Raw genomic sequence first — 265,996 nt, 5'->3', positions numbered from 1 at the left:
AGCCAGGACACCACTTCATCTGCCTCCGCCACTTTGTTGACTTCTCCCTCATCCTCCCCTGTTCCTGTCTTATCTCCTTCTCCTGCACCATCAAAGGCACCATCAGGCGCTTCTTTACAACAACCCACCATCTCTCAGACATTGGAGCGGCGACAGAAATACACTGCTAACCACCCACACGCGCAAGCCTTGAACGCCAACATCGCTAAACTGCTGGCCCAGGAGATGTTGGCGTTCCGGCTTGTTGAAACTCCCGCCTTCCTGGACCTGATGGCAACTGCGGCACCTCGCTATGCCGTCCCTAGCCGTCACTACTTCTCCCGGTGTGCCGTCCCCGCCTTGCACCAGCACGTGTCACTCAACATCAGGCGGGCCCTTAGTTCCGCGCTTTGCACAAAGGTCCACTTGACCACTGACGCGTGGACAAGTGCATGCGGACAGGGACGCTACATTTCACTGACGGCACACTGGGTGAATGTAGTTGAGGCTGGGACTGCTTCCCAAACTGGCCCGGTGTACCTCGTCTCCCCGCCTAACATTCCTGGCAGGGACACGAGAAGAACACCCCCCTCCTCCTCCTCCTCTACCGCCTCCTCCTCCGCCACCGCCTCCTCCTCCGCCACCGCCTCCTCCTCCGCTGTTAGATTGACCCCAGCTACGAGTTGGAAACGTTGCAGCACTGGCGTTGGTAGACGTCAGCAGGCTGTGCTGAAGCTGATCAGCTTGGGGGACAGACAGCACACTGCCTCCGAGGTGAGGGATGCCCTCCTCGATGAGACGGCAATATGGTTTGAGCCGCTGCACCTGGGCCCAGGCATGGTCGTTTGTGATAACGGCCGGAACCTGGTAGCAGCTCTGGAGCTTGCCGGACTCCAACATGTTCCATGCCTGGCCCACGTCTTCAACCTAGTGGTGCAACGTTTCCTAAAGAGCTACCCCAATGTTCCAGAGCTACTGGTGAAAGTGCGGCGCATGTGCGCCCACTTTCGCAAGTCGACAGTAGCCGCTGCTAGCTTAAAATCTCTCCAGCAACGCCTGCATGTGCCACAACACCGGCTTTTGTGCGACGTCCCCACACGCTGGAACTCAACGTTTCAGATGTTGAATAGAGTGGTTGAGCAGCAGAGACCTTTGATGGAATACCAGCTACAAAACCCTAGGGTGCCACAAAGTCAGCTGCCTCAGTTTCACATCCATGAGTGGCCATGGATGAGAGACCTTTGTGACATCCTACGGGTCTTTGAGGAGTCCACAAGGAGGGTGAGCTCTGAGGATGCGATGGTGAGCCTTACAATCCCGCTCTTGTGTGTTCTGAGAGAATCCCTGATTGACATCAGGGATAACTCAGATCACACAGAGGAGTTAGGGATAGCATCCGATCCGTCACAGCTGGAGAGTAGGTCCACACATCTGTCCGCTTCACTGCGTTTAATGGAGGAGGAGGAGGAAGAAGAGTTGTCCGATGATGTGATGGTGATACAGGAGGCTTCCGGGCAACTTCGAATCGTCCCATTGTTGCAGCGCGGATGGGTAGACATGGAGGATGAGGAGGAAATGGAGATTGAACTTTCCGGTGGGGCCAGAGGAGTCATGCCAACTAACACTGTGGCAGACATGGCTGAGTTCATGTTGGGGTGCTTTACAACCGACAAGCGTATTGTCAAAATCATGGAGGACAACCAGTACTGGATCTTTGCTATCCTTGACCCCCGGTATAAAAACAACATCTCGTCTTTTATTCCGGTAGAGGGGAGGGCCAATCGCATCAATGCTTGCCACAGGCAATTGGTGCAGAATATGATGGAGATGTTTCCAGCATGTGACGTTGGCGGCAGGGAGGGCAGTTCCTCCAGTAGGCAACCAAGTTCTCACCGGTCCACACAAACGAGGGGCACACTGTCTAAGGTCTGGGACACCTTGATGGCACCCCCTCGCCAAAGTGCCGCCACGGAGGGTCCTAGTGTCACCAGGCGTGAGAAGTATAGGCGCATGTTGCGGGAATACCTTTCCGACCACAGCCCTGTCCTCTCCGACCCCTCTGCGCCCTACACGTATTGGGTGTCGAAGTTGGACCTGTGGCTTGAACTTGCCCTATATGCCTTGGAGGTGCTGTCCTGTCCTGCCGCCAGTGTCCTATCTGAGAGGGTGTTCAGTGCAGCCGGTGGCATCATCACTGACAAGCGCACCCGTCTGTCAGCTGAGAGTGCCGACCGGCTCACTTTGATAAAAATGAACCACCACTGGGTAGAGCCGTCATTTTTGTGCCCACCTGTGTAAAGCACCCCAACATGAAACTCCATGTCTGTACTCAACCTCTCCAATTCCTCCGCATCCCCATACTCATCCACCATAAGCGTTGCACAATTCTGCTAATACTAGGCTCCCTCCACCCTGATTTCCCCAACTCTGCTTGTTAGAGGCTCCCTCCACCCTGATTTCCACCAACTCTGCTGGTTAGAGGCTCCCTCCACCATGAATTGGTCCAAACTGGGCTGTTTAGCGGCTCCCTCCACCATGAATTGGTCCAAACTGGGGTTTTTAGAGGCTCCCTCCACCATGAATTGGTCCAAACTGGGGTTTTTAGAGGCTCCCTCCACCATTAATTGGTCCAAACTGGGCTGGTTAGAGGCTCCCTCCACCATGAATTTGCCCAAACTGGGCTGTTTAGAGGCTCCCTCCACCATGAATTGGTCCAAACTGGGGTTTTTAGGGGCTCCCTCCACCATGAATTTCCCAAAACTTGGCTGTTTAGAGGCTCCCTCCACCATTAATTGGTCCAAACTGGGCTGGTTAGAGGCTCCCTCCACCATGAATTTGCCCAAACTGGGCTGTTTAGAGGCTCCCTCCACCATGAATTTGCCCAAACTGGGCTGTTTAGAGGCTCCCTCCACCATGAATTGGTCCAAACTGGGTTTTTTAGAGGCTCCCTCCACCATGAATTGGTCCAAACTTGGCTGTTTAGAGGCTCCCTCCACCATTAATTGGTCCAAACTGGGCTGGTTAGAGGCTCCCTCCACCATGAATTGGTCCAAACTGGGTTTTTTAGAGGCTCCCTCCACCATGAATTTGCCCAAACTGGGCTGGTTAGAGGCTCCCTCCACCATGAATTGGTCCAAACTGGGCTGGTTAGAGGCTCCCTCCACCATGAATTTCCCAAAACTTGGCTGTTTAGAGGCTCCCTCCACCATTAATTGGTCCAAACTGGGCTGGTTAGAGGCTCCCTCCACCATGAATTTGCCCAAACTGGGCTGTTTAGAGGCTCCCTCCACCATGAATTGGTCCAAACTGGGGTTTTTAGGGGCTCCCTCCACCATGAATTTCCCAAAACTTGGCTGTTTAGAGGCTCCCTCCACCATTAATTGGTCCAAACTGGGCTGGTTAGAGGCTCCCTCCACCATGAATTTGCCCAAACTGGGCTGTTTAGAGGCTCCCTCCACCATGAATTGGTCCAAACTGGGGTTTTTAGGGGCTCCCTCCACCATGAATTTGCCCAAACTGGGCTGTTTAGAGGCTCCCTCCACCATGAATTTGCCCAAACTGGGCTGGTTAGAGGCTCCCTCCACCATGAATTGGTCCAAACTGGGTTTTTTAGAGGCTCCCTCCACCATGAATTGGTCCAAACTTGGCTGTTTAGAGGCTCCCTCCACCATTAATTGGTCCAAACTGGGCTGGTTAGAGGCTCCCTCCACCATGAATTGGTCCAAACTGGGTTTTTTAGAGGCTCCCTCCACCATGAATTTGCCCAAACTGGGCTGGTTAGAGGCTCCCTCCACCATGAATTGGTCCAAACTGGGCTGGTTAGAGGCTCCCTCCACCATGAATTTCCCAAAACTTGGCTGTTTAGAGGCTCCCTCCACCATTAATTGGTCCAAACTGGGCTGGTTAGAGGCTCCCTCCACCATGAATTTGCCCAAACTGGGCTGTTTAGAGGCTCCCTCCACCATGAATTGGTCCAAACTGGGGTTTTTAGGGGCTCCCTCCACCATGAATTTCCCAAAACTTGGCTGTTTAGAGGCTCCCTCCACCATTAATTGGTCCAAACTGAGCTGGTTAGAGGCTCCCTCCACCATGAATTTGCCCAAACTGGGCTGTTTAGAGGCTCCCTCCACCATGAATTTGCCCAAACTGGGCTGGTTAGAGGCTCCCTCCACCATGAATTGGTCCAAACTGGGTTTTTTAGAGGCTCCCTCCACCATGAATTGGTCCAAACTTGGCTGTTTAGAGGCTCCCTCCACCATTAATTGGTCCAAACTGGGCTGGTTAGAGGCTCCCTCCACCATTAACTGGTCCAAACTGGGTTTTTTAGAGGCTCCCTCCACCATGAATTTGCCCAAACTGGGCTGGTTAGAGGCTCCCTCCACCATGAATTGGTCCAAACTGGGCTGGTTAGAGGCTCCCTCCACCATGAATTTCCCAAAACTTGGCTGTTTAGAGGCTCCCTCCACCAATAATTGGTCCAAACTGGGCTGGTTAGAGGCTCCCTCCACCATGAATTTGCCCAAACTGGGCTGTTTAGAGGCTCCCTCCACCATGAATTGGTCCAAACTGGGGTTTTTAGGGGCTCCCTCCACCATGAATTTCCCAAAACTTGGCTGTTTAGAGGCTCCCTCCACCATTAATTGGTCCAAACTGGGCTGGTTAGAGGCTCCCTCCACCATGAATTTGCCCAAACTGGGCTGTTTAGAGGCTCCCTCCACCATGAATTTGCCCAAACTGGGCTGGTTAGAGGCTCCCTCCACCATGAATTGGTCCAAACTGGGTTTTTTAGAGGCTCCCTCCACCATGAATTGGTCCAAACTTGGCTGTTTAGAGGCTCCCTCCACCATTAATTGGTCCAAACTGGGCTGGTTAGAGGCTCCCTCCACCATGAATTGGTCCAAACTGGGTTTTTTAGAGGCTCCCTCCACCATGAATTTGCCCAAACTGGGCTGGTTAGAGGCTCCCTCCACCATGAATTGGTCCAAACTGGGCTGGTTAGAGGCTCCCTCCACCATGAATTTCCCAAAACTTGGCTGTTTAGAGGCTCCCTCCACCATTAATTGGTCCAAACTGGGCTGGTTAGAGGCTCCCTCCACCATGAATTTGCCCAAACTGGGCTGTTTAGAGGCTCCCTCCACCATGAATTGGTCCAAACTGGGGTTTTTAGGGGCTCCCTCCACCATGAATTTTCCAAAACTTGGCTGTTTAGAGGCTCCCTCCACCATTAATTGGTCCAAACTGGGCTGGTTAGAGGCTCCCTCCACCATGAATTTGCCCAAACTGGGCTGTTTAGAGGCTCCCTCCACCATGAATTGGTCCAAACTGGGGTTTTTAGGGGCTCCCTCCACCATGAATTTGCCCAAACTGGGCTGTTTAGAGGCTCCCTCCACCATGAATTTGCCCAAACTGGGCTGGTTAGAGGCTCCCTCCACCATGAATTGGTCCAAACTGGGTTTTTTAGAGGCTCCCTCCACCATGAATTGGTCCAAACTTGGCTGTTTAGAGGCTCCCTCCACCATTAATTGGTCCAAACTGGGCTGGTTAGAAGCTCCCTCCACCATGAATTGGTCCAAACTGGGTTTTTTAGAGGCTCCCTCCACCATGAATTTGCCCAAACTGGGCTGGTTAGAGGCTCCCTCCACCATGAATTGGTCCAAACTGGGCTGGTTAGAGGCTCCCTCCACCATGAATTTGCCCAAACTGGGCTGTTTAGAGGCTCCCTCCACCATGAATTGGTCCAAACTGGGGTTTTTAGGGGCTCCCTCCACCATGAATTTCCCAAAACTTGGCTGTTTAGAGGCTCCCTCCACCATTAATTGGTCCAAACTGGGCTGGTTAGAGGCTCCCTCCACCATGAATTTGCCCAAACTGGGCTGTTTAGAGGCTCCCTCCACCATGAATTGGTCCAAACTGGGGTTTTTAGGGGCTCCCTCCACCATGAATTTGCCCAAACTGGGCTGTTTAGAGGCTCCCTCCACCATGAATTTGCCCAAACTGGGCTGGTTAGAGGCTCCCTCCACCATGAATTGGTCCAAACTGGGGTTTTTAGAGGCTCCCTCCACCATGAATTGGTCCAAACTTGGCTGTTTAGAGGCTCCCTCCACCATTAATTGGTCCAAACTGGGCTGGTTAGAGGCTCCCTCCACCATGAATTGGTCCAAACTGGGTTTTTTAGAGGCTCCCTCCACCATGAATTTGCCCAAACTGGGCTGGTTAGAGGCTCCCTCCACCATGAATTGGTCCAAACTGGGCTGGTTAGAGGCTCCCTCCACCATGAATTTCCCAAAACTTGGCTGTTTAGAGGCTCCCTCCACCATTAATTGGTCCAAACTGGGCTGGTTAGAGGCTCCCTCCACCATGAATTTGCCCAAACTGGGCTGTTTAGAGGCTCCCTCCACCATGAATTGGTTCAAACTGGGGTTTTAGGGGCTCCCTCCACCATGAATTTCCCAAAACTTGGCTGTTTAGAGGCTCCCTCCACCATTAATTGGTCCAAACTGGGCTGGTTAGAGGCTCCCTCCACCATGAATTTGCCCAAACTGGGCTGTTTAGAGGCTCCCTCCACCATGAATTTGCCCAAACTGGGCTGGTTAGAGGCTCCCTCCACCATGAATTGGTCCAAACTGGGTTTTTTAGAGGCTCCCTCCACCATGAATTGGTCCAAACTTGGCTGTTTAGAGGCTCCCTCCACCATTAATTGGTCCAAACTGGGCTGGTTAGAGGCTCCCTCCACCATGAATTGGTCCAAACTGGGTTTTTTAGAGGCTCCCTCCACCATGAATTTGCCCAAACTGGGCTGGTTAGAGGCTCCCTCCACCATGAATTGGTCCAAACTGGGCTGGTTAGAGGCTCCCTCCACCATGAATTTCCCAAAACTTGGCTGTTTAGAGGCTCCCTCCACCATTAATTGGCCCAAACTGGGCTGGTTAGAGGCTCCCTCCACCATGAATTGGTCCAAACTGGGGTTTTTAGGGGCTCCCTCCACCATGAATTTTCCAAAACTTGGCTGTTTAGAGGCTCCCTCCACCATTAATTGGTCCAAACTGGGCTGGTTAGAGGCTCCCTCCACCATGAATTTGCCCAAACTGGGCTGTTTAGAGGCTCCCTCCACCATGAATTTGCCCAAACTGGGCTGGTTAGAGGCTCCCTCCACCATGAATTGGTCCAAACTGGGTTTTTTAGAGGCTCCCTCCACCATGAATTGGTCCAAACTTGGCTGTTTAGAGGCTCCCTCCACCATTAATTGGTCCAAACTGGGCTGGTTAGAGGCTCCCTCCACCATGAATTGGTCCAAACTGGGTTTTTTAGAGGCTCCCTCCACCATGAATTTGCCCAAACTGGGCTGGTTAGAGGCTCCCTCCACCATGAATTGGTCCAAACTGGGCTGGTTAGAGGCTCCCTCCACCATGAATTTCCCAAAACTTGGCTGTTTAGAGGCTCCCTCCACCATTAATTGGTCCAAACTGGGCTGGTTAGAGGCTCCCTCCACCATGAATTTGCCCAAACTGGGCTGTTTAGAGGCTCCCTCCACCATGAATTGGTCCAAACTGGGGTTTTTAGGGGCTCCCTCCACCATGAATTTCCCAAAACTTGGCTGTTTAGAGGCTCCCTCCACCATTAATTGGTCCAAACTGGGCTGGTTAGAGGCTCCCTCCACCATGAATTTGCCCAAACTGGGCTGTTTAGAGGCTCCCTCCACCATGAATTGGTCCAAACTGGGGTTTTTAGGGGCTCCCTCCACCATGAATTTGCCCAAACTGGGCTGTTTAGAGGCTCCCTCCACCATGAATTTGCCCAAACTGGGCTGGTTAGAGGCTCCCTCCACCATGAATTGGTCCAAACTGGGTTTTTTAGAGGCTCCCTCCACCATGAATTGGTCCAAACTTGGCTGTTTAGAGGCTCCCTCCACCATTAATTGGTCCAAACTGGGCTGGTTAGAAGCTCCCTCCACCATGAATTGGTCCAAACTGGGTTTTTTAGAGGCTCCCTCCACCATGAATTTGCCCAAACTGGGCTGGTTAGAGGCTCCCTCCACCATGAATTGGTCCAAACTGGGCTGGTTAGAGGCTCCCTCCACCATGAATTTGCCCAAACTGGGCTGTTTAGAGGCTCCCTCCACCATGAATTGGTCCAAACTGGGGTTTTTAGGGGCTCCCTCCACCATGAATTTCCCAAAACTTGGCTGTTTAGAGGCTCCCTCCACCATTAATTGGTCCAAACTGGGCTGGTTAGAGGCTCCCTCCACCATGAATTTGCCCAAACTGGGCTGTTTAGAGGCTCCCTCCACCATGAATTGGTCCAAACTGGGGTTTTTAGGGGCTCCCTCCACCATGAATTTGCCCAAACTGGGCTGTTTAGAGGCTCCCTCCACCATGAATTTGCCCAAACTGGGCTGGTTAGAGGCTCCCTCCACCATGAATTGGTCCAAACTGGGTTTTTTAGAGGCTCCCTCCACCATGAATTGGTCCAAACTTGGCTGTTTAGAGGCTCCCTCCACCATTAATTGGTCCAAACTGGGCTGGTTAGAGGCTCCCTCCACCATGAATTGGTCCAAACTGGGTTTTTTAGAGGCTCCCTCCACCATGAATTTGCCCAAACTGGGCTGGTTAGAGGCTCCCTCCACCAATAATTGGTCCAAACTGGGCTGGTTAGAGGCTCCCTCCACCATGAATTTCCCAAAACTTGGCTGTTTAGAGGCTCCCTCCACCATTAATTGGTCCAAACTGGGCTGGTTAGAGGCTCCCTCCACCATGAATTTGCCCAAACTGGGCTGTTTAGAGGCTCCCTCCACCATGAATTGGTCCAAACTGGGGTTTTAGGGGCTCCCTCCACCATGAATTTCCCAAAACTTGGCTGTTTAGAGGCTCCCTCCACCATTAATTGGTCCAAACTGGGCTGGTTAGAGGCTCCCTCCACCATGAATTTGCCCAAACTGGGCTGGTTATAGGCTCCCTCCACCATGAATTGGTCCAAACTGGGTTTTTTAGAGGCTCCCTCCACCATGAATTGGTCCAAACTTGGCTGTTTAGAGGCTCCCTCCACCATTAATTGGTCCAAACTGGGCTGGTTAGAGGCTCCCTCCACCATGAATTGGTCCAAACTGGGTTTTTTAGAGGCTCCCTCCACCATGAATTGGTCCAAACTGGGTTTTTTAGAGGCTCCCTCCACCATGAATTTGCCCAAACTGGGCTGGTTAGAGGCTCCCTCCACCATGAATTGGTCCAAACTGGGCTGGTTAGAGGCTCCCTCCACCATGAATTTCCCAAAACTTGGCTGTTTAGAGGCTCCCTCCACCATTAATTGGTCCAAACTGGGCTGGTTAGAGGCTCCCTCCACCATGAATTTGCCCAAACTGGGCTGTTTAGAGGCTCCCTCCACCATGAATTGGTCCAAACTGGGGTTTTTAGGGGCTCCCTCCACCATGAATTTCCCAAAACTTGGCTGTTTAGAGGCTCCCTCCACCATTAATTGGTCCAAACTGGGCTGGTTAGAGGCTCCCTCCACCATGAATTTGCCCAAACTGGGCTGTTTAGAGGCTCCCTCCACCATGAATTTGCCCAAACTGGGCTGGTTAGAGGCTCCCTCCACCATGAATTGGTCCAAACTGGGTTTTTTAGAGGCTCCCTCCACCATGAATTGGTCCAAACTTGGCTGTTTAGAGGCTCCCTCCACCATTAATTGGTCCAAACTGGGCTGGTTAGAGGCTCCCTCCACCATGAATTGGTCCAAACTGGGTTTTTTAGAGGCTCCCTCCACCATGAATTTGCCCAAACTGGGCTGGTTAGAGGCTCCCTCCACCATGAATTGGTCCAAACTGGGCTGGTTAGAGGCTCCCTCCACCATGAATTTCCCAAAACTTGGCTGTTTAGAGGCTCCCTCCACCATTAATTGGTCCAAACTGGGCTGGTTAGAGGCTCCCTCCACCATGAATTTGCCCAAACTGGGCTGTTTAGAGGCTCCCTCCACCATGAATTGGTCCAAACTGGGGTTTTTAGGGGCTCCCTCCACCATGAATTTCCCAAAACTTGGCTGTTTAGAGGCTCCCTCCACCATTAATTGGTCCAAACTGGGCTGGTTAGAGGCTCCCTCCACCATGAATTTGCCCAAACTGGGCTGCTTAGAGGCTCCCTCCACCATGAATTGGTCCAAACTGGGGTTTTTAGGGGCTCCCTCCACCATGAATTTCCCAAAACTTGGCTGTTTAGAGGCTCCCTCCACCATTAATTGGTCCAAACTGGGCTGGTTAGAGGCTCCCTCCACCATGAATTTGCCCAAACTGGGCTGTTTAGAGGCTCCCTCCACCATGAATTGGTCCAAACTGGGGTTTTTAGGGGCTCCCTCCACCATGAATTTCCCAAAACTTGGCTGTTTAGAGGCTCCCTCCACCATTAATTGGTCCAAACTGGGCTGGTTAGAGGCTCCCTCCACCATGAATTTGCCCAAACTGGGCTGTTTAGAGGCTCCCTCCACCATGAATTGGTCCAAACTGGGTTTTTTAGAGGCTCCCTCCACCATGAATTGGTCCAAACTGGGCTGTTTAGAGGCTACCTCCACCATGAATTTGCCCAAACTGGGCTGTTTAGAGGCTCCCTCCACCATGAATTTGCCCAAACTGGGCTGGTTAGAGGCTCCCTCCACCATGAATTGGTCCAAACTGGGTTTTTTAGAGGCTCCCTCCACCATGAATTTGCCCAAACTGGGCTGGTTAGAGGCTCCCTCCACCATGAATTTGCCCAAACTGGGCTGTTTAGAGGCTCCCTCCATCATGAATTGGTCCAAACTGGGGTTTTTAGAGGCTCCCTCCACCATGAATTGGTCCAAACTTGGCTGTTTAGAGGCTCCCTCCACCATTAATTGGTCCAAACTGGGCTGGTTAGAGGCTCCCTCCACCATGAATTGGTCCAAACTGGGTTTTTTAGAGGCTCCCTCCACCATGAATTTGCCCAAACTGGGCTGGTTAGAGGCTCCCTCCACCATGAATTGGTCCAAACTGGGCTGGTTAGAGGCTCCCTCCACCATGAATTTCCCAAAACTTGGCTGTTTAGAGGCTCCCTCCACCAATAATTGGTCCAAACTGGGCTGGTTAGAGGCTCCCTCCACCATGAATTTGCCCAAACTGGGCTGTTTAGAGGCTCCCTCCACCATGAATTGGTCCAAACTGGGGTTTTTAGGGGCTCCCTCCACCATGAATTTTCCAAAACTTGGCTGTTTAGAGGCTCCCTCCACCAATAATTGGTCTAAACTGGGCTGGTTAGAGGCTCCCTCCACCATGAATTTGCCCAAACTGGGCTGTTTAGAGGCTCCCTCCACCATGAATTGGTCCAAACTGGGTTTTTTAGAGGCTCCCTCCACCATGAATTGGTCCAAACTGGGCTGTTTAGAGGCTCCCTCCACCATGAATTTACCCAAACTGGGCTGTTTAGAGGCTCCCTCCACCATGAATTTGCCCAAACTGGGCTGGTTAGAGGCTCCCTCCAGCATAAATTGGTCCAAACTGGGTTTTTTAGAGGCTCCCTCCACCATGAATTTGCCCAAACTGGGCTGGTTAGAGGCTCCCTCCACCATGAATTGGTCCAAACTGGGGTTTTTAGAGGCTCCCTCCACCATGAATTTGCCCAAACTGGGGTGTTTAGAGGCTCCCTCCACCATGAATTTGCCCAAACTCTGCTGGTTAGAGGCTCAATCCACCCTGATTTTCAAAACAAATGTTGGTGCCAACCTCAACTTACTACAAGGGCCAAATTCACTGCTGGTGACAAGCTCTCCTCACTGCAAGTGCCAAATACACATGTTTCAAGGTGTTTTCCTACTGTCAGAGAGGTGGTATTGAGTGTGTAAAGTGTGTAGTTGTTAGGCTGTGATGTTGGGGTAATAGAGGGTCTTTGGTGTGTTAGATGCCCCCAGACATGCTTCCCCTGCTGTCCCAGTGTCATTCCAGAGGTGTTGGCATCATTTCCTGGGGTGTCATAGTGGATTTGGTGACCCTCCAGACACGGATTTGGGTTTCCCCCTTAACGAGTATCTGTTCCCCATAGACTATAATGGGGTTCGAAACCCGTTCGAACACATGAACATTGAGCGGCTGTTCGAATCGAATTTCGAACCTCGATCATTTTAGTGTTCGCTCATCTCTAGTAAAAATCATTGCCAGGATTGTTTTGTTTTGTTTTTTTTAAATCCAGCAAAAAAGGTTAATAAAAGTATTCAATAAGATGTAGACACCCAAAAATGGTGTCATTACAAAATGCATCTCATACCGCAAGCAACAAGCCCTTATATGGCCACATCACCAGAAAAATAAAGAAAATATAGCATCTAGCAATGTGAAGACAAAAGTCCACAAAAATCGCCAAATTATTAGTATTCAACTAGCTGCATCAGGAAGGGAATATATAAGCTGTGCAAATGGATATTAGCGGACACCCCAGATTTACAGTTTATGAGGGAAAAGACACTGGAAGTGACCCCCGGAGTGACTCCCCCAATCATAGGAGCTACTGGGACATAGTAGGGAATTTGGTGTTTGCAATGTCCAACGCACAGCTTACATATTCCCTCTTCGCCATCCGCTGTGCAGTCACATCTCCAATACTAATACTCACTACACCCCCTAAAAATTATTTGAGGGGTGCAATTTTCAAAATGGGGTCACTCCTTTGGGGAATCCAGTTTTCTGGTACCTTACAGGCTCTACAAACATGACATGGCGTCCAGATACTAAACATCTTAATCTGTACTCCAAAAGCCGCATAGCGCTCCTTCCCTTCTGCGCCCTGCTGTGTGCCCAAACTGCAGTTTATGCCACGTTTGACACTGATGTACCCGGGATACTGTACGTAATGTCATATGTGGGTATAAACTGATATTAGGGCACAACTGGACACAGAAGGGAAGAAGGGTCATTTGGTTTTTGGAGCACAGACAGTTTGTTTTTTGGATGCCATGACACTTTTGCAGAGCTGAAACGCCAGTAAAGTGGAATCCCCTGATATGAGACCTTATTTTGGAAACTACACCCCTGAAGGATTTATCCAGGAGTACAGAGAGCATTTTTAACCCCCAAGTGTTGCTATAACTTATCCATAAATGAGTACGAAGCTGATTGTGAGAGGTGAAAATGACCATTTTTCCAGGAATACGCCATTTCAGTGCGTAATATATTGTGCCCGACTTGTATCGGAGATGAACGCTCTAAAAGCTGTTGTGCCCAGGATACCCGCTTACCAGTTTTTGGAGTGTCTCTGCTGACATAAGTTGGGCACAACATGTTGCGCACTGAATTGGAGAATCTCTGGAAAATGTTCATTTTTAAGTTCTCATTATTAGTTGCAATTTCAACTCTGAAAACTAAACAAATGCAACACTCAAGGGTTAAAAATGCTCACTACATCACTTGATAAATCCCATCAGTGAGGTAGTGTTCAAAATGGTGTGACATGTCTGCGGATTCCACTTTATTGGCAATTCAGGGGCTTTGCAAAAGTGGCATGATGTCCAAAAACCAAACTGTGCTCCAAAAACCAAAATAGCGCTCCTTCCCTTCTGTGCCCAGCTGTGCCCAATCAGCCGTTTCTACCCACTGTTGGCATTAAGTACGTTACGACCAATATTCGAGAGGGGAGAGGGAAAAGGGAAAAAATACAGCCCATAGTCCAGGTTAAATATATAAAAGACATATGTTCAGTTGTATAAACCGGAATACACTCACATTCCTAGTAGAAGCTGCAATGTTGCACGGATATAGCCCCTCGGTCTCGGGCGCTCCAAGCATGAATTAGTTCCAAAGTGAAATCCAGCAGGCTGCAGCTTCTTTAAAATCCACAAAATTTATTTGAAAATTTCCATTAAAAATATACAATGAAATTCGTGTGGCACATACTCCTAGGTACAGAGGAAGTATAGCTGACGCGTTTCGGATATTTAATCCTTATTCGTAGCGTCTGCTACGAATAAGGATTAAATATCCGAAACGCGTCAGCTATACTTCCTCTGTACCTAGGAGTATGTGCCACACGAATTTCATTGTGTATTTTTAATGGAAATTTTCAAATAAATTTTGTGGATTTTAAAGAAGCTGCAGCCTGCTGGATTTCACTTTGGAACTAATTCATTAAGTTTGTTATCCGGGGTACACCAGTGTCATATATGTGGGTATACACCGCTATTTGGGTACACAGCAGGGCGCAGATGTGAAGGAGCAATATGTGCTTTTGGAGTGCAGATTTAGATTCTTCGTTTTTGGACACCATGTCACATTTGTAGAGACCCTAAAATTGCCCCTACAAAATGGGATCACTTCTTGGTGAATTCCAGTTTACTGGCACCTCCAGGGCTCTGCAAAAACAACATGGCGCCCAGAAAGTCCCTCTAAATCTGTACCCCAAAAGCTAAAAAGCACAGTGCTCCTTCCCTTCTGAGCCCTGCTGTGTGCCCAAGCAGCAGTTTACACCCACATATATAATTTTTTGCCCCCCGGGATGGCCCACTCAATAGTTTTAGGAGTGCAGGTCTCTGACAACACAAAGTGGGTGCAACGTATTGGGCACCGAAATGGCATATTTTTTAAAAATTCAATTTTCATTTTGTACATTACTTTTTGGGAAGCGTTTTAGGCTCAAAATTATAATACCCCTTGATTCATTCCTTGACAGGTGTAGTTTCTAAAACGGGGTCACTTTTGAGGGGTTTCCATTGTATTGGTACTTTAGGGGCTCTGCAAATGCGACATGGCACCAGAAAACTATTCCAGCAACATCTGCCCTCCAAAAGCCAAATAGCGCTCTTTCCATTCTGAGCCCCACCATGTGCCCATATAGCAGATTATGGCCACATATGGGGTATTGCCGTGTTCAGAAGAAATTGTGTAACAAACTGTGGGGGGCTTTTAATTCTTTAACTACTTGCAAAATTAAAAATATGGCGCTAAATGGACGATTTATTGGGAAAAAAAGTAATTTTTTATTTTTCTGTCCCAATGTTAATAAAATCTGTGAAACAGCTGTGAGTCCAAAATGCCTGGCTAGACTGTCAGGAACTCCCTTCTAACAGTAAAGAGGTATCTGTAACTGCACTGAAATATCTTGACCCGGGGCCCATAACGGAAAAGCCAACATTGCTGAATTCAGTGCACTATAGGCTTTCTAGCGGTATATAAAACGGCATGTGCCTGAGGACATGAAAGGTCCTCTTTAAGTCACACTTAGACCAAAACCACATTTGGTTACAAAACACTCTCACAAGCTCACACACTTGCTTTATAACTTAGCTTTTAAAGCTGCTCCAACTTGCAGAGAAATCTGCAACTGATTACTCTAGGCCAGGGGTGCTCACACTTTTTCTGCATGTGAGCTACTTTAGAAACTGACCTGACAAAAGATCTACCACCCACTTTTTGTGGGCGTGCCTGTGGGCGGGACAGGGACGTGCCTGTGGGCGGGCATGTCTTTGGGCGTGGTCGGGCATGTGGGCTGGGTGGAGCGTGAGTGCAGGAGACAGCCGCTCTGTGGCCGCCCAGGGATCCCCGATGTCTGCTTCTTCACAGCGCAGACTGAGAGTTATCTCTGGACACTGGCAGGCCGGGCCTGCGGTGGCCCCACCTGCAAGTGTCCGGAGATGACTTTCAACTTGTGCTGTGAACAAGCAGCACCCCGGCTCCCTCTATCCCCTGGAGCTGCTGCTGCCCGGCCTGCAAGTGTCTGGAGTGCTTGTTCACAGCGCAGGCTGAGAGTCAACTCTCAGCCTGCGCTGTGAACAAGCAGACACCGGGGATCTCTGGCTGCAGCCCCCGATCGACCCATAAGTCCTTTGCGATCGACCGGTAGATCGCGATCGACGTATTGGGCACCCCTGCTCTAGGCTATACCATCTCCACAGATACTTGTGTACGTAGGAGGTAAACGTGACGTTACTCAGGTCTTTGTCTTACATTGTTTTTGTTTTTATTTCAGTTGCCGGGGGGTCTTCAGTATGCCACATTAGTCATACCCCCCCCCCCCCCCCCCGTGGGTAAGGTGCTCTGTGAAAAAGCGCCTTGATAGTCACCCAGTCCACACTAGCCGCATCGGATGCTGTAATGTTGGTGACCCCACTACTACGTGCATGTTTCATTGAGGGGGTGACCCTGCCATGCCTGAAAACGAACGATAGGTGAGTATGAGAATGTTCCTCCCAAAATTTCCCTCCCCCTTAGCAGGGCAGGCTTTCTTTCAGGCATGGTAGATCCTGGGGGACTCTACTAGCAGCCCCCTGCTGACTCATCTCCTCATGGCAGTCTAGGGCTGTTTTTAGTGGGTCACAACGAATGACCCCCATTTTTCCACCTCAGCTCCCACACTCAGGTTTATCTCTGGGCTGTTTCTTGTTCTTCGGGCCCCTTTCCAGGCATTCCAATGACCTTTTTTTCAGCCTTTTCCGGTGCTCCTGGACACTGTCCATTCTGGCATCTATTAGAGTCCCCAGCTTCTCTGAGGACTAGGCCTCTACTAGGCCTGCCTCTCTCCTGGGTTTCTAGTCCCCTACTAGCTCTTCTGATTGGCCATGGGAAAGTCTTCTCCCTGTGATCTTTCATCGCTGCTTCTTGGGTCAGCAAGGCCTGCATTTCCTGGGCCAAACCACTCGAGAATGCTCTCCAATGAAGATTCCCTCCAGGCTCCCTCCCTGGTTGTCCTTGAGGGAAGCTTCATTAGAGACCCTTCTTGAGTGGTTTGGCCCAGGAAATTTAGAACTTGCTGATGTAAGAAGCAGGTAGTCTCTCAATTCCTGAATACTGCCAAGTATCTGTACAATGCTTCCCTGAAACAGCTCACCGTTCTACCAAGGCAGCCACCAAAGTAGTGGCACTCTGCTTAACTGTTTGTATCTGTTTGTGGAATGCTGAATCTGCCTCTAAGAAGGCGGGTGTGGATTTTCCCTTCTTTTGGGATGAACAGGGCCAACTTTTTGTAAAGGCCTAGAAAAGCTCATCTCTGAGGCTACAGGAGAAAAAAGCTCTCTCCTCCCCCTGTGGCCTCCTAAAGCTGAGTTCACATGGAGTTTTTTTGGTCAGGAATTTGATCAGGAATCCGCCTTAAAATCAGCCTCCAAAAAAAAGCCTCCCAATAGAGATCAGAATTCAATAGTTACATAGCCAATCTGCTATAAACTGCAATACTGTCTGTGGCACAAGTGATCTAAAGATCACATGTTCAAGCCCCTTTCGTGGGTCTAAAAAAAAAAAAAAAACGTTAAAAAATAGAAAAAAAGTTTTAAAAAATATAAAAACATAAAAGTTTAAATCACCCTTTCCCCAAATCATATATAAATATAAATAAATAGAAGTAAACATAAACCCATGAGGCATCTCCAAGTCAAATCAAAATAGCTGATTTGGTGTTTTTTTCGCCAAATTACCTTCCTAATAAAAATGGAATAAAAAGTGATCCAAACAGTATACATTCCCCAATATGGCAGCAATAAAAACTACGTATTGTCCCACAAAAAGGACACCTTACACAGCTCCATGCGCTAAAATATAAAAAAAGTTACAGGTGTCAGAATTTGGTGATTCAAAGATTTCTTTTTCTTCAAACTTTAGAATCTTTCTAAAGTTATTAAAACATGAAGAAAATATATAAATTTGGCATCATCGTGATTGTACTGACCTGCAGAATAAAGCTATCTGCATTTTTACTGCAGAGTGGAAGCCTTAAAAAAAAACATAAGTGGTGGTACTTTTTTTCTCAATTCCTGGTACATAGTTGGGGTCATTGAGTGTCTTTTTTTACTGTACAAAATGTATGGCTTACAGCTAAGATTGGGCAATTAATCAGATAAATTCAATTAATATGGCAGCTTGGTCCATCACAATGCTGTTTTTTCGCAAAATCATTAAATTTTTTTTTTTTTTTCAGGGAAAAGTGGAGTGCTCAGTAAAGAATCCCCAGCATCAGCACCTCACACTATTGGTCTCGCCCCACAAACACCTTCTCCAAAATATTTACCAGTGATGGCGAACCTTTTAGAGATCTAGTTGCCATATTCTGATATGTGTAACGTTTTTATATTTTCACGAATGGAGATGCACAGAGTGTCTTTTTTTGCAGGGACAGGTGTACTCTTTAGTTATACAATTTTGGGGAATGTCAATTGCTTGGATAAGTTTTTATTAATATTTTTATCAGAGGTGAAAAAAATGTCACTTTTGATTTTTTTACTTTTTCTCACTGTACAGGAAAAATATTTTGATGATAAGTTATTAGATATCTAATGTTTATGTGTTTCACAGTGTTTCTTACTTTTAAATGTATTCTAGGGAAAGGTGGGTGATTTTAAATTTTAACTCTTTTAGACTAAGACCCCATGTGGTGTCCTGCATCAAAAAAGTGCTTTGGGAAAAACTGTGGTGGCAATGCATCACGGTTCTTCTCCACAGCGCTTTAGACAGAAAGTATCTACAATTGATACTTTCTGTATCAATTATACCTAATGGGAGGGGTCACACGGTGGCTCAGTGGTTAGCACTGCAGCCTTGCAGCACTGGAGTCCTGGTGTTCAAATCCCGCCATGGGCAAAAAACCATCTGCAAGGCATTTGTATGTTCTCCCCGTGTTTGCTTGGATTTCCATCCCATATTCCAAAAAAAGACATACTGATAGGGAAAAATGTACATTGTGAGCTATGTGGGGCTCACAATCTACATTTAAAAAAAAAAAAAAAAAATTATACCTAATGGGAAACTTCGGCGCTTCCGCAGGTATAATTGACATGCTGCGATTTTCAAAAACTTCTTCTGTTTTAGAAATCACTGCATGTCCGCATCACTGTTTTTACCACAAAGAGGGCATGGGATTCACAAATTTAATTTTTTTATACTTTATTTCATACACCCCCCTACCCTGTTTCCCCGAAAATAAGACGGTGTCTTATATTAATTTTTGCTCCCAAAGATGTGCCATGTCTTATTTTCAGGGGGTGTCTTATTTTTTTCAAAGAAGAATTCACACATATTACTAAATATAAAAATTAACATTTATTAAATACTGTACAGTAGAAAAATATTTTTATAGATTTGTAGAGCAGGCGATTTTGGACAAAGGGATACCTAACATGTACGGTATGTGTTTCACAGTATTTACATACTTTTATATGTGTTCTAGGGAAATGGGTTGATTTGAATTTTTAATACATACATATATATATATATATATATATATATATATATATATTTATTTATATTTATTTTTTATTTATTTTTTTTATTTTTTTTGCATTTATCAACCCCCTGCAATACATTACAGACAGGCAACCTGCCTTCAAAAGAAATGACGATTTTTTTTGCATTGCATTTGCAAAGGTCTGATCACTAATGCAATGTAATGCATTAGTGATCAGAAGCATTGCATTGCAAAAAAATCGTCATTTCTTTTGCAGGCTGCATAGAGCAGCCTGCAAAAGAAAAGCACTGCAGACAGGCCGGGGAGCCTTTACAAGGCTACCGGCTGTCATGCCAACATGACGTCGGCCCTGGAGCATGCTCCAGGTGCCGGCGATCACCGGCGCCAGAAGGGTTAATGCCCACGGTCGGTGTGGGCACCGACCGGAGGCATTAGCGCTGGATGTCTGCTGACACCAGGCGGCTATGACGGCCGCCCGACTCCCGTTGGCCAGCATAGTTAAAGACCGGAGGCATTAGCGCTGGATGTCTGCTGACACCAGCAGACGCTAGGCGGCTATGGCAGCCGCCCGACTCCCGGGTGGCCGGCATAGTTAAACACCCAGCAGGATCCAGCGCTAATGCCCCCGGTCGGTGCCCACACACGCTCCCATAGAAATGAATGGAAGCGCCCGGCACGCCGATTAACCCCCGCTTGCCGGCTACTTCCATTCATTTCTATTCAGTACGCCTTACTTTCGGGGGAGCGCCTTATATTAGGCAAGGCAGCAAAATGGCTGCCATGCCTTACTTTCGGGGTATGTCCTATTTTCAGGGAAACACGGTAGTAGTCTTGAACCGCAGGGGTCTGATCACTAATGCAATGCATTGCAAAATACTGCTATTTGTTTGACAGATGCCTCGGTGCCAGTGTCTTTAATGCCTGCAATCAGTGTGGGCAGTGGTTGCCAGCATTAGCTACGGGTCTCTGCTTAACAACTGCAAAGCCTGACATCTGCCATCATTTAAAACCCGACATCTGCCATGCTATTGCAGCGGATGTCGGGAAAGTGTTAAAATCAAAAATCACCAACAGACCAAAAAAATCAAGAAAGGCACCTGACACAGATGTGAAAGCAGCCATAGAAAATAATGCTCATTAATGCTTGAAAACATCTATGACACAGCAATGATAGCAATGGGATTAATATCATCTCCTTGAAAACATTTTTTGCTGGTGCAGTTTGCAAAAGTAGGTCACTTGGTACTTTCAACTGCATTGACGCCTTCGGTGCTCTGACAGTATAGCAACTGAAAATGATTCTGAGACACAAAAACAGCAAAGAATTGAGCAGGGGTGTACAAATCTAAGATAGGGAAAATGTACAACACAATGCAACAGATAGATTCAAATATTCCCGAGCACTGATGCAATATAAAACTTAAAGGGGTATTCCCACGTCGCATACTTACCAGTCTTCACTGCTGTAAAATCTTCTTTCTGCCTGGTTTCTTGCGTCATTTGGTGGGCGGGGTTTCACAAGCAACCTGCCGTTTAGCTCCGCCCCAAATTAGCATGTAGCTCCGCCCACTGCATAGCATGATCCTATGGGGCGGCTGAAGAGCCTGTGATGACATCAAAGATCCTCAAAGAACACTATATGCACAATATTGAACTATGAAGTACAGGCAGGAGCAACTCCATTCTGTGTTACATACAGAGACTGCCTGTCTCTGCCATAATGAACACAATTGAATTAGCTAGCCTGATAACTGGGAGAACAGAAGACGAATTCAGAAATGAAAGCAGCTCCCTTCCTCTATCTGAGATCAGAAAGCTAGGTCACATGGTGTACACACAGGAATAGCTAGAAACACAGGCTCACTCCCGTGCACTTAGCCCCTCCTCCCTCCCCCCTGAGAGCAGGCAGATACATGACTTGACTTTTGAGCAGATAAGTCAAGGGCTGTGTCAACAATGAATTGAATAAAGTAAGATAGTGGACAAACAAAGCAGTTTTGCTGAAGCAATGTATTTAGGAAAAGTCTTACATCCATAGTAACCAGCAGTATAGATAAGATCCTTGTGATGGGACAACCCCTTTAACATTTAATATAATTTGTTAAAAAAGTTTCTATAAAAAACATATAAGACACACATGTGATATGCCAATGAACGTTCTACAATGATAGCCTGAAAATAATAGCCTAGGAGGGCAACACAGAATAGTAACGATAGTACATGATTAACACTCAATATGGTATTAATAAAATCTATAAAACAGCTTTGTGGTCAAAATACTCACTTTCCCACTTGATAAATTCCATTAACCCTTTCATCGCCAGGCACGTATGCTATACGTGCTCCCAAGGTGGCACTTCAGTAGCGGAGGATGTAGTTACTACGTCCTCCCTACTAATGCCGATATCTCTGGACTGCATCAACATATCTTGATGCTTTAAAATGCATTTTAAAGAAGAGACTCTCATCTTTAAAATGATACCAGGGACTTGATGATTTTACTTACAGTTTTGGAGCGATTCACTGTTGAAAACACTATTTGGCATTGAGATCCAACTGCAGATCTCAATTCCCGACAGCGTTTCAACAGTGAATCGCTCCAAAACTGTACATCCAATCATTGAGTTCTTGATATCATTTTAAAGATGGGATTCTCCTCTTTAAAATGCAATTGAAAGCATCAAGATATGTTGATGCAGTCCAAAGATATAGAGCTCCAAAGTGTCCCCCCCCCTCCTGTCTAAGCAAGCAATTTGCGATCTCTAACAAGAAAGGGAGAGGGACACGAGCAGTTCAGCAGAGAGAGAGAGACAGAGAAACGATCTGACTCTGTACATAACTTGTATGTGACAGCAGGAGGGGGGTGGCAGGGACTCTATTGTCCCTATTAACCCTTCTCCTGCCAATTAGAGCGTATACTATACATTTGTCTCTGATTGTCACATACAGTTATAATGTAATTCCCCCCTGAGCTTTACTAGTGGGGTATTCTTATGTTATACCTCCTGAACATAACCAGGAAGTTTATTGGCGCTGTGACCCAGACGTTTACCATTGTCCAGGTCGCAGTGCCAAAAAAAAAGTCACACCAAACACTTACACAACATATACATAAAGTCGCAAATAAAGTTTACATTTCACCCAATCCCTGTCCTGTCTATACCTGAGCTTTCTACAGTAAAATACGTCTCTAGTGATATCCGTTACACACTAAAATAATAGTAATAACGATTATCACTAGAGATGAACGTATAGCTTGCTAAAATTTTTATAGGGGGATGGAAAATAACATTTTTATGTAAAGTCCTATTTAATTTGCATGCACAAAATGGGATGGCGCATTTCTGCGATTTTGTCGATTCTTTAACACCCGCCCCTGTAAATATATACATGTGTGGTATGTATGAACTCCTCACATATTGCAGTTTTATGTACAGTACATTATGTTTGCAGAAAGGGATTTCTTGAGCCGCACTTTAGTGGCAAATTTGAATTTTTGCGCCATTTTTGCTAGCAATCTCTGTTTGCCGCAAAGTTGAATGAAGGTGCTTGTATATATAAACTATTAAATTGTGTTTTTATATACGGTATGCTGTGTACTCTGAAAAAAGTTAGATTTTGGTATCACAGTCACAGTTTGCTAGGTGCAGTATAGCTTTTTAACATATTAGTGAACAACAGCAAAATCCTGCTTGTCTTCTGTATTCATGTTTTTGGGAGTCCGAGCTCTTGTTGTAGTTGATGTTTGCGGTACATATAGTATATTTACACATTGTATACACCTTAAGCTATTATTTTAAAAGTATTTTGTATATGAATCTGAGATTGAACATGAGTTTTAGGTGCAAATATGTGTTTTAGCGTATTTTTTCAAAAAATTATTTGTTTTGGTCGCAAAGTTGCATGAAGGTGGATGTGGCTATCGATGACCCATTAAGACATTTGTAATCTTCAGGTTGTCTACTTTCAAAAAATATATAGGGTTTAGGGGTTCACTTACTTTTCATGGTGTGTAATCCCTACATTTTATAGGATGATACTTTTTTAACATTTCCAGCTTCAAAGCAGTTTTTTATTCCTTCCAGTTCTAGCGATTTTCTGAAGACACGTGCATGCGGGTTCAGGCTATAGTGATATGTATGACCTCTGCACATGTTGAACTCTTATTTTTAGGAGGTTTGGTGCATTTAATTTTTTGTTTGGTTTCCGCTTTTAACAACTAATATACATTTATTTGCATTTTTTCATAAAACATTCACTTTAAATCAAAATTGCATGAAGGTGCCTGTTCGTATAAAGTACCAAGTGGCATTCTGACAATGCTGCAGGTGTCTACTTTAAGAAAATATATAGGTATGGGGGGGTTGGATGCTTTTTTAATGTTGCAATTTAGGTTTGATTTGTCCATCTCAAAACTGTGAAAATTGCTCTGGCTACTGGAGGTGCAAAATTTCCAGAGACCCTTGGCAGCGAAAAGGTTAAAAGGGGTTTTTCAGTTCGTTTTTTTTTTTGTTGTTGTTTTTGTTTTTTATTGTTAGACAAAAAAATGTGCTGAAATTAGTTTTACTAATTGAAACCACCTAAAATTTACTACTCTTTTGCAGAATTATGTGAGCAACACAGTTTCTGTTAAAGTCACTTTCTCAGTCACACCCATCATAAACATGATGTCATTACTAATGAAAGCAACATTTGTTTAAAATGTATTGACTGCCAGAACAGCGAGGTGGCTGGTCCTGATCACCAGACAAGCCAGCACCTGCTTCACACATTTAGGGGGGAAAAAAAACACTATGTAGAAAACCAGATTGTTTGTTGCGCTTCACAGACATTCTCAGTCAGTATATACCACAGATACACATACAGAAAAGAGAATGAACAGGAGCAAAGTGTATGAAAGCAAAATTTGACTTAACTTTTATTCTAACATGTATAAAAATATATTTAATAAAATAATTATCAGCATTCGGGGATGGATTATAACAAAAGGTGAGGTGTGCCCTATTCCTCACCGTCAAAAAATAAAAATGTGCTTGCTAAAGGGTAAAATTCAGAATTGACTGTCCAATTGGCAAAATGTGTAATATATTAGATGTAGAACATGTACCATATATACTCGAGTATAAGCTGACCCGAATATAAGCCGAGGCCCCTAATTTTAACACAAAAAACTGGGAAAACTTATTGACTCTAGTATAAGCCGAGGAGGGGGAGATGCAGCAGCTACTGGAAAATTTAAAAAATTAAAATGCTCGGAGTTTTTGGGTGCTGGGGAAGGGGAGGGAGTGTTTTGGTTGTCTGTCTGCCCCTTCCCTGAGCTTGAGGACTGAGTTTATTTCCCCCCATTTGGAATTCACCCTGGCTGAATATAGGGTATCTGCAGTGCTCCTATTAACCCGTTTCCGACGGAACAGGAGCACTGCAGATACCCTATATTCAGTAGACTGGGCACTTTCAAACACAGGGATACCTAATGTGTATGTGTTTCACAGTCATTTTCTACTTTTATATGTATTCTAGGGAAAGGAGTGATTTAGAACTTTTCTTTTCTTTTTTTTTATTATATTTTTTTTAAAGCTTCTTTTTTTTTCACTATTTTATGGGAGATTCTATACATTACTATTGCAGCTGGTCATAGACCCCACTCACAAAAAAATGAAATAAATACATATATATATTTTTTTTTTTTTTTGCTTGACTCGAGTATAAGCCGAGGGGGGCTTTTTAAGCACAAAAACTGTGCTGAAAAATTCGGCTTATACTCAAGTATATACAGTAGTTCCTATTTAAATGCAGAGAACAAACTAAGCTACAATCAGGTGAGGTAAAGTTTTCCTGTAACACAATCCCTTGTATTAAACACCCAGGGATGGGTATATCAATATAAAACAATGGTGATGTGGAACAGCTGTGTTCAGTAGCCACTTTCTCTGGCAATATCCTATTATGTTTGAGGAATCACAGATGTCTGAATATGGCCAAGGTCTGTTAGAATTTTCTAGCAGACAACAGCTGAAAACAATCACTATTCTGATCCCTTCAGTATGAGGGAAATTAGCGTTGGCAAAGGTATGTAAGATTGATTGCCACTGCCAAGAATTGGGGTAACCCTCTATTGGAAATAGGAGGATAGTGGGGCGCAGAACTGGCAGCTGGTGAAGACTAAAATATTGAGCGGTTGTAACGCTGGGTTCACACCTGCGTCTGGGGTCTCCGTACTATGGTTTCTGTCTTCTGCATGGCAGAAGACGGAAACCATAGATCGGGTCCGGCCGTGCGCGGCGGTGAGCGTTTTAGGCTCTCCGCCGCGAAACCGGATTTTTTTATCCGGACACAGAGTACTGCATGTCCGACTCTGTGTCCGGATTATAAAACCCGGTTTCGCGGCGGAGAGCGCAAAACGCTCACTGCCGCGCACGGCCGGACAGCTTTCTCACCCATTCAAATGAATGGGTGAGAAAGTCTCCTGCAGGCTTCCGTCTCCTGCATCTGTTTTATGCAGGAAACGGAAACCTGCAATAAGGACCGACGACGCAGATGTGAACGAGCCCTTAGCTGCACTGTTATTCCAGGTCCCAGTAAGCCAGAACATTATGTAATGTCATGAGTACTTGACAGTCTGATAATCCAATAGGATCAGGCCAGTTGCACTATCACATGAAAGACAATGGGGCACATTTATCAATCCAAGTCCTACATTTTTTTTAAAGGGATTCTACTAGAGATGAGCGAGTACTGTTCGCATCAGCCGATCCGAACAGCACGCTCCATAGAAATGAATGGATGCACCTGGTACTTCCGCTTTGACGGCGGCCGGCCGCTTAACCCCCCGCGTGCCGGCTACGTCCATTCATTTCTATGCGAGCGTGCTGTTCGGATCGGCTGATCCGAACAGTACTCGCTCATCTCTAGATTCTACCATTAAAATACTTTTTTTTTCTAGTTAACACGTTGGAATAGCCTTAAGAAAGGCTAATTGTCTCCTGCCTTTATCAGTCGCCTCTAGCCCGCCATTCGGTAGAAATACCGGTTTTTACTGGTATGCAAATGAGTTCTCCCGCAGCACTGGGGGCGGGCCCAGCGCTCAAACAGCACTGGGGGCGTTCCCAATGCTGCCAGAGAACTCTCTCAAGTGACGCCTCCATCTTCAACAGCAACCGCCTCTTCTGCCGTTTTCTTCCGGCTGGGGTCACACTCCGGTGCCTACTCAGTCAGCTCTGCCATTGGGACGCAGGCAGGAAGGAGGGAGGGATGAGGGGGAATACTAGGTCACAGGCCTCGCAGGGCGCAATAGGCATCCCAAGGGGACCAAATGGAGTCAAAGTCCTCCAATGTATTATTGAGGCTGGCCATCAAAAATTCAAGGCTTCGTACGTCCTTGATGCGGGCCAAGAGTTCAGTACCAGTGAGGGGAATAGGACTCTTCCAATGCTTAGCAATAAGGGTCTTAGCGACAGTGCAGAGGTAAAGAAACAATCTCGAGGTCTTACGGCCGAGGTGTCTGGGTGGGAGGTTCAAAATATAAGTAAGGGGATCTAAGGGGACTCCTTGAAGAAAAAGGGAGTCCGTCAATGCTCTGACTTCTTGCCAAAAGCCCAGGATAAGGGGCAGGTCCAAAAAATGTGATACAGGGTGCCCACAGCAGTACCGCAGTGCCAGCACTCCATGGGAAGAGCAGGATTCAGTGAATGAAGAAGAGTTGGCGTGTGGTACCAATGCATCAAAAGTTTCCCTGAAAGTAACGCACTGGGAGGATTTCTGAGCTCGCGACCAAAGAATCTGCCACTGTCCCGGGGAAATAGTTATACCCAAAGCTTCCTCCCATTTAGACATATAACGGTGTCGGATGGGGGAGCCAAGCACCTGACAAGAGAGGAGTCGGTAAACAAGGGAGATAAAGCCCTTAGTAGAGTTGCCTGCACGGCAAATTCTCTTGAAGGCCGTGGGGAGGATCCATGGAGTGAGCGACCTGAAAATAGTGGACTCATTCGGCCTTGGGGAGACCAATGTTAGATACAAAATAAACAAAGGGCCTGAGCTCCAACGACACTGGATCTATCATATCAGCAATGCAGAATATACCCGCTGTAGACCACACCTTGACCATATCAGAGGACAAGCTGGAGGGTAGAAGGGGGTTGTAGAGGATGGAGACCATAAACGACCGCGGGGATATTAGGGAAAATCGGGTCTTACAGGCCGACCAAACAGAGCAGGTAAAGCGTATGGGGCCCCCTGCTCCCCCCTCTCCTTACTTATTGGGGCCCAATAAGTAAGTAGAGGGGGGAGCAGGGGGGGAGGCCACCCATAGGAAAGCGTTGGGATGCATGGGAGCCGGGGCAGCAGCCCAAAATGGGATACAACACAGGTGGGAAGCCCAATAGTAGTGCAACAGATCTGGGGCAGCCAGACCCCCACCCTCCCTGCTCGCCAACATAACCAAGCGCGGGATACGGCGAAGCCTAGCCTGCAAATTGAAGCGGAAGATAGCCTTCTGCAAGTCACAAAGGTCAGAACGCGGGAGCGCAGCGGGAAGGGTCTCAAAATATTACAAAAGTTTCGGTAGAAGGGTCATCTTGACCGTGGTGATCCTACCTAACAGAGATATGAGGAGAGTTTGCCATTTATAGAGAAGGGATCTAAGGTTGCAAAATAGGCGCAGGTAATTCACCGAGTAGAGGGTTTAGTAGGGGAAGATAGTTTGGACCCCCAGATAGCGGATGGAGGAGGAACGCTACTGGAAGTCAAAATTAGCCTGGAGCAGTGCGAGAGTGGGCGCAGGAATATTGAGCGGGGGGGCCTCAGTCTTAGAGGGGTTCACTATATAACCGGAAAAGTCGCTGAAGGTATGAAGCAAATGCAGGAGATTGGGGAGAATGGTGTGGGGAGAAGAGAGCGTAAGGAGGACATCATCCGCAAAAAGCGATACCTTGAATTCCTTATCCCGGACCAGGATACCCTTAACGTCAGGATCCTGGCGGATCTTGGCTGCTAATGGCTCTATGCACAGGGCGAAAATCAGGGGAGAGAGGGGGCATCCCTGACGCGTACCGTTACGGATGGGGAAGGAGGAAGAGGAAGCGTGGGGAAGCTTGACCGCCGCCGAGGGGGAGGAATAAAGGGCTCTAATGGCAGTGAGGAATGGACCTGAGAACCCAAACGCAACCAAGGTGGCCTGCATAAACGACCAGTCCAAATGGTCAAAAGCCTTTTTGGCGTCTAGACTTAGGAGAAGGGCTGGGGTAGATGAGCAATTGGCAACCTCCACCAGGTCCACAGCCCATCTGGTATTATCACAGCCTTGGCAGCAGGGGAAAAAGCCCATCTGATCTTTGTGGACGAGGAGAGGAAGCCAAGCATTCAGTGGGTTGGCCAAAATTTTAGTGAAAAGCTTCAGGGCAGTGTTCAGAAGAGCGATTAGTTAGCGCAGTTGTGGGGGTCCTTACCCTGTTTAGGTATCAACGTGAGGAGTGAGTGTGACATCGACGGGGGGATCGGAGAGCCCAAAAGGAAGGAGTTAAAGAGGTTCAAGAGATGAGGCGAGAGTTCTCCCTGAAACACCTTGTAGTAATAATATGTGAAGCCATCTGGGCCTGGGGATTTAGCGTTAGGGAGATCCTTAAGGGTGTCTGCCAATTCCTCAGCCGTAACGGGGGAGTTGAGGGACGCTAGAGCAGTGGAAGAGAGACGCAGTAAGCGACAACCAGCGAGATAGTCGGCCACGAGAGACTGGCCGTCTGTCTGGGCAGTCAGTTGGGGAGAAGGTAGATTGTACAGTTTAGAGTAATAAGTGTGAAACGCGCAAGCAACCACATTGGGATTTATTACCCCTCTGAAAGTACCGCTGGCGGGTATATAACAAGAGCCGTTGCACATGGCGTGTCTCCAGAGAGCGGAGATCCGCCCGGGCAAGGACTAAGCGACGAAGTGTCTCCAGAGACGGGCGAGCCGCTAGTGAAGCAGATAAGGAGGAAATACAAGGAAATACGAGCACGAAGAAGATGCTCCTGGGCCTGCCTATCCCATTTAAGGTTGGTGGCCAGAGCTATGCAATGAACTCTCATGACAGCCTTATGGGCTTCCCAAAGAACCGCAGGGGAGTCAACCGAATATAGAGCATAGTGCGGGCAGTGAGGTCGGGGACTTAAGGAGCGCTTCATTGAGACGCCAGTGGCACTGACAAACCGCGCGTGGAGCCGAGGAGAGGGTCACAAGCACTGGAGCGTAGTCCGACCATGAGAGGGGACCAATATCAGAGTCCATGAGCAGGCAGACCAACTGGACATTACCAAAAAAGTAATCGATCCGTGTGTGAGTGTTGTGGGGATGGGATAAGAAAGAGAAGGAGTGAGCCGTGGGGTTATCTACACGCTAGAGGTCATACGAGTGTGAGCGGATCAGTCGACGGAATTCCTGGACCAATTGAACTTGATGGCAGGGTGCGGAGTCTGGGGGACAGAGAGGCGATCGACCTGCTCGGAGAAGATCCTGTTGAAATCCCTGCCAATCAGCCAGGCCGCCGACGAGAGAGACCGTAAATGAGAGAAAACCCGACGTAAGAAGAAAAGTTGAGCAGAATTGAGGGCATAGAGGTTACAGAGGACTATAGGAGCTCCATGAAGGAGACCCTCCAAGATAATATAGTGGCCCTCAGGGTCAAGGTGGGAGGCCGTAATTGAAATCGGACATGTACAAGATAGGAGGATGGTGAACCCCGCCCTACGACGGTCATGAAAAGCAGAGAAGGCAGTGGAAAAGTGGCATTTTGCAAAATTGAAAGTCCCCGTATGGTCAAAGTGAGTCTCCTGCAGAAAAGCAACATCAGCCCAGAGAGAACGAAGCTCTCTAAGTATTAAGCGTCGCTTGGCGTCACACATCTTGATGTCACACATCTAACCATTGGGGTCCAAGGTAATAGGACAGCAGAAAATTGAAGGTGCACTCACCCACCATACCCATAGCAGGCATATGGATCCAGGGAAGGCGACCTTAAACAGCAGTCAGACCACGCGGCGTGGGGCCAGAACCTTTCGGGCAGAGAGCCCTGTGAGCCCTGTCCAGTTTAATCCTAGGCTCCTGCAGAACCAAATTAAATATAGCTTAGAAGCTGACGTGGAGGGCCTCCGCCTGTGCAGCCTCAGGGAGACCCTTGACTCTTATATTATTGCGCCTGCCACGATTGTCCAGATCCTCCAGGTGGCGTTGCATGTCAATGACTACCTGAGATTGAGATAGAACAATGTCCTAAAGCTGGAAGATATAAGAACGGGTCTGGTCATGGTCATCCTCTAGGGTATCAACCCTTTTTGCAATACGCTGAAAGTCCTGTCTCAGGGCAGAAATTTTGGTGCGTATTTCAGTGCGACAGGCATCAGTGACTCTAGAAACCATAGAATTAACATCCTCTTTAGAGGGTAGGCGAGCAAGATAATCAATCCAGGAATTTGACAAGGGTGAATCACAATGAGGCTGAGACAGTGGAGGGGGAGACACCTGGGTATGGGCTACAAAGGGGGACATAGATGGGGTCGCCCCTAGGTCAGTGTCTTTGTCAATGGGAGACATAGATGCCGCAGAAGAGGAACCTGGATTAGAGGTTTGAGGAGGCTGGAGGGAGGGATCTCCCATGGCTGGAGGGCTGTCAGCAAGGGCCTGGAGGGAGATGGAGCACATGGAAGCTGCCTGTGCAGCAGATAGGATGCCTGTGCTGGAGGAGACACTCTGGGGGAGGGAGGGGGAGGGAATGCAGCAGAGCCCACGCTCCCCATGCCCGGTACCTCCAAGGGTGATGTGGGTACAGGCGGAAGGCCTAGCGGTGCCGCAGGATCCATGACGAATGGTGCTGCCATTGGGGGAGAAGAGGCAGGCGCCGGATCCAGGGAGGAGAACGGAGGGTCCACAGCAGCAGGAGCCGACACGACAGGCGGCGCTGCTGGGCAAGATGGCTGGCGCCTCGTGTGAGGCCTAGACGTGGAGAGACCGGAGCAGAGGTACGCAGCAAGCGTGGATTGCCCGGAGTGGCCGACAGGAGCAGAAGGAGCTGGAGAGGCAGTCCGGGCAGTTTTTCCCCCCATGAGTCGGGTAAGTACAGCTGGAGGTCCGTAATGCAGGCAGGTGGAGTAGGAGCTCAGCGAGCACACATCCTACTCCATCGGTGTCTCCTCCTGTAGTTCTATGGAGAACAGGAGAGTACTGCGCATGCGCGCGTAAGCAGCCTTCACAAAATGGCCACCGGCCGGCCTGTGCACTTGGCTCTTGCCTGCATCCCGATGGCAGAGCCGACTGCCCAGGCGCTGGAGTGTGATCCCAGCCAGAAGAAGAAGATGGCTGAAGAGGCGGTTGCTGTTGAAGATGGAGGCATTGCTTGAGAGAGTTCTCTGGCAGCATTGGGGACGCCCGCAGTGCTGCGAGAGAACTCATTTGCAGACTGGTAAAATCCAGTATTTCTAACGAAAGACGGGCTGAAAGCAACTAATAAAGGTAGGAGACGAATAGCCTTTCTTAAGGCTATTCTGACGTGTTAAGTAGAAAAAAAAAGTATTTTAATGGCAGAATCCCTTTGATCTTCGATGCGCTTACCCCCTTGGTGTTCGCCCACTTGCACACATTCCTATGGCAGCAAGGTATTTGATCGAATACTACTCAGTTATCTCTAATGCCTAAATGTGCTTCAAAATTCACACAGCATTTACGACATATTTATGAACAGTGTGCACCAGAAAGAAAAGAAAAATGCGACAGGCTAGACACTTTTGAAAAATTTGCACTCTCTCCCCCTATTAAATATATATGGAAATGCTCATGATTGTGCACCTAGAATTTCCCTGCCATGGGTTTTTAAGTGCACACATGGCAAAATCTGCAACAAAAGCTGCGTTTCTGCAACATGCGGCCTCAGCCTAAAGGTTTTTTTTTTTTTATCTAAATTTATAACCTACCTACCATTTGAATAATTTGGTAGTTGAGCGAGGGGACTGCTCGTCTGTGCAATGTGCATGGACCTGACAGCGTTCAGCTGTTGTCATCAAAGTACTTTTCTATTCTGTTGTACAGGTGGTGGGTCTCGCCCTCCAGGTGTGTCCTAACATCCACTACTGGCTATTTAAAGCGGACTGTGTATATGTCATGCCTAAATTTTACACCTGAAAAAGAGGCACTAAAAGCCTTGAAACGCATTGTGTTTTGGAACCAATAAAGGAGAAATGTTCTATAACCACTGGGTAAGCGCTGATTATTCCATAACTCCACCATTGGAATTATGGAATGGGGTTGGTTTTGGTCCTTTTGTTTTTCTGCATCCCAAGGTGCAGAATGTCTCACAGCAGCCTCATTTCTGCTTATGCTGCAGATCATTCTGAGTGGTTTTTGTTGTGAAATAGATCGGGAAAATCTTCTGCTGGTTTCCTGCAATGGTATATCAGCAGTGAACACCATTCTACAATCTGTACAGAAGACTAGGTATGGACATGTCGGCAGTTTACTAATATGTTCCTTCTACAAGTTTTTTGAGCCAAAGCCAGGAGTGGATTTAGCTGGAGGTAGAAGTATAAGAACTTCCTATATATTTTCCTTTCCTTTTGTAGCCATTCTTGGCTTTGGCTAAACAAAAAACAGCAAAATATGCAGCACAAAAGCTGCGTTTCTGCAACATTGGTACCCCAGCCTAAAATGGACCTTTCATGTCCTCAGAGATGGGTGGTATTACATAGCACTAGAAAGACGACAGTGCACTGCACTGCCAGCTTTCACACTATGTATTGGAGATATCGGTGCCATTAATTTCGGCACAAATATGTCTTCACTGTCAGAAGAGTGGGTCCTATAGCACAGCGTCATTCCTGGGCTGTGAGGAATGCCCTCCTAATTGTATTCTCCCATGGCCTTGTACTGTCAGAGGGGAGATGATGCCAAAATGGAAGGCCTCCTTTCCAACAGTGGAGATATCAGTGACAAAAATAACTGCACCAATATCTCCACCATGGTGAATACTGGCAAAGCTGACCGTGCACTGAATTCAGTCAGCTTTCTAGCAGCATATAATACCGCACATCTGTGAGGACATGAAAGGTTCTCTTTAAATGCACTTCACCTGCATCAATTTTCTGGTTGTCCAGGACCATTGTCCAACCTGCAGAGGTGCAGTGTATGTCATTGGAAGGCGCTAATTGAGTATCACACGGCTCCTAGGAAGAACCTGCTTACTGCAGTGTACTATTACAGTGCAGAGCAGGAAGAGGTTACTTGAGCTGGAATTATGAAGGGGCATCTGCAAATAAAAGGGCTTTGGTTGCATTCTTCATATGGGGAATTGAGGAAACTCTGATAGCTGTGAAGTGTTTGTTGCTGTGTGGGGAACATTGCACAGTAAAATACAGTGATACCTCGGTTCTCGAACGCCTTGACTTTCGACCAAATCGGTATTCGAACAGGAAATTCGAGAAAATTTTGTCTTGGAATCCGAACAAATATTTGGAACTCGAACAGCCGAACGTCCGAGATTAGCCGAGTTGAGCCGAATGGCGTTAATTCGGCCCAGCGCCTTGCCTGCGTCATCATTGTGAGTCAGTGAGAGAGAGAGAGTACTGCACTGTACTGCAAATTACTGTACTGTACACTGAATTTAACCCTTAGACATGGGTCCAAAGAAAGCCAGAAGTGGTAATGCAGACAAAGGTAAGCGGAAAGCTGTGAGAACAACGATTGAACTCAAGAAAGAAATCATTGGCAAATATGAACAGGGCACACGTGTGTCGGATCTGTCTGCAGAGTATGGCATGCCAAAATCAACCATCTCTACCTTCCTTAAGAATAAAGCTGTTATAAAGGCTGCCAGTGTTGCCAAAGGTGTTACACTGTTAACTAAGCAAAGGCCTCAGATAATGGAGGAAATGGAGAAGCTGCTCCTTATTTTCATTAAAGAAAAAGAGTTAGCAGGTGACAGCATCAATGAAGTCGTTATTTGTGAGAAAGCACTCCAAATATTTAGTGACCTGAACACAGAAACACCTGGTACAAGTGGTGAAGGTGCTTTCACGTTTAAAGCCAGCAGAGGTTGGTTTGAGAATTTCAGACATAGAAGTGGCATACATCGCGTCACTAGGCATGGGGAGGCAGCTAGTGCAAACCAGGAGGCTGCTAATAGCTTCATAAAAGAATTTAGTGACTATGTCAAGGCAGAAGGGTTTGTTCCTGAGCAGGTCTTCAACTGCGATGAGACCGGATTATTCTGGAAAAAAATGCCAGCCAACACCTACATAACCAAAGAGGAAAAAGCACTACCAGGGCACAAGCCTATGAAAGATAGGCTTACTCTTTTGTTTTGTGCAAATGCAAGTGGTGATTGCAAGGTAAAACCCTTGCTTGTCTATCATTCTGACAATCCCCGGCCATTCAAAAGACACAATGTCATGAAGAGTAAATTGGCTGTGATGTGGCGGTCTAACACCAAAGCTTGGGTTACCCGACAATTCTTTACAGAGTGGGTGCGTGAAGTTTTTGCACCTCGAGTGAAGGAATACCTGACAGGAAAAAATTTGCCATTAAAATGTCTATTAGTGATGGACAATGCTCCTGCTCACCCCCCAGCTTTAGAAGAAGATCTAGTTGATGACTATAGCTTCATAAAAGTAAAATTCTTACCCCCCAATACAACCCCTATTCTGCAACCCATGGACCAACAGGTCATATCCAGTTTTAAGAAATTGTACACAAAGGCCCTCTTCCAGAAGTGCTTTGAAGTGACAAATGACACACAGTTAACTCTGAGGGAATTTTGGAAAGAACACTTCAACATCCTGAATTGTGTAAACTTGATTGACACTGCTTGGAGTAATGTCACTCATCGCACATTGTATGCTGCATGGCGAAAACTTTGGCCCGAAAGGGACAGTGAGGCTTTAGAACCTGAGTCAGCTCCTGTCGTTGATGAAGATGTTGCTGTGGTTGATGATGTTGTGGCCATAGGAAAGACCATGGGCCTTGACATTCAACAAGATGACATCAACGAACTTGTGGAAGGTCACGCTGCTGAGTTAACCACCGAGGATCTGATGCACCTACAACAACAGCAGCAGAAGGATATGGTTGAAGAAATTTCTTCTGAAGAAGAGGAGAGAGTGGAGGATATTTCTAGTGGCCTTATTCATGAAATGTGTGCTAAATGGGCAGAAATCGCCAATTTTGTTGAACAACATCACCCTGATAAAGTGGTAGCAAATAGAGCAGTTAACATTTTTAATGACAATGTTATGTCCACTTTCCGCAAAATTTTGCAAAGGAGAAAAAAACAGCAAACCATTGACAAATTCTTCCGTAAAGAAATCAGACAAGCAACTGCAGAGCAAGATTCTGATTCTCCTCAGCAAAAGAGACAGAGAACAGAAACACCCAAAGAGCAGTTACCCTCTGTTTTTATTGAAGAGGACTTCCCATCAGAACAATAACCATCCCCCTTCCCGCCTCACTCCACTTTCATTCCCTCCTGCCATAAAGGTTGGTACAGGTACAGTAAATGAAACACAATTTACTGTACTGTACAGTACATTTTATTTTTTTTGTTTTAATAAATACACTTTTATTTCTTATTTCTTGTTGAGACTCATGTTTTTCTACATATTATATACAAATTAGGCCAGTAAATAGGCATTTTCTGGGGCTTGGAACGAATTAATCCAGTTTCCATTATTTCCTATGGGTTTTTTTGTTTCGAGGTATCACTGTAATCTATTTATGGATTATACTATGAGGGCAGAGGGGAATCTAGCAGTAAGTGGCTGACGTGACAGTATTTAGTCTTGGTATAGTGGTCAGTGGTTGATGTGACAGTATTTAGTCCTGGTATCGCGGTCAGTGGGTGATGTGACAGTATTTAGTCCTGGTATAGCGGTCAGTGGGTGATGTGACAGTATTTAGTCCTGGTATAGTGGTGAGTGGCTGACATAACAGTATTTAGTCCTGGTATCGCAGTCAGTGGTTGATGTGACAGTATTTAGTCCTGGTATCGCAGTCAGTGGGTGATGTGACAGTATTTAGTCTTGGTATAGCTGTCAGAGGGTGATGTGACAGTATTTAGTCCTGGTATAGTGGTGAGTGGCTGACATGACTGTATTTAGTCTTGGTATAGCGGTGAGTGGCTGACATGACAGTATTTAGTCCTGGTATCACGGTCAGTGGGTGATGTGACAGTATTTAGTCCTGGTATCGCGGTGAGTGGCTGACATGACTGTATTTAGTCTTGGTATAGCGGCGAGTGGCTGACATGACAGTATTTAGTCCTGGTATCACGGTCAGTGGGTGATGTGACAGTATTTAGTCTTGGTATAGCAGTCAGAGGGTGATATGACAGTATTTAGTCCTGGTATCGCGGTCAGTGGGTGATGTGACAGTATTTAGTCCAGGTATAGTGGTCATTGGCTGACATGACAGTATTTAGTCCTGGTATAGCGGTGAGTGGCTGACATGACAGTATTTAGTCTTGATATAGTGGTCCTGTATGTCTATAAATATTTTTTAGTGTGTTGTGAAGTTCCTACGCCTTGTTGCGTGTGCACTTGATATTTAAAGATAAGGTACAGAAGAAACTAGTTTGACGAGGCAATACAAACAAACAAACAAACACTTAACCCCTTCCCGACATCTACCATACTAGTACAGCGGATGCCGGTTGTTTAACTATGGCGGGAGCCGGGCGGCTGCCATAGCCGTTAGGTGACTACTGTTTTATACCCAGCGCTAATGCCCCCAATCGGTGCACATACCGATCAGGGGCATTAACCCCTCCAGCGCCTCGGTTAAAGCTGACCGAGGCGCCATTTTCCCTGTAATTGTCGGCACCCAGAGTTAAGCTCTAGGGCCAGCGTCAGGTTGCTATGACAGCTGGGAGCCTTGTGAAGGCTCCCCGGCCTGTCAATCTATTGCTTCTATTTGATGCGTGCACCAAATATTTGTTCCCTACAACCTGAAAGTTAAAGGGGTTGCCCACTTTATAGCTAACAGTCTGTAATGTGTAGAACAAAGATAAATAATAAACTTACTCATAGACATTCATTTCTGCTTCTGTCTCTTTATTTATTTATTTTTTTAAAAACTGTTTCGCGGCGGAGAGCATAAAACGCTCACAGCCGCTCATGGCCGGACTTCTTTCAAACCCATTCACATGATTGGGTAAGAAAGAGTCCTGCAGGTTTCTGTATCCTGCCTCTGTTTTGTGCAGGAAATGGAAACCTGCAGTACGGAGTCCGGGCGCAGATGTGAACGAGCCCAGAGACGTGAGGTACCTGGTGTACTGTGGGGTGCATTGTGTAGTGTAAGTGAGAGATTTTGCATGTAGGTAGGTTGCATGGTGTACTGTGGAGGTGAGGACAAATCTGGGTGATAGATCTAGGGTGCATTATGTATTGGGGCTAAGAGACGTAGGTGCATGTTGTACTATGGGGGCAGATCTGGGGTGCATTGTGTAGTGGGGCTGAGAGCTGCAGGTGCATGCTGTACTGTGGGAGGGAACAGATCTGTGGTGCATTGTGTAGTGGGGCTGAGAGATGTAGGTGCATGGTGTACTGTGGGGAGGAGAGATCTCAGGTGCATGGTGTTCTATGGGGTATGAGTTGTAGGGTGCATGTTGTAGTGTGGGGGTGAGAGATATGGGGTGCACAGTGTACTGTGGGATGACAGATCTGGGGTGCATTGTGTAGTGGAGGTGAGAGATGTATTGTGTAGTGGAGGAAGAGATGTGGGGTGCATGGCGCACTATGGGGGAGAGTTGTAGGGTGCATTGTGTAGTGTGGGGGTGGAGAGATGTGGGGTGCACGGTGTACTGTGGGGGGAGAGATGTGGGGTGCATGGTGTATTATGGGGGGAGAGATGTGGGGTGCACGGTGTACTGTGAGGGGAGAGATGTGGGGGCAGAGATGTGGGGTGCACGGTGTACTGTGGGTGGAGAGATGTGGGGTGCATTGTGGGAGGGCATATGGAGAGCTGGGGGGTGATTGTTCCATGCACTGAAGGTATATTCAGGAAGTGGGGGGGGGGTGTTGGTGATGCACAAGAGACTCATGAAGAATGGAAGAATCTTTCATATATGAGTTAGGTTTGCATGAGAGGTGCAAAGAAACTCCTCCATTGGCGGTGCATGGGTGATTGATAATGTGCTTTAGGCTAAGGCGCCAAGTAGTTGGACGCAGCCAAAAAAACCTTGCGGGAAAAACCGCTGTGGAAACGTATAGTGATTTCCCGCAGCGCTTTTCACACAAAGTTTGCAGAGTTTTCCTCTGCGGACTTTCTGCTTCCATTATACCTATAGGGAAACTGCTGGTGTTTCCATAGGTATAATTGACATGCTGCAATTTCCCAAAACGCAACTGTTTTGGAAATCGTAAAATTTCCACTGCGGGTATTTTTCTGCAATACGTGAATGGGATTCACTATCCACTTTGCAGGGACCATGTTGGGTTTCGGCCATAAAAGACACATGGGGAGCGTGTGAAACTTGTTTGGGGTGCTCTGAGCTTTGGAGTGCTTATTAATATTATGGGTATGCTTGTTTGGGGGTGCACAGGAAATATATGGCTATTGGTGAAGTAATTGCTAGCAGTGCAGGGGTAGACTTACAGGGGCTATCTGTGACAAGTTATCCCCTCCCCTATGGGTATCTTGCAAGGGGGTCATAAGGATTTGAACTTTTCTCTGGAATTTGGACTGGTGAGGACCTGGTCCATCTGGAGTAAGGGGGCGTTCACACTACTGTTGGTGACCGTCAGCAGTGTCCATGGCTATTGTCCGTTCAAGATTTTACCAACGGACACTAGCTGAATTGTCAGAAGTCCATTAAAATTTCTATTCGTTTCAATGGTGTTTTATCTTGTGTCAGTTTAGGCCCATGTCCGTTTTTTTCCAGCGGACAAAAAAAATCCTACATGCAGGACTTTTCTGTCCATTAGAAAAAAACGGACAGCAAGTGTGTTTTTCATTTTTTTTTTTTTTTAACATTGAAGTCTATAGGAAACGGACATATAAAGGACAGTAACTGATAGCCATCAGTTACTGTCCGTTTTTTGTCCGTTATGATAGGTGTCCTTTTTTTTTTTTTTTTTTTTTTGGGGGGGGGGTTAAAACAGACACTTTCATATCGGACTCCAATGGTAGTGTGAACCCTACACCTAAGGGATTTAGCCATTTCACTGTGAGCTGGCTAAATATTAGTTCAGTTCAGGACCTAACCACTAGGGGGCAAAAAAGGTCTGACCACTTACCTACACATTTGGTGGTCATGTCCGGTGCTACAGAACTTCTGGCTTCAAGTGACAGATGTGGTTCGCGCAGTCAGTTATCCCTACTTCCAGCTTACCCCTGAGACTCTGTTCCTGTTCCTACCGTCTGGTGATTATAAGCCTGAATCCAACAGATTGGTTACTCACCTGCTTGCTGCTGCCAAGTCATTAATCCCTTTGTACTGGATGAATCCCTCTGCCCCTCCGTTTTCCCTTTGGGTTGAAAAAGTGAATCAGATTTCCCGCTTCGAAGAACTTATGGCCTGGTCCAATAGGTCTCATGAATGATATGTGAAAACGTGGACACCCTGGCTCCTGCATAAACATTAGACCTGGTCTCTCCCATAACTCTTTCCCTCCATCATCCCCTTCTTCTTGTCCCTCTTTTCTACCTTCTTACTTGTTCTCTTACTGTTTCTACTCTGCTTTTCTTTACGCTTCCTATTCATTTCTCTCACTTCATCTTGCTACTTCGGTAGCTTCTTCGTTGCGCTTTTTACCTGATGCATGACATTCCCATCTTTGCTTGATAGTGTCGCTATACAATAATTCTGCACGTTCTTTATGGTACATAGTGATATACTCTCCTGTTTGCTATTTGCCTAGTTTTACTTATCTGTCTTTGCGCACATGCGCAATTTCATATGCTACTGGTTCAATATTTCTCTCTGTTGTGTTCTTTTAAAAATTTTCGAAAACCAATAAACGTTTGAATTGAAAAAAAAAATAAAAAAAGGTCTGACCAGTAATGGGAAATAGATCACACTGAGGCAACTAATACTATAAGTGATAAGGACCAAGTCCTTATGGAGTATAGGATTTAGTCACAACCCTATTGTAATTGATGGTGTGCGGTGGCATTTTATTGATTAGTCCATTTGAATTTGGCGCTCCATTCAAATTGGACAAATCATAGTGGCCTTCAGCGGCTATTAGTTGCGCAGGACCCCCTAGGATTCAGCCCTGTGTTATGACAGTGACAGCCATTGTGAGCGCCGCATTCTGCTAGCTGGAGGTGCTGAGGTGATTGAAGCTGTGTGATAACGTCCTATGTGTGGAAAGAGGCAGCTCTGTGATGTGCTTCAGCTCCAGCACTGGAATGCATTCCAGGAGTTTCACTTTCAGTTTGTTGACGTCACACCCACACAGGCCGGCTGAGCTCACACTGCAAAATCTCATTTTAATGGGGAACAGGTAAGATAAATGTCATTTTTACAGCACATTTGTCCTATAACCATCTCTCTGAGTTGCCTGGGGCACTGTGATTTTTTTAGCTTAAGGGTGGCCAACCCCTTTAAGTTTTGCCTACACAGATTTGTCTACATTAGAACCAAATGGGCTGCGGCAGGAAGAGACTGTATAAGCTATGCAAACATACCGTATTTTTCGGACTATAAGACGCACTTTTTTTCCCCAAAATTTGGGGGGAAAAGAAGGGTGCGTCTTATAGTCCGAATGTGGCCGCCCGGCATCCGCTGTAATAGAGAGATGGATGCCGGCGAGGGATAGATGCTGGCACAGGTGCCAGGGCCTGAGACATCGCTGCCCTGCCCTGCATGAAGCCAGCAGCGGGAGGAGCCGCTGCTGGCTTCATGCAGGGCAGGAGCGCAGCGATGTCTCAGGCCCCGGCACCTGTGCCGGCGTCTATCCCTCGCTGGCATCCACCTCTCTATTAAAGCGGATGCCGGGTCTGTATTGGCGGCCCCTTCCCCCCCACCCAAAGTGTAAACTACCCCCCGGGGCCGGTCCCCACCGGCTCCATACCTGTAAAGTTGCAGGCCGGCTCCTGCGCGGCGATATCGCAGTAGCTGACCTGTTCGGGTGACAGCCGGGAGCCTAATGAAGGCTCCCAGGCCTGTCACTGCTATATTATCATTGCGGCTAGTCTATGACCAGCCGTAATAGTAATATACAGAATGGCCCATAGACGGCAATACAGTTGTATTGCCGTCTGTGCGACTTGCAATCAAATGACTGCAGCCCACCCGGGGGGAATAAAATAGTAAAAAAAAAAAAAGCTTTAAAGGGGCTCTATCAGCAAAGTCATGCTGATAGAGCCCCAGATATGCGTGAATAACCTTTAAAAAAGGCTATTCAGGCACCGTAAATGTTATATTAAACTACCCCCCCATTTTAAAATAAAACCCTAGAAAAGAATATTATCTACTTACGCATCGTGCACGCTGGGCGGTTATTCAGGGTGTGTCTTCTTCGTCATCCAAGCCTCTTCTTCCTCCGATGACCTCCGGTCCCATCCTCCTCCGGCGCTTGCGAACTGACACTGATATAAAAAAATGGCCTGGGCGCATGCGCAGTAGCATGCGGCTTCTACTACGGCTACTGCGCATGCGCCCAGTGTCAGTATCAGTGTCAATTCGCGAGCGCCGGAGGAGGACGGGACCGGAGGACATCGGAGGAAGAAGAGGCGTGGATGAAGAAGAAGACACACCCTGAATGCCTGCCCACCGTGCACGATGCGTAAGTAGATCTCATTCTTTTTCAGGGTTTTATTTTAAAACGGGGGTGGGTGGGGTGGGTGGTAGTTTAATATAACATTTACGGTGCCTGAATAGCCTTTTTAAAGGCTATTCACGCATATGTGGGGCTCTATCAGCATGATTTTTCTGATAGAGCCCCTTTAAAAATATATAATAAAAAAATTAAATAAGTAAAAGTTCTAAATCACCTCCTTTCCCTAGAATATATATAACAATAGAAAATCATATGTCAAACACATACACATTAGGTCTCCCTGTGTCCGAAAATGCCCGGTCTACTTATAGTCTTCCTGTACGGTGAACGTCAATATCACAATTGCTAAACTGCCGGGGTTTTTTTCAATAAAAGGTGATCTAAGCAATAGATATTCCCCAAAATGGTAAAACTAAAAAGTACATCTGGCCCCGCAAAAAAAAAAAACACTCTATGCGTCCCCGTACAGCTGCAGGGTCACCTGTCAATGTGGCCTTGCAGCTGTTGCAAAAGTACAACTCCCATATATTAAATATTTTACCATTTTTTGCTTCAAAATTTTTTTCCCCTATTTTCCTCCTCTAAAACCTAGGTGCGTCTTATAGTCCAGTGCGTCTTATAGTTCGAAAAATATGGTATATTAGGGTACATCCCAAATTTAGAGCTTATGAGGGAAAAGACACCAGAAGTGACCATCATAGGAGTTACTAGGGAAATGGTAAGGAATTTAGTGTTCCCAATGTGCTCCACATAGCTTACGTATTCACTGACTGTTTACCACGTGATGTCTGGGACATTACCATATAGGCCCGAAGCCTGCTAGGAGTAACATCAGATTCCGGAGCAATAGTGTTTATTATGTTCCCTAACCTCCCCTGGGGCTCTGATTATTATACTCGCAGGTGCAAAAAGACCCCCCAAGTATAATAATAGTTCAGGGGTGGGCGACTATGTGGGCAACTGTGGGGCATAATAGAGGATACAGGGGCCACCTCTATTATGCCCCACAGCAGCCCCCTGCAACCTCTATTATGCCCCACAGTGGCCCCCTGCAACCTCTATTATGCTCCACAGCCACTGTGGGGCATAATAGTGGTTGCAGGGGGGCGCTGTGGGACATAACATATATATATGGAGGTCGAGTGCGTGGAGAAGTGAGGAGTCAAAGATGTTTGTGTTGCAAACTTTACAGAGTCAAGCCACAGCTGGAAGAAGTGGTCATGGCAGTCCAAAGGGAAGATGTCTGGAAATGAGGGAGCCTGGAAATGTGGGAAGACGTCTCCTGTAAGTAACAAAATTTTACTGCACTGTATTCACTTTAATGTTACCACTAGCACCCCCCCCCTTCCACCCCCCGAACCCCCCTCCACCCGCCCATGCTGCATGATGCGGATGATCAAAAGAAAAAGCATTGCGCCCCCCCCCCCTTCCCGGTCTTCAGTCTGCGGGGAGGTGGGGGCCTCTTTTGATCATTCGCCTCAGGCAGGGGGGCTAGGTTCACCACTGCATGTATGATACCGGAATACGCAGGATAACGTACTTAATGTCATATGTGGGTATGAGCTGCTGTTTGGGCACACAACCAGGCACAGAAGGGAAAGAGTGCTATTTTGATTTCTGAAGCACAGATTTAGACAGGTTTTTTTTTTGGACTGCATGACACTTTTGCAGGGCTAAAACTCAGTAAAGTGGAATCCTTTGACACATGACACCATTTTGGAAACTACACCCCTGAAAGAATTTATCCAGGGGGAACAGTGTACATTTTTTTTTTTTTTTAAATGTAGATTGTGAGCCCCACATAGAGCTCACAATGTACATTTTTCCCCTATCAGTATGTCTTTTTTTTGGAATATGGGATGGAAATCCATGCAAACACAGGGGAGAACATACAAACTCCTTGCAGATGGTTTTTTGCCCTTGGTGGGATTTGAACACCAGGACTCCAGCGCTGCAAGGCTGCAGTGCTAACCACTGAGCCACCGTGTGGCCCCGGAACAGTGTACATTTTTATCCACAAAGTGATGCATTCATTTATTATCCATAAATGAATATGCAACTGATGCTCAAAGGTGAAAATGGCAATTTTTCCTGGAATTTGTAATTTCAGTGTGGAATGTGTTGTGCCCAGCCTAAGGGGATCCTATCTTCAGCAACGGTGGGGGGGATGATGTGTGGGTTGCCGATAGTCTCGGCCTATAAATATCTCGGTATCATACTTCTCAGGGACCATAAGCGGTTCCTTGATCTGAACATATTTCCTCTCCTTTCCCACTTTAGGACTAAGTTTCAAACCTGGGCTGCATTGCCCCTATCTGTGGCGGGTAGGATTAACCTCATCAAAATGATTGTCCTGCCCAAGTGCTTATATGTTTTAAGCCACTCAGCCGTGCCCGTGCCCCTCCGCTTCTTTAAACAGTTGTATTCCCTGATTACCTCTTTTGTGTGGGGCCACTCTAGACCTAAGTTGAGGCTGTCTGCTCTTCAGAGACCGAAACAGCTGGGGGGTGCATCTCTTCCCGACCTGTTCCTTTACTACCTAGCTGGTCAGCTTCGCTTCGTTAGGCCCTGGCTTTCGCCTGAGCAGCTCCGGGGCTCGGAGGCGCATCTGGCCCATCACCTGTACTTGTGTACCCTGTGGCCGGTGTTAGAAAACCCCTGACTATTTAGGGGCAAACTTTTGCCCCTTCACTCTCTGGCGGCACAGGTCTGGAAGCAGGCCTGGAAAGTGTCTTCCTACTTTGACACCCCTGAAGAAACCCCCCTGTGGGATAATCCTGGTCTGCCTGACCTTTATGGGTTACCTGATGCCCGGTGTTGAACCCGGTATGGTGTACTCTTCCTTTCGGACCTGTATGTACAGGGGGTCTTTGTTACTTTTGATTCCACCTCACGCGAGATTCCCTGTCACCAGTTTTTTTTTGTTTTCTCCAGATTCGTCATACTCTCTCCTTTCTGTTTCCTATCCAGCCGAGTGCCATTTCTGAATATCTGTTGATTGGTGTGCTGCGTTCTCCGGGTCCGCGGGGTCTGATTTCTGCCCTTTACGAATACCTGATTTATGCTAAAGTGTCTTTGGCTGAGACCCCAGCCCTAATGCACTGGCGCACCAATATCCCGGAGCTGATGGATGAAATGTTTCAGGATATTTTGGAATCTCCTCTCTACATTTCTCCTTCGGCTAATAATAAGTTGATTCCATTGTTTATCTTGCATCAATGTTATCTGACTCCGACTCGCCTCCACAAGATGGGCTGTTTGCCTGCCTCGAATTGCCTCAGGTGCCCGCACCCTCATGCACACTTCTGGCATATGATATGGAATTGCCTGATTGTGCAGGCTTATTGGGGGGTGGATCTCCTGGCAGACGTCCTGGGCCGTCCTGTCCCATTTTCTCCTGAATTTTGCTTATTTGTCGTACTGGATGAGGAGATCTGGCACCATCATGTACGATATTTCTCCGAGAAAGTTTATTCTATGCCAGGAAGGTTATTGCCCTGCGGTGGATGGCCCCTCGTTCCCCGTTGGTGTCTCAATGGTGCAAATTGGTTAATTCGATCCTCCCCTTTAACCAAATTATATATAAAGGCAGGGGCTGCCCTCAGAAATTTACTAAGGTTTGGGGGGCGTGGTGTGCTTCCCCCGCCACCCAATATTCTGCTCCCTCCATGCGTTCAGCATTGGGCGCTTACCCTGAGGAGAGACGTCTGCCGGGTGGATCCGTTGCCCCTTGTCTATAGGTGACATTGTGTATTTGCTGACACTGTAGTGCCCTTCCGTTTTTGCACTTTTCTCTGCTTGTGGTGGTGGTGTGGCAGTTCTTTGATTGTTTATCTATGGGGTTTTTTTCTATGTTTTATTCTTTTTGCTGTTCTGTACATGTTTTTCTTGATTACCCTGTTTATTTTGTTCCATCTCCTTCAATAAAACGATTTTTTTTAAAAAAAGGGATCCTATCATAGAAACCCTTTTTTTTCTGAGTAACACGTCAGAATAGCCTTAAGAAAAGCTATTCATCTCCTACCTTTCGTTGTCTTCTCCGTGCCGCCATTTGCCTACAATCCCAGTTCTTGTCGGTATCCTAATGAGTTCTCTCGCAGCACTAGGGGTGGGCCCCAGCGTTCAAACAGCACTGGGGGCGTCCCCAATGCTGTGAGAGAACTCTCTCCAGCGCCGCCTCCATTTTCGTCAGCAGCGTCCATAGGGGTAATAAGAAAGCTATATATTGTTATCTGGTATACATGGCAGTACATAGGCCTAATATATCTACCCTCTGTATACAAAAAAACATAAATTTGTATACAGTACATCAGTTAGTCAACTCACTCATTCCTGTATACTGTCATACTAGTATATACGGCAGTATATAGGCCCAATATATCTACTCTCTGTGGATACAAAAAAAATAAATTTGTATACAATCCATCAGTTTGTCAACTCACACTCACACACAAAAAAAATTTACATTTGTATACAGCTCAAAATGTGCAAGGCTAGCACAAAGGGACGTTGACAGGACGAGGCCAGGGGCGTGGAAATGCAGCTGGGCAGCAAGGTTGCGGTCAAGGTAAAGCGCATCCAATGGCTACTGGTGAGGGGCAGCCAGCATCGCACTTCTCCACAAGGAACAGGTGTTGCAGTGGCTAGTGGATAATGCTTCCAGCCGCTTTTAAACCAGCCAGTCAGCCACTACCTCCAGTCGTGTTTATACCCAAGAGTCTGCCTCTCCTTCCTCCCAACATGCCAAATCTTCCCAGCAGAGTCATCCCACCCTTACCCCCTCCCAGGATCTGTTTTCGGGTCCTTTTACTGTCTCTTCCTCTGTTGAACCACTTCCCGAATCCCAGGAGCTAGCAGATGACTTTGTGTGTCCTGATGCCCAAACACTGGAGCATCCACCATTTCCTGTCAATTTTGTGGTTGTGGACCCACAACCAGAGTTTCTCGGCCTCAGTGATGAGGACGCGACACAGTTGCCATGCAGGCTGTGGTTATGTGTGGTTTGCAGTAAGAGGAGAGTGAGCAATTGGAAGAGGAGGTGGTGGACAACAAGGCCACCGATCCAAGCTGGACAGGGTTGATGTCTAGCGGGGAAAGCAGTGTAGATGTGGAGGCAAGCGCAGCAGCAATAAAGGTGGCTAGAGGCAGAGACATGGACAGGGGTGATGTCTAGCGAGGAAAGTAGTGTAGATGTGGAGGCAAGTGCAGCAGCAAAAAGGTGGCTAGAGGCAGAGGCATGGACAGAGGCACAGGACAGTCATTCATTCCTGTATATTGTCATACAGTATATAGGACCTAACAACTTGGTGGTGCCAACGTTTTTTAAAAACTTACACCAATGTTCACGAGCTACTAGAGCGTCCACTTCCGCAAGTCTACAGTAGCCACTGCTAGTCGGGAAACCCTCCAGCTACGCCTACATCTGCCTGAAGCACTGGCTGTTGTGCGAGGTCACCACACGCTGAAACCCTAGATACCATATGTTGAGCAGGGTGTGTAAGCAGCAGAGACCTTTGATGGAGTTCCATCTCCAAAACCCAAGGGTTCATCAAAGTCAACTCCCTCAGTTTCTCAACCATGAGTGCCCATGGATGGCAGACTTATGTGAAATCCTATCTCATCCTTTCCACTGGACACTTTCCAAACTCAATAGAACCTCTATGAAAGTCAAAATTCTTTGAAACCTTGTTTCCTCAACAGAAACAACAGAAACAAAAATTTAAAGCAAAAGAAACATTAGCATGAACCCCTTTAAATCACATTGCCCATGACAACCACAGATAAGATAAAATAGGATAATCCTTTAATAGTCCCACAGTGGGGAAATTTCAGTATGTTACAGCAGCATAGTAATACAAATACAGGATAATACACAGTAATATATTACGGAAGTAGACACACATAAGCTGAGGAGAGAAGATATACTAGGAATCCATAGCAGCTAAGGAACAGAAGAAGGAAGATTTCATAATCATTAGTTTTCTGTACGGAGTGATCTTCGCTTGGTCTGATATAGATCATACAGCCTGATCGCGGTTGGAAGGAAAGACTTGCAATAGTGCTCCTTCTCACACTTGGGGTGAAGCAGACGGTCACTTACAGTGCTCCTTAGTGCCATCAAGGTTTCATACATGGGGTGGGATTTGTTCTCCTGTCCTTTTGTCACCCACCACCTGTACTGGGTCCAGGGGGCTCCCCAGGACAGAGCTGGCCCTTCTGATCAGCCTGTCAAGTCTATTTCTTTTTTTTTTTTTTTTTTTTTTTATGTAGATTGTGAGCCCCACATAGGGCTCACAATGTACATTTTTTTCCCTATTAGCATGTCTTTTTGAAGTATGGGATGAACATACACACAAACATGGGGAGAACATACAAACTCCTTGCAGATGGTTTTTTGCCCTTGGCAGGATTCGAACCAAGGACTCCAGCGCTGCAAGGCTGCAGTACTAACCACTGAGCCACCGTGTGGCCCCTGTCAAGTCTATTTCTGTCCCTGCTGGATATACTGCTGCCTCTGCAGGCCACACCGAGAAAGATGGCTGAAGCAACCACAGACTTGAAAAAGGCCCTAAGAAGTGGCCCCTGAACTCCGAAGGCCCTCAGCCTCCTGAGCAGGTAGAGCCTGCTGTGATACTTTCTGTGCAGCGCCTCCAGGTGATCAGCCCAGTCTAGTTTATTATTGAGGAGCACACCCAGATACTTATAGGTCCTGACTATCTCAATGCATGTCCCTTGGATCTCCAACGGGGTCAGAGCACTTCTCACTGTGTATGGCACAATGTATCAAAGTTCCTACATCAATTACTTCACAGTAGAGAAGCTGATCAAACCTCTCATAGGAATTTAAAAATTAACTTTTATTACAACCTTTTAAAATCCAGAGCACTTCTCCGTTTACTAAAGTCCGCCACCATCTCCTTGGTCTTCCCAGCATTAATCCTGAGGTGGTTCTGCTGGCACCATTCAACAAAGTCCTGGTTTAAGTCTCTGTATTCCCTATCGTCACCATCAGTGATAAGGCCTACTATAGCAGAGTCATTGGAGTGCTTCTGTAAGTAACAGCTGGAAGAGTTGTGCCTAAAGTCAGCAGTGTACAGTGTGATGAGAAATGGGGCAAGAACAATACCTTGTGGTGCCCCCGTACTACAGATCACAGTGTCAGACACACAGTCCCAGGCTCTCACATACTGAGGGCAGTTTGTGAGGTAGTCTAGTATCCAGTTGGACAGGTGCTGGTCCACACCACCAAGGTTCAGCTTCTCCCTCAATAACCCTGGCTGAATGGTGTTGAACACACTGGAGAAATCAAAGAACATTATTCTCACAGTGTTTCCGGGTTTCTCCAGGTGAGAGAGAGCTCTGTGAAGAAGGTGGATGATGGCGTCATCTACCCCAATGCCCGGTCGATAGGGAAACTGGAGGGGGTCCAGAGCGCAGAACACTAGAGGGCGTAGGTGTGTCAGGACCAGTCTCTCTAGGACCTTCATCAGGTGGGATGTCAGTGCTACAGGTCGGTAGTCTTTGTAGTCCATCGGGTTGGGTTTCTTTGGTACTGGTACCACACAAGATGTTTTCCACAGTTGAGGTACCACTCCAAGCTTTAGACTCATATTGTACATGTGCGTAATGACACCGCACAGCTGGTCTCCACACATTTTAAGAACTCTTGCGCTTATTCCATCAGGTCCTCCGGCCTTGTCTGCTTTAATCCCCTTGATTTCCCTACACACTTGAGACTCCTTGAGGATGAAATAGTCAGATTGCAGTTGACTGCAGGTCGGTGGGGGTTGGGTCTTGGTGTGTGAGGGGAGGGGTGTTGACTGACATGCTGGTGAAGGGAGAGTTTGGAGTCAAATCTATTGAAGAATAGATTAAGCTCATTAATCCACTTCCTGTCACCTTCTATCTGGTGACCAGCCTTTTGTTTATGTCCGGATATTACCTTAAGGCTATCCCACACCTTCAAGACTCTACCTTCCCCCATCTGTAGTTTCATCTTCTGCCTGTAGTTGGCTTTCCCCTTTCTGGCATAGACAATAAGAAATCCAACAGCCCCCACCCTTAACTGTAATTGTGTGTGTGTGTGTGTGTGATGTGGTAAGACCTTACAAAATTCACTTTTGTGGCCCTTAACGTGAGCCCGTCAAAATTAAGTTAGAGTCCCTTAAGGTGAGCTACAATCAAAGATTGTACATGCGAGGACATGCCCCGGGGGCGTGGAAATGCAGCTGGGGAGCAAAGTTGCGGTCAAGCTAGAGGCAGAGGCATGTCCAGAGGCACAGGACAGCTGCTTCACAGAAGCCAGGCCAGAGCCAGCAAGGCCTAAGATTTTCCCTGTACTAGCCACTTGCCCAAAACTCGCCCATGTTGGCCACCTCCCTTGATGTCGTGTAGATTTTGCAGCGTATGCGTGGAGGACAAACTGGACAAACTAAATAGGGGCTCTGAGAAAAGCCTGAGCACCTCAGCCATGCACCGTCATTTGTAAGGCAAGCACTGGGCTCAGTGGGAGAGAGAAAATGCAGGACATCATCGGCTGGCGTTGTCGACACTGCCTCTTCCACTGTTTCCAGTGCTGGTGCTACAGTCCAGACCTGGACAGCCTGAACACCTCCACATCTGCCTCTGACACTTTGGGGAGTTCACCCTCATCTGCCCCTTTTCCTGCTTCTGTTCCTTTTGCCTGCACCATCATGCGCCTCTTCCCAGAAACTCCCCATCTCCCAGGCGTTTCATTGCAGGCAAAAGTACAGCGCAACCCACCCACATGCCCAAGCCTTCAACAGCCTCATCTCAAAATTGCTGGCCCTGGAGATGTTGTTGTTTATGCTAGTGGAGACTCAGGCCTTCCGTGACCTGATGGCAGCTGCAGCACCTCGCTATGCTGTCCCTAGCCATCACTACTTCTCTTGGTGTGCTGTTACGTATTCGATCGAACGGCGTTTGCTCATCTCTAGAGAGGAACAATCGCATAAATGATTGCCACAATCACCTGGTGCAAAATATGATGGAAATGTTTCTATCAACCCTGGCTGGCGGCAAAGAGGAGATTTCCTCCAAGAGGCTAACAACTGCCATCCAGTCCACAACCACCAGGGGAACACTCTCCAAGGTGCGGGACACGTTAATTCCCCCCCGTGGCCAAACTACCATCACTAAGCGGCCTAGTGTCACCAGTACGGAAAATTATAGGCGCATGTTGCGTGAGTACCTGGCCAACCACAGCCCTGTCCTCTCCGATCCCTCTGCGCCTTACACGTATTGGGTGTTGAAGTTGGATCTGTGGCCCTTGGGGTGAGTGGAGGCTTCCCCCAGTGGAGGCCTGTTAACCGGTTAAGGACCGATTGTATACTTACGGCCGGTCTTCAGAGACTCACTAGGTGGGGGGTGGGGCGGGATAGGGCAGGGGTTAGGTGTTGCTAACACCTAACCACCCCCTCATCAACGTCCAGTCGGACTCCGTTCCGACTGGACGTTTTAACACTTTCGATTGTGCTGTGAAACATCACGGCGCGATCGAAAGGGATCTGCCGACGATCGGCACCCCCCGCGGTGAGATCAGGGGGTGCCGATATCAGTAAAAGGTAGCCTGGGGTCTGGCCAGTGACCCCAGGCTCCCGGAGCCCCCACATACCTGGTTGATCCTGCCGGACGATGGAGGAAGTGAGCGATGTGTCTAACTTCCTCTGTAGCTTGCAGGACACGAGCAGGCTCGTGTCTTGCAAGCTACTGTATAGAATCAGTTGGTGCTTTTAACAAAGCATAAACTGATTCAAGTGTCCTAAAAGGACACATGAAAAAGTAAAAAAAAAAAAGTGTATGAAAAAAGTAATAAAGTTATGAAAAATCACCAAATTATTAGAATACAACTGGCTGTGGCAGGAAGGGAATATATAAGCTGTGCGAGCGGATATTAGCGGACACTCCAGATTTACAGCTTACATGGGAAAAGACACCAGAAGTGACCCCCAAAGTGACCCCCAGAGTGACTCCCCCAATCATAGGAGCTCCTGGGACATAGTAGTGAATTTGGCGTTTGCAATGTTCTCCGCACAGCTTACATATTCCCTCTTCACCATCCGATGTGCAGTCACGTCTGAGATACTAATACTCACTTCACCTCCTGATAAATTCTTTGAGGGGTGCAGTTTTCAAAATGAGGTCACTCCTTTGGGGAATCCACTTTTCTGGTACCTTACTGGCTCTACAAACATGACATTGCGTCCAGATACCAAACATCTGAATCTGTACTCCAAAAGCCGTATAGCGCTCCTCCACTTCTGCGCCCTGCTGTGTGCCCAAACTGCAGTTTATGCCACATGTATGACACATGTATGACACCGGTGTACCCGGGATAATGGACGTAATGTCATATGTGGTATAAACTGATATTAGGGCACAGAAGGGAAGAAGGGTTATTCGGTTTTTGGAGCACAGACGGTTTGGTTTTTGGATGCCATGACACTTTTGCAGAGCTGAAATGCTAGTACAGTGGAATCCCCTGATATGAGACGTTATTTTGGAAACTACACCCCTGAAGGATTTATCCAGGGGTACAGAGAGCATTTTTAACCCCCAAGTGTTGCTATAACTTATTATCCATAAATGAATACGAAGCTGATTGTGAGAGGTGAAAATGACAATTTTTCCAGGAATATGTCATTTCAGTGCGTAATATGTTGTGCCCACCTTGTATCAGAGATGAATGTTCTAAAAGCTGTTGAGCCCGGGATACCCACATACCAGTTTTTGGAATGTCTCTGCTGACATAAGTTGGGCACAACATATCGGGCACTGAAATGGCGAATCTCTGGAAAATTTTCATTTTTAACTTCTCATTATCAGTTGTGATTTTATTTCTGGAAACTAAATAAATGCAACACTCAAGGGTTAAAAATGTTCGCTACGCCACTTGATAAATCCCTTCAGTGGGCTCGTGTCCAAAATGTGGTGACATGTCTGTGGATTCCTCTTTATTGGCTATTCAGGGGCTTTACAAAAGTGGTATGATGTCCAAAAATCAAACTGTGCTCCAAAAAACAAAATAACGCTCCTTCCCTTCTGCGCCCTGCTGTGTGCCCAAACTGCAGTTTATGCCACATGTATGACACTGGTGTACCCAGGATAACGTACGTAATGTCATATGTGGGTATAAACTGATATTAGGGCACATGTATGACACTGGTGTACCCAGGATAACGTACGTAATGTCATATGTGGGTATAAGCTGATATTAGGGCACAGCCGGATACAAAAGGGAAGAAGGGTTATTGGGTTTTTGGAGCACAGACGGTTTGGTTTTTGGATGCCATGACACTTTTGCAGAGACCCTAAACTTGCCCCTACAAAATGGGGTTTACAGTTACCTCCATGTCTCTCCAAAAGCAACATGGCCCCCAGAAAGTCCCTCTAAATCTGTACCACAAAAGCTAAAAAGTGCAGTGCTCCTTCCCTTCTGAGCCCTGCTGTGTGCCCAAGCAGCAGTTTACACCCACATATGTAATTTTTTTCCCCTCAGGATGGCCCACTTAATAGTTTTACGAGTTTCAAAATTTCAATTTTCATTTTGCACATTAATTTTTGGGAAGCATTTTAGGCACAAAATGATAATACCACTTGATTCATTCCTTGACAGGTGTAGTTTCTAAAATGGGGTCACTTTTGAGGGGTTTCCATTGTATTGATACTTTAGGGGCTCTGCAAATGCGACATGGGACCTGAAAACTATTCCAGCAACATCTGCCCTCCAAAAGCCAAATAGCGCTCTTTCCATTCTGAGCCCCGCCATGTTCCCATACAGAAGATTATGGCCACATATGGGGTATTGCCGTGTTCAGGAGAAATTGTGTAACAAACTGTGGGGGGGCTTTTAATTCTTAAACTACTTGCAAAATTAAAAATATGTCACTAAATGGATGATTCATTGGAAAAAAAAAGTAATTTTTCATTTTTACGTCCCAATGTTAATAAAATCTGTGAAACAGCTGTGAGGCCAAAATGCTCACTCTACCCCTAGATAAATTCTATAAGGGGTGTAGTTTTCAAAATGGGGTCACTTTTAGGGGGTTTCCACTATATTGATACTTTAGCAGCTCTGCAAATGCGACATGGGACTTGAAAAATATTCCAGCAAAATCTGCCCTTCAAAAGCCAAATAGCCCTCTTTCCATTCTGAGCCCCACCATGTTTCCATACAGCAGATTATGACCACATATGGGGTATTGCCGTGTTCAGGAGAAATTGTTTAACGAACTTTAGGGAACTTTTTCCCCTTTATCCTCTTGTGAAAATGAAAAATTTGGGGCTAAATTGACAGTTTATTGGAAAAAAAGTAATTTTTCATTTTCATGCCCCAATGTTAATAAAATCTGTGAAACAGCTGTAGGGTCAAAACTGCTCACTATGCCCTTTCATATGTTCTATGGGGGGTGTAGTTTCCAAAATGGGGTCACTTTTAGGGGGTTTCCACTGTATTGGTACTCTAGGGGCTCTGCAAATGAGACATGGCACCTAAAAATTATTCCAGCAAAATCTGCCATCCAAAAGCCAAATAGCGCTCTTTCCATTCCAAGCCCCGCCATGTTCCCATACAGCAGATTATGACCACATATCTGGTATTGCCGTGTTCAGGAGAAATTGTTTAACAAACTGTGGGGGGCTTTTACCCCTTGTGAAAATGAAAACTTTGGGGATAAAGTGACATTTTAATAATTTTTCATTTACACATCCCAATGTTAGTAAAATCTGTGAAACAACTGTAGGGTCAAAATGCTCACTATACCCCTTGATAAATTCTGTGGGGGGTATAGATTCTAAAATGGGGTCACTTTTGGCGGTTTCCATTGTTTTGGTACTCTAAGGGCACTGCAAATGAGACATGGAGCGTGAAAACTATTCCATCAAAATCTGCTTTTCAAACACCCTGTGTCGCTTCTTCCCTTCCATGCACTGCCTTGTACCCCCACATGTGGGGGATTTCTGTGCACGGGAGAAATTGCATAACAAAATGTGAGATGCATTTTCTCCTTTAACCCTTTGTGAATGTGTTAATTTTATAAATAAATACAAAAATATTGATTAATGTTTACCACTAACATGAAGTATAATGTGTTACGAAAAACAATCTCAAAATCTTTTTGTAAATCAATTTTTATTGAACATTTTCAACAAGTTTATACAATACAGAGAAGTACTGAAAAGGTAGGATAAATATAAGTGCTGGAAACAAAATCTCAAAATCTTTTGTGTAAGTTAAACCGTCTCAAAATTATTGCCATTTAAAGTGACACATGTCAGTTTTGAAAAAAAAGGCCTGGTCTTTAACATACTTTTGGGCCCGGTCCTTAACCGGTTAATGGGCAGCATAACATTAGTGGTCGCAGGTAGTGCATCCACGACAGGACTGATACGGGCCTGCTGGAGACATTGGGGCCCCCAGCATCTTGATAGCAATTGCCTTGATAGCCTGGTTCCCTGACTCAGTGGCGGATCCAGGGTTTGCGGGGTCCTGGGCAATTGACTTTGGCGGGGCCCTACTTACTGGGGGTCTCGCACTTCTAACCTGTACTTCCCAACTGTTGAAGACTCGAAAGAGGGAACAAAACGTGCGGCGCGCGCAGCGCGCCGCAGTAAATTAGGCCCCGCCCACTTTTATGTTGACTCCACCCATTCTCATTCAATTTTCATGTGATTCCACACAGTATAATCCTCCAACAGTCACCCGTAAATTATATCTCCCCCCCATTTTCATATACACCCTTCATCTACCCCTAGTTTCATGTCCCCCCCTCTATCTCTGTCCCCAGTGTCATGCCGTTCTCCCCCCTTCATCTGCCCCAGTGTCATGCCGTTCTCCCCCCTTCATCTGCCCCAGTGTCATGCCATTCCCCCCTTCATCTGCCCCAGTGTCATGCTGTTCTCCCCCTCCATCTGCCCTAGTGTCATGCCGTTCTCCCCCTCCATCTGCCCCAGTGTCATGCTGTTCTCCCCCCCTTCATCTGCCCCAGTGTCATGCTGTTCTCCCCCCCTCCATCTGCCCCAGTGTCATGCTGTTCTCCCCCCCTCCATCTGCCCCAGTGTCATGCCGTTCTCCCCCCTCCATCTGCCCCAGTGTCATGCCGTTCTCCCCCCTCCATCTGCCCCAGTGTCATGCTGTTCTCTCCCCCTCTATCTGCCCCAGTGTCATGCCATTCTCCCCCCTCCATCTGCCCCAGTCTCATGCTGTTCTTCCCCCCTCCATTTGCCCCAGTGTCATGCTGTTCTTCCCCCCTTCATCTGCCCCAGTGTCATGCTGTTCTCTCCCCCTCTTCATCTGCCCCAGTGTCATATTGTTCTCTCCCCCTCTTCATCTGCCCCAGTGTCATGCTGTTCTCTCCCCCTCTTCATCTGCCCCAGTGTCATGCCGTTCTCCCCCTTCATCTGCCCCAGTGTCATGCTGTTCTCCCCCTCCATCTGCCCCAGTGTCATGCCGTTCTCCCCCTCCATCTGCCCCAGTGCCATGCCGTTCTGCCCCTCCATCTTCCCCAGTGTCATGCCGTTCTCCCCCTCCATCTGCCCCAGTGCCATGCCGTTCTGCCCCTCCATCTGCCCCAGTGCCATGCCGTTCTGCCCCTCCATCTGCCCCAGTGTCATGCTGTTCTCACACACATACACTCACCATTCCTCGTTCCCTCGCCGGAGGCTGGAGCTCAGCGTTAAAGCAGGAGCTGAGCTGTGACAGCTCCGGCTTTAAACGCCTATGCATTCGGCTCATCGGCGTCCTACCGCCGATGAGCCGAATACATAGGCGTTTAAAGCAGGAGCTGTGAGCTCAGCTCCTGCTTTAACGCTGAGCTCAGTAGAAGTCGGGACATGCCGACCGGGACCATTTTGTTAGGTCCCGGCCGCGCCGCGGGGCCCCGCTAAGCACGGGGCCCCGGGCGGTTGCCCGGCTCGCCCGGCCCTGGATCCGCCCCTGCCCTGACTGCTATACATATTGTTAATGGAAATGGCCTCGGCATTATGTTATGTTTGTACATGCCGGGCCCTTTCCAATAGTAGCTGGCCCACAGGAGCAGGGGCGAGCCTGCCCCTTTCGCCGCCCGAGGCGAACTACAGAACGCCGTCCGTGGCGGAGCAGAGGGGGCGTGGCAAAGTACAGGGGGCGGGGCTTAGCGATGTTCGCCGGCAGAGAGCAAGCACGGAGACGACCTGCTCTCTGCCTGAGCGTGAGGGGAGGCTGCTGGAGCAGCGCTGCTCCAGTGGCCTCCCCAAACCACCGCTCGGTGCTAAGCCAGTCCAGGACTGCTTGTCCTGGACTGGCTTAGGTAACCAAAAATGCACGGGAGGTTATTAAATATAGCAAATACTTATACTCACCTCTCCTGCGATGGCTCCCAGCATCTTCTTAGTCTCTTCGAGCCTGTGACACAGGACCCACGTGACCACTAAGGCCCAATCATAGGCCCCACCAATGACGTCTGGGGTGCACAACTTCAGTCAGAGAGAGAAGAGGACCAAAAAGGATGCTGAAGACAGCCGGATGGAGCAATGTTGTCCAGGAGGATGCCCAGGAGTATTAGTATTTGTTATTTTCATCATCTCCAATTATTATACTCTGGAGTCTGAGGCAACTCCTGTGTAAATTAATAGCAATAGAAAGTGCTTTTTTGATTTGATTGGCCAATAGCAGCGAACGTCATGGCTGGGGGGGAAGGAGGGAGCAGGTAGGGGAAAAGCAGAAATGCTTTAGTAATTCCCGAGTCTGAGGACACCCAGGCGGCTGTGCCGTAATATTTGGGTGCTCATAGTTCAGTACTTAGAGGTTCTTGTGACTATAGTGTTGCAGTCACAGTTACAATGTGTTCCCAATCACTTTTGTTATGTTGTGATGTACCATAGTGAATGTGTGATCTCGATTGTGTGATAGGTATTTTGGTCAAGATCGACTTGCAGCCCTCATCCTACAACCAAAGAGATCTTCAGTGTGATCCAATGTGCCTCTATGTGTTTGTGCCTATATGAGTATGTATTTACATATATGTTTAAAACACAGAGGTGCTACATCAGTACTACAGAGGGGGGGGGGGGGCTGAATTAGAAAACAACCCTTGCTGCAGTTTCCAATGCACCTGAGATAATAATGGTGACTGACAGGAATGTTGCCCAGACTGCAGTAAGAAGTGGCAAGACTGGATTTACACGCTCAGGAAAGGTTTACTCCAAAAGAAAGTGTACAAAGGCTCCTTAGCCACTCCCTATGCAAATGATGTCACCTGACATGGGATGTGGCTACTAAACGTCATAGCTGGAGTAGGTGACCTGGAGTTTCAACACTTCTTTTTTCAGGTGGAATCAGACAGTTGACCTGGGAACTGGAGTAATAGGTACTGTACAAATGTTCTTATAAGTTGTGCTGATAGCTGGGACAGTAGAAGTTCTATTTGTGTTCTGAAGTAGGCAATAAAACAGCATATGCTCTGAAGAGCCTGATGCAACTTGATTATTATTATAAGTTCTGCACGGGGCAAGTATTGCGTCTCTGGCCATGAACTAAGGCTGGCTGTGCACATTAGTCACTAGCCACCATCAACATTAACACCTAATCTTCTGGATCTAGTGTGGGTAGCAGAGTCTTTGGTCAAATGTGAATTAAATTCACCTCTTGGGATGATGATAATCCTGAGAAGAGAAGAATCCTGTGCTTTGGTTTTGAATATTGTTGATATTATGCGTTCTGTATAGGAGTCGGTATTTCATGTCTGGACATGGCTTGTTGCAGTCTCAGCTTACATCTGTCTTGTACTGCATAATTGTGTGATCAGCAGTGGCTATTGCTAACAAAAAAAAGATATGTGATCTCCGCCTAAAAAATTACTTTGTAAATGTACCCTAATAGAAGAACTGCAGGCAATCTTTAATTGTAGTTATGAATAGCACATTTTTACTATGACAGTGCACCAGAGGTTTTCAATAGAATAGTTGTTGGCATTCAGGTATACATTGGTATAACTTGTTATTCATCACTACAATCAAAAACTGCATGTGTTTTGTTTTTTTTGTTTTGTTTTTCAAAAGTACAGTCTAAACAAATCTTTGTAACCCTAGGTTCACACTAGCATTCTGGTCTCTGTCGTTCAGGGTCCACATAGTTTTGTTTCTGCTGATTTCAAGCAGAATCTGAGGCAGAGCCTCCACTGGAGACTCCAACGCAAGTGTGCACCTATGCTAATATGTATATGCCACACCTGAAGGTGGAGGACACCAAACAGCCTGAGAATGTTACTGCTGTTTGAGATGTGCTCTTGTCACATAGGTAAGGGCGCGTTCACACCTGCATTCGATCTCCGCTTTGCAGGTTTCTGTCTTTTGCCCCAGAAACTGGACAGGATACAGAAACCGGCAGTCAGTTTTCAAACCCATTCACTTACGTGAGCCTGTCCACGGCAAAACATTTTTTTTTTTTTTTTTTAACCGGACACAAAGGCGGACATGCAGGACTTTGTGTCCGGTTAATAAAAACTGTTTCATCGCAGAGAGGCACAAGACGCTCATGGGCAGACACTGACTGCCGGGTTTCCATCTCCTGTTCGATTTCTCGGGTAGAAGACTGAGACCCACAAAGTGGAGACCGGGTGCAGGTGTGAACCCGCCCTAAGTTTAGTGAGCTGTCCTGTAATCTTATCCATATACAGTACTTTAGACAGATCTGTTCCCCATAAACATCCCTGTATATCTTTTTCAAGTGAACTGAAAGAGGGTGGAAAGCAGTTAAATATCTCCTATAACGAGAAGCAAAAGGTCACAAGTAGTGATGAGCGAACCCGAACCATAGTAGTGGTCCACGCTGAACGATGAAGTTCGGGTTCGTTTCATCCTAGCTGAGCAGCCATCCAGCTTTAAGTATGGGCATGGCTGTGATTGGCCAGGCGGGACATGTGACCCCTCTGTATAAGAGGCAGTGCAGCTTGGTATGGAGAGGAGCCTGATACTGTGAGGGACAGTTACCCTATAAATAATAATTGCACTTTTCATGGCAGTGACAGTTAACTTCGTGTGTGTACCTATACTGTCTCCTAGCGCAGTAACTGCGTGTGCACCCATACCATCTCAAAGCGTAGTAATAATTACTACATTTGTATACATACTAAAGAGCATGAGGTACACAATGATAAAAAAAAGAGGCGAAAACAGAGGTAGACACTGCATTTCTTGCAGGTTTTTCTTTTTACGATATTCACTTTGTGGCCAAAATAATACAAAATACCTGTATTCCTAGAGTTGGTACAATTATGGGGATGCCAAATTGATATACTTTGATTTATTGTGATATAGCCATGGTAGCGAATCAATGGCACATGTGCAGAGGTGGCACTCAGGGCCCTCAGAGCGCAGTGAAAATAACTATGTGCATACCCATACTGTCTCCTAGAACAGAATTTTACTCATATGGTGGATGAGTATCCGTCAATACTAGCGATGGTTCCTCGCCATTCAATTTCTGGGTTGGTAACTTGTGGCCTGAGATTGCCTTCTTTGCCTTGGTGGTGCTGGCCTACCCTGTAGCAAGTGTTCTATCTGAACGTGTGTTGAGTACCGCAGGGGGTGTCATCACCAAGATGATCCGCCTATCCACAGCCAATGTTGACATACTTGCGTTCAAGAAGATGAACCAGGCATGGGCCCCATAGGACTTGGCTGCGGCAGGGCCTGAGTGAGTGGTTAAAGTGTTGGCTACCTCCTCCTCCGCTTCTTCCACTTACACCTCCACCTCCTCCTCTCCCTGGACCTCTACCACCTGATTCAAAATTATTTTATTTTACTTGATTTTAATTTTTTTTTTAAATTTATCTCTTCATTTTATCTTTTGTTCTTATTTGAAGTACTTTCCCTAGCTCATTTTTTGCAGGGCACTTGCTCTATTACCCCCATTTTGTAGTCCACTACCCCTTACTATCCCCATTTCACAGCCATTTTCGGGTCATCAAGGTGGGGTCCTCATTGATTTCGATGGAGTTTTGGGAACAGTTTGACTGAACTTTTCGAACCTGAACTTCGATGGGTTCTCTTAACACTAGTCATATGGTGTTTGCTTGTTTGTTTTTGGTTTTTTTAACATATTTTGTCTTTGCTTCTCTAGATGAGATGTTAATAGTTACGGGACAACTTCTTAATGGTAGCATTTATATTCCACACATAATGTACTGGGAAGCTGGGAATAAAAATCAAAATGGGATAGAAAGTGGGGGAAAAACTGCACTTCTTACAGGTTTTTGTTTTTATGATGTTCACTGTGTGGCCAAAATAATACAAAATATCTGTGTTCCTAGAGTTGGTACAATTATGGGGATACCAAATTGATATACCGTATATACTCGAGTATAAGCCGAATTTTTCAGCCCAGTTTTTGTGCTGAAAAAGCCCCCCTCGGCTTATACTCGAGTCAGCAAAAAAAAAAAAAAAAAATATATTTTTTTTTTTTTTTTTTTTTTTTTGGAGGGTGAGAGGGGTTTATGACCAGCCACAATGTCAATGTATAGAATCTCCCATAAAATAGTGCAAATTTTTTAAAAAAAAATAAATAAAAGTTCTTAATCCCTCCTTTCCTTAGAATACATACAAAAGTAGAAAATGACTGTGACACACATACACATTAGGTATCCCTGTGTCTGTCAGTGCCCTGTCTACTGAATATAGGTTATCTGCAGTGCTCCTGTTCCATCAGGAAGGGGTTAATAGGAGCACTGCAGATACCCTATATTCAGCCAAGCTGAATTCCAAGTGGGGGGAAAAAAAACAGTCCTCAGGCTCAGGGAAGGGGCAGACAGACAGACAACCAAAACACCCCCTCCCTTCCCCAGCATCTACTACACCCAAAAACTACGACCATTTTAATTTTTGAAATTTTCCAGTAGCTGCTGCATTTCCCCCCTAGGCTTATACTCGAGTCAATAAGTTTTCCCAGTTTTTTGTGGTAAAATTAGGGGGGTCGGCTTATATTCGGGTCGGCTTATACTCGAGTATATACGGTAGTTTGATTTATTGTGATCTAGCTGTGGTAGTGAACCAATGGCACATGTGCAGAGGTGACACTCAGAGCCCTCTCTTTGGGCGCCCATCTGTGGAACAGATTATACTGTGTGTGGGCGCTTTGCAGTAGATTGTACTATGTGGGGATCACTATGGAGCAAACTATACTGTGTGAAGGTCACTGTGGGGCAGATTGTACCATGTGGGGGCCCTTCACTATTTATATCACACAGTACCTGTTTTATAGCCAACATGTCATATTAATACAGGCTGTAATAACATTGCACGGTCACTATAAGGCTAAGGCCCCACAGGACGATATGCAGCGTTAAAGCGCTGTGGGAACAACCGCGGCGCGATGGCTTGTGGTTCTTCCCACAGCACTTTGAACAGAAAGTTCACTGATCTTTCCTCCGCGGACTTTCTGTTACCATTATCTCTACGGGAAAAGCGCCAGCGTTTCCGTAGATATAATTGACATACTGCGATTTCCAAAACTGCGACGGTTTTGGAAATGGCAGTGTGTCCACGCTGCAGTTTTTTCCATAAAGGCATTGGATTCGCATTAATCCCATCCACTTTGCAATTACTGTAAAACGTCGCAATTTTTCCCATGGCGTTTCCGACGCGCTTCCAGCACGTGGGGCCCCAGCCTAAAAAAGATCTTGTGCGATGTAACTAGTGAACATCAATTGTTCAAAATTATGCCAAATGCAAACTCTTACCTTTCAGTACAAAGTTGTTTTGTATCATTGAAAGCTCTGTAAAGCAGGCCTGTAACTTCTGCAATTGTGCATCCGCACTGTATTAAGGTTAAATTGCCATGTTGGCACTCGGTCTCTAAACAATTAATAGTCACTGTGATATAGGTTTTTTTTTTTTTTAATTTTGTTTTTAACCTCTTAAAAAAAAATGTTATACTATTTTTGGAAATTTCTAAAAGAAAGAAAACCCCTCAGTTTGGCTCTTTTGCTTACCCCATCAACCCCCTCCCCATATATACAGTCCTATGAAAAAGTTTGGGCACCCCTATTAATCTTAATCATTTTTAGTTCTAAATATTTTGGTGTTTGCAACAGCCATTTCAGTTTGATATATCTAATAACTGATGGACACAGTAATATTTCAGGATTGAAATGAGGTTTATTGTACTAACAGAAAATGCGCAATATGCATTAAACCAAAATTTGACCGGTGCAAAAATATGGGCACCTCAACAGAAAAGTGACATTAATATTTAGTACATCCTCCTTTTGCAAAGATAACAGCCTCTAGTCGCTTCCTGTAGCTTTTAATCAGTTCCTGGATCCTGGATGAAGGTATTTTGGACCATTTCTTTCTACAAAACAATTCAAGTTCAGTTAAGTTTGATGGTCGCCGAACATGGACAGCCCGCTCTCAAATGATCTGAAAACAAAGATTGTTCAACATAGTTGTTCAGGGGAAGGATACAAAACGTTGTCTCAGAGATTTAACCTGTCAGTTTCCACTGTGAGGAACATAGTAAGGAAATGGAAGACCACAGGGACAGTTCTTGTTAAGCCCAGAAGTGGCAGGCCAAGAAAAATATCAGAAAGGCAGAGAAGAAGAATGGTGAGAACAGTCAAGGACAATCCACAGACCACCTCCAAAGAGCTGCAGCATCATCTTGCTGCAGATGGTGTCACTGTGCATCGGTCAACTATACAGCGCACTTTGCACAAATAGAAGCTGTATGGGAGAGTGATGAGAAAGAAGCCGTTTCTGCACGTACGCCACAAATAGAGTTGCCTGAGGTATGAAAAAGCACATTTGGACAAGGCAGCTTCATTTTGGAAACAAAAATTGAGTTGTTTGGTTATAAAAAAAGGCGTTATGCATGGCGTCCAAAAAGAAACAGCATTCCAAGAAAAACACATGCTACCCACTGTAAAATTTGGTGGAGGTTCCATCATGCTTTGGGGCTGTGTGGCCAATGCCGGCATCGGGAATCTTGTTAAAGTTGAGAGTCGCATGGATTCCACTCAGTATCAGCAGATTCTTGAGAATAATGTTCAAGAATCAGTGACGAAGTTGAAGTTACGCCGGGGATGGATATTTCAGCAAGACAATGATCCAAAACACCGCTCCAAATCCTCAGGCATTCATGCAGAGGAACAATTACAATGTTCTGGAATGGCCATCCCAGTCCCCAGACCTGAATATCATTGAACATCTGTGGGATGATTTGAAGCGGGCTGTCCATGCTCGGCGACCATCTAACTTAACTGAACTTGAATTGTTTGTCCAAAATACCTTTATCCAGGATCCAGGAACTGATTAAAAGCTACAGGAAGCGACTAGAGGCTGTTATCTTTGCAAAAGGAGGATCTACTAAATATTAATGTCACTTTTCTCTTGAGGTGCCCATACTTTTGTACCGGTCAAATTTTGGTTTAATGCATATTGCACATTTTCTGTTAGTACAATAAACCTCATTTCAATCCTGAAATATTACTGTGTCCATCAGTTATTAGATATATCAAGCTGAAATGGCTGTTGCAAATACCAAAATATTTAGAACTAAAAATGATTAAGATTAATAGGGGTGCCCAAACTTTTTCATAGGACTGTATTATGCTGTTCACTGTATCGGGAAAAATATCTTTTTGGAAGCAGGAGGAATACACCAGCCGCTTACTCAGCAACAACACTTCTACAGGCTTGTAGTGTGACAGAGCAGACCTACATTTTAATAATAATTTTTTCATTTTCTTTACAAAACATCTGCTGTATTAGTAGGGTTAAAATATTCCAGTTTTATTTAAGGCATATGAAAAAATTAGCCTATGTGCAAAGTATACTGTCTTAATTGTTATATGCACACAAGGAGAGAGAGAACGGATTCAGCACCAATCCACAAAATCATCCATTAGTATAAAATACAACCAAACACATGCCTATGCGTTTGGAGATAAACATCTCTTAGGGTGCATTCACACTGAGTAAACGCTAGCTTATTTTGTAGAGTAAAATTACACTTGTAAATTTTGCTATCCCATTGACTTCAATGACATTTTACAGGCGTATTTTTTACAGGCGTATTTTTTACAGGCGTATTTTTTACAGGCGTATTTTTACACTTGTAAAAAAATATCATTGAAGTCAATGGGATAGCAAAATTTACAAGTGTAATTTTACTCTACAAAATAAGCTAGCGTTTACTCAGTGTGAATGCACCCTATGGGTGCATTCACACTACGGATACGCCAGCTCATTCTGAATGTAAAACACGTTCAGAATCAGCGGCGTATAAAGCAGATCCCATTCATTTCAATGGGAGCCATCATACGAGCGCTCCCTATTGAAATGAATGGGCTTCTTTTTTCTCTACGAGCGCTCCCATTGAAGTGAATGGGAAGCGCTCGTGTGTACGGCTCGCTGTGTGAAGGGGCCCGGCGCTCGGATCATTCCGAGCCGTACACGCGAGCGTTTCCCATTTACTTCAATGGGAGCGCTCGTAGAGAAAAAAGCAGCCCATTCATTTCAAAGGGGAGCGCTCGTATGCCAGCTCCCATAGAAATGAATGGGATCTGCTTTATACGCCGCTGATTCTGAACGTGTTTTACATTCAGAATGAGCTGGCGTATCCGTAGTGTGAATGCACCCTTAGGCATGGCAAAGTAAAACATGTAGGTTTTTACCATTTAAAAAATAAATTTAAAAAATTGTGAATTGCAACATTGAAATTATCATTCACTTTATAGTGGAAAATTGGTGATGTGAAATTTTCTGCCACACAGACCTTATTCACACTAAGGGGGCATTCACACGGAGTATCGCTGGGCGTGTACCACAGCCGTACACGCCGGCGTTACGGCAGACTGCCGAACACTACCCATTCACTTCAATGGGAGCGCTTGTAAAGCGGCGTTTACGAGCGCTCCCATTGAAGTGAATGGGAAGTGTTCGGCAGTCTGCCATAACGCCGGCGTGTATGGCTGTGATACACGCCCGGCGTTACTCCGTGTGAATGCCCCCTAAATATGTGAATACATAATGTGTATGCCACTTGCATCCCTCTCACCACTTTTTATGAAACTGTGCAGCATGGGATAGAAGTGGTCAAAAAAAAAAATCACTACAACTAATGTCAGAAAACTGGCACAAGTAATGCATGGTTCACACATCAGTATGTCATGTGTCCGTTTGAATTCAGTTTGAGACTAAAAACGGACTGATGCACATACTGATTGTATACTGACACCTTTTTATGCTGATAGCAAACGTGGTCCGGATCCGTAGAGGACAGATAAGGGGATAGTAGCAATTGTAAACAGAGTTTGGCTCTAGTTGCCCCCAGTTTCATGTCTGGCTCCAGCTGCCATTTACTTATTGCTCTCTTCCAACTACCTCCACTGTTTAATAGTCCCCTCCACTGCTCTGGTTTTATGCCTCCCTCTAGTTTCCGCCAGTTTAAACTGGGGCACCAGGAAAGAGACTTAATACTGTGGGGACATATAATGTACGGGTGACTGTAGGAGGATTATACTGTGTGGGGGCAGATGAAAAATGAATGAGAATGGGCAGAGTCAGCATAAAAGTGGGAGGAGTTAAATTTGCAGAGGCACTGCACACTTTGTCCCTCTTTCTGTTTTTCAAAAGTTGGGAGGTATGGAAGTATAATTGACATGCAGCAATTTACAAAAAGCAACGTTTTATGGAATTGCAGCATGTCCACTGTGCTGAGGCAAAATTTCAGCTTTCTTGCTATGTGGGGAATCTTTCAGTAATAAAACTGTTATCAGACTGACAGCACTTTGTAGGGCAATGTCTGCATTGCAGCTTAATTTCCATGAAAATTGGCGTTTTATCCTTATGCAAATTAGCTGAAACAACTAGTCATTTCTTTTTTCCACAAGTGGTTTGTTCCCGCTCGCAGAAAAAAAGAGGCGACATGCTCTTTCTTCAGGCGGATTCCAGGGCCAATTCAGCCACGGACGTCCACCTGAAGACTCTCCCTCCCGACTAGGCCCATTCATTTTGTCCTAATCTGGAGTGGAGTGCCGCGACCCGTTTTTGGTCCGGAATCTGAGGAAGCCTCCTCGTCAAATTCCGGACCAAAAAACCCTGTATGAACTCAGCCTAAGGGTGTATCTTCTATTGGGTCTTCGCTTTCTGCTCTATATAACTTGCCCTGGCTGGAGAAGACATGCCCCTGAAGCCTTTCTCAGGTAATATGCAAAAGAATAAAACACTGATTTTCATAAAAAGAGAACACCAGTCTTAATAAATTCCCCTATATGCTTTTAAAAAGTTTTACTTTCAAGGCTTTTTTTCCCTTTAATGTGAATAAGGCCTTAATGGCTCTGCTATCCCTAGACCACCATTATCAATGTCTTTGAAAAATGTGTTCTACCAAATACAGAGTCATAAAAAGGGGTATCCCCATCTTTGCATTCATGGCTATATGTCTGATAGACATGGGTTCCAGGGTTAGGACCTCCATATATCTTGGGAACTGAGCCCCATTTTCAGCTCACAAGTGAAAGGATTGCAAATGTGCAAGTCTCTCCATTCATTTGCATGGGACTTGCAAAAATAGTCTTGGCTATTTGCAGAAATCTAGTACAAGTCAATGGAGAGTCATGTGCATGCCTTTCTAATATGCAGTTGTAAATGAGGCCATTTCTTCAGATAGATGCAGGTTTCAGATTGTCCCTTACTTAGGGTGCATTCACACGGAGTAAAATGGAGTGTAATTTGGAGCGTTTACGGAGCGTTTACGTAAACGCTCCGTATACGCTCCAAATTACACTCCATTTTACTCCGTGTGAATGCACCCTTACAGTGGACCAGAATTATTATTTTCCTGGTTTTGTGTATAAAATAGAAAATGGTGACGTTAACTCTACTCCACTGTCTGGAAAAAGGGACGGGCCATTGACTCCACTACACTTAGAATTTAGGCCAGAAATCTGACCTAAATGATGTGAGAATTCATTTACTGGATGTTGTGTATATTTCACCCTAGGTCCACAGCCCTGCAGAGGGTGTGTCTCATTTATGACAGAATTGGTCAAGCGAGATATATCTTATAGTCGACAAATTTGTGATTCACTCTTATGGGCAATCTTTAACCCTTTGCTGACATCCGCTGTAATAGTACAGTAGATGTTGGGTATTTCAATATGGCAGTGGCTCTGCTTGAATTATACGGTGGAGACCTAGTGGCAATGCTCCCCTACCCCCACACCTCCTCGATGGCACCTGCAGATTGATTTCCACGTCCCCAGGGACAGAAAACAACTGGAAGTCTTTACAAGGTCCCTCCTCCATCATCTCCTTTGTTTCCTGTCCCATCAGGCATGGAAGTTGTCATGCGGGTGCACAGGGTCTTCATATAGCCTGCTCTCTCCCTAGTGACCAAGGATGGCTGTACAGGAAACAGGTACCCTGGGCTGCAGTATTGGCCTTTCCTGCTCCTGTGGCTTAAGTCTGTGGATTGTGGCTGACCCTGGATTTTCTTCCCTTCGGGGAGATCCTTCAGTTTGTATGTAGACTTTGGAGGAGTTCCCTGAGGCTGGGGACACCTTTTCTTCCTTTCCTGGAACATGAGGAGACCCTTCTTGATGATGTGGTTTTTTTTTTTTTGTTGTTGTTGTTTTTTTCCTCTCTCAAGACAAAACTTTCCACCAAGGCCTCCGGTCAGAGAAGTGCCTTGTGCAAAGAGGACCTGTTGTCTTTCAGCTAAAAACAAATTAATCAGAAATGTGCTGATAAAGTGGTAGTGGAGGGATCTTCATGCCTACTTGAGACCCTGAAGTCGGTCATTAGGACAGAATTGAACACAGTGGTGGACAATTGTCTGGCTATTCCTGTTGCCTGTTGCCAGTGCGTCCATTCCCTCTGTATCTGCTCATCAACATCAACCACTGGTCCAGGTTTCAGGCAGGATAAAAAGTGCAAAGTGGTTGACTCCGACTCCTCCCAAGTGAAGGCAGGTCGTCTGGCAGAAGACACTAATTCACTACTCAAAACTTTACGTTTCATCAATGGGTTGGAAGAAACGAGGATACTGCTCTCCACCCCTGATCAAATGTTTTAGGGTTTCGGAGGGGGGGGAGAAGAAACTTGTGGTCTTCCCTGTCCACAAGAACATTCGCTACATGATTGACAAAGATCTAGACAAGAAGGCCCCCCCCCTGCATTGAACTACAAGAGCAAGAGCGGCCTCCCAAAAATGGCCGCCGGTCAGCTCTACTAGTGTCTCTCTGGCAGAGCCAACTGCGCAGGCATCGGAGGTGACGCAGGAGGAAGATGACAGAGAAGGGGAGGATCCAGCCGAAGATAGAGGCGTCGCAGAATCGTGTTCACGGGCAGCAGTGGGGACGCCCCCATCGCATTTTCAGCGCTGGGGCCCGCCGCCATCGCTGTGAGAGAACTAATTTACATGCCGGTAAAAACCGGTATTTCTAAGGAACGGCACGGCGGAGATCACATCTAAAGGTAAGAGACGAATAGCCTTTCTAAAGGCTATTCCGAATTCTTATCCACGAAAAAAGATGTTTTAATGGTAGAATCCCTTTAAAATCTCTGAACCGTTTCATTTCCTCCAAGAGATTCAAGATGGAGACCATTCGTTTCAAGGGGAAGGGACAACATCCAATACCTGGAAATACTTCTAACTCCCAACCATTCATTGCTTTAATTAGCGAATCTTCCCAGTCTCCTGTGGATTCTGGAGACTGAGGTGAATAGAATCGGTTTGACTGAAATATCCTGGTTGGTTAGAATTACAGCTTTTAAGTTGCTCCTTCTCGTCTGTCTTTTATATCTTTTTCACGCACTGCCTATTGCCCTTGCCCCGTCTTTATTTAAGACAGCTAACGGACTACTTCTTTGGGAGGGCAGAAAACCCTGTCTTTTCAGCATGATTCTAACCAGACCTAACTCTTTAGGTGGACTGGGAGCCCCTGATATTCAGGGTTACCATGTTGCCACCCTTGTGTCCTTGCTGGTGGGGAGCTTGTCTATAGAGGGAGAGCTTCATTGGATGCGTATTGAAAAATCTAACTTTGCTGCTAGTGAATTCCGAGATGTTTTTTTTTTTTTCTTTTTCTATCTGGCTTAAGCTTAATGACCATTCTTGTTTGCCTTTCACTAGGTACTCCATATTGTCCTGGAGATATGCTTATTCTCATGCCGTTCGGCTGGACCATTTAGATAGGTCTGTGATTCCCCCGGGTGTTCTCTGTCCTGGTCCCCTCCCTGAGTCTGGGTCGCTAAGGGGTTAAGCACTGTAGCACAACTTTTCCAGGATGGTAAATTGAAGGATTACCTCTCTCTGTCTACAGAATTTGAACTGCCTTAACATGATTTTTAAAAATATCTCCAACTGCGACACTGTTTGCACACACTGCTCTTTCATATTGAAATGTAACCCTCATGTACTCCTCTTTAAGCTTTGTAGTGGTCTTAAACCAATATACTACTCCATTAACCCTCGGTCTTCCTTACAGAAGACCTATCTGATATCTCATTTTTGGGAGAGATCTTGACAGGTCATGGTTCGCTGAAGAATGGCAGAAGGCTTTCGCCTTGTTCTTCTCCTCTCTTGTTTGCAGCTCTCAAGTAGAGATGGCATATAACGATATTCTCAGATGGTATTTTGCCCCAAATCGTATACACCAGATCTTCCCAAACTCTTCCTCTTCATGCTGGAGGCTGTGCTGTGGTGGGATCTCTGCTCCACAGCTTCTGGGCCTGTCCTTGACTCTCAGATGGCAATGCTTAACTTGAAAATGGACTCAATCCCTCCATCACACCACAAGCTATCTTGTAAGATTTTGCTAATGACCACATTAGTCATTGCCAAGACATGGAAGCAGCCCCTTGCACCTCTTCTGCAAGATTTGTTGCCGCTCATTGATACGACTCATTCTTATGAACGAATTATTGCCCTGGGTAACTTGTTATAAATTTGTTTGGAATGCTTGGCTGGAGAGTCCGCACTGCTCTCACCACTGATGGACATTTCTGTAGTGATTTATTGTCTATATGCTCAGTTGGTTTTACCAACATTTTACCGGTTTATGCCTCATTGTGCCCTTGCAGAGCTCCCTACATTTTATTATCCGAATATTATGGTTTTGCCTGCTATTACGTTCCCTATCGCCCTCTTTGTCTTTCATCTTGTGTGTTCCTCCCCCTGAGAAAGTTTGACTTGTGGTTCATCTCAACCTTCTGTTCAAACTTGTTTTCAAAAAATTTTCAATAAAAATCATTGAAACCAAGAAAAAATCAATGATTAACAGAGAGTATGGGGAAGACACCAAGGGAAAGAAGGGAGACTTAAGGAAGGGTTTAGGTTAGAGACCTTGCAAGATGTAATGGGAGTCCCAGGAAGACCATATGGCATCAAAGACCCCCATCGTATAGTTAATGCATGCGGTCAGAAATTGTAAACTATGGATGCCCTTAACACGAGCGATTAGATTGGGACTCATGAGGGGGAGCCCCTTCCTCCAGTGGAAAGCAATGAGTGTTTTCATAGCGGTGCACAAGTATAGCTTAAATGTCCTTTTACCTAGGTGTCTAAGCGATAGATTAAGCAACTAGGTAAGTCCCTAGTGGGACTTTCTATAGAAAAAGAAAGGCATCTGTGAGCGCCTTGGCCTCCATCCAAAAGGGGTGGATCAGAGAACAGACCCCCAAAAATATGATACAGTGTGCTCACTATGGCCTGGCATCACCAGCACGTAGGGGAAAGACTAGGGTTAAGGGAGTGAAGTAAGGCTGGTGTGTGATACCAATGCATGAGTAGTGTGATTTGTGTCTCCTTGAAAGTTATACAAGTTGAGGGCGAGGCCGCATGGGACCAAATAATCTGCCATTGACCAGGTGAGATCCGCCTATCCAGAGCCTCAGTCCACCTAGCCATATATCTATGAATCAAGGGAGCCCGCCCCTCAAGAGAGGAAAGTAGCCTGTAGATAATAGAGATCAGGACTCTCATGAAGGTACCAACTAGAGATGAGCGAACAGTAAAATGTTCGATATTCATTTCGAATAGCCGCTCAATATTCGACTATTCGAACGAGTATCGAACCCCATTATGGTCTATGGGAGAAAATGCTTTGCTACAGGGGATCCCACCATTCGACTCAGGAGAGTCACCAAGTCCACTATCACACCCCAGGAAATGATGCCAACACCCTGGAATGCAACTTGGACAGCAGGGGAAGCATGTCTGGGGCATCAAGTACCTTTATTATGTTGGAATCCCCTGTCAGCTTGCGATATGCTGGAGCTGACTTTTTCCCATAGGAATGCATTGACCAGCGTTGATTGGCCAGTGTACTGCATTCGGCCAATCAACGCTGGTTCTGCCTGAGGAGGCGGAGTCTAAAATCGATCCACAGCAGTTTCCATTCTGGTCCGATTTTAGACTCCGCTTCCTCCGGCAGAACCAGCGTTGATTGGCTGAATGCTGTACAATGGCCAATCAACGCTGGTCAATGTATTCCTATGGCGAGATGAAGCAGAGCTAGCCGTGCTACACCCAACCATCCCTCCAACTACTCCTCCTGTCACACACATCTCTGGTGTAACAGAGCTCAGCACACACTCAGCTCTGCTACATCTCTACACTCTGTTGTAGAGATGTAGCAGAGCTGAGTGTGTGCTGAGCTCTGCTACACACGAGATGTGTGTGACAGGAGGAGTAGATGGAGGGATGGTTGGGAGTAGTGCAGATACACCAGGGATGTAGCAGAGCTGCCCGATGTTAGAAGTCTGAGGCAACAGAGCTGAGTGTGTTAGTCTGCTGCATCAGACTTCTATATCTGCCAGCTCTGCTACAGCGGGCCACGCGCTCAGCTGAACTCCAGAGTAGTTGAGCTGAGTGTGCAGTATCGGATTAGCACCCTCCCCCCCACTGTTGTCCACTTACCTGCAGCTCCCAGCTCCTCTTCTTGGTCCGGTCCTCTGTCCGGTCTTCAGAGCGCCCTGCCCCCCTCTCCCCCGACTAGTATTATAGAGAAGGTGGGGCTTAGAGTGTGGGCAGGTCTCCCTGCTCAGTACCCGCCCACACTCTCCTAAACCCCGCCTTCTCTATAATACTACCCGGGGAGAGGGGGCGGGGCTTAGGAGAGTGTGGGTGGGTACTGGGAGGGGAGACGTGAGTGATGCCCCGCCTACTCCCTGCATCTCTACAATACTAGTCTCCTTAGACTAGGTGGGGCGCAGGGCGCTCTGAGGAGAACAGAGGACCCCGCCTCCCTAGACTAGTATTGTAGAGATGCAGGGAGTAGGCAGGGCTTAGTGAGGCTGGAGAGTGTGGGCAGGGAGACGTCAGAAGACAAGTGGACAGAGGACTGGACCAAGAAGAGCTGGGAGCTGCAGCTATGTAGGTAAGTGGACAATGGTGGGGGGTTAATCACTACACAGCGTGGGGACCAACAATTTTTGGACTACATGCTGTGTAGTGAATAGGATCGTTTTTAAAATCCAATCTCCGAATGATCGGAAATTGGATTTTAGAAACGATCCTGAAATGTCAAGATTGGCTCAAGTGCTGGCGATGTAGCAATGTCCAATGTAGCAGAGCTGGACCTGCTACACACTCAGCGCTGCTGCATCGGATTGCTACATCGGTTCAGCTGAGTGTGTAGCAGGTTCAGCTCTGCTTCATCTTGGCATAGGAATGCATTGACCAGCGTTGATTGGCCGAATACCGTACTTCTGTATGGCATTCGGCCAATCAACGCTGGTCAATGCATTCCTATGGGAAAAAGACAGCTCGCGCATATCGCAAGCTGATAGGGATCCTGACAAGATGGAGCCCCAAAGAGTTGTGTTAGTAACATTTCCCCCCTAAATAAAGGTAATCCCTAGCTTACCCTGCCTGTAGATCTGTCCCTGTCTCACAGTCACATACTTCACAGTCCCAAATTAGTAGAATGGTAAATCCACCATTCGTCTAAATTGGAGGTTATCTGTTTCCGGCCGCCAATTCCTTTTTCCGAATACGAATTTTTACTACGTTTTCAGCCTTGTATTCGATTGTAATCGAATATCCTGAACGTCCTGATATTCGATAGAATCTGTATTCGATCGAACGGAGTTCGCTCATCTCTAGTACCAACACGACAGTCTTTCAAAGGCAGTAGGGACAGAGTACAGTTTATCCCCAAATTGTGTGGTCCCAAAGTGGAATATTTGTTGGTAATGGAACCACTTCAAGGTGGATAAGTGCAACACAGAAGTAAAATAATCAAAGGGCCTGAGTTTCAGAGTCAAGGGAACAACTAAATCAGCAGCATGGCACAGACCCAGTTTACTTCAAGGTCGGACCATAGCATCAGAGAGACCCTCCTCAGAGGAGTGGTTTATACATGAAGGACCTCATAGAGGAAAGTGGGGGAAGGCCAAGGGAAATCATTTTGAGCAAGTTATTCAGATGAGGTCTAGGAGGGGTATGGCAGGTAAGGGAGAGGAGGGGAAAAAATGCATTGGGGTGAAAGCTTTTTAATTTCGTCCCACTTTGTGTAGGCTCAGTCTTACCAGATAACATCACCGAATGGAAGATACGGTGGTGTTTGGCATTACAAATTAAATGTAATATCAATTTCTGGAGAGAGTGTAATTCAAATTGAGGCACAGCTACTAGCAGTTTCTTGAAGAGGTAGAGGAGTTTCAGAAGGAGAGTCATTTAACCACCATAATTTGACCAATTAGAGATATGGGGAGGGGGCGGCACCTGTCCAAGAGGAAGCGGAGCTAATGAAACATACGGAATAGTTGTGGTTATAGAACTGTGCAGGTTCCAGATGATTATACCAGGAATCATGCTCCTCAATGAAAGGATTCGCTACAGACCATATATCGATTGACACAACACACTTTATTGATTTAAGAAAGATGACACGTTTCGGGGTATAGCACACTAAACATAGGTGCACCCCTTCATCAGATCTAAACCATGAACAAAAAAAAGACCATAGTTGTATCTTAAATAATAAAAACTTCAAACTATAGAACACATAAATATAGATAAAATATAAAACCTAATCAAAAAACTGTTTTCCCAGTGCCATGTTATAATCTAGACTTACTAGATATCCATAAAAAAACTTATTGTATATTATATATGTCACAGGAAAATGATAAAACTTAGGGATTTGATCAAATCACAGAAGATGTTCAAAATAACAACTCTATAGGGTCGTTTCCCTAAAGAAAGTAAATGATTTGATCAAATTCCTGAACTGTTTTAGTGAAATGATGAAATAAAACAAGTCACGACTCGTACAGCTCTATGTTTCGCTTGTTACCACTCCCCCTTTACCTCACTACTCCCCTCCGGATTACGTGCCAGCCAGTGCGTTGTGCTTCTAACATGACGCACACGAAAAATGGGTTCAAAGATAGAAAAAAAATCTAACTATGACCGAATTTGCATCTGAAGAACAGTTTAATGAAACTATCAGGATGTGTTTTGAACAAGCAGCATGATAAAGAAAAACCTTTGTGGACTCACAAAAGGATAGAAGAAGCTTCACAGTCATTGAACAATTTAAAATTAGCACCACTACTTAAAGTACAACGGACTCATATACAGTACTATCATGGTAAAAAAAAAAATACGATGTTATGGAAGTAGGTACTAAAAAAATTATCAGCTTAAGTACAGATTTATATGAAATTCGTCACATAGATAGTTTGTAACCTGAATTAACACATAGGCTACTTTTTATCCTGGTAAATGACATGACTTCACGACTGTTATGAATTTATGTTCACATACTATATTAAACTACAATTGGCAGCAGCATTATCTCAGTTAATTGGAGTTTTCTGATAAAGCTAGGTCTGTTATCTTTCTATGTAAACACGTAGCTAACCTTGAGTCCATTGTGTACATGCATTTGCATATTATATAATCTGCTGCAGGAAGCGTGCTGACACACTGGATGGGAAAACACCTTTAATACAAATTGGCAGTTTGCCAATTTTAAACATGCCGGGAAAAAGAAAATCTAATTTGTTGCAAAATACTAAAACAACAAGAGCTATGAAGGTATCCAGAAGTCAAAGACTACTCAAGTGGAGCAGAGGGGGATCTTCAATGACAACACTCATTATATGGCATCCCAGTAAGCTGCTGAGATGTCAGAACAATCAAAGGCACAGCACGAGGAATGAGTTCAGCGGCAGGCCAGCTTGACAGCTGCTGAAACACTGGAGCAGGTGGATCATAAACGCCAACAAACTGCTCATTATATGGCGTCCCAGCCAGCTGCTGAGATGCCAGAATGATCACAGACACAGCATGAGGAACAAGTTCAACAGCAGGACAGCTTGAGAGTTGCCAAAACGCCGGAGCAGACGAACCATCGACAGCAGCAATTTGCTGAATATAGGGGGATTATTGATACCAACAACACTCAGACGAAGTCGCGGGCAGAGGCTAGTAGATAAATAATTTGATATAATAATAGACTATTGTTGTATTACCTACTCTACTTTTATCCCCTTCCCAATATCCGCCGTAATAGTACGGCGCTGCTGGGAAGGACTTCCCGCAAACTACCGTAGCACTACGGCGGCTGCATGGTGCGCACACAGAACCTGTGTGCGCACCATGCCCTGCTAGTGTCAGCTGTATGTTACGGCTGACAATGCCCTGTAAAACTCATGGTCGGAAACTGGTCCAATCGTGGGTGTTAACCCCTGAGATGCCGACGGTCAAACATGACATCCATATATAACATACAATAAGTTTTTTCATGGCATCTCTGGGGTTTCGGTTTCGATCGGTCCCGATCGGCACCCCCCGCGACTGTTTCGGGGGGTGCCGGTGTTGGTAATGGGCAGCCCGGGGTCTGATCAGTGACCCTAGGTCTGCGCCATCACTTCCCCCTCCACGTACCTGGTTGATCCTGCCAAAATGGAAGCTGTCAGCCCCGTGCGTTTACACAGGCTGACAGCTTCCTGTACACTGCAATATACAGTGGGGCAAAAAAGTATTTAGTCAGTCACCAATAGTGCAAGTTCCACCACTTAAAAAGATGAGAGGCGTCTGTAATTTACATCATAGGTAGACCTCAACTATGAGAGACAAAATGAGAAAACAAATCCAGAAAATCACATTGTCTGATTTTGTAAGAATTTATTTGCAAATTATGGTGGAAAATAAGTATTTGGTCAGTAACAAAATTTCATCTCAATACTTTGTTATATATCCTTTGTTGGCAATGACAGAGGTCAAACGTTTTCTGTAAGTCTTCACAAGGTTGGCACACACTGTTGTTGGTATGTTGGCCCATTCCTCCATGCAGATCTCCTCTAGAGCAGTGATGTTTTGGGGCTGTCGCTTGGCAACACAGACTTTCAACTCCCTCCAAAGGTTTTCTATAGGGTTGAGATCTGGAGACTGGCTCGGCCACTCCAGGACCTTGAAATGCTTCTTACAAAGCCACTCCTTCATTGCCCTGGCGGTGTGCTTTGGATCATTGTCATGTTGAAAGACCCAGCCACGTTTCATCTTCAATGCCCTTGCTGATGGAAGGAGGTTTGCACTCAAAATCTCACGATACATGGCCCCATTCATTCTTTCATGTACCCGGATCAATCGTCCTGGCCACTTTGCAGAGAAACAGCCCCAAAGCATGATGTTTCCACCCCCATGCTTTACAGTAGGTATGGTGTTTGATGGATGCAACTCAGTATTCTTTTTCCTCCAAACACGAAAAGTTGTGTTTCTACCAAACAGTTCCAGTTTGGTTTCATCAGACCATAGGACATTCTCCCAATACTCTTCTGGATCATCCAAATGCTCTCTAGCAAACTTCAGACGGGCCCGGACATGTACTGGCTTAAGCAGTGGGACACGTCTGGCACTGCAGGATCTGAGTCCCTGGCGGCGTAGTGTGTTACTGATGGTAGGCTTTGTTACATTGGTCCCAGCTCTCTGCAGTTCATTCACTAGGTCCCCTCGCGTGGTTCTGGGATTTTTGCTCACCGTTCTTGTGATCATTTTGACCCCACGGGGTGAGATTTTGCGTGGAGCCCCAGATCGAAGGAGATTATCAGTGGTCTTGTATGTCTTCCATTTCCTAATTATTGCTCCCACAGTTGATTTCTTCAATCCAAGCTGGTTGCCTATTGCAGATTCCGTCTTCCCAGGTTGGTGCAGGGCTACAATTTTGTTTCTGGTGTCCTTTGACAGCTCTTTGGTCTTCACCATAGTGGAGTTTGGAGTCTGACTGTTTGAGGGTGTGCACAGGTGTCTTTTTATACTGATAACAAGTTTAAACAGGTGCCATTACTACAGGTAATGAGTGGAGGAAAGAGGAGACTCTTAAAGAAGAAGTTACAGGTCTGTGAGAGCCAGAAATCTTGATTGTTTGTTTGTATGTGACCAAATACTTATTTTCCACCATAATTTGCAAATAAATTCTTACAAAATCAGACAATGTGATTTTCTGGATTTGTTTTCTCATTTTGTCTCTCATAGTTGAGGTCTACCTATGATGTAAATTACAGACGCCTCTCATCTTTTTAAGTGGTGGAACTTGCACTATTGGTGACTGACTAAATACTTTTTTGCCCCACTGTACGTGTATTGCAGCGTACATGTAGTTAAGCAGTGATCAGCAAATCACTGCTTCAATCCCCCACAGGGACAGAAAAAAAGGTTATAAAAAAAGTTTAAAATAAATTAGAAATAAAGCCCCAAAAATCCCATTTTCCATATAAAATGTTTTATTATGTAAAATAAAGAAAAATAGAAAAAAACATATATATGGTATCACCGCGTCTGTAATAACCTGAACAATAAAGTTAAAACATTATTTAACCCGAACGGCGAACAACATAAAAAAAAAACGTAGAAAACCGCACCTTTGCCTTACAAAATGTTCAATAAAAAGTAAGCAAATGGTCAGATGAAAACCAAAATGGTACCAATAAAAAGCAGAGGTCATCCCACAAAAAATAAGCCCTCAACTAGCTTAGTCTACCAAAAAATAAAAACGTTATGCCTTTCAGAAGATGGCGATGCAAACATAATTGATTGTTTTTTTTCCCCTAAATTGAATTGTATTCTGCACAAATAGCAATGCATTAAAAAATAATATAAATGATGTATCGCCGTAACCGTACCGACTCGCAGAATAAAGATAACCTGTTACTTATGCTGTACTCTGCACGGGAAAAAAAAATTGCTAAAAAGTGATGCCAAAATTGATGTTTCCTTTTATATCCCACCCAGAAAGAGTTAATAAAATGTAGTCAATAAGTTCCAGGCACCCCAAAATGGTGGCATTGAAAAGTACATCTAATACCGCAAACACCAAGCCCTCATATGGCCACATTGCCAGAAAATAAAAATAAAAATCTAGCTTGTACAATGTGAAGACAAAAAACCCAAAAGTTGCCGAATCATTAGGACATAAGTGGCTGCGACTAGAAGGAAATGTATAAGCTGTGCGAGCGTTTTCGGGGGACACCCCATATTTAGAGCTTATGAGAGATAATACACCAGCGCTGATCCCCCAGAATGCCCCTCTTCCCTGTCCGTGTCATAGGAGCTAGTGGGAAAATAGAATGGGATTTGGTGTACCCAATCTACTCCGCACAGCTTACACATTCACGTCGGGGTTACTAATGCTCACTACACCACTTGATAAATTCTTTGAGGGGTGCGGTTTTCAAAACGGGGTCACTTTCTAGAGGTTTCCACTGTTTTGACACCTCAAGGGCTTTGAAAATGTGACATGGTTCCTGAAAATGATCACAGCCAGATCTGCCCTGTAAGAGCTCCTCGGCACGCCTACCCTTCTGCGTCTCGCTGTGCGTCCATATATTAGTTTACACCCACATGTGGTGTACTATGGTAGTTGGGAGAACTTGCATATCAAATTTCGGGATGCGTTTTCTCCTTTAACCCCTTGTGAATGTGCAAATTCTAGGGCTAAATGAAAATATTAGTAAAATAAAATCAAATTTGAAAATTTCACCTCCATTTTGTCTTAATTCCTGTTAAGCACTTATAGGGTTGAATTACTAGGTATATGTTGTTTTGGCTTATTTAAGGGGTGCAGTTTTGAAAATGGGGTGATTTATGGGGGATTTTAATACAAGGGTCTTTCAAAACCCCTTCATAACTGGATTAGTCCCTTTAAAAAATGGGTTTTGGAAATTTCTTGAAAATTTTAAATATTGTTGTTTCACTTGTAAACCTTATAATGTCCATAAAAAATAAAAGAGTGACTAAAGTTTGATGCTGACATAAAGCAGACATCTGGGACATGAGATTTATGATATAATTTTGGCGGTCTGACTATCTGTATGCAATGCACGTCATTTCAAACTTTATAAAATGCATATATTTCAAATTTTCCACCAAATTTCCTATTTTTTCATAATTAAACACAAAACATATCAACCAAAATTTACTACTAACATGAAGTACAATGTGTTATGAGAAAACAATCTCAAAATCACTTTGGTAAGTTAAAGCATTCCAAAGTTATTGCCACATAAAGTGACGCATGTCCGTTGTAAAAAATCGAGCTTGGTCAGGAAGTCAAAAAGTGCCATTGGCGGGAAGGGGTTAATAATGCAGGGTTTCCTAAATAAATACATTTCATGTCTAAACAATATTATTTCATCATTTCACTTAAAGGGGTTGTCCCATCACAAGGATCCTATCTATACTGCTTGTTAATGTGGATGTAAGACTTTTCCTAAATACACTGCTTCAGCAAAACTGCTTTGTTTGTCCACTATCTTACTTTATTCAATTCATTGTTGATACAGCCTTGACTTATCTGCTCAAAAGTCAAGTGATGTATCTGCCTGCTCTCAGGGGGAGGGAGGAGGGGCTAAGTGCACGGGAGCAAGCCTGTGTATCTAGTTATTCCTGTGTCTACACCACGTGACCTAGCTTCCTGATCTCAGATAGAGGAGAGGAGCTGCTTTCATTTCTGAACGTCTTTTGTTCTCCCATTTATCAGGTTAGCTAATTCAATTGTGTTCATTATGGCAGAGACAGGCAGTCTCTGTATGTAACACAGAATGGAGTTGCTCCTGCCTGTACTTCATAGTCCAATATTGTGCATATAGTGTTCTTTGATGACATCACAGGCCCATCAGCCGCCCCATAGGATCACGCTATGTGGTGGGCGGAGCTACACGCTAATTGGGGCGGAGCTAAATAACAAGTTGCATGTAAAACTCCGCCCACCAAATGATGCAAGAAACCAGGAAGAAAGAAGATTTTACAGCAGTGAAGACTGGTGAGTATGCGAATACCCCTTTAAACAGTTCAGGGATTTGATCAAATCACTTAATTTCTTTAAAAATAGTTTTGGCATATTGTGACTTTTTATACTTGAATTACATGAGTATGGAGCTGGGTAAGGTGTCTGGTGTAAGGGGTGGGACAAGATGACATTTTTATTGATACCGTTTTGGGGAAGGTCTGATGGTTTGATCACATTTTATTCCATTTTTTTTATAGGAGGTAAAAAGTTGAAAAAACATAGATTTGGCCATTTTAATTTACCTTCCCGCTACAACGTTCACTGTACAAATTAAATATTTTAATGTTTCAGACATTTTGGAGTGCAGGGATCCCTAAAGTATTTTTTTCTACTTTTGTTTACATATTTTTATGTGTGATCTAGGGAAAGAGGGGAGGGAGGGATAAAAACTTTTTAAAATATTTTTTTTTTTTCTTAATACTTTAAAAAATCTTTTTCTCTCTTTCTTATACTTTTATTTTCAGACCATTCAGGACCTTGAACCCTAATGGGTCTGATCGCTCATACTATTTACTGCAATATACTTATTTAACTGATCGCCGCCCTTTAAAAGGCATTCTAGAGGGCAGTGATCAATTAAAGATGGTACCTGCACACTTTAGATGCTGCAGTCAAGTTTGACTGTGGCATCTAATGTATTAACAGCTGTGATCAGTGTCTGCACAGATCGCAGCTGTTAGCAGCAGGTGTTGGCTATATAATACAACTGCTGTGTATGGAGAGAGCTCCTGAGTTCTCTCAACACATCCCTTCACACCCAATCGCCTACATGTATGTGAACGGGTTAATGATTAGATGAGTAGGGGTGTCATGAGTTGATTTTATTCTCATTTATATTTGTCTGGTGTCCATGTTATGGCATTTAAGTCTGTTTCATGCAAATTCATTTTCCAACATTGTATAATTGACTGATATCTATATGCCTGTTTTTAGTGCATATCATTCCTTGTTCCAGAGTTGCAACTTTTGGCCGCGGTGGTCTTATAGCATTGGTCTAGTGTTCAGTGTTTGTTACTAAAAGATACCTATGCTCTTTCATTGTGTGTGTGTGTGTGTGTGTGTGTGTGTGTGTGTGTGTGTGTGTGTGTGTGTTTTTTTTTTTTGTAACAGCTCTGTGCGGAAATGTGTGATACAATAACTGTTGTGCACTTCTCAATAAAGAGTTTTAAAAAAATGCAAGCAGATATAATCCATTTAAATGGATTCTATCAGTAAAATGACATTTTTTTTTTGTTCCTAACATATAGGAATAGCCTTAAGAAAGGCTATTCTTCTCCTACCTTTAGATGCCTTCTCCGCTCTGCCGTTCGGTAGAAATCCCGTTTTTCTTCGCTATGCAAATGAGTTCTCTTGCAGCACTGGGGGCGGTCTCCAGCGCTCAAACAGCACTGGGGGTGTCCCCAATGCTGCGAGAGAACTCTCCAGCGCTGCATCCATCATCTTCTGGAACGCCCTCTCCCTGTGTCTTCTTCCGTCCTGGGTTTCAATCTACTAGGCCTCGGGCAGAGCAGACTGTGCATGCCCACAGGCCATAAGAAAATGGCGGCTTACACCAGCTTACTATACCATATATGGTATAGCATCAACTCCCAATATCCTAAATCATCTGATGTTGTATTTGGTTGCAGTTATAACCTGTGTTTTATGTTGTTTGAAGGCCTGCAAGTCTGTTAGTCTCTGTGTATAGTTTGCTTAGTTCATGCGTTGAATATAATTGATTACCGTAATTGTTTTGTTTTAAAAGCCAATTTATCGCTATATAAGCATATGTATCCTATATAAGTGGACATAGTAATAGGGAAGAAATGATATGCTGGCGTTGGCATGATGCAATTCAATCGCAAGTGTATAAAAACTGTAGTTACTCATGGCAGTTAGACAGGGCAGGAGAGATCAGCTGAATTATCACTGCAAAAAACTTGTAAGGGAGCATTCACATGGAGTAAACGCTCCGCTCATTCTGAACGAGTTTTACAATTGGAATGAGTGGAGCGTTTACTCCGTGTGAAGGCTCCCTCAGTTTCTAAATACAATTGGCCCACCATGCTCAATGCATGTCTTTTGACTCTCTTCGCTGCTTTTTTTCAAACTCACTGCGAATTCCCACCTCCTGTTACGTCTATCCACATCAGGAAAACAGGTTACCACAGCCCAGAATGGTGGACAACCCGCGCTCTTTCACAAGTATTTCACGGTCACAATGGCTAGTTAGTAGAAGCTTTGTTTATTGTAAACCGAGCACTACGAGTTTCAAAGTTGAACGCTCCTTTATAAAGTGCAATAATTACTATTAAATCAATAAAAAATATATAAATACGAATAAGATTGTGTAAAACGTGCATACATAAAAAAGCTCAAATGATGTTTATGGAAACACCATAGCTAAGTTAAAATAACAAGAAACTAAATAGTTCATATAATTAATCAACTGGACTAGAACACTTATAAGCTGGTGAGACAAACAGTATTCAGATTCAGTAGAAATGAACTAAGTAGCTATGGAAACAGAAAATTGTTATGCAGTTTCAAAGTTGTGCATACTATTAATGTAGTACCTGTGTTTCAAGACCATTTTATATGATGTCATGTCAAATAACGTCATTAGTGTGCTGTGCAATTCTATGATAATGCTTAATAGAGAATTTAAATAGATAAGATAGTGACCAAAAGTAGTAAATCCCACTAATATTCCAATTTAGAAGGTGCTAAACAACAGAAGAAGTGAGGGTACTTACCCAATCTGGTAGCTTGTATGCTTGAAGAAGAGTGAATTCTTATATTATATAATATTATAAATGTGAAAGTTTGTGTGTTTGGATGTTTGTGGGTTTGTGTGTTTGGATGTTTGTGGGTTTGTGTGTTTGGATGTTTGTTCCTCAATCACTCTGAAACGGCGAATGGATTATAGTGAGATTTGCCACATACCTAGAATGGCTCTCGGAAGGAAAGATAGGCACCTTTAGATCCCCGTAGGTTGACGGTTTTTAGGGCCAGGGCTGCAGGGCGGGGGAACACCCAGAAGGGAGGGCGGGGTCCCTTTGCAGGGGGGAGTGCGAGGAGGGGGGGTGTCATGCGTGGAAGTAGAGGGGAGAACGGTGTCAAGGCGATGGTGAGCCGGGGCTGCGCTGCAGGTCTGTCACGCACAGGGGGAACGCGGCTGCGGACGAAGTCTCAGGTATTGCTAGTAAGGAATATTTTGAACCTTGTTGCATGACGATACATGCACGACTTGCAGAGTAATTCTCATTTTTAAAATTGTACTCATGAGTGGAACACCTGGTAGAACAGCTACATTGTGGGGAGAGCAGGAAAAATCCTGCGCTTAGAAACTAGATGGCACCTGCACACTGATAATGCACCTGTATGTGCTTGAAAGGGCTTGTCGTAGTCTTGGAAAATGTATGGCACCTGCTTGAGTAGGTACTGCCCACGCAAGTGCTCTAGGGAGAGGGTCAATTTATTATTGGGTAAAGAGTAATTAGAAATATAGTGCTCAGTTTTAATGTTTAGGGGACGTTCATGGCACTAATTAGTATCCTACATACAGTGTTGGCCAAAAGTATTGGCACCCCTGCAAGTCTGTCAGATAATACTCATTTTCTTCCAGAAAATTATTGCAATCACAAATTCTTTGGTATTAATATCTTCATTTAATTTGTCTTCAATGGAAAACCACAAAAAGAATTGTCAAAAAGCCAAATTGGATATAATTCAACACCAAACATAAAAAAGGGGGGTGGACAAAAGTATTGGCACTGTTTGAAAAATCATGTGATGCTTCTCTAATTTGTGTAATTAACAGCACCTGTTACTTACCTGAGCCACCTAACAGGTGGTGGCAATAACCTCTGTCCTGTGTCCTTGTGTATACCACATTGAGGATGGAGAAAAGAAAGAAGACCAAAGAACTGTCTGAGGACTTGAGAAGCAAAATTGTGAGGAAGCATGAGCAATCTCAAGGCTACAAGTCCATCTCCAAAGACTTGAATGTTCCTGTGTCTACCGTGCGCAGTGTCATCAAGAAGTTTAAAGCCTATGGCACTGTGGCTAACCTCCCTAGATGTGGACGGAAAAGAAAAATTGACGAGAGATTTCAACGCAAGATTGTGCGGATGGTGGATAAAGAACTAACAACTATCCAACTAACATCCAAACAAGTTCAAGCTACCCTGCAGTCTGAGAGTACAACAGTGTCAACTCGTACTATCCGTCGGTGTCTGAATGAAAAGGGACTGTATGGTAGGATACCCAGGAAGACCCCACTTCTTACCTAGAGACATAAAAAAGCCAGTAACAAGAAATAAAAAAAAAAAAAGCCAGGCTGGAGTTTGCCAAAACTGACCTGAGAAAGCCAAAAAACGTTTTGGAAGAATGTTCTCTCGTCAGATGAGACAAAAGTAGAGCTTTTTGGGAAAAGGCATCAACACAGAGTTTACAGGAAAAAAAAGAGGCCTTCAAAGAAAAGAACACAGTCCCTACAGTCAAACATGGCGGAGGTTCCCTGATGTTTTGGGGTTGCTTTGCTGCCTCTGGCACTGGACTGCTTGACCGTGTGCATGGCATTATGAAGTCTGAAGACTACCAACAAATTTTGCAGCATAATGTAGGGCCCAGTGTGAGAAAGCTGGGTCTCCCTCAGAGGTCATGGGTCTTCCAGCAGGACAATGACCCAAAACACACTTCAAAAAAGCACTAGAAAATGGTTTGAGAGAAAGCACTGGAGACTTCTAAAGTGGCCAGCAATGACTCCAGACCTGAATCCCATAGAACACCTGTGGAGAGATCTCAAAATGGCAGTTTGGAGAAGGCCCCCTTCAAATCTCAGGGACCTGGAGCAGTTTGCCAAAGAAGAATGGTCTAAAATTCCAGCAGAGCATTGTAAGAAACTCATTGATGGTTATCGGAAGCGGTTGCTCGCAGTTATTTTGTCTAAAGGTTGTGCTACCAAGTATTAGGCTGAGGGTGCCAATACTTTTGTCCAGCCCATTTTTGGAGTATTGTGTAAAATGATCAATGATTTGATTTTTTTTTTCTTCATTCTCTTTTGTGTTTTTTCTTAATTGCAAGCAAAATAAATGAAGATATTAATACCAAAGAGTTTGTGCTTGCAATCATTTTCTGGAAGAAACTGAGTATCATCAGACAGAATTGCAGAGGTGCCAATACATTTGGCCAACACTGTATGGGGGTATATATGTACTATTGACTATACTGATGAAAAAGAATAATCAATCAGTATAGTACATCATACATATATATATATATATATATATATAATATCTTAGAGCGATAAACATCCCCATAACAGTTAAACTGAGCAGTGTAGTTCTAATTACTCTTTAGCCAATCATAAATTAGGGAGAGGGCCAATTTATTATTGGGTAAAGAGTAATTAGAAATACAGTGCTCAGGTTAGGACACGTTTACAGCACTAATTAGTATCTTACATACGGGGATATATACTGTATGTACTATGGACTAAACTGATGAAAAGAAATACAGTGCTCAGTTTTACTGTTTAGGGGACGTTTATAGCATTAATTAGTATCCTACACAGGGCCGGCGTCAGCGCACGGCATAGTCGGGCAAGTGCCGGGGCCCACAGAGCCTCTGGGGGCCCCCCGGCACTTGCCTGTCACGATTTCAGCTCATCGGCGTCCGTCCGCCGATGAGCTGGAATACATACGCGATTAAAGCAGGAGCTGTGAGTTCAGCTCCTACTTTAAAGCTCCGGCCCGGCTTGCGTGTGTAGGCGCGATGACGTCATCACGCATACACACGCAAGCCGGGCCGCAGCTAAGCGGGAGCTGAACTCACAGCTCCTGCTTTAATCGCGTATGTGACTGGAGAGAGGAGCGTTGGGGGATCGATGGAAGGTGAGTATAAGTGTTTGTTTTGTATTAAATATAAAGGTGGAACATAATGAAGGGGGCCCATGAAACTGGGGGGCAAATGAAGGGGAGGGGGGGGAACGGCATGACACTGGAGAACATGAAGGTGGTGGGGAGAGAACGGCATGAAACTAGGGACAAAGATGGAGGGGGCCCAATGAAACTGGGGGGCAAATGAAGGGGAGGGTGGAACGGCATGACACTGGGGCAGATGAAGGGGGTGGAGAGAGAACAGCATGACACTGGGGCAGAGACGGGGGACATGAAATTGTGGGCAGATGAAGGGGGAGAACGTGATGAAACTGGGGACAGAGATGGAGGGGGACATGAAACTGGGGGCAAAGGAAGGGTGTATATGAAACTGGGGGAGAGATGGAGGGGGGGGCATATAATTTACGGGTGACTGTAGGAGGATTGTACTGTGTGGGAGCACATGATAAATGAATGAGAGTGGGTGGAATCAACAAAAGTGGGTGGAGCCAAATTTGCCGCGCCGCACATTTTGCTCCTCTTTCTTCTCTTTAAAAATTGGGAGGTATGGTGTTGGTGACGCCACACTCCTGCATGACGTCACTCGCTTCATCTGCGACACACAGTGTCTCGACTCCCCCGCCTCCTTTACAAGGGGGCCCACTGAGGCTCTGTCGCCCAAGGGCCCATAAAAACCTGGAGCCGGCCCTGATCCTACATACGGGCAGGGCCGGCTCCAGGATTTTGTGGGCCCCTGGGCGACAGAGCCCCTTTTGGAGCAACCTATGTACAATTGGGTGGGGTTTGTTTGTTTGTTTGTTTTTTGCTGAGGCGGATCTAGTGGAGTATAATATGGTCCATTCCATACAAGTACCCGTTCAGACATCAGAAAGTAAAGTGGAATTCCTCGGATTCCTCTTTTTCTGCTCACGGTGATGGATACAGAGCGCCAGGAGGCCCTTGCTTTCTACCGCTGATTAGACCCAAATAAATGGGTATAAACAGGGGTGAGTCTCAAACTGTGGCCTCCGAATCAGCTGCAGAATCTGCAGCAAGACCTTTTTTTCAGCGTCCTGCTATAATTGTTTTCAACGGGAGTCAGAATGAGAGAAGAATCTGCCACTGATTTAGGGGCATCCGAAATCCGAAGCAAAATCGGCACCAGATTCTACCATGTGAACAGAGCCTGATTCTGTTAACAGTGCAATGAACTCTTTCATCTGTATTAATGGAAGTTCTCAACGCAGAGACTGAGTGGTCCCAGACAGATCCATATACAAATATATACACAGACAGGGTATAATAAATATATACAGAGAAATAACTAGAAAAGACTTGGCCCCATAGCATACTTTTGACTTGGGTCCCCCCATAGCATAGCACCCTTTTTCCTGGCCACCACACAGTATAACACCCCATTTAAACACATAGTGGTCCCTGCACACGGCATAAAATCCCAAAGCAGCCTCTTCAAATGACAGTCCCATAGCGGCTTGAACCAAACCCCCTGGCCAGAGGTGTAGCTAGGAGTTCAGCACAGGGGGGCGAACATGTCCAAGTGGAGCCCCAACATAGCTATACCGATATTATCACTATATGGTGACTGTATAGTGGTACATATCTGCTCTACACGGGGCTCTGCAGACAATATAGGTGAATAAAATAGAGTGCAGTTACATTTAGTGACTTACAGGTGACGTCTCTGACTAAGCTTTCACATTCCCCATCTCTTTCATCTGGACTGCCATGACCATGACTTCCAGTGTTTGTAAAGTTTGTCCTTACCTGCTCACCGATCCTAATGCTTCCCCAATTCTAAAATATATAATATAACCCCCATAATGAATAATACCCCAAGTGAATCTTTAAATTAATAACTTCCCTGTGCACCCCCTTTAAACAGTGCCCCTTACTAATAAAGCTCTAGGTGTTTCCTAATTAAAAGCTAAACAAAAAGTATATAAAATTAGTGGCGTTCCAATACCCAGACCCCACTGATCAGCTGTTTGAATGAACTGTGGTACCTGTGTGAGTGCCATGAGCACGTTCTGTTTAGAAAGTGTAATTCATCTCATAGCAGCCATGTCATGTAACTACAGCCTCATTTTATGCGACAAGACCAGGGGCGTAAAAATTGGGGTAGCTGCATTAGAATAATTCCAGCCAGTAACGAGATCTATTTACTTACCGATCCTGGCTCCTGCTCATGGCCGCTGTCGCTTCTCCTTTGCGGACGCCACTTTGAGCAGGAGCCAGGATCGGTAAGTGATGCCGCGGGCCCCACAAACACTATTATTATACTCCGAGTCTTTTCAGACCCCGTGTATAATATTCAGAGGGCCAGGGGAGGTGAGGGAACATAAAAAAAAAACAGTGTTCCTTACCTCTCCTGGATCCAGGCAGGCTTCTGGCCTACTTTTGTGAAGTCCCTGATGTTACACGGCCGGGGCCTGCGTCTTTATGCATCACAACGTAGGGCCGGGTCAAGTGACGTCCTGTATGTCATTGAAGATGGCTGACATCAGCAGGGATTGCATCGGAGCCAGGGAGATGTAAGTAACAGTGTTTTTCATGTTTGTATCCTCCCCTGGGTTTCTGATTATTATACTCTGGGGTCTGAAATGACCCCAGAGTATAATTGTTCATGGGTGTCCACAATGGGGCATAGTACTGTGTGCAAGGGCCACTAGGGTAAATAATACTGTGTGCAGGGGCCACTAGGGTAAATAATACTGTGTGCAGGGGCCACTAGGGTAAATAATACTGTGTGCAGGGGCCACTAAGGGAAATAATACTGTGTGCAGGGGCAACTATTGGAAATAATACTGTGTACAGGGCCACTGTGGGGCATAATACTGTGTGAAGGGGCCACTTGGGTAAATAATACTGTGTGCAAGAGCCACTAGGGTAAATAATACTGTGTGCAGGGGCCACTAGGGGAAATAATACTGTGTACAGGGGCCACTGTGGGGCATAATACTGTGTGCATGGGACCCTATGGGGCATAATACTGTGTGCAGGGGACACTATGGGGCATAATACTGTGTGAAGGGGCAATGGGCCGTAATGGTGCTCGTGCAGGAATGCGGGGGGGGGGGGGGGGTAGGTCGTTCGGGGTCTTTGGTGTCAGTAGAGGGGGAGGCATGTCAAAAGTTCGCCCCGGGGCCCCGCCATTCCTAGTTACGCCACTGGACAAGACTGCAATTACATCACATAGTCAATATAAACAGAGTGTGATATAAACAGGCGCCATGGCCCCTTCACTTAGCTCATCAGTGGGGTGTCACTTATTTCTTATTGATGATTTATTCTGAGGATAGATCATCAGTAAAGCCTGAGGCCCCATGTGGTGTCCTGCAGCAAAAAAGTGCTGCGTGAAAAATTGCGGCGGTGACGCATAGCATTTCTTCTTGCAACCCTTTGCACAGAAAGTTTGCAGAGGTTTCCTCTGCATACTTTCTGCTTCAATTATATCTAAACCACTGGTGTTTCCGTAGGTATGCTGCGATTTCCAAAACCACAACTGTTTTGGAAATCACAGCTTGTCAATTATACCTACGAAAACACCGGCGATTTCCCTATAGGTATAATGGAAGCAGAAAGTCTGCAGAGGAAACCTCTGCGGACCTTCCTTGAAAAGTGCTGCTGGAAAAAAAACACAGCGCTATTTAGTTGTAGCCCGCTACATGGGGCCTTAGTCTTAATAAAGCCCAAGTGTCACATTAAAGAGGGCCTTTCATGTCCTCGTGCACATGCAGTTTTATATACTGCTAGAAAGCCCCGGAGGAAGAGATATTGATGCAATTACCAATAGCTCTTCACTGTCAGAAGGGCGTTCCTGACTGTTTAAATTGGAACGCCCCTACTGGCAGTACTGTGTGTAGGTCTATACTGTCCGAGGGGGCATTCCTTACTGCCCAGCCATGACGCTGAGTAGTGAGGAACGCTCCCCCTCCTCCTGACAGTACTCATCCATATACTAGTACTGGGGGCATTCCTCACTGCTCAGTATCATGGCTGGAGAGTAAGGAACACACAATACACACAGTACTGTCAGGAGGAACGTGCCCAGCTAGACTGTTAGGAACGCCCGTCTGACAGTGAAGAGCCATCGGTAATTGCACCACTATAATGGGAAAGCCGAAAGTGCGCAGAATTCTAGCGGTGTATAAAACCGCATGTGCCCCCTCATATTATGCCTCTGATTTCCCCTGACATACTGCGCCTCTAATGACTCTTTATATAAATGACCATCCCCTTATGTTCATAATGCCTCTTAATATCAATTATGTCCCCAAATATAATTCCCCCAAATACTATTAAAATACCCATAACTAACATAAAAAAAATAAAAAAGTTCTACTCACCTACCTGCGATCCTGATGACCGGGTGCTGCCACCTCCTCTATGTCCACATGCAGGATGTCGGTCTCAGCACAGGTGTCGTATTGCTGTGACGTCATCCCGGTGCCCGTGCTGAGAAGCAGACATCGCTCTGCATTCTCCCTGTCTTGTAAACTGCAGGCCTCATGTGGCTTGCGGTCAACAAGTTGCTGGGAGCATTTTAACTAGATTGGTGACTGCAAACATCGATCTAGTTAAAAGTAGAAGATGTATTAATGGTGTTGCCGGGGTGGGCCCAGGGCAGCCACCCCCTGAGTATTTTTTTTTTCTTTTTTAAAAAAATAAAACGCAGTCAGCACCCGGCAGCCCCATGGGCCCTCCTCAGAAGCTTGGGGCTGCCGCACTGCTGAAGCTGGCCCTGCACATGAGGATAAATAAGTACTATGGACTAAACTGATGAAAAAGAATAATCAATCAGTATAGTCCATAATAGATATATATATACCACCATATGTAGAATACTAATTAGAGCAATAAACGCATACGTCCCAACCATCCCGGATTCAGAGTCATGTCCCGCAGTCCCAAACGGCGGGGTTGTATGTCCCAGTTTCATTCCCGAGTTGAATACAGTATTGAAGGATGCAGGTGCTATCGGCAGACAGCTCCTGCTTCAGCGCTGGCTCCGCTCTGGGCACAATGTGAGTGGCGTCATCACATCGCTTAGCGCTGAAACTGAGATTGCAGACAAAATGGCAGGGGATCAAGGAAAGGTGAGTATCAGTGTTTTTATGTTATGAACTGTAACCTAGGGGCAGAGATGGAAGGGGATCATTATACTGGGGGCAGAGATGGAAGGGGAACATTATACTAGGGTAGAGATAGAGGGAGGATTTTATACTGGAAGCAGAGTTGGAGGGGGGACATGAAACTGGGGACAGAGATGGAGGGGGGACATTATACTGGGGGCAGAGATGGATGGGGGACATGAAATTAGGGGCAGAGATGGAGGGGGGCATGAAACTGGGGGCAGACAAAGGGGGGACATTAAACTGAGGGCACATAAAGGGGAGACTTTAAACTGGGGGCAGACATAGGGGGGAAATTAAACTGGAGACAGATGAAGATGACAATTAAACTGTGGGGGGTTAAGAGGGACATTAAAATGGGGACAACTGGAGGGGGACATTAAACAATGAGGGTCACTAGAGGAGGACATTAAACCATGGGAGTAACTGGAGGGGATCTGTTTGCCTCTAGTTGTCCCCAGTTTCATGTCCCGCTCCAGTTGCCATTCATTTATTGCCCCCCCTCCAACTACCCTCACTGTTTAATGTCCCCTTCCAGCTTCTCTAGTTTCATGTCCCCCTCTAGTTTCTGCCAGTTTAAACTGGGGCACCAGGAGAGGGACTTGGGGCAGTTGGAAGGGAACATTATAATGTGGGGACATATAATGCACAGGTGAGTGTAGGAGGATTATACTGTGTGGAGGTACACGAAAAATGAGAGAACGGGCGGAGTCAGTGTAAAAGTGGGTGGAGCTAAATATGTCAGCGCACCCAACGCCACACATTTAGTCCCTCTTCACGTTTTTCAAAAGTTGGGAGCAGGGGTGAACTTTAGCAGGCAGAGAGCAGGCATGGAGAGGACCTGCTCTCTGCCTGAGTGTGAGGGGCGGCCACTGGAGCAGCACTGCTCCAGCGGCCTCCCCAATCCACCTCTCAGTGACGGTGACCCTAAGCCAGTCCAGGACAGCTTAGGTCAGCAAAAATGACGCCCTCCCCATGGCCCTGGCATAGCACCGCCTGAAGCGGTCGCTTCAGGTCGCCTCATGGGAGGTGCGGTGCTGGTTGGGAGGTATGATAAATGTCCCCTAAACAGTTAAACTGAGAACTCTAATTCTAATTACTCTTTAGCCAATCATAAATTAACCCTCTCCCTTCCCTTGAGGCAATAGCTGCTCAAGCAGGCGCTGTACATTTTTCCAAGACCGCCAAGCTCTTTCAAGCACATACAGGAGCATTATCAATGCGCAGGCGCCATCTAGTGGCTAAGCGCGGGATTTTCCCCGCTCTCCCCATAATATAGCAGTTCTACAAGGTTGTATATGAGGGTGAGCGCTGTCCCCAGGCTAAACATAACATTTAAAGAAATCCTATCATTAAAACTCAATTTTTTTTTTTCTCACTAACACGTTGGAATTAGAAAGGCTATTCTTCTCCTACCTTTAGATGTCTTCTCCACACCGCCTTTCAGTATAAATCCCGATTTTCGTCAGTATGCAAATGAGTTCTCTCACAGCACTGGGGGTGGGCCCCAGCACTCAAACAGCCCTGGGGGCATCGCCAATGAAGGGAGAGAACTCTCCAGCGCCGCCTCCATCTTCTTCAGGAACGTCCTCTTTACGCTTCTTCTTCCGGCGCCCACTTCAAACTTCTAGGCCTGTGTAAGTGGCCATTTTCTTGTGGCCAGCAGGCATGCGCAGTCGTCTTTTCCCTAGGCCCGAGGCCTAGAAGTTTGAAGCCTGTGCCGGAAGAAGATGTGTGAAGAGGACGTTCCTGAAGAAGATGGAGGCAGCGCTGGAGCGTTCTCTTGCAGCCTTGGGGACGCCCCCAGTGCTGTTTGAGCACTGGGGCCTGCCTCCAATGCTGCGAGTGAAGTCCTTTTCATACCGACGAAAACCGGGATTTATACCGAACGGCAGCGCGGAGAAGACTTCTAAAGGTAGAAGAAGAATAGTCTTTCTTAGGCTGCCTTCACACGGAGTTTACTCTCCGCTCATTCAGACACATAAACACATGTCAAAGTGATTGGTTTAAAAGCCTCCCATTGATTTCAATGTGTAGTGCATGTAAGAACAACACACATGGAAGTCTATGGGATTCTGTTTTACGGCGGTAACTTTACACGTGTTTACGTGTCTGAATGAGCGGAGCATAAACTCAGCAGCCTTAAGGCTATTCCAACGTGTTAGTGAGAAAAAAAATTGAGTTTTAATGATAGGATTCCTTTAAACATACAAGCTACCAGATTGGGTAAGTGCCCTCACACGTTTTCTTCTGATGTTTAATACCTTTTACATTGGAATATTAGTGGGATTTACTGCTTTTGGTCACTATCTTATCTATTAAATTCTCTATAAGCATTATCATAGAATTGCACAGCGCACTGATGACGTCATTTGACATTTCTTCATATAAAATGGTCTTGAAACACAAGTACTACATTAATAGTATGCACAACTTTAGAACTGCATAACAATTTTCTGTTTCCATAGCTACCCAGTTCATTTCTACTGAATCTGAATACTGTTTGTCTTAGCAGCTTATAAGTGTTCTGGTCCAGTTGATTAACTATATGAACTACTTAGTTTCTTGCTATTTTAATTTGCCTATTCTGAAACGTGTAGTGCTCTGTTTCCAATAAATAAAGCTTGTACTAACTATTCATTGTGACCGTGAATTGCTTGTGCGGGTTGTCCACCATTCTGGATTGGAGTATCCAGTTTTCCTAGTGTATCCTGATGTTCTGATCCATTCATTGATGTAGGATGAATGCAGCTGTCACCTTCACTTTGGATTTAATATCAGGCTCACTGTGTCATCGCAACAACACAGCATGGTGAGTGTGATGACCCGGCCCTCAATTATGATTTTCAGCCATGTCTGTAAATATCTATATATTGTATCAGTATGGTGAATGGCCCATCAATTATAGATTTTTCAGTGCCCATATCATATGCAGGGCCTATTTCGAATATAATTTCTATTTGCCATGTTAATTCACCATCTTGCTAATTAATCTCGTTACCTTAGCAGGGTGTAAGGGCCAAAAGTCAAATGGCCAAGTCTAATTAACTGTTGGGAGTCTCTTTGATCAAAGCCTATTGTAATCTCCTAGCCCTTTTCCATTAACATCCCTATGCAAGCTCGTTATCCCCGCAGGGGGCTTCCCTGTGGGACAAGGGGTGGAAACGAACCTATTAGACTAAGCGGCACCGAGCTTTCTTCAGGATATCTTCAAATATTTATGGTTTTATGATGATATTGCACCAGGGGAATATGATACAGTTATGACAATAAATTCCTCAGGTGCGCAGTGCAAAGGTGCACGTTTTAAGCCCAAAAACCATATGCTTAGGGGCCTAGGAGGAATCCGGACACTGAACTCAGACACCAAGTAGGATACCCCCATCCCCTTTGGTTTATATGTGACGGGGACCTCACTGTGAACCCCGTCATGCCCCTGGTTTGACAGTATGATCATGTGCAGACGAATTATGACCGTTTATAATTATTTGTTTGCAAGGATGGAGGGCAGGCATCAAGTCCTGATGGCATCACCCCAGGGTGGAGTCCAGGGTCAATATATGATTTGACTTGGGGGGGGGGGGGGGGGTTTGCTCTCTTTCTCTTTGTTCTTGCCCTGCTATCATGGACACAATGTTAGCAGACATTCACTGTGTTTGGTCCCCTCCCCCTGAGAGGGGAAGGGTGGAGACAAACGGCCTAGAAGACCATGTGCTTATGGACTCTGATGGTGCACTATGATGGAACCCTCAAGGACTAGGATGACCTATGATGGAATGATATACCGGTACGGACTAAAAACGCTCTATTGTTTTATGTTATGTGGTGGGGCTGTGTGCTCCATTCCTATGGATACTATGTACTGTTCTCTAATATGGGCTGTGGCCTCTGTATGGTATGTGGTGGGGCTGAGTTTTCCACCATTAGGGACACTATCGGATTGTAATCTCTTACCATGTGTTAGGGAGGAGAAGCAATGCGGTTCTGGCTTGCGCTAGATGGCTCTGTGATGGGGCTACGGGTTCCACTACCCTGGAAAGTGTTGGACTTTAGCCAGTACTGGATGTGGAAATGCCATTTGCCCTACAATCCATGGACTACTTATGGACTCTAAAGGACTGTGCCCTGGATTTCATGAGATGGAACTCCAGAGACCCAACCGGGTATTATTTCTGTTTTTAATCTTTTATTCTTTATATCTTACTGTATTGTATCATACCTTTCTGTAATCGTATAAGCTTGTATCCACTAGCATATATATCTATGTATGTTGGTTGTCTAGTATCGACCCTCTTAAGTTAATAAATATAAAAACTTTAGAAAACTCGTCTTGTATTGTTCTATATGAACCCAGGGGCTCTCCTTATGGTGAGGAGAGCTGGTAAAGGTAAGAAGGTGATCGCAGTTATGCCCGTGGCAAGGCCAGGTGGGCCAGATGGCTGAGGTGAAGGTGAGATCCTTGCACCTTGGGGTCAGGGGCCAGGGCTAAGTGGCCCGATCTTTCACAGTGAGAGACCAACCAGTCATTTTATTTGCAAGATTTTTTTATATTTCCATCCATGGAGTTACATGATGCGCTGCTCGGTGTCTGTCTTATTCTTTTGAGTTTCTATCCACATCAGTCCCCCTTTCCTTCCCACACTTATGTGCAGCTCCCGTTCTCTGTTCACCTTGCTCAACCACCTTAACTTCTGTGCAACAAATCAGTTGATATTACAAGTCACTTAAAGGGGTATTCCCATCTACATAATTATTTTTAAATTTGTAGATAATTAAAAGTTAAACATTTTTGCAAATGTAAGTAATTAAAAATTCTGCAGAGTTTTAAAGATTTTCTCTTTCTAAAGGGGTTGTCCCATCACAAGGATCCTATCTATACTGCTTGTTAATGTGGATGTAAGACTTTTCATAAATACACTGCTTCAGCAAAACTGCTTTGTTTGTCCACTATCTTACTTTATTAAATTCATTGTTGACTTACACCTTGACTTATCTGCTCAAGTCAAGTGATGTATCTGCCTGCTCTCAGGAGGGAGGAAGGAGGGGCTAAGTGCACAGGAACGAGCCTATGTATCTAGGCTCCATGCAAACACGGGGAGAACATACAAACTCCTTGCAGATGTTTTTTTTGTCCTTGGTGGGATTTGAACACCAGGACTCCAGCGCTGCAAGGCTACAGTGCTAACCACTGAGCCACCGTGTGGCCCCAAGATGGTAATATTCTTGATCTGGTCTTCCTACTGTTGTGTTTTTTCTCTGACTTTACTAACACTCGCCTACCAATTTCCGACCACAACCTTCTTTCATTTACCATCAAAAACGGTTCTTGTTCCTCGCAAAACACACCGACCTCCTGCATATAAAGAAATCTACAGGCTGTCAACACCCAACACCTCTGACACCTTGCAGCCAGTACGGTCTCCCATCTCTTCTCTCTATCCTGAACTGGATAAGGAAACATATATATTTGTACCGTATTAACCAGTGGATATGAAATATAAAAAATGAGTCTTCAGTAGTTAAAGGGGTTGTCCCATCACAAGGATCCTATCTATACTGCTAGTTTATGTGGATTTAAGACTTTACCTAAATGCAGATTTAACCCCCTCTGGAATGTGTCAAAGGTGGTCATGAATTTTATACTCATATTCTCCTGTCTCTCTTTGATTTGAAATTCCCCCTTAAAACCAAAATCCTCATGTCATTGATGATATTATGATTTTGATTGCAGAAGTGTTTTGGCACAGGGAGGCCAATACCATCACATATGTTCAGACCCTGTAGATATGGACAAACGCCTAGATAGATAGATCTGGGAGTATAAACTCATGACCACCTTTGCCACATTCCAGAGGGGGTTTAAATCTGTTGCATGGATTTATGTAATTCTACAAGACCTAGGCATCACATCACCAATCAAAGGGACCATAAAAACTCACAGGGCCATCCTTTGAACAAATAATTAGTTGGGTTTTTTTGCAACTTATTTGTGTGTGTACTGCTTTCCATCACCTGTAATTTGATTCCTGTGTGTCAGGACCTGAGTTATTTGATAAAACTGTTGTGTATTTTCTTGACATTGTCATCAACCTATCAAGTCTTTCTGGGGTTTGTAAAAGGCTCACTGCTGGCTTCAGTCCTCGCTGGTTTTCGATGTTACCAACTAGGATTCTTGGCTCTGTTTGGTTGGAGTGTTTTTCAACATTAAAGTTTTATTAAGGATTTTCCAAGGGTTTTACAAAAGGGAAGGGGGGAGAGGAAAGGCAAGGGAAAATCAGGGAAACAATGGGAAAGAAAAGGGGAAAAAGGGTCAGGAAAGGGAAACAGGGGGAAGGGGAGGCGGACTCTGATGCAGCAGAGCTACAATGAACAATGCATTTCAGATAATTAGATAAATAAAGAAGAAAATGCAACAAAAACCGCAATGTGTTGTAGTAGCATAACAGAAGGAACAGCAATCCACAACACTAAAGTACTAGCTCAGGTTATGCGAGCACCAGAAAGATAATTGACAGGAAAGAATTCAAGAAATAGGCAGGCATCACACGGGCGAGGAAGGTAAAAGGGTACGAAAGTCAGTAGAGTAATAGAACATGTTCCACAGTAGCCAGGTCTGATGGTGAAGTCGGTCATCAGGGCGAAGCATCGCCAGCATGTCCTCCATTGTGCGGATATGGAGGAACTCCGTAAGCCAGGAAAGGAGCGTGGGGGGGGGGACTGGGACTTCCACAGCCTCGGGATGACCGAACGTGCTGGTTGGAGTGTTTTGTGGGAGTTGCACGGTCTCAGGAGCTTGATTGGAAGTGGTGTGATTTTGTTCTGTGTGAGAGAGTATTTACCCTCAACATTTCTACTCAACCCCTGTCCTGCATTTCTGGTTGCCTGTCACTGTTTTGGTATTAGTGAGTTTTTGTTTAAGGGCTTCAGGTTTGTTGTGTGCTATGCTGTGATATCCTTTCCTCACGACTCCACTTTTCCTCCCCTCAAATCCAGTTGTGTGTTTATGGTTGTGCTGCACCTGTTAGTTCTCCAGAACGTCCCATCCCAGTTGTTACTGTTTGCAGCTGCACCTATTCTTTCATTAGGGGTGACCACCTCTAGTATCCCAGTCTCTAGCCTCTTTCAGCTCTCACCCCACCCCATACTCCTCAAACACGTTTTCTTCAGCAATGCTCAAGATGTGCCGAACATATGTGGTGAAAATCTAACGCCCCTGATTTTCTTCACTTTGACTTTATGCTCAAATCTAGACTTGAAGCTGCAGAAGTGGATTCACTTCAAATTTCAGGAACTCTTCAATTCGCCAAAAAACTGGATTTTCTCATGCTTTGATTCATCAAATTGTATTTTTCAATAAAATGGCTGCTGCACATGTTAGGACAAGGGGCAGGGAACTCTAACTGCCAGAGCCAAGCATCACTACTCGGTCCTCCTCCTCCTTGACCTCTCCTCTGACTTTGACACAATCGACCACTCCCTCTTGTTAGGAAGGATCTCATCCCTTGGCCCCTCAGACCTGGCTCTTTCCTAAATCTCCTCATACCACACCAACCACAAATTCAGCGCCTCCCACTCGCACACCAACTCTTCGCCATGCCCTCTTTCTGTAGGTGTCCCCCAAGGCTCCGTCCTAGGATTTCTCCTGTTCTCTATCTACACGCTTGGCCTTCGCTAACTCATGGAATCTCATGGTTTTCAATACCATTTGTGGGGAATCGCTCAGGTAGATGCTCGTTAGCAGTGCAGGAAACAGGGACACAGAGACTGGGTTGCACACAAGTTCTGGCTTTATTCACTTGCAGTGCATTAACTGCCTTTGCAAAGGCACAAATAAACAAAACAAAAGCCTTCTTCAGTCTGGACAGGTCAGCTCTGTCAGTGTGGTGCCACACTTCCCAGTCCTCACACACAGACTGATATCAGGCCTTAATTACACAGCTGACCTCCTTGGTGTGGGTCTTTACCATACACCCTTTAGGTGCCTGGCTGGAACATAACTGTCCTCCCACACCACACCCTTCACTCTCACATACACCCCCCACTCAGTTCTGGCCCCTCGGGGCGAACTTCAGACACCAAACAATAAGCCTGGGACAAGGCATCCACAATGCCTTGCAGTTTCCCAGCTCTGTGCTCTTCTGTGAACCTAAAGTTCTGAAGTGACAAGAACCACCTAGTCACCCTGGCATTCTTGTCCTTGGTCCTTCTCATCCAAGTGGTCACCAAATGGAACTGCTTCCCCAGCAAGTAGTGCCTCATGGCCTCTAATGCCCATTTTATGGCCAGACACTCTTTCTCTATTATGCTGTAGTTCTTTTCTGCTGGCGTGAGTTTCCTGCTCAGGTAGGTAACTGGATGTTCTCCATTCACCTCCTGAGACTGGACAGCTCAAGGCCTAAATCTGATGCATCCATCTGTACCACAAACTCTCTGATTAAGTTGGGCTTAATGAGGACAGGAGATCTACAGAGCCACCTTTTAGTGCCTGAAAAGCACTTTTGGTCTGGTCATTCCACTGCACCATAACGGACCTTTTACTCTTTTGAAGGTCCGTCAGAGGAGCAGATACCATGGCAAAATTGGGTATAAACTACCTGTAATACCCAATACCCAACTATGCCCAGGAATGACCGAACTTGTGTGGTGCTCAGAGGTCGAGGCCATTCCCGGATAGCATCGACCTTGTTGACCTGGGGTTTGATTATACCACGGCCGATCACATACCCCAAATAGCGTGTTTCCTCCATCCCCAAAGCACACCTTTTGGGGTTGGCAGTCAGGCCGGCTGCTCTCAAAGGATCCTCTACAGCTTATACCTTGAGCAAATGACTCTCCCAGTCATTGCTGAACATGATGATGTCATCAGATACGCTGAGGCGTATTTTCTATGAGGTTTTAACACTATGTCCATTAACCATTGGAATGTAGCTGGGGCTCCATGGAGCCTGAACAGTAACACTGCATAGTGAAAAAGTCCCTCAGGGGTGATAAAGGCAGTCTTTTCTTTGGCGCTATCCATCAAGGGTACCTGCAAATAACCCTTAGTGAGATCAAGCATAGAGAAGTACTGGGCCCCTCCCAGTCTCTCAATAAGTTTGTCTACCCGAGGAATGGGGTAGGCGTCAAGCTTAGACACCTCGTTTAGTTTCCTGTAGCCATTGCAGAAACGCAATGTCCCATCTGGTTTAGGAACTAGAACAATTGGACTGGCCCACTTACTTTTTGACTCCTCAATGACATCTAATTTTAACATTTACTGCACCTCCCCTGAAATGGCTTGTTGCCGAGCCTCGGGGACCCAGTACAGCCTCATCCATACTTTCACATGGGGCTCAGTAACAATATCATGTTTGATTAGGGATGTACGCAAGGGTTGCTCAGAGAATCTGCTGCTACCTCTGTATCCCTAACCACAGCCTGTGGGGATTTTACAGGAGACAGTTTAGCTGGAGACCTTTCTGTAAGCAGACTCTCTTGGTTCCCTGTAAGCAGACTCTCTCTGTCTTTCCACGTCTTTAGCAAGTTTACATGATAAATCTGCTTAGGTTTTCTCCTACCTGGCTGACGAACCTTGGAGTTCACTTCCCCTGCCTTTGCGATTACCTGATTGGGGCCTTGCCATTTAGCAAGAAACTTTCTCTACACTGTGGAAATGAGTACAAGTACTCGGACACCGGGTTTAAAGGTCTTTACCCTCGCCGACCTGTTGTAAACACAGCTTTGAGCCTTTTGGGCCTCCTGCAGATGCTCTCTAACTATGGGCATGACTGCTGCTATCCTATCTTGCATACCAGCATGGTGTCACAAAGGCACAAATAATCACTTACCATATATAACAATAACCTGATATAACTCAAACACACAAATTCTTCTTTGGATAAAAATTGGCCGCGATGCCTTTATTAAGGGGTTACATGAATAGTTAATTAATAACCAGAATCAATATTTTAATAAATAAATGAATAACCAATAATTAAATAACCAAAATCAATAATGAACTGTAATTACAATTAAATAATAATTTAATCACCAAATTCAATTAACAGATTTAACACAGTCCCTCCAGCATTAGCTGGGGGAACAATTCCCCACTAACAAAGCATCGTGACAGGTAGGGAAATTTTAATTATTAAGGGAGGGGGGAGCGGGTGCTGCTCCAACCTGGATCCTGAGTAAGCCGCCATAAATCCCTCATGATGTCCTCCTTTGAAAGCTCCAGCTTCCCACCACTGAAGCCAGCAGACCAATCAGTTGGCAGTTCTGCTACCAGGCAGATTATCACCATAACCTGCTCATGCCTTAGAGACACAGCTGACCCAATTGAAAAGTTGGCGTACAACGAGTAATACTAAATGGCTACACATCGAACTGGAAGAAAGTCAAAAGCGGGGTGCCGCAGGGCTCTGTTCTGGGCCCAGTACTTTTTAATATGTTTATAAATTATCTGGACGATGGAATTATTGGGGAACTCATAAAATTTGCAGATGATACGAAGATAGGAGGAATAGCCAACACTAGAGAGGAGAGAGAGTGTATTCAAAAGGACTTAGACACACTGGAACAATGGGCTGAGGCGAACAAAATGGTATTTAACAGGGACAAATGCAAAGTTCTACATCTGGGTAACAGAAATGTAAAAAACATATATAGTATGGGAGGAATAGAACTAAGTGATAGCATAGGGGAAAAGGACTTGGGCATAATAGTAGATCACAAATTCAACATGAGCCAACAGTGCGGTGCTGCTGCAAAAAAGGCTAATAAAATTCTGGGATGTATTAAGACAAGCATTGAATCTAGATCAAGAGAGGTCATTATTCCGCTGTACTCTTCCCTGGTCAGACCACACCTGGAATACTGTGTACAGTTCTGGGCGCCTCAATTCAAGAAAGACATCGATATATTGGAGCAAGTCCAGAGAAGAGCAACCAAAATGGTGGAAGGTCTGCAAACCATGTCCTATGAGGAGCGGCTAAAAGAACTGGGATTGTTTAGTTTGCAGAAGAGAAGGCTGAGGGGAGATTTAATAGCAGTCTACAAATATCTGAAAGGTAGTCACAGTGCAGAGGGATCTCCCCTATTCTCATTAGCACAAGGAAGTACAAGAAGCAATGGGATGAAACTAAAGGGAAAGAGATACAGCTTAGACATTAGGAAAAACTTTCTGACAGTGAGGGTAGTGAGAGAGTGGAATAGGCTGCCACGGGAGGTGGTGGGCGCTCCATCAATGGAAATCTTCAAGCGGAATCTGGATAAACATATAGCTGGGATGATTTAGGAAAACCTGCACTCGCAGGGGGTTGGACCCGATGGCCCTTGAGGTCCCTTCCAACTCTATCAAAAAGTAAAAGTAAAAAAAAAAATCTGCCACAGCTGCTAGCTGACCAATCAGCTGATGACTCCTGCTGCTGGGCAAACTCCAAGAAACTTCCAGAACCTGCTCATGCCTAGGCACAGCTGACCCAAAGATGACCTCCCATAAAGTAAGGCCACTGAACATAAATTAGGGAGGGAGAACACACAAAAACAACCATACCAACATAATTAACAAATCATCAACAAACACTGTGGGGCCTTTCCCTATGATTTGATGGGCCCTAACATGGTGTCACAAAGGCTCATATGCACAAATAATCACTTACCATATATACCAATAACCTGAAATAAATCAAACACACAAATTCTTCATTGGATAAAAATTGGCCGCGATGCCTTTATTAAGGGGTTACATGAATAGTTAAATAATAATAAGAATCAATAAATATTTTAATGATTAAATAATTAAATGAATAATTAACCAATAATTAAATAACCATAATCAATAGTTAACTGTAATTAAAATTAAATAATTAATGATTAATCACCAAATTCAATTAACTGATTAAACACAGCCCCCCAGCATTAGCTGGGGGACAATTCCCCCACAAGCCATGACTCGCAAAGTCTTGGCCCCCCCATAGCACCGCAGGCCTTGTTCAATTGCATTCTGCAGAATAATGTTAAAAATATCCAATCCTATATCTGATAAATGAACCCCATCATTGCGATAAAATCCATCCAAAAAACCTTCCAGATCACTATGACTATAGCTTAAACCCCCCAAACAGGGCAAAAATTTGGACATTGCCCTGTTAATTCACTTACTAATCTTCTCAGTAAAAGTATTCTCCTTGCCTAACCAAATTAACCTTGGAACCATTTCTGAATATATCAAAATAGTATTGGGGAAAATGCATTTAACCCCTTCCTGCCCTTGGCACTTTTTGACTTCCTGACCAAGCTCGATTTTTCAAAACTGACGTGTCAATTTATGCAGCAATAACCTTGGAATGCTGTAACTTACCAAAGTGATTTTGAAATTAGTTTTTTCGTAACACATTATACTTCATGTTAGTAGTAAATTTTGGTTGATATGTTTTTTGTTTAATTATGAAAAAATAGGAAATTAGGTGGAAGTTTTGAAAAATATGCATTTTATACAGTTTGAAATGATGTGCATTGTATACAGATAGTCAGACCGCCAAAATTATATCCTAAATCTCATGTCCCAGATCTCTGCTTTATGTCAGCATCAAACTTTAGTCACTCTTTTTTATTTTTTACGGACATTATAAAGTTTACAAGTGAAACAACAACATTCAAAATTTTCAAGAAATTTCCAAAACCCATTTTTTTTAGGGACTAATCCAGTTATGAAGGGGTTTTTGAAAGACCCTTGTATTAAAATCCCCCATAAATCACCCCATTTTCAAAACTGCACCCCTTAAATAAGCCAAAACAACATATACCTAGTATTTTAACCCTATAAGTGCTTAACAGGAATTAATACAAAATGGAGATGATTTTATTTTACTAATATTTTCATTTAGCCCTAGAATTTGCATATACAAGGGGTTAAAGGAGAAAACGCATCCTGCAATTTCTCCCGACTACCACAGTACCCCACTTGTGGGTGTAAACTAATATATGGACTCACAGCGAGACGCAGAAGGGAAATCGCGCCAAGGAGCTTTTAGAGGGCAGATCTGGCTGTGATCAGTTTCAGGAGCCATGTCACATTTACAAAGCCTTTGAGGTGTCAAAACAGTGGAAACCTCTAGAAAGTGATCCTGTTTTGAAAACCGCACCCCTCAAAGAATTTATCAAGTGATGTAGTGAGCATTAGTAACCCAGAAGTGAATATGTAAGCTGTGCGGAGTAAATTGGGTACACCAAATCCCATTCTATTTTCCCACTATCTCCTATGACACGGATGGGGAAGAGGGGCATTCTGGGGGGTCAGCGCTGGTGTATTATCTCTCATAAGCTCTAAATATGGGTTGTCCCTTGAAAACGCTCACACAGCTTATACATTTCCTTCTAGTCGCAGCCACTTATGTTCTAATGATTTTGCGACTTTTGTGGGTTTTGTCTTCACATTGTACAAGCTTTTTATTTTCTGGCAATGTGGCCATATGAGGGCTTGGTGTTTGTGGTATTAGATGTACTTTTCAATGCCACCATTTTGGGGTGCCTGTAACTTATTGACTACATTTTATTAACTCTTTCTGGGTGGGATCTAAAAGGAAACATCAATTCTGGCATTGCTTTTTAGCATTTTTTTTTTTTCCTGTGCAGTGTACAGCATAAGTAACATGTTACGTTTATTCTGCGGGTCGGTACGGTTATGGCGATACCTCATTTATATGATTTTTTTAATGTGTTGCTATTTGTGCAGAATAAAATTCAATTTAGGGAAAAAAATCAATTATTTTTGCATCGCCATCTTCTGAAAGGCATAACATTTTTATTTTTCGCTAGACAGAGCTGGTTGACGGCTTATTTTTTGCGGGAAGACCTCTGCTTTTTATTGGTACCATTTTGGTTTTCATCTGACCATTTGATTACTTTTTATTGAACATTTTGTAAGGGAAAGGTGGTGAATAATCATTATTTTGTGCGGTTTATAACGTTCTTTTTTTTATGCCGTTCGGATTAAATAATGTTTTAATTTTATTGTTCAGGTTATTATGGACGCGGTGATATCAAATATGTAATGTTTTTTTTTCTATTTTTCTTTATTTTACATAATAAAACATTTTATATGGGGAAAAAGGGATTTTTGGGGTTTTATTTATTTCTAATTTATTTTAAACTTATTTAAACTTTTATTTTTACTTTTTTTTTTTTTTTCACTTTTTTTTTTTCTGTCCCCATGGAGGATTGAAGCAGTGATCTGCTGATCTCTGCTTCACTAGACATACGCTGCAATACATGTGTTACACGTGTATTGTAGTGTAGAGTAAGTTGTTAGCCTGTGTAGACGCACAGGGCTGACAGCTTCCTTTTGGCAAGGATCAACCAGGTACGTGGTGGGGGTAAGTGATGGGGCAGACCCCGGGCTGCCCCCTACGAACATCAGCACCCCCCGAAACCGGCGCGGGGGTGCTGATCGGCACCATAGTAAACTGAAACCCCTGAGATGCCAGCGGTCATGTTTGACCGGCGGCATCTCAGGGGTTTAACACCCGCGATCGGACCCGGTTCTGACCGTGGGTGTTACAGGACATTCACACTTGTCGGGCATGTTCCGCACACAGGTTCTCTGTGCGCACCATGCAGCCGCCGTAAAGTGCTTCCCGGCAGCGCCGTAATATTACGGTGGTTGTCGGGAAAGGGTTAAAGCAAAATCCCTTCTCATTTGCCATAAAAAAGTCTAACGTTTTCACTCTGCCCACATCGTTCCCTAAATGAATCATTAGGACCCGGCCATTCGGATTTAAGAGCATGAATCAGATTGATTAAACCCTTCCATTGTAAACCCCTGTAACTATACCAGCAAATGTTAATCATTGAAGAGCCAAAGGAAAGGTTTTCCGTGTAACTTCTGTTCTGGGCCCTCTTTTGAGCCCAGTAAATAAACGAATGGCCCAAAATCCAAACAACTAACTGATTATCTAAAAAACAAAAGAAAGAATTACCACTTCTAAATCACCAAATCGGGACAAATATATAACTTAAATCTACTAGAATCCCATCTTCCCAACTGTGTTGTTATAGCCTCATCTAAACCCAAATTAGCAGCTGCAGTAGCAGCGCCAATTCTGAAAGAATGTGAAGTAACTTAATACTCTCCCAAACCCAAGGATATCAGGCATTTGCGTAATATCGCATTAAGCTGGTACACTGTAACCGGAGAACCATTAGCATGAATAAACAGTAGGCCTTCTATAGCTGGCCTTAATTTCAGCCATGCGTCTAAATTTGCTAGTGGACATAAATAATTATTTAAAGGATATAAAACGATCACTGAGCCTTTACCCAACTGATCTGTTTTACTTCTCCTGATGCTTACTGATATTTTATCATCAGATATCTTAATGTTACTGGTCCTATACTCGAGTATAAGCCGACCCGAATATAAGCCGAGGCCCCTAATTTTACAGAGGGGGGGAAATGCAGCAGCTACTGGAAAATTTCAAAAATTAAAATGGTCAGAGTTTTTGGGTGCAGTAGTTGCTGGGTGTTGGGAAAGAGGAGGGGGTGTTTTGGTTGTCTGTCTGCCCCTTCCCTGAGCTTGAGGACTGTTTCTTTTTTTCCCCCACTTGGAATTCAGTCTGGCTGAATATAGGGTATCTGCAGTGGTCCTATTAACCCCTTCCTGACAGAACAGGAGCACTGCAGATACCCTATATTCAGTAGACCGGGCATTTTCAGACATAGGGATACCTAATGTGTATGTGTTTTAACAGTAATTTTCTACTTTTGTATCTATTCTAGGGAAAGGAGTAATTTAGATCTTTTAGAATTTTTAATTCTATACATTGATACTGCGGCTGGTCATAGACCCCCTTCCCCCTAATAACTCAGGCTAGAAAAAAGATAGAGAAACAAAATAACCACCATTCTACTGAGAACTGTCCAGGCTTTCACCAGATATGTCACAAGAGTATCTTTGTTAATATTTTACCCATGCGAATGCAAACGCAAAATTTTAACTCTTTTCCGAAAAAAACGTTTAATTTAAAAATTTCCAAAAAGCACATGTGCCTGCTATGCTCCTAGCCACATCTGTACCAAAATTCAAGTTGGGATCGCAATGGGATCATGTTTTAAAATATAACTATTACAGTGTCAATTCAAAAATCTTGAATTCAGATCTGTTCAGCCTGCGGTCTAAAAGTTTGGGGTCTGTATTTACCAAATAATTCACGATATTTCTGTATTATTTTGTTACAGCTTAGGGGGATTCACACTACCGTTGGTGTCCGCTCAGCAGTGTCCATGGTTATTGTCCGTGCAAGATTTAAGCAACAGACACTAGCTGGTCAGTTTGCAATTTCTATTCATTTCAATGGGATTTTATCTTGTGTCCTTTAGTGTCTGTTTACAACCTTGTCCATTTTTTCAAGCGGACAAAAAAATCCTATATGCAGAACTTTTCTATCCATTCGAAAAAACGGACAGTAAGGGGAGCTTTCACACGGAGTAACACCAGGCTCAATGTGTGCTTATTTTTACTGCCGTAGAAATGCGAGGGCTGCATTTACGTCGTGTTTAAGATGCGTTTTTTTTTTTACTATGAGCCGCAAACGGCGCGTATACGCTCATAGTAAAAATACGCCGCGTAAACGCGATGTAAACGCTGCCCTCGCATTTCTACAGCAGTAAAAATAAGCACACATTGAGCTCGGCGTTACTCCGTGTGAAGGCTCCCTTAGTGTCATTTTTTTTTTTTTATCAATGTGGGCTATGGGCAGCGGATATATAACGGACACTAACTGATAGCCATCAGTTACTGTCCGTTTGTGTCCGTTATGATAGGTGTCCGTCTTTTTTTTTTCCAGACACCAACGGTAGTGTGAACTCTACCTTAGAAGCAGGAGAGGACAGAGGTTAAAGCTTTGTTAGGACTCAGCCTGAGAATGAACAGGGATAGACAGTTAATGCAGAGCAGATGACAGGCCAGCACTCTGTCAGTCATGGAAGTATCTGTCCGCCACAGAGTCAGGAAGTTAGACAAAGCTTCAGAACTTTCATGTCCTGACTACGAAGAGGAGGAGAGTTTGTTAAAACATCGGTTACAGGAAGCAGAAACCATCAAAGGGACTCAGCAATACCACACTTTCAATTCATGTAGTGAAACAGAAATAAAAACAAGGATTTTTTCATTCACCACTGACAGTGAAGTCCATGAAGTGGTAGAAGGTGGCACAAGATTGGCAATGGATGACATAACTAGTTCTGTGACCTGTGAATATGATCTTCGCTGATGGCTGGCTACTGTACTCTCCAAAGATTGTGAAAATGAAGATGTAGAATTGACTTTTTTGCATTCTTCTGGTCCAGCTTCATCCTTTGTGTATCCAAGAAAACCAGACACTTTAAAACTTAACAAAAATCAGATTCAATTATTCAATTATTAAAATGACATTTTTTTCTCCCTAGCATGACATTTTTTCTCCCTTCTTCTGGCTTCAAACTTCTGCGTATGCACAGTCGGCTCTGCCATCGGGCCAAATTGATCCCAATTTGGTCCCAAGTTGAAACCCTGTACAAATATAACCAAGAACACAACTAACACAGATGCATTTTTTCACGTCTGTAAAAAAATTAATTGATGAAGGAAAAAATTAAAAACTTTTATTTTGTAATTAACTTAAGTTGTACTTCATAAAAATAAAAAAATCTAAAGACGTCAGGTAAAAAAAATATTCATATTTGGATCACTCGATATGGCATGAACAGCTTTGAATGTGAGTCTACCATCATCTTATAGACTATCATCTTGGCTATCTCATTCATAAATTTGATTTGCAATTATTTAGCATTTGATTAGATATGCAGATTCTTGTCATGTTACCGTTTTGCTCCTGGTGGTGGGAAAATCTTTTTCTTCTTGCATTCTACAAATTACAACCTGAATAGCCCAGTGAGTTATTAGATTCCCAATCGAAAGGTCACTGATTCAAATCATGGGTCAACCATGAAGATTTCCCTAGAAAAAAGAAACCACCATCCAGCTCATTGATAGTGGCCTCTCGACCAAGAAAATTGTCAAACTGCATAATATGAGTGCCATGATAGAATATAAAATGAAGTCTGTCCATTCATTCAAAAGCCAAGAGATGTACATCCAGCGATGAGATGAAAGTCAATAGACTGGGTTCTGATGGATGCAAATGGGTCTGGAAGAAACAAGGGAATAAAGGGGGCTAAGTGATTCAGAAATTGAAGGAACTGTCAAGTTTGGTGTAGGAAATCGATGGTGGTCTCAATGCTGAGCTATATGTAGATATCCAACAAGACGAGTTACTTTGTACACCCGAGTACTATGACTATGAAAAGAATAGTGTTCCGGCAGTACAACAACCCAAAGCATACGTCGAGGTTAGCCAATAAATGGTTCAATGACAATGAAGTACAAGTGCTGGATTGGCCCTCACAGTCCCAACACAATCAAACACTTGTGGGTTGAGTTGATGAAAAAGCTGTATTCATACCCAAGGGAGTTGACCAGTATTCACCAACATTGGGAACGTTTAAAAGAGACTTGGGATCAGATTTTGAATCTGATTATAAGTATGCCAGAATGATTCAGGCAGTGTTGAAAGCCAAAGGTGAACTTTAAGGAGTAAAAGAGTAATAATGCAGTTAATTATATGCTAAATAGTTGTAAATGAAATTTACAGTATGTATGATTAAGTAAAGATGATTGTCTATAAATTGGTTGTAGCCTCACATTTGACGATATAGTGGATGGTTAGATGTGGAGTCTAAAGTTTAAAACATTGTTACCCTTTTGCTGGTCATATATAATATGTGTGTGTTTTATATTTGATATTCCCCAAGCAGTATAACAAAAAGGTACATCAAGCCTCGCAAAAAAAAAAAAAATAATATAAAAGTTATGGCTGTAAGAATATGACAAAGAAATGTTTTTCATTTTTTGCAACGTTTTGAATGTTTTTCAAGAGATTAAAAAGTTAAAATAACCTGTATATATTTTAACGGATCCTTGAAATCATTCCAACCCATATAATGCAGGTGATATGTCATTTTTAGAGATGAGCGAACACTAAAATGTTCGAGGTTCGAAATTCGATTCGAACAGCCGCTCACTGTTCGAGTGTTTGAATGGGTTTCGAACCCCATTATAGTCTATGGGGAACATATACTCGTTAAGGGGGAAACCCAAATCCGTGTCTGGAGGGTCACCAAGTCCACTATGACACCACAGGAAATGATACCAACACCCTGGAATGACACTAGGACAGCAGGGGAAGCATGTCTGGGGGCATAAAAGTCACTTTATTTCATGGAAATCCCTGTCAGTTTGTGATTTTCGCAAGCTAACTTTTCCCCATAGAAATGCATTGGCCAGTGCTGATTGGCCAGAGTACGGAACTCGACCAATCAGCGCTGGCTCTGCTGGAGGAGGCGGAGTCTAAATCGCTCCACACCAGTCTCCATTCAGGTCCGACCTTAGACTCCGCCTCCTCCGGCAGAGCCAGCGCTGATTGGCCGAAGGCTGGCCAATGCATTCCTATGCGAATGCAGAGACTTAGCAGTGCTGAGCCAGTTCTGCTCAACTACACATCTGATGCACACTCGGCACTGCTACATCAGATGTAGCAATCTGATGTAGCAGAGCCGAGGGTGCACTAGAACCCCTGTGCAAACTCAGTTCACGCTAATAAAATGCATTGGCCAGCGCTGATTGGCCAATGCATTCTATTAGCCCGATGAAGTAGAGCTGAATGTGTGTGCTAAGCACACACATTCAGCTCTACTTCATCGGGCTAATAGAATGCATTGGCCAGCGCTGATTGGCCAGAGTACGGAACTCGACCAATCAGCGCTGGCTCTGCTGGAGGAGGCGGAGTCTAAGATTGCTCCACACCAGTCTCCATTCTGGTCCGACCTTAGACTCCGCCTCCTCCAGCAGAGCCAGCGCTGATTGGCCGAATTCCGTACTCTGGCCAATCAGCACTGGCTAATGCATTGTATTGGCGTGATGAAGCAGTACTGAATGTGTGTGTTTTCGCTCAACTACACCGGTGGAGTAGTTGAGCTAAGCACACAGATTCAGCTCTGCTTCAATCAGCGCTGGCCAATGCATTCTATTAGCTTGATGAAGCAGAGTGTGCACAAGGGTTCAAGCGCACCCTCTGCTCTGATGTAGCAGAGCCGAGGCTGCACAAGGGTTCAAGCGCACCCTCGGCTCTGATGCAGCAGAGCCGAGGGTGCACTTGAACCCTTGTGCACCCTCGGCTCTGCTACATCAGAGCCGAGGATGCGCTTGAACCCTTGTGCAGCCTCGGCTCTGCTACATCAGAGCCGAGGGTGCGCTTGAACCCTTGTGCAGCCTCGGCTCTGCTACATCAGAGCCGAGGGTGCGCTTGAACCCTTGTGCAGCCTCGGCTCTGCTACATCAAGCTAATAGAATGCATTGGCCAGTGCTGATTGAAGCAGAGCTGAATCTGTGTGCTTAGCTCAACTACTCCACCGGTGTAGTTGAGCGAAAACACACACATTCAGCACTGCTTCATCACGCCAATACAATGCATTAGCCAGTGCTGATTGGCCAGAGTACGGAATTCGGCCAATCAGCGCTGGCTCTGCTGGAGGAGGCGGAGTCTAAGGTCGGACCAGAATGGAGACTGGTGTGGAGCAATCTTAGACTCCGCCTCCTCCAGCAGAGCCAGCGCTGATTGGCCAAAGTACGGAATTCGGCCAATCAGCGCTGGCCAATGCATCCCTATGGGAAAAAAGTTTATCTCACAAAAATCACAATTACACACCCGATAGAGCCCCAAAAAGTTATTTTTAATAACATTCCCCCCTAAATAAAGGTTATCCCTAGCTATCCCTGCCTGTACAGCTATCCCTGTCTCATAGTCACAAAGTTCACATTCTCATATGACCCGGATTTGAAATCCACTATTCGTCTAAAATGAAGGTCATCTGATTTCGGCAGCCAATGACTTTTTCCAATTTTTTTCAATGCCCCCGGTGTCGTAGTTCCTGTCCCACCTCCCCTGCGCTGTTATTGGTGCAAAAAAGGCGCCAGGGAAGGTGGGAGGGGAATCGAATTTTGGCGCACTTTACCACGCGGTGTTCGATTCGAACATGGCGAACACCCTGATATTCGATAGAACACTGTTCGCTCATCTCTAGTCATTTTGATTGAAAACGAATGCTACAAAAACAAAACCTATAAGAAAGTAGCCCTGCCTGATACCTTTTGCCCAATTACTTTGCATTAGTGCCCAGGAGCTTCAAATTATGCCTTAAATGTTTATAAATATTTCACTTATGAGACTTTTTGTATTTTTCAGGCTGCATTTAGGTGTTTTCTAAAATCAGGAAACAGTGGCTTAACTACCGGGGTAGCAGTGGTAGTGGCTGCTACAGGGCTGTTACTGGCTGGAGTTACTGACGGTAACTGGCCCTATTTACTTACCGATCCTGGCAGGGGCCGGGATCGGTAAGTGACCCCACGGGCCCCACAAACACTATTATTATACTAATAATAGTATACTATAATGATCTAATGATTGGAGGACCAGGAGAGGTAAGGAAACATGAAAAACACTTACCTCTCCGGGCTCCAGACAGGCTTCGGGCCTACTTGTGTGACGTCCCTGACATCACATAACTGGGGCCTGCATCCCGGGTCATGTGATGTCCCGGATGTCATTGAGGATGGCCGACACCACCAAGGAGTGCAGCGTAGCCAGGTAGATGTAAGTAACTGTTGTTTTATTTAGTTTTTTATGTTGGTATCCCCCCTTGGTCTCCGATTATTATACTCTGGGCTCCACAGTGGGGCAGAAGTGTGTGCAGGGGCCACTATGGGGCATCATACTATGTGCTGGGGCCACTATGGGGCATAATATTGCACGCAGGAGTGAGGGGGGTCAGTCGGTCAGGGTCTTTGGCATGGGGGGGGGGTGCCATGTCAAAAGTTCGCCATGGGGCCCCGCCATTCCTAGTTATGCCCCTGTCAGGAAACAAAGCATAATAACTATAACGCTGTCTTTTCATAGAGCAACAAGCACTATGACAGTATGTCATGGAGAAAGTCAGTATTCAATTTCTTGATGAAGGACACAGAACAGTTACTCTCCTGTGTCACTCCATTTGCCCAGGCAAACGAGATGTAGAACAGCATATCACCGCCATGACCTGCACATGTGGTATGCTGGAGGAACACTGTGACTTGTCCCTGCAGTGGAAGAAAAGATGGACCGTCCTCCTTGCGGAAGATGAAGGAAAATACCGCGCTCGCCCAAATGAGGTGAAAAATATATGTTCATTATGGCCCACTGGGTGACTGTGGTTCCTGCCCAGACACACCAGCAACTTGGCCAGGTGATGCTGCAACACGTTTTCACGTTGTTGGTTTTGCAACAGTGTCCGCCTCATCCTCCACTGTGTCCTCAGCCTCCACTGCAGGGACAAACAGGGTGCGAAATAAAGCTTTTCCTTGACTGTAATTACAGGTCCACATGTTTGGCAGACACAGACAGGCTCAAGGACTGGTCCACCTTCTGTTCTACATATTTGTGCAGGGCTGGTACTGCCTTTTTGACAAAGAAATGACTGCTTGGGACTCTCCACCTCAGCTCGGCACAAGACTTCAGTTCTCTGAAAGGTGCAGAGTTCATCACTAGGAAAGGGAGAGACTGCAGCCCCAGCAACTTAGGCAGGAGCATGTTCAGCTTCTGTACCGTCGGATGAGTGCACACATACTGTTGTCGCTTCAAAATCTCTTCGGTAATTGATTGCTGACATAATGCTGGACTAGAAGCAGGAGCATCAGGACCAGCAGATGATGGGAAGGACACACAGCTTTCTTCGGCTGAGGTGGTGAAGCCTTAACTACCTAAAATGGGGTGCATGCCACTGGGTGATTCAGCGGCAGGCTGGACCACCACATTGGAGCCACGGTTCTCCCAGGTCACATTATGGTGATGCTGCATATGTTGACACAGGGCTGTGGTGGCAACATTAGCACCCTGGCCACGCTTCACCTTCTGTCCACAGACTGAACATATGGCCAGGTTCAACTTCCCCAGCGGCTCTACACTGACTGACTACTACCGCCATATTCTCCGAACCCCTGCACCACTGCTTTCCAGGCAGATAGGCTCCTGAGAAGCCGGTGGTCTTCCCCAGGCACGTTTGGCTCCCGACCTCCCTTTGCTGCCATCCTGCTGACCTCTGGGCATGCTATCGACTTGCTGCCTCATGTGCAAGCTGCCAACCTCTTCTCTCCATGATGAAGCCCCTTCATCACCTGGCTCCCAATTGTGATAGTCTACATCATCATGAAGTACTGTCTGAATGTCACTGATCTCCTCAGTGGTCTCTGAGCCAGTAGCCTGACCGCATGCAACACCAGCTCCCATTCAACTTTCCTCATCACTACTTGCCCCCCTACCGGAGGAAGTGGCAGATGTCTCCTCCAGATCTTAACTGGGCAGTAGCTGCTGACTGTCCTCTTGTAGCTTGTCCTTACTGTATAGTGGAGATGAGCCCACAGCATAGAGTCCTTCTCTGGCTGAGGGAACAGAAAATGACAGAGACAAGCTGAGGATAGGGGAGGGCACAACTAATGGTTGTGTCTGATAAACCCACTGACTCTTGACTGGGGGTGTCTGATGTGACTTGGGATGAAGTGGATGACTGAGTCAACCATTCTAGAACCGATGGGTTGCTGGTCAAGACACAACCGCTAGCTGACACTGAGAGCTCAGGCCTCTGGCAGTGACCCTTGCTGCCAAGCCCCTTTACTCTGCTGTGATCTGTGCCTGTGCCAGAAACATTTAGGTCTGTACCCGTCCCCATGCAGGGCCACTCACTTCTCTGTCTGACATAATGTTAGATCAGATAAGTAAATGAAAGGGATTATAGGGCAAAAAGGCCTGTAATTTTCTCCCTTTAAAACACAATGCCAGATAACTGCAGAGATTTTTTGTTTTCTACCACTTTCCCTAGCGCCTGCTGACGTCTCTCCCTGCACTAAGTACAATTGAAAAATACCTGAATCCAAGATGGCAGAGGGTATTTATAGGGCTGTGACCTCACAGGGCTGGCTGCTGATTGGCTGTACGCATGGCACTGTGGTGATCCCGCGTTCCCAGAGTTCGTTGCCTCATGTCCTTGTTGCACAGTTTAGTCGCAGAAGAAAGCTTATGAGAGTAGATTATATGGGTTAATCTTCAGTTTACTTCTCAGAACATGAGGTTACATACAGCATGTCTATACAACAACACAAGGAACACACTGGAAAAAAAAATAACCATAGATATTCAGCATGGTGAGATACAGACAAGTCTCTATAGCATACAATTACACTGTATTCAGCATATAACAATAAGAACATCGCCAGCTAATGTCTGGAAGTTGTAAGTTCCTCCAACACAGTATAACACAATAAGTCTATATCTGTTGCATATGTATATACCAACACCCTTTCTCAACAATAAAGACTTATTCAGTCTAACTTAATTTCTTCATCAGTTTCTGATGTGTTTCAGCATTCAATGCCTTAGTAAGAATATCAGCTGTCATATCTTCAGTTGGACAGTATTCTAACTTTAGCATTCCTTGCTCCTGGTAATCCCTCAAAAAATGAAACTTTATATTAATGTGTTTTGTTCTTGGATTAAATCTTTCCATCTGAGCAAGAACAAGTTGTCTTCATACAACTTTGTTGGTTCCAATTGTTGTTGTCCTAAGTCTGTCAGTAGTTGTCTCAACCATAAAACTTCTTGAGCTGCTTGTGCTGCGACAACATACTCTGCTTCCGTTGTCGACAATGTCACTATTGATTGTTTTTTACTAGTCCAACTAATTGGTACACCTGAGAGTAAGAAAATATAACCACTGGTAGATTTTCTGTCAAGTGTATCTCCTGTAAGGATTGGAGTCAGGGTCAGGCAGTGCAAAGTGACACAGCTGGGAAAGCAACACTGTGCAACTAATGACAAAAGGGGTCGTAGGCCCTGCAGCTATAACTATGCTGTAATATCTGAGATGAGGCAGACCAATGCACTTCCTAATTGAAGTGCGCCTACCACGACTCCTTACGCTTCTATCCCGGTGGCTAGGATAAGAGAAGAGGAGGCCCTGAAAGAGCTAGGGACTGGAGTCACAGGGTCACACCTAAACAGAAAGCACAGTGTAAATGCAATGCAAAACAAAAGACTAAACAGCATGGAACCAGGGAGGACCACAAGTCGCAGCAAGACAAAGAAGAGAAGGCGAGGTCAGACGAGCAAGAGGTCGAGCCAGGAGATATAATAAAGGTACCGAATCAAAAGACAAGGGACAGTCAAAAATACAAGCCGGGTATACAAACCAAGGAACAGACCGAATACAAACAGACAGGGAATCAGACTGAGCAGGGGAACCAGGAAACACAAAGTGAATGGCTGGCAAGGATCCATGCCTGGGTGGGGTTTAAATAGCAGCAGAGAACACACCTGATGGCTAACGGCATGGAGACTGAAGGCAAGGAAAAGATTAACCCTTAATGACCTAAGCACACCCAATAGAACTCCTAACATGTCTCCCAGGGAGACGCCGCGCAGCAAGGAGACCACGGCGACTCCGTATCCTGACATCTCCAGCCCAGTCTGCATCCACATATCCAGTTAAAATGCATTAGTTACTTGCAGGTAGTTTTAGTTTAACATTGTTAGTTCCTTTCAAGTAACATATTACTCTCTTCATGGCATTCCAGTCCATTTTACTTGGTTTTGACACCTTTCTGCTTAAATTCCTACTGCTGCTGCAATGTCTGGTCTTGTAACAGTTGCAAGATACAGTAATTTTCCCTTTGCCTTTCTGTACTGTTCTTTGTCTGGCAACATATTTTGTTCACTGTTCATCTCCTTCAGATAGTTTATTTCCATTGGAGACTTTATTGGTTTCGCATCTTTCAATCCAAATATTTCAATAATGTCCTGAATCATGTGACTTTGGTTAAAAAGATAACTTCCGTCTTCTTCTTCTTTCTCTGTATCCCTAGGTACTTTTTCACATTTCTCAAATCTTTGATCTCAAAGTGTTGATCCAGAATTTTCAGTATTTCAGTTAAATCCCTTTCTTTTTCAAAACAAACTAAAATATCGTCCACATATATCAGTACATAGATCCATCTGTCTCCCAGTTTCTTTGTGTATAGACAAGGATCCGCTTTACTCCTTTGAAAATTGTTCATTTGTGAGCACTTCTGTGACTTTATCATTCCAGGCTTTAGCGGCTTGCTTTAGACCATATGTACTTTTCTGTAGCTTACAAACCAAGTTTGTTTTTCTTTTATCTTTGTATCCTGTAGGTTGTTCCATGGTAGATATCTTCTGCTAGATCTCCATTTAGGAACGCTGTCTTTACGTCCAGATGTCTCAATTGCATTTGCTTTATTGCTGCAACTGCAAACAAGGTTCTAATTGTAGTATGTTTGACGACTGGTGCAAAAACTTCATCATAGTCTTCTCCATATTTTTGAGTATAACCTTTAGCTACGAGTCTCTCTCGATATCGTTCAGCTGTGCCATCCGTTTGATATTTTACCTTAAAAACCCATTTACATCCTATAGTTTTTCTTCCTTCTGGTAATTCTGTCAGTGTCCAGGCCTTATTATCGTGCATGGATTTAATTTCTGTTTCTGTTGCTTTTATCCATTTGATAGCTTCTTCTTTTGAAAGTTTTGATATGTCTTACCAAGATGTAGGTTCATATATCTTGTTTGTGCTCACCTTGTATGAAAGACGTACAGGTGGTTTTCCCTTGTTCTCTCTTATTGAACGTCTTGATTCATTGTTTGTCTGTTCTTGTATCTCTTTACTTTCGGTGTTTTGATTTTCGTCAATTTCCACTTCTTTCTCATCAGATATTCTTGCATTGATATCACTGATGCTTTCGTCACTTCTCATTTCCAGTGATGTCATTATGCCATCATTTAGATCCTCAATGAATGTTACACTGTTACTCACCGTAACTCTGTCTGTCTTGGGATCTAGGATTCTGTATCCTTTGCAGCTTTTACTGTATCCAAAACAGAGCCGTAGAAGGAATATTTGTTGAAGTTTGGATCGTTTCTCTTCTGGAATAAACACAAAGGCTTTACAACCAAAAACTCTTAAATGATTCACACTTGATTTATTACCTTGCCATAGCTCATATGGGGTCTTTTTCAGTTTTCTTGAAAAAAGTCTGTTTTGCAGATAAGTGGCCGTCATTGCTGCTTCACCCCAGTATTTCTCTGGTAGTTTGGAATCTGTCAGCATACATCCTATCATTTCAGTCAAAGTTCTGTTTTTTCTTTTTGCTAACCCATTCTGTTCAGGTGTGTATGGAACATTTTTTTTATGCTCTATTCCATTCTGTTTTAAGTAGTTTACTATTTGGTGTCCTGTAAATTCACCTCCATTATCACTTCTAATGATGATTGGCTTCCTTCGAAACTTGTTACTCGACTTTGTCACATAGTCTTTTAATTTACTGAAAACTTTGCTTTTGTTTTTTATTAAGTATGTGACTGTGTATCTTGAATAGTCATCTATGAAAATCACCATGTATTTATTACCTCCTGATGTGGTCACTTTCATGGGTCCACATACGTCAGTATGTACCAAGTCAAGTGGTCTCTTGCTTTTTGTTTCACTTTCTTTAGACATTGACACTCTTGTAGCTTTTGATTTTATACAACATTCGCACTTTATGGTCATTGAGCAATTAAATATTAATAGATCTTTTGTCAATTTTTTCTTCTGTAATGCCATTATACTTCAGGATGTCTGTGTCCTAGACGTCTATGTCATACATGAATACAATTCTTGTGATCATGTGTACATAACTTCAACTGTTCTTGTACTGTGTTTAGATGATATAATTGTTCTCCTGCATTTACGTTGAGTATAAACGTGTCTCCTGCTAGGATTGTACAGTTATCATCTTTGAATTTTACAGTAAGTCCTTTAGCTGTTAGACGTTTTATGGATAACAATTCTTCTTCTAGTTATGGAACATACAATACATCCTTTACTAGTACTTTTACATTATTTCCAAATTTATCAGAACAGATCAACATTCCTTGTCCAATACCTTCTGCTGTTATTCTGCTCCCATCTGCAAGATAAATTACTTCCTTCTTATCTAAAGCGCTCAGTAAAGAAACTTTTATTACTTGTCATGTGACTTGTTGCTCCTGAGTCAATAAACCAACTTGATGATGATGACTTTTTATCAGCTGCTTTAAACGTACCATTGCAGTGATCTGCATGTGAGTTAGAAATGGAGCTTTTCACTTTCTGTTTACTGTCTCTCTGTTGTAATTTTTGTTGTTCTGCTTTCCATATAGAACAATCTTTCTTTACATGTCCCTTTTTCTTACATCTGAAACACTCTCTTGTTTCTGTGTTGTGGCGCTTTTTATCCGTAATTTTAAGACCATTCCCACTTAACCTCTTCAGTGGATTCTTTTGTTTGCTCTTTCCTTCTCTGGTATTCATCTAGGAGTCTGGTCTTTGCAAACTCTAGTGTGATCTCTGCTTCAGGTCTTGTTTCTAGTGCATTTATTAGAGCAGTGTGGTAATCTGGTAAGCTGCATAATAATATCGCTGCTATATGACTTTCCAGAATATCTTCACCAATAGATCTCAGCTGTGTTATCACTTCCATCATGGAGTTTGTGCGCCTGCATGTCTTTCTCTGCACTTAATCTCATCTTGTAAAGTTTCCTTAGCAGAAATAATTTGTGATTTAAGCTGGATCTTTCATGTAACTTTTTCAAAGCTTGCCACATTCCCTTTGCTGTATTCTCATTCCTTATGTGAATGAGCTGATCATCCTCCACTAATAAGCTGATAGTAGCTTTTGCTTGTCTGTTTTTCTTATCCTATGTCTGATCATTCTTATTGGGTCTATCTGTAGTGATTACCTCCCATAAATCATCCTTAGACAATAACATCTCCACTTTGAACTTCCATAACTGGTAGTTCTCATTGTTCAGCTTAGCTACTGTATGTCTGAGCTCTGAACTGTTCATCCTTAACTTTTCTTACGTTTTTGTAGAGACTTGTACTGGAGAATTCTTTTGCGTTCAGAGTCCTGTTGTCTGTTGGGTCTGGTTGCTGGGCCCATAACCTGTTGCACAGTTAGTCGCAGAAGAAAGCTTGTGAGAGTAGATTTATATGGGTTAATCTTCAGTTTACTTCTCAGAACATGAGGTTACATACAGCATGTCTATACAACAACACAAGGAACACACTGGAAAAAAAAATAACCATAGATATTCAGCATGGTGAGATACAGACAAGTCTCTATAGCATACAATTACACTGTATTCAGCATATAACAATAAGAACATCGCCAGCTAATGTCTGGAAGTTGTAAGTTCCTCCAACACAGTATAACACAATAAGTCTATATCTGTTGCATATATGTATTGTAAGCCGATGGCTGGTCAGGTTATGGAGGGGGTGTACATCTCGCCCACACTACTCAGGTGGGTGAGATGACAAAACTCCAGGAATTTTTGTTCTCAGCAGACAACTTTCGTCTGCTGAGCATTTTGGTCAATGCTCAGTATTGGGCTGGATTTTTAGGAATGACAGGTAGGTTTGGTAGTGGGACCTGTCATTCCACCCCTCTCCAGTCCACTACACACTTTGGGGATGTTCCGGCATTGACTCAGCTGCAGAGACTCTCCTCGTCAAGGAGGCTTAAGAAGTTGCTCCCGCTGCAATACTTTGGCAGAGCTTGACTGGAGAGCTGACAGAGAGGTCATATTTTTGGAGCTGTGTCCTGAGTGATTGTACTGGCTTTTTTTTTTATTTCTGTTATTCTAGGTGAGGTAACCTATTTATTTTTGTATTGTTTCCTTTGTTGTGCACTACCTTTTTGAGTGAAAATAAACTCTACCTTTGTTTTGGACTAAAAGAAACTGGACTTTTGTGTCTATGTCCCCCCACCTAGCAACCCAAGACCCTGACAGTATATACCAACAGTCCTAACATGTGCAGCAGCCATTTTAAGAGTTTGATTAGTTGCAGAGGAAATCTGGATTTCATGTGAATCGAACTTTTCCTGAAATTCGTATTGAATTCCACTTCGTCAGCTTCGACTTGCTCAGTTCTAATAATACTAATCACAAAGAACACTACAAGCACCGCCGGAAGAAGACGCAGTGAAGACCTCGTTGCAGACAAAGATGGAGGCGGCACTAGAGAGTTCTCTCGCAGCATTGGGGCCGTCTCCAGTGCTGTTTGAGCGTTGGGGCCCGCCCCCAGTGCTGCGAAAGAACTCCTCTACATACTGACAAAAAACGGGATTTTAGGCGAACGGCGACGCGGAGAAGACAACGAAAGGTAGGAGACGAATAGCCTTTCTTAAGGCTATTCCGACGCGTTAGAAAAAAAAAAGGGTTTCATAGATAGGATCCCTTTAACAGCAGTGCTGTATCAATTATTACAGTGCAGTTACAGTCCGTTCCCTTTTCTGCTTCATTTGAGCCCAGACCTCCACCATGAATTTTCCTGTCCCTAACTCCTGTCTGGTAAACATCCAGGTATCTTTGGATCCAGCAGATCCCTTCCTACAATACACAAGCCAAACATCCCCAGAGTTCCTAATGCAGTAGTGCCCCAAATGGCTATAATGCCCTATTTTGTACTCTACATAGTACTCTCCAAACACTAAACAACAAAGTGCAAGTTCTCCAGTGACCCCCAAAAAGTGACAGTGAATGTTTTAATCCACATTTTGTAAGAGTATTCCTATAAAACAAATTTACAGTGTCTCAATGAAAATAAAATAATAAAACCTGACACCTGACCTGTTCCGTGAGCGATTTTCTTTTTTTGGGTGTTCCTGCGCAGGCAACTTCATGCGGAGATATCATTGCGTCTCCTGTGCCAGGATACTTGAAATATCAGTGTTGTCCTGACATTAATTCTTGTAAGCCTCAAAGCTAAAGCAGAGGTGAAGGTAGCCAATGCTTCACTTCCCCTTCACAGATTTCAAATGGGGCCTGAGGATGATGATCGAATTGAAAACAGCAGTCCTTCTCGGGGCCTGGTTGCAACCCCTATGAGAGCAATCAGTATATCCCTAGACAGATTATTTCTGTTAATAGATTGTGAATTTGCAAATGTTCTCCAACAGACATTCTAGACAGATTTCACTTATATATGCCATCTCTTTCTGGGTTTAATTTACAACAATAGCATCAATATTTTTATGCAGATTGTTGTATTTAAGTCACACCCTGTTTTCTAAGCCTCACCCTTTTCTGGGCAATGTGAAGTGAATCTCAAAAAATCTATTAAACATATAATTAGCTTAGTGAACATCATCTTCTCGAGCCCATGGACAAGCCACCTGATCATCTTTATTCAGAAAGTTTCCTTCCTCCTCACACAGGAAATGTTCAAAATTATTCACAACCACTTCTAGTTCTTCTTTGTGTGTCTGCTGTGTGACTGCTCAGCGTACGATAGAAATGAGTGCTGCCTAAGTGAGTAGAGGGGACTGAAAGCATAATGGATTTCTTTAGCAGAAGCTCCAGAAGAACGAGGAAGACTGAGTCATTCCCACCCAGCACCTCTAAGGTATGGCTTGGGATTTCTTATTTGTTTAGGGTCTGTAGTATAGAGCACTGTTTCTCAGTCTTTTCAAGCCAAGTACCCCCTAGCAACAAAAAAGTCCCAATGGTGTAACCCAAAGGAATTAATGCTATAAATATATTTTTTTAAAAAAAGTTAGGATCCTTGCAGGTGTAAATTTAGACTGGCAAATACTGATATGGAGTGTTGATTGGGGTGCATGCACATTACAGGGAAGCTTACCTCACATCCTACAAAGTATACACGATGGAAGTGAGTGATGGTAATGGAACAGTATTGTTGGTTTTTGATGTTATTTGCAGTGTGTACCCCCTGGGTTACACCATTAAAAAGGTAGAGAACCACTGAGGACGTTGACCTCTGCACAGATACTGTTGGAAGAACCCAAATGTTCACTCATCTCATCAGGGCATGTATGCTGCATGTCCTGCACATGTCTCAGACTCTCTAGTCCCATGAAGGTGAACCTATGGCACGCGTGCCAGAGAAGGCACACAGAGCCCTCTATGCTGGCACGTATGCGGTCGCCCGGATCACTCACTAACAGAGATTCTGGTACAGGATTCCCTGTTGATGAGTGATTGCTGCCTTCAGTTGTAAGTGCAAATGCACATCCAGCTGAAAGCTGTTAGTGTAGGCTGCAGATCGTGCGACCGTGGCCTACACTGACTGCAGAGTTTGTGCCTGCGTCGTGGCAGAGGTCAATGATGTGAGTAATCAGTGCCTGCAGTCAAAAGGAGGTGAACACAGGCGGCTCTTCAGGGGTAAGTATAAGAGTGTGAGTGTGTCATTCAATGTGTCAGTGTGTCAGTCATACTGAAGAGCATATATTACTGGGCGGATGCGTTCTGAGGAGCATGTGTGGGGGGGGATACTGAGGAGCATATAATACTGGGGGGATGTGTACTGAACAGTATATAATACCGTGTGTGTGTGTGGGGGGGGGTACTGAGGAGCATATAATACTGGGGGGCGTATTGATAGGCATATAATACTGTATGTGCATGCTACTGTGGAGCATATAATCCTGTGGGGGGCTACTATGGAGTGTATAATACTGTGTGGAGGGCCTTCTGTGGCATACATAACACTGTGGGAGGCTACTGTGGAGAATATAATACTGTGTGGTGGGCCTACTGTAGAGCATATAATATTTGGGGGGGGGGCACTGCAGAGCATATAATACTGTTTGGGGTCCCCTCACTAATTATGTCACACAGTATCTGTTTTATAGCAGATGTAATATTAGTATTGGCTGTAATAACATTGCACGGTCACTAAAACAGATCCTGTGTGATGTAAATAGTGAACATTAATTGTTCAAAAGTACTAAATGCAGATAGCTTTACATTTCAGTGCAAAGTTGTTAGTATTATTGAAAGCTCTGTAAAGCCCCATTCACACGACTGTAATTTGTGGATTCATAACTGTCCGCAATTGTGGATCTGCACAGTATTATTCACAATAATTTAGTGAGTTTTGGGTTGAAGTTTGGGCACTCGGTCTCTAAAAGGTTCTCTGTCACTGCTCTAGTCTATGCATTCTCCCTGTTATGTTGGCAATCTGTGCTAAACATCCGTTTTTTTTTTTTTTTTTCACATTATGGAGAGTCACATAGCTTCTTGCATAGCTTCCAACCGTCCTGAATTTAGCGTGACTTTCCCGATTTTAAGCTGCAATCCCGGGGTCCCGCATGGCCTACCGCATGTTCCGCTCTGCCCCTGAGGTGTTTTTACTTATTAACAGATAAACTTATAACAGATAAAATGTTGTAATTGTGATAAGAGCGGGGGAAAGCTTGTACTACTGTAGGACCTGAAGGACCTGTGTGACGTCAGACATCACGTGACTAGGTAGGCGTGTCTTTATAGCCCATGCAGTGCTGGAAGAGATGGAGAGATGTGTTGTCTAAGGTACTAAGAGGGGTGGGGAGATGTGAGATGCCGGGTGGAGAGTGTGTGTGAGTGATGTGGAGCAATTGAGGAGCAACAGTAACTAAGGGGCAGAGATGGAAGGGGAACATTATACTGGGGGCAGAGATGGAAGGGGGAACAATATACTGGGGGCAGAGATGGAGGGGGAACATTTTACTGGGGGCAGAGATGGAGGGGGAAAATTATACTGGGGGACAAAATGGGGGGGGGGAGGAGATCAAACTGGGGGCCGAGATGGAGGGGGGGGGACAGGAAACTGAGGGTAGATGAAGGAGGGCACTTAAACAGGGGGACATTAAACTGTGGACAACTGGAGTGGGCATTAAACCATGGAGGTAGCTGGAGGGGGACCTGTCTGCCTCTAGTTGTCCCCAGTTTACTGTCCCACTTCAGCTGCTCCAGTTTCATGTCCCCCTTTAGTTTCAACAAGTTTAAACTGGGGCACCATCATAGGGACTTTATACTGTGGGGCAGTTGGAAGGGAACATTAGAATTTGGGGACATATAATGTACAACATAAAAGTGGGCAGAACTAAAATTACCACGCATTTTGTCCCTCTTTCTGGTCTTCAAAAGTTGGAAGGTATGTATATGTCATTTGTAAAGAGACTTGAAGATTGTGCTTTTCAGTGCAGAGTTTTACATCTTTTGTGCAGGAGTTGTTTCATAGAGTACTTTGACCCATAATGTAAACTGGTGGTGACCTGGCAATTTTACTCATTATATCTGGATTATTGCCCTTGTCCCCCATAGTCACCATCTGAAATCTTAATGACTAAGTAGAAAATCTAGCATCTGTGTCTCCATATGAAATGAAGATATTCTTCTATCTAAGAATCAAGTCTTTTTTTTTCTTTATTGCTCCTTCTGAACTGCCATTTGCTAAGTAGTGGTCATGTAACATAGATATCACAGATAAATTAGTCCCATCTAGGTGTGTGGCATCGATCAAGGGAATTGATTCAGGCACCTAATACAAGCAGAAGTCTGTATCTACTGAAGATATGAAGTCCTGGCAGGGCCTTTAAACTATAAAATCCTTGTACTGGAATGACCTTTCACATCTGAGCCTACATTTCTGAAAACAGCACCATGCATCCAGGACAGGAATTGATTTTTACTACTTTGTAGCAAAAGGAATGATACCAAGGTGTTATCCCCCTTAAAGGTCCCCACAGCAGCTGTATGACATGCCTCTATAGTATGTATACCTTGACTCCAGGTGTTCTAGGAGTGCTAGCCTGTCTACAGAAGCAGCTAGTTCAAGTCTGGACACATACTGTTGGGAAGAATCCAAATGTTCACACCTCGAATCAGTGCATGCATGCTACATGTCCTGCACGTGTCTCAGACTCTCTAGTCTATTTATTCTACCTGCTAAGTGTGTTCAAGGAACTTTTATGTAATGTTATAGCTTTTGAAGAGATATTCAAGTTTCTTAATACCTTTATTACGGACAGCAATTTCACAGCATTTTTGTAGTGTGAAAAAAAAAGCCTTATGGGGAAATCTTTACAGAGAGTGTTGTAGGCGTGTTCATTGGAGGTTTTGTAACCTGTGGCTTTCAGGCAGGAAATTTGTTAATTTCACAAGCAGTTTGCCTATGCAAAGATGTGCACCAGTAATTGTTACTTCTAGAAATAGTTCTCATGGATACCATCACATTGACAGAATCAGTAGCATAACTAGGAATGGCGAGGCCCCGTGCCCCCCCCCCCCCCCGACACCGATGCCGAAGACCTCGACTGACCTCCTTCTACGCATTCCTGCGCGTTCTATTATGCCCCATAGTGGCCCCTTCACACAGTATTACCCCCCATAGTGGCACCTGCACATAGTATTATCCCCATAGTGGCCCCTGCACAGTGTTATGTCACTTAGTGGCCCCTGCACACAGTATTATCCCCAATAGTGGCCCCTGCACACAGTATTATCCCCCATAGAGGCCACTGCAAACAGTATTATCCCCAATAGTGGCCCCTGCACACAGTATTATCCCTAATAGTGGCCCCTGCACACAGTATTATGTCCCATAGTGGCCCCTGCACATAGTATTATCCCCCATAGTGGCCCCTGCACACAGTATTATGTCCCTTAGTGGCCCCTGCACACAGTATTATGTCCCTTGGTGGCCCCTGCACACAGTATTATCCCCAATAGTGGCCCCTGCACACAGTATTATCCCCCATAGTGGCCCCTGCACACAGTATTATCCCCCCTAGTGGCCCCTGCAAACAGTATTATCCACAATAGTGGCCCCTGCACACAGTATTATCCCCCATAGTGGCCCCTGCACATAGTATTATCCCCCATAGTGGCCCCTGCACACAGTATTATGTCCCTTAGTGGCCCCTGCAAACAGTATTATCCCCAATAGTGGCCCCTGCACACAGTATTATCCCTAATAGTGGCCCCTGCACATAGTATTATCCCCCATAGTGGCCCCTGCACACAGTATTATGTCCCATAGTGGCCCCTGCATATAGTATTATCCCCCATAGTGGCCCCTGCGCACAGTATTATGTCCCTTAGTGGCCCCTGCACACAGTATTATCCCCAATAGTGGCCCCTGCACACAGTATTATGTCCCATAGTGGCCCCTGCATATAGTATTATCCCCCATAGTGGCCCCTGCGCACAGTATTATGTCCCTTAGTGGCCCCTGCACACAGTATTATCCCCCAAAGTGGCCCCTGCACACAGTATTATCCCTAATAGTGGCCCCTGCACATAGTATTATCCCCCATAGTGGCCCCTGCACACAGTATTATGTCCCATAGTGGCCCCTGCACACAGTATTATGTCCCATAGTGGCCCCTGCATATAGTATTATCCCCCATAGTGGCCCCTGCGCACAGTATTATGTCCCTTAGTGGCCCCTGCACACAGTATTATCCCCCATAGTGGCCCCTGCAAACAGTATTATCCCCAATAGTGGCCCCTGCACACAGTATTATCCCCCATAGTGGCCCCTGCAAACAGTATTATCCCCAATAGTGGCCCCTGCACACAGTATTATGTCCCATAGTGGCCCCTGCATATAGTATTATCCCCCATAGTGGCCCCTGCGCACAGTATTATGTCCCTTAGTGGCCCCTGCACACAGTATTATCCCCCATAGTGGCCCCTGCAAACAGTATTATCCCCAATAGTGGCCCCTGCACACAGTATTATCCCCCATAGTGGCCCCTGCAAACAGTATTATCCCCAATAGTGGCCCCTGCACACAGTATTATATCCCACTGTGGACACCCATAAACAATTATTATACTCTGAGGTCTTTTCAGACCCCAGAGTATAATAATCGGAGACCCGGGGGAATAAAAACATAAAAAAAATACTGTTTCTTACCTGTCCCCCGGCTCCTACACTGTCGGCCTCTGCTGCCGTCCTCCTTCAATGAAGTCGGACGTCACATGAACCCAGCCTCATGACGTCAGTCAACAAGCAAGGATGCCTGGCCAGGATCGTGGAGAGATAAGTAACAGTGTTTTTTTTATGTTTCTCATCTCTCAGAGTCTGCCAATCATTATACTCGGGGGTCCGAAAAGACCCACGATTATAATGATAGCAGCGGTAGCGGCTGTCACCAGGCCCCTAATGTCCCGGGCCCTGTGGCAGCTGCCTCTGCTCTATGGCAGTAGTTACGCCACTGGAGGGAATTGTTAAGGGGTCCCTGTGTCATGAGGCCTCATAGTTTCAGTACTATTCTGTTTTTCCTGACAGGAAGGCAGCATTTCTGTGCAGTCTGTTTACAGTTCAGCTAATTAAAGGGGTACTTGCATCTGAATATCTATGGGTATATCTACAGGATATTTCCTAAATTAATGATGGATGGATCTCTGACTTCTGGGATTTTCATCAATTTCTGTTACTGTGAGAACCACTATTCTTGAGATACATATGCACAGTTCTTTTCATTCATGTATACCCAGTGCTTAAATTGGAGATCTTTTTTAGGGGGAACTCTGGAATAATGGCTCCCCCACCCCCGGAAAAACCCCGCCCCCTGCGGACTTGCGTATTCTTGCAAACACTATTATGCCCAATATTGACATAAATTATGCCCCCATGTGGCCCTTGCACACAGTATTATATGCCCCCAAGTGGCCCTTGCACACAGTATTATATGCCCCCAAGTGGCCCTTGCACACAGTATTATATGACCCCAAATGGCTCTTGCACACAGTATTATATGCCCCCCCAAGTGTCCCTTGCACACACTGTTATATTACCCAAGTGGCCCTTGCACACAGTATTATGCCACATTGTGGACACCCATGAACAATTATTATACTCTGGGGTCTTTTTAGACCCCAGAGTATAATCTGAGATCCAGCGCCTGGGGAGGAAACAAAAAAAAAAACCTGTTACTTACTTCTCCCTGGCTCCGGAGCACTTCCCGCAGATCGTGTCGGCCATTTTCAATGTAGTACGGCGGGACTCTGGACGTCACGTGAGCAGGGGGCTTGTGTCGCAACGCATAAGGATCCCCATGCCTGTGTGACATCTGGCACGTCATTCAAGTAGGCCTGAAGCATTTGGGAAAAGTATTATGTTCGGCATTGTGGGTCAGACAATTTCTTAGGGTCAGTTCACACGTGAACTGCCTGCGCGGGTTTTGACACAGAGTCTCTCTCTTGTCAAAACCCGCCTTCCGCGACCATCGCGGTCGCGGCTTTCCCCTCCGCTGTCGGCTCAAATGAATGAGCCGACATAGGAGGGAGCTGTCGGGGGCGGAAGCCGCGCGGCTGAGCCCGTGCGGCTTCCGCCTGAAGAAGGGGCATGTCCTTTCTTTTCTCCGCTAGCGGCAGCCCGCCATTTGTCCTCTATAGGCATCCAAATGCCTGAAGCATTTGACTTCATATTTGGCACATGTATAAATCGGGTGTCAAGGAAGGTTTTCTTAAAAGCCTTGACTTTACTGAACATCACTGAACTGTGTTAGAAATGACAATAGGTTGCTTTCTCCAGCCACAGCTACAATGTCGCAGATTTAAAACAATGGTCAAAACAGTCTTGTTTGTTCATAACAATCTACAGTTAGAGATGAGCGAGTACTGTTCGGATCAGCCGATCCGAACAGCACGCTCGCATAGAAATGAATGGACGTAGCCGGCACGCGGGGGGTTAAGCGGCCGGCCGGCGTCAAAGCGGAAGTACCAGGTGCATCCATTCATTTCTATGGAGCGTGCTGTTCGGATCGGCTGATCTGAACAGTACTCGCTCATCTCTATCTACAGTATCACAATGAAGCTCTCATTTTTCAGAGGGAATGAAAGAGGTACTGTGATAGGTTGCTATCGGGGACAGTATCCAAGTGGTCTCTTCTGTGACTTATGAGAGGGTTAAGAATTAATGAACCATCTGGTCCATAGCTATAAGGTCAAGGCAGAACACAAGCAAACATGGTTGCTGGCAGGTAAGCCACACAGGACATTCTGGTTGTGGTCTCTGTATGGCCTGTAGTGCCATTATGGTAGGGAAATCTTTCAGTGTTTCAAGACGTTGTCAGTACACAATGTGAAATTGTGTAGGGAAAAAGTGACAGCTTAGACATTGACCACATTGAAGACATTAAACATAAAGTGTAACACACCCATAGCCCAACGTGTGCATGAATATCACAGAGGAGACTCCACATGCCACCACAAGTTCCAGAACGTTATTATGATCAAACCACCTGGAGAAAGAATTTGGATTCCTTCATGCTCCAAAAGGAGGCAGTGGATATTCAGAGTAAATACAGTTAAACTCCAGAATCTAAATGATTTCATCTTCTAATCTTACTTCATTAAGTAATGATTCTAATCTCTGATCATTGATGTCATGCCTACAGCCCTACATTCCGAAATGATAACCACTTGGCTTACAACCAATGCTTAGAAATAGAGATGAGCAAAGTTTAAAAAATTCAATTCGGATGCTTCGTCGAATTTCCCAAATAGATTTGATTCGATCCAAATTAATTTGCATTTGATAGCGTTAAAAACCAGCTATTTCTTGGCTGCAGACAGCCTGTATAGTGGTGTAGAACACTGTGCCTTGCAATAACACGCATAGGAAGTCTGCTGTGATAGTGAAATAATACTGAGAGTCAGTATGACACACACATGACAGGCATCACTCTTAGAAACACTGCTCACTTCATTTATTTGGCCAGTTAAAGGGCCAAATCTGACCAACTAACTCAAGTGTGAACTCAGCCTTACAGGTCAATGTTAGTGCCAGGTATAAAGAGCCGTGCAGATGCCTCAGATCCAACTGTAGCGTGAAAGAACACACTCCTTTTACACCATCATCTGCTGATTCCCCACAGAACCTGTTCTATTAAATGCTTATACAAGTAGAGCCCCCCTGACAGAGTGGAGACGGTGTCAGCAGTAAGTTTTTGTTGATGGCAATGATTATTTTGCCCTTCCTCTGATCCATCAGAACAATAACCCCCAAAAAACAGATTCTGTCTGTTGAGTATCCACCTTCATTCACTCAGGAGTGGATCCAAAACAGAGATGACACATGAATGGAATATTTGCATGTCTTCTGTGCTTTGTAGCCACTCCTGCTTTTGGCTACCAAATTATAAGCCTATTCTGATCAGACCATACAGGCCTTAAAGCTGCTACTCTTAAAGGATTAGTTGTGCATCTCATTTTTCCTTCCTTCTGACAGATAAGAAGAAGGGTTAAATAAATGATGATGTCAACCAGGCCAAAAAAGGAAAACAGTGGCCCAGTCATGGAGTGGGGAGGGTGGAAACAACATAAGTGATTGAGTTGAGGTAGCTTCAGCATGAAGAGGCCACTGAGTGGCAAGGTGACATAATGTGGAGATTGCAGCAGCCATTTGGAGAACATAGAGTTCCTGGTGATATAATGTGGAGATAGCAGCAGCATGAGGAGGGCACAGAGTAGCAAGGTGACATAATGCAGAGATGGCAGCAGCCGTTTGGAGGCCATAGAGTGCCCGGTGACATAATGTGGAGGTGGCAGAAGCCCAATAAAGTAACCTAGTGACAGAGTGTGGAGGTGGCAGCAGTCTTAGGAGGCCATAGAGTGTCCCAGTGGCATCAGCGTGAGGAAGCCACAGAGTGGCAAGGTGACATAATGTGGAGGTAACAGCAGCATTTGGAGGTAATAGAGTGGGGAGGTGGGTGGCATAAACAGTACCAGCTGACAATGGTGGCTATAAGAATGAGCACTTGGCATCAGATGTGTGGGTTCAGGTGGGTGACAGCATCAGAGTAATAGCTGAGGCTGGTAGCCTCTTTTGTCAAGGTTTGGGTGAGGCAGCATGGATGACTTAATCTGATGCATCAGGCATTGGTGTGTGGAAATCCAGGCTAATACACGCCTGATTCATCTTGGCAAAGGTCAGTCTCTTTACATTTTGGGTGGGCAGGTGAGGTAACTATGATCCCCACTGCACTAAACACCCGCTATGATGTCACACTACTGGTCGAGCAGGACAGCTTTTCCAGGGCAAACTCAGCCAGTTACAGCCACAAATCAGGTTTGGCTTCTCCAAAAGTGGGCACTCCAAGTATGCCACTACCTGCTGGTACAAGTTCTGCTGTATGCCTAGCTGCCAGTGAGTAGTCTTTGCACCATGCAGGTGAAGAGAGCTGCTCATCAGCTACTCTAAGCTCAGGCTGCTGCTGACGGGGCAGATACTGCTCCTGCAACCCCCCCCCCCCCCCTTCCCTTATCTACAGCCTTTACTGCGCAAGCAAGTGAGCATGCATTGGGCCTTTTGCGCAAGTGACTCAGAGGGACTCCCTGCATCCATTCCCACTGCATACTAAAATGGACTGTCTGGGTCATCTGCCTCATCTTCCTCATCCCTCTTGCTCTTCCAGCTGCTACTTCTCCTCCTCTCCTATCACCTGTGTATAAAAATCACCCATTTCGCTACACATTACTTGTGCTGCAATGTCCTTCTCCTCCATTCAGCCTCCACAGGGCTCATGTGGCCGTGAGATGTAGGCTCCATGTCTCCAGTCCCCTGACTAGCCAGATTTACCAGCATCTTTTCCAGGATATGAATCTGTGAAATGACGTTGTGCATCCAGTAGTCCTAGCGACTGACAAATAACGTGGCCACCTCAAATGGCAGGTGTCACACATGAACTGCCACTAGCTAACATTGAAGTTACACAGGGAAGTACCTCAGTTCGCTTGGGTCATCAAGAGTCAGAGCGCTTCTAACTAGAGATGAGCAAGTAGTGTTCGATCGAGTAGGTGTTCGATCGAATTATACGGTATTCGAAATACTCGTACACTACTAGCTGTTCGAAGTTTAAGGTTCGATGCAGAATGCTATACATTCTGCCAATCAACGCTGGTTCTTCTCTTACCTTTCCGAAGTCTTCTCCGCGCTGCATCCCCGCGTCTTCTTCCGAGTGGAATTCACTCTGCCTAGGCATCCGGCCTAGGCAGAGCCGACTGCGCATACGCGGGCATGCCCTCGCATGCGCAGTCGGCTCTGCTCAGGTGTCAGGCCGGGCAGAGCCGACCGCACATGCTCAGTCGCAGCCGATGCCTAGGCATAGTGAATTCCAGCCGGAAGACGCCACGGGGGCGCTGCGCCGGGAGAAGACTTCAAGGGGAATGCAGCCCGACCGTCACTTGTGGACTTGGTAAGTATAATTGTATCGAATTTTGCCTACCCCTGAAACGAGCATTTCCCTCCATAGACTATAATGGGGTTCGAACAGCCGAACAGTGTGCGGCTGTTCGAATTGGATGTCGAACCTCGGACATTTTAGCGTTCGCTCATCTCTACTTCTAACCTATCACCTTTCTGATTACTCCTGCTCCTGGCTATGTAACTGCTTTGTATGCTGTCAGTTACTGATCTTAAACTCCAGTTGCCAGTGGTTCCTAAAGTGATCTATCTGCCAGATTTTGCTGCTTTCATCTGCGTCAGAGTCCTGGTCCATTCGGCTTACCTTGCTGCCCATTTATCCTATTTGGATATTTGATAAGTATTGAGCACATTGTTCCAAGCATAGTTGTTCCGGGTGCAGTGAACCCTAGTCTTTTACTGCTTGGAGGTTTTATTTTCATTTATTTTCTGCTTTGTGTTCCTTCATATTCACCGTTAGTCCAGTCGGACAGCTCTGGAGGGCTTTCTCTGATTTTTGCCTCTCCTTTCTAAATGTAAAACTAGTCAGGTTTTCAATTTTTATTTTTTTTTCAGTTGAGTTATTTCTCTGGCTGAGTTTGTGCCCTCTCAGGTTAGTTAGTCACGCCAAGGGCTACTTCTAATGTGCAAGGCAGGAAGTAGGAGTATCCATACACAAGTAATTGTGCTCATTTAGTAAGTTTTTTGTTTTTTCTGTTTGTGTGTTTTTTTTTTAAACACTTAACTGAGAAGTTATCAGTCAGGGGCCATTTCAAGGTAGAGATCCCAGACCATAACACCGCCACTGCTTCTGTGAACCCCTGCACCATTGCTTCCCAGGCAGATCGGCTCCTGCGAAGTGGGTTATCTAACCCGGGCACGTTTGGCTCCCAACCTCCCACTGCTTCTACCCTGCTGACTCCCGGCCACAATACAGACTTGCTGACTCCATCGTTGCCTCATGCACAAGCTGCCACCGTTTTCTACTGATGATGATGATGAAGAAGCCACTTCATCTCCCAGCCAGGGGTGAACCTTCTCCTTTCGCCGCCTGAGGCGAACTACAGAAAGCCCCCTCCCCCGGGAGGGGGGCGTGGCCGAGCGGAGGGGCAGAACCCGAGCGGAGGGGGAGGGGCTTAGCGCCGTTTGCAGGCAGAGAGCAGGTGACCTGCTCTCTGCCTGAGCGTGCGGGGAGGCTGCTGGAGCAGCGCTGCTCCAGTGGCCTCCCCAAACCACCGCTCGGTACTAAGCCAGTCCAGGACAGCTTGTCCTGGACTGGCTTAGGGAAGCAAAAATGCCGCCCTCCCTGAGGCCCTGGCATAGCGCCACCTGAAGCGCTCGCTTCAGGTTGCCTCATGGGAGGTGCGGCGCTGCTCCCAGCTCCCAATTGCTATCAGCTACATTGCCATTGACTACTGTCTGTCACTACTGTCCTCCTCAACGGTTACTGAGCCAAGAGCCTGACTGCTCACAACACCAGCTCTCACGCCATTCTTCTCATCGCTACTTGCCTGCCTACCGGAGGAAGGGGCGGATGTCTCCTCCTGCTCTTGGCTGGGCATTGGCTGCTGACTGTCCTCTATTAGCTTGTCCTTGCTGTACAGTGGAGATGAGCTCACAGCATAGAGTACTTCTCTGGCTGAAGGAACAAAAAAGGGCAGAGGCAGGTTGAAGACAGGTAAAGGCACAGGGCCTGTTCTCGGGCCATGCCAAATAAGGGTTGTGTCTGATGAACTCCCTGACTCTTGGCTGGGTCTCTGATGTGATGACCATTCTAGAACTGATGGGTTGCTGGTCAAGACATGACCACTAGCTGACACTGGGAGCTCAGGTGTTTGTAAGTGACCCCTGCTGCCACACTCCCTTACTCTGCTGTGCCTGTGCCAGAAACATTTAGGCCTCCACTCCTCTCTTGTGCAGGGCCTGTCGCTTCTCTGTCTGACATAATGTTAGATCAAATAAGTAAATAGAACAGAATGTAATAGTGGGCAAAAAGGCTTGTAATTTTCTCCCTTCAACACACAATGGCGAATAAGCCACTTATTTTTTTCCCCATTAATAAATGCCAAAAGAATGCATTATAACAGATAACTGCGGAGATTAATGGCTAATCCTTTTTTTTTGCCACTAATGTATGAAAAGGCCTTTAAGTTTGCCGCACATGAGTATTATGGCAGTCTGTGCAGCAAGTTGTAGTAACATTGTAACACCCCAAATGATCCCTGTTCTGCTTCAATACTGTGTATAAATTCCTCCCTATTTTTTCCCTACACTTCTAATGTGCTTTCCCTGAACTTCGATTGAGCAAAATATCAGTTTTCATGTGTTTTCTACAACTTTCCCTAGCGCTCGCTGGCATTTCTCCGTGCTCTAAGTGCAGTGGAAAATTCTTGAATCTAAAATGTTGGAGGGTATTTATAGGGCTGTGACATCACAGGGCTGTTTGGCTGCATGCACGGCATTGTGGGTGATCCCGAGTTCTCAGAGTTTCTTGTCCCATGTCCTAACATATGCGGCAGCCATTTTAGAAAAAAATTAAATTTGTTACCACGAGCTGTGAGGAAATCTGGATTAGACACAAATTACATTTTTCCTATAATTTGGAACAAATTCCACTTCGTCAGCTTCAATTCACTCATCTCTACTTAGAAACTGTCACCCTGGTTCAAATATGAATGAGGGACCACAACTTGCAATCCTAGCTGGTGTAGTGCATAGACTTCGAGTGTATATGTTATATTTAGATTAATCTGAGATCTATGAAGAGTATATGCTATGTTTAGAACTAGGGTATAGTCCTTGAGTGGATGAATGTGATTCTAACCACTGATTACAGACCTTAGTGTGCATGGTATGTATACTGCTCAAAAAAAATAAAGGGAACACTCAAATAACACATCCTCGATTTGAATGAATGAAATATTCTCATGTTGCTGGAGTGTGTCAGCAGTTCCTGCAAGATGAAAGCATTGAAGCTATGGACTGGTCCACCCGTTCCTCAGACCTGAATCCAATTGAGCACATCTGGGACATCATGTATCGCTCCATCCACCAACATCGCGTTGCACCACAGACTGTCCAGGAGTTGGCAGACGCTTTAGTCCAGATCTAGGAGGAGATCCCTCAGGAGACCATCCGCAACCTCATCAGGAGCATGCCCAGGAATTGTAGAGAGGTCATACAGGCACGTGGAGGCCACACACACTACTCAGCCTCATTTTGACATGTTTTAAGGACATTACATCAAAGTTGGATCAGCCTGTAGTGTGTTTCTCCACTTTAATTTGGGGATGACTCCAAATCCAGGACTCCATTGGTTAATAAATTTGATTTCCATTGATGATTTTTGTGTGATTTTGTTGTCATCACATTCAACTTTGTACAGAGCAAAGTATTCAATGAGAATATTTCATATATTCAGATCTAGGATGTGTTATTTGAGTGTCCCCTTTATTTTTTTGAGCAGTGTATATGTTCCTTGAGGTAACAGATTCTGCTTGGCACACTGTTTGAGGGAGTTAGTTTTTTGACCACTCAGGTCATTTAGTATGTATTTTATTTATTTGTATTTTATTTACCTACTAGCAGTTGGACCCAGCTTCGCACGGGTGTATTTCATTTTTTGTTTGTGTAGTGGCCCTATAACAATTACCCAGTTTTGCACTTGTGTATCTTGTATGTCGTTTGTGTGTGCGTCTCTGCCCCGACTTCGTCTGCGTGTTGTTGTAGTCGATGAGCCGCCTATATTCAGCAAATTGCTGCCATTGATGGTTTGCCTGCTCTGGTGTTTTGGCAGCTCTTAAGCTGTCCTGATGCTGAACTTGTTCCTCACACCATGCCTGTGATTGATTTGGCACCTGAGCATGTTTTTGGTGCCGATGATCCCCGTCAGCTCCGCTTGAGGAGAACTCCGTGACTTCTGGCTACATTCATAGCTGTTGTTGTTTTAAAATTTTGCAACAAATTACATTTTCTTTTTTCCGGCACGTTTAAAAGTAGCAAACTGCCAATTTGGATTAAAGGTGTTTTTTCATCCTGTGTCAGCACTGCCTGGAGCAGATCAGATAATATGTAAATGTGTGTACAGAATCCACTGAGGATTGGCTGAGTATTTACATAGCTTCTCATAAAGCCAGGTATGTTATCTCTCTGAGATAAGCTGCAGCCAAGAGTAGTGTAATATAATATAACAGTCGTGAAGCCATGTAATTTACCGGGATAAAAAGTCTATGTTTTCATCGAGGTTACAATCTATCTATGTGCCAAATTTCATTCAAATCTGTTCAGCGGTTTTTGCGTGATTGACTAACAAACATCCACACAAACTTTCACATTTATAATATTAGTAGGATATCTCAGTATTTTGGACAATTTATACACAGCACTCTGCCTTTTTTGTATACTTACTACATAAACTACAGTCATGGCCAAAAGTTTTGAGAATGACATATTATATTTTCACATGATCTGCTGCCCTCTGGTTTTTATGTGTGTTTGTCAGATGTTTTTATCACATACAGAAATATAATTGCAATCATATTATGAGTAACAAAAGCTTATATTGACAGTTAGAATGAGTTAATGCAGCAAGTCAATATTTGCAGTGTTGACCCTTCTTCTTCAGGACCTCTGCAAGTCTCCCTGGCATGCTCTCAATCTACTTCTGGACCAAATCCTAACTGATAGCAGTCCATTCTTGCACAATCAATGCTTGCATTTTGTCAGAATTTGTAGGTTTTTGTTTGTCCACCCGTCTATTGATGATTGACCACAAGTTCTCAATGGGATTAGGATCTGGGGAGTTTCCAGGCCATACACCCAAAATCTCTATGTTTTGTTCCCTGAGCCATTTAGTTATCACCTTTGCTTTATGGCAAGGTGCTCCATCATGCTGGAAAAGGCATTGTTGATCGCCAAACTGCTCTTGGACGGTTGGGAGAAGTTGATCTTGGAGGACATTCTGGTACCATTCTTTATTCATGGCTGTGTTTTTAGGCAAGACTGTGAGAGAGCCGATTCCCTTGGCTGAGAAGCAACCCCACACATGAATGGTTTCAGAATGCTTTACAGTTGGCATGAGACAAGACTGGTGGTAGCGCTCACCTCGTCTTCTCCGAATAAGCTGTTTTCCAGATGTCCCAAACAATCGAAAAGGGGATTCATCAGAGAAAATGACTTTCCCCAGTCCTCAGCAGTCCACTCCCTGTACCTTTTGCAGAATATCAGTCTGTCCCTGATGTTTTTTCTGGAGAGAAGTGGATTCTTCGCTGCCCTCCTTGAGACCAGGCCTTGCTCCAAGAGTCTCCGCCTCACAGTGCATGCAGATGCACTCACACCTGCCTGCTGCCACTCCTGAGCAAGCTCTGCACTGCTGGTAGCCCGATCCCGCAGCTGAAACACCTTTAAGAGATGGTCCTGGCGCTTGCTGGTCTTTCTTGGGCGCCCTGGAGCCTTTTTGCCAACAATGGAACCTCTCTCCTTGAAGTTCTTGATGATGCGTTAGATTGTTGACTGCGGTGCAATCTTTCTAGCTGCGATACTCTTCCCTGTTAGGCCATTTTTGTGCAGTGCAATGATGACTGCACGTGTTTCTTTACAAATAACCATGATTAACAGAAGAGAAACAATGATGCCAAGCACCAGCCTCCTTTTAAAGTGTCCAGTGGTGTCATTCTTACTTAATCATGACAGATTGATCTCCAGCCCTGTCCTCATCAACACCCACACCTGTGTTAATGGAGCAATCACTGAAATGATGTTAGCTGGTCCTTTTAAGGCAGTGCTGCAATTATGTTGAAATGTGTTTTGGGGGATAAAGTTCATTTTCTAGGCAAATATTGACTTTGCATGTAATTGCTGTTAAGCTAATCACTCTTTATAACATTCTGGAGTATATGCAAATTGCCACTAGAACAACTGAAGCAGTAGACTTTGTAAAAATTAATATTTGTATCATTCTCAAAACTTTTGGCCATGACTGTAGAGGTGGGATATTTTAGACCAGCAACAATCAAAAGATGCTGCCAACCTGACCTGTGTCTTCATTGTCTGATGAGGACTATGATGTAAATTGAATGAGAGTGGTCTAGTACCTTAATATCCAGCCACAGTACTCTGACTAGACTAGTGCGAGACTATTCTGGAGCTATTACTAGCTATGTTTTAAGGGAAGCAAGCCATGACTGAGTTGGGGGATTGAAATATCTGAAGACCTATCCTATCCTATCCTACTTATAGTATGTTTGTTACTCAATCATGCAAAAACAGCTGAATGGTTTTGGATGAAATTTGGCGCACAGATAATTTGTAACCTGAATTAACACATAGGATATGTTTATGTTCATATACTATATTAACCCCTCAGTGACCAGCCTGTTTTGGACCTTAATGACCAAGCCAAATTTTGGAAATTTGCCCTGTGTGACTTTATCAGTGAATAATTCTGTAACAGTTTTCTGATATTGTTTTTTCGTGACATGTTGTACTTTACTGAGAAGGTAAAATTAGACTGATATATCTCGTAAATGTATGAAAATTTTGAAAATTTTTCAATATTTTCCATTTTCAGCTGCGATATCTCACATATGCACAATAATACAGGGCAATAAAGTTAGTAGTTATATACTTCCAAATGTTCATTTTGTGTTTCAAGCATATTTAAAATAATTTTAGCATATTTGAGTAATTTAGGGAGCGTTCACACTACCGTCGGTGTCCGACAGGTAGTGTCCGCTCCTAGTGTCCGCTCAAAATCTGTCACAGACATTAGGAGCGGACACTAGCTGTGTCCGTGACACCTGTCATTCATTTCAATGGGCATCGGGTGCGTTCTTTTGCACTCCGTGCCCGTCCTTCCCTGTCCGCAAGTGAAGATGTCCGACTTCTCAAGTGTAGAGAAGAACCCTGCATGCAGGGTTTTTCTGTCCGCTTGAGAAGTCGGACATCTTCACTTGCGGACAGGGAAGGAAGGGCACGGAGTGCAAAAGAACGCACCCGATGCCCATTGAAATGAATGACAGGTGTCACGGACACAGCTAGTGTCCGCTCCTAATGTCTGTGACAGATTTTGAGCGGACACTACCTGTCGGACACCGACGGTAGTGTGAACGCCCCCTTAGACAATTTACAAGTTCATCAAGTTAATAAGCAAATTTTGGAAATGTTGAGTATGTGATTTTTTTTTTTCCTGTACCAAGCTATGTTTTCAGACAGGAATAGGTGGCGTAATGACAGAACCTCCCATTAAATGACCCAATTTGGAAAACTAGACCCCTTCAGGTATTCTTGAGCATTTTTATCAAACAAATATTCTTTTGCAAGAATTATTACAAATGATGAAAAAAAATTACATTTTCATTTTCTTCAAATATGTGTCATTTTAAAGCTACTTTTTTTTGCACTCAACACATCAAAAAGAAGAAACACACCCCAAAATATATCACCCCTTTTCTCCCATGTTAAAAAATGTACACTTTGTGGCCTTAGTCCTATGTACGCACATACAGTAGGGCCCAAGAGGTAGGGAGGGCCAAATGGATTTCAGAACACAAATTTTGCTTGCAGATATTATAGGCCCGTTGCACATTTGAACAAAATTTCAGTTACCAAAGCAATTGAAAACCCCCATAAATGATACCATTTTATAAACTAGACCCCTTAAGGTATTTATTGAGGGGTATAGTGAATACTTTGACCCCATAAGTTTTGAGAAAATTTGCATCAAACAAAAAAATTTCATATTTTTTTTTTACACAAGTGTCATTTTTATAGGAAGTTTTTTTTTTTCACATAACACATGAAAATGAAGAAAAACACCCTAAAATAGATGACCCCATTTCTCACGTGTTCAAAAATGTACACTTTGTGGCCTTAATCCTATGTACGGACACACAGTAAGGCCCCCAAAAAAAGGGAGCACCAACTGGATTTCAAGACACAATTTTTGCTTCTAAATGTTTCAGGCTCATTGCACATTCAAACAAGATTTGAGTTACCAAAACAATTGAAAGCCCCCCTAAATAACACCATTTTATAAACTAGACCCCTTAAGGTATTCATTGAGGGGTATAGTGATCATTTTAACCCCATAGGTTTTAAAAGAATTTGTTTCAAACAAAAATATCTCATATTTTTTACACAAAAGAGTCATTTTAAAGGCAGTTTCTTGCACACAAGGCATGAAAATGAAGAAAAACACCCCAAAATAGATGACCGCATTTCTCCAGTGTTCAAAAATGTACACTTTGTGGCCTTAATCCTATGTACGGACGCACAGTAGGGCTCAAAAAGATGGGAGCACCAACTGGATTTCAAGACACAAATTTTGCTTGCAGATATTTTAGGCCCATTGCACATTCAAACAAGATTTGAGTTACCAAAACAATTGAAAACCCCAATAAATGACCCCATTTTATAAACTAGACCCCTTAAGGTATTCATTGAGGGGTATAGTGAGTATTTTAACCCTTTAGCCGTTTCAGATTTTACTAACTGTGGGATGTGTAGGTTTAAAATTTCCCTTTATCCGCAAAGTTTTCATTTTCCCATAGGGTTAAAAGAGAAAAAGCCCCCCACAGTTTGTTAAACAATTTCTCCTGAACACGGCAATACCCCATATGTGGTCATATTCTGCTGTATGGGTACATAGTGGGGCTTAGAATGGAAAGAGCTTGGGTTTTGGAGAGTGGATTTTGCTGGAATATTTTTCAGGTGCCATGTCGCATTTGCTGAGCCCCTAAAGTATCAATACAATGGAAATCCCTCAAATGTGACCCCATTTTAAAAACTACACCCATCAAAGAATGTATCAAGACGTATTACCATTTTGAGCCTAAAAATGCTTCCCAAATATTAATGTACAAAATTAAATTTTAAATTTTTAAAGAAATATGCCATTTCGGTGCCCAATACGTTGCACCCACTTTGTGTTGTCAGAGACCTGCACTCCTAAAACTTTTAAGGGGCCATCATCAGGGGCAAAAAATTATATATGTGGGTGTAAACTGCTGCATGGGCACACAGCAGGGCTCAGAAGGGAAGGAGCACTGCGCTTTTTAGCTTTTGGGGTACAGAGTTAGAGGGACTTTCTGGGCGCCATATTGTTTTTGCAGAGCCCTGGAGGTGCCAGTAAACTGGATTTCCCCAAGAAGTGACTCCATTTTGTAGGGGTAATTTTAGGGTCTCTGCAAATGTGACATGGTGTCCAAACATCAACAATCTAAATCTGTACTTCAAAAGCAGATATTGCTCCTTTACATCTGTGCCCTGCTGTGTACCCAGATGGCCGTGTATGCTTACATGTATGACACTGGTGTACCCCGGATAACGGACTTAATGCCATATATGGGTAGAATCGGCTGTTTGGGCATAGCCAGGCACAGAAGGGAAGGAGCACTATTTTGGTTTTTGGAGCACAGTTTGGTTTTTGGACGTCACTTTTGCAAAGCCCCTGAATTGCCAATAAAGTAGAATCTGCACATATGTCACGCCATTTTGGACACTAGCCCACTGATGGGATTTATCAGGTGGCGTAGCGAGCGTTTTTAACCCCTGAGTGTTGCATTTATTTAGTTTCCAGAAATGAAATCGCAGCTGGTAATGAGAACTTAAAAATGAAATGTTTCCAGAGATTCGCCATTTTAGTGCCCGATATGTTATGCCCAACTTATGTCAGCAGAGATACAAACTTCAAAAACTGTTAAGCCGGTATCCCGGGCACAACCTCTTTTAGAGCGTTCATCTCTAATACAAGTCGGGCACAATATATTACGCACTGAAATGACGTATTCCTGGAAAAATTGTCATTTTCACCTCTCACATTCAGCTTCGTATTCATTTATGGATAATAAGTTATAGCAACACTTGGGGGTTAAAAATTAACTCTCTAACCCTGGATAAATCCTTCAGGGGGTGTAGTTTCCAAAATAAGGTCTCCTATAAGGGGATTCCACTTCACTGGCGTTTCAGCTCTGCAAAAGTGTCATGGTGTCCAAAAGCCAAGCCATCTGTGCTCCAAAAACCCAATAACCCTTCTTCCCTTCTGTGTCCGGCTGTGCCCATATATCAGTTTATACTCACATATGACATTATGTACGTTATCCTGGGTACACCAGTGTCATACATGTGGCATAAACTGCAGTTTGGAAGCACAGCAGGGCGCAAAAGGGAAGGAGCGCTATGTGGCTTTTGGAGTTCAGATTCAGATGTTTAGTATCTGGACGCCATGTCATGTTTGTAGAGCCTGTAAGGTAGCAGAAAAGTGGATTCCCCAAAGGAGTGACCCCATTTGGAAAACTGCACCCCTCAAAGAATTTACCAGGGGTGTAGTGAGTATTAGTATCCCAGACGTGACTGCACAGCGGATGGTGAAGAGGGAATATATAAGCTGTGCGGAGGACATTGGGAACACCACATTCCCTACTATGTCCCAGTAGCTCCTATGATTGGGGGAGTCACTCTGGGGGTCACTTTGGGGGTCATTTCTGGTGTCTGTTCCCTCATAAGCTGTAAATCTGGGGTGTCCCCAGATATTCGCTCGCACAGCTTATATATTCCCTACCTGACGCAGCCAGTTGAGTTCTAATAATTTGGCAATTTTTGCGGGTTTTTGTCCTCGCATTACTAGATGCTATATTTTCTTTTTCTCTGGTGACGTGGCCATATAAGGGCTTGCTGTTTGTGGGATGCGATGTATTTTGTAATGACACCATTCTTGGGTGGCTACAATTTATTGAATACATTTTATTAACTTTTTTTTTTTTGCTGGATTTAAAAAAATAAAATCAATTCTGGCATTGCATTTTACCTTTTAAATTTTTCACCATGCAATGTACAGTATAAGTAACATGTGGCCTTTATTCTGCGGGTTGGTGCGATTATGGCGATACCTCATTTATATTATTTTTTTATGCGATACTAATTCTGCAGAACAAAAACACATTTGGGGACACAAATCAGTGATTTTTGCATTGCCATCTTCTGAGAGGCGTAACATTTTTATTCTTCGGTTGACAGTGTTGGTTGGGGGTTTATTTTTTTGCGGGACAACCTGCTCTTTTTATTGGTACTGTTGTGGGATGTATTTGACTTTTTGATCACTTTTTATAGCATATTTTCTAAGTTGAGATGGTGAAAAATCGCTACTTCCGGCGTGTTTTTTCCGTGTTCTTTTTCCCGACGTTCACCGTATACATTAAATATTATTTCAGTTTTATTGTACAGATTGTTACAGACGCGGCGATACCAAATATGCATTGTTTTTATTCATTTTTATTTTATTTTTTTTTTACATAACTCATTTTCTATAGAAAAAAAGGGATTTTGGGGGCTTTAAAACTTTATTAATTTTTTTCAAACACTTTATTTATCTTTCACTTTTTTTCACTTTTCATTTAACTTTTTTATGTGTCCCTTTTAGGACACTTGATTCAGCAATGATTTCACTGCTGAATCAATGTTACAGGCTGGAGACACAGGCTGCACGTGTCTCCAGTCTGTAACAGGAAGCCAAGCGATGCAGAGGCATTGCTTGGCTTCCTTTAGTACCCGGCAGGATCAACCAGGTAATGGGGGGCTCAGGCAGCCTGCGGTCACTGGCCAGACCCCAGACTGTCTGTTTTGCATATCGGCACCCCCCTATCCCGCCGTGGGGGGTGCTAATAATGTCAGCACCATCACGGAACCGCTTCAGTTCCGTGATCTTGTTTGATCACAGAACTGAAGGGGTTAAAAAAAAACCATTGGAGACCAATGGGGGGTTATGGAGCAGGTCTTAGCTGTCAGATACAGGTAAGATCTGCTACCATTACGTCGACACTGACGGGAAATCCTTCCCTGACTGCCCGACGTAATTTTACTATAGGGCAGTCAGGAAGGACCTGTCAGTGCTGACGTAATTTTACTATGGGGCGGTCGTTAAGGGGTTAAACAGTTCTTGCCAGCAGGACTATCTCAGCTAATTGCACTTTGTTGATAAAGCCTGGTCTGTTATCTCTATGTAATCATTCTATACAAGCATCCATTCTATACATGCATCTGCATATAAACTGATCTGCTCCTGGCAGCGTGCTGAGACACTGAAATGTAAAAAAAAAACCCTTTAATCCAAATCGGCAGTTTCCCAATTTTAAACATGGCAGGAAAAAGAAAATTAATTTGTCGCAAAATTCTCAAAAAACGAGAACTGTCAAGGTAGCCAGAAGTCAAGGATAAGCTGTGCAGGTGTATATCAGGGTACACCCCAGATTTAGAGCTTATGAGGGAAAATATACCAAAAGTGACCCCTCTCTGACCCCCCCCCCCCCAATAATAGGAACTAAGAGCAAATAGTAGGGAATTTGGTGCTCGCATTGCACTCTGCACAGCTTAAATATTCCCTCTTCACCATCTGCTGTGCATTCATTTTTGGGATACTAATGCTCACTACACCCCGGATACATTTTTTTGAGGGGTGCACTTTTCAAAATGGTGTCAATCCTTTGGGGAATCTACTTTTTTGGTATCTTACAGGCTCCACAAACATGACATGGCGTCCAGATACCAAACATCTGAATCTGGAGTCCAAAAGCCACATAGCGCTCCTTCCCTTCTGTACCCTGCTGTGTGCCCAAACCTGCAGTTTATGCCACATGCATGACTGTGGTGTACTCATGATAAAGTACATAATGTCTTGTGTGGGTTTAAACTGCGTTTTTGAGCATACCCAGGCATAGAAGGGAAGGAGGGCTATTTGATTTTTGCAGCACAGACTTGGATGGTTTGGTTTTTGGACACCATGACACTTTTGCAGAGCTGAAACGCCAGTAAAGTAAAATCCCCTGATATGTGACCCCATTTTGGAAACAACCCTGAAGGATTTTATTCAGGGGTACAGTGAGCATTTTTAACCCCCAAGTGTTGCTATAATTTATTATCCATAAATGGATAAGCAGCTGATTGTGAAAGGTGAAAATGACAATTTTTTCAGGAATACGTCATTTCAGTGCGTAAGATGCTGTGTCCGACTTGTATCAGAGATGAATGCTCCGAAAGCTTAACAGTTTTTGTGTCTCTGCTGACACAAGTTGGATAGGGCACTGAAATGGCATATCCATGGAAAAAATTAATTTTTAGCTTTTCATTATCATCTGCACATTCATTTCTGGAAACTAAATAAATGGAACACTCAAAACATAGGGGTGACCAAACAGTGGGTGATACACAAATGGGTAGCTGCAAACAGACAATACAGGGGTAAACCACATATTAAACAATATAAAAACAAGATGTACAACCAGTTGCCCGAAACATAATAACATAAGAGACAAAAAAAATCTAAGTTGTGTCCACTGGGATACTGCACATGTTCAACTCACTGTTTGTTGTTTTGTTCTAGGTGGTGAATAAAGAGGAAGTTCTGTCTCCCATCTACGCTAACTTGGAAGACTTTTGTACAGACAGACTAAGGCAGAGAACATCCTATCAGCAGTGCTACTCCACAAGCTCCATAGAGGACTGGGAGACCCATACTGATTATAGAAGTGGACAACTATTCTACTACAATTGTGTTACTAGGGAGACCACTTGGGACTGTCCTTTTGATAAAGCAGAGGAAACACTTCAGTCACCCATCTCTCCAACCACTCTTACTTTTGCTCCTGGAGAAACCGAGTGGGAGAAACATTTTGATGAATCAAGTGGGCAGTTCTACTTCTACAATTCAGTGACGAGAGAGACATCCTGGGACCCACCTTCACTCAGCAAGCTGCATCTTCTAGCGGAGAAGCCAGTGTTTTCCCCTTTTGCATCAATGGACAAAAGGGTTGGTACATGAGTGTATAAAGTAAATTCCCAGTCCAACCAGTTTATCACCAGTACTAGCCTGAAATTATAAAATTAGATTGTTTCAGAGGACTCAATCAATATCTGTGATACATTCTAGTAATGCATGAAGTGAAGGGGTTCCTTTTAAGGGTTTTTCCAGGACGATGATATTGAGCTCCACTTCCTCTTTTCAGGCAGTAGCATCACATCCATTGGTTACATGACCATGCTGCAGCTCAGTCCCATTCAAGTGAATGGGCCTGAACTGCAATACCAAGAACAGCCACTGTACCATGTATGCCAATTTACTTGGTAAGTAGTAAAGAGGCCATGGCAATAAATGTCATAGCCCTGAATAACCCTTTATTTTTGGCCAGATCTAGATTAATCTGAGTCAGCCACTCTTCTTCGTCCTTTGCTGTTTTGGGTTGGCTCTTGAAACCTTCCTGGTCTGTGAGGTACCGCTGTCGCACTGAACTTTTAATTAACTTCAGGTCTATAATATTATGGGGCTACAATGGAGCTAGTACAAAAGCTGAGCTGTATTATATAGCTGGTGCTTTAATCTCACTGTTGGGGCTGCAGATAGAGACAGATTAACTCCTTAATGTTGAAGTACTGATCCCTGATTCAATGTGATTTCTAGGGCATAAAAGGCACTTATTAAAATGATAAAATATGTATTGCTGCATATTGTGAAAATAATCACATTTAAGTTCCCAATGGAGCTCAAAACCCATTCTACAGTATGCACAATATAAATTAAGTTAACTTTTATTCTGCCATAAAACTGCTATCAATACATTACAATCCAAGACACATATCACCATACACCAAGCAAAAAACAAAACAAAAGCACAATAAGTTAATACCCACATATTAACACACATGCAGTCGCTACTTCTGCTGCTCATCCGGTTCATCACTACAGGTAGAAAAAACTGGAATGACCTCACTTCCATTCTGATGAACATCTAAGAAGCGGGATATTCACACATGTGGGAGTTAGGTGCCACAGTTCAAAATGTCAGGAGGAGTATTCCTCCAAATAAGCCCTATCTGTTGCCAATAGAAAGAGGCCAAGTGACCTTGCTCTGCAACAATCGCTTAGCCTAACCCCACAAATGAACTCCCGCCCTTACAAGGGCTTTACCCAGGATTTCCTTATATCGAGCTCTATAGATAGATATCTATATATATGCTCAGTTCAGCCCAAGGCATGGGGACTCATCAGGGAAATCAGTAATGTTATAAATGTCTAAGCTACAAAAGTGCACTTCTTGTGTTCAAAGATAACATCTTAGGAAATGCTTATTTACAAGTAAATGGAATACCGAATGCATTAAAAAGCGGTTAGCAGAGAAATCACATGGACCCCATAGACTATAATAGCGTCTATGTGGTTTCTGCACGAATCATGCGGAGAGAAAAGCAGCATATTTCTCTGCTAACCACTTTTTAATGCATTTCGTATTCTGTTCGTTGGATCCCCAAGTGGACTCCCTGAACCGAATGCAGATGTGAATTAGACCTAAGTACTGAACTGTTTTCTCACTAGCTGGAGGTTACACTGAACTGTGTGTAGACCACAGGCGTGTGTGGCATCCACCATTGAATAGGCTGTGGAGTTAGTTCCACAGCCATGCCCATCACCTGTAAAGGGGTTTTCTGTGAAAAAAAAATTATATATATTTCTTTTTAACCCCTGTGTGCAGTTCAAGGCAACGAGGGGTTAACAGTTTGCAGACATTGTGCATAGGGAATGAAAGCAACTGTGTTTGTTTATCAAATCCTTGGAGGATGGGATGGGCGGCTCTGCAAGCCAGACCATGTGTTCAGCCAGTCTGCAAAATAGAGAGATCACGAGTGTATGCAACAGAAAGATCTCCTGATTTCCCAGAGGCTGAAGGTAAAAAGAAAGAGGATTTCATCTCTTCAGAGAAAAGGTTATGGGCCCTACAAGAGGATCTGCTGAAGAGACTGGGTGTTGATACCTTCCACAACGGACGGAGGTGCGTCCCTGTTACACCTGAATGTTATTCCAGACTTAACCCTTTGGCAGCATGTTGCATGGGACGGGGTTAATTCTGCTGGGACTGTAAGTGTACCGCCAGCATTCTTATTTAGACTGCATTCTATGATCCAGGAATAAATTGTTCTGGGCTAGTATAACTATTTAATCTGGAGCACTGCAGAAGGAGAAAAAGAGACTTGTTGCATACAGACACCTGCTGTGCTACCATGTCATATTACAAGGGATAGATCCTGCTGCTGCTGATGGATGATTGTAGACAGTATTGGATTTTCTGCCTTGTATTAAATCTTCTGCACTAAGGAATCTCACCCTGCTAGGATTTAAAGGAGCATTATTAACTTCTGACATATTTCATGTGCACCAACGAACGAAGAGTTTCCCACAACCGCGGCAACAGGCCTTGTATTAAGACTGAGTTTTTGTGATTGCTTTGCATTGTCCTAGGGCTTTGCCATATAGACTTGCCATTTTCTAGATAGGTTTATCGCTTAAACGACCACCTCTTACTTATGCTATGAATGTTACTGCATATTGTACTTCACTATTTCTTTTATTAAGTTCCTTATAAAAGTTTCTTTGTTTATACCACAATCCTCTCTGGCGTGTTGTGTGGGCGGGGCTTTCCCTTGTCAAGACTTTGGCAGAGATCTGAAGAAAGGTACTGTCAATCGAGAAGCACCAGAATATCACCGACAAGGGTGCAGGCACTGCGCTAAGCAAGGTAGAACGGCAACACATACTTGCCCAACCGCCCCGCTACCCGGGGTGTGTTGCCAAAGGGGGTGTTACATTGGAGGCACTGCTGAGATAGATATGAAAAACCAACAACCCCTATACAGTTGCAATGGAGAACTTAGCCAAGAGAGATGTGGCTGAATAGTGTAAGGAGATGGACATTCCTGCAGAATGCAATTTTGCAGTGACTGGAGAGTTCCATGACACCCTGGATGATGAGGTCATACAAGTGGTGAGTACACTTCATGGAGTAAATCGTCCTAAGGTGGTGGACCGGAAGAAGGTAACTTCTCAGTAAATGATTTCAGCTTTAATAATTACAGATAAAGCCCTAGCTAGAGACTATATACCGGTTATTCTGGTTGCACTACGAGAGCAAGGTCGGCGGTGGAGAATCACCTGGCCTTTGAGGTCTGACGTGGGAGTGTGCCAAGACGAAGAATCTGAACAGGGGGAGTCCAGTCCTGTCCCGTCTCTTTTAATAATCCTACAAGCACTCTGTCTGATGGAGCAGTAGACACTACTTCTACTCTACTTACTGCCATAGAAAAGTTGGTTGACCAGACTGGGAAGGTGCAACCTGAAGGAAGTTATCGTCGGTTGAGAATCATCTCGGGCACCATCCCGGTACCCTCTGGAGAAGATCGGTATGAAACCTGGAGACATGTCACCATGCAATGCCTGGAAGAATGGCAATACTCGGATGGGGTGAAGAGGCAGCGAATTGTGGAGAGTCTCAAAGGTCCCGTTATGGAAATGGTGCAGGCCGCTTGGAGAGGAAAGCCGCAGGCCACTTGTCAGGACTACATGGAGGCCCTTGAAGGTGCATTTGGGTCGCCTGAAGATGCCACTGACCTCTTATTCAAACTTTATACCAAGAAGCTGATGGGAAACTGTCTGACTAGCTCTACAGATTGGATAAACTTGTGCACCGCATAGTGGCAAAAGGAGGACTTAGCCCTAATGAAGTGGATAAATGTCGTCTGAATCAGGTGTTGTGAGGGGCAGTGACTCCTAACCCTATCGCTCAGTGGTTGAGGTGTAGTGATAAGGACAAGATTCCACTGCCATTTCATCATTTGCTTAAGGAGGTGAGGAAGGAAGAAGCTACCCTGGGGGCCCGGGAACAAATCCCTGCGAGAATCGCTACTGTGGCCATACGCACGGAGTCTAATAGCAGAGAAGAGGGGCTGTTGAAAATTAGTGAGAAACAGGGGGAGCGAATTGCCCAACTCATCAAGACACCTGAAGCTCTTATAGTTCAGAACCAGCAAGCGGCTACTAGCGGCTTAGAGGAGAAGAAAGATCCTATCCGATCACCAACCTGCTTTAAGTGTGGGGAACTTGGACATCTATATAAGCGGTGTCCAAAGAGATGAGGCCCCAAGAAGCCTGACTCCTCTCCCTGTCAGAAGCGTACTATGTCGGGAAACAGGGAAGGGGGCTGGTAGAAGCCCATATCGGCCCCCCAGTGACCGCCAGGACAAAGTAGGATGCCACCCTTCAGCACACTTTCACAGTATGACTTCCTGGGGGCTTGGTGGGACCTGCCCTTCAGGTGTCCGCCTACATCAATGAGCAGCCTTGTAATGTCTTATTGGATAGCGGATCACAAGTTTCAGTTCTTTTTGAAGATTGGTACAAGAAGTATTTACCTAATGTCCCTCTACAGCCACTTTCGGGGCTAGTCGTCTGGGGACTGAGTGATCAGTTACCCTTACAAAGGATATGTGTCCATTACACTACGGTTCTCAAAGGGTGTTGCCGGATTTGAAAAAGAAGTTCCCATCTTGGCTTTGGTGTGTCCGAAGACAGATGCTGGTCCCGTATCCACACCTCTGATAGTGGGAACTAATGCTAATATCCTCCTCAAGCTAGCCCAATGGTTCAAAGAAGTTGGGGGAGACTACAGTCATGGCCAAAAGTTTTGAGAATGACACAAATATTGTATTTTCACATGATCTGCTGCACTCTGGTTTTTATTTATGTTTGTCAGATGTTTTTATCACATACAGAAATATAATTGCAATCATATTATGAGTAACAAAAGCTTATATTGACAGTTAGAATGAGTTAATGCAGCAAGTCAATATTTGCAGTGTTGACCCTTCTACTTCAGGACCTCTGCAATTCTCCCTGGCATGCTCTCAATCAACTTCTGGACCAAATCCTGACAGCAGTCCATTCTTGCACAATCAATGCTTGCATTTTGTCAGAATTTGTAGGTTTTTGTTTGTCCACCCGTCTCTTGATGATTGACCACAAGTTCTCAATGGGATTAAGATCTGGGGAGTTTCCAGGCCATGGACCCAAAATCTCTATGTTTTGTTCCCTGAGCCATTTAGTTATCACCTTTGCTATATGGCGAGGTGCTCCATCATGCTGGAAAAGGCATTGTTGATCGCCAAACTGCTCTTGGACGGTTGGGAGAAGTTGATCTTGGAGGACATTCTGGTACCATTCTTTATTCATGGCTGTGTTTTTAGGCAAGATTGTGAGAGAGCCGATTCCCTTGGCTGAGAAGCAACCCCACACATGAATGGTTTCAGGATGCTTTACAGTTGGCATGAGACAAGACTGGTGGTAGCGCTCACCTCGTCTTCTCCAAATAAGCTGTTTTCCAGATGTCCCAAACAATCGAAAAGGGGATTCATCAGAGAAAATGACTTTACCCCAGTCCTCAGCAGTCCACTCCCTGTATCTTTTGCAGAATATCAGTCTGTCCCTGATGTTTTTTTCTGGAGAGAAGTGGCTTCTTTGCTGCCCTCCTTAAGACCAGGCCTTGCTCAAAGAGTCTCCGCCTCACAGTGTGTGCAGATGCACTCACACTTGCCTGCTGCCATTCCTGAGCAAGCTCTGCACTGCTGGTAGCCCGATCCCGCAGCTGAAACACTTTTAAGAGACGGTCCTAGCGTTTGCTGGTCTTTCTTGGGCGCCCTGGAGACTTTTTGCCAACAATGGAACCTCTCTCCTTGAAGTTCTTGATGATGCGTTAGATTGTTAACTGCGGTGCAATCTTTCTAGCTGCGATACTCTTCCCTGTTAGGCCTCCTTTTAAAGTGTCCAGTGGTGTCATTTACTTACTTAAGTAAAGCTATGGACTGGTCCACCCGTTCCTCAGACCTGAATCCAATTGAGCACATCTGGGACATCATGTATCGCTCCATCCACCAACATCGCGTTGCACCACAGACTGTCCAGGAGTTGGCAGACGCTTTAGTCCAGATCTAGGAGGAGATCCCTCAGGAGACCATCCGCAACCTCATCAGGAGCATGCCCAGGAATTGTAGAGAGGTCATACAGGCACGTGGAGGCCACACACACTACTCAGCCTCATTTTGACATGTTTTAAGGACATTACATCAAAGTTGGATCAGCCTGTAGTGTGTTTCTCCACTTTAATTTGGGGATGACTCCAAATCCAGGACTCCATTGGTTAATAAATTTGATTTCCATTGATGATTTTTGTGTGATTTTGTTGTCATCACATTCAACTTTGTACAGAGCAAAGTATTCAATGAGAATATTTCATATATTCAGATCTAGGATGTGTTATTTGAGTGTCCCCTTTATTTTTTTGAGCAGTGTATATGTTCCTTGAGGTAACAGATTCTGCTTGGCACACTGTTTGAGGGAGTTAGTTTTTTGACCACTCAGGTCATTTAGTATGTATTTTATTTATTTGTATTTTATTTACCTACTAGCAGTTGGACCCAGCTTCGCACGGGTGTATTTCATTTTTTGTTTGTGTAGTGGCCCTATAACAATTACCCAGTTTTGCACTTGTGTATCTTGTATGTCGTTTGTGTGTGCGTCTCTGCCCCGACTTCGTCTGCGTGTTGTTGTAGTCGATGAGCCGCCTATATTCAGCAAATTGCTGCCATTGATGGTTTGCCTGCTCTGGTGTTTTGGCAGCTCTTAAGCTGTCCTGATGCTGAACTTGTTCCTCACACCATGCCTGTGATTGATTTGGCACCTGAGCATGTTTTTGGTGCCGATGATCCCCGTCAGCTCCGCTTGAGGAGAACTCCGTGACTTCTGGCTACATTCATAGCTGTTGTTGTTTTAAAATTTTGCAACAAATTACATTTTCTTTTTTCCGGCACGTTTAAAAGTAGCAAACTGCCAATTTGGATTAAAGGTGTTTTTTCATCCTGTGTCAGCACTGCCTGGAGCAGATCAGATAATATGTAAATGTGTGTACAGAATCCACTGAGGATTGGCTGAGTATTTACATAGCTTCTCATAAAGCCAGGTATGTTATCTCTCTGAGATAAGCTGCAGCCAAGAGTAGTGTAATATAATATAACAGTCGTGAAGCCATGTAATTTACCGGGATAAAAAGTCTATGTTTTCATCGAGGTTACAATCTATCTATGTGCCAAATTTCATTCAAATCTGTTCAGCGGTTTTTGCGTGATTGACTAACAAACATCCACACAAACTTTCACATTTATAATATTAGTAGGATATCTCAGTATTTTGGACAATTTATACACAGCACTCTGCCTTTTTTGTATACTTACTACATAAACTACAGTCATGGCCAAAAGTTTTGAGAATGACATATTATATTTTCACATGATCTGCTGCCCTCTGGTTTTTATGTGTGTTTGTCAGATGTTTTTATCACATACAGAAATATAATTGCAATCATATTATGAGTAACAAAAGCTTATATTGACAGTTAGAATGAGTTAATGCAGCAAGTCAATATTTGCAGTGTTGACCCTTCTTCTTCAGGACCTCTGCAAGTCTCCCTGGCATGCTCTCAATCTACTTCTGGACCAAATCCTAACTGATAGCAGTCCATTCTTGCACAATCAATGCTTGCATTTTGTCAGAATTTGTAGGTTTTTGTTTGTCCACCCGTCTATTGATGATTGACCACAAGTTCTCAATGGGATTAGGATCTGGGGAGTTTCCAGGCCATACACCCAAAATCTCTATGTTTTGTTCCCTGAGCCATTTAGTTATCACCTTTGCTTTATGGCAAGGTGCTCCATCATGCTGGAAAAGGCATTGTTGATCGCCAAACTGCTCTTGGACGGTTGGGAGAAGTTGATCTTGGAGGACATTCTGGTACCATTCTTTATTCATGGCTGTGTTTTTAGGCAAGACTGTGAGAGAGCCGATTCCCTTGGCTGAGAAGCAACCCCACACATGAATGGTTTCCGGATGCTTTACAGTTGGCATGAGACAAGACTGGTGGTAGCGCTCACCTCGTCTTCTCCGAATAAGCTGTTTTCCAGATGTCCCAAACAATCGAAAAGGGGATTCATCAGAGAAAATGACTTTACCCCAGTCCTCAGCAGTCCACTCCCTGTATCTTTTGCAGAATATCAGTCTGTCCCTGATGTTTTTTTCTGGAGAGAAGTGGCTTCTTTGCTGCCCTCCTTAAGACCAGGCCTTGCTCAAAGAGTCTCCGCCTCACAGTGTGTGCAGATGCACTCACACTTGCCTGCTGCCATTCCTGAGCAAGCTCTGCACTGCTGGTAGCCCGATCCCGCAGCTGAAACACTTTTAAGAGACGGTCCTAGCGTTTGCTGGTCTTTCTTGGGCGCCCTGGAGACTTTTTGCCAACAATGGAACCTCTCTCCTTGAAGTTCTTGATGATGCGTTAGATTGTTAACTGCGGTGCAATCTTTCTAGCTGCGATACTCTTCCCTGTTAGGCCTCCTTTTAAAGTGTCCAGTGGTGTCATTCTTACTTAATCATGACAGATTGATCTCCAGCCCTGTCCTCATCAACACCCACACCTGTGTTAATGGAGCAATCACTGAAACGATGTTAGCTGGTCCTTTTAAGGCAGGGCTGCAATGATGTTGAAATGTGTTTTGGGGGATAAAGTTCATTTTCTAGGCAAATATTGACTTTGCAAGTAATTGCTGTTAAACTGATCACTCTTTATAACATTCTGGAGTATATGCAAATTGCCATTAGAACAACTGAAGCAGTAGACTTTGTAAAAATTAATATTTGTATCATTCTCAAAACTTTTGGCCATGACTGTACTATTCCCAGACCCTCTCCATTCACCCTACGTGTCTAGCTGCCTATACTAGGAAGGAAGAGGAAAGAAGGAAGGTGTTGAACCCGGACTGTTTTGACCCATGCTTTGAAAACAGTGATGTGACTGCAGAAGAGAGAACTACTTATCCAAGGTTTTATGGAGAGGGGAGCGGCTTTCTCGTTGGGAGACTGGGATCTGGGGCTCGCTAAAGGAGTGCAGCATCGAATTCGGCTCACTGATGAAAGACCATTTTGAGAAAGGTCCAGGCGGTTGGCTCTCACGGATGTTGAAGATGTCCGACAGCATTTGAGGGGTCTGCTTGAAACTGGAGTGGTCTGCGAGTCAAATAGCCCCTACGCTTCTCCCATTGTAGTTGCACGAAAGAAGTCTGGGAAGATCCGTATTTGTGTGAACTACTGAACGCTTAACAAACGCACCGTCACTGATCAGTATGCAGTGCCCAGAGTTGATGATGCATTGGATTGTCTACAATGGAGTCAGTGGTTCTCAGTGTTGGATTTGCAAAGCGGATATTACCAGATCCCCATGAGTAAGGAAGATCGAGAGAAAACTGCCTTCATATGTCCCTTAGGGTTCTACGAGTGTTTTCAGATGCCCCAAGGGGTGACTGGTGCCCTGGCTACTTTCCAAAGGTGCATGGACAAAGTGATGGGGGATATGAACCTCAGAGAAGTCTTAGTCTACCTTGATGACATGATTGTGTTTGGAAGGACTCTAGAAGAACATAACAGGAGATTGTTCAAAGTCTTGGACCGATGAAGGAGGCTGGATTGAAGTTGTCCCTGGACAAGTGCTGTTTCTGCCAAAAATCTGTCAAATATGTGGGACAAATTATCAGTTGGGATGGGATTGCCACCGACCCTGCTAAAGTGGAAGCTGTTGTGAATTGGCCGAGGCCAACCAAGCTAGCTGAACGCCGGTCCTTTCTCGGATTCTGCAACTACTACTGCACATTTGTGCCACAGTTCTCTAAGATAACGATCTTAGAGAACTGTGGCACAAATGTGCAGTAGTAGTTGCAGAATCCGAGAAAGGACCGGTTAAAGAAACGGATAAAGAAACGGTTGACAAATCTTACCCAAGGGTACCTACCATCTCCACACAAGAAACCTCCAAACCAGACTTACTACAAAGCTAATGAACCCTATGGAAAAAGGTGGACAGAGCAGTGTGAAGAGGTGTTTGAGAAACTGAAGTCTTGTTCAACTCAGGCACCGGTGTTGGCTTATTCAGATCCTAATAATAAGCTTTACGTACTGCATGTGGATGCTTCATTTGAAGGACTAGGGGCTGTTTTGTATCAGGAGCATGAGGACTCTCTACGACCCATTTACTATGTCAGCAGGCGATTGACCCACAGTGAAACTTGAGTTTCTGGCTTTGGAGTGGGCCGTAGTGGACAAGTTGCATGACTACCTCTACAGAGTGAGGTTCCAAGTGCACACTGACAATAATCCCTTGACGTATGTGCAAACTACAGCCAAACTTGATGCCACTGGACATCAATGGTTAGCTGCTCTAGCTGTCTATGATTTCAGTCTCAAATACCAAACGGGCACCACCAACATCGATGCGGATGCCCTCTCCAGGCTGCCTAGGCAACTCGAGAAGGAAGATGAGGATGGGTGAATAGAGGTTCCTGCTCCAGACCTGAAAGTCATGTGTCAGTTACAAAGAGCTGGAGGTGCCCTTACCAAGGTTACGAGCATTCCCTGGGAGCCTCAGAGGAAGCTATCCCTTCGTTGTACTGCTGGGTGACGAATGTGAATCAAGACTCTCTGCCTTGGTTGCAGATTGAAACTGCCCAGAAGGAAGATCCAGCAGTGGGGACAGTTTAGTGGTGGGTTAAGATAAGATAATCCTTTAATAGTCCCACAATGGGGAAATTTCAGTAATACAGTTTCATAGATGGTACAGTAGTATATAACAAGAGAGAAACACATACAAGCTCATGACAGATAGAAAAATACTAGGAATCATAGCAACTAAAATGAAAAAAATACAAAGACATACTGCAGGATCATTTAGTTCTCTGTGCGGAGTGATGTTGATGATATGGCCTGACTGTGGTTGGAGGACACGAGGAGGGGGAGTCACAGCATGTAGATATAAAAGGCAGAAACGTTTTTTGCAGAGGTGCATATGCGGCTATAACAAGAACGGTAATGTGGTAGTTCCTTTGGTAGGTAGTGAGATCTCATGCTCACAGCTGATAGTTTGGTATCTTGCATCAGCGCTATTGTTCCTTAACCACAAAAAATGCCCGAAATGTCCTTCATCACAAGCCCTCCTACTTTCTTCTTACCACTGTGTTCTACTGCCCAAAGAAGTCTGAATCCATCCAGGTAGATAGGCTGCTGCTCTCTTGCCAAGCTTCCATAAACTCATGGGGTAGGTGGGTGATGGTAGGTTCCCAGGCTGTAACAGAGTCCCACGTGTCCATAGTAAAAGAAAGAAATACCAGTCAGCTGTAGGCATCTTCACACATCAGCAATAGACGCCAAAAATCATCTCCTTGAAAGAAGTCCACAATTCCATGCAGGATTTTCCTCCATTCTTTGTGTGCCTCATGGTGACCATGCTGTTCTTAGCTCGTGGGGGAATGGTAACAGGCATATGTGCACACAGGAAATTCCAGGTCTTGAGTCTTGTCCATGCTTTAACAATAGAAACAAAAGGAAAAAAAAAATACTCCACAGTGTTTTCGGTTCGATTTATAGTTGCTAATTCATACTGCTAGGTTGCTTGAATAGAGGATTCTTGAAGATACAGACAAAAAGATTGAAAAGGAAAGATAAAGGTTGCTCTCAGCTTGGAGCTCTGTATCGAGGCTGCAACTCATGCGGTGCCATCTTTGGAAAAAAAAAGGCCCTCTAACTGGCTATGCAGGCAAAGTGGCTGGTAAAGAGTCATGGACTGTTGTACCGAGAGGCTGAGTGGCGGAAGAGAGGGTCGAGAAGGCAATTAGTCCTGCCTGCTGTCTTCAGAGAGAGTGTTCTGAAAGCACTGCATGATGAGCCTGACCACTTGGGGGCAGAGAAGACTACTCACCTTGTGGCTGATTAGTTCTACTGGCCAAAAATGGAGACTCACATCACCAAATATTGCAAAGATTGTTCTCAATGTGTATTGAGGAAAACCTTACCAACCCGTTCTGCTCCTCTTACAAACATTACTATTGATGGCCCATTGGATCTTGCATGCATTGACTTCCTCTCCATTGAACTAGATGAAGGGAACATCAGTAATGTCCTAGTAATAACTGATCACTTCATCAGATATGCTCAAGCCTACCCTACTAATGATCAAAAGGCTGTAACTGTGGCCAAAACTTTGTGGGAGACGTTTTTTGTACATTATGGACTGCCTGCCCACATTCACTCTGATCAAGGTCGAGATTTTGAAAGTGGACTCATCAAAGAGCTGTGTGAGATCTGCAGGATCAAGAAGTCTAGAACCACTCCCTTTCATCCACAGGGTGACCCACAACCTGAGAGATTCAATAGGACTTTGCTGAACATGCTGGGCACCCTGAAGTCAAAACAAAAGGGGTGATGGAGCCGCCACCTGAGCCAGTTGGTGCACGCCTACAATTGTACAAAAAATTAGTCTACCAGGTTCTCCCCCTACTTCCTCATGTTTGGAAGGGAGGCTCGATTGCCTGTGGATATTAGCTTTGGTGTTTACACTGATAAGTCTTCTGGAAGAAGTTATCTTCAGTATGTATCCCAGCTGCAGCAAGAGCTCAAAGAGGCATATAAACTGGCCGAGCAAGCTTCAGGACAGTCTGGCAGAAGGAATAAGGCTCAACATGATCAAAGAGTTCGGGAACATGAGTTGAAACCTGGAGATAGAGTTCTGGTGAAGCAGTTGGGACTGCCTGGGAAGCATAAGTTGGCCAAACGTTGGTGTCCAGATCCCTTCATTGTGGTGTGAAAGCTGCCTGGAGTGTCTGCCTATCGGGTTAGGCCTGAGCGTGGGCCTCGGGAGAAAAAAACTTACCATAGACACCATCTGTTGCCTCTGGGACAAAATGTCAATTCAATCTAACTCTGACACACCGGAGACATCTGAAAAAAGGTACTGTCAACCCCGAAGCACCAGAATATCACCAACAAGGGTGGAGGCACTGCGCTAAGCAAGGTAGAAAGGCAACTCATACTTGCCCGAATGCCCTGCTACCCAGGGGGTGTTACATTTTATTTTATTTTTTTAAAAGGTCTATTAGTGTTATTAATGGGTTAATAAGTGCTCCTATATAACTTTAGCAGAGTTTTGAGTGATTTCTGGGTTTCTCTGGGAAAGCATAGCATCTTCTGCATTTGTTTACATAGTGTGTTGCTTCCTGTTGCAATGCATTCTAGTAGTTGTAGGCTCTCACACTATCTCCAGCTCACTATCCCCCCTCCATCTCTAACACCCCCTCTCTGTCTCCCTAGCTATTCCGCCCACTGCTAGTCTTTCCTAACTCACTCTGCCTACCCCTGTACCATATTATACTTTACTTGTATTCTTCCTGTCTTCCTTTTGTGAAGAACACACAGCACTGTGACGTAGACTACAATACTTCTCTATTGCGCAGGCTCCCAGCTTGCGCAATAGAGATGTATTGTTCGCTTCTGTGCTGAGTCAGGGCTCTGGCTGTATTGCGCATGCGCATGCCGACATCAACGAAGGAGGAGGAGATGTTCCTCCGGAGAAGGAAGCTTAGAAAGGAAGAAGATGGGTAAATATGATGGTGTGCATGGGGGGAGCGAGTATTAGTGACAATATGTTTTCAGAAATGGAGAAACAGATTATCACCAGATAGTCAGAAAATGTCCCTGGGCAGTCACATGAGCGCCCCAAGGATATGTAAATAGGCATTTTTGATTATTAATGTAATTTAGAAAGTAGAAGGGGAAGGGTGTTTAGATTGGTGTGGGGGTTTATGGATATCCCATACAACCACTTTTATATCACCCTCCGGGTGCAGAGACCAACCAGCCTAAGTGAAAACCTTGGGGGGAGGGGGTTCAGGGCAAAGTGGCACGGTTAGTGTCTACCGGGTAGCTATAACAATTCCAACTATAAAACAACACAGTTGGCCATTGAGCACAACTAGACAATTAATACAGAGGCATAAGAACTATCTAGCAATTGATGAAGAGGCAATATTAAAAAAAAAATTATATAGAACTAGCAGGAGGACCCGGCTTCGCACGGGTATATTACATTTTATGTTTGTGTAGTGGCCCCATAAGAATTGTCCAATTTTGCACTGGTGTGACAGAATCACAGGGGTGAGTTTGTGAGATATGAGGAAGGGATAACAGTGGCGTAACAATTGTGGTCACAGGGGGTGCAACCGCGACCGGCCACTGTGGAACATATCATACTGTATTTGGGCCAATGTGAAGCATATGATACAGTGGAATGTATAATACTATGTTGGGGCCACTATGGAACATATAATACTATGTTGAGGCTATTGTGGAACATACAATACTGTGTGGGCCATATTATATTGTGTCTGGGCCACAGTGGAGCATAGTATACTGTCTCAGTGTTGTTTATATGCTGGGTGCTGTGCTGCTCATTCACCGAATTCTTGATAACTGAAGTGGAGTACTAAAGCTGTATCCCTTTCAACTATCTGAAATATTGCTGCAGTCTCCCCTTGTATTCCTATAAATCGCCATGCTTTATTGTCTCCTTCATGTAATGTAGTAATATGCCTAGAATTCAGGGTGTCTCGTTTGTGTACATGTAGAACTTTGTGTCCGCAGAAAAAAAACCGGTTTTCAGGCAGAGAGGCTGAAAATGCTCACGGGCGGTCACCTTTTAAAAACCATTCAAATGAATGGCCTTTAAAGATGATGCTATCCGGTTTCCCCGGGGTTTACAGCGGACACCCCGGGGCCTACAGCAGCGGAAGTGTGAACGCTGCCTTACTGTTCAACTTGAATACTATTTGTTCAGAGATACTGTAACACTCTAACTCTAGGACCATGATCCTGATCTTGTTTTAAAGCCAAGAGGCCAAGATGAGAATCTTATCTTTAAAATGATATCAAGTTCTTCATAATAGCCCTTACAGATATGGAGCAAATCACTGTTAAAAACGCTGTTGGGAATTGAGATCTTCAATGGGATCTCAATTCCGAATAGCGTTTTCAACAGTGAATCGCTTTAGCACTGTAAGGGTTAACATGAAGACGTTGGTATCATTTTAAAGATGAGATTCTCTTCTTTAAAATTAATCTAAAATTATCTTCATAGCCCAAACGAGTCCAGAGATATTCGCTTTAGAAGTAAGGACATAGTAGCTACGTCCTCGGCTAGAGAAGTGCCACACTGGGAGGACGTAGCGCTACATCCTCGGCAAGAAAAGGTTAAAGTGCAGGCTGTATTTCCGTAGCTTCTTTCATTAAATGAACAAGAGTCATGGAAGTAAGGGCCGCAAAATAGCACAGAAATAGGGCCTGTTCTATATATTTTGCAGCCCGGGCTGTTGGCCTGCACATAGGACCATGAAATTCACGGTCATGCATACACATACCTCCCAGATTCTGCCGGGACATTCTGGATTTAGGGTTGTATCCCATGGTCCCGGTCGGCGGCAGGTGTTTCCCGTATTCAACTCATCCGTGTCTGGAGAGAACACAAATGAATTGAATACAGTGGTGAAGCAGGAGCAGACACCTTTTGCCTCATCACTGCGTCCCTGCATACCCGGTTCTGACTAGAATGGAACTTCTCCTGGTAGGTATGATGTTACAGGAAGGGACGGAGTCTCTCAGAGGCGGGCGGGGTCTAAGAGCACTGTTCTCTATAGAGGAAGCAGGAGTGAAACACGTGTAGATAGAAAAAAAAAATATTGAGGTGTTTTGTGGGACTGGATGATAGAAGGGGAGCGATAGGATTGTTTTACATGTGACTGCATGTTGGAGGAGGCTGTGGTGTATTTACATGAGATTGTATGTTGAGAAGTCAAAGAAAGATTGATGTTTTACATGGGACTGTATCCGCAAAGGTCTGTGGATTGAATTGATGTTTAGGGTGGGAGTCCCTGGGGTGCCATTGGCATTGAGGGATACAGGGTCCTTTGGGTTCTAACTGCATCTAAAGGAGGGCAGGGATCCTTGGGGTGCTTCTGGCATCTAAGGAGGGGGGGCAATAGTCTTTTGGGTGCTGTTGATATCTGAAGGGGCAGGGGTCGTTGGGGTGCTGTTGGCATTTAAGGGAGGTGGGGGTCCTTAGGGTGCTGCTGCATCTAAGGTTTGGCAGGGGTCTTGGGGGTGCTGCTGGCATCTAAGGGGGGCAGGGGTCCGTGAGGTGCTGCTGGCATCTAAGGGGGGGGGCAGGGATCTGTAGGGTGCTGCTGGCATCTAAGTGGGGCAGAGGTCCTTGGGGTGCTGCTGGCAACTGAAGGAGGGCAGGGGCCCTTGTGGTGCTACTGGCATAAAGGGGGAGGTCCAGAGGTCCTTGGCATGCTTCTGTCATCTCCGGGGGGAGGGGGGGGGGTCATTTTGGCATCTAAAGGGGGACCAGCGGTCTTTTAGGTGCTTCTGACATGTAAATTGGTGCAGGGGTCCTTGGGGTAATGTTGGCATTTAAAGTGGTGTGCTGCTGGCATGGATAGTGGGCAGGGGTCCTTGTGGTGCTGTTGGCATCTAAAGGTTGTGGGTGGAGGCAGGGGTCCTTGTTGTGCTTCTGGCATCTAAGAGGGGCAGGGGTGCCAAGGGTGCCATTGACCTCTTAATATGGGGGCATTGACTTCAGGGTGCTTCTGGCATCTAAAGGGGTGCTTGCGGTGCTGCAGACATCAGGTGGGGAGGGGTCCTTCTAGCATCTAAGGGGGATGCTGCTGGCATGGTTAGGGGGAAGGGGTCCTTGGAGTGCATCTGGCATTTAAATGGGGGTCAGGGGTCATGTTGCTGGCAGGTAATGGGGGCAGGGTCTTGTGGGGGTTGGGTCTCGGGGGTTGCTGCATGTGTCTGTATGTTATCCCTGGGATATTGATTTTGTGTGTGGAACCTAGGGGGACCTTTGAAAATTTTTGTGATTCACAAAAGAGAGAGAGAGAGAGAGAGAGAGAGAGAGAGAGAGAGAAAGAAAGAAAGAACAGCACAACAGAATGTCTGTTAAAATGAGCCTGTAAATGCACAGTGCGCACGCTCTCTGGCAAATAAGAAAGAGGTAGAGGAAAGGAAGCAGAAGACATATATAGAAGAAATGGAGTGCAAAGGCATTCCCAATTCATGACACAGGTTACTCACAGAATAAACAAGCGATACAAGGCTTACAGAGCCTTACAGGTTCAATGCGGACAATAAAGGCAGGGGACTTTACTGTCTGCTAATTTTATGCAACAGCAGAAAAAAGGTCTTTCCCTGCAGCAGAGGAAGGAAATACAGACAAGGAGTTTTTAACCCTTGTATTTTGTTCTAACAGGAACCAAAAGCAGAAAGAGAGTCCTCACATCAGGAGGATAGAAGACAAAACAAATTGTAGGATAGAAGACAAAACAAATTGTAGGATAGAAGACAAAACAAACAAGCAAGAGTGAGGAGGAGAAAGTCATCCAAACCTGGCTAACACTATAGGGAAAAAATAACCTTCCGTCCACCTGTCCCACAGACACAGGACAGAAAAAAAAACACAATTAATGGGGTTTATGTTTAACCATTTAATTGTTTGTTAAAAATTCCATGCTGTCCTACCAGCACACAGGGCCGAAATACCCCCAGTATTGTGCTACTGGTGGGATGAATGGGAACCTGTGGGCTAGCCTTCCTCAGGAGTAAAAATGTTATGGAAATGTATAAAATGTATGTATGTATGAAATGAATGTCATGTCAAAGGCTTTGGAAGAATTCGTATCATCCCTTAAGAACAATCAGGTGGGCCTAAAAGTATCCTATTAATATTATAAATGTGAAATGTTTGTGAGTTTGTGACTTTGGATGTTCGGCTGTTTGGCGGTCAATCACGCAAAAACCGCTCCACCGATTTGGCTGAAATTTTCCACAAACATAGTCACTACACTCGATTGCGCAATAGGCTACTTTTTGTCACAATAGCGCACATACGTTTTTCCCAGGACCCCCACAAAATCCAAACTCACATCACTATCTCTGCAATCTCACACACTTTGGACCCCGATTTGGCTGAAATTTTCCACAAACATAGTCCCTACACTCGATTGCGCAATAGGCTACTTTTCGTCACAATAGCGCACATACGTTTTTCCCAGGACCCCCACAAAACCCAAACTCACATCACTATCTCTGCAATCTCACACACTTTGGACCATAGCAAGCCACAAAATTCATATTACCCTCTACAGCAGAGGTCAGCAACCCCTGGCACACATGCCAAGAGTGGCACTCCTGCCATATTTCACTGGCACGCCAGCAGCACAGGACCTGCAAGAGTTAAATGAAGTCTCTGCTACAGCTGAGGCTTAAGGACACTCCCCTTTGCGAGGTGTGCAGGAAACCCAGGGGGTGGAGCTTAATCGCTCAAGTCTCTGCCTGCTATAGTGATGGCTCCTGCCGAAGCTGCTAGCAAACTGAAAGTAAGAAACACACAGCTCCCTTCCTTTACTTCCTATTCTCATTAATGTCAGGCATTTGGGGTTATTAGTTTAGTGTTAGTAACTCCATGTGCCTCACATTAATAGGAATAAACCTCATCATGTCCCTCATATTAACCCCTGTGTGCCCCATATAAAGGGACTAATAAAAGACCTCAGTAATGAAGATACTTAATTATTACCTCCAAGTCTCTCACATATCAGTAACTAGAGATGAGCGAGTACTGTTGGGATCAGCCGATCCGAACAGCACGCTCCATAGAAATGAATGGATGCAGCTGGTACTTCCGCTTGGACGTAGCCAGCGCGCTTAACCCCCCGCGTGCCGGCTACGTCCATTCATTTCTATGCGAGCGTGCTGTTCGGATCGGCTGATCCCAACAGTACTCGCTCATCTCTATCAGTAACTCTTACACTGGGGTTAATGTGAAGGACATGATGGGGTTAATTGCTATTAATAAGAGGCACATGGAGTTACTAAACTGTCATGCACAGGGCCAGACTTTATGTGGCTTGCTCAAGAGTATCCTGTGCCCAAAACTTACATGTACTGGCGCAAAATAACAACTCATACAATGTCGTATATCAAAGTATATTAACCTGAAATACCTCTGTCCCAAAGACACTATGTACAGTTTATACCAACACCGTATAGCGGCTGAAATACAAATTACATTCAACACAAAAGTCTCATGTGCTCTCAGAATTACAACAAAAACAAGATACACAGTTACATTTTATATCCCATACCTTATACACAGTACGAAAACCTTACCCGCGCCTGTATATACCCACTTCTACAATCACCACAGACGAAGTCGCGGGTACCAGCTAGTTTTCAAATAAAGAAGAGCTCCCTCTCCCTTTTTGTTTTTGAGAGGTGAGATTATCAAAAGACATCAGTTCTGGCATCTGAATTTTAATATTTACGGCGTTTACAATGTAGAATAAATAGCATACTAATTTTATTTTACAATACAAAATACACAGGTTGAACCCCAGGAACCACCACCAGCAAGCCCCGCACACACAGGCAGCACTGCAGGAGTCCCCCACTTACATGAAGGTAGTACCCTAGGGACCCTCACACCACATGGCATCACCCCTACAACCTTCCACTAAATGCACACAGGTGAAAGTACCCAAGGAACCACCACTAGTACTTCCTCATACACAGGTAGCACCCCAGGCACCCCCAAACATGCACACATGTGGCAACACTCTGGGACCACTTGCAGAACCCCCTCTTACACAAGCAATACCCCAGAAATCCCACACACAAAATCAATATCCCAGGGATAACATACAGACACATGCAGCAACCCCCGAGACCCAACCCCCACAAGACCCTGCCCCCATTACCTGCCAGCAACATACCAATGACCCCTGACCCCCATTTAAATGCCAGATGCACTCCAAGGACCCCTTCCCCCTAACCATGCCAGCAGCATCCCCCTTAGATGCTAGAAGGACCCCTCCCCACCTGATGTCTGCAGCACCGCAAGCACCCCTTTAGATGCCAGAAGCACCCTGAAGTCAATGCCCCCATATTAAGAGGTCAATGGCACCCTTGGCACCCCTGCCCCTCTTAGATGCCAGAAGCACAACAAGGACCCCTGCCTCCACCCACAACCTTTAGATGCCAACAGCACCACAAGGACCCCTGCCCACTATCCATGCCAGCAGCACACCACTTTAAATGCCAACATTACCCCAAGGACCCCTGCACCAATTTACATGTCAGAAGCACCTAAAAGACCGCTGGTCCCCCTTTAGATGCCAAAATGACCCCCCCCTCCCCCCGGAGATGACAGAAGCATGCCAAGGACCTCTGGACCTCCCCCTTTATGCCAGTAGCACCACAAGGGCCCCTGCCCTCCTTCAGTTGCCAGCAGCACCCCAAGGACCTCTGCCCCACTTAGATGCCAGCAGCACCCTACAGATCCCTGCCCCCCCCCTTAGATGCCAGCAGCACCTCACGGACCCCTGCCCCCCTTAGATGCCAGCAGCACCCCCGAGACCCCTGCCAAACCTTAGATGCAGCAGCACCCTAAGGACCCCCACCTCCCTTAAATGCCAACAGCACCCCAACGACCCCTGCCCCTTCAGATATCAACAGCACCCAAAAGACTATTGCCCCCCCTCCTTAGATGCCAGAAGCACCCCAAGGATCCCTGCCCTCCTTTAGATGCAGTTAGAACCCAAAGGACCCTGTATCCCTCAATGCCAATGGCACCCCAGGGACTCCCACCCTAAACATCAATTCAATCCACAGACCTTTGCGGATACAGTCCCATGTAAAACATCAATCTTTCTTTGACTTCTCAACATACAATCTCATGTAAATACACCACAGCCTCCTCCAACATGCAGTCACATGTAAAACAATCCTATCGCTCCCCTTCTATCATCCAGTCCCACAAAACACCTCAATATTTTTTTTTTCTATCTACACGTGTTTCACTCCTGCTTCCTCTATAGAGAACAGTGCTCTTAGACCCCGCCCGCCTCTGAGAGACTCCGTCCCTTCCTGTAACATCATACCTACCAGGAGAAGTTCCATTCTAGTCAGAACCGGGTATGCAGGGACGCAGTGATGAGGCAAAAGGTGTCTGCTCCTGCTTCACCACTGTATTCAATTCATTTGTGTTCTCTCCAGACACGGATGAGTTGAATACGGGAAACACCTGCCGCCGACCGGGACCATGGGATACAACCCTAAATCCAGAATGTCCCGGCAGAATCTGGGAGGTATGTGTATGCATGACCGTGAATTTCATGGTCCTATGTGCAGGCCAACAGCCCGGGCTGCAAAATATATAGAACAGGCCCTATTTCTGTGCTATTTTGCGGCCCTTACTTCCATGACTCTTGTTCATTTAATGAAAGAAGCTACGGAAATACAGCCTGCACTTTAACCTTTTCTTGCCGAGGATGTAGCGCTACGTCCTCCCAGCGTGGCACTTCTCTAGCCGAGGACGTAGCTACTATGTCCTTACTTCTAAAGCGAATATCTCTGGACTCGTTTGGGCTATGAAGATAATTTTAGATTAATTTTAAAGAAGAGAATCTCATCTTTAAAATGATACCAACGTCTTCATGTTAACCCTTACAGTGCTAAAGCGATTCACTGTTGAAAACGCTATTCGGAATTGAGATCCCATTGAAGATCTCAATTCCCAACAGCGTTTTTAACAGTGATTTGCTCCATATCTGTAAGGGCTATTATGAAGAACTTGATATCATTTTAAAGATAAGATTCTCATCTTGGCCTCTTGGCTTTAAAACAAGATCAGGATCATGGTCCTAGAGTTAGAGTGTTACAGTATCTCTGAACAAATAGTATTCAAGTTGAACAGTAAGGCAGCGTTCACACTTCCGCTGCTGTAGGCCCCGGGGTGTCCGCTGTAAACCCCGGGGAAACCGGATAGCATCATCTTTAAAGGCCATTCATTTGAATGGTTTTTAAAAGGTGACCGCCCGTGAGCATTTTCAGCCTCTCTGCCTGAAAACCGTTTTTTTTTCTGCGGACACAAAGTTCTACATGTACACAAACGAGACACCCTGAATTCTAGGCATATTACTACATTACATGAAGGAGACAATAAAGCATGGCGATTTATAGGAATACAAGGGGAGACTGCAGCAATATTTCAGATAGTTGAAAGGGATACAGCTTTAGTACTCCACTTCAGTTATCAAGAATTCGGTGAATGAGCAGCACAGCACCCAGCATATAAACAACACTGAGACAGTATACTATGCTCCACTGTGGCCCAGACACAATATAATATGGCCCACACAGTATTGTATGTTCCACAATAGCCTCAACATAGTATTATATGTTCCATAGTGGCCCCAACATAGTATTATACATTCCACTGTATCATATGCTTCACATTGGCCCAAATACAGTATGATATGTTCCACAGTGGCCGGTCGCGGTTGCACCCCCTGTGACCACAATTGTTACGCCACTGTTATCCCTTCCTCATATCTCACAAACTCACCCCTGTGATTCTGTCACACCAGTGCAAAATTGGACAATTCTTATGGGGCCACTACACAAACATAAAATGTAATATACCCGTGCGAAGCCGGGTCCTCCTGCTAGTTCTATATAATTTTTTTTTTAATATTGCCTCTTCATCAATTGCTAGATAGTTCTTATGCCTCTGTATTAATTGTCTAGTTGTGCTCAATGGCCAACTGTGTTGTTTTATAGTTGGAATTGTTATAGCTACCCGGTAGACACTAACCGTGCCACTTTGCCCTGAACCCCCTCCCCCCAAGGTTTTCACTTAGGCTGGTTGGTCTCTGCACCCGGAGGGTGATATAAAAGTGGTTGTATGGGATATCCATAAACCCCCACACCAATCTAAACACCCTTCCCCTTCTACTTTCTAAATTACATTAATAATCAAAAATGCCTATTTACATATCCTTGGGGCGCTCATGTGACTGCCCAGGGACATTTTCTGACTATCTGGTGATAATCTGTTTCTCCATTTCTGAAAACATATTGTCACTAATACTCGCTCCCCCCATGCACACCATCATATTTACCCATCTTCTTCCTTTCTAAGCTTCCTTCTCCGGAGGAACATCTCCTCCTCCTTCGTTGATGTCGGCATGCGCATGCGCAATACAGCCAGAGCCCTGACTCAGCACAGAAGCGAACAATACATCTCTATTGCGCAAGCTGGGAGCCTGCGCAATAGAGAAGTATTGTAGTCTACGTCACAGTGCTGTGTGTTCTTCACAAAAGGAAGACAGGAAGAATACAAGTAAAGTATAATATGGTACAGGGGTAGGCAGAGTGAGTTAGGAAAGACTAGCAGTGGGCGGAATAGCTAGGGAGACAGAGAGGGGGTGTTAGAGATGGAGGGGGGAGAGTGAGCTGGAGATAGTGTGAGAGCCTACAACTACTAGAATGCATTGCAACAGGAAGCAACACACTATGTAAACAAATGCAGAAGATGCTATGCTTTCCCAGAGAAACCCAGAAATCACTCAAAACTCTGCTAAAGTTATATGGGAGCACTTATTAACCCATTAATAACACTAATAGACCTTTTAAAAAAATAAAATAAAATGTAACACCCCCTGGGTAGCAGGGCATTCGGGCAAGTATGAGTTGCCTTTCTACCTTGCTTAGCGCAGTGCCTCCACCCTTGTTGGTGATATTCTGGTGCTTCGGGGTTGACAGTACCTTTCTTCAGATGTCTCCGGTGTGTCAGAGTTAGATTGAATTGACATTTTGTCCCAGAGGCAACAGATGGTGTCTATGGTAAGTTTTTTTCTCCCGAGGCCCACGCTCAGGCCTAACCCGATAGGCAGACACTCCAGGCAGCTTTCACACCACAATGAAGGGATCTGGACACCAACGTTTGGCCAACTTATGCTTCCCAGGCAGTCCCAACTGCTCCACCAGAACTCTATCTCCAGGTTTCAACTCATGTTCCCGAACTCTTTGATCATGTTGAGCCTTATTCCTTCTGCCAGACTGTCCTGAAGCTTGCTCGGCCAGTTTATATGCCTCTTTGAGCTCTTGCTGCAGCTGGGATACATACTGAAGATAACTTCTTCCAGAAGACTTATCAGTGTAAACACCAAAGCTGATATCCACAGGCAATCGAGCCTCCCTTCCAAACATGAGGAAGTAGGGGGAGAACCTGGTAGACTAATTTTTTGTACAATTGTAGGCATGCACCAACTGGCTCAGGTGGCAGCTCCATCACCCCTTTTGTTTTGACTTCAGGGTGCCCAGCATGTTCAGCAAAGTCCTATTGAATCTCTCAGGTTGTGGGTCACCCTGTGGATGAAAGGGAGTGGTTCTAGACTTCTTGATCCTGCAGATCTCACACAGCTCTTTGATGAGTCCACTTTCAAAATCTCGACCTTGATCAGAGTGAATGTGGGCAGGCAGTCCATAATGTACAAAAAACGTCTCCCACAAAGTTTTGGCCACAGTTACAGCCTTTTGATCATTAGTAGGGTAGGCTTGAGCATATCTAATGAAGTGATCAGTTATTACTAGGACATTACTGATGTTCCCTTCATCTAGTTCAATGGAGAGGAAGTCAATGCATGCAAGATCCAATGGGCCATCAATAGTAATGTTTGTAAGAGGAGCAGAACGGGTTGGTAAGGTTTTCCTCAATACACATTGAGCACAATCTTTGCAATATTTGGTGATGTGAGTCTCCATTTTTGGCCAGTAGAACTAATCAGCCACAAGGTGAGTAGTCTTCTCTGCCCCCAAGTGGTCAGGCGCATCATGCAGTGCTTTCAGAACACTCTCTCTGAAGACAGCAGGCAGGACTAATTGCCTTCTCGACCCTCTCTTCCGCCACTCAGCCTCTCGGTACAACAGTCCATGACTCTTTACCAGCCACTTTGCCTGCATAGCCAGTTAGAGGGCCTTTTTTTTTCCAAAGATGGCACCGCATGAGTTGCAGCCTCGATACAGAGCTCCAAGCTGAGAGCAACCTTTATCTTTCCTTTTCAATCTTTTTGTCTGTATCTTCAAGAATCCTCTATTCAAGCAACCTAGCAGTATGAATTAGCAACTATAAATCGAACCGAAAACACTGTGGAGTATTTTTTTTTTCCTTTTGTTTCTATTGTTAAAGCATGGACAAGACTCAAGACCTGGAATTTCCTGTGTGCACATATGCCTGTTACCATTCCCCCACGAGCTAAGAACAGCATGGTCACCATGAGGCACACAAAGAATGGAGGAAAATCCTGCATGGAATTGTGGACTTCTTTCAAGGAGATGATTTTTGGCGTCTATTGCTGATGTGTGAAGATGCCTACAGCTGACTGGTATTTCTTTCTTTTACTATGGACACGTGGGACTCTGTTACAGCCTGGGAACCTACCATCACCCACCTACCCCATGAGTTTATGGAAGCTTGGCAAGAGAGCAGCAGCCTATCTACCTGGATGGATTCAGACTTCTTTGGGCAGTAGAACACAGTGGTAAGAAGAAAGTAGGAGGGCTTGTGATGAAGGACATTTCGGGCATTTTTTGTGGTTAAGGAACAATAGCGCTGATGCAAGATACCAAACTATCAGCTGTGAGCATGAGATCTCACTACCTACCAAAGGAACTACCACATTACCGTTCTTGTTATAGCCGCATATGCACCTCTGCAAAAAACGTTTCTGCCTTTTATATCTACATGCTGTGACTGCCCCTCCTCGTGTCCTCCAACCACAGTCAGGCCATATCATCAACATCACTCCGCACAGAGAACTAAATGATCCTTCAGTATGTCTTTGTATTTTTTTCATTTTAGTTGCTATGATTCCTAGTATTTTTCTATCTGTCATGAGCTTGTATGTGTTTCTCTCTTGTTATATACTACTGTACCATCTATGAAACTGTATTACTGAAATTTCCCCATTGTGGGACTATTAAAGGATTATCTTATCTTAACCCACCACTAAACTGTCCCCACTGCTGGATCTTCCTTCACCGACGGTAGTGTGAACGCCCCCTTACTCACGTGAGGTTATTGAAGAGGGCTGAAGATAGTACGTAGTTGCTTTGGAGCACAGGAGAGGTAAGTAATACTGTGCTAACTATGTTCATTAACTCCCCTGGGCCTTCGATCATCATACTCCGGGGCTGAAGAGACCCTGGTGTATGATAATAGCAATTTCAGTTCAGACCTATTTGGTATGAACCAAACCATCTGGCCAGAGGCGTACCTAGGGGTTCTGTACCTCCTTCTCTGTTTACAGTGGGGCAAAAAAGTATTTAGTCAGTCACCAATAGTGCAAGTTCCACCACTTAAAAAGATGAGAGGCGGCTGTAATTTACATCATAGGTAGACCTCAACTATGAGAGACAAAATGAGAAAACAAATCCAGAAAATCACATTGTCTGATTTTGTAAGAATTTATTTGCAAATTATGGTGGAAAATAAGTATTTGGTCACATACAAACAAACAATCAAGATTTCTGGCTCTCACAGACCTGTAACTTCTTCTTTAAGAGTCTCCTCTTTCCTCCACTCATTACCTGTAGTAATGGCACCTGTTTAAACTTATCAGTATAAAAAGACACCTGTGCACACCCTCAAACAGTCAGACTCCAAACTCCACTATGGTGAAGACCAAAGAGCTGTCAAAGGACACCAGAAACAAAATTGTAGCCCTGCACCAGGCTGGGAAGACTGAATCTGCAATAGGCAACCAGCTTGGATTGAAGAAATCAACTTTGGGAGCAATAATTAGAAAATGGAAGACATACAAGACCACTGATAATCTCGCTCGATCTGGGGCTCCATGCAAAATCTCACCCCGTGGGGTCAAAATGATCACAAGAACGGTGAGCAAAAATCCCAGAACCACGCGGGGGGACCTAGTGAATGAACTGCAGAGTGCTGGGACCAATGTAACAAAGCCTACCATCAGTAACACACTACGCCGCCAGGGACTCAGATCCTGCAGTGCCAGACGTGTCCCACTGCTTAAGCCAGTACATGTCCGGGCCCGTCTGAAGTTTGCTAGAGAGCATTTGGATGATCCAGAAGAGTATTGGGAGAATGTCCTATGGTCTGATGAAACCAAACTGGAACTGTTTGGTAGAAACACAACTTTTCGTGTTTGGAGGAAAAAGAATACTGAGTTGCATCCATCAAACACCATACCTACTGTAAAGCATGGGGGTGGAAACATCATGCTTTGGGGCTGTTTCTCTGCAAAGGGGCCAGGACGACTGATCCGGGTACATGAAAGAATGAATGGGGCCATGTATCGTGAGATTTTGAGTGCAAATCTCCTTCCATCAGCAAGGGCATTGAAGATGAAACGTGGCTGGGTCTTTCAACATGACAATGATCCAAAGCACACCGCCAGGGCAATGAAGGAGTGGCTTTGTAAGAAGCATTTCAAGGTCCTGGAGTGGCCGAGCCAGTCTCCAGATCTCAACCCTATAGAAAACCTTTGGAGGGAGTTGAAAGTCTGTGTTGCCAAGCGACAGCCCCAAAACATCACTGCTCTAGAGGAGATCTGCATGGAGGAATGGGCCAACATACCAACAACAGTGTGTGCCAACCTTGTGAAGACTTACAGAAAACGTTTGACCTCTGTCATTGCCAACAAAGGATATATAACAAAGTATTGAGATGAAATTTTGTTACTGACCAAATACTTATTTTCCACCATAATTTGCAAATAAATTCTTACAAAATCAGACAATGTGATTTTCTGGATTTGTTTTCTCATTTTGTCTCTCATAGTTGAGGTCTACCTATGATGTAAATTACAGACGCCTCTCATCTTTTTAAGTGGTGGAACTTGCACTATTGGTGACTGACTAAATACTTTTTTGCCCCACTGTATATAGTGTCATTCATTTCATAACAGCCATGTAACATAACAGCCTCTTCCTACACACATCTATGTGACAAGACTGTAATTATATCATGCGGTCACTATAAAGAGACAGTGTGTGATATAAAAAGGTGCCATGGCCCCTTCATGCAGCTGATCAGTGGGGAATCACTTATCTCTTATTGATGATCTATTCTGAGGATAGATCAGTGATGGCGAACCTTATAGAGATCGAGTGCCAAAACTGCAACCCAAAACCCACTGAATTATCGCAAAGTGCCAACTTGTCAATTTAACCTTAACACTCTGCAGATCCAAAATTGTGGTCAGTTTCAGACCCATTATTTACAGTCATGTGAATGGGGTTTTACAGTGCTTGTACTGAAAGGTAAAGCTATCTGCATTTAGTACTTTTGAACAATTAATTTTCACTATTTACATCACACAGGATCTGTTTTATAGTGACCATATGAAATAGAAACTGTATGATAAAAATAATGAGGGGAGGGGCCACACGGTGGTTCAGTGGTTAGAACTGCAGCCTTGCAGCGCTGGAATCCTGGTGTTCAATTCCCGCCAAGGGCAAAAAACCATCTGCAAGAAGTTTGTATGTTCTCCCCGTGTTTGCATGGATTTCCATCCCATATTCCAAAAAGACATACTGATAGGGGGGGGGAGTACATTGTGAGCTCTGTGTGGGGCTCACAATCTACATTAAAAAATAAATAAATGAGGGGCCCCCATACAGTACAATCTGCCCCACAGGGGCCCCAGCACCTTACAATCTGCCCCGCAATGACCCCACACAGTACAATATGCCCCGCATAAAGAATAATTTTAGAGAACTAGGCTCCAAGTTGACAGGAAGTACCTCCAAGGTTGTACTCTCTGGAATACTGCCTGTGCCATGAGCTAAACAAAAAAGACAGCAGGAGCTATGGAGTTAAATGCATTGCTCATGTCTTGTAGGAAAGAAGGGTTTAGGATCCTGGGCTGGCTTTTCACTGGGACACAACCTGTTTTCCACAGATAACTTGCACCTGAATGGAAGGAAGTCTGCTGTGCTGGGGGAGAGAATTCTAGCGGGGTGGCACATTGGTACCCACATGGACCATGAAAGCTAGGTCATGCCCACGATTTTGTCCACCCATTCCAACACATGCTGAATACAAACACAAGGGAGACCACAAACCATTCAGTTGAAGAGCTCCTGGTGACATAATCTTCCTGAATATAGAGTCCTCTATAACCACTAACTGGTTATGAGGAAGTCATAGAATGTAAGAAGAGGTCAGAGGGCTTGTTTTCTACTATGGTCCAGCCATCTTTTAATAGAAAAGGTTGTGTAACTAAAGTTGTATGAACCCGTCACGGGCCAGTATCTTTGAATAAATAGATCTAGATGGAGAGGACAGCATCTGAGGAACAAACAAGGAAGGATAAAAATAGTTATTGTTCTACACCTCTGCATACTACTAGATGTCATGTGATAAGCCTGACCAAACATCTGATTTTAGGGCAGTTTTGAAGGTGCTGTTGTGGGGGATTAATTGGATTGTCTGGGGTAAAGCATTCCAAAGCATTGGTGCAGCTCAAGAAAAGTCTTAGAGACTGGAGTGGGATGTTCAGATAACAGAGGATGCAAGTCCAAGGTCATTGGCAGACCGGAGAGGATGATTAGGGTGGTAGACAGTGACGAGAGAGTAGATATAGGGGGGAGTAGTGCTATAGATGGATTTGTAGGTCAGAGTGTTAATTTTATATTGTATTCTGTGATGGATGGGCAACCAATACATCGACTAATACAAAGTAGATGCATCTGTGTATAGGTTTGACAAAAAGATGAGTCTGGCGGCTGCATTCAGGACAGATTGTAGTGGGGAGAGTTTAGTACTAGGAAGCCTGATTAGAAGAGAATTGCAATCGTGAAGATGAGAGAGAATTAGAGCAACAATGAGGGTTTTTGATGTTTCCATGGTGAGAAAAGGGGGAATTCTAGAGATGTTTTTGAGGTGCAGGTGGCAAGAGAGTGCAAGTGTCTGAATATGTGTGGTAAAGGTGAGATCTGAATCAAATACAACCCCAAGACAGCGGGTATGCTGCCTCGGTGTAATTGTAAGGCCACAGACAGAAATGAATATATCAGGGTTTGGTTGGTTAGAAGATGGAGGGAACACAAAAATTTCAGTTTTTGAAAGATTCAGTGACAGACAAAGAGAAGACATGATGTTAGAGACAGCAGCGAGACAGTCACTTGTGTTCTGTAGTAGAGCAGGGGTGACGTCACGGGATAAGGTATATAGATGGGTATCATCTACTTTAAAGATGGTATTGATAGCCAAATTTGCAAATGGTTTTTGAACTGGGGCTGTGTACAGAGAGAAGAGGAGGGGACCTAGGGCTGAAATTTGAGGAACCCCAACCGCAAGGGGCAGAGGAGAAGAAATAGCACCCACGAATGATACACTAAATAAGCAGTCAGAGAGATGAGAAGAAAATCAAGAGAGAGCATTATCCCTGAGGCCAATAGAGTGGAGCATAGTGAGGAGTAGTTTGTGGTCTAAAGAGTCAAATGGTGCTGAGAGATCCAGAAGAATAAGTGGTGAAAAGTTCCCTTTAGATTTAGCCATCACGAGATTGTTGAAAACCTTTGTGAGGGCTCTTTCTGTAGAGTGTAGTGCACAAAAGCCTGATTGTAAGGGGTTCAGAAGAGTTTGCAGAAAGATAGCAGATTAAGCAGGAATATACCAGGCGTTCCAGGAGTTTAGCGATGAAGCGGAAGTTAGAGACAGATCATCAGTTAGCAGCACAGGATGGGTCAAGTGGGGGGGAGGGTTACAGTAGTGAGGTTATTACAATATGTTTGAAAGAGGAGAGAAAGATTCGAGAAGAAAGAGAGATGTTAAAATATTAGCAAGGTGAGCTGTAACAGAGGATCACTTGTGCAGGGAGTGGGGCGAGAAAAAGAATGGATTTGGGAGACGACTTGTTACTGGGTGAAATAATGATAGTTCACAATGAGGAGGAGGAAGGGAGGGTAGGGGACTGATACTGCTTGGAGATTGGGTTATTTTCTGACGAATGTTGTAGATTTTGTCTTTAAAGTACATGTTTACGCATGGTTTCCTTGGTCCCCATCCTGTCCTTTGAAAACAGATCAGAGAGATTAGTCACTGCTCTTAGTACAGCTGTGTGGTTCAGGCAATCAGGTCAGCTAATTGCAGCTTCCTGATAAAGGATTGGACAGAGCACACAATGTAGTACGCATTATAACTGCAATCTCTCATTACAATATTATTTCTGTCCTTTAATTCATATTTATTGCAGGACTATATCTGCTCAAACACACTTAAGGGACATTCACACGATGTAACTCGACATTGATTCTAACACGTAAACTCGTGTCAGAATCAGCATGTGTAAAACATTGAAATCAATGGGTAAAAAAGCCTCCCATTGATTTCAATGTGTAGCGCGCGTAAGACGAGTTTACGTGTCAGAATCAACGCCGCGTTACATCGTGTGAATTCCCCCTTCTATCTTGTTGTAACATGCCAGTGTGTGAAGGCCTGAAGATAGATTATTCTCTCTTTTTGTTTCAACAGCCCCCAACTCCAGAAGCTGACTACCCTGAATATTTCTCTGACAACACAGACAATTTCCCAGAGGCTGATTATGAAATACATTATATCCCTCCTTCCTCCCATGAAACCCCAGCAGAAAGTCAGTTATCAGGCTGGTCCTGTCAGATTAAGGATGGACAGAAACTGTATATCAACAACAACAGTGGTGAAACGGTATGTATTGGGATCCTTTCTACCACCGTGATCATTTTCTGTACATGAGTGCCTACACTGCAGACTATACAGGTGCTATACTTCATGAAGAGAGGTGCTTGTCATATATTATGTGCATTTATTCAATGATTTCAATTCTTTAATTTTTTAGCTGTCATTTCTGCTGATCAGAAAGTAATCACATAACATTGCTGGAGTAGAATGTTCTTTCTGATGGGAATTTGTGTGGTGTAGTAATTAAACATTGCATGTTCTCATTTCAGTGGTTTGAGTCTCAGGACCAGTATGGGAAGACATATTTCTATACTCCAGATGGCTCCATTTCACAGTGGAAGCTACCACAGGTCAGTAAGCAAGTCTACACCACTTAGGTGCTCCATCATCCTATGGGTTTACTCCTCACATCCCCCATCATTCCTGGGTCACAGTCCTTAAAGGGGTTTACCCATTTCCTTGTTTCAGCAGCTTTGCCTGCTGTCTCTTCTTCTCACTTCCTGCACCACCACCCCTTACAGCTTGCTGAACAGAACACTATGAAGTATCACAATACTTATGATCAGGGGCGTAACTACTGGGATACCAGTGGTAGCGGCTTCCACAGGGCCCAGGACACTGAAGGGCCCGGTGGCAGCTTCTACTGCTGCAGATTGTTTTTTGAATAGGTCGTTACCTGCTGGAGTAACTCCAGCAGGGTAACGGGCCCTATTTACTGCAGCACTGGGTGCTGCCTGAAGATGGATGCGGAGAGAAGGGAATCTGCCTCCTCCACAGTCCATCTTTTAACAGTCCCCTGCCTCCTGGCACTTGCATAATAACAGCAGGCAGGAGAAACTTCTATCTCCTGCTCGCTGTCCCCAAGCCCTGCACCCCCATTCCCCACTTTCTCTCACACAGCCTGCACACCCATGTACCCCTCTTGCTCACAGTTTGTACCCCCTTCCCTGATAAGTGAGCAAGAGGAGGGAATGGGTGGTGCAGGCTGTGTGTGAGCAAAAGGGGTACATGGGCATGCAGTCTGTGTGTGAGCAAAGAGAGTGACGTTGGAGCACAGGCTGGGTGTGAGAAAGAAGGGGGAATGGGTGATGCAGGCTGTGGATGAGCTAGAGTGTAGTGGAATGGGGGGTTCCCCGCTCCACATCACCCTCTTGCTCACACACAGCCTGCACCCCCATTCCACCCCCCCTTACTCGCACATATTCTGCACCTTCATTCCCCACTCTTTCTCACACACAGCTTGCACCCCCATATCCCCACCTGCTCATACACACCCTGCACCCCACATCACCCTCTTGTTTACATACAGCCTGCACGCCCACAAACCCCCCTTAGGTGGGGGCCATGTCAAAAGTTTGCCACGGGGCCCCTCCATTCCTAGTTATCCCACTGCTTATGATTACTAGAAATCTAATATAAATGCAAATCAAATAAAATGCACGTGCTTCTAGACAATGAACTCAGTCTAATCTGTGTGTTTACATAGAGAGATAACAGACAAGGCTTTATCAGCAAACTGCAATTAGATGTGCAGTGAATAACGTGATTTGTCCTGACACACAGGTCCAGCATTATGGAAATGCTGTGTAAACAATGGAAGGAATAAGTTCACATAGCAGAAAAAGAAAGCAGCATTTCTAAAGCAATATATTTTTCGAAAAACTCTTCAATTTACATAAGCTACCAGTATAGATAGGATCCTTGAGATGGGAATACCCTTTTAATTCCATGCATGCCTAAGTCATTTATGTCTATTAAAAATGTCTTTTTTTTTTATTTTTTTGCTGCCAAAAGCTCGACCTCCCAGAAATGCAGAGTAGGAGCAATGAACACGATCAGAACAGCAATGTATTCACCAACTTTTCAATGCAAACAGAGACCAAGGTAAGATTTCTACCTTTCATATACCCTCTGGATGTGCATTATACTGTTTTATGGGATAAGCACATCTGGTACCTCACCCTTACTGCATCTCAGAGTATTGAACAAATACTCCTTGGGATACACCATTGCCATGTATGAAGCTTTGTCAGCAGTGGAGCAATGCATTTGTCTGCTGCAAGGAGGGAGCACACACCTTAGATAGTTATCCCTATTGCTAGGAATAACGGGAAGGCTTGTGGTGCCTTTGATGTGCCATGAGTAGAGAATCATAGGGTTAAGGCTAATCACGACAGCCTTGAAGTTTTTACAATAGTAATTTATCCCTTATGTTGTGTTCTAATATGTTGGATAAACCCAGTAGTTCTGTGGGATTTGAGTTCCATCTTTTTTTGGCTTCTGATCTGTTTACCAATCTTAGATTCTTTTTATTATTGTAATCATTGCAGGCCAAAAGCCTGGAAAAAGCAGGAGTCCTGCACAAGACCAAGATAGCTGAAAATGGAAGGCAGCTGCGGTGAGTGGTGTCATTGCAATTCTGTACTTTACCCCTATGCAGGTTATGAGTGTAATCTGGATGACTAGGGGTGCAGTGTGCTTGATATTTTTCCTGTGCAGGTGACAGATGTAGAATGAATATGGCTCTGCTGAGAATCTGTACAGCAGAGAAACTCAATTGGCATACCTTGGTCTGAACACAGACTGTTGATTCCCGCTCTCTAGATCCCTGTTTTCTGGATCTATAGTGTGCAAGGAAAGTGTAGCGGGCATGTAACAGAGCTTTCTCTCCTAACTTTTGTATAATGACAACCATTAGGTAAAAATTTGATATTCCATCTGCTATTCTCTCTTGCAGTGATAGTTCATAATAGTGTCAAGAGGGAACAACTCTTTCTTGTATCTGCTACTTTTATGTAAACAACAGGGACATCTGCTTTCGCTATTGTATTCTATCATTGCCACAAGGAAAACAATCAAGTTATCAGTCCTTATACTGACAGTTGTTATTATGGTGTGGGTACATGGTTGTCAGATGAACACAATGGGGATACTATACTGTGTGGGGGAACTATGGAGGAATTATTCTGTGGGGATAATATGGGGACACTATGCTGCCTGGCATTGCATTTCGTGGGAGACATTACACTTTGTTGCTCCATTATGGGTCATAGTACCCTAAAGGGGAGCACTATGGGAGTGTTATACTGTGTGGAAAAACTATTGGGGCAATATACAGTATGAGGACAATAATAGGCATAGTACTGTGAGAGGGCACTAATAGGGCATTGGAGGTCACTAACAGGGATTTATATTGTGTGAGGGCATAGACATTTTCCTGTGAGGGGCCACAAAGAGGCATTATACCATGTGGAGGCCAGTCACCTGCTTACCCCCCCCCCCCCACACAAAAAAATAAAATAAAAATAAAAATAAATTGAGTTTACCTGCTACTAACTTCACATGCTGCAATAAACATACACAATACACAGAGTTTTAAAACCGTTTTTAAGAATGCTTCTTACTGTATTACTTCAGTATCAGAGATCAACAATACAGTATTAACCGTTTCCCAACATCTGCCGTAATTGTACAGCTGATCCCGGGTGTTTAAACATGGCAGCCGGGCGGCCGCCATAGCCACCGGGCATCTGTTTTATACAGCAGACACCCATTGCAGGCAGGTACCCCTCGTGTGCCTCAGTCAAAGCCTTGTCCATTGTACCGGTGCCACTCATTTTCACGGGGATTGCCGTCACCCAGAGCAAGTTCCCGGGCCGGCATCCCGTTGCTATGGCAGCTGGGAGCCTTGTGAAGACCTCCCAGGCCTGTCATTCAATACTTTCTATTGAAGGTTACTTTATGTAGCGTGCAATAGAACTGCCGTTTTTTTGCAATACAAAAAGTTCAAATGACACCACTTTCTGTAGAATACATAAAAAAGTACTTAAATACTGTCAAACACCTACACATCAAGTATCCCTGTGTCTGAAAATGTCCACTGTACAAATCTATAAACTTAAGGGTAAGTTCACATGGGGTCTTTTGGATCGGAATCTGAGGCGGAGGCCGCCTCAGGTTCCAATCCAAAAACTGGGTAGCTGCGACTGAAAGCCGGTGCATTGCACCGGCATCCAGCCGTGCACTCTGCTCCAGATTAGGCCCAATGAATGGGCCTAGTCCAGAGGAGGAAGTTTCTTCAGGCCGAATTGCGAGGCGACTTGGCCTGAAGAATGAGCATCTCGCTTCTTTTTTCCGGGAGCCGGAAGAAACAGCTCCCGGAAAAAAAACTCCTGAGCAGCTCCCATTGATTTCAGTGAGAGCCGTCTTCTGACCAAAGAACTCCGTGTGAACTTACCCTAAGTGTTCCCTAGAACTTATGAAAGCACTTAATTACTTAAAATATTTTTCCTGTACAGTAAATGCTGTAGCAGGAAAAAAAAATAAATCAAAAGTGCCAAACCGCCATTTTCTTATTGTTTTGCCTCTTATAAAAAATTTTTAATAAAAAGTGATCAAAGCAATAGCAATTGCCCAAAATGGTATAACTAAAAAATTCACCTGGTCCCACAGATAAAAAAAAAAGACACCCTATGCATCCCCCTAAACGGAAGTATAAAAAAGTTACAAGTATCAGATTATGGCAACTTTTAGAAAAATAAATTTTTGGATTTTTTTTAGAGGTTCAAATGTAAATAAAACCATATAAATTTGGTATCCCCGGAATCATACTGAAACATAGACTACAGATAACCTCTCATTTTGGCTGCACAGTGAACACCATAAAACAAAGCCTGTAAGAAAGTCTCACAAATGCACTTTTTCTTCAAATCCACCCCGTTCTGAATTTCTTTCCAGATCCCAGTAGTTTGTTCAGAATAATTAATGGTAGCATCATGAAGAAAAATTTGTCCTGCAAATATTAAGACTTCATATGGCTCTGAGAGCAGAAAAATAAAAAAAAGTTATGGCATTTAGAAGGGGGAGTCAAAAATGAAAATAAAAAAATGCCTGTGACGGGAAGGAGTTAACAATGAACACATAACACATCTTCTGCTTGGTGGATGAATGAGAGACTTTTCAAGCGGACAGAAAAAACCTACATGTCAGGTTTTTCTGTCGACTTGAAAAGTCGGACATCTTTACAAACGAACAGTGAAGGACAGGCACGGAGTGCAAAAGTCGCACCCGATCAACATTTAAATGAATTAAAAGTGTCACGGACACAGCTAGTGTCCGCTCCTAATGTCCGTGCCAGATTTTGAACGGACACTAGGAGCGGACACTACCTGTCGGACACTGACGGTAGTGTAAACGCTCCCTTAGAGATGAACGAATACCGTTCGATCGAGTAGGTATTCGATCGAATATTACAGTATTCGAGATATTTGATTCCGATCGAATACCAAGCGGTAAATGCAGTAAAAATTTGTATTCCCTCCCACCTTCCCTGGCGCTTTTTTTGCACCAATAACTGTGCAGGAAAGTTGGGACAAGAAGCAGGAAAATGTAGGCATCGGAAAAAAATAGGAAAAAGTCATTGGCTGGCGAAATCATGGGACCTCCGATTTTATAAGAATAGTGTCAGCCATATTCGTGTCAGATGCGGTTTGGAGTTGGGTAGGGAGAGACGTTGTGCTGAGGGCTAGAGAGGATTTAGGTTTGGATAGGTAGGAAAAATTAAAACCAACAGCTCTTTTCAGAGCTAAACTACTTCAACAGTGTACAGTATATACACCACTAGTATACACTCACCGGCCACTTTATTAGGTACACCTGTCCAACTGCTCGTTAACACTTAATTTCTAATCAGCCAATCACATAGCGGCAACTCAGTGCATTTAGGCATGTAGACATGGTCAAGACAATCTCCTGCAGTTCAAACCGAGCATCAGTATGGGGAAGAAAGGTGATTTGAGTGTCTTTGAACGTGGCATGGTTGTTGGTGCCAGAAGGGCTGGTCTGAGTATTTCAGAAACTGCTGATCTACTGGGATTTTCACGCACAACCATCTCTAGGGTTTACAGAGAATGGTCCGAAAAAGAAAAAAAATCCAGTGAGCGGCAGTTCTGTGGGCGGAAATGCGTTGTTGATGCCAGAGGTCAGAGGAGAATGGCCAGACTGGTTCGAGCTCATAGAAAGGCAACAGTGACTCAAATAGCCACCCGTTACAACCAAGGTAGCCAGAAGAGCATCTCTGAACGCACAGTACGTCGAACTTTGAGGCAGATGGGCTACAGCAGCAGAAGACCACACCGGGTGCCACTCCTTTCAGCTAAGAACAGGAAACTGAGGCTACAATTTGCACAAGCTCATCGAAATTGGACAATTGAAGATTGGAAAAATGTTGCCTGGTCTGATGAGTCTCAATTTCTGCTGCGACATTCGGATGGTAGGGTCAGAATTTGGCGTCAACAACATGAAAGCATGGATCCATCCTGCCTTGTATCAACGGTTCAGGCTGGTGGTGGTGGTGTCATGGTGTGGGGAATATTTTCTTGGCACTCTTTGGGCCCCTTGGTACCAATTGAGCATCGTTGCAACGCCAAAGCCTACCTGAGTATTGTTGCTGACCATGTCCATCCCTTTATGACCACAATGTACCCAACATCTGATGGCTACTTTCAGCAGGATAATGCGCCATGTCATAAAGCTGGAATCATCTCAGACTGGTTTCTTGAACATGACAATGAGTTCACTGTACTCCAATGGCCTCCACAGTCACCAGATCTCAATCCAATAGAGCATCTTTGGGATGTGGTGGAACGGGAGATTCGCATCATGGATGTGCAGCCGACAAATCTGCGGCAACTGTGTGATGCCATCATGTCAATATGGACCAAAATCTCTGAGGAATGCTTCCAGCACCTTGTTGAATCTATGCCACGAAGAATTGAGGCAGCTCTGAAGGCAAAAGGGGGTCCAACCCGTTACTAGCATGGTGTACCTAATAAAGTGGCCGGTGAGTGTATATACTAATCTCCAGAAATTTCACAAAAGCCCTTTTTAGGGCTCAAATTCTCCACCACTGGTATACACTATATACCTGTCCCATAGGGGTGAGAAGAAAGCTGTATACTGTCATCCGGTATATACGGCAGTATATACGCCCAATATATCTACCGTCTGTGTATACAAAAATAAAAGTATACAATCCATCAGTTTGTGAACTCACTCACTCACTTATTCCTGCAAATATATACAAAAAAAAAATTAACATTTGTATACATCTCAAAATGTGCAAGGCTAGCGCAAAGGGATGGGGACGAGGCTGGGGGCATGGAAATGCAGCTGGGGAGCAAGGTTGCGGTCAAGCTACAGCGCATCCAATGGCTACTGGTGAGGGGCAGCCAGCAACGCACTTCTCCACAATTCCTGGCTTGATGGCTACATTAAGCAGAGTGCAGGGTACAACATTGACCAGGCCTGAGCACCAGGAACAGGTGTTGCAGTGGCTAGCTGATAACGCTTCCAGCAGCTTTTCCACCAGCCAGTCAGCCACTACCTCCAGTCGTCTTCCATGCCCAATCTTCCCAGCAGAGTCATCCCACCTTTGCCCCCTCCCAGGATCTGTTTTCGGGTCCTTTTGCCATCTTGCACTCTGTTCAACCACTTCCCAAATCCCAGGAGCTAACAGATGACTTTCTGTGTCTTGATGCCCAAACACTGGAGCATCCGCCATCTCCTGGCGATTTTGTGGTTGTAGACCCGCAACCCGTCATCAGTGATGATGATGAAACACAGTTGCCATCAGGGCAGGCTGTTGTCATGTGTGGTGTGCAGGAGGAGGAACAGATTGAGGAATTGGAAGAGGAGGTGGTGGACAACAAGGCGACCAACCCGACCTGGGAAGGGGTGATGTCTAGCGAGGAAAGCAGCGTAGATCTGGAGGCAAGCACAGCACCAAAAAAGGTGGCTACAGGCACGCTTATACCATCAGGTCCTCCAGCTCTGTCTGCTTTAATCTTCTTCATTTCCCGACACACCATAGACTCCTGCAGGATCAGATAGTCAGATTGCAGTTGACCGCAGGTCGGTGGGGGTTGGGTCTTGGTGTGTGAGGAGAGGGGGGTTGACTGACATGCTGGTGGAGAGAGCATTGACTTGGAGTCGAATCTATTGAAGAATAGATTAAGCTCGTTAAGCCACTTCCTGTCCCCTACTGTTCGATGCCCTGTCTTTTCCTTGTGTCCTGATATTGCCTTAAGGCTATTCCACACCTCCGAGATTCTACCCTCCCCCATCTGTAGTTCCATCTTCTGCCTGTAGTTGGTTTTCCCTTCTCTGATCAATTGTCTTAGCTGTTTCTGCACTGCCCCCAGACCTAAAAATTCTCTTTTTGTATATGAATTCTCAATTTGTATATGAATGTGAGATTGAACATGAATTTTAGATGCAAATATGTGTTTTAGTGCATTTTTCAAAACATTATTTGTGTTTGTCACAAAGTTGCAAGGTGGATGTGGCTGTTGATACATATGCATTGAGACATATGTAATCTTCAGCTTCTTTACTTTTCAAAAAATATATAGGGTTTAGGGGTTCACTTGCTTTCTACAATGTATAATCCCTACATTTTATAGGATGATACTTTTTTTTACATTTCCACCTTCAAAGTACATTTTTGTTCCTTCTTGTTCTGGTGATTTTCTGAAGAAACATGCATGTGGGTGTAGGCCTTAGTGATATGTATGAACTCTGCACATGTTGAACTCTTATTTTTAGGAGGTTTAGTGCATATAATTTTTTGATTGGTTTCCACTTTTACCAACTAATATACTTTTAAATAAATCATTCACTTTAAATCAAAATTGCATGAAAGTGCCTGTTCGCATACCGTACCAAGTGGCATTCTGACAATGCTGCAGGTGTCTACTTTAAAAAAAATATATAGATATGGGGGGGGGGGGGGGGGGGGTTGGATGATTTAATGTTGCAATTTAGGTTTGATTTGTCCATCTCAAAACTGTGAAAAAAGGCTATCGGAAGTGCAATTTTTTTTTTACCTCATATGTGCTAATACAGTTATGCCTCACTTTATCTATTAATTTATATCTAAGTGACCATTTTCTTTTCTTGAACAGAAAGAACTGGGGATCATCCTGGACAGTGCTGGAAGGAGGAATATTGACATTCTTCAAGGATACAAAACATCTCTCATCCAATAGCCTGGTGAGGTTGTTAGTATAGAGGCATTCATACAGCTATATTTTGGCAAGATGTAGATTATATGTGCGACATATATACTTACTCTATAATGATTATAGAAGAGAGATGTAGTTTATTTGGGGGATGTAGATTATACAGACAGGCTATTATTGTATAATGGTTATGCAGTGGTTGACACATTTAGCAACTTAAAGGGGTTGTCCAGTATAAATTAACCATTTCTAAGTCTCCCATGTCCCCCTCCAACTTTCTAATATATCTATTTATTCCATATTCTATAATTTTTGACTAATATATGTAGATTATGTGACCTACATATATTAGACCTTTTTACCTTTCTGCCGAAGTAACGGGTCATTGGTATAATCCATATCCTGACCCGTTACATCAGTGTAAAGGCCTCGCCCCCCATCCCCATTGTATTTACCATCTCCTCTGTATCTGGGCCTGACGTGTCATCTAGGGAAGGCCGCCTCCTCTTCTTCTGTGTGTACGCGCAATAGTGCCTGGGAAGCTGGCACACAATACTTGCCTAGCTTCTCTTGCTTCTAGTCTGGAGCTGAGCCACAACGTCACTTCCGAAAGTGATGTCTGGCCCGACTCCAGGCAGTGAAACAGAGACAGAGTCAGAATCTCCTCCGGTCCAGGCAGACGTCAAGAAGAGGAGAAGACAGAAAGACAGGTAAGTATGGTGGAGTTAGGGGGAGAGGGAAAAGGTTGGGGAGTGGACTGTGTTAGTTGGGAAAGGCCAGTAGTGTGTGTGTGGGGGGCCTAACTAGAAACACAGGAAGCTACACAAAGTAAACAAATGCAGAAGATCTCAGGTGCTGCTATCAGAAATCACTCAAAACACTGCTACAGGCATTTGGGTGCAGTTTTTAACCCATTAATAGAAGTAATAGACCTTTTTTTAAAAAAAAAAAAAAATTCTCAGAAAACCCCTTTAAAAACCCCATAAGGACACAGCCAAAAAATGCGTTAAGGAACAGGCCTCTTTTTTTCAAAACTGACGTGTCACTTTAAATGGCAATAACTTTGAGACACTTTAACTTACACAAGTGATTTTGAGATTGTTTTTACGTAACACATTATACTTCATGTTAGTGGTAAACATTAATCAATATTTTTGTATTTATTTATTAAAAAAACTAGATTTCATGGAAATTTGGAAAAAATAGCTATTTTCAAAATGTGAAATTCTCTGCTTTTCAGGCAGATAGTCATACCACCCAAATACATAAATAAATACTATCTCCCATATCTCTGCTTTATAATGGCATCATCTTTTTATTGTATTTTATTTTATTTTGGATGTTAGAAGGCTTACAAGTGTAACAGCTATTTTCCAGATTTACAAGAAAATCCCCCAAAATAATTTTTTTAGGGACCGCTTCAGTTCTGAAAGGAATTATAAAGGCTTATATAATAGAACCCCCTCCTCCCAAAATCACCCCATTTTCAAAACTGCACCCCTCAAATTATTCAAAACAGCATTTGGGATGTTTGTTAAAGCTTTAAGCATTTCATAAGAATAAAAATAATATGGAGGTGAAATTTAGACATATCATTTTTTATCACTAATACATTCATTTAGCCCTAAAATTAACACATTCACAAAGGGTTAAAGTAGAAAATGCATCTGACCGTTTATCGTGCAATTTCTTCCAAGCACAGAAATACCCCACAAGTGGGTGTAAACTGATTTTTGGGCACACAGCAGTGCATGGAAGAGAAGGAGTGACACAGGGTGTTTGAATGGCAGATTTTGATGTAATAGTTTTAATGCACCATGTCTCATTTGCAGAGCCCCCAAAGTACCAAAACAATGGAAACCCCATCAAAGTGACCCCATTTTAGAAACTACACCCCTCACAGAATTCATCAAGGGGTATAGTGAGCATTTTGACCCTACAGCTGTTTCACAGATTTTGCTAACATTGGCATGTGTAAATGAAAAATGACTAAAATGTCACTTTATCCCCAAAAATGTTTTGATTTTCACAAAGGGTTAAAGGAGAAAAAACACTCCACAGTTTGTTAAACAATTTCTTCTGAACACGGAAATACCCCATTTGTGGTCATAATCTGCTGTATGGGAATATGGAGGGGCTCAGAATGGAAAGAGCTTCATTTGGCTTTTGGAGGGTGGATATTGCTGGAATATTTTTCAGGTGGCATGTCACATTTACAGAGCCCCTAGAGTACCACAATGGTGGAAACCCCCTAAAAGTGACCCCATTTTGGAAACTACACCCTTCATACAATTTATCTAGGGATAGAGTGAGCATTTTGGCCTCACAGCTGTTTCACAGATTTTATTAACATTGGGACGTAAAAATGAAAAATTACTTTTTTCCAATAAATCGTCCATGTAGCGCCATATTTTTAATTTTTGCAAGTAGTTAAAGAATTAAAAACACACCACAGTTTGTTACACAATTACTTCTGAACACGGCAATACCCTATATGTGGCCATAATCTGCTATATGGGTACATGGTGGGGCTCAGAATGGAAAGAGCGCTATTTGGCTTTTGGAGGGCTGGTAAAGTTTTCAGGTGCCATGTCGCATTTGCAGAGCCCCTAAAGTATCATTACAATAAAAAAAAAACCCTCAAAAGTGACCCCATTGTAGAAACTACACCCATCAATTAATGTATCAAGGGGTATTATCATTTTGAGACTAAAAATGCTTCCCAAAAAAATAATGTACAAAATGAAAATTTTAATTTTTAAAGAAATATGCCATGTCAGTGCCCAATATGTTGCACTCACTTTGTGTTGTCAGAGACCTGCACTCCTAAAACTATTAAGGGGTCATCCCGAGGGGCAAAAAATTATATATGTGGGTGTAAACTGCAGTTTGGGCGCACAGTAGGGCGCAGGAGGGAAGGAGCGCTATACGGCTTTTGGAGTACAGATTCAGATGTTTGGTATATGGACGCCATGTCATGTTTGTAGAGCCTGTAAGGTACCAGAAAAGTGGATTCCCCAAAGGTGTGACCTCACTTTGAAAACTGCACCCCTCAAAGAATTTATCAGGGGGTGTAGTGAATATTAGTATCCCAAACGTGACTGCACAGTGGATGGTGAAGAGGGAATATGTAAGCTGTGCGGAGTACATTGCAAACACCAAATTCCCTACTATGTCCCAGTAGCTCCTCTGACTGGGGGAGTCACTCTGGGGGTCACTTCTGGTATATTTTTGCTCATAAGCTGTAAAACTGGGGTGTCCGGTGATATACGCTCACACAGCTTATATATTCCCTTCCTGCCGTATTCTAATAATTTGGCGATTTTGGGGGGGGTTGTCTTCACATTTCTAGATGCTATATTTTCTTTATTTTTCTGGTGCCGTGGCCATATAAGGGCTTGTTGTTTGTGGAACGAGATGCATTTTGTAATAACACCATTTTTGGGTGCCTACAACTAATTGAATACATTTTATTAACTCTTTTTTTGCTGGATTTAAAAAAATAAAATAAAAAAAATAAAAAATCAATTCTGTCATTGCATTTTACCTTTTAAATTTTTCGCCATGCAGTGTACAGTATAAGTAACATTTGACCTTTATTCTGCGGCTCGGTACAATTACGGCAATTGCTCATTTATATTATTTTTTATGCAATACTAATTCTGCAGAACAAAAACACATTTGGGGACATAAATCAATGTTTTTTGCATCGCCGTTTTCTGAGAGGCGTAACATTTTTATTTTTCAGTTGACAGTATTGGTTGAGGGCTTATTTTTTGTGGGAAAACCTGTGCTTTTTATTGGTACTGTTGTGGAGTGCATATGCCTTTTTGATCACTTTTTATAGCATATTTTGTAAGGTAAGATGTCGAAAAATCACTACTTCAGGCGGGGTTTTTCCATTTTTTTTTTCCCGTCGTTCACTGAGTACATTAATTATTGTTTCAGTTTTATTGTACAGATTGTACAGTTTTATGCTCTGCGTGGCAAAACCGTTTTTTTAAAAAAAAACCGGACACAGAGTACTGCATGTCCGACTCTGTGTTTGGTTTAAAAAAAACATTTTGCCGCGGAGAGCATAAAACACTCACTGGCGCTCACGGCCGGACACTTTTCAAACCCATTCAAATGAATGGGTTTGAAAGATACCTGCAGGTTTCCGTCTCCTGCCCAGTTTTGAGCAGGAAACGGAAACCTGCATAACGGAGTCCCGGGCGCAGATGTGTACGAGCCCTAACACCCGCCCCATTTACGCCCGCACTGAGAAGCGGGAACTGTATACATCCATGAGGTATTATTACCTCATGGGTCGTTAAGGGGTTAAGAATCTGTGTAAGTGTATGGTCATACACAGTAGTGCTGAATAAATGCTGGGGCATTCACTTGTGTACACTGGGCGGCATATTCCTCTGTGTATTGTAACAAGCAGGTACTTAGTTTGATGCTTCAGTCATGTCCACAAAATTCCAAGGAGTGCGTTACCCCATGTTCAGTCTGCCTTGAGGACACACAGCTCCTCTTTATTATATTCCTCTGTTGTCTGTTTTCTTTTTTAAAATCATGTATATATTATAAATCATTGCTGGGTGTAAATTTGATCGAACAATAAACTATGAAACTTGCAGGAATATTCAGTGATATTCTTTAGATAGGTATGAACTAACCTCTTGGGACAAATGGTGTGTATGTGTGTATATATGTGTGTATTGGGTTTGCCAGCCTTAACTTCAGGCAAACACAAAATAAAATCCTGCTTGTCTGAGCGACTAACTAAACAGTAATGTTAACCTAACTATACATGTGGCTTACTGCCAGCCACGTGAACAAAACAAGAACAACTTTGTCTCAGGACCTAGGGATACTGGACAGACCCATACACCTCCTTTCACTCCCTGGATCTGTATTGGAGTACAGAATCTTCAGCATTTTTCTGGCCCAGTAATGAGCCAATGACTCACACTTGGAGTGGAGGACTACTCAAGATCTGCACTGGACCACATATAAGATAAAACCTAGGGGAGATATAGCGAGATTCTAGCACCGTGCCTGTCACCTTCTCACATTCCCCTTAGTTCAAAACAGAATTATTTCATCTAGGTACACTTGCACACAGTTTTCAAAGAATGTATGCTGAAGATAGTTCTTAGTTAAAGGGGCTCTATCAGCAAAATCATGCTGATAGAGCCCCACATATGCGTGCATAGCCTTTAAAAAGGCTATTCAGGCACCGTAAAAGTTATATTAAACTACCCCCCCGTTTTAAAATAATAACCTAAAAAAGAATCTGATCTACTTACGGAACGTGCACCCTGGGCGGGCATTCAGGGTGTGTCTTCATCTTCTTCCCCGCCTCTTCTTCCTCTGATGTCTTCGGGTCCCGTCCTCCTCCGGCGCTCGCGGACACTGATATAAAAAAACGGCCTGGGCGCATGCGCAGTAGCATGCGGCTTCTACTACAGCTACTGCGCATGCGCCCAGGCTATCACTGTCCGTTCGCGATCGCTGGAGGAAGACGGGACCGGAGGAAGAAGAGGCGGGGAAGAAGATGAAGACACACCCTGAATGCCTGCCCAGCATGCACGATCCGTAAGTAGAGCACATTCTTTTTTAGGTTATTATTTTAAAACGGGGGGTAGTTTAATATAACTTTTAAGGTGCCTGAATAGCCTTTTTAAAGGCTATGCACGCATATGTGGGGCTCTATCAGCATGATTTTGCTGATAGAGCCCCTTTAACCACATGAGGACCGCCGTACGTAAATTTACGGCCTCATGTGCTGGTACCTAAAGACCGGACTATTGCCGAAATACGTCCGGCCTTTAGGTACCTTTCTGGCGGGGGGAGGGGTGCGGGGGGGACAGGGGTTAGGTGTTACTAACACCTAACCCCTTCCTCCATAACGTCCAGTCGGAACTGAGTCCGACTGGACGTGTTAACCCTTTCGATCGCGCCGTCAAACATCACGGCGCGATCGAAAGGGATCCGCCGATATTTGAAAGTGATCGGCACCCCCCGCGGCGAGATCGGGGGGTGCCGATGTCAGTAGAAGGTAGTCTGGGGTCTGGCCAGTGACCCCAGACTACCGGAGCCCCCACATACCTGGTGATCCTGCCAGGCGGTGGAGGAAGTGAGCGATGTGTCTCACTTCCTCTGCAGCTTACAGGACACGAGCAGGCTCATGTCCTGCTCGTGTCCTGTCTGCTACTGTGCTGAATCAGCTGATGCTTTCATCAAAGCATCAACTGATTCAAGTGTCCTAAAGGGACACATGAAAAAGTAAAAAAAAAAAGTTTTAAAAAAAAAAAAAGTGTATGAAAAAAGTAATAAAGTTCTAAAGTCCAAAAATCCCTTTTTTCTATACAAAATGAATTATATAAAAAAAAGCACTAAAAATTAAAAAAAGCAATGCATATTTGGTATCGCCGCGTCCGTAACAACCTGTACAATAAAACTGAAATAATATTTAATGTACACGGTGAACGTCGGGAAAAAAAAACGGAAAAAACTCGCCGGAAGTAATGATTTTTCGCCATCTCACCATACAAAATATGCTATAAAAAGTGATCAAAAAGTCATATGCATCCGACAACAGTACCAATAAAAAGCACAGGTTGTCCCGCAAAAAATAAGCCCTCAACCAACACTGTCAACCGAAAAATAAAAATGTTACGCCTCTTAGAAGATGCGATGCAAAAAACATTGATTTATGTCCCCAAATGTGTTTTTCCTCTGCAGAACTAGTAACACATAAAAAAATAATATAAATGAGGTATCACCGTAACCGTACCGACCCGCAGAATAAAGGGAACATGTTACTTATACTGTACGCTGCATGGCGCAAAATTAAAAAAGTAAAACTCAATGCCAGGATTGATTTTTTTTTTTTTTAAATCCAGCAAAAAAGGGTTAATAAAATGTATTCATAAAGATGTAGACACCCAAAAATGGTGTCATTACGAAATGCATCTCATCCCGCAAAGAATAAGCCCTTATATGGCCGCGTCACCAGAAAAATAAAGAAAATATAGCATCTCACAATGTGAAGACAAAAACCCTCAAAAATCGCCAAATTATTAGAATACAACTGGCGGCGTCAGGAAGGGAATATATAAGCTGTGCAAGCGAATATCAGGGGACACCCCAGATTTACAGCTTATGAGGGAACAGACACCAGAAGTGACCCCCAGAGTGACCCCCAGAGTGACTCCCCCAATCATAGGAGCTACTGGGACATAGTAGGGAATTTGGTGTTTGCAATGTCCTCCGCAGAGCTTATATATTCCCTCTTCGCCATCCGCTGTGCAGTCACGTCCGGGATACTAATACTCACTACACCCCCTGATAAATTCTTTGAGGGGTGCAGTTTTCAAAATGGGGTCACTCCTGGTACCCCATGGAATCCACTTTTCTGGTACCTTACAGGCTCTACAAACATGACATGGCGTCCAGATACCAAACATCTGAATCTGTACTACAAAAGCCGCATAGCGCTCCTTCCCTTCTGCGCCCTGCTGTACGTCCAAACTGCAGTTTATGACACATGTATGACACATGTATGACACTGGTGTACCCCGGATAATGCACGTAATGTCATATGTGGGTATAAACTGATATTAGGGCACAGCCGGACACAGAAGGGAAGAAGGGTCATTTGGTTTTTGGAGCACAGACGGTTTGGTTTTTGGATGCCATGACACTTTTGTAGAGCTGAAACGCTAGTAAAGTGGAATCCCCTGATATGAGACGTTATTTTGGAAACTACACCCCTGAAGGATTTCTCCAGGGGTACAGAGAGCATTTTTAACCCCCAAGTGTTGCTATAACTTATTATCCATAAATGAATACGAAGCGGATTGTGAGAGGTGAAAATGACCATTTTTCCAGGAATACGTCCTTTCAGTGCGTAATATGTTGTGTCCACCTTGTATCAGAGATGAACGCTCTAAAAGCTGTTGTGCCTGGGATACCCGTTTAACAGTTTTTGGAGTGTCTCTGCTGACATAAGTCGGGCACAACATGTTGCACGCTGAAATGGCAAATCTGTAAAATTTTCATTTTTAACTTCTCTATCAGTTGCGATTTCATTTCTGGAAACTAAATAAATGCAACACTCAAGGGTTAAAAATTCTCGCTACACCACTTGATAAATCCCATCAGTGGGGTAGTATCCAAAATAGGGTGACATGTCTGCGGATTCCACTTTATTGGCAATTCAGGGGCTTTGCAAAAGTGGCATGACGTCCAAAAACCAAACTGTGCTCCAAAAACCAAAATGCGCTCCTTCCCTTCTGTCCCCGGCTGTGCCCAAACAGCCGATTCTACCCACATATTGGTATTAAGTCCGTTATCCGGGGTACACCAGTGTCATACATGTGGGCATACACTGCTATTTGGGTACCCAGCAGGGCGCAGATGTGAAGGAGCAATATGTGCTTTTGGAGTGCAGATTTAGATTCTTCGTTTTTGGACACCATGTCACATTTGCAGAGACCATAAAATTGCCCCTACAAAATGGGGTCACTTCTTGGTGAATTCCAGTTTACTGGCACCTCCAGGGCTCTGCAAAAACAACATGGCACCCAGAAAGTCCCTCTAAATCTGTACCCCAAAAGCTAAAACGCACAGTGGTCCTTCCCTTCTGAGCCCTGCTGTGTGCCCAAGCAGCAGTTTACACCCACATATATAATTTTTTGACCCCCGGGATGGCCCACTTAATAGTTTTAGGAGTGCAGGTCTCTGACAACACAAAGTGGGTGCAACGTATTGGGCACCGAAATGGCATATTTTTAAAAATTTCAATTTTCATTTTGTACATTAAATTTTTGGGAAGCATTTTAGGCTCAAAATGATAATACCTCTTGATACATTCCTTGACAGGTGTAGTTTCTAAAATGGGGTCACTTTTGAGGGGTTTCCATTGTATTGATACTTTAGGGGCTCTGCAAATGCGACATGGCCCCTGAAAACTATTCCAGCAACATCTGCCCTCCAAAATCCAAATAGCGCTCTTTCCATTCTGAGCCCCACCATGTACCCATACAGCAGATTATGGCCACATATGGGGTATTGCCGTGTTCAGAAGAAATTGTGTAACAAACTGTGGGGGGCTTTTAATTCTTAAACTATTTGCAAAATTAAAACTATGGCGCTAAATGGACGATTTATTGGGAAAAAAAGTAATTTTTCATTTTCACGTCCCAATGTTAATAAAATCTGTGAAACACCTGTGAGGCCAAAATAATCACTCTACCCCTAGACAAATTCTATGAGGGGTGTAGTTTCCAAAATGGGGTCACTTATAGGGGGTTTCCACTGTATTGGTACTTTAGGGGCTCTGCAAATGCAACATGGGACCTGAAAAATATTCCAGCAAAATCTGCCCTCCAAAAGCCAAATAGCCCTCTTTCCATTCTGAGCCCCGCCATGTTCCCATACAGCAGATTATGACCACATATGGGGCATTTCTGTGTTCAGGAGAATTTGTGTAACGAACTTTAGGGAGCTTTTTCTCCTTTATCCTCTTGTGAAAATTTAAAATTTGGGGCTAAATTGACAGTTTGTTGGAAAAAAAGTAATTTTTCATTTTCATGGCCCAATGTTAATAAAATCTGTGAAACAGCTGTAGGGTCAAAATGCTCACTGTACCCTTTAATATGTTCTGTGGGGGGTGTAGTTTCCCAAATGGGGTCACTTTTAGGGGGTTTCCACTGTATTGGTTCTCTAGGGGCTCTGCTAATGCGACATGGCACCTAAAAATAATTCCAGCAAAATCTGCCATCCAAAAGCAAAATAGCGCTCCTTCCATTCTGAGCCCCGCCATGTTCCCATACAGCAGATTATAGCCACATATGGGGTATTGCCGTGTTCAGGAGAAATTGTTTAACAAACTGTGGGGGGCTTTTACTCCTTTAACCCCTTGTGAAAATGAAAACTTTGGAGATAAAGTGACATTTTAGTAATTTTTCATTTACACATCCCAATGTTAGTAAAATCTGTGAAACAACTGTAGGGTCTAAATGCTGACTATACCCCTTGATGAATTCTGTGAGGGGTGTGGATTCTAAAATGGGGTCACTTTTGGGGGGGTTTCCATTGTTTTGGTACTCTAGGGTCTCTGCAAATAAGGCATGGCGCTGAAAATTATTCCAGCAAAATCTGCTGTTCAAACACCCAGTGTCGCTCCTTCCCTTCCATGCACTGCCGTGTGCCCAAAAATCAGTTTACACCCACATGTGGGGTATTTCTGTGCACGGGAGAAATTGCACAATAAACTGTCAGATGCATTTTCTCCTTTAACCCTTTGTGAATGTGTTAATTTTGGGTCTAAATGAATGTATTAGTGAAAAAAAATGAAATGTCTAAATTTCACTGCCATATTATTTTTATTCTTATGAAATGCTTAAAGGGTTAACAAACATCCCAAATGCTGTTTTGAATAATTTGAGGGGTGCAGTTTTGAAAATGGGGTAATTTATGGGGGTTTCTATTATACAGGCCTTTATAATTACTTTCAGAACTGAAGTGGTCCCTAAAAAATTGGTTTGGAGAATTTTCTTGTAAATCTGGAAAATTGCTGTTACACTTGTAAGCCTTGTGACGTCCAAAATAAATTAAAAGACAATCAAAATATGATGCCAATATAAAGCAGAGATATGGGAGATAATATTTATTCATGTATTTGGATGGTATGACTATCTGCCTGAAAAGCAGATAATTTCACATTTTGAAAATTGCAATTTTTTTCAAATTTCCATAAAATTTCCTAGTTTTTTTTATAAATAAATGCAAAAATATTGATTAGTGTTTACCACTAACATGAAGTATAATGTGTTACAAGAAAACAATCTCAAATTCATTTGTGTAAGTTAAAGCGTCTCAAAGTTATTGCCATTTAAAGTGACACATGTCAGTTTTGAAAAAAGAGGCCTGGTCTTTAACATACTTTTGGGCCTGGTCCTTAACCGGTTAATACCCAGTATATATTGTATAGGTATTATTATTTTTTTATGCCTTTCTTTACTGTATGCTCCATACCCCTCTACTGCTATATAGCGCTAACCGAGGAGGGTGAGAAAAGCACTGTATTTATTGGTTATAGCTGTATGTTCGGGCTTGTTGCCCTGCTGCAGAATTTTGGAGAAAATCAGATGTCTCCCTGATGGTATTGCATTGTGGATAAGTATCTCACTGTGTGTCTCAGAATTAATTCAGATCAAATCTACAGCTAAATTTGCTGAAATGCAGTCATAAACTTGCAAGGAACATCACCATACTTGCCTACAGACACTCATTATTTTTATTGCTCCCCGAATATTGACTGATTAGTCCAGAGCACTAGCTGCTATTTCTCTGTAACCCAGTTCCTATGTTTTCGTGCGCAATTGAGTTCCTTGGCTTTGTTTTCACTTCAGAAGGTTGAGCTTTTTAGTTGCAGTTCTTCCATATAGACCACTTCAGGTCAGACTTCTCCAAAAAGTAGATGTAGATTTGTCCAACTCTTTTCTGCCAGTTCTGAACTTGTAGCGCTACTGGACATCTTCTGATTTCAAAGGGAAGTAAGCATGACATGTTTTTCATCTGCAGCACTAGGTTTTGCCTGTTTCCTGGTTCCTCTTGAAATTTGGCTGTAACAGAAGGCAGTTCGTACAATCAGAGAAGTCGAACTTTATTCTCCAGTAGAATCTCAACCTCAAATGCACTTTCAATGTTATTAATAACTATCTTCAGTGTAATGAAGTACAAGGAGTGGTGTTATGGCCCCCACGACCCCAAGATCGAGTCTGATTGAAATTAGTTGTAGAGAAAGATGTTTTCAAGAATGTTTTCTATGATATGCCTGCTGATCTCCTTTAAAAATTGTGGGCAAGTACATGAAGAGGAATTGATGCTGTTTTAGAAGCTAAGAATTGGTATTGATTTGATTTAGATTCCTCTCTTGCTATTTTACTTAACTGTGTTAATTGAAAAACTGTTAACACTTTTATTTTTAATGCTTACTTTGCAGTATTTTTCCACACCTGCCTAAAACTTTTGCTTAAAACTATACATGCTACATAATAAATGTCAACTTAATATTTTCTAAATCTACATAGAACATATTATATATGTTTATTGTATAATAAAGGTATATATTATGAAAGTGTGCTAATGTTTAGCGTAATGGGATCAATGTGTGCACACTCCCTGGCCTCAATGCCCAAGGTATTGTGTCTGTCTGTGTAAATCCCCTGCTGCACCACTTTCCCTCAACTTCTATGATCCTGTTGATGCCATCAACCCCCCCACCCACCTTGCTATCTGTGTGTCGCTGCTCCTACCTTGAAGGAAGTGCCCACTCACCTTACCACTTGCACTGGAGCTTCACTCAACCTACCTCAACCCTTGCTTCGATGCCTTCTCTTCAGAACTCCTGACCCTATGGACTGCAGATCCTTTTGCCAACCAGGACTGAATAACCGGCCTCTTCCATCCATTCTCAAGGAGTTTGCGGCCTAGTAACTCCAGAATCAATCACAGTCTTCACTTTTCATCCAGTGGGGACTGTCCTTTCTTATGTATTCCCTACTTTGAGCATGTCAATGTATGTGTATGCATACTTATGTAAAGCTCCACACAGTGGTGAACCTAGTCTTTCTGCTGTCTGAGGCGGATGATCAAAAGACGCCCCCCCTTGAATGCATTGCAGTAATATTTTGTTACTTATAGGAGACATCTTCCCACATTTCCAGGCTCTTCCATTCCATGATCACTTCTTCCAACTGTAACTTGACTCTGTAAATTTTGCAACATAGGTATCTTTGACCCCTTACAATGGCACAAAATACTGTGGGGCATAATAGGGGTTGCAGGGGGCCACTGTGAGGCATAATAGAGGTCGCAGGGGGCCTTTGTGTGTCATAATAGAAGTTGCAAGGGCAACAGTGGACCCTGCAACCTCTATTATGCCCCACAGTTGCCCACCCAACTCTATTATGCTGAAAAGACCCCTGAGTATAATAATAGCAGTAGTTGGGGATCGCAGCCTGGGTCCGGGCCTGCTCATGGCCGCCCCCCCACCCATGTCCTATAGCAGAAGGGAAACAGGTGGGCAGCCATTAGCAAGCCCGGGGAGGTAGGTAAATAGGCCGCTACCTGCTGGGGATACTCCAGCAGGTAGCGGCCTATTAAAAAAAATAGTGTATACTTACCTACCTTTGCGATCCCTTGGCGCTGCTGCTTCCGCGCTGCCTCCTCTTCACCTAGCAAAAGACATCTGCGTCTGAGCACAGGCAGCGTGATGACGTCGTCTGCGCTCAGCCGCAGATGTCTGTACCAGCACAGGATAGGGCTGCTCGGTTTGTTTTCAGAGCGGCCCTGTTCTGGAATAGTTTAGGTAGGTAAATAAATAAATGTCCCGTGGCCGCCCCAGAAAGTGCTGCCCAAGGCGTCCACCTCACCTCGCCTCACTAGAGGTGCAACCCTGGCTCAACAACACTGTTGTTGTTAAATTGTTTATTTGTTGTATTGTTTAAACAGAGCTGAGGAATTACCAATTGTTCCCACAGGGACTGATAAAGCATTGATTTCTACTATTTTATTTTTAGAAAATGTATAGTGCAATACAGTATACAGGGAGGTGTTTATTATATTGAGACTTGTATGTATGTTATATAAGAAGTTTTATTATAAAAGATATATTTAAGAGATGTTTTTTTACATGGAAAAATGTGAATAATGTGGTAGATGTGCTAAGCTCATAAAATAAGTAGAGCATATGCTTCATGCAAGATCTACAAGTTTGGGCCTAGCACCATGCCACCCCTTTATTTGTTCTACTGTCTAGAGAGCCTCCATTCCTCATGACATTATTATATGTCTCTGTTGTATTTTCATTCATTTAGAGGCAGTCTCTGCTCACGGTTCCGGAGCACACAGTCACATTACAGGGTGCATCACTCAACTGGGCCACTAAGGACAAGTCTAGTAAGAAGCATGTCATAGAAGTGAGTGCCACAAACCACCATATGTCTTCTGTACCATGTATTGTGATGTATTTGGTGTCTTATACCCTGTATATCCCCCTCATCTTTTAAACCATCTTATCTTTAATCTTTTTATATCCTTTATATTCCCTGTGTAGCCTGTATCTTGGATGTAATGTGATATTTGAGTGGGTTTTTTCCCCTTAAGAATGAAAAGCAGACAGCAATGCTTCAGCGGGTGTCTTCTTGAAAGCATACCCAAATTTAGGAAGCAGACAAAACAATTACAAACAGGGCTAAAGCACAAAGAAACTAGAAGGTTTAGAATGATCTAGAGTAAACCACACAGGGCTGCTTAAACCATAGGGCAAACTATGCACTTGTAACAGGCACTATGGTAATAGAGACTATCTCAGGACAGTCCTGTACAGTGGTTCCTGTCCCACTGGTCCAGGTGATAAATAAATGCCTATTTCAACTCTATCTGTGTCCTCAAGATGCTAATACAGTTGAATACAATGGTGCAACATGGAGCTATCAGCCCTGTACTTCACCAAATTGTCTGAAATATAAAAAAACAAAAAACTTGATAGTCTTCAGTAGTTGATACCTTTTTAATGGCTAACTAATAATGGTTTGGGGACACTCGTCCACATCAGGGAGAGTGTGTGCCTACATAGCCAGTACGGAGACTTACAAATCATTCCTGCTCCGCTAGGGATTATGGGTAAAAAATATGCAAATCTATTCTCCTGGATGGAATTAGGAGAACAGAGTGCACTCTGTACACCACCCTATAGAGGGCAGCATCCTTGACATCATGAACGACTCAGTTATAAAGTCTTTTAATCATGATGTGGATTTAATTGCCAAATCAGTATTTCTGTCCCAAAAGGAACAGATTCCCAGCTATGGACAGCGCTGTTTCGGCCTATTGGGCCATCCTCAGCATAGCGTAGGGATACTGATTTAGCATGGTGAGAGACTATAGACCAGGGTATGGGGGCACTCGTCCACATCAGGGAGAGTGTGTGCCTCCTAATTCCATCCAGGAGAATAGATTTGCATATTTTTTACCTATAATCCCTAGCGGAGCAGGAATGACTTGTAAGTCTCTGTACTGCCTATGTAGGCACACACTCTCCCTGATGTGGACGAGTGTCCCCCATACCCTGGTCTATAGTCTCTCACTCTGCCAATCAGTATCCCTACGCTATGCTGAGGATGGCCCAATAGGCCGAAACAGCGCTGTCCATAGCTGGGAATCTGTTCCTTTTGGGACAGAAATACTGATTTGGCAATTAAATCCACATCATGATTAAAAGACTTTATAACTGAGTCGTTCATGATGTTAAGGATGCTGCCCTCTATAGGGTGGTGTACAGGAGAATAGATTTGCATATCTTTAACTAATAATGATGACAGATTTCATGAGCAAAGTTCACCACTAGAGATGGGCAAATCAAATTGTTGTAAGCCAGATATGACCCAAATATTCAAAATTGTTTGATTTATTTTTTTTTTTAACTAAACTGAATAGTTTGCAATTGATTCATCTTGAGCAAACTTTCTGGCATCCATTGACTGCCTTTCAGCAAATAGTAAGTGGTAGATGGATACTTTGCAATGCTGATTTCACAAACAGAATATAATGCTCTTTACCAGGAGGAGAAGAGCCATTGTACTGATTTAGTCAATCAAGGGATTAAACATGTTATACATTACCGCGTAGTCCAGAGCAGTTGCTCCATTTTCTACTGGAAAACAATCTCAACAGTTGCATTAGAACCACAGAATAATAGTAGGAGGAGACGTAGAACAAAGTTTAATTAGATTGTATCAATTACAGGCAGATGATCAGATAAATCATAGCGGTGGGGGGAAGAAGAATTTCTCCAATGTGCTGTGTGAGCATGACCGCACAGAATTCCACACACTAGCCAGTTACAGTGGCTTGCAAAAGTATTCATACCCCTTGAACACCTTTTTTCACCTTATGACCATAAACTTAAATGTATTAACACATAAATACACGCCAGGGCCCCACCCCCACCTCCTTGCTCAAACCAAACCAGTTCCTTTTGCACCCAGCTGCCATCTGGCTACAATCTGATCTTCACAGAGTCTCAAGTGTGTAGGGAAATCAGAAAGATAAAAACAGATAAGGCTGGAGGACCCAATGGAATAAGCTCAAAAGTCATTAAAATGTGCAGAGACCAGCTGTGTGGTGTTATTAGACAGATGTACAATATGAGCCTGAAGCAGAGTATGGTACCACAACTGTGGGAAAACATCTTGTGTGGTTCGAGTTCCAAAGACTCCTCATTTGACCGACCTCAATGGCTACAGATCTGTAAGCATTGACATCCCACTTGACAAAGGTCTTAGAGAGACTGGTTCTGGCACATCTCCAACCTCTGGTAAGCTCTGCCATGGACCCCCTCCAGTTTACCTATCACCGAGGCATTGGTGTGGATGATGCCATCATCCACCTTCTTCACAAAGCTCTTTCTCACCTGGAGAAACCAGGGAACACTGTGAAAATAATGTTCTTTGATTTCTCCAGTGTGTTTAACACCATTCAGCTAGGCCTACTGAGAGACCAGCTGGGCCTTGTTGGAGTGGACCATCACCTGTCCAACTGAATCCTAGACTATCTCACAAACCAACCTCAGTATGTGAGAGCCCAGGGCTGTGTGTCTGACACTGTGATCTGTAGTACGGGGGTACCACAAGGTACGGTTCTTGACCTTTCCTCTTCACACAGTACACTGCTGACATTAGGTCCAACTCATCTAACTGTTACTTTCAAAAGTACTCCAATGACTCTGCAGTAGTAGGTCTCATCACAAACGAAGACGACAGAGAACACAGGGACTTTAACCAGGATTTTGTGGAATGATGCAGGGGAACTACCTCAGAATTAATGCTGGGAAGACCAAGTAGATGGTGGTGGACCTTAGTAAGTGGAGATATACTCCAAAACCAGTGGACATCCAGGGGACGGGCATTGAGATAGTCAAGACCTATAAGTACCTGGGTGTGCTCCTCAATAATAAGCTGGACTGGGCTGATCACCTGGATGCACTGTACAGAAAGGGTCACAGGAGGATGAGGGCCTTTGGAGCCCAGGGGGCACTTCTTAGGGCATTTTTCAACTCTGTGGTAGTGTCAGCCATATTCTTTGGAGTGGCCTGCTGGGGGAGTAGCATACCAGTCAGGGATAGAAATAGACCTGACAGGCTGATGAGAAAGGCCAGCTCTGTCCTGGGGAGTCCAGTTATGCTCACCTCTCCTGGACGTGAAGTGGTTCCTGGCATCTTCTTTAGGCCTCCTCCAGCATGTGGTGACGTGGAGAGAGGCCATTGCAGACGAAGATGGAGGCGGTGCTGGAGATTTCTCTTGCAGCATTGGAGAAGCCCCAAGTGCTGTTTGAGCACTGGGGACCACCCCCAGTGCTGTGAGAGAACTCATTTGCATACCAAAGAAAACCCGGATTTCTACCGAAGACATCTAAGCGAGCCTTCACACGGAGTAAACACGTGTGTATTTTTGCAAAATACATGTGTAAAAATACACATGTAAAAATAAGAATCCCATTGACTTCAATGATATTTTTTACACGTGTAAAAATACGCCTTTAAAAATACACCTGTAAAATGTCATTGAAGTCAATGGGAGTCTTATTTTTACACGTGTATTTTGCAAAAATACACGCGCGTTTACTCCGTGGGAAGGCTCCCTAAAGGTAGGAGAAGAATAGCCTTTCTTAAGGCTATTTCTACGTGTTAGTCAGAAAAAAAGGGTATCCAATGATAGGATTCCATTAATGTATAAGTCAGTGAAAACCACATCTGTGAAATTTGTGTGCAGGAGGCCTAAGGCTGAGGCCTAACGTTACAGAAATGCAGCATTTTTTTTGCAGATTTTGCTGGGTTTTTTTGCACCAAAGCCAAGAATGGCTACAAAAGGAATGGGAAATATAAAGGAAGCTCTTATACTTCTACCTTCTGATCAATCCACTCCTGGCTTAATCTCAGAAAAAGGCAGCAAAACGTGCAACAAAAAAGCTGCATTTCCACAACGTGGGCCCCTTCCTTAGGCTAAGGCCCCATGTTGTGAAAACACAGCTTTTTTTTTGTTACACAATTTGTTTGTTTTTTTTGGCCAAAGCCAGGAGTGGATTGAGCAGATAATAGAAGTATAAAAGCTTGCTTTATATTTTCCATTCCTTTTGTAGCCATTCTTGGATTTGGTTGAAAAAAAATGCAGCATAATCTGCAACAAAAAAGCTGTGTTTCTGCAACATGGGGTCCCAGCCTTACGGTGTTTCTTTTAGGTGGTGACACACTGTCTACCCAGGTGTGGCTATTGGCAAATCCAGTTCCCAGGTACCAGTGCTGTCATTTTGGGGTAAGTGTGACACTCATTAATTCCTAGCTTGGGTTTTGCTGTTACCGCACAGGCAGGAATTAAAAGTGGCTGAAATGAATCTTTGTTTACTTAAAAGTTAAAATACTGGCGGCCGGAGACTGGATGCAGTATCTAGGTACATAGTGCATCACTGCTCTACAGGTGTTACCTCTCTGCTACCAGGCACATACATTTATCACTAACTAGCAGGTGGACCCGGCTTTGCACGGGTATATTTTATTTTTTGTTTGTGTAGTGGCCCTATAAGAATTGCCCAGTTTTGCACTCATGTATTTTGTATGTTTGCGTGTGTGTCTCTGCCTGCGACTTCATCTGCGTGTTGTTGGTGTGGATGATCCGCCTATATTCAGCAAATTGCTGCCGTCGATGGTTTGCCTGCTCCGGTGTTTCGGCAGCTCTTAAGCTGTCTTGCTGCTGAACTTGTTCCTCACGCTATGCCTGTGATTGTTCCGGCATCTGAGCGTGTTGTTGGCGTTGATGATCCGCCTTCTCTGGCATTTGGCAGCTGCAAAGCTGTCCTGCAGCTAAACTTGTTCCTTGAGCTGTGCCCGTGATTGTTCCGGCATCTCAGCAGCTCGCTGGGAAGCCTTATAATGAGCGTGTTGTTGGTGTTGATAATCCGCCTGCTCTGGCGTTTCAGCAGCTGTTAAGCTGGCCTGCCACTGAACCCATTCCTTGCGCTGTGCCCGTGAGTGTTCTGGCATCTCAGCAGCTCACTGGGACACTCTGTTGACTTCTGGCTACATTCATAGCTGTCGTTGTTTTAGAATTTTGCAACAAATTAGATTTTCTTTTTTTCTGGCATGTTTAAAAGCAGAAAACTGCCAATTTCGATTAAAGGTGTTTTCTCATCCTGTGTGTCAGCACTGTCTGGAGCAGATCAGATAATATGCAAATGTATGTACAGAATCCAATGAAGATTAGCTGAGTGTTTACATAGCCTCTGATAAAGCCAGGTCTGGTATCTATCTCAGATAAGATGCAGCAGTGTAATATAGTATGTGAACATAAATTCATAACAGTCATGAAGCCATGTAATTTAACGGGATAAAAAAGTAGCCTACGTTTTAATCGAGGTTACAATCTATGTGCCAAATTTCATTCAAATCCGTTCAGAGATTTTTGCGTAATTGACTAACAAACATCCAAACACACAAACATCCAAACACAAAACTTTCACATTTGTAATATTAGTAGGATTGCGGATTGCACAAGTACATAACATTGCTTCTTTCAGGATTTCCACCTCTGCCTTTTTCTGTGTCTCCTTGTTTGCTCACTATTCAGCTAGTTGAATAGCTGTCTGCTGGACTATTGTGTTGAACTTACTTGTGAGGCTCATCATCTGTTTCTAATGATTAGAACATGCCCTGAGTTAACCCTGATTGGGCTGCCTATATATATGTGACTAAGGCTTGGTTCACACATCAGTATGCCATCCATCCGTTTGAATTCAGTTTGAGACTAAAAACGGACTGATCCACATACTGATTGTATCATCCACTGTCCATTCCCTAGGGAACAGATAAGGGGATTAAAAGTAGAAAATTGTAAACAGAGTGGCAATAAGGACATTTATTATATGTCCTTATCTCTACTCTGTTTACAATTGCTACTTTTAATCCCCTTATCTGTCCTCTAGGGGACAGACAGTGTTTGCTATTAGCATAAAAAGGTGTCAGTATGGGGGCGTTCACACTACCGTCAGTGTCCGACAGGTAGTGTCCGCTCCTAGTGTCCGTACAAAATCTCGCACGGACATTAGGAGCGGACACTAGCTGTGTCGGTGACACTTTTCATTGATTTAAATGGCAATCGGGTGCGTTCTTTTGCACTCCGTAACTGTCTGTTTGTAAAGATGTCCGACTTTTCAAGCGGACAGGAAAAAACCTACGTCGGGTTTTTCTGTCCGCTTGAAAAGTCGGACGTCTTTACAAACGGACAGTTAAGGACAGGCACGGAGTACAAAATGCACTTTCACCCTAAGGTTTCATCAGGAGAAGACAAATTGAGGCATACCAAGACGAGTATATATAGAGATACTGATAATGGTGTTCCAGCCATGTCTGTGGTGCATGGCATTACACGTATTGAAGATCTCCTTTCACATATTACCTGTGTTTTCACTATGTCTGTGCTTTTTGTACCAATTGATTCATTGATCATTTTGAAAGTATATTTATTATATATTTTCATCAATAAATTTATTATATATTTTTAGATATTGACTTTATTGGCCTTCTTTGATCACATAAAAGTTGCTTTGATTAGTGTGCTCTGGCTTGAATATATTGTGTGTTGAAGTTGTCTTTGAGCTAATGCGACTGTTCTGATTTTCCAGCTGAGAACGCGCGGTGGGTGCGAGTATCTGATTCATCACGAATCTGAAACCATCACCAAAGACTGGTTTGCATCAATAAGCAAGAGTATTGGCAAGAACAACCACATAGTAAGTGTTTGGGAACACATTACTTTCATGTGACTGACTAGAGCTGAGTGTGTTTGTGAAGATTGCCAGTAGGTCTCATGCATATGACTGTGTTTTTCACAGCTAATACACTGAACCATGCATTTCTCATATGTAAAGCAGTGAAACGAAGACAAGTCTCACTACAGGTCCTATTCCTGTCCTGTCCGTTTTATGGCCAGGGTTTACTGGAAGCAGTAAATTGTGCCGTGGAGGCACGGGTAGCACATGGATGAACCTGACGTTCAATCATGGCATGCACTGAGTCATGTGCACATAGTCTTGTGTTGTAATAACCTGCACATCCCCTTTAATCTCTTCTGTGTCCTTGGTACAGCAGGATGTGTGGCCCCTTGAAGTGCTCTATGGCTATGCTTGAGGGCCCCTAATGTTGAAGGTTTTACGTCTGACAGCAGTGATGACTTAGCTTGGCTCATGCTTCATCAAGACCAAAAGTGAATGTGTCTACTGTCTGCTGAGTTGCTATCCAAATTTCTCTTTCTAGTCTGCAGATTACACCTCAGAGAATGAAACAGAGTCACTGAGCGAATTTGGCTCAACTGAGAAGTTAGGAATTAAAGATGAGAAGCGGAATCGTGGTAAGAAACCACTTTTTTGGTGGACAGGTGTGAGGGCAGAAGGTGTAGATGCTTTAAAATCACAATGTATTTAGTTTCAGTGTTCTCCTCCAACATGGAACTTAAAGGGTTTTTTTTTCCATTTCCCTGTTTCATTAGTTTTCCTGCTGTCTCTTCTTCTTACTTCCTATATTTCTCCTCCACCCTCCCAGCTTGCTGAACAGGACACTATGAAATATCACAATACTTATGCAGATCAGATTATATGAACATGCTTGTAGAGAAAGGATTCAGTTTTATCTGTGTATTTACATAGAGAGATAACAGACACAGTGTTATCAGCAAAATGTAATTAACTGAACTGATTGTCTTGCCCACAGAGCTGTAGATAACAGTGAGGGCAGTGAGTGACATCACTTGTCCTATTACACAGGAAACACTGTGTAAGCAATGGGGGGAATAAGTTAACATAGCAGGCAAACAAAGCAGCATTTCTAAAGCAATATATTCAGGAATGGTCTTCTGTTTACATAAGCTACCAGTATAGATTGGATCCTTGAGAATGGGAATACCCATTTATTTCTGGATTTTCTTCAACAAAATCCTTTTATCTGTATAAAAGTATTTTCTGTTAAGCCTTGGATAGCATTATCACTAAACAATGGCAGTAGGGAATGTAGATTAAAGAGGACCTTTCATCAGATCGGGCACAGGCAGTTCTATATACTGCTGGAAAGCTGACAGTGCGCTGAATTCAGCGCACTATCGGCTTTCCCGATCTATGCCCGGTGTAAAGCGCTATCGGTCCCGGTACCGTAGCGCTTTACAGTCAGAAGGGCGTTTCTGACAGTTAGCCAGGGAAGCCCTTCTGCACAGCAGCGCCTATCGCGCTGTACAGTGTGAGCGGGGAGGAACGCCCCCTCCCTCTGCTCACACAGCTCGTCCATAGACGAGTATTATCAGGAGGGGAGGGGGCGTTCCTCCCCAGTCTTAGAGCACAGCGCGATAGGTGCTGCTGGGCAGAAGGGCGTCCCTGGCTAACTGTCAGAAACGCCCTTCTGACTGTAAAGCCCTACGGTACCGGGACCGATAGCGCTTTACACCAGGCACAGATCTGGAAAGCCGATAGTGCGCTGAATTCAGCGCACTGTCAGCTTTCCAGCAGTATATAAAACTGCATGTGCCCGATCTGATGAAAGGTCCTCTTTAAGTAGTCTAATGTTGTGTGAGTATTCTGACTCAATAACTTGACTGCAAGTGTGAGGTTGTGAGGGAGAGCCATGAAGTTCTATGTAATTACCAGTACTCACATCAGATATGTTGTCAGACAGTGTTCAACTCAGCTGAATAGGCGTAGGTAAGATTCCAGATGTTTTATTCCGGGTAAATCTTGTTAAATCCTCATTACAGCAGGTGAAAAAATGATAAATTTCCAGGACATGTTACATGCATCAAGATGAACTAACACAGAGAGAGCTGGGAGATGCTATTACACAGTCAAGGGTACAGAGACACAGGAGGGACAAACTAAAAAGGGCAAAACATAATATCACAGATAGATGTCAGTGAATGAACCAAGTCCTGGGGCATGACAGTGAGGATAGGAACCTCTGCTCTGACCTCCTCTGAGTTATCTCCTGTAAGTGGCTTCTGTAAAAGATATTGTGCCAGGAGCTGTAAAAAGTAGAAATATAATGTCCACCCAAACATAAGCTAAGAGGACAACAGATTCAGACATACTGTGGGCATACTGTGTTTCGTTTCCTTTAATTTTTACTATGTTCTATGGGATCCTGACCCTTTTATTTCAACATGATTACTCCATTCATAAAGTGGAACTCAAGTCATGGTATTGGCCCCCTAAGCTCTCCCTCCAATAGCTGATCTGTGGAACTAATGACTGACATTGTGTATATTACAGGACAGAACTCAGACAGTGACCTGAACGTAAGGGCTAAACTGAGAAAGTTCCTACAGCGAAGGCCAGCATTACAGTACCTCCGAGACAAAGGTTACATTCATGGTAAGGGGAGTTTAGTCCTGACAGTTCATATTCACTGTTACATGCAGGGCACACTGACGTTTTGTTTCTTTACAGACCAAATCTTTGGCTGTCACTTGAATCAATTATGTGAACGGGAGAATAGCAATGTGCCAGAATTTGTCAGTCAAGCTATTGAAGTGGTAGAGAAACGAGGTAAGGACATTGTCTCTGCATGACAAACAAACTCTGAATAAATCAATAGTATAGATGATTGTAAAAACTTTGTTATACAACGTATGAGAGAAAATGTCTCTGCTTTTATCAAGCCAGTTCCCTGCTCCCCTACCTCTGCAAGTTTCATAACACAGAAGACTCACGTCTATAGAAGTCTGTGGACTGGGGAGGGGAGAAATGAGCAAGAAGTGCAGGAGATAAAAGATGATAGACCCTAAATGTTATGTGTCCTGAATGTTCCTGGGGAACTGATTAAGACTGGTAAATGGAACAAATAAATTCCCACCATGCAGTGCATGGCAGCTAGCTGAGCTGAAAAACACCAATCACTACCTCACGGTCATTCCATATATCTCTATCTTATTATTAATGTCCAAATCTCATATTGACTTTATATGAGCTATCACATTGAGGGCTTCCCCCTCACTATAATTGAATACTATTATCCTATAGAGGGCTGCCTATCATTGCAGACCATGGTTTACGGATTTCAATGGGCAAAAGAGACTGCAAAGTTTAAAGTAAGTTTTGCTTTTTCTGGATTTATCAAGGATATACTACTGACTGTGGAATACAAACCACCCAGTTACTTAAATCCTCGGTTGTGAAGGAAAAAAGCCACATACCCAATCCTTATTGGTCACTAGACATGATGGATCGTGGAACCAGTCCCAATTCTATCAATTTCAAAACTTCCATAGCATTACCCACAAGTACTTAAGTATATTTATGTTTATAAGAATTTTTGTGACCCTTATTTATCTGTTGAAACATGCCTTTATTAGCAATCTCTTTATGCCAGCAATTTTTATATCAGTTCCTTTGTATTATGTTTCCTATTACCAAATTACCTGCATTATGTTTTTTTTTTTTATTACCGATTATGACTTTGCTATAAGTATGTGTATGTGTATATTTATATAGTGACCTGATGTATGTCTTGTATGTCCTTGTATGTCCACCCTCCTTGTATGTCCTTGGAAACAAAAAACTGAATCATTTTATTTCATCGTCCTGTGCAGTATTTATTACTGAACTACATTTGCCAGTAGCGCTCTATCATTTCCCAGTTTTTTCACTTTCCTCTACATTTTGCACCACCACCCACTCTGTGGGATTGTGTCCATGTAAGAGCTGCAACTGGTCTAGTGGGCTCTTTTTGGAGTCTATTATTTCTACCAGACAGGTGCCAGGTCATCAGTTTCCTCTCTTTTAAAGTTCGGTGTAAGGTTTAATAGAAGCAGGAAAGAGTACCTGGGAGAACGTAAGAGGGTGAGGACCATTGATGTGTGGCAGGAAGGTTGAGTGAAGTGCAGTAGGGAACATTGGGTTGCTTGAGATCACCTAACCGACGCCAGGTCCTCAGGACTTGGTGTGCCACATATGGGAGGTCTGGATTGGTTTGTCCGACCAGTGGTGCTGGTGAAGCCAAGAAATTGATTAAATGGAAAGAGGGCACAAAGACCTCTCCAGGGCAACCCAGAGTTTAGTGCCAAAGGAGTGGTGCCAGTATAATATGCACGTTGTAACTGCGGCAAGGTAATGGTGCAGTCAGGAACCACCAGGCCTCCCAACAATTTAGGTCTGACCAAAACGTGTTTAGTGAGTCTCGGGGATTTGGAATCCCATATAAATCCTACATGTAGGGTTTAGCTGTCCGCTTGAAAAGTTGGACATCTTTGTGAACGGACACTTAAGGACAGGCACGGACAGCAAAGGACACTGCATGCTGTCCCATTTAAAATCATGCAAAATGTTACGGACACAGCTAGTGTCCGATGCTAATGTCCGTGCGAGATATTGCACGGACATCAGCATCGGACACTAGCTGTTGGACACTGACAGTAGTGTGAACGCCCCCTAATAGAGTGGAGCATAGTGAGGAGGAGTTTGTGGTCTACAGTGTCAAATGCTGCTGAGAGATCCAGAAAGAAGAATCAGTAGTGAATAGTTCCCTTTAAATTTAGCCATCAAGAGATTGTTAGAGTGTAGTGCACAAAAACATGATTGGTAGGGGTCCAGAAGAGAGTTTGCAGAGAGATAGCGGATTAGGCAGGAATATACCAGGCATTCCAGGAGTTTAGAGATGAAGGGGAGGTTATAGAAAGGTTGGTAGTTAGCAGTATAGGATGGGTTGAGGAAGGGTTTTTTTTAGTAGTGGGGTAAGGGGAAGGAGGGAAAGATTCCAGAAGAAAGAGAGAGGTTAATTTTAGTAAGGTGAATTGTGACAGTAGGGGACAAGGATCGGAAGAGGTGTAACGGGATAGGATCACTTGTGCAAATAATGGGGTGAGAGTTTGTGGCCATATCTTGAGTCATATCTCGGTCTGTGACAGGTATCCACATCTTTGGCATGAGGAGGAAGTGAAAGGTTGTCAAAGAGTCATTTAGGGTTTGGAGATTTGGAGAGAGAAAAGATGAGAGAGGTGAAGTAAGCTAGTTTGGTGGGGTGAAGGGCAGAGTTTTAGGCTTTGAGTATAAACTTGAAGTGAAGAAAATTTGCAGATATGTGAGATTTTCACCATAGATGTTCAGCACATCTTGAGCATTGCTAAATAAAACGTAGTTAAGGAGTTTGCTAAGTTTGCCGGTGTCTGTGTTGGAATTTTCGGATGGCCAAGGTGCTACTTTATTCAGGGTGGCTTTGAGAGTTTTATTGTAGTGTTTGGTGGCTAGTTCCGGACAGGAGAGAATCGAGATGGGGACAGTGGTGACTGTAGGGTATCTGAGAGGTGCTGTGTGTTTACAGCCCGTAGATTTCTACATCTGCAGTAAGTTGGAGTGTTTTGTGAAAGACAAGAAGCTTTATGTTAAAGAAAGAAGATTGTGGTCAGAAATTGGTATGGGAGTGTTAGTAAAGTCAAAGACAGAACAGGAGAGGCAGGGGTGTTAATGGGAATGTTAAAGTCACCCATAATGAGGGTAGGAATTTCACAGGATAGGAAGTTGGGAATCCATGAATTAAAGTGTTCTAAAAACTGGTACGGTGAGCAAGAGGGACGGTAGATGACAGCTACTTGAATGGAGAAAGGGCGCAAGAGTCTGATAGTGTGGACCTATAAAGAGGGAAAGAAGTGCGATGGTACTGGAAGAATGACCTGAAAAGTGCATTGCGGTAGGTGCTCCATGACTAAAGCATAGAGTATTGGTAACCGGCAGATCCTTTCCAGTTCTGGCAGATTAAATGGTGAACGTTGGTGGACAGCTATTTTCAGGTCTCTCCAGAGATGCTCAATTGGGTTTAGGTCAGTGCTCTGACTGGGTCAGTCAAGAATGGCCACAGAGTTGTTCTGAAGCCATTCCTTTGTTATTTTAGCTGTGTGCTTAGGGTCATTGTTTTATTGGAAGGTGAACCTTTGGCCCAGTCTGAGGTCCAGAGCACTGTGGAAGAGGTCTTTTTTCCAGAATATTTCTGTACTTGGCCACATTCATCTTTCCTTCAATTTTAAGCAGTCATCCTGTCTCTGCAGCTGAAAAACATCCCCATAGCATGATGCTGCCACCACCATGTTTCACTGTTGGAATTGTATTGGGCAGGTGATGAGCAGTTCCTGGTTTTCTCCACACATACTGCATAGAATTAATTCCCAAAATTTCGATCTTTGTCTCATCAGACCAGAGAATCTTATTTCTCATAGTCTGGGAGTCCTTCATGTGTTTTTTGGCAAACTCTTTGTGGGCTTTCATATGTCTTGCACCGAGGAGAGGCTTCCTTCAGACCACTCTACCATAAAGTCCCGACTGATGGAGGGCTGCAGTGATAGTTGACTTTCTGAAACTTTCTCTCATCTCCCACATTTATAAGGGTATTTCGATGTCGCATACTCACCAGTCTTTGCTGCTGTAAAATCTTCTTTCTTCCTGGTTTCTTGTGTCATTTGGTGGGCAATTAGTGTGTAGCTCCACCCACCGCATAGCGTGATCCTATGGGGCGGCTGAAGGGCCTGTGATGTCATCAAAGGTCCTCAAACAACACTATATGCACAATATTGGACTATGAAGTACATGAGTATAGACATTCTCTTTTCCATAGAAGATTATTATCATTATTAGAAATCGATTAAATGGATAATAGACTACACAGAGTAGGGGAGAGAAACCAATTTACATGCTATAGGACCAAGACTAAACTTGTAATAAAATCAGTTTTAGGTCTGTGTTACATACAGAGACTGCCTGTCTCTGCCATAATGCACACAATTGAATTAGCTAACCTGATAAATGGGAGAACAGAAGACGAGTTCAGAAATGAAAGCAGCTCCTCTCCTCTATCTGAGAGCAGGAAGCTAGGTCACGTGTGGTGAAGACACAGGAATAGCTAGAAACACAGGCTAGCTCCCGTGCACTTAGCTCCTCCTCCCTCCCCCCTGAGAGCAGGCAGATACATCACTTGACTTTTGAGCAGATAAGCCCAAGGTCTGTGTCAACAATGAATTGAATAAAGTAAGATAGTGGACAAACAAAGCAGTTTTGCTGAAGCTGTGTATTTGGGAAAAGTCTTAAATCCACATTAACAAGAAGTATAGATAGGATCCTTGTGATAGGACAACCCTTTAAGGATTATGGAGGCTACTGTGCTCTTAGGAATCTTAAGTGCCGTAGAAATTATTTTACAATGCAAAAGCCCCTACTTACATGACGTCTGATGTTCAGTACATCATTGCAAATGGCCGACATCTTCAGGGAATGCACTGGAGCCAGGGAGAGGTAAGTAACTGTTTTCTTTGTATGTTCCCCGGGCCCTCGGTCTCCAATTATTATACTCAAGGATCTGAAAAGAGTATAATAATTGTTCATGACTGTCCACAATGGGGTATAATACTGTGTGCAGGGGCCAATATGGGTCATAATACTATGAGCAGGGGCCACTATGGGCTGCTATATTGTGTAAATTGGGGATAGGTGTGTGAAAAAGAGGACAAGCTAAACTAATAAATGAATAAAGCCTATAGCGTTATGAGTTACTTTGTTATTAAAAAAAAAAAAAAAAAGGGGGGGGGGAGAATGTCATTGGTACCTAAGTGATTGTGTGAATTAGAATACAATTTAGTTCCTAGGAATGCAATATGGACAAGGAGTTTACAAGTAGAACAAACCGAATGTGGTTTGGATAGAAGAGATGTTAAAGGGATCCTATAATTTAATCACCTTTTTTTCTCCCTAACACGTCAGAATAGCCATAAGAAAGGCTATTCTTCTCCTACATTTCGTTGTCTTCTCCGCGCCGCCGTTTTCCTAAAATCCTGTTTTTTCTCGGTATGTAAATGAGTTATTTCACAGCACTGGGGGCTGGCCCTAGCGCTCAAACAGCACTGGGGGCGTCCACAATTCTGCTAGAGAACTCTCTAGTGCCGCATCCATCTTCTTCTGGAACGAGGTCTTCACCGCGTCTTCTTTCGGTGGCGGCTTCTAACTTGTAGGCCTCGGGCAAGCCGACTGCGCATGCCCGCCGTCCAGGAGAAAATGGCCACTTACGATACTGTGAAAGCGGCCATTTTCTTGTGACCTGTGGGCATGTGCAGTCTGCTCTGCCCAAGGCCTAGAAGTCTGAAACCTGCGCTGGAAGAAGAGGATGAAGAGGATGTTGCTGAAGAAGATGAAGGCGGCGCTGGAGAGAGTTCTTTCTCAGCATTGGGGACGCCCCCAGTGCTGCAAGAGAACTCATTTGCATACTGACAAAAACCGGGATTTCAAGTGAACAGCGGCATGGAGAAGACAACGAAAGGTAGGAGAAGAATAGCCTTTCTTAAAGCTATTCCGACATGTTACTCAGAAAAAAATGTTTTTTGAAAGATAGGATCCCTTTAATAGATTGTTTGCACTTGACAAAGGGAGTCCAAATCCTGAAACGCGTAGTACCCTGTATCTTCTAAATTAAAAAAGTTTTGAGTTTAAATTGTTGAAGAAGTGAAATCTCATTTATTGCAGAACTGTGCAACTTGTCGGTTGTGGGTGGTACCACCCCAGCTTCTGCTATCTTGTTGATTTTAACAAAACTGCCTGGATGTTCATGGGCTGTGTGGAGTATTCGCACACCATATAAAGACTCCAAAAAATTGTCAGCATCTAGTCTTTTTATGTACACTTCCCACAATGTGGAAATATAGTATAAGCATATAGAAGGATTACTCAAAGAGTCTCAGGGAGGGATTATTCTAAATCTGTAATGTCATAGGTTTGAACCAGTCGTCTAAGGAATAAACGCCTTGTTCCTTACCAATCTTTGTTTTATCATTTGGGGAAATAGGTTTGGACATTGACGGCTTGTATCGGATCAGTGGGAACCTGGCAGTCATTCAGAAATTACGCTATAAGGTGGATCATGGTGAGTTTGTATTTGTATATACAGTCATGGCTGTAAGTGGTGGCACCCCTGAAATTTTTCCAGAAAAATAAGTATTTATCCCAGGAAATTATTGTAATTACACGTTTTGATATACATGTTTATTTCCATTGTGTGTATTGGAACAACCCAAAAAAATAGAGAAAAAAAATGCCAAAAATTATATAATTTCACGCAAAATTCCAAAAATGGGCAAGACAAAACTACTTACACCTTCAACTTAATATTTGCTGAAATTGCTGAAATCAATCGCTTTCTATAATCATCAAGAAGCTTCTTATACCTCACAACTGAAATTTTGAACGACTACTCTTTTGCAAACAGCTCTCATATTTGAAGGGTGGCTTCTCCCAGCAGCAATTTTAGCATAATTCCACACGTGTTCGATGGGATTTAGATCCAGACTCATTACTGGCCACTTTGGAACTCTCCAGCGCTTTGTTTCCATACATTTCTGGGTGCTTTTTAAAGTATTTTTGGAGTCATTGTTCTTCTGGAAGAGCCATGACCTAGACATGTAGTCAGCTTTCTGACACTGGGCCCTACATTGCGACCCAAAATCCTTTGGTAATCTTCAGATTTCATGATGCTTGCACACAGTGTTGGACTGGGGTGTCTAGGGCCCACCAGTGGAATTGTTTCTAGGGGCCCACCGCCAGGACCCTGCAGATCAGCGGTACCGAGGCACGTCAGCTTAAGGTAATAACTAGAGATGAGCGAACAGTAAAATATTCGATGTTCGTTATTCGTTTTGAATAGCATCTCAATATTCGACTATTCGAACGAATATCGAACCCCATTATAGTCTATGGGAGAAAATGCTTCGTTTCAGGGGATCCCACCATTCGACTCAGGAGGGTCACCAAGTCCACTATCACACCTCAGCAAATGATGCCAACACCTCTAAAATGCAACTGGGACAGCAGTGGAAGCATGCCTGGGGGCATCTAACACACCAAAGTCCCTCTATTACCCCAGTGTGGAAGAAAAGGACCTAGCCACGGTGATATGTCTTTGGCCCACCGCGGCTAGATTTATCTGCACTTGAGAAAGGGCATCCTGGCCCGGAACGTGTCGTGCTTAATAAAGTCTTTTATTGTATATGGGCGAGCGCTGGTCTTTGGCTTTTCCTTTGGAGGCTGGTCCTTTTCTTCCATGATTTGACGTCCTGGTGACGGTGACCTGCAGCTGCACTCTACACACAATTGATGGATGTTCAGTGGTTGTTGTGACAAACACAACAACACCAGGTGAGCAGTCACCTTTCTATAATATATCTCCGCATTATCAAAGTTAATACACTAGGATCGGCTTGGTGCCTCTCTTCCTTCTTCTTTTCTATTACCCCAACATCACAGCCTAACAACTACACACTTTCCACATTCAAAAAAACCTCTATCAAAGTAGGAAAATACATAGACACAAACCCCAATTTAAGCTCAACAAACATTAACAAGCACCCCTTTAAATCACGTTCCCCATGACAACCACAGATGGAATAGGCAATGGGAAATCCTTCAGTCCCCACCCTGAACTGTCATTGTGGGTGTGTGTGTGTGTGTGTGTGTGTGTGTGTGTGTGTGTGTGTGTGTGTGTGTGTGTGTGTGTGTGATATGTGGTACGACCTTCCAAAATTCACTTTTAAGGTCCTTAATGTGAGCCTGGATGAATGTAGGTGAGGCTGGGACCGGGTCGCAAACTGTGGTGGCCTGCCTTGTCTCCCCCGCCCAATATTCCTGGCAGGAGTGCTGAAACACCACCCTCCTCCTCTGCCATTGAATCGACCCCAGCTACTGGCATGGGGAGACGTCAGCAGGCTGCGCTCATCAGCTTGGGGAACAGACAGCACACTGCCTCCGTGGTCAGGGATGCCATCCTGGCTGAGATGGCAATGTGTTTTTCCCTGCTACACCTGGGGCCAGGCATGTTTGTTTTGTGTGATAACGGCAGGAACCTGGTAGCGGCTCTGGAGCTTGCCAGCCTCCAACACGTTCCATGCCTGGCCCACTTCTAACTTAGTGGTGCAACGTTTTTTGAAAACATACCCAAATGTACACAAGCTACTGGTGAAAGTGCGGCACTTGTGCTAGCCTCCGAAGCCTCCTGCAACGCCTCCATCTGCCAGAACACTGGCTGATGTGCGACGTTCCCACACACTGGAACTCGACATACCACATGTTGAGTAGAGTGTGTGAGCAGCAGAGACCCTTGATGGAGTAAGGGGACAGTGAGCAATTGGAAGAGGAGTTGGTGGACGACGAGGCCACCGACCCGACATGAACAGGAGTGATGTCTAGGGGCAAAAGCAGTATAAATATGGAGGGAAGCTAAATCAACAAAAAAGGTGGCTAGAAGCAGAGGCATAAACTGGGGTGATATCTAGGGGTGGAAGCAGTGTAGATGTAGAGGGAAGCTAAGCAGCAAAAACGGTGGCTAGAGACAAAGGCATGCAAAACTCTACCCTGTTGCAAGACTTATTCCTAGGTCTGGGACACGTTAATAGCCCCCCCCCTGGTCAAATTACCGCCACTGAGGGGCCTAGTGTCACCAGGAGGGACAAGTATAGGTGCATGTTGTGGGAGTACCTTGCCAACCCCAGTTCTGTCCTCTCCGATCCCTCTGTGCCCTACACTTATTTTCTCATCAGTTTTTCTGAAATACACATCTCTTGTCAACTTCCTTTGGTATCTCAGAGGTGGTGTCCTCTGTTCTGAAACACACATCTGAGTTCCCTTGGCAATTAGCGTTAAGAGAACCCCTGAGCAACCAACTGTAGGCAGATACCAACTTGCCTTTTCTTTCTCAGTTTTTTTTTTTGTGTTGTTCCAGTGACTTCACACAGTATAATGTCCCATAATGGCCCCCATCCAGATTAATATCTCATAGTGGCCCTTTACACAGTGTAATGGCTCAGAGTGGCCCCTATTTTAATAATATATTAAAAATCCCACATACACAAGAGATGACATTCCTGTTCCTTCTGTCAATTATACTTTTAGGGTCTGAATACATAAAAATGGAAACAATATACACAATACAGTACCTACGTTAGCATAACGTGGGGACCGGCCCCGGGGGGTATTTTACACTTTGAGGGGAAGGGGGGGATAAGTTTTTATACCCACAATTAGAATGCATTCTAATTTCGGGCATTAGCTGTGGGCCTCCGCATATAGCGGAAACACGGTTGCTTGGGTCGTATTGGTATTTGTTTTTGTAGATGGGGTTATGAGGCTTTTGTTCCAGTCTTGAGAGAAGTGTCTGGTGTTGATTTATGTCTGGGGAGCTGTATTTGATCATCTATGGTAGGATGCCGTCGAGACCACTGGCCTTTTTGCCTTTCAGCAGGGCGATTCTTTCTTGTATATCTTTTATCGTGATTGGTAAGTCCAGAGGGTTTTGGAAGTCTTTGATGACTTTCTTCATGTCCTTCAGTTTGGTGGTTATCTGTTGCTGTTCCGGGGTTTGGTCTTCTTCAGGTATGTTTTTGTAAAGACCTCTGAAGTAGTTTGGCCAGATGTTGCCATTTTGGATGAGGAGGAAGTTTTTCTTGGGCTTTGTGCCCATGTGGTACCAGGTCTCCCAGAATGAGCTGTCCTGGAGGGAGTCCTAGAGTTGCTCTGTTTTGTGGGAGAGGTACTTCTGTTTCTTCTCTGTTAGGGTGCCTTTGTATCGTTTGCGTAGATTGTCGTAGGCGTCCCTTGCCTCTCTGTTGTTGGGGTCTCTGTGTCTCTGGTCGGAGGCTGCCCTTAGGAGAACAATGTAGAGCCTTGCAGTCGCTGTCAAAACATTTGTGAGACTGTTTGTTAGTATGTCTCTTGGGTTTTGTCTGTTTCATGCCTGCTATTTCTGCTGTGGTGTACAGGATGTTATTGAAGTCCTTGACTGCTCGAGTGACCCCTTGTTGGTCTGGCTGGTAGGAACTCGTATAGAAGTTTCTGAGCAGTTCCTTGATTTCGGGTCGGTTAGTCGCGTTGGTGTATTCAGTGGCCTGGTGACTGGCCCGTTTAAAGGATGGTGGCAGGTTGTAGAGACCAATCTGGTGGGGCTGCTGTGTGGGTGGCTTGTAAGTGGATCTCATGTACAGCAGGATCTGGTTGTGTTCTGACAGGTGTGTCTCAGGGGTGATTATGAAAGCATCTATGTCTGCTGGGTCTGCGTCTGTGATGGCATAGTCCACCACACTGTTGCCCACGTGGGATTTTAGTGTGAAGCGTCCTAGAGAGTCCCCTCTCGTACATCCGTTCGTTATGTACAGTTCCAGACTCCAGCACAGGTTCAGCAGCTGTCTCCCGCTCTTGTTGACGACTCTGTCATAGCTATTTCTTCTTGTCTGTGCAGACTCCAGGTGGTAGACATCGCCTCCCAGGATGTTTCCATTAGAAGACAGGTCGTCTTTCTCTGTGCCCGTCCTGGTGTTGAGGTCGCCGCAGATCAGCAATCTGCCTTAGGATTGGAACTGGTCAGCTTCCCTTTGTAGGACCTCATAGATATCTTGGTTGTGGTAGGGGGACTCTGATGGAGGGGATGTATGCTGCACAGAGGTATACATCATGTTGGCCGTTGAGGATAGAGCTGCTTATTTTTATCCACATGTGGTTGTCTCTGCGTTTGATGGATTTCACATGTTTTTTTAGCTCCTCCTTGAACCATATCAGTTTGCCTCTTGCGTGATGGCCTAGTTTGGTGGTCTTGCTTTTCTGGGCAGCAACAGAGAATTCCTTGTATCCCGTGGGTGTTAGAGATTCATCTTCTGCCCGGCTCCATGTCTCTAGGAGGATTTGGATGTCGATATTTTTTAGTCTGTCCATGAAGTCTGGATCGTTTGGTTTGTATCCAAAGGCTGAGGCATTCAGCCCTTGGATTTTCCAGCTACTGATAGACAGTAGTGTCATCTTTGGTGGGTATACCTTGTAATGGGCTGTCCTGCAGAGGATGGGCTGGATTCAGTGTGCTGCACAGAGTGCTGAGCATGGTCTCTATCCTCTCCATGTCTGTGCTCTACCTTGCTCTATATGGCACAGGTGGCTTCCGCCATTGTTTATGGAAGTATCCATTTCCAGTTTGTTGGGGGAGATGCCGTGCTTGAGGTATTTTCCAGCCAGGCAACTTCTCCATGGGTTTTTGTCTTGTATGTTGAGGAGGATATGGTGTTTGGGGCTTTTTCCTGACAGGTGACAGGGTGTGGGACTGGGGGTCTCTGTTGAGCACTATGTCTTTAAGTTCTTTGGCCAGAAGACTAACTCCTTGTTTGTTGAGGTGTTTGTCGTAATATAGGTGATACTGGTTTATGGAGAGGTGTTGTGCCAGGGTGATGTCTGGCGTTGATCTGATTTTGGTTGCAGCTCTGCGTTGATCTCCCTGTTGATGTGTTCAGGGACGTCTTTTTGTGAGAGCAGAGATGACAGGATGATTTTACAGCCTGGTAATTGTTGTTGCGCTTTCTCTGCTAGCTGGGTCAGCTGTCCCGCTATCTGTTGGTCCTGGACCTGGAGGTTTTCTGTGACTGTGTGTATGATGATGTGGTTGGGTTTGGTGAAATATGGGTTTTTGATTACGGCGGTTGCTTTTTCGACTGTTAAACAGCGGATTTTGTTGACTCTTTTCCCTGGATAGAGTCTACTTGTGTCCAGGTATTTGCCATCACATGACGTACATGCTGAGTGTGACCCTGAGGGCATGATTTCACCTAGAAGCCTGGAAGACGCAGTAAGGAGGCCTAGAAAAAGGTGAAAAAAAGGAGAGTATAATTGTTTGTCATTTACTAACCTCTCCCATGGGCCTCAACCTATTACATTCTGGAGTTTTCAGAGATTCCAGAAAATAGTAATTTCTCTTTCGGTTTGCAAATGATGAATCCCCAAACTTCTGGGTTCTTGAAACTTGGCAACTTTTTTGGTCAAATCTGGTTTGTTATGAACTGATCTCTAATGGATACCCATGGAACCATATACAGCATATACAGTACGATATGTTAACAATGCAAACTTTTAACATAAATATGCCTACAAGGGGATCAGCACATAAAGCTGAGAGTTTTGTAACTGCAGGCACTATCTCCTACCCGCTCTGTCCCAATTCTAAACAATAGAATCTAAAATTTTCTGTTTCTTTTATGATGAGAAGAAGAAGTGGGGGAAGGGTTCTATTAGATTACCACAGTGAATTTTTACCTAAGGTTGATGCTATAATAGAATGGTTAAAAATATGCACCACCTGGTGTGGCATGGATCTAGTAGGTGAGACTGACTTGGATCCAGGAGTGTCAGCTGTGCAGTCCCGCCAGCTATGCATTTGCTGAGCTAACACACCCTTCGCCTTGGCATTTGTTATTGCAGCGTGTCCCAAGTAGTAGTCAAATATGTTCCCCGTAAATATGTTTCTCCAAACCCAGCTCGTTTGATATTGATATGGGAGTGATGCCTAACAATGACAGACATAGAAACTGAAGAAAAGGTTGCACCACCTACCAGATCCATGCCAGACTAAGGAAAATCTACTTTTAACCACTCCATTCTAGCATCTCCCTTTTATTTACAGTAGCACCTCTGTCAGAATCAATTATCTGCTGCCCACTCTTCAATGCTATTAGAAGCTACATGATTTATATTCACACAAGGCCACTGTCAGGGGCTACTTTTGCAGATGGGGTTGCTACGACTGGCCCTGTCTGTACACCAATATCTGCCACCAGAGGTCCCATACAGGGTACACATCATGGGAATGCAACTGTTTATCCTATATATAGGGCAACAAGGAGTCTCAGTGGTTAGCACTGCAGCCTTGCAGCACTGGAGTTCTGGGTTCGAATCCAGCCAAGGTCAACATCTGCAAGGAGTTTGTATGTTCTCCACGTGTTTGCATGGGTTTCCTCCCACCCTCCAAAGACATACTGGTAGGGAATATAGATTCTGAGCACTATATGGGGACAGTGATTGACATTGTCTGAAAACCACTGTGGAATATGATGGAGCTATACAGTATAAGTAAGCATAAAAAATAAATAAATATGTAACCCTCTGTCAGAAGAGGCCTTAACAATATCTTAACCTGCTAATATTGTTTTCCAGGAGAGAACCTTAGCTTAGATGATTGTCGGTGGGATGACGTTCATGTGATCACTGGAGCACTGAAGCTGTTTTTTCGGGAACTACCTGAACCTTTGTTCCCATATAGTCATTTTGACCAGTTTATTGAAGCAATAAGTAAGTATATGCAGTTCATCATGTGAAAGGGAAAGCTTAAAGGTGTTGTCCAGTTTCAGTAACTACATGTTATTTGTATAAAGAAAAGTTACCGTATTTTTCGGACTATAAGACGCACTTTTCCCCCCCAAATTTCGGAGGAAAATGAGTCTTATAGTCCGAATGTGGGGGGAGGAGCGGATTTACAGCATGGCCGCGCTACTGCCACCGCTGGTTTTCTTCAGCGGCAGGAGCGTGACATTACTGCAGGCCCCGGCAGCTAAAACACTCCCCGGCATCCGCCGGTCTATTACAGCAGATGCCGGGGACTGTCTTAGCTGCCGGGGCCTGCAGATTGCCACGCTCCTGCCGCTGAAGAAAACCAGCAGTGGCAGTAGCGCGGCCATGCTGCAAATCCGCTCCTCCTCCGCAGGTCCCGGCAGTTTAAAGTTAGCCCCGGGGCCGGTCCCCACCGGCCCCATACCTTTAGTGATGCAGGCCGGCTCCTGCACGGCGAGGCCGCAGGCAGGGCCGCCATCAGGAATTTTGGGGCCCCATACAGCCTAAGTGTCTGGGCCCCCCCTGCCATTTTTGCTTTGCGCGCCGTGGGAAATTTAGCCCCACCCACTGTTATGTTGACTCCGCCCACTCATTAATTTTCCATTTGCCCGCACACTATATAATCCTCCTACAGTCACCCGTAAATTATATGTCCCCCTCCGTCTCTCCCCTAGCTTCATATACACCCTTCATCTGCCCCCAGTTTCATGTCCCCCTTCCATCTCTGCCCCTAGATTCATGTCCCCACATCTCTGCCCCCAGTTTCATGTCCCCTCCATCTCTGCCCCCAGATTCATGTCCCCCCAGATTCATGTCCCCCCTCCATCTCTGCCCCCAGATTCATGTCCCCCATCTCTGCCCCCAGATTCATGTCCCTCCATCTCTGCCCCCAGATTCATGTCCTCTCCATCTCTGCCCCCAGATTCATGTCCCCCATCTCTGCCCCCAGATTCATGTCCCTCCATCTCTGCCCCCAGATTCATGTCCTCTCCATCTCTGCCCCCAGATTCATGTCCCCACAGTGTCATGCCGTCCCCTCCTTCATCTGCCCCAGTGTCATTCCGTCCTCTCTTTCATCTGCCCCCAGATTCATGTCCCCACAGTGTCATGCCGTCCTCTCCTTCATCTGCCCCCAGATTCACGTTCCACCTCCACATTAAACTTACCTTCTCCTCCGCTCCCTCGCCGCTCTCTGCGCGTCTCTCTCGCTGACACATGCGGCTGAAGGAAGGAGCTGACACAGGTCAGCTCCACGCTTCGCCGCTGGGTGTCTCTCTCGCTGACGCTGACATGTATGCGGCTGAAGCGAGGAGCTGACCTGTGTCAGCTCCTCACTTCGCCGCTGCCGGCTCTCTCGCTGACACATATGCGGCTGAGCCGGGTTCCGGCTCAGCCGCATATGTGTCACCGAGAGAGGCGGCAGCGGTGAAGTGAGGAGCTGACACAGGTCAGCTCCTCGCTTCAGCCGCATATGTGTCAGCGAGACAGGCGGCAGCGGCGAAGCGAGGAGCTGACCTGTGTCAGCTCCTCGCTTCAGCCGCGTATGTGCTCAACTCAGATCTGCGTCCTCTGGACGCAGATCTGAGTTGAAACAGGACATACAATGACTGTTGCCGGCGCCAGGGGGCCCGGGCCCCCCCCCATTTTAAAATTTGGCCGGGCCCCTGACGCCAGTAGCAGTAGTACTGGCCTATCGGCGGCCCTGGCCGCAGGAGCCGACCTGTTCCGATGACAGCCGGGAGCCTAATGAAGGCTCCCAGGCCTGTCATAGATATATATTACTATCGCGGATGGTCTATGACACTCCGCGATAGTAATGTATAGAATCTCCCATAGACTGCAATACACTTGTATTGCCGTCTATGGGACTTGCAATCAAATGATTGCAGGTTCAAGCCCCCTAGGTGGGGGATAATAAAATAGTAAAAAAAAAAAAAACACTTAAAAAAATATAATAAAAAATAAAATAAATAAAAGTTCACCTCCTTTCCCTAGAATACATATAAAAGTATAACATTACTGTGAAACATATACATTAGGTATCCCTGTGTCTGAAAATGCCCGGTCTACTAATAGTTTTCCTGTACAGTGAACGTCAAAATCAAAAGTGCCAAACCACCGGGTTTTTCTCACCGTTTTGCCTCTGATTTAAATAAAAGGTGATCTAAGCAATAAACATTTCCCAAAATGGTATAACTAATTAGTACACCTGGCCCCACAAAAAAAACGCCCTATACATCCCCGTACTGCTGCAGGGTCACCTGTCAATGTGGCTGCCCTGCGTGCATGCAAAGGTATGATTTACATATATGTTTTTATAGTTTTATTTTAAAACGGGCGAGGGGTTTAAAATAAGATTAGCGGTGCCTGAATAGCCTTTTTAAAGCTATTCACACATATGTGGAGCTCATACAGCATAATTTTGCTGATAGAGCACCTTTAATTGTGTATATTTGCCAGGTCAGTCCTGTATGTTGGCTGTGTTAGGGGTGCATATGGAAACGTGAGTCTGAGTAGGTGAAACAGTCTTTTTAATTTTCTCTTTATGTACAAGAATTAAGTGATCAAAGTCAGAAGATACGTCGTTTGAAAGAACTGGTCCTTTCGCTTCCATCGCCCAACCTGGAAACAATAAGGCTGCTGTTCAGACATTTGTGCAGGTCAGTGGAAAATATGTGCAGCTTTATATAAAGAGTATGTAATTGGGCACATATATACATGTGGTATATGTGTGAGAGTGTAGCTATGTGTGTAAGTATTTGCGTGTGTGTGTTTATTTATATATGAGGATGTGCAGTATCTGTTCATATGTGAGTACCTGTCATGTAAGTTTGCTTATACCCATATCCATCATTATATTACACCACTGACAGGTGAAGTAAGAAAAATGGGCTCAGTGCAAAAATTTCAGTGACTCTGACTGGGACTAAATTATGATGGCTAAAAGACTGAGTCATAGCCGTTCCAGAATGTCAAGTCATACGTAGTATTGGCAGTATGAAGTGGTTAGTAGAGTTAGTCAGCGAGGACAACCAGCAAGCAGTGGCGGATCCAGGGTTTGTGGGGCCCTGGGAAATTGACTTTGGCAGGGCCCTACGCGCAGCGCGCCGCAGCAAATTAGGCCCAGCCCACTTTTATGTTGACTCCGCCCATTCTCATTCATTTTTCATGTGATTTCACACAGTATAATCCTCCTACAGTCACCCGTAAATTATATGTCCCCCCTCCATCTCTCCCCCATTTTCATATACACCCTTCATCTACCCCTAGTTTCATGTCCCCCCCCTCTATCTATGTCCCCAGTTTAATGCCATTCTACCCCTTTATCTGCCCAGTTTCATGTCTCCCCTGTCTCTGCCCCAGTGTCATGCCGTTCTCCCCCCTTCATCTGTCCCAATGTCATGCCATTCTCCCCCCTTCATCTTCATCTTCATCTCCCCCCTTCATGCCATTCTCCCCCCCTTCATCTGCCCCAGCGCCGCGGCAAATTTGGCTCCACCCACTTTTATGTTGATTCCACCCATTCTCATTCATTTATCATGTGCTCCCACACAGTATAATCCTCCTACAGTCACCCGTAAATTATATGCCCCCTCTCCATCTCTCCCCCAGTTTCATATACACCCTTCCTCTGCCCCCAGTTTCATGTCCCCCCCTCCATCTCTGTCCCCAGTTTCATCACGTTCTCCCCCTTCATCTGCCCAAAGTTTAATGTCCCCCGTCTCTGCCCCAGTGTCATGCCGTTCCCCCCTCCCCTTCATTTGCCCCCAGTTTCATTGGGCCCCCTCCACCTCTGTCCCCAGTTTCATGCCGTTCTCTCCCCACCCCCTTCATCTTCCCCAGTGTCAAGCCGTTCCCCCCTCCCCTTCATTTGCCCCCCAGTTTCATTGGGCCCCCTCCATCTCTGTCCCCAGTTTCATGCCGTTCTCTCCCCACCCCCTTCATTTTCCCCAGTGTCATGCCATTCCCCCCTCCCCTTCATTTGCCCCCCAGTTTCATTGGGCCCCCTCCATCTCTGTCCCCAGTTTCATGCCGTTCTCTCCCCACCCCCTTCATCTTCCCCAGTGTCATGCCGTTCCCCCCTCCCCTTCATTTGCCCCCCAGTTTCATTGGGCCCCCTCCATCTCTGTCCCCAGTTTCATGCCGTTCTCTCCCCACCCCCTTCATCTTCCCCAGTGTCATGCCGTTCCCCCCCCTCCCCTTCATTTGCCCCCCAGTTTCATGGGCCCCCTTCATTATGTTCCACCTTAATATTTAATACAAAACAAACACTTACACTCACCTTCTATCACTCACCTTCCATCGTTCCCCCGACGCTCCTCTCTCCAGTCACATACGCGATTAAAGCAGGAGCTGTGACCTCAGCTCCTGCTTAGCTCCAGCCCAGCTTGCGTGTGTAGGCGCGATGTGATGACGTCATCGCGCCTACACTTGCAAGCCGGGCCGGAGCTTTAAAGCGGGAGCTGATCTCACAGCTCCTGCTTTAATCGCCTATGTATTCAGCTCATCGGCGGACAGATGCCGATGAGCTGAAATCGTGACAGGCAAGTGCAGGGGGGCCCCCAGAGGCTCTGTGGGCCCCGGCACTTGCCCGACTATGCCGAGCTGACCGGGACCATTTTGTTAGGGCTGGGCCGCGGGGCCCCGCTAAGGGCTGGGCCGCGGGGCCCCGCTAAGCGCGGGGCCCCGGGCGGTTGCCTGGCTCGCCCGGCCCTGGATCCGCCCCTGCCAGCAAGAGTAATATAGTCATGGGTGCCCAAGGCTAGCTCATTTGGACTGATCTCACAGAAGAGCTACTATAAGCAGAAATTACTGAAAAGTTAAAAATTATAAGTATTAGCTATTAATGCTGGAAGGTATTATTGGCGCACAATATTTTGTGTCTAAGTGGATCATGGAGCAATGAAAGAAGATAGCCTTCCTTTAAAAGGATGTTCCAGTTTCTATATTTAACCCCTGCAGTTTCACAGCGAAAGTAATTTTATTTTCAAGTTTTGGTTGTTTTTTTTTCGTTTTTTTTTTATAGCGGTGCACAGTTACAGTTCAGGAATAAGGAACTCTGAAATACTGCATATGAAAATACACTGAGACCAAGATATTTTATAATGGTCATTACTTTTCAGGGTTGTGATAGTATTCTCTATTCTTGTTTTCTCCATACAAGGTAAAAAAGGTATTCCCTTAGGTGAAAGAATCAGATCCTTTATCCAGTACAGCAGTTAAGAACATCAGAGGCAGGATGCTGGCACCTTAAGGCAATGGGCCATTTCATACTATACACACTTCCTCAACCCTACTCATATGACCCATACCAGGGGTCAACACATTTGTAGCCACTATATACAAGAATAAAAGACAAATTACAAATGTAAAATACAGTGTTCAATGTAAATCTACAAAACAACACTTCCTTTCATTTAAACTCACTGGTCGCATCGCATTTGTATTTATTTTCCATCTTGCCTCCTGTTTGCATCAAATGTCTGTCTATCTCCCTCTCAATACCTGCAGTAGACATAACCTCTGGATTACTTCTATGGCACAGTATGTTCACACTGAGTTTTTTGCAGGCGGATTTTGATGCAGAATCCGCCTCAAAATCCGCCTGCAAAGAAGCGACATGCCCTATGTTGCCGCGGATTCTGCGGCTGAATCAGCCGTGGCATCCGTGGCTTGAGACACACTTCTGTTTAGGCCCATTAATTCGGGCCTAATCAGGAGTGGCATGCCCCAATGAAATGCTGATGCACTGCATCGGCATCCTGTCGCGGCTAGCCGTGCCAAAAAGCATGTTCAATTAGCCCAGGGGAACTTTTTTCCAGATAAAATTGACTTGTAATGTTCCTTAAAGCAGATACACAAACTCCTGATGGTTTTACCAATTCAAAACTGTTCTTAAGGACAAAAAAAATTACATAAATTGCAAAATGTGACTAATAAACTGACGTAATAATAATAATCAGCTGATAAACTGACGTATTGTATGGGTGACAGTTCAAACTCTCTACTGGCCATTTCTCCTACAAAACTGTACTGTTATCTACTGTTATCTACTTTAAATCTAGTACGCACTATGGGCGGGTTCACCTCTGCGCCCCGATCTCCGTTTTGCAGGTTTCCATTTCCTGCTCGAAACTGGACAGGAGACGGAAACCTCCAGTCACTTTTCAAATCCATTCATCTGAATGGGTTTGGAAAGAGTCTAGCCGTGGGCGCCTGTGAGCTCACGGCCGGACACTGTCTGCCAAGTTTCCGTCTTCAGTCAGCATAAGACGGAAACCCGAAAACAGAGACAGGGCGCTGGTGTGAACCCACCCTAACTTATCTTTTATACTGAAATGTTGACTAAAAGCTACAAAGTGGGATTCTGGGAGTATTTCCCTAAAATATATGTCATGCCTAGACCCCAGCTATCCAGATTATCTGTTCAAATGGATTATACTATTTTTTTTTAAAAAAAAAAAAAAAAAAAAAAGCAAATGTTCTCCCTTTTCTTACGCTAGGTTCACACCTGCGTTCATCTGTCTGTTCTGAGCTTTCCGTCTTCTGCATGCCAGAAGTCGGAAAGCTCAGACCGGGTCCGGCCGTGAGCGGCGGTGAGCGTTTTATGCTCTCTGCCGCGAAAGCGGATTTTTTTATCCGGACACAGAGTACTGCATGTCCGACTCTGTGTCCGGATTATAAAACCCGGTTTCGCGGCGGAGAGTGCAAAACGTTCACCGCCTCTCACGGCCGGACATCTCTCTCACCCATTCAAATGAATGGGTGAGAGAGACTCCTGCAGGTTTCCGTCTCCTGCCTCTGTTTTAGGCAGGAAACGGAAACCTGAACTACAGAGTTCACAACGCAGATGTGAACGAGCCCTTACTTGTATTTTGACCACCACTCAAAAGCTAATTTATTGTGAATCTGGATGTATCTTGAGCACATTTCAGTTAAGGCTTTGGATAACCTGTTGCCAATAAGCAACACTCTATTTTTGTTTTGCTTGTTTATAGAAATTTGTGGCATCATTATTTATGCCACAACTGTAGGAATTATGCATACAGGACAGCTTCCTTTACATGCTGGAGATGAATAATGGAGCAACAAATTTGAGGTGATAGGTTTTCCATAAGCCTGACTTATGATCCTACAGTCCTCTATTTTTATTGCCACATCTAAAAATTCTAAATGATCTCCTCTAAGAAGAAGTAAAATGCATGTTCATTGAGTTGTCATTCAGATATGTGGGCATGTCTCCAAAAAGGGCTAGAGAACCAGACCTTACCACATATTTCAGGAACAAACTAATTTCACAAATGGACTATGTGCCATGAAAACATAATGGGCATCAAAGATTGCAAAAAATATATAGGCTAGGATGTAAGATACTGGCATCCCCATTACTGTACACATTTTTTCTAACTGTTCCCACATTATGTCACATTAAGGACATATTCTAATAATTAAGGGTTGCACCGAGCTGATCCGTTACGTTTGTAAAATTAATTCTATTTAGTATCAGGTATTTAAGAGCAGCAGTTTAAACTACTTCCCCATAGGGAATAGTACACTGTAATGGAGGACAACCTATATGATCAACCTATGTATGGAGGATCAACAAAAAACTGCGCTGACCTGAAATCTCATTAAAAAGTTTTTAATCAAAAACACACTAATATACACACGACGCTAATTTTGTAGCGTTTCGGGGTGACTCCCCTTTCTCAAGTGACAAAACCAGAGCAAAGTTGAACCTTAAAATAAAACATACATACAAAAGAATAATCACTAAAAGTGAACATTTACTTAAAAAGAATTACTTTAAAAACTAATAAATATATACACATTTCATAGTAGCAAACTCAAATCTGACCCACTAATAAGAATTTGATAAAACATAAGGCAGAACTGTGGACATTAGAAGAAAAACTCTTTTTCATTAAAAACCATGAAAATTCATAATGGAAGCTACCCATAATGTATGTGTTTAGATGCTGGTGAGGCATGTACCTGTAGTCCAAGATGAACAAAAGACTCTTTTTCATATGAAAATCATAAAAAACACCCATAAAAATCCATAATGGAAGCTATCCGTAATGTATATGTTTAGATGCTGGTGAGGCATGTACCTGTAGTCCAAGATGAACGCGTCTGCGATGCTCCAAAGTGTGTCTGAATACATTGGCGTCCGCATGGTCTATATGTAGGTCTTAAAAGACCGCGAAATCACTTGCGCATGCGTGCTCAGCCCTGATAGCGAGTCCACGTATCAATCATTCCTACAATGAGGCCTGGAGATGGTTGGAACGCAGGACGGACCGCGCATGCGCTTTACCTTTTCTCAACCCGAGGTCTGGTTTTGATTGAACCGCATTACGATTGCGTTCTAATTAGAGGCTTTAACCACAGCAATATGCTTAAGGTAAGTGTTTGGATTGTCAATTGGCATTCAGCACATGTTACTATTGACTCAAAATGGTTATTTGAATCGTTATTATACTGATTATATATTAAAATACTAAGTTCCAAACACATCCTCATGGAATGCTTCACTTATGAGTTAGTATACAGAAGACTCCTTTAGTTATTATTGGATCTATATACATAGTTACCCAAATTGATATAGGGAGTGGATTTGCTACAAATATACTACTTCACTTGTTTCTTGTTGGAAATAGTTGGATTATTAGTAGGGAACCCAAATTATTTCGAGATATCCTCAAGTGACTCGTTTAAACCATCGGGCATGAGTGTTTGAAGTTTGAAGATCCAATACATCTCTTTCTTTTTAAGCATGTCAAATCTATTGGAGAAGTATTTAGGAATCTGTTCTAAGGGAGTAATTATAAAATTAGTAAACTCGCAGTTGTGTTTCCATTTTGCGTGTCTGGATATACTGTGTTTTTCATAACCATTGGTCACATTTGAACGATGTTTGTTCATTCTCTCCCGGAGACACATTATAGTTCGACCAACATATTGAAGATTACATGAACACGTTAGGACGTAAATTACATATGAGGAAGCGCAGTCTAATTTGGTTTTAATAGGAAAAATTTCCCCAGTTGAGCTACTGCATACCTCTGTTATATTATGGGATATATTTACGCAGCATTTACACTTCTGACCACCACACCTAAAGCTCCCTCTTATTGCCGGGTTACTCATCTCTTTATTCATTTTAGCTTTTTCTCTTATTTTACTAGGTGCAACCATGCTTTTGAGTGTACGGGCCCTTCTGAAAGTGATTCCTGGCTGGTTGGGTAAAATGTCCTTCAAGTATTTATCATTCTTCAAAATATTCCAATATTTGCCTAAAATTTGTCTTACAGATTTGTGTGCAACATTGTAAGTGGTAATAAAATTGAATTTATATGATTCAGACTCCTGTTTGTATTTAGGAATTAAGCATTCCTTTTGAGTTAATGCCTCTGATCGTCTTTTCGCTGCCTGAATAATGGAGGTTGGGTATTTCTTCTCTTTAAACCTTTTTGTTATGACTTCACTTTGTTCAGTGAAGTCTTTATCGTTTGTACAGTTTCTCCTAATCCTCTTATATTGACTGAAAGGCACATTCTTTTTCCATTTATGGAAATGTAGGCTGTCAAAACTAAGGAGACTATTACAGTCCACACTTTTAAAAAATGTTTTCGTGTGGATTTGATTGTCTGCACTCATTAAAAGTAAATCTAAAAATTCAATCTGACCGGGATCGACTTTCCCAGAAAATTGGAGTCCCCATACGTTTTTATTCAAGTATTGGTTGAATTCTAGAAAGGATTCAGGTGATCCACCCCAAATAAACAATAAGTCATCGATATAACGTCTATAATAGACAATATATTTTGACCATGAATGTATGTTCCAAATGAGTGATTCCTCCAGTGCGCCCATAACTAGATTTGCAAAGCTTGGTGCAAACCGCGTCACCTGAATCCTTTCTAGAATTCAACCAATACTTGAATAAAAACGTATGGGGACTCCAATTTTCTGGGAAAGTCGATCCCGGTCAGATTGAATTTTTAGATTTACTTTTAATGAGTGCAGACAATCAAATCCACACGAAAACATTTTTTAAAAGTGTGGACTGTAATAGTCTCCTTAGTTTTGACAGCCTACATTTCCATAAATGGAAAAAGAATGTGCCTTTCAGTCAATATAAGAGGATTAGGAGAAACTGTACAAACGATAAAGACTTCACTGAACAAAGTGAAGTCATAACAAAAAGGTTTAAAGAGAAGAAATACCCAACCTCCATTATTCAGGCAGCGAAAAGACGATCAGAGGCATTAACTCAAAAGGAATGCTTAATTCCTAAATACAAACAGGAGTCTGAATCATATAAATTCAATTTTATTACCACTTACAATGTTGCACACAAATCTGTAAGACAAATTTTAGGCAAATATTGGAATATTTTGAAGAATGATAAATACTTGAAGGACATTTTACCCAACCAGCCAGGAATCACTTTCAGAAGGGCCCGTACACTCAAAAGCATGGTTGCACCTAGTAAAATAAGAGAAAAAGCTAAAATGAATAAAGAGATGAGTAACCCGGCAATAAGAGGGAGCTTTAGGTGTGGTGGTCAGAAGTGTAAATGCTGCGTAAATATATCCCATAATATAACAGAGGTATGCAGTAGCTCAACTGGGGAAATTTTTCCTATTAAAACCAAATTAGACTGCGCTTCCTCATATGTAATTTACGTCCTAACGTGTTCATGTAATCTTCAATATGTTGGTCGAACTATAATGTGTCTCCGGGAGAGAATGAACAAACATCGTTCAAATGTGACCAATGGTTATGAAAAACACAGTATATCCAGACACGCAAAATGGAAACACAACTGCGAGTTTACTAATTTTATAATTACTCCCTTAGAACAGATTCCTAAATACTTCTCCAATAGATTTGACATGCTTAAAAAGAAAGAGATGTATTGGATCTTCAAACTTCAAACACTCATGCCCGATGGTTTAAACGAGTCACTTGAGGATATCTCGAAATAATTTGGGTTCCCTACTAATAATCCAACTATTTCCAACAAGAAACAAGTGAAGTAGTATATTTGTAGCAAATCCACTCCCTATATCAATTTGGGTAACTATGTATATAGATCCAATAATAACTAAAGGAGTCTTCTGTATACTAACTCATAAGTGAAGCATTCCATGAGGATGTGTTTGGAACTTAGTATTTTAATATATAATCAGTATAATAACGATTCAAATAACCATTTTGAGTCAATAGTAACATGTGCTGAATGCCAATTGACAATCCAAACACTTACCTTAAGCATATTGCTGTGGTTAAAGCCTCTAATTAGAACGCAATCGTAATGCGGTTCAATCAAAACCAGACCTCGGGTTGAGAAAAGGTAAAGCGCATGCGCGGTCCGTCCTGCGTTCCAACCATCTCCAGGCCTCATTGTAGGAATGATTGATACGTGGACTCGCTATCAGGGCTGAGCACGCATGCGCAAGTGATTTCGCGGTCTTTTAAGACCTACATATAGACCATGCGGACGCCAATGTATTCAGACACACTTTGGAGCATCGCAGACGCGTTCATCTTGGACTACAGGTACATGCCTCACCAGCATCTAAACATATACATTACGGATAGCTTCCATTATGGATTTTTATGGGTGTTTTTTATGATTTTCATATGAAAAAGAGTCTTTTGTTCATCTTGGACTACAGGTACATGCCTCACCAGCATCTAAACACATACATTATGGGTAGCTTCCATTATGAATTTTCATGGTTTTTAATGAAAAAGAGTTTTTCTTCTAATGTCCACAGTTCTGCCTTATGTTTTATCAAATTCTTATTAGTGGGTCAGATTTGAGTTTGCTACTATGAAATGTGTATATATTTATTAGTTTTTAAAGTAATTCTTTTTAAGTAAATGTTCACTTTTAGTGATTATTCTTTTGTATGTATGTTTTATTTTAAGGTTCAACTTTGCTCTGGTTTTGTCACTTGAGAAAGGGGAGTCACCCCGAAACGCTACAAAATTAGCGTCGTGTGTATATTAGTGTGTTTTTGATTAAAAACTTTTTAATGAGATTTCAGGTCAGCGCAGTTTTTTGTTGATCCTCCATACATAGGTTGATCATATAGGTTGTCCTCCATATTCTAATAATTCACATATAAACTTCACAATAATAGTACTTTTACCTAAAATCAGAAGGACATATTTTACAGCACCTACCCATTGGTGCTGTGGAATGTGGACGCTTTCCATGTCAATTGACGCTAAACTGTAATCCTCCTGCGGTTTTCCAAGATGGCGCCGCATGAGTGGCAGCCTTGATACAGAGCTTCAAGCTGAGAGCGACCTTTATCTTTCCTTTTTCTCTCTTTTTGTCTGTATCTTCAAGAATCCTCTACTGAAGCAAACTAGCACTATGAATTAGCTAACTATAATCGAATGGAAGAACCTGCAGACTATTTTCTTTGTGTCTATTGTGGAAGATACCTGCTTGGCTGGAATTTCCTGTGTACCATGCATGTGTGCCTTGTTTACCATCCCCCCCCCCACACACACACACACACACACGCTGAGGACAGCATGGACAACAAAAGGCAGACAAAGCATGGAGGAGAAACCTGCATGAAATTGCAGCTTCTTTTTCAAGGAGATGTTTTTTTTGGCGTCTATTGCTGATGTGTGGAAGATGCCTATGGTCGGCTGACTGGTATTTCTTTCTTTTACTGTGGACATGTGGGACTCTGTTAGGGGGAGTTCACACGGAGTAACGTGCCGCATGATGTGACACATATACAGCATGTGATACTTTGTGGGCCGTATACGCTCCCAAAATCACTGCTGCAAAATAACGCCGCGTATACGATCCCGGCTCCCATTGAAATCACACGCCTTATACATGCCACATCACGCGGCACATTACTCCGTGTGAACTCCCCCTTACAGTCTTGTATCCTACCACCTTCTCCCTCATGAGTTAAGGAAGCTTGGCAAGAGAGCAACACCCTGTCTACCTGGACGGCTTCAGACTTCTTTGGGCGGTAAGAAGATAAGAGGAGGACTTACGACGAAGGATGGGGTACTTTTTGGGACATTTTTGTTGTTAAGCAATAATAGTACTAATGCAAGATATCGAACTATCAGCTGTGAGCATGAGATCTCACTACCTACCAAAGGAACTGCCACATGTTATCGTGATAGCTGCATATGTCCCCCACCTCTGCAAAAAGACCTGTTTCTTCCTGTTATGTCTGTATGCTGTGTCCCCCTCCTCGTGTCCTCCAAACGCAGTCAGGCTGTATTATCAACATTACTTCGCACAGAGAACTAATACGATTCTGCAGTTTGTCTTTTGTTTCTTTCTTTTTAGTTGCTATTAGAGATGAGCGAACAGCGTTCAATCGAATATCAGTCTGTTCGAGATATTCCAATCGAATACCACGCAGCAAACGCAGTAAAAATTTGTATCCCCTCCCACCTTCCCTGGCGCATTTTTTGCACCAATAACTGTGCAGGGGAGTTGGGATAGGAATTACGACAACGTAGGCATTGAAAAAAAATAGGAAAAAGCCATTGGCTGCCGAAATCAGGTGACCTCGGATTTATAAGAATAGTGGCAGCCATGTTCGTGTCATTTGCGGCTTGGAGAGATAGGGAGAGACATCTGCTGAGGGTCAGATAAAAGTGTAGGTTCTGTTAGGCTGTATTCACACTGAGTAACGCTGGCGTTTTTTGTGCTTATTTTTGCACATAGCGCCGCGTTAACACCGCTTAACGCCACGTATACGCCGCATTAACGCCGGTCAACGCCACCGCAAAATAGCGCTGCGTTAACGCAGCGCAACACGGCGCTATGTGCAAAAATAAGCACAAAAAACGCCAGCGTTACTCAGTGTGAATACAGCCTTAGGCAGGAAATCTGAAGAACAACAACAACTCTTTTCAGAGCTATACTGCAGCAAGAGGAGATATACAGCTCGGTGTATCTCCTAAAGAAACTGAAGTTGTATACAGAAAATCTGTGTATAGTAACTATACGCTGAATCCAGCTTTCCTGGTTGTATTCCACTCCCAAACAAGTGGTATACAGCAAAATAGACACTCATTCCAGCTTTCCTGATTGTATTCCACTTCCAAACAAGAGTTATACAGCAAAATAGACGCTCAATCCAATTTTCCTGGTTGTATTCCACTCCCAACTAAAAGTGGTATACAGCTAAATATAAAATAACATCTCTGTTTATGGGCTGAAGCTGAATGGTGGGCCTGACACTGTATACGCTGCTGGGGCAAGTGACAACTCCAAAAGAGGGGTGAAAGAATTAATCCTGGGGGTGGCACGGCTGAATTGGCACCAAATAACATCTCTGTTTATGGGTTAAAGCTGAATGGTGGGCCTGGTTTCAAAACGGAAGGGCTGGAGTGCCAACACACCACGGCTAGACACGTCAATGCGTTTCATGAGAGAACCAGTTTTGTCAGGTTGTATAATAATAATAATAAATTTTATTTATATAGCGCCAACATATTCCGCTGCACTGTACAATTTGTAGGGTTCAAATACAGACAGAAAGATACATTACAAAGAAAGTCATTTCACACAATGGGACTGAGGGACCTTCTCGCAAGAGCTTACAATCTATGAGGTAGAGGGGGTGACACAAGAGGTAGCAGGGGCGGCATTGCTTATACAGTAGTCAGACAATTTTGTAATAGAAGTGACTGTCATTACACAAACATAAAACTTTATGAGCCGTCACTAGTCGTGACCTTTAACATGAGGATGGTGCTTGGACATATAGAGTTAGCCTGAAATGGCATCATATCCTGTGGGGTAATGGGGGAACTGGAACAGAGGAGGGTTAAATTTTGGGGATTCTAATGACTGTACGGAAGGGTTTACATTAGGAATTGTGATAGGCCTGTCTGAAAAGATGTGTCTTTAGTTTGCACTTGAAGCTGTAGAAATTGGGAGTTAATCTTATTGTCCGGGGTAGAGCATTCCAGAGAAGTGGTGCAACTCGGGAGAAGTCTTGTATACGAGCGCGGGAGGTTCTGATAATAGAGGATGTAAGTGTTAGGTCATTGAGTGAGCGGAGAGCATGGGTTGGGCGGTAGACAGAGATGAGGGAGGAAATGTAGGGAGGTGCAGCATTATGGAGAGCCTTGTGGATGAGGGTGATAATTTTATATTATATTCTATAATGAATAGGCAGGCCAATGTAGGTGCTAATAAATCATCTTGCCCTTTATAACCCAAATAGGGATAAAGGATATGCCCAGTATCATGACAGCTTCCTGTGAGTGCACATAGCAGAAAACCATCATCAGGCAGGTTACATGACTGTCCAGCCCGATCATATGATCGTTCGGCTTCTGGGATGCTTGTCTGCACTTGCACTCACAAACAGATTTCATATGACTCATGTGACCCATTATGGTCACATGACCACAACGAGTCACATGACCAACACCAAATCATAGTGCGCTGCAGAATATAAAGTAATTATCTGCACATACGCTACAGTACTGCCAAAATATCATAATTCTTATCCAATAATCTGTTCCTTTATCATGCTTTTTTTTAAAAGGTATTCATTAATGGGGAAAGAAATAAGGGGCGTATTTGCCGTTCCCTTCAAAGTAGAAAATTACAGGCCTTTTTACCCTGTATTTATTTCCTTTGCAGTTACGTTTTTTCGAGTAACAGTATGTCAGACAGAAAATCAACAGGAGGGCCACAGGCCTATATGTTTCTAGCTCAGGCACAGTTTGCAGCAGAATAAAGGGGCTTGGCAGCAGAAGTCACTTACACAGGCCTGTGCTCCTAGTGTCAATTAGCGGTCATGTTTTGACCAGCAACCTAATGGTTGTAGACTGGTTGACTCAGTCATCCACTTCATCCCAAGTCACATCAGAAACCCCCAGCCATTCAGTGGGTTTGTCAGACACAACCCTTAGTTGCATGGCCCTGGAGCAGACCTGAACCTTTGCCTTTGTCCTTTTCTGTTCCCTTAGCTAGAGACGTACTCTATGCTGTGGGCTCAGAGCCACTATACAGTGAGGAAGAGCCACTACAGGACTGTCAGCAGCTAGTGCCCAGCCACAACCTGGAGTAGACATCTGCCACTTTCTCCCGTAAGCGGCCAAGTAGCGATGAGGAGAGTGACATGGGAGCTGGCGTTGCAAGTGGTCAGGCTCCTGGCTCAGAGACTGATGAGGAGGACATCAGTGACCTGCAGACATTAGTGGATGATGATGTTGGGAAACGCAATTGAGAGTGGGATGGCGAAGAGTCTTCATCGCCATCGGAAGAAGAGGGTGGCAGCTTGAGCATGAGGCAGCGGTGGAGTCAGCAGGGTGGCAGCAGTGGGTGGTTGGGAGCCAAATGTGCCCTGGGTAGACCACCCACTTTGTAGCAGCCTACCTGCCTGGAAGGTAGGGGTGCAGGGGTTCACGGAGGCAATGGCGGAGTGGCAGTTTTTTGTTAAGCCATCGGTGGACATGAACATAGCCATATGTTCAACCTGTGGGCAGAAGGTGAAGCGTGGCCAGGATGCCAATGTTGGCTACATATGTAGCGTCACCATAAAGTAGCCTCGCAAAGCTGTAGCTTCAATGTGATGGTCCATCCTGTTGCATCACCCAGTAGCACGCACCCCATTTCAGGAAGTCAAGGCTCCACCACCTCAGATGAAGGAAGCTTGGGGCCTTACCATCATCTGCTGGTCATGATTCTCCTACTCCTAGTCCATCATTGCGTCACCAATCGATCAGAAAATCTATAAGAGACAACAGAATGCGTGCATTCATCCAAAGGTACAGAAGCTGAATGTGCTCCTGTCCAAGTTGCTAGTTCTGCAGTCACTCCCTTTCCAATTGGTGGACTGATGGCTTATGCCGAGCTGAGGTGGAAAGTCCCAAGTCGTAATTTCTTTGCCAAAAAGGCAGTACCAGCCTGCACAAATATGTAAAACAGAAGGTAGGCCAGTCCTTGAGCCTGTCAGTGTCTTCCAAAGTGCACAGCAGCGCTTCCATGTGGAGCTGTAATTACGGTCAAGGACAATATATGTCATTTATGGCCCACTGTGTTAATGTGGTTCCTGCCCAGACACACCAGCAACTTGGACAGTTTCTGCCTCCATGTTCTCATTCTGTTGGTTCTGCAATGTATGCCTCATCCTCCACTGTGGCCTTGGCCTCCACTGTAGGGACATCTCCCAGTACTTCCAGCATACCACATGTGTAGAGCACAGCGGTGTCACCAACATCTCACGGCCACATGAGCCCTATGGGGGCTGAACTGGAGGAGGATAAGGAGGACATTGGAGCACAAGCAAATGAGTGGAGAAGGAGCATGAGCAACCTAACAGCAAGAGGGAGATGAGGAGGACACCATGACAGTATGCAGTGGAGATGGATGCAAGGAGTCCCTTTGAGTCACTTGCGCAAAAGGTCACTTGCTTGTGCAGTGACAGCCGAATTGTCACCATTCGGCAGAGGGATGACTACTGGCTCTCCACTATGTTAGACCCTAGCTACTGTGGAAAAATGGGGGCCTTTTTTACACCCGCTGAGATTCAGGACAAACTAAACTACTACAGAGTCATGCTATGCAGCAAATTGGCCACTGTCTATATGCACCATTGTCCATCCTCTCGGATGTGCAACTGGGAGAGCTCTGAATGCTGAACTTGCACTGGCATGGCAGCTGTGGGAGGGGATGGCAGGAGCAGTATCAGCTCTATCAGCAGCAGCCCTAGCCTAAATCACTGATGAACAACTTTCTTCACCTGCATAGTGAAGAAGCTGTTCATCAGCAGCTAGACACAGAGAAGAACTTGAACCAGCAGGTGGTGGCATACTTAGAGGTCACCCTGCCACCGTCATGGAAGATCCTCTGGACTTGTTAGTAGCCAAACTGGATTTGTGGCCGCAAATGGCCAAGTTTACCCTGGAAAAACTGTCCTGCCCGGCCAGAAGTATGGTATCAGAGCGGGTGATTAGTGCGGCAGGGACCATGATTACCCCAAGTAATTTTGTGAAGATGAATCAGACATAGATCAGCCAGGATTTCCACCCACCAATGCCTTACGTAGCAGATTAAATGATCCATGTTACTTCACCACACTGTGTCAATTGGGTTACTAAATGGCTTCGTAAGGCTGTTGCAACCTGCACATTATATCAACTTGTTACTCTGTGGCCTACTTACACTTCTGCCACCTCTGCACTCTGTCACTGGATGGGCTTCTCATGCTACTGCCACCTCTGAACTCTGCTAATGAGTCATTGTATGGCCTCCTCATACTACTGCCACTTCCACACTCTGCCACTGGGTCACTGTATGGCCTACTCATGCTGCTGTCTCCTCCACACTCTGCCACTGGATCACTGTATGGCCTCCTCACACTACTGCCACCTCCACATTCTGCCACTCAATCACTGTATAGCCTCATAAGTCTATTGCAACTTCCACAGTCTTCCGCTGGGTCACTGTATGGCCTCATATGGCTGCTTCAACATCCACACTCTGCCACTGGGTCACTGTATGGCCACATAAGGCTGCTGCTACATCCACACTCTGCAACTGAATCACTGTATGGCCTCCTCATACTACTGTCACTTCCACTGGGTCACTGTATGACCTAGTAAGACTGCTGCGACCTCCACAGTCTGCCACTGGGCCACTCTATGGCCTCCTCATACTACTGCCACTTCCACACTCTTCCACTGGGTCACTGTATGGCCTCCTCACCATACTGCCACCTCTACACTTTGCCACTGGGTCACAGTATGGCCTCCTCATACTACTGCCACCTCCACACTCTGCCACTGGATCACTGTATGGCCTCATATCAGATATGAAATGTGATGATTAATATAAATAAAATGTTTCATATCAGATATGAAATGTGGTATGGGAGGATTGTATCATATTGTTTTTCCATGTAGAATGGGTTATACTAAACAATTATCCTGAGAAGGGTGAAATCAAGCTTGATTCTCTGAGAGAAGTGGGGGTGATTCATTATTCCCTGAGTTGTCACCCCCTTTGAGATTCCTTTTTGGAGTTTTACATTGCCTTTTCACATGTCCAGGTTTCCCACAAAGAAGTAGATCACCTTTTTACTACTCATCCCATCTCAGGGGCCAGCCACTGCGGGGTCTACTATCCAATTTTTATCTCTTGAGCTACTTTACTCAAAGTGGCTGGGTCCGTTGCCTTCCATTCTGGCCTGGATTTTTGTACTGCTTCTCCCAGCTGCCTTCCAAGCCCTTTCATGAAGGTAGAGGCTAACAATCTCAAAAGCATCTAGTTTTCTTCTTCATACCCCATATCTTCCAAAGCAGTGTACACTCCGTTGTAGAATTTGTCTACACTTTCCCCTCTGACCAGTGCCATTTAGCTTCAACCAACTATTCCATGTCACTCCATGTGGCCCCATATCTAGTCTGTACTTGAGACAGTAGTTGTAGGAAGGGCATAGGTCTAGTTTCTGGATCGGGCAAGGTTTTAAACAGATGTACCATGTCATTTGGGGACCATTTACTGTATATATTTAATATTGTCTTACTTGCTTGCCTGGGGGCAGAGTCATTTTACACAATCAGTCTGCAATCATATGTTTCATGTCCTCACTCTCCCCTCCCCTTCTATCAATTATTTCAGGATCATCGGAAAACCTTTCTTATTGGGGAGTTTTCGTTTTAGTCTCTTGTGGAGGGACACCAGAGGGTATTTTGGGGGAGTCCAAATGTAGTCCAGTCTCTTTTGTCTTGGTGAGGTGTCTGGTTCTTTTGCCTCATGTCTGTGACAATTGGGAACTTCTGTCTCTTCTGATCCTACATTTTTATCAGTCTCAGACTTTGATTTAGTAACTGTAGTGGCCACATTGATTTAGTAACTATCACTGTGGCCACTACATCTGGGGCTGTTTGTTGAGAAGTCACAAAAGGATTATTGAGTGAATTTCCCGTCTGTGACAGAATGGCCAAATTTATACAATTATCCCTCCAACTGGGATTCTGATTTTTCTGTCCACTCACCAGACACACCCAACCTCCTAGATTATTTACTGAGAATGGTTAATCCGTATCTACCTCTGATTCTTTGAACACTTTAGATCCAGCTTGCCCATTCAAGCCACTGTAGTTGAAGCTGAAAGTCTAGAAGACACATAACTTGATTGCCTTGAGAAGTTACGTATCTGTTGCATTTCGCTGATCTTCTTGAGCACTCTGTCATGATCTCTAGATGAAAGGAAACAGAATCTGGGTTTCCTGCCTGGCTTCTTGACTTTGTGGGTAACAACTAATCTGACAGTGTTTCTGCAGCTTCTATCTTTTAAATCAGTTATTTTATCTTTAAGTTTCTTAATTACAGTAGCATGTTTTATAATGTCTTTTGCCTCAACTTGTCTACTGCACCTTACTCATTATTTTGTCTGTCTCACAATGTCTGCCGTACAATGTAATTACAGCCTGTACAGTAATTATTTTACACAGCTATAAAACAGATGATGTGTTATGTGAATAGTGAAGGAGCCCTTTCCAGTGTAATATGTTCCCTAGAGCCCCTACAGTATAATGCTCCACAGTGGCCCCACACAGTATTATTTGCTCCTTAGTGCCCCCACACAGTATAATATGCTCCACAGTGGTCGTCACACAGTATAATATTCTACTCATTGGCCCAAACACAGTATAATATGATCTACAGTGGCCCCTATGCATTATAGTATGCTCCATAGTGGTCCCATACAGTGTAATATCCTCTGCAAAGTGATCCCACAAAGTATAAAATGCTCCCAAGAGCCCCCTTCTAGCCACTTTAGACGAACCCGATGAAGTTAGACGAATATTTATAGCCCTCTGGTTCGCTTCAGATCTACTTTTATGCTCTGGAGTCTCCTCAGACCCAGATGATAAGTAAAGGTGATTAAAAATAACAAACACTGTTAACTCATAAACTTGCCTTGCTCTGCGTTGCGCAAGAGAGGAACTTTAAGATACTGTCTCGGTGGTACAAATGTCCCGACCTTCTCCATAGGATCTTGCAGCTGTTTCTGACCAGTTTTGGCTCTGTGGTACAGAGAAAGGCATCATGTTTCATGTGTGGTGGGAGTATGGCGTCCTTAGACCTTTCTGGGACGCGATCTTCTCCCTGTATTCTGAAGTGTGCGACCGTCCTGTTCCCGCTTTGCCTTAGGTGGCCCTTCTTTTGGTCATTCTGGGAAAGTTATCTGAAATCAAAAAGGACCTCCTGCGGCATTTTCTCATGGCCGCCAGGGCTGTTATCCCCAGGCATTGGCGCAGTCCCACTCCGCCTTCCATGCTGGAATTTCTGCAGGAGCTTCTCCTTATTCGGAGAATGGAGGCCCTGGTTTGTGGAGGATTCCCCGGATCCCTCCAGGTTTGACAGTGTCTGGCGGCCCTGGGTAATGTTTCAGGAGTCTTCTGATTTCTCCTCCTATTTGGCCTCCCTCTCTTCTCTCCATGTGTTTCCCTTGTCTGTGTCTCCCTTCTCCTTTCTGTCCCTGTTCTCTTCCTCCCCCTCTGGCTCTTTGTTTCTTTTAATGTCTTTGACGCATCACTCACATTAATATTTGTTATAGATGACTTTGTTGTGAACTATGCATAGTCGGTCAGGGATATCTCCTCTGGCCCGCTGTTGTGTCGGGGTGGCCTGTGCGCCTTCCCCGTTATTTTCTCTTTTGTTTCTGTTGTTTTATTCCCATTTTTGTATTTAAAATTCTTAATAGAATTTGATTACACATAAAAATAACAAACACCTATGCTCAGTTTGCCTCACCTCTCCTGGGTATCCTCGCTCCATCATTATCCTTTTGGTCCTCTTCTGCTTGGGACTGAGGTCATGCACCCCAGAGGCCACTGCTGGACCTGTGATTGGGACTCAACACTCATGTAGGGTGTGATGGCGTCATTACTACAGGCATGCCCTATGTGACCATTGAGGCCCAATCACAGGCCTTTTTCCATTAAGGAGATGTATAGCGGTCGGGGAACCAGGCTTTCCCTGACTGCTATCATAGTGCTCCAGGCCGATCACAGTCACACTCCCTGCAACCGACATCATTACGTCTCTGGTTATTACACATTAGATTCTTTATGCAAATGAAAGAATCAAACATGTAGTTGTTAGTTGAGGTTCTTCCACAGAACTAGAATTCATGAAATCTGTGCCTCTAGTCCCACTGCTTGCATCCACTGTCTCTTGAGTATATGCTAATTGTGTGGATTTTGCAATTAACCTCTTAGCGACCCTTGATGTAATACTACGTCAAGAGTCACATGGGGATGTATGGAGACTGCTTAGGAGCTGAGCTTTCTCCATACAGGGTGGATGCTGGCTGTATAATACAGCCAGCACCCGCCGCTAACAGCAGCAGTTGGTGCCCGCCCCGATCGCTGCTGTTAACCCTTTAGATGCTGCAGTTAAATGGGACCGCAGCGTCTAAATTGTGCAGGCGGCACAGGTGCTGCCATTTTTCGCCGATCGCCACCCTCCTGAACATCACCAGAGGGTGGCGATTGGTTGCTATGATAACCGGAAGCCTATTGAAGCTTTCCAGGCTTGTCATAGCATTGAACAAACTAAAGAAATGGACAGAAGTACTCAACATAATAATAAGAGTAAACTTTATTAGGGCTAGTTCACACGGGGACATGGACGCTGATTTTGACAGCTGATTTCGCGGCCAAATCAGCCTCCATAAAATGTAGCCCTATGTGAATTGCTAGCTTTTTTTTCTGCTAGCTTGCTAGCAGAAAAAGAAGCGACATGACCTTTCTTCAGGCATTTAACGCCTGAAAAAATGAATTGGAGTCTATGGGGCGATGAAAAGCGGTTTTTGGTCGCTTATTTTTGCAGCTGTTTTGGCAAAAACAGTGACTGAAACCGCTAGCGTTTTTTTTTATCATGTACTTTTTTGTAGTGCAAAAAAAAAAAAGCGTCAAAAAAGCGTCAAAAACAGTGTCAAAAACAGCGTCCAATGCAAAAAACAGTGTCCAAAAAAAGCAGCGCTGAAAAATCAGTGACAAAATCAGCTAGGCTTTTTTTCACGTGTGAAGTAATGGAGCCCTATTTGAACAGCTAGCTTTTTTTTTCTGCTAGCTTTTTTTTCTGCTAGCAGAAAAAAGAAGCGACATGACCTTTCTTCAGGCATTTTCCGCCTGAAGAAAGCAATAGAAGTGAATGGGAGGCGAAAACCGCGCATTTTTTTCCGCACAGTTTTTTGCAAAAATAAGCAACGCTTTTTTTTTGCAAAAAAAAACGCTAGCGGTTCTTTCAGCCCATTCTCTTTATGGGAGGGGAAAACAGCCTGGCTTTTTTTGGAAGCTGTTTTTACAAAAAAAAGCTCCAAAAAAAGCTTGTCAAGGTAAAAAAAAAAAGCTTCCTAATTAGGAAGCGGTTTTTTTCAGGACCAAAATAAGCCAGGAGGTTTTTACGTGTGAACTAGCCTTATACGATTAAAATAGTTAGGAAGGATAATTACCAACAGACAGATAGGAATCTACCCCAACACAGGTATCATTAAAGCAAAAAGGTACAATAATAGTATCTTCTAAACACTGGGTTGGTAGTACCAAAGTAAATTAGTAGCACAGGGAAGGGTACTCCTAACAAAAAAATCGCTAAAACATAACTTTTATTACTAAATCTAAAATCTAGGGACTCGGTCCCATCTGTAAGTGAAATCAAACCACACCAAGGGTGGGAGTGGTGCACTCTTTCAATTCCCAGCCCTAAGTTCACACTCAATAATTCAAATGGGGGAGGAGCCGCAATAAACCCCCCCCAAAAAAAAATAGCTCTATGTTATTGACTGCAGTGCAACAACGGCGATATTCTAACACTAGAGCTTCATATAGGGGCGCTACTCCGTATCCCTAATGACACTCTGTTATGACTACATACATTCACAGCTTTGACTGAAGTGGTCGGTCACGTATGCATAATAGCATCCGACATACATTATAGCTCTCGATCATGAGCCTAAGTTGTTACAATTGTATCCCCTTAAGTGTCTCAAAGCTGTTGCTCCGTTGAGGGCATTATATCTCAGCCCCTAGATTAAGGGAGCCCTCTTTAGGTAGGGAGATTGCTTACAAGATTGCATGAGTCATATCTATCCACTCCGGCAGTATTCACATGCAGGAGTGGGCTACATATATAGATAATTCCCTCTCTACGCGTTTCGTTTCATTTCAAACTCTTCAGGAGAGTGATGTTTAAATAATAAGTAGAGCGTCACAAAAAAAATAAATAATTTGCGGTTAAAACCACATTTTACTGCCGCCCAGATGGTGGGCTGCAGTGTAGAAGCGAGTCCGACGCTCTACTTATTATTTAAACATCACTCTCCTGAAGAGTTTGAAATGAAACGAAACGCGTAGAGAGGGAATTATCTATATATGTAGCCCACTCCTGCATGTGAATACTGCCGGAGTGGATAGATATGACTCCTGCAATCTTGTAAGCAATCTCCCTACCTAAAGAGGGCTCCCTTAATCTAGGGGCTGAGATATAATTCCCTCAACGGAGCAACAGCTTTGAGACACTTAAGGGGATACAATTGTAACAACTTAGGCTCATGATCGAGAGCTATAATGTATGTCGGATGCTATTATGCATACGTGACCGACCACTTCAGTCAAAGCTGTGAATGTATGTAGTCATAACAGAGTGTCATTAGGGATACGGAGTAGCGCCCCTATATGAAGCTCTAGTGTTAGAATATCGCCGTTGTTGCACTGCAGTCAATAACATAGAGCTTTTTTTTTGGGGGGGGGTTATTGCGGCTCCTCCCCCATTTGAATTATTGAGTGTGAACTTAGAGCTGGGAATTGAAAGAGTGCACCACTCCCACCCTTGGTGTGGTTTGATTTCACTTACAGATGGGACCGAGTCCCTAGATTTTAGATTTAGTAATAAAAGTTATGTTTTAGCGATTTTTTTGTTAGGAGTACCCTTCCCTGTGGTACAATAATAGTACCCTGTTTCCCCGAAAATAAGACACCCCCCTTCACCTTCTGGATCACATACAACCGGCAGTCATGCCGGCACTCCGCTAATTGTTCCTCGCTTTGTTTGCCGATTGTTCCCCGCTCCAGCCGCTGCATAAAACATCCCCCGAAAATAAGAAAGGTCATATATTTCGTTAGATAATTAAGTATAAGAACATGTCTTATTTTCGGGGAAACAGGGTATATAGCATAAAAAGTACAATGAGTACTGCAGTAAATACAATATAATCTCTATTGGTAGCTATCTGGTATAATGTATGTCCAAAACTGCAAGATTGAGATAAAGTAAGTATCACAAGTGTAGGTGTAATGGGAAGCAGGTGATAATATACGCAGTAATTGCACAGAGCCAAGGAACAACAATATAACACAGTTTAATAAAGAAAGGAGGGGAGGGGGATGAGAGCGGGAGAGAAGGTAAGACATAAGTATATAGTATCTAAGCAAAATATATAAGTTCAATATGACAGTGTGCACAACAAACTGTGGTAGTTACCCCTCTAGCGTCCTTAGTTAGAATCTGTATGCATTGACTAGGAGAGGCCTCTCTTAAAGTAAGTCAGTAACACGGTGCACCATATCAATCTTCTAGGCAGGGGCCTGCTTTATCTTCCAGGCAGGGGCCTGCTTTGTCTTCCAGCACACAAGGCTGCTTTAAAGATTGACCGAGCTGTATGGCCCCTCACTCTACTCACACTCCCACGTACCTCTGTTTACAAACTGACACAAGGTAGGAATAGTGTGGTGTCTCAGGGTCCTTGTTTATCATAGGAAAGTCCTTAATAGGCACAGCAACTTGCAGCAGGTCCTCTCTGTATGACATGTGTCTCCTTCTACCTGCAGCTTCCTGTGTTCACACGCTTTTCCTCCTGGAACATACTATTTTTCTCTGAGCTGTAGGGGGGTTCTTTTGTGAATAGTTTTGCCCTGCAATTTAGTCTTTCGGCAGTAGATGGCAGCAGAAGATCAGACAAATGACACAGTTATTCCATAAGCTCCTTACATAGGCAGTTGGAATACAGTACTGGAAGTACAATGATGGATGCAATAGTCAAAGCTGTAAATAGAATAAATTGAATAAAGCCAATACTGCAGACAGTGACAGGGATAAACACAAGTTAGAGACCAGCAGCAACAATATATACATAAAGCAAAATAAGGTAATCAAATACAAATAGAGAGACACATACCCATGATAATGATGTAAGGTAGAACCTGGAGGGGGCAAAGACCTAACCCCAACGTGCGTTTCGTCGCGAGTGCCTTCTTCCAGGGGTCCCGTCTTCCGTCCCCAGAAGAAGGCACTCGCGCAGAAATGCATGTTGACGTAAGGTCTCTGCCCCCTCCAGGTTCTACCTTACATCTTTATCATGGGTATGTGTCTCTCTATTTGTATTTGATTACCTTATTTTGCTCTATGTATGTATTGTTGCTGCTGGTCTCTACTTTGTGTTTATCCCTGTCCCCGTCTGCAGTATTGGCTTTATTCAATTTATTCTAATTACAGCTTTGACTATTGCGTCCATCATTGTACTTCCAGTACTGTATTCCAACTGCCTACACTTGTGATACTTACTTTGTCTCAATCTTGCAGTTTTGGACATACATTATACCAGATAGCTACCCATAGAGATTATATTGTATTTACTGCACTACTCATTGTACTTTTTATGTTATATACTATTATTGTACCTTTTTGCTTTATTGATACCTGTGTTGGGGCAAATTCTTATGTCTGTTGGTAATTATCCTTCCTAACTTTTAATCGTATTTAATAAAGTTTACTCTTATTATGTATTTCTGTCCGTTTCTTTAGTTTTGCTTAGTTCATTTTGTCCATAGGAGTACAGTGTTTACGTTGTGACCCATACAGAGGGAATATGGTATGTTTTTTGTACTTTTGTCGTTCCCTTGATGTAATGTTTGTTATATAGTCATAGCATTGGTTCTATTATACGATGCCAAAGGCAGCATCTTAATAGAACTGCTGTCATTATGCTATTCACTGCAATACAGTAGTATTGCAGTGAATAGTATGAGCGATCAGGCCCCCTAGATTTCAAGGTACCTAGGGGGCCATAAATTTAAAAGAAGAAAAAAAAGTTTTTAAAAGTATTAAAAAATTAAAAAAAAAAAAAATACGAAAGTTCATATCACCCTCCTTTCCCTAGATCAGATATAAAAGTAAATAAACAAAAGTAAAGATAAACATATTAGGTATACCTGCGCTCAAAAATGCCCGAACTATTAAAATATTTATCCTATACGGTGAACGGCGTAGCGGCAAAAAAAAAAATAAAATAGCCAAATAGCGTTTTTTTCAACACTTTGTCTCCTATAAAAAAATTTAATAGAGTGATCAAACCATCAGATCTTTCCCCAAATGGTATCAATAAAAACTTCATCTTGTCCCGCATAAAAGACACAACACCCAACTCCATACATGTAAATATGAAAAAGTTACTGGTGTCACAACATGGCGACACAATTTTTTTTTCTATTTTGCAGAGTTTTACATTTTTTAAAAGGTATCAAAACACTAGAAATACTATATAAATTTGATATCTCCGTGTTCATACTGACACGCAGAACACAGGTAACATGTCATTTTTACCAAACAGTGAACGCTGTAAAAATTAAACCCATATGAAAATGGCGCAAATGCATTTTTTTCTCCAATTGCACCTCATTCTGAATTTTTTTCCTGCTTCCCAGTATATTGCACAGGATATTGAATGGTGCTGTTACAAAGTACAATTTGTCCCGCAAACAATAAGTCATCATGTGACTCTGTGAACTGAAAAATTAAAAAGTTATGGCTCTTGAAATGTGAGGAGGGAAAAATGAAAATGCGAAACCGAAAAATGGCTGGGTCCTTATCTACTAGGATTATTTTCTCTGGTTATTTTTCCAAAAAGTACCAGATGTGAATAAAAAAAAAGAGTAACTTCTATTTTCAAACCTTCTTGATATGAGAGTAAGGAGTAAATTGACTATCATGGCAAAAACTAGAACATAGTAACATAGTTGATAAGGTTGGAAAAAGCCACAAATCCATCAACTCCAACACATAATTGATCCAAATCAATTGGCTGATTCCAATTCCCCCATCAGAGGAAAAAAATCTTCCCAACCTTAAATATGTCAATTATTAAGTCCATGAATCATCATCCTATTCCAAACAAATTGAAATTGATATTTTTACTTTCAAGAAAGACAGCAGTCCTCTCTTGAATTTGTACAAATTATCAGCTATTACCACATCCTGTGGCAATGAGATCGATAACCTCACCGATCTTACTGTAAAGAAGACCCTCCTATGACCATTAAACTCTTTTATTCTCCATGTTGAGGATGCTCTATTGTCAAACTTACAGGTGTTGGTTTGAAGCGATCCTTGGAAAGATCTTTTTTCCAAACCAAACAACCCCAAGATTGATACCCTATCTTTATACTATAAACCACCAATCCTTTTAATTACATTGATCACCCTCTTCTACCCTCGAGCTTGTGCAGCTATCGTGTAAGACAGGGTTTTACATTATTTTTTTTTTCTCCCAAAAAAATGGCTAGGACTTATTTTTGGCGTAGATAGGGGTTCAATTTTTTTGGCCTGGAATGAATCAGAATCTTTTCTGATTCATTATAAATGAGTTTTATAAAATGGTTAGAGTTATGGTTAGGTTAAGTAACCCTAACTCTAACTTACATTCACAATTGATGTTTCAGTGTCAGTCACGTAAGTAACTAAGTCCACAGCATAGTAGCGGTCAGCAAATGGGACCCAGGAGACGGCACTCTGAAGGTGGACTCAGGAGGCGGGACTCTGGAGTGGGACTCAGGAGTAGGTGAGCAGATTTTAACCTGCCATGGTGAGAGGAAGCCAGGGATTTGTTAATTTGGGAGCAACAGTATGTCTATTCTCTGTTTCCGTGACATCACGTTTCATATCCTAGCGCTGACTGTAACTATGGCTTATTTTTGGATTAGAGCTTATATTTCAAGCCCATTCCAAAAACCATTCAAAATAATGCTATGGCTTATTTTCACAGTAGAACTTATTTTTGGAGAAACACAGTATGTTTTTTTTTTTTATGTACAGGTGCCCAAAATTGTGCACAGCATTGTTCATATGTAGAGATGAGTGAGTATATTCGATCGAATACCTCTCCTGCATAGTTATAGGTGTGAAAAAGTGCCAGGGAAGGTGGGAGGGGCAGTAAAAATTTGATGCCCCTCCCACCTTTCCTGGCACTTTTTCACACCAATAACTATGCAGGGGAGGTATTCGATCGAATATACTCACTCATCTCTATATATGGCCTAACAAGTGATCTGTATACAAGCAAAACTATACCCTTGTTGTGAGCCTCTATTCCTTTCTTGATGCATCTCATAATTTATTTGACTTGGCAACAACTACCTGACACTGGTTGCTGAAGTTAAAGGGGTTATCCAGCTTCCAAAAATTATCTGCAAATACATCCATAGCAGTGCTAAATACTCACTGTTTCCTCACCTTTCCTTGACTTTATTTTACTTGAGACTCCTTGTATCACTGTTATTTACATGCAGTAAATCTGTGAACAAACTACATTTTCTGTGATGCATCTGCCTGCTTTCCTCTAATGAGATCACAGGTAATAAATCACTCCCACATCTGAGGTCACATGATGCTGTGATATTTTGTTTGGATGCTCACTCCCCTTTCCCCCTTGTGAGCAGCAAACACAGAGAGTGAGAGCAGGCAGATGCATCATGGGAAATGTAGTTTCATCAGAGATTCACTGTATGTAAATAACAGTGATACAAAAAGTCTTGTGATACTTGGCCCAAGTGCATATCTGTGCATTTATCCACATTAAAGCTTATTTTCCAGGGAAAAGGCATGGCCTGGCTATGGCAACACAGAGACATATATTTGTCTTAGCTACCATCTCCATATCCTTCCCTGGGATGCCTTAACACCTATTGCTGGCATATAGATATGGGCAACCAAAGCAGGGGTGCTGAAGGGGCTTGACCAACAATTGTCCACCAACAATATGTCAGGGTAAGTTTCTGAACTGCTTCCGCGTTGTCCTAGAGTTCCTGAGCACCATGCGGGGGACCCTACGATGGTGGCTGCAACAGTGCCTGATCAATCCCCTGGAGGCCTTCCTGATGTAGCCCTGCTCTCTCTCACTTTTTCCTGTCTGGTGCTGGGGCCTCTTCACCGGTGCCTGACTCCTACCTGCATGTCTCTTGGATAGTGGTAGTGGTGGTGGTGGTGGGGGGGGGGGGGCAGGCTCTGAGAGGCCTGCTAGTGCTCCATCTTCCCCTGACTCCGGTCACGTCATAGGCAGAGTGGCCCTTCATGACGCTGCATGGCCATCCACACACTGGAGTTTGTGAATCTGCTCCACTGGTAGCTTCTTTTGGACTTAGACTGTAGGGTCTATAGTGTCTTGAACTGAATTTCCATGGGAATGATCCACCTGAAGCACTCTCGTAGCTGAGCCACCCTTCATGTGGCTCTCAACCAGTTACAGCTTCCACTGTGTTGTTTTCTTCGCTCACTCCTGTCCTCTTGAAGGGAGGGCCCACTACCTCACAAAGACCCGCAGAGCCACTAGAGGCACAGTATGGAGAACCCTCCTCACACCCTCTCACAGTTTCCCTGAGATGGAGGCCTATGTCGCCAGACTGGAGCAATCTTACAAACAGAATTGTCAGCAGTGCATGCTAATGTTGAGTGGAGAGTAGAGGTAATGCCTTATCTAACAGGCTAACAGTGCAGGAGTCCGCCATCTATACCCATGCTTTCTAACTGCATTACTTAACAGACCTCCTGAATGAGACCTAAAACTCAATAAAGACCCCCAGTGTTGTTGGGAGAGACTGTGCCTACAATGCTGACATCCCATCCTCTACTCTGCTCCTCTTTTGGGTCTTAATATCACCAAAAAAAAAGAATCAGATTTTATAGTAGCTACATATGAAATGCTCTCACATTTTGATCTAACAGGAGACCCACTTGCCATGTATTCTCTATAGATACTACCCAACCTGGTTCCACAGCTTCAACCAAGCCACAAAATGGGAGTGCTTTATATAGATCCCAACAACATTAGGTTTTGGGTATGTTACTTGATCCAAAGGTTCTTCTTGAAGCTATTCATAGGCATTTCTTTTTTTTTCTTTTTTTTTTTTTTTTAATTAAATGTAGATTGTGAGCCCCACATAGAGCTCACAATATACATTTTTCCCTATCAGTATGTCTTTGGAATATGGGATGGAAATCCATGCAAACACGGGGAGAACATACAAACTCCTTGCAGATGGTTTTTTGTCCTTGGCGGGATTAGAACACCAGGACTCAGCGCTGCAAGGCTGCAGTGCTAACCACTGAGCCACCGTGTGGCCCCCTGCTATTCATAGGCATTTCTGTGGTTACAGTGGTGGGGTGCTACCTCCCCAACCAGGGACAGATTACATACTATAAGTGGCTGCTTTGCAGACCTGAAGAGATAAGCAAGGGGGTGGTTATCCTGGGTGGCAACTTTGATTTAGTTCTTGATCCGTTAGTTGACTCCTTGCCTCTCTGTTCCTTATCAACCCCTGCCAAAGTGTGACAGCTTAAAAAGACTATCCATGACAGCCACCTTGTAGATGTCTGGGGGATTCTACATCCCCAGGGCCACGGCTGCGCATATTACTCCCCTGCGCATGACTCGTATGGCTGAATAAACTATCTTTTCAGTAGTCACATCCGCGGTGACCCAGATCGGACCTGCTCTCTGGTTTGACCACTCCCCAGTGTTCCTATCCCTGGAAATTCCAGGACTGGCATCACTTCCTTTCACGTGGTGACTAAACAACGTTCTCCTCTCCTTAAGGATACCCCTTTTAAAGATTAAATCCATTCTATGATCCATGAGTTTGAAATCCATTGCGATACTACTCCCATCCTGCTCCAGTGGGAATTGCTTAAATGTGTTATGGGGGGGCGTCATAAATCATGGAGAACATCTTAAACTAAAGAGGGCATCCTTGGTTGCCATCTGCCTTGCAAAAATACACTCCTTGGAAGTATCCCATAAACAATCCCACGTTTAGTCTACGTTAAACAAATGCCTGAACACTAGAGAGGAACTGCAATCAAAGAAATTTATCTGCATGCTAGAGACCAGGTACGTAGACACTATTACGATTTTGCTAGTAAATGGAGATTGTTGGCTTAACACTTATACTCTCGGAATGAATTGACTTACATTCCACATGTTCATGACAAGGGGGTCAAGAAATTTACAATACTGTTGACTTTGTTGCAGCTTTCTAAGCAGTTACAGCATCTTGTACAACATTTGCGTTCATTTCTCTGACAAGGCCTGAAATCCCTCCAAACTAGTATCCCGGACTTTGTGGCTGAGACAGCCCTCCCTAATCACACTGACAGTTCCTGCCTAGATGAGCCCTTTACCGAAAAGTAGGTAGCCACTGCTATCAAATTATCTCAAATCCCCCATTGGTTTACTGCTCGTTCTTTAGTGACTTCTTTACTCCCATTATTATGAAAGTGTTTAATGGAATAAAGACCAAGCCCCATTCATGCACCAATCCCTTTTGGCCCTTAGTACAGTTATACCAAAGCCCAATAAGGACCCAAATAGCTGTGTGATCTACTGCCCTACTCACTCAAAGATATTTCAGTAGAACTACACGCTCTATATAAACTTGGTGGTAGTCCTAAGCATAAAGGGTTCTGCAACCCATATCCAAGGAGTAAAAATTTTACTGCACACACCCGTAAGTTTGAAGTGCAAAAAAGTATTCTTTTATTCATAAATTTATTCATAAACAAGGAAGCATTTCACAAATATATTAAGGTATACTATAGTGTCCTATTGGTTTACTATTGATCCATTGTTCATTTTGTGTGCATTTCCTTTGTATTCCTTTGTATTTGTTGAACTCATTTTATTCTGTTGATACATGGCGTGTACCGTAATATATTTGTGAAATACTTCCTTGTTATGGATTCATGAATAAAAGAATACTTTTTTGCACTTCAAGATTACAGGTGTGTGCAGCAAAATTATTACTCCTATCTCACTCATAAACGTGGACATCAAACTGTTTTCTAAATTGCTCGCTAATCGCATGTCCCTGCTGATCCCGGCACTGATCCACACAGATTAGGTTGAAAGGCTGTAAAACCCTGGTAATGCTATCCGGGTCATGGGAGCATGGTTCATCCCTGTGCTTGTATTTCATTGATGTGGAACAGTCCTTTGACCATGTTTCCAGTTGAGCATTGGATCTGGCTTTATGGGAAAAAATATTTCTCTGTATTATGACCCCTCAGTTTGTGTGCAGGGCCAACTGGATGTTGTCCGAGCCCTTCATGGTCCAGAACAGAACCAGACAGAGTTGTCACCTATCCCTGCTTCTGTACTTCTCTACAAATGGAGCACCTGATTTGGTAATCTGAACAATTTCTAAGTAAACTTCTCTAAGAGTGAGGTTGTCAATAATATCCTGCCTCCCCAAGTGAAGTTGAACATTTGACTGATCACTTTTCCTTTCGATGCCATTGAACACGTCAATTACCTGGGGAACTTGGTGATAGGTAGAGGGATCATTGCAAGAGTTTTGGGACCATTGAGCCCTCTTTTCCATGATCTTTTCGCCATGATGTTTCCGCCAAGCTGCTCTGCCAGCTGATTTCTGAAATGGCATACAATTGTGCCTGGTTGCTAGGAGTGCCCTGTACCTCCCTTCACATAGATGCAAGCTTCTTGCCCTGAGACCACCTTATCCTCGTTAGAATACCACCAATTCCTTGTGTTCTTACATATGCAAAGACTTGGAAAGCATTTTCATGCAACCTGAGAGCCTTCTCCCTCTTATATGGCTTGCTTTTCCGGGAGGCTTTACCGGGTAGTTCCCCCTATATCCATTCTTGGGAGTTCCTGGAATCCTGGTTCACCTCTATTCCTCCAACTGATAACCTGGCGATCCACCCCCCTTCTCCCCACCCATTTCCATGCTCACTGCACACGTTCCCTTGTTCTTTCTCCCTTGTGTCCCTCTGTCTGTCGTTTTCCCTTTTCTGTGCTCGTGGCCTTTTGAGCTCTTTGAAGGTTGCCATTCTTAGTCCACATCCTACTCCCCAACTTGTAGTCCTTTTGCGCAGATTTTCTGATACTTGCCTTTTTGAGATTATACTTTCTTTTCCTCTATATTGCCTTACCAGTTCTCTTTTTTTGTCTTTTGTTAAACTAATTTCAATAAACTTTCATGAAACATAAAACTCAATTGCCATTTCCCTGCCCAAGTTTCCAGCTTTTGTAAGTCCCTTTGTAATGTTACACTATCCTACACTGTGTTGACTACTTTAAACAGTTTAGTATCCACTGCAAATACTGTAAATCCAATATGAGTTTGTACTAGTAATAACAACCTTCTGTTTAGCCAGTTAGACACAGATTCAGATACAAATATTCTTCCCTAATTCCAGTATTCTCACTTTGTGTAGCAACCTTTTTTGTGGAATAGTATCAAATATCTATAAAAATTAAGGTAAGCAAACTAGTTCAGACCTGAAATGTTGCAGTGTGTCACAGAATAACTAAAATGGCCGATATCACATGTAACACACCATAGAAAAAAAAGAACAGAGGATGATATGGTCTCTGTGACATAGGTAGGCTTCTGGTATCACCTGATAGCCTTTCATCCAAACATGAGTGGTGGATGGAGAGGTTACAGTGCTGATGTCAGCATATAAGATACTGGGTCGGAAACAGAAGAGCCATTTTATGACTTTGTAGCATCATTTCGTTAGGTTTATTCAATTTTAGACAGAGGAGGACAAGCTCAGCACTGTACTGTGACTGTATTGCCTGCTGTGTTATAACATATAATGGACTGGTCACCCTTTCAATGCCAGTTTTCAGTTTCTTAAGGATCTTTTTTTATTTTTACATACAGTGTCACATCTGACACTAGTATTGCAATGTGATCTGTGACTGTCCACAGAATGTCTTACATTAATTGTACTAACAAAATTACTCCTTCACCCTTATTCTTAAAGGGATCCTATCTTTTAAACACAATTTTTTCTCCCTAACATGTCGGAATAGCCTTAAGAAAGGCTACCTCCTACCTTTCCTTTTCTTCTCTGTGCTGCCATTCGCCTGCAATCCCGGTTTTTCTCAGTATGCAAATGAGCTCTCTCACAGCACTTAGGGCGGGCCCCATCGCTCAAACAGCACTGGGGGCGTTGCCAATGCTGCCTTTAAGTATTTTTCATAATAGTCACTTCTGCAGCATGTTCTACTCTAAGGGCCCCTTCACACGGAGTTTACGCTCCGCTAATTCAGACACGTATACACGAGCGCTTCAAAACACATCCCATTCACTTCAATGGGAGCGCGTGTAAAGCCAGCTTTACAAGTGCTCCCATTGAAGTGAATGGGATGTGTTTTGAAGCGCTTGTATATACGTGTCTGAAACAGCGGAGCGTAAACTCCATGTGAAGGGGCCCTAAAAGTCACAGACCAAAGTCGCCTTTTTAATGCTAAAGCTCATGTTCTTGTTTAGTAATCTTTAAATACTGTTTTTTGCTAAAAAAAAAAAAAAAAAAAAAAAAAAATTACTGAAAAAATGCAATTGGGGGAAATTCATCATTCCCTATACGTCAGTTTTCTGGTCTAGAGGGATAATATTAAGGATCATTTTGGTACAAGCCTCAGCTCAATTGACTTATATAACTCACGCCATTTGTTATTACTGAGCAAATTTCAGAAAATTCAGTACCTGGTTGATACCAGAAACCAATTATCTGGTAAACAAGTCAAGTCAGTATAATAGCAAACTAACACAAGAGCCTGACTAGAAAGTAATAACCTAATAGAAGGCACCTGGAGAGTCTAGAAGACATCTTAAATATCCTTCCTCAGCTGCTGATAGGTTTAGCATCACAGAGTTCTAATTAGCTACAGAGTCAGAAAAATCAGTTCTGTTTAGCTATAGTCACAAAAAGATTATCGGCGCTGCAACCTTAACCCCTTAAGGACCAGGCCATTTTTTGGTTTCGCATTTTCGTTTTTCCCTCCTCACATTTCAAGAGCCATAACTTTTTCATTTTTCAGTTCACAGAGTCACATGATGGCTTATTGTTTGCGGGACAAATTGTACTTTGTAATGGCACCATTCAATATGCTGTGCAATGTACTGGGAAGCTGGAAAAAAATTCAGAATGAGGTGCAATTGGAGAAAAAATGCATTTGCGCCATTTTCTTATGGGTTTAATTTTTACAGCGTTCACTGTTTGGTACAAATGACATGTTACCTGTGTTCTACGTGTCAGTACGAACGCGGTGATACCAAATTTATATAGTATTTGAAATGTTTTGATACTTTTAAAAAAATGATAAACTTTGCAAAATAGAAAAAAAAATTTGTGTCATCATGTTCTAACACCTGTAACTTTTTCATATTTCCATGTATGGAGCTGGTTGTGGTGTCTTTTTATGCGGGACAAGATGACGTTTCTATTGATACCATTTGGGGAAAGATCTGATGGTTTGATCACTTTTTATTCAATTTTTTATAAGAGGCAAAGTGTTGAAAAAAACGCTTTTTGGCTGTTTTTATTTTTTTTGCCGCTACGTTGTTCGCAGTACGGGATAAATGTTTTAATATTCTAATAGTTCGAGCATTTTGGAGCGCGGGGATACCTAATATGTTTATGTTTAATGTTCTTTAATTACTTTTATAGCTAATCTAGGGAAAGGGGGATGATTTGAACTTTTATATTTTTTTTATTTTTTTTAATACTTTTAAAAACTTTTTTTTTTCTTCTGTTACATTTATGATCAGACCCCTTAGGTACCTTGAAACCTAGGGGGTCTGATCGCCCATACTATTCACTGCAATACTACAGTATTGCAGTGAATAGCAAAATCGCAGCACTTTCTCTCTAGTGCAGAGACAAGCCTGGAAGCCTTCAATAGGCTTCCGGCTGTCATAGCAACCGATCACCGCCCTCATGTGACGTTCAGGAGGGCGGCGATCGGGGAAACATGGCGGCGCCCATGCCGCCTGCGCTGTTTACACGCTGCGGTCGCGTTTGACCGCAGTGTGTAAAGGGTTAACAGCAGCGATCGGCTCGGGCACCGACCGCTGCTGTTATTGGCAGGTCCTGGCTGTATGATACAGCCGGCATCTGCCGTGTATGGAGCGAGCTCAGCGTGTGAGCTCGCTCTATACATCCCCATGCGACCCATGACGTACAGTTACGTCAAGGGTCGCTAAGGGGTTAAAATGGTAGTCTCATCTCAAGGATCCTATCTATATTGCGAGCTTCATTTCCATAACCACAGACCTGGGGACGATCTTATCTCTCCACCCAGGACAAGTGAAGGGAGACACATTCGTATCAGTTAGCATCAGTTAGTGTCCGTTTTTTTTTTATACTGTCCGTTTTTTGGGTTTTTTTGCTGTTTATGCTTTCAGAGCATGCGCAGAAAATAAATGGACACAAATAATGGACGGTAACTGATGGCTATCAGTTAGGGCTCGTTCACACAGGGCAAGAGGGGGTGGATTTTGGCGCCCCCTCACAATAGAGGTCTATGTAGACCGCTAGCTAAACTTTTTTCCGTGAGCGGCATGTTGCCACTCACAGAAAAAAGAAGTGAGCTGCCTTTTCTTCAGGCGGATTCTGTGGCTGATTCCGCCTCAGCGTCCGCCTCGTGGCAGCACCCTTCGGACTAGGCCCATTCATTTGGGCCTACTCCGGAGCGGGAAGCCGTGACTGTCGGAAGCCGCGACAGTCATGGCAGGCAGATTTTGGCCCTATTTGGCTTCCCGTGTCACAATCAGGACCAAAATCCGCCATTCCACGTGAACTAGCCCATGTGAACTAGCCCTTACTGTCTGTTATATGTCCGTTGCCCATAGACCTCAAAGTTAAAAAAAAAAATAAATAACGGACACTTGCTGCCTGTTTTTTTTAAACGAACAGAACAGTCCTGCATGTAGGATTTTTTGTCCACTTGAAAAAATGGACATGGTTGTAAAGGAACACTAAAGGACACAAATGGACACTAAAGGACACAAGTTAAAATCCCATTGAAATTATTGGAAAGTGCAAACGGACCAGCTAGTGTCTGTTGCTAAAATCTTGTATGGACAATAGCCACGGACACTGCTGAGCGGACACCAACGGTAGTGTGAATGCTCCTGAAGCTATTGGAGTTGTTCAGAACCTCCACCAATAAGCCAGCGTAGAAACAGGCATCAAGAGCATTAATTTTATTGTTCACTATGCGATGATTCATCTCTCGTAAAGGCCCTGTAGGAAAATTGAACACTTTCTTCCTAGGTCCCCCTTACATTACAGCTGCTCTCTTGAGATCCCTACTGTTACGAACCAAATGCAGTATAGATAATTAGATCCATAAACTAAACACCCCTGCATACCGTAGCAAACAGTGAGCGTCCGGTGCCCCCCAGAACCAAGCCAAAACCAGCCTCCGGTGGTTTTCACCAGAGCCCCTGATGGTGCAGATGGACTTTGCTGCTTCCTTCAGCCAGAGGGGCAGTAGCCCAGAGAGCACAGGACGCACAGCACACCACAAGTCACAGCAGGCCCAGAAATCCAAAACCACTCACCTGAGAGTGCAGAGGTTACAGGAGGTTCTGAAGCAGGAGAGGGTGCAGTGGCAAACAGGATCCAGGCAGTGGCAGAAGGTATATTCATCATGTAGTCGTTCAGTCCAGTCAGCAACAGGAGGTATCGCAGTACAGAGGGGTGAGACAAAAGAGTAGTCAGCAGGCCTGGTTGGTATCAGAAGATCAAGGCGGTACCAAAACAGAGATTAGCGAGGAGTGGTCTAGAAGGCAAGCAGTGGTCACAATAGGAGGGAGCAGAAGTACAGAGTTAGCAGGTAGAAAACGAGGTCAGGGAGTGGAAGCCAGAAGTCAAACACCAGAATGTCACCATAAACACATGTCAGAAGCTAACACCCAGAAGAACACGGAACAGCCAGTGTTGCAGGAGCAGTGGAAGTGCAGAGATATAGGTTCGAGAGTGCAGGACAGTTAACCCCTTGAGAAACGAGCGCACTGGCATATGTGAGGCCCCACAGCTACATTGCTGAACAATCAATGCTGTTAGTTTTGGTGATATATGCTATTTAGACTCTGTACTGTCAGGCAGGAGCAGTAAAGGGGTGTGATTTTGAGCTCTGACACTGGCTGCCTCTGATTGGAGCTTTGAATCAGTTTAGATTATTATGTTGTATACTATAGCTAATCAACTTTGGCGTGAGAAGAAAAGAGGTCCATAAAATTCTGCAGTTTAATCCAAAAACGTGTAATCTGAATAATAAATGAAAGCCAAATGTGGGGCACATTTTTACTTTAATCTTTATTTTGTGATTTTAGTGTTATTGAGCATAAAGACTCAAACCGGATGTCGGTTCAGAGTGTTGCCATTGTGTTTGGGCCAACTCTATTGAAGCCTGAGCTGGAGGGTGGCAACATTGCCATGAACATGGTCTATCAAAACCAAATTGTGGAGCAGATTCTCATCCATTACAACTTTATCTTCTCTACCAGCTGATGGACTGCTGAAAGGAAACTCACTGACAGTGAAATGAAGGTGCAGGTCGCCTGAGTACATCTCCCTATTTTGTGTATAGACTGTACCATGTATACATAACCTAAAATCTACTGTTAATGTCGTCTGCCCCATCACATAATGAAGAATTTCCAGTGTTTGGAGCAGACTACAGATATTTGTGGAATAAACTTTATGTATCTGTATATAATAATAAATATACTATATGAAACATATCTGATAATATAATATAATATTGTGAGAGGGCTCTCAGGAAATAGCTGATTGGATGCTACTTACAGGAACAATAAGGTCTTCTGTTTTTGTACATTGTCCTTCACTTGTAGGCAATCTTGTCTTTTCCTTTCTGTCACCAGTTTTCTGGCGTGAAATATAAT

At 44.2% G+C, this 265,996-nt stretch overlaps 1 protein-coding gene across 1 annotated transcript; it reads left to right on the top strand.

The window, feature by feature from the left end:
- Nucleotides 1-148,016: 148,016 nt before the first annotated feature.
- Nucleotides 148,017-265,747, top strand: ARHGAP27 (Rho GTPase activating protein 27). The gene is made up of 15 exons (XM_075276796.1): nt 148,017-148,159; nt 179,502-179,693; nt 179,957-180,037; nt 181,482-181,571; nt 182,018-182,085; nt 188,651-188,738; nt 202,588-202,689; nt 209,444-209,551; nt 210,075-210,168; nt 212,069-212,170; nt 212,246-212,344; nt 218,613-218,690; nt 225,779-225,913; nt 228,507-228,612; nt 265,424-265,747. The coding sequence occupies exons 1-15, from the start codon at nt 148,148-148,150 to the stop codon at nt 265,599-265,601; spliced, it is 1,533 nt and encodes a 510-aa protein (XP_075132897.1). The 5' UTR covers nt 148,017-148,147; the 3' UTR covers nt 265,602-265,747.
- Nucleotides 265,748-265,996: the final 249 nt, after the last annotated feature.

Source organism: Leptodactylus fuscus, chromosome 6 (genome assembly GCF_031893055.1).
Source record: "Leptodactylus fuscus isolate aLepFus1 chromosome 6, aLepFus1.hap2, whole genome shotgun sequence".
NCBI classification, from domain to species: Eukaryota; Metazoa; Chordata; class Amphibia; order Anura; family Leptodactylidae; genus Leptodactylus; species Leptodactylus fuscus.
This window is presented reverse-complemented; position numbering and strand designations above follow the sequence as displayed.

Excerpts from the sequence above, each read along its gene's own strand:
- ARHGAP27 (XM_075276796.1), top strand. Across the intron at positions 179,694-179,956 it reads ACAACAACAGTGGTGAAACG|TGGTTTGAGTCTCAGGACCA; the intron begins GTATGTATTGGG and ends TTCTCATTTCAG. Across the intron at positions 202,690-209,443 it reads GTAAGAAGCATGTCATAGAA|CTGAGAACGCGCGGTGGGTG; the intron begins GTGAGTGCCACA and ends CTGATTTTCCAG.